Source organism: Desmodus rotundus, chromosome 1 (genome assembly GCF_022682495.2).
Source record: "Desmodus rotundus isolate HL8 chromosome 1, HLdesRot8A.1, whole genome shotgun sequence".
Lineage (NCBI taxonomy): Eukaryota > Metazoa > Chordata > Mammalia > Chiroptera > Phyllostomidae > Desmodus > Desmodus rotundus.
Window position 1 is genome coordinate 44,231,563 of NC_071387.1, and position 288,358 is coordinate 44,519,920.

At 38.2% G+C, this 288,358-nt stretch overlaps 1 protein-coding gene and 1 long non-coding RNA gene across 3 annotated transcripts; one reads left to right on the forward strand and one right to left on the reverse strand.

Annotated features, from left to right (window-relative positions):
* Positions 1 to 18,775: 18,775 nt before the first annotated feature.
* On the reverse strand, positions 18,776 to 205,905 carry RORB (RAR related orphan receptor B). Of its 2 annotated transcripts, none has more exons than XM_024555525.3 (10): positions 205,210 to 205,905; positions 74,292 to 74,377; positions 69,213 to 69,354; positions 61,411 to 61,800; positions 44,789 to 44,910; positions 43,685 to 43,817; positions 37,821 to 37,928; positions 36,199 to 36,309; positions 32,719 to 32,831; positions 18,776 to 22,834 (listed from the first exon to the last, which is right to left on the reverse strand). In XM_024555525.3, the coding sequence occupies exons 1-10, from the start codon at positions 205,214 to 205,216 to the stop codon at positions 22,679 to 22,681; spliced, it is 1,368 nt and encodes a 455-aa protein (XP_024411293.1). In that variant the 5' UTR covers positions 205,217 to 205,905; the 3' UTR covers positions 18,776 to 22,678. The 2 variants fall into 2 exon arrangements, with proteins under 2 accessions (XP_024411293.1, XP_024411283.1); XM_024555515.3 differs by lacking the exon at positions 205,210 to 205,905 and adding an exon at positions 91,526 to 91,631.
* Positions 205,906 to 205,983: 78 nt separating this feature from the next.
* On the forward strand, positions 205,984 to 216,351 carry LOC123479251 (uncharacterized). Its single transcript, XR_006654806.3, has 3 exons — positions 205,984 to 206,120; positions 206,943 to 206,988; positions 215,634 to 216,351. It is a non-coding gene; the product is annotated as an uncharacterized lncRNA (long non-coding RNA).
* The last annotated feature ends 72,007 nt before the right edge of the window (positions 216,352 to 288,358 follow it).

The window sequence follows — 288,358 nt, forward strand, 5'->3', positions numbered from 1 at the left end:
TATTTTACTTCATATCCAGTTTATTCACAAGTTCTCTCAGCCCTCCCTACAAACTATATTCAGAACGTGATCATTCTTACCATCTCCAGTACCATTGCTGCTCACCTGGATTATTTCAGTAACCTTCATGTCGGTCCCCCTAACTCCTGCATGCAATTTGGATGAAACCATATCTTTTAGAATTGTCGTATGCTTTTGTGTTCTTCAAAAATGTGACAGTGAGGTATTTTGGAAAAAGCAGATAGTTAAAACCAAATTGGTCTGGATTTGAATCCTAATTGTGATGGTTACTGGTTGTGTGGCCTTAGAAAATTTACTTAGTCTTTCGGTTTCCTCATCTGTATAACAGGGCTAATAAATAATATCGACCTCCTGGTGACTCTCAAGTAGACTAAGATGATTCACACTAAGTAACTAGCAACAGTCTGACACACAGGACGTGCTTTGCAATCGCCTGTTCTCAGGCTCCTTCTCATTCATTCAGTTGGGATAATGTCAAACCTCTTCCCATGGCATACAAGGCCTTCACAATTGTGACCCAGCATTTTAGAATAGGCACCTCTACCCCTCACTCTATATCTCATGCTTCGGCTACAGGAAACAGCCCATCTTTCCCCAAACACGCCCTCCCTACGCCCTTCACAAACACATACTCCAGACACCCAGCAGGCCTCCCTCATGCCTTATCACCATCTCACACACTGATTCCAACTTGGTTTATCAGATGTGTAAATTTGACAATAATAATGTCGTTTATCCAGCCAACCAAAGGGTTTCCACTGCACCTATCAATTTCCAAACTTCCCAGTGGGACGTACAGGTACCCTCTGTCGCTGTGGATGCAGCTCACGGTATCCTTCCCTCACACGTCCTCCTCTTGCCTTTACTGTGCTGCCCCTTCTGCCTGGAGTCTTCTTTCCCAACCTTCTCTCTGCTGTCCAAATCCTACTGACTTTCTTAAAAATGCTGATATTCCTTTAGTGATGTATAATTTACATATAGTCAACTGCAAAAATGTTAAGCAGACACGCTAATGAATTTTGACAAATGCACATACTCATAGAACCATCCTGTAGATCAAGATAGAGAACGTTTCCATCGCCCCAGAAAGTCTTCTCACGCCTCTTTCCAGGTAAGCCTCTGACGTCATACTGATCGCTGTTCCTGTGGATTATTTTTCACCTGTTCTCGAACTTTTTATAGATAGAATCACAGAGTGTACACCCTTTTGTGTCTGCCTTCTTCTGTTCAACATGTTTTTGAGATTTACCTATGTCATTGTGTGTATAAAGAGTTTGTTCTTTTTACCGCTAGACATGAATATTGTATGCAGTGGTATCTCAGGGTTTTAATTTGCATTTCCCTTGTGCCGACAAATGCCTTTTCTTATGTACAATGGCTTATTTCTCTTTTAAAACAATGTTTTTGAACTGCAAGTTTAGTCCAATAGTGAGTCATGAAATCAGATTAGTTGCTCGTGGTTTACACGTTAAAGGAAAAAAAAAATAGAAGGAGGATAAAGTGTAATAGAAAGTCACTCATGGTGGGGATAATTATTGTTTGTGAAACTTGTTTCTCAGTTATGGTTTGAGTGTGGGTGTGCACGTGCGTGTGCACTGATGGCAATGTCGTCTGGGAAGAGTTTGAAAGCAATTGGTTTAAATTTGAATTAATGGTGGCACTCGCTGGGCATAATGAAGGCTGGAGAATGGACTGGGGTAGGGGGTGAGCAAACAGAAAATAAACATCATGACTTTCTTCAGGTAAGTTGGTTTCCATGCATTAGATAAAGCAGCCACCTCTCCCTGTCTTGTCAGATGATCTCATGGAGGAGATGAACCTGGTCAATCAGACTGGCCTGTGCTCTTGGCTCTCAAAGCTTTGTGATTGTCCAAGCCACCTTCTTTGTTCTTGGCGCCCCCCTTAGTTGAGGTGTTCCAGAACAATAAAGGGGAGGGTCACAGTCAGTACCTACACATGCATTGAGTGGAACTTGGGCCCTCAAACAGCAGCAGGAAAAGTACATAGTGAAGCCCCTTCCCAGGAGAAACTCCCAGATGAGGGTTTTTGACGTTCCCGCTGTGCTTCGTCTAGGTACATAACTGTAGGATCCTGCACCCTAAGAACTGCTCCTTCGTTTGCCACAGTCCTGTGGGACTTGTGGATGCAAGCCCCCTTGGCTCTCAAAGCCAGGAGATCCAGGGGTCCATCCCAAAGGCAAAAACTGGGGCACAGATGTGTGTTCGAGCACCTTCCAGGGTGACACTGGAGATTTGGAGTGGGCTACAGGGAGAAGGTGGAGGAGGCACCGCTGCTCCCCAGTCTTTGGGGAGGATGGCAGTCACCCTGGTTTGTGAGTATTTCCTCATTCACCTGCTGTGCAGGTGTCACTCAGCTATTTTCTGAACTTCTTGGAGGGAATAGTGCTGTGTGGAGCGGCACAATGGGAATGTCCGTGGGAGGGCGGCAGTTCACCCAGGTCACCGTTTGAACTGGAACTCCAAGCGGTTTGTTTTTACAAGTCTTTTCTGCTCCTTTGGGGTCAAGGCAGGGGACAGGCAGGACAGGGCGGTCACCATGTTCCAGGTGTCCTGGGCCGAGGGGCTGCTTCTTGTGCCCTGAAACTCCTGCCCTGCCAGAACCTAGCATTTTTAGATGGTTTTCATGGAAGTTTGATTTGAATCAAAGCTAGATATTCTTTTCGTTTTAAAAAAACTTTATTGATTTAGAGAGAGAGAGAGAGAGAGAAAGAGAGAGAGAGAGAGAGAAAGAGAGAGAGAGAGAGAGAGAGAGAGAGAGAGAGAGAGAGAGAGAGATACTGATTTGTTGTCGCACCCATTCATGTATTTGCCGGTTGCTTCCTGTATGCGCCCTGACTGGGGATGAAACCCACAACCTTGGCGTATCAGGATGACTCCTAACCAACTGAGCTACCCAGCCAGGGCCTAGATATTCTTTTAAATACTTAATGAGTGGTTGGTTGCATTACACATTTTTGAAAACAACATTTTAAACATATATTTATGTAATTAATAATGTCAAACTTAAAACAATTTTCATTTTTCTTTACAGATGATGAATTTAGTACCTCCCCTTTAAAGATGCATTCTCTACTTTTTTTTAAATCTTCATTTGTTTTTTCTGGGATTCTGTGCTGTATCATTTGAAATAAAAACTCTTTTTTTTAGTGTTCAATTTTGTAATAATAAGCGAAGTAATTACTTAGATTAATCAATTAACTTTTGTGGTTATGTTTTGGGGTTTATTAAAGGCAGTGTTGTGTTAAGGCTCAGAGTTTGATATTTGGAGCCAGAATGCTGGGGTTCAAATCCTGGTTCCACCTCTTGTGGCTTCTCTATGTCTTGCCTTCCTCACTGGCAATGGGGAACAATAATAGTAGCTACATCATCGGTTTGCACAAAAAGATTTAAATGAATTTCAATGAACACCTAGGAGAGTGTCCAGCATATAGTAAGCACTATGAATTATTATTATTATCACCATTATTTTTGCCTTTTCTTTGTATTTGGCTCATCCTTCAGTGTTTTGGTAGATGTCTTAGAAAAGTGTCTTCTTTAAAGATCCAAGAAAAGCATATAATTGCTACTCTTTTGCAATCTTGCATCTTTGAATATGATTTTTTTGCATTTTCACTTAGGAACAAACATTGGTGGAATATAAGATTCTTGGGTAAATTTTTTAAATTTTTTTCCTGAAATCTGAGAAATAGCATTTTATTGTCTAGCATTTATTGCTGCAAAATTCAACGCAATTTTTGTCCCTTGAAAATGAATTGTTTTATCTTCTTGGATTAATTAGTTCATTCAATAAATATTTATTGTGCCGATTCTATGTATAAGACACATTTTGTACTTGAGGTACATAGCAGTGAGCCACCTTGTGAAGCTGACAAACTAATTGGAGAGGAGGTAGGAGAAAGACAATAATCCAATTACCCAGACTTAGCCAATCAGCAAGTTCTGAGGGAACAGTTCTCAGAAGACTGCCTTCACTTCCGACACCAATTTTAAGTTTGGGGTATGCTCAAAATCCTTCCAGGGTTTGATAATTCGCTAGAAGCACTCACAGAACCTGCTAAATGCTATTACACTCATGGATATGGTTTATTACAGGAAAAGGATACAAATTAGAACCAGGAAAAAGAAGAGATGCACAGGGTACAGTCTAAGATGGGTCTAAAGAGGAAGCTTCCGGTTGCCTCTCCCCTCCGTGTCTTGGCAGCATTACCTTCCCCTGAATGTGATGCACGACAGTACGCACATATTACGCTAATCAGGAAAGCCCACCTGAGCCTTTGGCATCCGGCATTTTCTGGGCTCGATCACATACTACCTGCCTAGCTGTCTTTTAGCCTCCAGCTCCTTGAGAGGTTGGTCTGATACCTTGAGTCTCCTGTTCCTCTGGAAGTCAGAACCGCTGCGGCATGGCCCAAAGGCCACACAATAGCTCACATTGTTAGAATTTCTAGTGCAAAAACCTCCGGACAAAGACACTTCTATCATGCAGGTCATCCCAGGGGCCTGGAGATCATCTCGCAGAATCTTAAGGAAAAATCCAGACTTCTTTTTCGGTCAGGATATTTCTTTACGATGCACCAATTAATATATAACAAATGCAGTGAAGAATAATGAAGCAGCATAAGTGGTCTAGAGAGGAAGGTGGAGGTGGCACCCGTTGTAGAGAGGGGGAGAGAGAAGGCTTCTCTTGAAGCCTGGAGGAAGACTGGGAGTCGGCCATGTGGACATTTGTGGGGGAGCTTTGCAGGCAGAGGGAACTGCAAGATCAAAGGCACTGAGGGGGCACATAGTTGGGAAGGAACAGAGAGGAGGTCATGTTAGTTAAAGAGGGGTGAGCACAGTGCAGTCACTGGCAGTAAGGGGTGGTGAGTGGCAGGAGAGAAGGTCAAAAGAGTGGGGAGGAAGGCAGATCCTGTAGTCCCTTGTATGTTCTGGATTTTAACTCTCAAGGAGATGGGAAGCCACTAGAGGGATTTGAGCAGAGGAAAGATGTGCTGTGACTTGAGCTGTTGTTAAAGGTTTGCTTTCGGTACTGGGCGGAGAATAGCCCATAGGGAGCTTGGTTGTAAGACTAAGGCAATAGTGAAGGGCAGAGGTGAGAGTCCCTGGAAAATACTGATAAAACGACGGCGTAGATGTACGTGTGGTTAAATTCTCCTGCTAACGGCTGGTATTTGTAGCACTTCCCACCTCACCGCCTCCCACAGTCCAACCTCTCAGAAGTCTGTTCATTTTACAGGTTTTTCAAAAGGCAACTTTTTGTTTATTACAGAACTCTGCTTAATTTTGACTAACTTCTGCTTTTGTCAACATTATTCTTTCAATTTTATTTGTGTTTTCTTGTTTTAATTTCTTCAGCCGAAAGTTTAGTTTTATTTTCTAAAATGTGTATATGTGTATTCCACAGTTCCATGTGGGTGTATCCCATCAACACGGGCATTTAGTGCTCACATTATTTTTATTTCTGTCATTTGTAATTTAAGTTTTGATTTCCTCTTTGATCTAGGAATTACTTAGAAGTTTATTTTTAAATTTCTAGGTGCTTTTATTATTTTTTTTCTATTTTTTGGTGGGGCTGGGGATCTTTATTTTGTTGCTTTATTTCTAATTTTTCCATTGTGGTGAGTAACTTATTTTGGGTTTTTATTGAGAGGTTCTCTGTAACTCAGTACAGTCAATTTTTATGAATGTTCTGTGTGTTTGGAAATAATGTGCATTCTTTGTTTATTGGGTACAGAGTTAAATATTTATCTCTTAGATCAGACTTGATAACTGCGTCATTAAAATCTTCCCTAAATTTTCTTGACAAAACATCTGTTTGATCTTCTAAGATCTGAGCTCTGTGTGATTTTTGTCCACTGGGGCCTTTTCAGTTTCTCCTTGGAACTGTGAGTTTGCTTTATACATTTCAAAACTATGTTGTTAGGTACATGAACAGTAGATGACTATTAAATCTTCTAGGTGGATTAATACCTTTAAAAAATACTAAATAGTCCATACTATAATTTTCTTGAATTTTATTTTGTCTGATTACTATTTCTATATTCTTAAAACAATCTTTTTTGTTAGCATTTATATAGGGAAGCTTTTTTCACTTCTTTATTTTTAATTTTCATTTTGTTTTAGAGCTCTCTTTGAAGACATTGTATATTTAAATCTTTATAAAACTTGACTCGTGCTTCCACCCTTAAAAGGGGAAGTTAATACATCTGTTATAAAGAATTAGTATGCATAAACTTATTTTTGACTCAAAATTATTTTTGAGTCACTTTGTCTTCTACCTATTGTCCTTTCTATTGTTTCTTTTCTTTTCCTTCAGAAATGGAGTGTGTTGAGTCTTTGTTCTGTCTCTTGTTATAATTTTGTTCATATAGGTTCTGTACTTTTATTGTTAAATTTGTCATTGGAACATTATAGTATTTATTACTGTGGTGAATGAGATTTTTTTCCATTTTATTTCTTACAGAGAGAGTATTTTCAAATGTAGATTTTTGCATATTTTCCACCCATGCAGCCAGCTAATAAAATGATCTTTTAAATTTGAATGGAATTTTGAAAAATAGTCATTTGGATTTTCTAGGTATGCATTATGTTATTTAAAATACAAAGATGATTTATTTATTTTTTTTCCTAATATTTGTACCGATTATCTAAATCTCTTTATCAGGTATACATGGTTTCCTTCTATTATATATTAATTGGAGTTTTAATTATAAATGTCTTTTTGGCAGCTGTTAGTAAAACTGTAAATGCTTCTCCTTTAATTTATTCTAATATAACATTTATTTGAACCCAGACTTGTTAGATGTGACATTTAGTTTATAGTTTTTAAGAAGCATTTTTTGACACTGCTGGTGTGTGTAAAAACGGGGTGGTATTACTACAGTAATAACATAATGTGACATATCATTTATTTTAGTGGTGGAATTTATTTTAATAATATTATGAATCACCTGAATCTTAATCTCTTAAGATCTGAAGGAATTCCTTCTATTTTCTCGGTTATTCTCTACTTCATTTTATGGTGGAAAACTGTACTCCATAGTTGAATTTTGGAAGTACCACCTACAAGCACTGGTGATCTCTCTCACACCTGTTTTTCCTATAATGGGCTATTGTGATGCCCAAGTGAAGAGTATACGCGGAAGACATTGTAAGATATAAAGAAGTCTACAGGGGTGAGTCACTATTGTTAGAGTGGGTGCTCAATCAGTATGTTAACTTGGTTTGACGTCTAACTTGGCTACCTCTGCCTCATATTTACTTTTTCAATTATCGATGCCCTTTTCAAAAGGGATATGAGATCCTGTACCCAAGGACCTAGTGGATATGTGGGAATTATTTATTTAGTAATGAATTACAACATACAGCTTCCTTTTAAGGGCAGATGTTGGGGTCTTTTTTTTGCTGCTGATTCTGACAACACATCTGTGGAATACATGCATCCCAATGGTCATTTTGGTCAGACACGAAGCTGAGCAGATGCTTGCTGAGCCTCAACCACCTGGCAGGCCTTTGTTATCTTGGCAAGAGTCTCCAGACTGGGAAATCTGAGGGACACATTTCATTCCAGCTACAGGCAGAATTATGAGTTGATGATTTACTGTGAGACCCAAGCTTCACTACAGACACCATTCGGAATGGGAAGCTTGGGGATTTGCATCTATCAGGCACAAGGACCAGGAGCCAGGAGGTAAATTATAGACCAAAGCTGTTTCACCAGCTGGTGAGGCTTTGCAATTCAAATCCAATGCAGGTAGCGGTGTGCTCGCTCATTAACAGAGGGCAATCTGGTAAGCTGGCATAGACCTTGCCAGGGTCTTTGCCTGTAAGGGCACTGTCTTCCTAGGAGGCAAGTGGGGCCTCGGAGAAAATACCCTGTGGTTTCTCTCAGGTTGAGTTCCATGAACCACTGTCCAAGTGGACAGCTAGAGAGCCTCAGGAAGTCTGTCCCAGCTTTGTGCTCATCAAATGTGTTCCCATGTCAGAGCTCCTGAGAGTCGTGTTGCCCTTACTGAAAAACAATACATTATCAAATGTTAAGATTAGCCATGAAATAATTTAAAAATATTTTTGTTTTCAGTATTGCTTTCTCAACGATTAAGGTTTAGTATAAACTTAATGTTAGCCAGGGTTTTCCTGTTCTGTGAGATCTCGTTTAAGCACACAATTCCATGCCCCATGAAAGTCTAAACCTCTTCTAAAAATTTCTGTAAGTTTCTGGGTATTTAAATCCTCAAGGGCACTCAAATCATTTTGAGGATGACTGAACTGAAAATCAGGAGTCACTGTGGGGATCAGGTGGGACACCAGATTGTCCACCGAGCAGCAGACAACCTAAAGCCATACTTTGCTATCCCTGTACTTAAAATTCTTTGGGACATCATGTGACTGGGAGTTTCTCATTGATCCTTTGGCCCATCAGTACTCATGATTCATGGTCTCATCGGGTCCTATCTTAGTGTCATCTTCCTTCTTACCCAAGGTACTTTCTCTTAGAGAACTTTGGAAACTTGGAAATCTTTTTCAAAACTTGTGAGTCCCAAACTCTTAAGTCTCAACAGAACTGAGGGTTTTCTAATTAATAGAAACTGTCTTTTTCAGCAGGTAGTTGTGGTTATACATAACAGGTGTTCCCTCACCCCCCAGTACATCAATTTAGATGGGTGACAATTAGAACCAATGTTTTACAAAATATTTACAAGAAAAAAAATCAACAATTCAATCTAGTTGTGGACGACCTGTTCTGTGAGGGCATGGTTATAGAAACACTGAGCTAAAACCAAACGTTTCCGGTAGGCGTTTCAGAGCCTTCCAAACCAACCTACTGTTGGCTTTTCTCCACTAATCTTCCATCATTACTCACCATGTATTCAATGTCTAAGGAGTCAGGCTGGTAGGAAATGAGTCAAGAGTAAAATTAGAGAAAACACAAACTGTCTAAAAGAGGCAGCCTCGACTGGGCACTAGTCAGTTTTTCCAATTGGGAATATGGGAACAATGTTGCCGGAACTTCTATTTTTTTATAAAAGAATCTGGAGATTCTGATTTTATATGGAATTTCCTAAGTAAGTGTAAACCAAACAAAACATGTCTGGGATGGATTATATTTGGAAAGTAAGCTGCCAGTTGCTCCATATTCTAGTCTCTCTTCCTCTCTCTCTCTATTCCCCTCTCACTCTCCCTCCCTCTACACGATGCTTCTTCCACTACTAGGACTACTCTTTCTTTTGATAAACACCTTGTCATTCTTCAGGGCTCAGTACAAAGAGCACTATTTCTCTAGTTTTCCCCATTCTCTCCTAGAATTGTTCTCAAATAGATTTAATCACTGCTTCTTTATAGTTCCCAGAGACCTCTCTCTGAATACCTCTTCCAAAATGTGTCATTGCATTTTGTCTGCTGGTCTGCCTGCCTTGCTACACTATGAAGACTTCGAGAAAAGGAACCACGTAAATATATGTTTATCCTCAGGACCTGATACAATACTTAGCACATAGTAAACACTCAGTATTTTTTGAATGGATGAGGGAAACAGACATGACTCTGGGACGCAAGGCCTGACCTCAGTTTTCCTTTCTACTTTACCTCTCAGGTTTTTCTTTTATATTTACTACAATGCCTTGCCTTTTGGAAATTAGTGTCTTTGACTTTTGGGGATAAGCAGGAAAAATGGCTGATACAATCTATGTGAAAAATTAGTGCAAAAATTTTTATTGGTTGTTTTGAACAAATGTCTGGGCTCTTTCTCTGAAGAGTCTATTTTTAAAGGGAGTTCACTGCACGCGCAGTCCATTGAGGGCAGCTGGGCAGTCACTCATTCTTTCTGGGGTGAAGGGAGATGTGAGCAGTAAGAGCTAGAAGTTGGATGGAACTCTCTAAGTAGGATCTAGGACTCCTCTCTGGACTGTGCATTAGAAAGAGCAATCTGACTGCGACCTTGAACCTGTCTGGATGAGAGATTCAAATTATGCTAGGAAATAGTTTAATATTTCTTTTCGAATGGTGCCATTTAACCATCTGAGAGTTGAGTCTCCACCGGTTCAGAAAAAATTACCTTTAGGAATTTAATTCCTAATTTCAGGGAGGAATGGTGTTTTGGAAAGGAGAATTTAGAGAGAGAAGCCTTAAGGGAGAGTCAACCCCCCAATTAGCCTGAAATCATTAGTTTTAATACAAAAATAATAAAGATAAAGATTTTCTTTTAGTTGGATGGTATAGAATTAAGCTGGGGGCCAAGGGATTATTTTAATAGCTAATATTTGTATTACTTTTTCTTTTGAGCCTAGAAACATCTTAGGACTCAACTGCTTTAAGCACAAGACAAAAAAGAAATCAGCAGTTTCTACGCATGTCATTTTTTGTCTTGTCTAGAATGTGCACAGGGAATTCCACCTCCTTGTAACGAACAGGAATTCCTGGACCAATAACGTGAATTTGGAATGTGAGGAGGGGGACTTTCCATAGACTGTGGGTCATGAGACTTACTTTGTATTTTGGGAAAGTCTTGACTTTGCTTTTCTTACTCGCCTACTCTTAACTCTCAGTCAGCTCCAGTCCATCTTAAGAATAATAGAAACATCCAAACGGCATTTTACCCAAGCATGTTATATATCTGTCTGCACAACTTTAGGTGTGTGAGGTACAGTGAGGATGGAAATTACAGAGGAGAATGTTGTTACTGCAGTTGATACTAAGTGGTAGCTCCATTTGGCTCACAGTTCTGATACAACTTCCCTGCTGTTTGGTAGATCTCTTTCGCTGCCACTTGGAGCTATAGTTCATGTTTGAATACAGAAGTGACACATTTGATCCCTGGGAAAAGTGCCTAAGAGGGTGAGGGGGTGTTTGGGATTGGCTAGCCACATGTGAATCTCAGAATGCCCACTTGATCCACTTACCTTGCAAATACTTCTTATAGCTTTCTTCGAAGAGAGAAAGAGACTTCATCTCTCCCCTCTGTTTTGTATTTTCTGATGTTGCTTTGACCCTTTTCCATTGCATTAGGAACAAGTTTCATGTTGTGTGGATTGATGGTCCGTTTATCAATACAGATGTGCAACGAATACCTTTATTTTCTTGATATCAATTCGGAGTGTCATCATCTCATTGAGTGGGTGGGAAATCACAAAATATTACCAGATTGTACACTATACAAGAGGAAGAAATTTGTGTTTGTTCGTTACCTTCTCCCTAATTTTATGAGTCGAATTATGTCCTCCCTCCTCCCCCAATACATGTTAGCATCTTAATCCCTGGTGCCTCAGAATGTGACCTTATTTAGAGACAGGGGCTTTATGGAGGTAACCAAGTTAAAATGAGGTCATTAGAGTGGGCCCTAATCCAATATGACGTGTCCTTATAAAAGGGGCAATTTTTACATTCCTCTTTTTATATTCCCAGACACTCACACAGGGAGAACACCATGTGAAGATGAAGGCAGAGATTGGGATGATATTGCTTCAAGCCAAGGAATGCAAAAGATTACCATCAAACCCCCAAAGCTGGGGGGAGAGGCATGGACAGCTGCTTCTTCACAGCTGTGAAAGGAACCAACTCTGCCAATACCTTGATCTTGGATTCTAGGCTCCAGAAATGTGAGGCAGTAAGTTTTTGCTGTCTAGCCATGCAGTTTGGCTCTCTGTTATAGCAGCCTTAGCAACCTAATATACTAATGATTGGCACAATGTCTGGCCCTAGTAGGTGCTTCATAAATAAGAGCTGATTTAATTAGTGAACTGATGCCCCTTCTCATGGGATGCTTCTGTGTTCTATCTAGTCCTCATAGTCACTGCGTATTTTTTTCATGACCCAAACCCTGAAGATAGAAAATTCTCTCCTTCAGTGCTCTGTGTGAGACAGAGTAATCTTTGTGAGAGCAGGGACCTCAGAAGCCTGGGACTCAGCTTTTTACTTTGTAAAACTTTTTGAAGTAGGGAATTATGAGGAGTCTAAGGTATAAGTTTGAACCTGGTGAGGGACAATAGAGAGGGAAAAACAGATAAATAGCTCAAAAAAGGGCCTTCCACAATAGATAGAAATTGCTCTATTCTTGACACATGAAGTTGAAGACCAGATATTTGCCCCCATGGGTCAAATGCGCACAAATCAGTTTGTATTAAGCATGCCTTTTAATTCTGGTGCTTTGACATTTGGGGACTTGATGATCCTAGGCAGACTGAGGACTGCCCCTCCCAGGGCTAGTTAATTTCTAGAGAGAGTAAAGGCTAGCCTGGGAGCGCCCCCTTTCAAATGCAAGCACACCAATCCAGAGCCTGTGTCCCAACCACCTCCTTCCTATATTGGGCCCTCACACTACGCATCACTGCCTCCCCAGCTTAATCACCCCAGGGCCAGCTACCAGACAACTGGGGACAGTCCCTACAAACTAACCATCTCTGAGTCTGCTTACCCGGCCTCACCTCTTCTTTCCCATGGAAACCAGAATAAAAGCTCCGGCCCAGGTTTTCCCTTCACTCCTGCCTCCTGACTGGCCCTGGGGCTTGCACTCGTGGCCCCGCGTGGTATGACATGGTGGGCACCCTCCCCTTAGGAACTGTCAGTAACAAATGTTTTTTCCGTGGTAATCGTCTCCTGATCTATTGGCCTCACCATGCTTGAATAATATTAAAACCTACATTTTAAAACACAAGTGTCTGTAAAAGCCATGTTCTAAATGTATCTACAACTGACATCATTCATATGGCCAGGGGCCCCGATTCATCCCCATGTCACTGATCTGTCTTACTTGTCGTTCTGATGAGATTCTTCAAATGAACACCACTTGACTTTATGAGCAGATTACGTTGTGAGAAATGCTTGGGAGAACTGAGAATTTTTAGTGTGAAGAAGAAAGTAAGACTGGGAGTGAGGAGTGAAAGTAGGATCTATTTTATTTAAGATGTTGATAACAGAGATGGGTTTGGACATACACTTATTATGCTTAATCTCAAGGAGCCAGAACTAGCAATAAGTGGGGGGTAAAAGATAGAAGGAAGATTTTGTCACTCTATTAAGAAATTAATTGAACAATTGACATTGCTTAAGAAATGGGCTATGATGGGTGATAATGAATTTAAGGGTCAAGTTACACAGAGAAAACATGACCATCAGTAGGAGCATCCTGTAATATTTTTGTAGATAGTGTAGCAGTGGTAATAACGTTTGCCTTTTATAGTTATTTGTATTATGTCTTTGTCCTCTTGTATATCCACCTTCCTTGAACCTAGACCATAGATCTCTAGGACAGACTATCTGTCATATTTCACTACTGCATTCCCAGGGAGCAGTGCCTGGCATGTAGCAGTGGAAATAAATATTTGTTGAATAAGTGTTTGTTGCAGTATCTGATGGACAATCAAATTAGAGACTTTCCTGGAGTTCTTTCACATTTGTATCAGGACTGCTAAGTGATTCCCACACCCAGTTTTCTTTTCCTTGTGGGCAGCCATGTAGACTACATCTCCCATCCCCTCTGCTCTTGTGTGGTGCCATGGGATTGCTTCTGATTGGTGGAATGTGGGGAGGCCCAGCAGGCCTCACCCATGCAAACCTGCTGTGTAATTCTTCAAGCTCTCTCTTGCTTCCCTCAACTTTGGCCACAGGCAAAGTACCCAGTGATAAAGATGACATCCAGATCCCATTTGGCCTACTGTTTGACTGCTGCATTAGGAACATATGGTCACAGCTATCATGGTTTCCACCTCTTAAAAAGTGGGACTTTCTGTAAAATTTCTTCTTTGTGCTATGATATTGTTCAGAAATAATAAGTTCTCCAGATTCTTTTTTTATTTATTAAATTTATTGGGTGACATTGGTTAACAAAATTATATCGGTTTTAGGTGTACAATTCTATAACACATCATCTGCGTATTATACTGTGTATTCACCACCCCAAGTTGAGCCTCTTTCCGTCACCAGTTGTGCCCCTTTATCCTCTTCCACCTGCCCTCACCCCTTTTCCCTCAGGTAATCACCATACTGTTCTCTGTGTCTATGAGGGTTTTTTTTCACTTAATCCCTTCACCTTTTACACTCAGCCCCACACCCCCCTCCCCTCTGATAGCTGTCAGTCTCTTTGCATCTATGAGTCTGTTTCCACGTTATTTGCTAGTTTATTTTGTTCATTAGGTCAGATTATCTTCTAGACTGAGACTCTGAGATTCCATCCATTCAGAGAGGGGATTTGAGGACATGCCAGGACCAGGCTTTTATGTCCAATTTGTTTTATAAAATAGGCTCCTTGGTCTATTTTTTATTTCCTCTTCAGCTGAGTCTTCTGTGAAATCTGGGAAGACATGTCTAACCTTTTAATAGCCACTCCGGCTTCCTCTCTTATTGCTTTTGGTTAAGTCTTTGGAGAAAGGAAGGGAAAGAGCATTCTTTCAATGTCTTTCCCAGTGGACTGCTATTTCCACCTCTCATTGCTTCTGGTAAAAAGTGAGTCTGTATCTGACATCTCTGCTAGAGGCTGGTTTGCTCAGGGGCAGAATCGGTGAAATGACAGCAAGCAGGGAGTTGGGCAGCTCACATTACAAAAGGAGAGTGGACTCCAATACATGTAGTTGACACATTTATTGAATGCTTACACTGGGCCATGCCCTGCTCCATGAACTTGGGAGAGTTAAAGATGAGACATACCTGCCAGGAATCTTATCATTTCTTAGAATAATACTTATTTGACCAGTTAAGCTGAGCAAGGTCAAGTTCTGAAAACAGCGAGAGAAAACTTTTACAGCGTAGAACTTTGGTAATCCGACACCCCCTACCAAGATGGCATTGGAAGGTTTGCTTCACTTCTGCCTCTTCTCTAATGGGGTCAAGCAGCTGCTGCCACTTGGAGTATGAGGCCAAAGTCCGGAGACTTCTTTGATAACTGGAAATGCCTTGTCCCACTAGCCTGGCGTGACTATGAGAACATGTTGACAGTTCTTCCTCTGAAAGAAGAGGATGTATGAATGGAACAAAGCTTTGTGCACAACAAGGTATTAATTCTTAGTTTTTGGTAACCCTATCCAAGGTTAATAATTGTCATCTTATATTGTTCAACCCGAATTTAAAGATGCTACTTTTCGTCTTGTTTCAATGCTGCCTAGATCTATGTTTCTTTTTCTTTTTTAAAAATATTTCATTTATTTATTTTTAGAGAGAGGGGAAAGGAGGGAGAGAGGGAGAGAAACATCAATATGTGGTTTCCTCTCACACACCCTCAACCAGGGACACAGCCTGCAACCCAGGCGTGTGCCCCGACTGGGAACTGAAATGGTGACCCTGTGGTTTGCAGGCCGGCACTCACTCCACTGAGCCACATCTACATTTCTGAGAGAAAACTTTAGATGCTTTTACAGTAAAGAGTTGCAGTTGCATAGGTAAGGATCCATGGGATAATGTGTTTCAAAGCCCACCCTATCTATCTTCTTCATCCCTCCCTTGTTCCATATGGGGGAAAAGAAAACAATTAGGCAAGACTTTTTTTTCTTCTTTTAATGTTCTTCAGCATTAAAGGAGGGGACTTCATAAACATTGATTGTCATTTACAGAAAACATTCAGAAATCATGTGTGCATTATCAGGGAATGCTAACAGTATTCAACTAATAATTTACAGGACATAAAATAAGGACAAAACCTATTACATTCTAAAGCAATATAAAACTCTTTTCCTTAATTGTTAGGGAGTGCTGTTTTACTCTAGTATACTTATAATTAAAAAAACTCAATGCTTACTTCCTAAAGGACTCAGGCTGCAGTTTTACTCACGTACACAGAAATTAGGGCTTATATATTAAACAAGGAGAGAGAGATCAGAAAATTGTAGATTTTAAAACTATAGATGTCACTGGGTTTATTTGTAGTTTGCATTTTGCCTCTACGGGGCAATCATAACACATGGGAATAATGTAATTAAGCTCCAGAAAAATCAGTGGTGACTCTAGAAGGCATTATTCTTTTAAAAAAGTATAATTATTATGCTTTTTTAGAGCGAATACTTTTATGTTACATACGTTTGGCAATGCAACTTCTGTGCGTTGCCAACAATGGTGTGCATGCTAATAAGAGGGGCTACTGCGCGCTCACACGTGGCCCCTCGGGGTGCAGTTGTGGTTGGTAGGTACAGCCAACCCCCAGACAGCCCGTGGTGGCCACCGCTGGAGGACTTGGAGTAGCTCATCACTGTCCATGTGTAGGCTGGAGCTAAGGTAAAAACATCAAATCTCTGAAAGTCGGAAGTATATGAAAATCATTTCTCTCCATCCTAAAAGCAAGGAAGCATTGTCAGGGATTTCAAAAATACTGGAAAGTCTCATTTAAATCTAAATATCTTTTTTTTATTATAAATTGATCATCATAAAATACTAGCCTTTTAAAGTCATATTTGGGATGCAGGAAAAGCATCAGGTTCATCAGACTTGCTCCTGCTTGTGTTGTTGCAGCTCACGACACCTTCAATTTTCCTCCCTCTCAGTCTCTCCCCGACCCTCCCCCAGGTTCTTTACAGCATTTATTTGGTGAAGGTCAGTTATGGCTTCAGCGAATGAGTAGTCTGACCTCAGGTTATAAGAAATAAACGTGTACAAAAATATTTTGTTCATCAGAAAGCAGAGTTTGTTTTCCTTAAGCTATTTCATGCAGAGAGGATTTAGACAAAGCCATTGCTGCAAGGAAAGATGACTTATTCAGGCAACATTTCTTTCTTTCTTTCTTTCTTTTTTTTTAACTTTCCTTTTTCATATTGTCTAGTTCCGGTAGGGTTTGCAGTTCTTAGGCCAATCTTCAATGCAGATTCTTTGGAGCAGATTTAATTGACAGCCCTGTCCCTTTCTCAGCTGTATCACACAAAGAAGCGTACAGTTAACACCAATGACCTGTCAAGATGCTTAAACTGTTACACCAGTTTCTGAGAAGTACATAACACGCAGAAAGGAAGCAAGTACACATTTGCTCTTTGTTGGTTTTCCCCCCTCTAAAAAAATTGTTACAAAGTCTTATGCTTAAACAGAGACATAGAAAAATCAGTGTATTCACTGTCTCTACTTATTTACAGCAAAAATTACAGAGACAGCATTACATCGTATTAGACCTTCCACAAGCATATATTAAAAGTAATTACATTTGAAAAAATATTTTTATTTTTCCTCTACATTTCTACAATACATACTCAGTTTCCTGTGGGTGTAGTTTTCGTTCTTGTGTGTGTGTTAATCAGATGAAGCAGACAGTACTGTGCTTAGACGTGGGACGTTCCTAGGGTGTGTCTGCCTGTGGCTGTGACAGCGGCGGCGCGCAAACGCTCTCCAGCAGCCGCCGCCCGGACGGTAGATACAGTTCAATAGAAGGATCATGCTGCCCAGCTGGGGCGCAGAGACCCTGCACGTCCCTCAACAGGGTTATGCAATTCCCGTAACCTTGTGCTTTATCTCTGGCCGTGAGAACAATCACGGAGCTGCTTTTTCTGATCCGCTGGAGGTCGTGCTCACAGTCACGCAGGAGGCAGCGTCGCTATGGCCAATTCACTTCGGAGGAATTTCAGCAGCTTAGGAAAAAAGTGCACAACAGACAGCCCGCCTCTGCTGCATAGGAATCCGTGGCCCCGCACTTCAGAACAGCGAAGGACTAATTATCATGACCCTAGAGGAAGTTCTTTAGACGCGACCAAGGGAAAAGAAAAACTGGTTGCAGATATTGAAGCCACACGTTTAAAGAAACACATCGAGACCCAAAAGCATAAAAATTGTGCATTTGAATTTTGGAAAAAAAGTGGCAAGAAATCTAGCCAACTGGCTCTGTGAAGCTGGGAGTCTGCGCAAGACAGTGTCTTTTATAAGCCATCATTAAATTGTTTTTGTTTTTAGGTTGCTACTTTTCCAGCTAACCTCTTACTATATCCTCTAGTAGTGATAGGCAAATATGGAAACCAAATTGAGTGTCAGAAGGGCAAGATCTCCACCCCTCCCCCTCCCCCAACATCATTCAGAATTGTATCTGGCCAGACTTCTCCCGCCAGTTAGGCCCCTAAATTTGACTGTGCTTTAAATCAGAAATTTCAAACTGTGAGCCCTCTTCTGCTCAGAGATGTGTTTGTCTGGACTGCACCAAGCTCTGAATCAATTGACATCATTTACAGCTCAAGAGATTTTATGAGGGTCAGAAGCTTCAGCCACACTTCCGCCACAACCAGCAGATACTGGTTGGCTCTTTTTGGATGGGACAGTTCCTTGCCAGTGCACCGGTGGACTCCTGTACTCATTCTGCATTAACTCCCTGGCCCTTTTAGGCTTTTGAATTTTAACCCTTGCTTTAAGTGAACATGCGTCCCTGGTCCTGAGGTTCCCTCCCCATCCCAAATGGTTGTCAGCTCTTCACTAAAGACCCACGTGGTTTTCCTCTACCACGTTGCTCCTTGTGCTAACAGAAACAGAAAATCAAATACCGTCATCTAAAGCAGATGGTAGGCTTTTTTCTCTTCTTTATACAGGGGACTTTGTGCAAAACTTCACTACAGACGCACACTGTAAAGTTACGGCTGTTTCTGTTGAATGGTGGTTCTGTCAGGCACAGCCGTCCTTGCCTGAGCCGCCTGCCAATCCCACTAACTTCCTTGGAAACAAAAGCTTATAGAGAAAAAAAGGAGTCAGGAAAATTATTTCTTCTAAATTCCAATAGAAGTAGAGTTTTTCTTGCAACTAGAATAAATGAAAACAGAGAACATGGAACAAACATACCTCATTTGCATCTGACATTTTTGAAAAAAAAAGCTGGTTGCATTTTAGGTTGTCCTTGGGACACACGAATTGTCTTTGCATTCCAGCCGGGTACACATGGGATTGTAGAAGTGAGCATGAGTTGACATCCACATTGTCAACTCTACAAACATTCTACAAACAGTTCAGCTTGACTGCTATGGTATGACAGATACGAGAGAGAAAGTACCGGTGCCCCCTACACCTCTTGTTAATTCGCAGAGTTCATTATAATTTAGGGTCTCTTAATTCCATCAAAAAAAGTCTAATTACCCATGTAATTCAGAGAATACCACTGTATCCTCTGTTTTTACCAAATCAGTGGTCTTTTAGTCCAGAGCCCTGAAAACAGTAGTAACACAAGGGAAATCCAGGAAGGCTGTGTTTGAAGAGTGCATCTCCACCTTCAGCTTTCAGTCTTTGGGGATAAAAGAGCTGTAGAAAAAGGGACACAAAGGTGACCCGAGTCATGGGCAGTGGGGGAGTATGTAAGAGGTTAGGTGGATTTGGGATCCCCTTTTCTCCTATATTCTCTCCAAAATTTGCCTTTCCTTTCACAGACCACAAGTACAGCTTCACCTCCCTTGTTAGGCTCATCTAGTGCCACCGAGATCTCTGCCTTTCCCTTGCTCAGGACTTGTAGAGGCAGCTTGGGCTCGCTGAGGGATACACAGTCCATAAACGGAGCAGCCGCATTATCTGGCTCTTAGCAGATTTTAGAAAACAAGACTAAGTTGTCCTTACTCGAGAGCAACTTGTCAGCAAGTCCACATAGTAAAAGTATTTTGAATTTTCAATTTACAACATGAAGTTACCGCTCGTTAGTCTGAAAGCCTTGTCAGAGAGGTTCTCTTATTGGCATATTGAGTTTATGCCCTTTACATTTTGTCGTCATTTTCCTGTTTTTTCTCCCCTCCTTCTTGATGTACCTTTTTTTAAAAAATAAAACATCCCTGAGTGGATACAGTGCAACATCTGCATCAAGCAGTGATTGTCATTTACGAAGCATGGAGTGGAAAGGACAGGTCATGGGTTATTTTTTCCAGTGCACACTTTATCATCAATGTGTTGTGAACATTTGTGAATGTTCCTGGGGAAGGGACAAAGATTGCACGGGTAAGGAAAGTTGTTCTTGCCAAAATTTCAAAATACCTCAAGATGGAGTCACAGCAGACGTTTAAAGGGCAGCTTTTAAAAGTGCATTGTTACCATTGAAAATATGACTTGGTTCTCTTCTAAGGGCCAGATTTGGCAACCGTGGTAAAAACCCAGAAATCTCCTTTCTCCGCTGAAGTGGGCCGAGTGTGTACTGGTCTCCACTGTTCTGTTCTGGTTCAGTCTCTAGCTGTTTCCTGTCCCCTAGCTTCAAAAGGTTTGTGCCGTCCCAATTAAATGCTTGCACTAGTGGAAATGACACAAATTCAAATCCAGTACCTCCTGAGGCAAATGTGGGGAACAATCTTTTTCCTACATCACCCATGGGACAAGGGAGGAAAAAATTCTCAGCCACTTCATCAATTGAGCCGATTTAAATCCTCTAAGGTAAATTGGGAGAAACAAATGATCCTCTTTGCAACTGAGCAGGAATTACAGGCTGCCAATGGAAAACACGAGGCCACCAGAACGATGAAAACAAAGTTTGACATAAGTTCAAAGCTCAAAGGGAAACACCAAGTAGACACATTACAGGTCGCCTATCACAAGCCAATCATAAAACATACATTGCATTTGGAAACGGCTTGGTTTAATTGAGTGCCTTCCATTACCCTGTTTTCCTAGCAATCAGTAAAGTAATCTTTCCATTAGAAGGAAATATGACTCTTGGAATTAATTCTTTATACAAAGAGCTAGCAGGAGTGACATTTACACCAAAAAGAATGGCGTCCCTGTAGCGGCATAATAAGCAGTCTACAGCTGTCTTCTTAGAGACTGAAGTTAATTTGGTTCAATGTAGTTAAATTAATTGAATATAACAGTAGTTGAGAAAGAGATTCATTATTTTAAAGTCTTTTTATTTTTCCCCATTGGTTTGGAATTCATCAATCATGAGGTGGGAAAAGACTCTGTTTTCTAAAAGAAAAGATGAGCACTACTGTTTGATCATCAGTGAGGAGCTCTGTGGCATCGTGGAGATGGCTCTCAACCTTGTAACTTCAGGAAAACACAAGAGATGGCCAAGAACTCGAAGTGTCCCCTGATGGGAGCCTCACAGAGCAAGTGTGCATGTGGACGGCTGGGCCTACAATTAGGAGATCATAATTTTCATTGTTTTATACATAAAGCTCTCCTCTGCCTCCCTTTAAAAAAAATCTTATTCTGGACCAAATAAGACCAAAGGCACAAGGCCTCAGACCACAGGCAGAGCCTATTCCTTAGAATTTGTGCTTTTTCTGGTGGTCAGTTTGATGGAAGAACAGGTGGAGAAGTGAGAATTTGTACTTTGAAGCCTCAATTCTCAAATCCTCATCTCACCTCTTGCATTTTGTACTTTAAAAAGTTGCTGAGCAAATAACCCTAGGCTAGGTGGAGGAAGTAATTTCAAACTGCACAAAAAATAATGTTAGCTTTGGGGAGTATTGGTTTTATGGAATAACTCAGATCTTTTTTTTCCCAATCTGTCAAGTTGTTGTTATATTTTTATAAAACAGTACCTTGGAATTGGAAAAAAATTAGATGCTTCTGATTAAAGGACATGAAAAGTCCTGCCTCCCCCTTTATTGCTGCTTTTTCTAAAAAAAACTTATTAAAGAGAATACATATAAAGAACTAGTTCTTTGTATATTTTTTCTATTTCTTCTTTGCCAAAAAAAAATGGTTAGAGAGAGTGTTTACATGAAATGGCATTGGGACCCTGGCTTCTGATTTACTTTTTTTACTTTAATTTTATTAGAAAAGATTGCTGGTGGTCATAATCTATAGACTGCATTTCTCTGTTGAAGACACAGTAAGCACCAAAATCAAGTTTCTTTTACACTCTGAAAGCCAAAGAAAAAAGTGTTTTGTGTGTTCTGGTGAAAATCTATTGTTTGGTCAAAAAAGTCCTGGACTCCACGATATTATCTGTAGCCTAATTCTTAAAACAGGAAAATGGCTCCAAATACTTGTATTTTCCCCAGTGTGAACCATCTTGACAAGGCTTTGATGTCATTGATAGGAACAGAGTTTTATACCGAGGAGGCTGTGCATTGTAATTACTCTTCTGTAGACTTATTTCTGAATTGGTACCATCCTGCCATTGACTATAGATGAAAATCTGGTTGGGAAAACAAAATCCCGATTGTCTAACATAAAGGTAACATGTAACACAGAAGGTAAATAATATAAGAGAGCCTGACTGAATTTCCTTTGCTAGTAGGTATGATATTTTAAGCCACAGTGCATATGCATGTATTTCTCATATATAATATTCTCAGATATTATATACTTATTACATAATGCACAGTGCTTTCCAAGACAGCTACAGATTTACACATGCATCAACTACCTAAAAACATAGAAATAGGTGAGCCTAGTAAGTGGAATTTTCTTAAATTATATTTGAACAATCAACAGGAAAAGTAATCATGTAAAGTACCGCTCTGTTCTCATATATAATATATCTACAATAAAATTCTATAAACAGTTGTCTCCCCAAACATACCCAAATAAAATTAAAAAAAGATAACACCCAGTGTCCTATATTTGTATATTTATGGTCATTTCAAAACAAACAAACAAATAAAAGAGCCCCACTCAGGTGCATATTTACATTCTTCAAACTGTAGCGGTGAAAAATAATTCTATTAAGTGCAGGACATTCCTAATGGTGCAGTAGTGACATTTTCCTTAAGTCTTCATGAACACATTGCTTTCGTCTTAATGGTGATGCATTCCATAGCTATGAGACAGTCCTGTCCTTGCCTTCATTTGCAGACGGTGGCACAGTCAGGATTAAAGAGCTCCTTGTATAGCGGAGGAAAGAGCGTATTCACTATGTCTGGATGCGACTGCTTAAATACCTGCAGCTTCTCCCCGTGCAAGTTGCAAACTGCCGTGATGGTTGGTATCTTGGCTATTAACTGCAGAATGGAGGGACAGGGAAGGAGACAAAGGGGGAAGCTCATTAGTGCTCTGTCCTCTGAATCAGTGTCTTTCTTGGCCCCAGATGAAGGGAAATGGCTTTGGAAAAAGATGTTCAGAGAGAAAGAAGGCTCACTTTCAGCTTTTCCTTTAGAACAAAACAAAACAAAACAAAATGGCCCCTCCCCCCACCATCCTCTAAAGGGAAAATAAAGAGAAAAGAAGCCAGACCAAGCTTCCCGATTCACTGTTCTTAAATAAAGCGTGCATCGGAGGCAGTTTAGGTGCAGTGTTAGGAGTGGGTGCTCTGCCAGCAGGCTGACTGAGCTGGAATCCTGGTTCCAAATAGCTAAATGGCTGTGTGGCTGTGACTGGCACAACGGTGCAGTTTTCTCATTTGTAAAATGGGCTTAATCACAGTGACAACTTCACTGGGCTGTTGCGTGGACCGAAGGAGGTAATTCTGAGAGAAGTGTTAAGAATGCTGTCAGCATGAAACACAATTGTTAGCTAATATTATTAGTACCTCTTATTTCCCACAGGTTTTTATGATGTGAATATTAGATTTTTAGTTTTGGAAAGTGACCACACTAGGAAGGTGCAGCCTAAACCATAGGAGGTGTAATTCAAAGCTGCCTGCACTGCTTTGCTGTCAAGCTCCCTGGCCTGCCTATATCCTGCAAATCCTTTTCTGTTGCAACGCATAAAATGAAGCCTGTATTTAATCAAGAGAAAATAGGAGACATCGCTGGCACTTAGCTCCCTCAGGGAGATGTTTTAAAAGCCTTTGTGAGAATGTCCACTTACAATCGTTAGGTGTTTCAGTATTTTATATACATAAGTTTTGTGTGTGTATATATATACATACACACACACACACTCAGTTCAAATACCCAGAAGACAGTGTTCTATAATAATTTAAAATGTCCACGGTTTGCCAAATCCTATATAAGTCTTAGGAGATGAACAATGACAGCTTTTAACGTACTTATAATTTAGGGACACTTATAATCCATCATTTAGGGTCAAAGTCAGCCTAAAACCACATGTCATTGTGATCCTATCACTGTGGGGACGAGATATGCTGTCATGTAGAGAATAGTTTTACAAAACATAAGCGTGATAGATCATACAACTCACCAAAGGCACACTTGAAAGTGACGACAAAATAAAAGTCAATAAAACTCATCGAAATCACCAATGAGTCTCGCTGTGCTCCCTACCCTACTTCATAATAAGAAACCATTTTAGTCTTCAAGGTAAAAAAAGGAAATAGATGATGTTACTGTGTGGTTATCCAAAATCAGAAGTGTCCTCTCTTTCATTAACTTTTCTTTTAAGAACTGATGACAATATAACCATGCTGTGAGCAATTTAAAAATAGCTCTATGGTGAGAGCTGTTGACATGTTCACGAAAGGGATCCAGCGCCCATGAAGAAGTCTGGTGTTCAGACTTTCCATTTCCGCTGCTATTTGCTTCTATAGGGATGGAAACAAAAAAGGAGAATGAAGTCTTTCTCTCCAACATTATGAGCCGCTTAAACTTGTAATAGGCACTCTGCTGAACAGCAGAAGACACAAAACAGTAAGGTTCTGGCTAATAATCTACTCGGAGAGACAGGTGTGAGTAAAGTGACCACGCGGTCCAAAGCGGACGGGAAGCCTGTGGTGAGTGCTATAGAAGAACAGCGCTAGAAGTGGTGGATAATAGGATGTCCTGACCTCTTCCGGCAGGCCAGGGAAGGCTTCCCTTAGAAAGTGCCACTCTACTGGACTTTGACGGAAGAGTGAGGGCTAACTCCCTGCTGGGGAAGGGGTTATATGATATGCCCCAGGAGCAAATGCAAAGACGCCGTGCTTGCTTGGGGCACTGGAAGGAACAGAAGGAAGTTCAGTGTCACTGGAGCAGTGGACAAGCATGTTCAAGGATAAAGCTGGAGAGGTGGGTATGGCCAGATGTCACAAGGTCTCAGTTTCATTGAGGTCTTTGTAAGGGTTTTAAGCAAAAAGAAAAGAAAAAAAAAAGACAGAAAGATGATCAGAATCTCATTCTGAAAGATTCGCTTTGGGTCCGGGGTAGAAAACTGGGTATTTACTATGTTTTCATAGGTAAAGAATGTACAAGTATCCACTTAGCTAGAGTTCCTTGGGAAATTACTCAAGCTCTCTTAACCATCTGGTTCACACAGAAGGAGACTATAACAGTTTCAGAACACTTCTTGCACATTACAATTCTCACAGAAATAGCTATTGAATGCAGAGAGGCTTTGAAATCTTTCTATAATCATCTGCGGTTGAATTGATGGTGTGCAGAGCTCCTGAAACTTTCAGAAGTAACTCCAGAAAGCTTGTCCATCTTTAGCATGCATAAAAATTGCTGGGGTGCTTCCTACACATGCAGGTCACTGGGATCTACCCCAAGGGACTATGTTTCCATTAGTCTAGGAGGGGCTCACACCCCCTGATTGAAATGAACATCCTGTGGGGATGCACATGTACTGGGTCCCCGTTTGAGAAACACTGCTTCAGAAGTTCAAATCTTATCCATTTACAGCTGTTTTCCAAAACTGAAAAGCAAATTCTTTACCATGTTTGAAACAGTCCTGGTAGCTGAGTGTCAATTTGGCAGATTTTTAGGAAACAGGCAGGGGAGTTATACCTAGAGAGGGAAGTTCTGTTACTTTGGTGAGGGACAAGTAATGGCTTTCCTGAGCCCCCAACACACCGGAGAGGATTAGCCTAGTGATAAAGCAATACGGGCTTTGAAGCCTGTCTGCATCCTGGATCTGCTATTTACAGCTAGGCGATCTTGGGCAGGTCACTTACCTCTCAGCTTTCTTATCTGTCAGATGGTAGGAGGGCAGCCCCTACCTCAGAGGGCTGCTGTGGGGTTCAATGAGTCAACACAGGCTGTCTAGAGCAGTGCCTGGCACATAGTAGCGGCACATGTGTTAGGGGTCATGCTTCTATTCTGATATAATGCTTCCTTCCAGGAGAGAAATACGCAGTCAAGGCCAGGCTTGTTTAGCCAGATGAGACATAGGGCAAGAAACCAGCTTAGTCCTGAACCAGAAACAAAGATTGAGTCTCTGTACATTATGTGTGAATACAAAATCAGCCATTTACTTTTATCGAAATAAAAGCAGCACGTTGATTTTCATGCTCTTGTAGCGATTAAAGTAAGTTGCTCATTTGATAAACTGTGATCCATAAAGTAGAACCCTAGGAACTAAATTCTTAAAGCATCTTTCTGTTTCTTTAGAGAAGGAGTGGCGTGCGGAATTAAATGTATGAGAGGAGGACTGAAACCCTTCTACACTCGCTCATCTGCGCCAGAATTATTTAACCCTGCGTTTGCCTTCTGAAACAGAATCTGGATGGACCCTTGCTTCTTTCCTGCCTAAAACTGGGTTTAAGAGGCATCTGATTCAGAAATTCATTCCTCCGTCTTCTACGGGATTGGGATTCTGCCCCTGTTGCTCATCTGTAGAATGGGTTGAATGGTGAGAATTGCTTTTTGTTAGCGAGCACTGGGACCACTTGAACAAGGGGCACCGAGAAAAGCAAAGAGCTTCCTCAATCTCTGTGCTCTCAGAAGAGGCCGATTTAAAGGCATCCAATCAGCTGCGGAGATGGAAGTGCTGACAGGGGCATCCATCACCGTGGAGGCAGGATGGGCCTCTAGGCCGTGTGTGCGGAGGCAGCGGTAGCACTTGTCAGAGCCCAGAAGGGCCTGGTGGAGGGAGCAGCAGGCAGTCACTTATTGCTCATTAATATTATGTACTACCGCTGGGGGACCCCCATTTCAAAGGGAGCTCCGAGCAGCCGCAGCAGCAGTTAATGGCTCAACAACTTTTTAAACAGCTGGGGAGGTGATCCAGAAGCACTTGGAGATGGAGGGGGTAGTCAATTTCAAATCATCATGAAATTTCTTCATGTTTAAATAATCCCCGTAGCAGGAGTAGACAGAGGGTCTATAAAAAAAGGCATTTTCACTCTCTTTCTTTCCTTCTTTTTTTTTTTTTTTGTAAGAAGGAAGCTTTAGCTTATACTTACAGGGGTCTACAAGAAGAAAAAGCAGCTGTTCAAGAAGAGCTAATAATTCTATGCCTCTTTCCAGAGGGTAGTTTTATGAGAAAATCCATAATTTTATGACTGGTGCATTTGAAGTTGAAAAAAATGAAACATGAAGAGCGTAAAACTAGTGATCTTGTTCATATGGGCTCCCCGGCCACCTAGATGCCCTCCAACGTGATGCAGGAGCTGACAAGGGTTTGATCAAAGTGTAAGAAACTTCTGAGGCACTGATACAAACAGGGCACACGTGAGGCAAGGTACATCCATTTCACTTGTCTACTCACCTTTAGGCTTTTATTTAGTAACATGGGAGTGTGATAATAGAAAGACAAACTTCCATCTCTATATTGGTGATGCAGTTTGGTTATTCTAATGCTAGAAATGGACTTAGGAATTAAGAAGTTAGTGAACCTGTCGGCTTGTGCCTCTCCCAGCTTGAATATCAGAGCTCGCCCTGGGAAGGCTGAAGCCTTCCAGATCTGATGGGAGATGAACCTCAAAGGAACAGGCTTCTCACCACATGGTGTAGCCATTCTTCTCGGTAGGGCATCTGTTCCCATAGCTAATCTGAGATCTCCATTGCATTTCCGTTAACTTGGCATAACTTCAGCCTCATACCTGTGGAGGAAGAGATGCTATGTGGCATCTTCATGGGCAGCAAGGGCTTAGAAAGACTATTTAATAATGATAGAAAAAGGAAAGAATAGTAGCATTGCTGTCATCTTTCCTTGAAGGAACAATATTTTCTATAAAAATATAGAAGAAAAGAGAGAGCCCAGTGGGAGGGAAGGTAACTTCCTAGCCAGACAGGAATAGGAAAGAAGAGAGGAGGGACAGAGATTCTGAGCTTAGCCAAATAACTCCTCCACGTAGACACCTCCACATCCTGCAGGAATCAGAAGGGGTTCATCAACCTAGAACTATGGGTCTGAAAACACCCAAAAGGGGGTGCAGCCCGTGATTCCTGGAAAGGCAGCATCTATAGCACATGACAAAGCACAAGCATTTGCACACTGTTTTGAGAAGTGAGTCAAAGGCATGGTACTCACTGAAGTGTTCTAGTTGTGCAAACATACAAATGACTCTCCCTCTAGGCTCTGCATATGGTGAGGTGAGCGGGTTTTGTGGTCTGAGTTCTCCATGCCTGCCCGTTGGATATACACATGTGTTGTTATGGGTTTATCACTTTTAAACTTCTCAGTTCAGCTTTGGGTAAGAACATACCTCCAGGAGTGTTGCATATATTTGTAGGCATGCTGGGAAAAATATATATGCTGCCGAACAATATTCTACAACTCTAATTACCCAAGAGACACAGCAGGAGGGGCTGGAATGGAGAAGACTGCATTGAGAAGATTCTAGCTGTGACCTTGACAAAGAGGCTACTCTTAGGAAATGGCTGGGAATTTGTACCTGAGGGCAGGATACAAGCAGACATGCAGACCCATGCTTTGCCCTTGGCCATGAGTGCACTGCCTCAACCTGGCACTGGCTGGACTGGCTCCTTTTCTCCTCCCTCTGCTCCTCTGTGCAGGGCCACAAGAATGGCAGATTTAGTGACTTGTAATGAGGAAGCCCACAGGCCAGAGGACAGGATTGTCACCAGTCTTTGCAGTCCTAACATGCACAGTTTTCTCTCCCATCCTACCCCTCCCACAGCGGTCAGTGCTCACACTGTTATAAACTGAGCGGAGAAAGAGCACCACCAGTTCCTAGGCCCAAAGGCAGTCCTCACCCTGGGGAGCAAGGTTCTCAAACGGGGTCACGGCAGCACCTGCAGCGCAGGGTGACTGAGACCCACTTCGAAGCCTGACAGGAATGCTGACTTCTGGACACAGGCTTTATAAACACTGTGTGCTTTGCAGCTTTGGGCCAGAATACCAGCCTAGACGAAAACACCATGTGCACAGAGTCCTGATTTGAAGTACTTGGTGAAATGAGTCTCTTTCTTCACTTATTGTAAAGGTAGAACATCCAGAGAGTCTTAAAACTGTCACACTGGACTGAGCATTGAAGGGCAAAAGAAGATCTTAAGGAGAAACCTTTGTTTTTCTCTTTCTGAATCAAAGACTATGATGTCGAAGGGACTTCAATGACTATCCAGTACAACTGACTCATTTCCCAGACAAGAAAAGTAAAGCCCAAAGAACAGATGGGCTGCCTCCCTTAGTCAGATGGGGCTTAAAAAATACATGTATATTATAAATATATATGTGTGGATTTTTTTTTCATGAGCTTTAGTGAAAGTGACCAGTGTCATCTCATTTATTGGCTTCTCAAGTCCAGGTTCCAGCCAAATCTAACTCTTATTCTTAGCTCAAAAATACCTTATACTTTCTTACCTCCATACCATGTCCTCAATCACCTGGAATGCTTTTTCCACCTCTTCACTCCCCCACCCCTCCAACTTTCATTTTTTGAAATAGTTTTCATCCATTGGTAATTAGCTCAAATATACCATCTCTTGGATAAAAAAATTCTCTGCCAGAACAGAATTCCTTCTCTCGACAAACTACCTATTATGAACCATGCAGCTTGCTTATACTTAATCTCATTTAGTCCTCAAAATAACCATATCTGCAGCCACATTTTACAAGTGAGGAAACTGAGGCACAGAGAGGTTAAGTCCCTTGTCTGGGGTCGCTTAGCTAGAAAATGGTTTTGATGGGTTATTATAAACATGCCACATATTATCTGATGAAGAAAGAAAATTAGATTCTTTACTAGAGTATTTTTCCAGACAGACAAATAAATAAACTAATTAATACATAGAGATTAAGACCTTTTAGTTAATGGACATAAATTTCTGGAATTTTGAAACTTCCTTCCGTCCAAATTTGGTCAGTCAGAAGTATAAAACATTGTTACTTGAACTTTAGTTTCAGGAGGCGGGCACGTAGGAAGTGTGTTGGAGACTCTTCTTGCAGGAGAAAGTCCACTGACTGTGTGTGAGTCCTGCACCTCTCACATGACGTCTGCTACTCCTGTTCAGGGTCATGGTCGGCAGTGTAAATAGTCTTTGCACATTACACAGAGGGCAGATCTACCCCCACCCCACTGGGGATTTAACCCGAGCCCCTGGACTTCAATACAACAATTGGGTATGTGTGCATTTTTCTAGAGATAGGTTTCATAATGTTTATAGGCCTAAAGGGTCTATAAATAACATACAGTAGGAATGGTCCTCACCGTTTCAGAGGTGTTGTGGAGACCGAAGAGCTCCATGGCTATAAAGCCAGAAGGAGCATTTCTGAAAAAATGAGAAGGCTCTGTGGTAGAGTAGAATAGATTTCTTGGATTTAAATGAAACATTTATCCCATCTGGAGACTGTGGTTTTGGTGAGAGGGTGTTCCTATACGCCTATGAAGTCACTGTCCTTAAATCATTCAAGCAGCCAGGAATTCGAGAGACTTGTCTATCCCTACCCCAGAAGAGTCTTAGACAAATGGAGTGACTTATCCAAAGCTACACAGTTGAGAGCTGGGATAAATAAGAGTCCAGTTCTCATTCTGTTTCATGATGCTTCCACATTAGTTTAAATAACATCCTAGTAAAATGATGACTGTTACAAGGAAGGGTCCATGCAAAACCCAATATTCATACATAACCTGTGGAAGCAATGCTTTGTCATCTGGCTCCAGTGAATGTCATACAAGACATTACCCTCTTCTAATGCTTTCTCTGGGTGCCAGCTTTGTGACCTTATTTCTATAAGAAAAGAACTGAATGGATGTTAACTAGGCTTATTGCAGTGGTCATTTTGCAATATATAATATAAGTATCAAATCAGTATGTTATACACCCCAAACCATATAATGTTGTATGTCAATTATATCTGAAACACTTAAAAAATAAAGGAATTGACTTATGTACTTTTCCCACTAAAGATGGCGAAGGGAGAATTAAACTGACTTACAGCTGGTGTTTCAATTTTTTTTCTTGCCACTCAATAACTTTCATTCTTCAGTTTCTCTGTCTCCTTTCTATCTCAAATACCTCAGATGACCACTACCAGGATAACAGAGGTAAAAAATGGTTTAAGCATGAAACACTTTTGTTTTTCAGATGAAATGCCCCACTCCCTTTGATTTGTTTTCCTACAACTGGGGCTCAGATCCATCAACATCTTCTTTCCCTAAGGATGTCGCTCTCCTCTCAATCTACTACGATTCACGAGTCTCTCTTTTAAAATGTGCACTCTTTTAGGATCATAATAACCACAATGTCACAGTGTATTAGAATTCAAGCAGTGTATATATTTCATTTGAACATCAAAACACACCTATACGGAAGTAAGGAATTATAATTTTTATTTTACACATGATGAAACCAGAGTTTTCTGAAAAGCATACCCCCCCCCTTAAACAGAATAGCAACAACTTTTGTCTAACTCTGGATTTTATCAAGACTTGAATTTTGGTGTGGCAAATATGGGGACAAAAGTTTTTGGGACATCCCAAATGTAAGAAACACCCCCCTTTAACTAACTAGATGTATTTATGCATATATGCTAATTACATAATTATAGGGACAAATGCATGTATTCACAGTACCATCTTTTCTGTCCAGAGTACCTGAAAGCTTGTTGCTTTGCTTTTAACTGGGAGAAAACTGAGGCACAGAGAAAAGGCGATTTGTTCTTTCCCACATAGTACAAAGTTACACCGAAGAGAAATGTCACTCTACAGTGTGGAAATGTTCTTCCTAGGATGTGTTAATTTTAATAAAATAGTATCATAATAGAGCAGGATATTTAACTCATTAAGGTTTTTTATAACAATACTCTCTACGTGCCAAGTAAAATCTGACAGTGTCTCCAATAGAGTCTTTTTAAAATAGAGAACGTCAAGAGCAGCGTGAGAGGGTTTTCCCACGAGTAAGCTCCATTTCCTAGTTGCTTACCCTCTAAAAAAAATTCCAGTTTTTAAGAGAGCAAAGATACTTAAAAGTCTAAAATAATTCTGGCTCTCAAAAATATTCCATTTCTTAAAAAATCAGAGATACTTTAAAATCTAAAATAATGCTAAGTATCAATTATTAGAAAATTCTTTCTTCCTTTCTTATGATCATTTCACTTTGGTAAACAGCTTTTCTCAGTACTCTTCTTAAACATCACCGTTCTTAAGCTGAGTCAAAAAACTGATGGCATGTTGCTTGCTTTTACTCACATCATTGCTTTTACTTTTCCCTTTGAAAGAACCCCAGGGCAAATCTTGAGTGAAGAAATTAGAATTGAGGGGAACTTTACAAGGAATCAGTCTAATCTACCATTCTGGGTAGCAGCATCATTTATAATATACCTGAGAGGAACCAAGCAGTATCTATTCGAATATGGCTAATGACAGGGAGCACCCTGCTCCACACAGTTCTGTTCAGTAACCCTCATCATTTCATAGTCATTCCTTATTTTGAGTAGAAATCTACATCCTCTTACCTTTTGCTTGGACCTGACTCCTAAGTGGCACAAAGTCTCCACTCGTGTCTGTCACAAATGAATTCTGAGGACTTGATTCCTTGCTTCGAACTTTTGTTTTTCAGATGAAATACCTCATTTTCTCTGATTTGTTTTCCTATAGCTGGGGTTCAGGTCCATCAATATCTTCTTTCCCTAAGGATATCATTTTCCTCTCAATCTTTTACAATTTACTAGTCTCCCTTTTAAAATGTGCACTTCGAAATTTATGTGCCTGTGGTAACTTTCAGAATTGGTTCGCTGAGTGAGAAACGTCTCTTGCTTTACACAGCCAGCCCTCGTTTGCTCATTGCTCTCTCAGTGACAGTGGGCCTGTGGTCTGAGGACCTACCTTTGCCAAGGTCTCGTCATCCAGGTGATTCTTCTGAATCACGTGTTGAAGTGCAAAATAAATCTTCTCCTGAAGCTTCTGGACCTTCCTTGGTTCTATCAGCCAGGCTCGATCTGACAAAGGGAAAGAATGGGTCAGAAGGGGAGGGAACGTAAGACATAAGCTTGGTTTTATTTCATCTGCAAGGACTCAGTTTTGGGCCCACCTCAAATTAGTTCTAAATTGCTTCTGGAATCATGTAATTTTCTATAGAAAACATAAATATTTTATAAGTAATTCTGTGATGACAAGAATGCTCAATACATTGACATACAAAGCCAGAATGGAGGCAAGGACCCAATGGTTAACTAAACTCCTTCGTGTTTATTATAGTGAGACAATGCTTGTCTCATATACTTTCTGGACATGTGCTGAGATTTTCTTTCAAAGTGGAAGTTAATGATTTGTGAAGAGGTGAATTATAAAAGTGAGGGAAATGTATTGTATAGGAATATTTTTAGTATTCAGGTTACCCCCTCCCTTTCATAGGCTATGTTGCCATTTCTATAGCATAAATCAGTTTAAAAAATTTAATCCTGAGTCCTCTTTTTCTTTATTGGATTTTTAAATGGTGAAAAAGATAGGCCCTCTATTTTTCTCTCCCTTCCTCCTTTCCTTCCTTTTTTCTTTCTCCTTCCCTCTTTGCATTCCCTTCTTCCCTCCCTCTCTCCCTCTTTCCTCCTTTCTTCCTAGAAGCTTTAGACACCATGGTGACAAAATTCAGCCCAGCCTCAATGCCTTAGGTTGGAACTTCAATGAAGAGACACCTGGAGTCTCCAAGTGCTGAACAAATACTCATGGAAAAGAACCTGGACATGATCCTTCTGAACACGGTTCAGGTCAGGTGAGAAACTCGATTCCGTAATCCTAGACAGGGCAAGAACAAGTCTAGCCAACAGTTAAGCAAACCCTTACGTAAGAGAGCACAAAAGCCTTCAGTTGACAATTGTCAGTCAGAATAAATTAAGTTTCCCTCCCTCTCCCTACTCTAAACTATCTGGAACTGAATAGACAGTGGTCATTATGGCAAGAACCTGGGGGAAGGGTGGGGTCTGGCACGAGAGGGAGCCTGCACAGTCTGGAAATCTGTCTTCCCTCTCTTTTTAAACATGGCGCTGGGCCAGAGTGGCAAACAAGGCATTTGGACTGGCTACAGACTCTGGGTGTGGGTCTGCTATCAGGGTGGGAAGATTCACCATAAGGTAGAGTAAGCCAAGTACAGTGCTTCCAAACTCAGCAGAATTTGATGGCCACAGCACGTCCTTCCTAGAGCAAGGCTCATAGGTCAGTTAATTCCTAATTCATAGGCACAAGCTTGCCTTCCTTCTGGAGTGGTTATCTTTAAGGATTATTTAGGTTTGATATATCATACCTTAAATATTTGTTCTTAGGAATTTACTGACTTGCCACAAACATACCTACAGAAGACAGTGAATTTTGTAACACTTCCTCTGAGCAAGCAGAAACCAGCTTGAAACCACCTCCCTCATCAGAGGCTTAGAATTAGTGTTCTATTGACCTATACTGTACGGCAACAATCAAATGCAGTGAGAAAATGGTAGGAGCAAAATTATTTCGCATTTGGTTGCTACCAGAAGTAAATATTTCTTGTCACTTCTTCCATTTATCTTTGTGTTTCTAGGCTTGGGAATTAAAAAAAAAATTAAAAAAGGAACATTTGGATATTTAGAGCCACAAAAGAAACTGTTAATAGTAACATTACAAATGATAACAAATTTCCATTTTTGATAGAGTAGCTAAGTAAAAATCAGAAGCAAATGGAAAAAATCTTCAAAAGATTTAAAAATAAATAAATAAAGCCTAACGGATAAAAAGTGTAGAGGCCAGTATTACTGGTAGGCACAGCTTGAACGGTATGTCAAAGTGTACCATTGTAGGTAAGGCTGATTTCTTCTAGTCTCCCTGAAAAATATGTTACGGAATAAGAAAAGAGACCTGGTCTCTAGAGATAAGTGGGTTACAGAAGGAATGTTCTCTTACCAGTGAACATTAGCAGGAATGTGTCTGTCTTTCAGTGGAGAACTGTCAAGGACACTGCTGTCCCTTCACCCCAAATCTAACTGTAGAGACAGCTGAGTGAGTCACTCTGAATTCTCATTTTGGTTGAAGAAGGAGCCATGTATATATTAGGATTCTACACATTTTTAAGCTGGCATTGTTTTTAAAAAGCATCTCTTCCCTGCTGGTGTGGCACAGTGGATTGAATGCAGGCCTGAGAACCAAAGGATCGCTGGTTCGATTTCTAGTCAGGACACAGGCCTGGGTTGCGGGCCAGGTCCCCAATAGGGGGTACGTGGGAGGCAACCTCACACGGAAGTTTCTCTCCCTCTTTCTCTCTTCCCCTCTCTAAAAAATACATAAATATTTCTTAAAAAAATTAAAAGTATCTCAGTTGCTACAGTTCTAGTTGATCTATAAATGTTGCATTTACCTTCTTTGAAAATGTTTTGCTATTTCATTGCATTTTAGAGCTAGACTAGGTCTTATTATGAGGAAACCGAGGCTCTCAGGGGGTCAAGGTGTTTAAGGTCACACAGATTAAAGGTTACAGAGCTTGAACTAGAATGTTCTGGTCTTAATAGGAGCCATTTTATCTGTTCTTATCCTCAACTCCTTTTAAAGCTGCTAATGTGGCTAAAGATAGATCAATAAACAAAAATAGAAGCACCACCATTTGTCTGAAACGAGCACATCAACATTAATCGGGGTGGAAAAGCCAGAGAAAGAGATATTTAAAGAGGAGAAAGTATAGTTTTATTTATTTTAGTCCCTATGATGGATCTTTCATTCAGGTGTATTTCTACTAAGTTTCACCTTATTGGACACTTTTTTTCTCTATATCCTTTATTTTTAAAATCAAAATGGAACTTAGTTATAACAAGTCACTATCAATTTTTATTTATCTTTTTAAAAAAGATTTTATTTATTTATTTTTAGAGAGAGAGGAAGGGAGGGAGAAAGAGAGGGAGAGAAACATCAATGTGCGGTTGCCTCTTGCACGCCTCCTACTGGAGACCTGGCCTGCAACCTAGGCATGTGCCCTGACTGGGAATTGAACCAGCGCCCCCCCACCGCCCCCCCACCGCCCCCCCCCCCCCCCCCCCCGTTCACAGGCCAGTACTCAATCCACTGAGCCACACCAGCCAGGGCAGTTTTTATTTATGTTTTAAGAAATAATTTTACTTCTCTGAATCTGGAGTGACCCTTACCACATGCTCGAGTCTTGTTTTTTGACACGCCATTGGTCATTTAATTTAGGACTACTTTCCTTTGAATTGTCCCCGAATATCACAAGCTTGCTAAAGAAAATGTGGTTCTTTTAAAGTTTCACTTGAGCACCTTGGTTGAGGTAGGTGTAATCCATGTGAAAGAGAGTGAAACAGGTTAAAAAGAAAAGGTGAAGACCTCAGTCTTCCCTACCTGGAGATATGAGAACAGCAGATGAGAACAAAGCAATCTCCTCTTCAGTCAGCTGCAAGGAACATAAATTCTTTGCAAAGTCAAATGCTTCATTCACTAGGTCATCAGAACCTATAAAAGAAGGCAAATTAAGTGAAAATACTTGATCAGAATGGGCACTAGTAAGAAAAGTTTCATAATCAAAAAGTTATTCAAGGATTCACCTACTGGGCACATAGAAAAAATATTTTCAAGTTTCTATCCATAAAAAGTGATTTAGTAATCATTATAGAATGAGGAAACCAGGCAACATCTTGACCAGGTAATGAGTTAATTTTACCAATGCGGGGCAGATGGAAATGGTGTGTGCCTATTGTAATAATATCCAAGTGGGAATACACAGCCCAAATCTAGTTGTATAGCTTTGACATTAGTTTCAGCTAAAGAATTTAAATAAACAATTTGGGGATTCTTTAGTTTAGAGATAGCATTCACAGGAAACCTGAAACATTATGTATAAAGGGCTCAGGGCTATCAGTCTTGGTGGCTCTTGAGCCTGGCAATGTAGGGTGTCCAGGGCCCTCAAATTGAGATGTTAAAAACCAATAGAACAGAAATGAGGTGTTTTTCAATTTGGTAACTTCCTGGAAATTATATTGAAGCACAAGCAGCTCAGTTGCTTAGCCATTGTGAATTTTGGCAAAATAATGCTTCATCCCTACAACGATCCTTGGTAAATGTTTATTTTATGAAGCTGGAAATATACTCAAGTTGCTTGCCAAGGCTTTTCCTCCTTTCTTGAAAATCTAGCCTTGGAGATGATATGGATGTGTATCAACTGCAGAAGGTGACACTGCCAGCCCCGATGGTGCTGTTGGCTACCGTATCACCTAACAGCACAAGAGGTCAAAGGCCAGTGGCCTTCTTAGATGTCTGAGGGTAGGATATGGAACAAAAGGTACTGTCCATCATTAAAATCTTTCCTGGCATTAGCCCATCTTTGCTAACGTTCTTCTTACCCATGCCATGCACTGATGAGTGGATGTAAATGATACCCAACACTTCCAGAGACCGGCTCTGATCGTGCCCTCCCATGAGTGTGGCCTGGGGATCATTTTGGGCAGACTGACACCCACTCTGTCTGTGGTCCCAGACTTCATGCATTAATAGGGCGAGAGTCACTAGTCACTTCTCTGAGTGAGAAACAAATGAAGGAGTCCTTCCTTTAAATTCTTTAACTAATGATTATGAATTTACACAAAAAATGTAAGAGGTCATCCCATGGATCAATAGTGGTCTACATAATATACTTTGTGAAGCAGTAAGCTAGAAGGCAAAGGAAAAACTGACCCTGCAAAGAGTGACCTCATGCATCCCCAATCTTTTAGAAACAGTCTTTATTGATTTCCAAATGAGTCACGGTCAGTCTCAATAGGAACCATGGTTCTCTCCTTCCTTTCATATTTGGATGCATAATTATAAGATCTGAAGAGTTAGATAAAAACATTGGAGGCTCAACCCTTATTGAAAGTTAAATACTAGTTCATGTTCAAGAATCAATGTATTTCATTTACCAATTTCAAGCTGAGTGGAGAAACTGATGGTAGTTAATAAAATTGTGTTATCATCAAAGGCAAACTTACCTAAGGCTTTGAACATTTGCATTCCTCCATATTTTCCTTCAAACAGAACAGTGTTGTTTAGTGGGTTGAAGGCACGGCACATTCTCACTAAAACTACTTCCAAACAACCTATGAGTGAAAAAAACTATGTGTAATATATGCAGTCATAAAGAGGTTATTATTGCATATAGGTCAAGAGACTTTCATGGACTTTAAAACATGCATACAGTCACATATGGACACACACATACAGAAATCCTTCAAGATTCTTTCCCAAGGAAAAAACACCTGTCTTAGAAATAAAGCTCTCTTGATGCTTATGTGAAGAATTAAAGATAAAAATACACTTTGAAGGTGGCTAAAATGGAGGGAAGAAATAACGTTTTTTCAAAGCTATATTGCTTTCTATTTTCTGACTAATATTAAAGTTAGTTTCAACTCTTGAATTCACAAGTGATGGTAAGTGACTCAGAAAGGAGCTTTGCGGCAGGCAGGCCCAGTCTGTTAACTTTTGTGGACGTTTTGATATGGGGAAAAGTAGCTGTCTGTTTCCATTTTTCACATACTCTTGTATGTTCCAACACATGGTGACTTGAAATAGGAACTCCCGCAGTGTGTTTCTTGGGGCACCATTTCTATCTGGTGTTCTTTGAAATGAGGGTTTCTTGGCCAACTAAGTTTTGGCAAAATGCTGAATGTTAACTCTTTCCAGAGATAGATGGGTTATAGAAGGAATGAGTCTCAACAGTCACAGATCAAAGGCTTGGAGAAGTCCCAGTGGACTTGGAGGAGCTTGTTCACCCTTGAGGGACCTAGCATTTCTCTGACTTCTCTGTTAGCCTGATGGCGATAGGGCCCTTCTCTGTAGCCATCGGCAGCTGAGGTTATTTTATTCACTCATATTTCCATGACCTAAAAAAGCCTCTGGTGCATAGCAGATTCTTAATAGATATTTATTGAATGAATTAGTTTACTACCTTTGTTTTTTCCCTGTACATTTATTGACATCTGTGGAATGATTGCTGCACAGTTTCCCCACATTTTGGAGAAATGGGGTTTTTCCCTATCGAGCGTTGGAAGGTGACACAGCCTCAAATGTGCATGAGGACCCCATGTGGGTAATTTGGCTACATTTGTTGTTATCCAAGGTACCCGTGGTGCCTTTCTTATGCTGCTACTTTATATTTATGTCTGTGTTTTATTTCTTTTGTTTTGCTGATTTCTCTTTGCTGTCCCTCATATATCACCTAGAATAAAGGTTTACACAGAGGAATTTGTAAATATTAATTGAAGCAATGCTTTTCTTACAAAAATAATGGATATCATTTACTGAGTATCTACAATGTGGAAGGCATGTTCCTTGGCCCTTTGCATTCATTATTTTATTTGCTCCTTACAATACCATGTCAGGTTAAGTTTTATTAGGCCCTTTCTATGGATGAGTGACAAGAGGCTTAAAGAGGTTAAGACCTTGCCTTATATTAGAGTCAACATTTTTACAGCAGGCAGAGCTGATAAAGATTGTATGGTCCAATGGTTCCCAAATGTCAGCCCATGGACCGCTTATATCTGAGACTTAGTTAAAAGTACAATGAACCGGGTTCATGTGGGAGACTCAGATTCCATGGGCCTCAGATGATGCCCATGACTCAGAACAGTCAGGAAGCTCCTCTGATGCTGCTGATGCAATTCCAAGTTCATTATTCCAGTTCATTATTTCTAGACCCTCTCTTTAATTTACAAATGAGAAAGCTTTCATCTAGAGAGGTTAGCTCAAGGTCACATATCAAGTATGGTGGATTTTCTTTTTCTTTTTAAAAACATTTTATTGATTATCCTATTACAGTTATCTCAATTTTTCCTCCTTTGTCCCCCTTCACCCAGTATCCCCCAGTCCCTCAGGCAATTCCCACACCATTGTTCATGCCATGGGTCATGTGTGTAAGTTCTTTGGCAACTCTACATCCCCATAGCTATTCTGTAACTACCTATTGTGCTTCTTAATCTCTTCACCTCTTCACCTATTCCCCCAAACCACCCTCCCATTTGGCAACCATCAAAATGCTCTCTGTATCCATGATTCCTTCTCTCTTCTTGTTTGCTTAGTTGGTTTTTTAGATTCATTTGTTGATAAATATGTATTTATTGCCATTGTATTGTTCATAGTTTAGATTTTCTTCTTTTTCTTAAATAAGTCCTTTTAACATTTCATATAATAATGGGTAGTGATGATGAACTCCTTTAGCTTTACCTTGTCTGGGAAGCACTGTATATGCCCTTCCATTATAAATGATAACTTTGCTGGATAAACTAATTAGTTCATGGGTCCTTGCTTTTCATTCCTTTGAATACTTCTTGCTAGTCCCTTCTAGCCTGCAACGTTTCTTTGGAGAAATTAGTTGGCAATCTTATGGGACTCCCCTGTAGGTAGTTACTGCTTTTCTCTTACTTTTAAGATTCTCTCTTTATCTTTAACCTTTGGCATTTTAATTATGATGTGTCTTGGTGTGGTCCTCTTTGTGTCCATCTTGTTTTTGGACACTGTGCTTCGTAGACTTGCATGTATATTTCCTTTACCAAATTAGGGAAGTTTTCTTTCATTATTTTTTCAAATAGATCTCCAATTGCGTGCTCTTTCTCTTTCCCTTCTGGCACCGCTATGATATGAATGTTGGAACACTTGAAGTTGTCCCAGAGGCTCCTTACACTATCCTTATGTTTTTGTATTCTTTTTTCTTCTTGTTGTTCTGATTGGTTGTTTTTGGTTCTTTATGTTCTAAATCATTGATTTGATTCTTGGCTTCATCCACTCTGCTGTTGTTTCCCTGTAGCTTGTTTTTATTTCAATTAGTGTATCCTTTGTTTCTCACTGTATCTTTTTTATGCTTTTGAAATACCCAATGAGTTCCTTGAGCAACTTAGGAACAAGTGTTTTGAACTCTGCATCTCAGAGACTGCTTATCTCCATTTTGTTTAGTTCTTTTCCCAGAGTTTTGATCTGTTCTTTCATTTGGGCCATATTTCTTTATCTCCTCATTTTAGCAGCCTCCCTGTGTTTGTTTCTATGTTTTAGGTAGAGCTGCTATGATTCTCTATCTTGGCAGCATGAACTAATGTAGTAGGTGTCCTGTAGAGTCCAATGGCACAGCCTCCCCTATCACCCATCCTGGGTACTCGAGGTTCTCCTTTTGTGTGGGCTGAGTACTCTCTCTTCTTGTAGTTGGACCTTGATTGCTGTTGGCAGGTCAATGGGAGGAATTTACTCAGGCCAGTGAGCTTCAAGGACTGGCTGTGACCACTGACCACAAATCTCTACCCCTTGTGGAGGATCAGCTGTGAAGAGACAGGGTAGTGATGCTCCAACGTGGTCTGTTGCTGTCTATTAGGTGCACAGGCCCTGGAGTTTCCCAGGTGGTGTGGGCCAAAAATAGCTCCCACCTGTGTTTTGTCCTGGGCCACCCTGCATCAGTTATAAAGCAATCTGAGATGGCTGCTACTTGAGCTGGACTTGGAGATTCCCAGGTGAGGCCAAGCTGTGAATCGCAGCTAGCTGCTCCTACTAGTGCCAGGCTTGGGGCCACTTAACAGGAAGTCCAGGGGGCTGTGGGCTCACTGATACCAGCTGTTGCTTATTTGTAGGATTTAGGAAGTTGTGAAACATGAGACAAGACTAGCTATTCATCTGGAAAAGTCACTGTTAACCATTTGGGTAGGCCCATAATTTGGGTGGGATGGAGTCTCAGGGGATATCCACGTTGGGGCAAACAGTGCTAGTCAGGTTGATGGAGTCTCAGATATGGCACCCGCCTACCAGCTCTGTCAGGGGAGCACTCAGAAAAGGGACGATGGCCTCTGCCTGCCTTTCTGTCTGGGAGAGAGCTGTCCCCCAGCTCTCGCCTTGATGCCAGACACTTCCGTTCCTCCTGTATGCCACTGGTGTCTTTCAAGCTATGAGCCTGGTAATGGAGCTCAGAGGGAGTGAGTATGAGTAGGTCTGTGTGTAGGTTCTTTAAGGAGGAACTGCTTGGAACTCCAGCAGTTCCTTTTAGGGACTTCTTCCACCAACTCAATCCCTGCGGGCTTTTGCAGCCAGAAGTTGTGGGGACTTATCTTCCTGGCACTGGAACTCTGGGTTATGGGGCCTGGTGTGCGGCTGGGACTCCTTGCTGCAAGATATCCTTCTCAAATTTTTATCCACCACACGTGGATGTAGGACCAGCTTGTTCCGCATCTTTGCCCCTCCCAAAGTCTGGATAGAGGTGGTTTGTTTAATTCCTTAGTTGTCAGACTTCCATTCAACTTGATTTCTGAATGGTTCTGAGTGATGCTTATTCTATAGTTTAGTTGTAATTTTGATGTGGTTGTGCTAGGAGGTGAGTTGTGTTTACATTTGCTGCCATCTTGACTGGAAGTTGGATTTTATTTTTCAAAGAGAGTCACAAAAATATCTTCCATTCCACATGCTTTTCTAGAACCTTACCACTCTTTCATCAAGAAGTAGAGTCCATGTCTCCTACCCTTGAACCTAGGTGGGCCTTCATGACTACCTCCAGTAATAATAACACTGCATCTTCTGAAGCTAAGTCAGAAAAATGCCTTATACTCTTGGAATGATAGCTTTTGAAACCTAGTAACCATGTTGTGAGAAAGCCCAAGCAGTCTGTGGAAAGGCTCAGGAGGATAAGAACTGAGGCACCTAGCCCAGGGCTGTGGCTTAATTCTGGACTGTCAACCACCACCAATTGCCAGCCATGGGCGTGAGCCAATTTAAAGGTGTTCTCCCCCACCTCTCACCACCCCTGCCCCGGTCAAGTTGCCTCAGTGAGCAGGACAATCTGTCCCTGTCGAGCTTTGCTCAAATTGTAACTTTGGGAACAAAAGGAATAATTATTGTTGTTTGAATTAAGTTTTGGGGTTGTTTTTACCTAGCAATAGGTAACTGATACAGTAATGTTTAAGTCAAGACTTGCATCCACCTGTATCATTTGGTAAAGAAGCAGCAGTAAGTTAGAATAACTTAGAATTCTATGTGGCCCAAGTTTAAAGGCCAGTTTTGCTGTATATTGGTTTTATGATACTGAGCACAGCCCTTCACTTCTCTGAATCTTGACTTCCTCTTCTATAAAATAGAAATAATACACAGAAGACTAAATGAGATGTCATAGGTAAACATAAACATGTCTATGTGTGATATTATACACAGGAGTATATTATTATTATTACTCTGGCCCAGAGCCATGAAGGTTAACATACACACCATGTAGTTCTTATCTTCTATTCTCAAATGAGGCCAAGAAAGACAAATATTTTTTCTTTTCTGTTTGGGTAAAAGCATCTGCAAAGTCAATCATGTGCGGTTTCTTGAGCCGCTCCCTAATGGTGTGTGTCAGAGTGTGTGTGAGAGACGGGGGAGGGAAAGGTGAGAGCGGGGGGGGGGGGGGGGGATTTCTTCCGGTGTATTCTGGCCGCAGGCTATCCTCATTAAAACGATTGGAAATGACCACAGAGGCAAAGCGCAGCTCGCGCGGATTTTTTTACCCGCCCCCCCACCCCAACAGAAGGCAAGTAGTAGATTTCAGAGCCAGCTCAGCAATTCAGACACCTTGACACGCTCATTACTTGCACTGCCTGTCAGGCTGGGTATCTCAACCTTCGCAATTAATAGCTCCACTTTCAATAAGCAAAATTGTGTTTGACTTCAAAGGGGAACTGAATGAGTATCAGGGCATTTTTATTGCTGAGCGTTTCCTTTGGGAGTTGGCTGACAGTGTGGGTGGTAAAAATGAGCTACTGGAAGGAGGATTTTCTAGAACCAACACTGAGATCAGGGTCGACCATATCCTGGTCTAAAACAGACCCCCTCCACGAATCTTCTCCTTGCTTACCTGACTTCAGAAGTAGAATCTGATCATTCTGACAGAGTTCCATGAAGCCTGTTATCCGCTTTGCAAACTCGACCACGTATTGGATGGCGTGAGTGATCTGGATGGCACACTGCTGCCATAGCGCTTCCCTGGACTTCAAGAGAGAACAGACAGAGTGCACGTGGAGCAAAGAACAACTTGGAGAGTCATTGAAATGCTCGGGGTTGCCCTACTGGTGCTCACCTGTCACTTAGGGACCAAGGTGGGAATTCACCTGATTCGTTTAAAAGAGGTGGGGAGTATTTTCTAAGATACTGTTTTGAAGTGTCTGAACCTCGATACACAAAATTATCAAAGTAACTGTGGCTAGAGTAATGGAAAGCATGTAAAAATAATTATTTATAATTTCTTTACTCTTTTCCCTCCTTTTCCTCTATCATCCTGTCTAAATAAGCTCAAACTCTTAGTCCATTTGGTAAAAACAAACTCCTGCGCGGAGGAATACCAATTTCATTTGCAGGCTTTTATAAGGTTGTTTTCATGTGTACCCGATGGCCACAAACTTGTAATATTTTTATTTTGTGTTCTTTTCCCAGAACCTACAGAGGTTGTTTTTTGGAATAAAATGAATTTCAAGAGAGAAGATATCAAATCAAATTGCTCTCTTAAGTAACATAGAATCCCAGAAATGTATTTTGATCTGTGGGTTATTTACTTTGGAGTGGGAATCATAAGTCCAACTGTGTTAATTCTGGTTTTCATTGACCATAACTATGCTTTTGTCTATTAATATAAAAGAGGTAAGATTTAATTGTTCCAATATGTGTTGTAGTCATATATTTAGACACAGACACATTGGTACATATTAAAAAAATTTCATTTATTGGCAGATCTTATAACTTAGGGTCTTAGTCCCAAGGACATGTTGATTTGTCATAATTATGTGTGAGGGGGTGTTACTGGCGTCTAGTGGGTAGAGACCAGGGATGCTGCTAAACTTCCTAAAAATCCTAGGACAGTCTCTATAGCAAAGAACTGTCCAGCCCAAAATGTCAATTCTTCTGAGATTGAGAAAGCTAGAATAGCGAAGCCACAGAAAAACTTTCCTGTAGTTTTTCAGAGTACCTTGCTTTGATACGCTTTAATTTCTTCATAGGTGTGGGTCTGCCACGCCAGCTGGTGGAGCTCCTCCATGGTGTACTGACATGTCTCCAAGTGTGACTTAATGATGTTCTGTGCAATTCGATCTATGAGAAAGAATACCAATCAGTTTGAGGGTCTGTGAGTGAAAACCCACTCTGCTCAAAGAAACCTGCTCTTAATGTGTTTACTCTGGGAATGCTTTTTGGAGGTACTCCTATTGTATTAGACAACCTATTGCCTTTTTTTTTTTTTTTCAATTTTCAGTCTTCTGAAACCTACTGCCTTTTCCTTCTCTGACTGATCACACACCTGGGTCTTACAAGTTGTAAAGTGTTCAAATAATTAGTTATTTTAAAAATAAATACAAATAACCACATCTCTTGCTTTTGGCTTAAAATTTCACTAACAATCTTAATATTTACAGTCCGAATATTTTAAACTATTTGAAAATCGTTTATCTAAGAAAGAGAGAATTAAAATATAAATGTATCTGCTAATATTTTTACAAAGGGAGAATTAAGTAATAATCTAAAAAAATAGTTTTCTGTAGAGGAAGGGGAACAGAGTAGCGGGGCAGGGATAGCAGCTAGAGTTCTCTGATGATATTACTTTTGTCGATTTGGCTTTGGAGCCATGCAGACATCTTACATAATTAATAACAGGAGAGGGGTTAGAGATGAAATAATAGGATTCATGAGTTAATAATTATTGAAGTTGGGTCGAGGGGGCATTTTATTCTCCTTCCCAATTTTCTTTATGATGACATTTTTCTTTAAAAGAGCTAAAAGAGAGGAAATAATTACATTCATAAAAAAGTTGTAACAAACATAATCAGCCTTTTGGGGCCATTTATCCCAAATAAGTTTTATTTGGTGTTGTATCTTAAATACTGATGATTTGGGGGTTGGAGATATGAAATTCGAGCAAGAGAGCCAGACAAAAGCGCTCTCCCTAGAAACCTGCTATGAACCCCTGGAAGTGGACAGAGCTAGTAGGAGGTGCCCCCACGACCCCACCTGCTACTGGAGCGCAAGAACAAGGCGGTGTCCTAGGAAACCAAGACACACACGGATTCTGCATGTGGGGTGCGAGCAGCACGATGACGGCTCATTTTTGGCCTGAGAACTGGTCTTGGCTTATACAGAAATGGAATTTTTCTTGTGTTTCAGGTTACATTTGAAATATTATTTCAAATGTAATTTCTTTTATGATAGTTTTTTTCTCCTAAATAGCCATTTTTCATTTGTCTAAGATAAATGACCCAAAGCAGTACTTAGGTAATTTCTTTTTACTTTGCTAAGCTTCTGGTATATATGGTATAAAATGAATTGAGTTTTAGTAATGGAGAGAATAAAAAAATCTAAGCTTATTAAATTTCTAATGAACTTCCCAAATAAAAAAAAATCTCATATAATCCATTGCCTGGCACATTATAAACAGTGAATAAATAAATTACCATTATTAGGACATTTTATATAGGTTGTCATTAGGGAAACAAAGCAGAGAAATTTAATGTTGGAATCACCGTTACACTGAAGGACGGTATTTCCATATTTACTAGTTTCTCAATCAGAACTATACAGTGGTAGATGTATTAGAAAGTGCTACAAACGCTAACTTATGATTACAGTTATGTTCTATTGGACGCAGCATTGAGCATCTCTAGAGTTTCATTGCTTGTTATCTTACAAAATACTTTCTTTAAAAATTCTATGTTCAAAATTTTACTGAATATCCTCCTATGTTACAAAAAAGGAAGTAACTTCACTATACATCATATTAAAATAGATTCGTGTGCCATGGCTCATCCTTTTTTAAGTTCACTTGGGCAGTCTAATTACTTGGGATCTAAAAAACACATATCTCTTCTTCAGTCGGGATATAATGAAAACATAGATTTTTATAGCTCTGTAGTTTTCAAACCTTTATCTTCTTGGCATAGTTTGTTTTCATTTTCAAAGATACGCTGATTTGTCAGTAATTTACAGGCTTCAGGGTTTATAGGCAAAACCACAATTGCTGCTCAAAATTGCATTGTGAACAACTCTTTATCTGTTCCTTTATGACACATCCTGGCAACTGTCAGACAAAGTTTTAGAATTCCCTAGCCCTCTGCCACCAAAGCTTAGGGTTTCGGGGGGTGAGGATGAGTGGGCATAATAGACAGGTGGGCAGGCTAAGCAAAACCGGAAGTTAAGTCCGCATGCGTGCTTTAGGGCTCAGCCCAGATGTCCATTCCTGTGAAGGCTTCCTTGCTTCTGTGTCCTTAGGTAGAAGGGCCAGCTGCCATTACACTCTGATTCCACCTCCAATTAAACCGTTATTCTAGTCAGACTCACACTGTGGTTATTTGTGCAGATTCTGTTTATTCCATGCCCTTTGAGAGTGTGAGCTCTTCAAGAAGTAGACTGCAGAGTCCAGCATAGTGCCTTCATATTCATTCATTCAACAAATGATTTTTGGGGAAACTACTATAAACCAGTTTAAAGTACAGATTTTTTAAAAAAATCTTTTCAGGGTCTTACAATGATATCACATTGTATCATGATATAACAAATGCCCTGAGTTATTGTGGGATCCCAAAGAAGAAAGTGTCGAAGTCAATCTGGGGGAGGCAGGAGAAGAACATGGAGAAGACGCCGGTTGACCTGGGCCTGAGCGGGAGTTTGTCGCATGGAAAGAGGAAGATGAACCTAAGGTAGAGGGAATGATTTCAAAGGCACAGGTAGAAAAACTAGCTATACGCTTGGTAATTTCTAACATTATATTTTACATCTTTACAACCCTTACCTTCTAGAACCAATTTCCCTTTGCTGAGGAAAAAAATGAGGTTCAGAGTATGTAAGTCTAGACCCATTTTTACAGAGCTAGCAAATGGTGTTTTGAAATTGAGTCTGTCTTTTCTAGCAAGAAGTCTATGGTGTTTGCAACACAGCATGCATGGAAGGGATAAGGAGATTGAAAACTAGGGATGGAAATTGTGACGAGAGACTGGAGAGCTGAGAAAAGAATCTGGGTTTTATCTTGTAGGCGACTGGGAGCTTGTGGAAGCTGTGAAGCAGCAGAGTGACATAATTGGTTTTTTTTTTAAAGTTTGCCAGTTTTTTAAAAAAGATTTTATTTTATTTTTTAGAGAGGGGAAGGGAAAGAGAAAGAGAGGGAGAGAAACATCAATTTGTGGTTGCCTCTCGCATATCCCGCACTGGGGACCTGGTCTGAAATCCAGGCATGTGCCCCAGACTGGGAATCAAACTGGTGATCCTTTGATTCCCAGGCTGGTGCTGAACCACTGAGCCACACCAGACAGGGCATGGGTTTTGTTTTAGAAAGGTGGTCCTGGTCATGGTGAAGATTAGATGGTGTGAGAGTGTATGTGAGATTCATTGAACTGCTGTGAAAATTCAGGCAAGATCTGAGAAGGTTCTGGATTAGGTAAGAACAACAGAGATGAAGTAGAAGGGCTGGATTCAGGACAGTCCTGAAGGAGATACACAGGGACTGCAAATGAGAGGGAGAGGAAGGGGGAGGAAGGGTGAGAGAGAGGGGGAGAGAGAGAAAACGTTCAATATAGAGTAGGTGCTCAGACAATGCTGAGTTATTAAATACGGTGTCGAAAATATCCTCCCTCCCTCCCTCCCCCCTTCCCTTCCTTTTTCTGCTTTATTTCCCAAAGGAGTTTAGAAAGTTAGACTGGGCCTTCATTTAATGATTTTAAAGCCTAAGCACTCACAATGGCTTTGAAATTAAACATCAAGCCTGCATAATTATTTCCCACACTCTTGTGGTGATAAATACAAGGCAAATCTCTTTTTGACACAGACTTGTCAATACCCAGGAAAGCTCTGACACAGTGCAGAAGCAGCCAGTCCCCTTCTACTACCTTCAGTGAGTTGGCAGTGTAGACACACATGCAAAAACCTGAGTTGTGCAAAAACCCGACTTGACCCTCTCAAAGCTCAGGTCAATAGACCACAAGGTAAAGCTAGATTTGGTCCCATGGAGCAGGGCCTGAGGGCTCATTCTGTTGATCAGAAAGATGCACAACCGAGAAGATGGTCTGCTTGAACTGAGAGTCTGCAGTTGTGAAAAGGGGAGAAAGATTTCAAAAAGGGACAAAGGGGGAGACAATGAACACAGTATGCAAAGTTCCTGCTGGGAGCCAAAGGAACTTTCAAGAGTCCTTGCCTGGAAAAATAGAAAAGGTAATAGTAAACGCTATCATCTCCAGGGACCAAACCACATGAGAAAATCCAGACAAAGAGAATGAGGTAAAAGAGCAGAGGATATGGAATCTTTCTGGGCAATCACATTCCCTTCATCCGTTTCCCGACTTGGATTGCAGTTGCTCTCAGAGCTCAGTTTTTGCCGGATTCTTTAATTCGGGCTGCAGTAGGCACATGTTGAATGAGTCAGCATGCATTTGATGGGATAATGGGCCCACATGACTGACTAATGGAAAATTCTACCACCTGCAGAGGTAATGCTCACACTCTGCTCCCTACACTCTGCTCATCCTAAAATCAGGGATTTAGAGATTTAATGGAAAATAAATGCAATTAACATGTTCTCAGCAGTTAAGATTCTGTGTATGTTCAGTGGGACAGAGCTTTGTCCAACTCACCAAGAGTATGTGGATGCTCAAGTTAATAAAATGATATCAAAGAATGAGGAAAACAGTTTTATATGCTCAGTCCAGTCACTTCTTTCAATCATGGTGAGAAAAAAATGTAACTATTGATGCTGGCAAGGGAAAATTGGGTATGTAATTATAAATTGATATTAAGTCAATGATCCTTATTTTCTACTTGTTCATTTGATGAACAATAGCTTGTTCTCACTCTCTCTCTGGTAGTTCATCCTATGTGGATGTATATAACTTAAAAAAAAAATGAAATTGCTGTGTTGATTTTAGACTTTGACCCCGACACCTTTCTCGAAGGAAGGCTTACTGGATGGAACCCAAGGCCTATACCCACTACATAAAATTTGGAACTTCATGTCATATTAAGTAACTTTCTTTATGAGATGGAAATGAAATGTGGGATTCAAGTAAGACTCATCCCAGAAGTCTTTAAAATAGTTGATATAGATGCACGTTCATGGCATAGAGACTGCTGATGGTTTCATGGGTATATATTTATTACCAGTCTTATTAAATTGCTTACATTAAATATGTACAGCTTTTTAATGTCAATCAATACCTCAATAAAAATAGATTTAAAAATAATTGATATAGGGAAATATGCTTTATAATTTTTTCAATATTACTTTGTAATAGTTTCAGGTGTACAGCACATTGGCTAGACAATCATGTACTTTACAAAGTGTTCTCCCTGATTTATCCAGTACCCACCTGACACCATACTATTATTGATTATATTCCCTATGGCATACTTTACATACCCATGATGCTTTATCATTTTTGATTTAAAACAACTTACATGTTGTTAAAATTGTCACACTTCTCTAGAACTATAATCTTAAATCCAGTTAAAATGTGGGCAATAAGAAAAGAGAAGTTAAAGTTTTGAAGGGAAAACTGGAATAAAATTGATGGTAATTGTTAATAGTGTGTGCAAAAAGTTATAGGGCCCTGAGGCTGAAATTGACTTCCTACCTCCATTTCCAAATGGACTGTATCTAAATAATTCTGGAAGTTAAGTGGGTCTCTATTCTCTGAAACTGTAAAGGACTTCCACACTCCTCCCCCATCCTCATTAATCTTCATTGTGATCTATTGAATAAATCAAATAAGTGGGAATGAAATCCCCCTTAAGGCATTTACAGATGGTTGAGATGTATACGATGAAGTTCACACTGGTAAATGGAGTTTTAAAGGTCAATCATATCAGACAACATAAAAATAATATTATAAAGTAGTGCTTAAAGAAATATATGAATAATAACTTTTCTTATGTATTGGTCCACATACTAAGCAAAGTTTGGAAACAAGTCATCCAAAGTACCTAATTCCATGTAGAAAAAGAAGCAACATCTGCTTATTTCAGTGAGATATAAGTAAACTGACAAGCAAGGTGACAACTTCTTGTTTATAACTGTAATGTTATAAAATGAGGACCAGCTTGCAGCTACTAAAATAGCAAGTGACCTTCTGCAGCTCTGATTTCAACCACTCAGCGAGTTTTTTCCACCAAAAGGGCTTATTTTAGCTCTCACTAGACATTTCAGCAAATGGCGCTCTCCAAAGGCTACAGTGTCTCAGGAAGCCATGGATTGCCCAGGTGATTTCATTAGAATCCCACATTCGGAGAGCGAGGAAAGTTGAGTGTATCTTTAAAAATTGCTGCTTTCAGTGTTATTACCAAGAACACCGATGGTACCAAGGTGAGAAAGCTGAGACTTAAAGCTATATATAGCATTGGAGGGGGTTGCATTGAACTTCCTAATTCTTTCTCCTCCCCCTCCTTTTTTTTTTCTCTTTCTCATGAGAAATGATGATTTCTTCTTGGTGAACTATATACCCCCTATTCATTTTTATCCACAAGGGATTTTTTTTTTAACTTGGAAGTATTCTTAAAATACTGTATCTCAGCCTCAATCAAAGTGATTAATGAATTTTTAATTTATCACTTGCCTTAAGGATTTAGAGAACCACTCAGTTCTCTGTTTAGTTTATACTACTAGTGTGAAAGTGGAATTCTTAGGGGATTCATTTTGAATTAATGCCAGGATATCTCTACAGACTTGCTCAAGGCAAGTTTTAAGTGCCTGCATTAGGTTTTCAGAATATCAAGATTCCTTAGAATCCACGCTCTGAGGCAGAAACTGTAATATGTTAGAACAACTGGTTGAAAGGTGAAACATTTAACCAACTGTGCATTTTGTCTTTTTGACAATAGTAGTTTTATAAGTTTTCTATCATTAAATAGAACAAGTCTACTGGTTAGGGTATAATAGATGACAATGTCAGAGAGGACAATGTCAATTTCAAGACCTTTCTGATTTTTCTAATCTCTATTTAGAGATCATTATTATTTTCCTTTTTTTTAGCAAAAATAGAATTGTGCTGTCAGCATAAAAACATCAGTAACACTTAAGCTTAAAACAGTCATCTCTTAGTAACCCTCAGCCTCAATAGGAAAGTAGTCTTTTAGCATTTAAGTTCTTCAAATTCTTTTAAGAAAGAGTTGGGGTCAAAATAACCTATATACTTCATTTGTTGGCTTAGTTTCATGGTCCAATGATTCATTACTTTCACCGATGATTTAGGGTAGCTTTGGGTCTCCTTTACATAAAAAATTCTATTTTTTTCTCATGGTTATTTTATTTTATTTTAGGTTTTATTTTTGATACTATTACAGATATCCTCTGTTTTTCCCCCTTTTCTCCCCTCCACCAAGTCGCCCTCCCCTGTGTGCCCCTGCCCTTCACCACATTGTTGTCTGCGTCCATGGGCTTTGCGTATGTGCACACATGTACTTTAGCTAATCTCTTCCAGTCCCTCTCACCCACTCGCAATTATTGTGTCAGAGAATAAAATAGCTATTTTTTACTTCATATACACCTGACCCAAAATGTTCTTAGAGTTCTTCAATAAAATATATTAATAAAATATAAGATTATCTTATTAACTATATAAAATAATGAAAATGTGATAAATACAGTTCAATGAAATATAAACATAGAGAAAAACAATGAAAAATTCAGATTAATAAAGTAATAAAATAGCTGGGCAAAGGCTGATGAACAAGTTAATAAGAAGGTTAATATTTTCTCAAATTTCAGAAAGCTTAGGTAAGAGCCTTTTAGTAGAAGGTGAGAAAGCAGAAAGTAAAGCAAAAAGAAAAACTGAAAGACTCTGCCTAGCATTTGTGTTTGAGCAGAGTCTATGCGAAGGATGCAAAACAAATGAACAAGATGGCATCTTTTTAATAATTGAATAATGGAAAGCTGTTTTAGATCACAAGAGTTTTGTTTTATTGCAATAGTGCATGTCTAATTTTTGGGAAATTACAGTTCTCTTTCTTCAAACTAAGAAAATTGAGAAAGAATCTATTATGAAAACATTACATTTCAAAATTAACTTTCATAGTAAAAGACCTCCTTCACAGAACAATCAGCAAAGATCAACTCATTTAATGTCCTAGAAATGGTGAGTTGTAAGATGGAGGAAGACAATATGTCCCTTCTCAGATTTTTATTTTGTGCCCTATGGGAAGTCACTTAACATCTTAAAGTCTTAGTTTCTTTGGGTTTAATTTTCCATCTATGGAAGGATTTGGCAGCAGTGACGTTTTCTAAGCCGCTGTGTGAAGCATGGCAACTTGAGTCTGAGGGTCTGCCCAGGAATTCCTCTCTGTTTTGACTCATTGGGTATAAGTCTTCCAGTTACAGAGGTTGCAAGAACAGGTCACAGTCCGAAAAGCACTCTAAGATTCTTGATAGAACAAACAAAAACCATATAACCCAGAGCCCTTTAAAATATTTCCTTATTCTCTTTTAAAAACTGCACCTCCACACACTACCCAAAGCACAGTTAGTGGGTCACAGATGATGAAAACCTAATTATGAAAAGTGCTCAGGGCCATCATTGGGATTGACTGTTACTATTTGGATTTTGTTGACATATAGATTGAGTGTTAATTTGAACACAAGCAATTTCTCCCCTCCCTTACCCACTCTGTGGAAATTTTGTCAATGTATTCCTGACCTTTAGGAAGAACTGATTCAGAGGAAATATTTGGAGACAATTTCACATTTTCTAACATTTAATCTAAAATATTGAAAATAACTTGATTAATTAAATAATACATTTAATTGACTAATAATTTAAAGTAAGTGCTTTCTAAATAGTTTAGCACGAAATTATCCTAGAATAAACCTATTGGAAAACCAAATAGCAGTTCTATAATAGACCTCATAAATATGGTTTAAATTTAAATAGTAAATTCTTCCTTCTCAGTATTGAGGGTATGTTACCAAAAGAAACTTTATAATCTAAAATAAAATAAAAGTCTTTTATTAAAAGACCAAAAATCTTTTTAGTTAGGGACTTTCCCATAGGTTTCCCCAATTTTGTGAACACCACATAAATCCTATACTGGTTGGTAGAGTGAGCCTGATAAATTGGTTGTATACTGTGCTAATAACACTAAAGTGTTGACTTCCTGCAACCTGGTCGTCAGTGGACATTTCTGTGTCCCAGGACCCATGTAGTATATTAACCCTAGATAGCACTTCCCCAAATAGGTGCTTAACATTGAGGCTAAGGCAGAACACGTCCACCCAATCAGTAGAAAAGCGATTTAGAGCTTTTTCCAAAGAGCCAGTGTCAAAGCTTGCACCGACTTAAGTGCTGTTCAACAGTAGGGGCTGTTTCAGAAGCTACTTTATAGGTACAAACATTCCCTCTCTTGAAAAGTCTCCGGCAGAACCTCATGAAATCTTCTTTCTTCCTCCTTACTGCAAAATAGTTCATATCTACTATGGCTTTTAAAATCGAGTGTATAAAATGGAATTGCTTTTCCAATAGCTTCTCAATAGCTTTTTTTTGGGGGGGGTGATAGTTGGATTTTAGAACCTTCTTAAGAAGTTCTAAATTCTGAGTAAAAAAATTAATCTCAAGCTAGTATCTCTATAGGAAGTCTACTGAGGGAGATTAATTTTGCCCAATTTCAACTCAAAATACAAAGGTGATTTAGAAGATTTATCTAACCTAACCAATGCTAGCACATTAGCAAAGCTGTGTGAACAGAGGTACAAACATGGAGAGACCAATATGTACACAAGTACTATAAACATTTGTGTGTAAGTACTTCATTGAACATGTATGTGTGTGTATTGCATCTTCATATTTGTTTAGAGCCTTGCTGGTCACAAGGTGCTTTTGTTTGCATCATGCCATTTACTCTAGTTGTGGGCAGTCACTGCCTGAGCATGACAGTAGGTTATCACAACAGATTACTAGGTGATTTTTAGACTGTCTTCATGAGGTTATTAAAGGATATCTAGAAAGATATGAATTTGAATGACTCCAGAAAAGAACTCTAGTGTTCTTTGTGTCAGGATGCTCTAGAATAATTCATGGCCATGGACCTGTACTCAAGTTGATTAGCCTAGTCCCTGTACTTGGGGAATTATTTTTTTAAGATAGAAAGCAGGATTCTGGAAATAACAACCTCTTGAGAGATATTCTATGGATGGCAAAGAACAAGGTAGTGTTAACATTTTGGAGGAGTCAAGTAAGTCCCTTTTCAGGGACCAAAGTGACCTGAGTAGGTCCGGGTCTAAGGCTGGTTCCTGAAGCTATATCCGAGCAGTAGCTCATTCTTTACATTGATTGTACATGAACTTGAGAAATTGGGATCAGCCACCACCCTCTCCTTGAGCTGCCTCTGATTGTCCTTGATTCTCATGTTAATCAGATATCTTGTATTTATTTATTTACTTGCTTGTTTTCAAGTTGGTGTTTGGAAAAAGGAGGCTGGTACACAATTCTGATTTGATTGTGGTTATTAACTGTATAATTGACTGGGTCATTCTACCCCATGGAAAGTCTTGAATGTGGTCCTGCTCCTTGGGAGGGAGGCATGACTGGCTACTGCCATAGGCAAGTGCTTCAGCCTCCTTCAGGATTGGCTGGTTGCCTGCAAATCCACTCCTTTCCACTATATCCTTCTTCTTGGAAATGGCTGTAACAAAGGGAATATTTGTTCATATGGTCAAAGCTCCCATCAGGAGGTGACAGAACAATAATCCTTCAAAGTCCTTTAGTTCAACCACCTTATTCTCTAGATGAAGATACTGAGCCTCAGACAGCTGAATTAACTTTGAACAAGTTCGTATGGGCTGTACGTGCAGTCAGGACTCTCCATTTCAAGGTACTTTTCCTAACTGCCTGCAGAGGGCCTGTGACAGGGGCGGAGCCTGAGCGTGGGAGTGGGTGTTAGACCACAGTGGCGGTTCACCAGATGTTGTCCCTCCAAGCAAGAAAGGAAGAACTAAAGACAGTGGATTTTCCCTTCCCTCTACCGCCTTAATGACTTTTCTCACAGTTTAGCCTACTTTGGTTCATTCTAGGGACTAACTAGGCAGTTGCTCCTAAATCAAATGCCTACCTATGTTGGGTACAGGCGCAATCAGAGGACATAGAAAGTACGGAGCTAGAGTTAAGTCCTATTCTCTGTGCCATCTCTGAATGAAGACTGAACTCTGTATAGATCCATCTCTATACATAGTTAACATGTATAGAATTTAACTATACATATCTAATATACATAGCTATAATATACATATCTAATATACATATAAATATGCATAGACAGGTTAAAGCAGTTATAAAATACTTATGTGTAGAAGCATGTCATTAAAGGTGCTACCTTAAGACCACAGCACCTACTTGGGCTTCTTAATAAGTACCAATTAAAATACCACCAACTTTTGTAGAATTCCCCACAATAAAACAGGATTAGTCCTATCGTTGTGTTTCTATATAGACTCGATAAAATAAAGTAGTACATTAGAGGGACTAGATCAGTTCTAGGCTAATCCCCCTTTGTAACCCCCTCTAACTATTTAATACTCAGCTCTGGTGACAGGTGAGTTTTCTAATTTCTATTTTTGATGCTTAAAATTCCAGGATCCATAAATAGAACACAAAAGGAATATGAAAGTAAATCTATTTTTAAGATAGGAGAAATCAATGAATTTATATTTCATTGTCTTTACCTGGAGAGAAAATTAGTATAGAACAGCAAACTCAGGGGATGTGTGTAAAAGGCAATTTATTCCATTAGCATCGCAGCTAATTTAATGGATTTTTTTCTTTCTGTTTTAAAAAGCATGCTGTTTGGCAGTTGGAATTGTCTTGTCTGATACCTCTCAGATGCATTGTCAGTCATCCCTGAGCATAAATGAGCTTTTTATTAAGAGTATTAGTCCTGCAGAATCTCCCAACCCATCTGAAGGCCATTGTGGGGGACCAAAAACATGAGCTTCCAGTTTCCTTCCCTGCTTATTTGCGAGGTATCCTTTAGCCAGACTCCTCTCCCTGCCACCAACGATTGCAAAGTTTTATTGCCAGAGATACAACACATCCACCATGCCATCTTGAAGGAAAATTCCAGCTAAACCCAGTTAGTACTGCTGCCTAAATATGAATTTGAAGCTTACTTTTGCCTTTCTCTTATTTCATGTCTTTTTGTCCTATGCGATTTTGAGAAACCCAAAGATATAATTCTTGAAATGCTTAATATTTTTCTGTTTGTTACAGGAACTACTATAAAGGACACATGGACAAAATCAAGGGGGAGGGTGGAGGTGGGGGAGGGAGGGGGGTTCAGCTGGGGTGGGGTGGAGGGATGGGGAGAAAAGGCACACAACTGTAATTGAATAACAATAAAAAATTAAAATTAAAAAAATATTTTTCTGTTTGTTTTCTATTTCCAAAACTATGCGGAAAAATTATTCCTCATAAGAGATGTGGCTCAGAGTAAGCAATAGCCCCCGTCTCCCTCATCTGTGGGAGAGTTTGTGATACCATCATGCCTGGGGCTTATATAACACTGAGTTGCAATTACTTATTTTCCTGTCTGGGTCCTACATCGTGAGGTCAGGAACCATGGTCTGCTTGCCTTGAGTGCCTGGCATATCTCAAAAATATGCTTCTGGAAGAATGCTTGGCAGTCTAAGACAGTAGAATGATACCACGTTAGAATGTAGGCTCCCCCACTTAACTAACTCTGTGGTCTGGGAAAATTGCTTCCCTGTTTTGAGCCTTCATTTCCTCAAAATAAATCTTCATGTCTTCACTGCACAATTGGATGACTTCTTCACTGTCCACCTGAACGCCCTGGCGTGAGGCTCAAATTGGCCAACATACATGAAAAGTCTTTCTACATTTTTCTCCATACAGAAGGTATTATTATTAGGTTCATAACCTAGAAAGTCTGTAGTTTCTTGGGTGCACTTTTAGAAAGACAGGTTTGGTTTTTCTAGGGGAATATTCTTGACTTTGATAACGTTCATGTAACTGACTTTTGGGGGTCTTCATGCTGTTACTTACGTAGCTGTTTTGTGGTTCTTAAACATGTATGTATTGAAAGTTTCCAAATTGTAAGAGCATAATTACATGGAGTAATCCAAAAAGTGATTACAAATACCCCTCCTGTTAAGATGACCCAATACCAGAATAATGACCTGATTGTACACACTTCATTGTTCTCTCAGAAACCAGAGGGAGCAGATCAGGCCTTTTAGTAGCCAAGAGTGATGCTAAAAAATTCCTTAGTGTGATATAGCCTTGCATTCACCCAATGAAAAAGGTGCCAAACTGAGATTTTGTGGTTTGTCCGCAGAGGATTCTCACTACGACAGCTTGCCACTGGCCACGTTAGTGCGGATGCCCATTAGCCAAGTCGAGCCAGAATGTCAGCGAGCTCTCACTGTAAGCTTCTCTGGAGCACCTGGCAGGGCTTCAGGCGGGCAACAAACACCAAACGTGTTTTGTGGTGGGAATGCCAATTAGCTCATGGGCTCCCTGTGCTGACGGGAGAGAAGATAGCATGGTGGTTAAAAGGACGGGTTTTGATGTTATTCAGACTTGGGCTTACATGCTTACTTTGCTTTTTACAAATTTTGTAACTGTAACCTCAATTTTTCAATCTGTAAGATAGATATACATGCTTCTATAACAGGCATAATAAGATTGTTGTGAGAATTAAATATAGGACATCGCTCAACATGATGTTGGTGCTCAATGGAGGGTAATTATATGACCCGTAATAAGTAGCAATGTTATTGAGTGATAATGAAATTGATAACATTATAATACCAGCTATGTTAACAATAATAAGGCTTATGCATGACAGAAGTTGTCTTAAGAATTTGAAAATATTAAATCATTTAGTCAACACACTCAGGTAGGGACTATTATGGTCCCAGGCTTACAACTGAGACCCAGAGGTTAGGTAAATTGCTTCAGGGAGAAGGCCCACCAGGTTTTGAACTCAGGCAATCTGACTCCAGAACGAGAGTTCTTAACCACCAATGCCGTACCTCTGATGCCTTCTCACCCAATGGTACTGTGATGGACTTAGTGTTCTAGTGAAATAAGTGGCAATTTTTTAGATTGTGCAGGAAAGAATAGCGTGTCCCATTATTGTGGCTTGTCATGGGTACCTACATTTGACACCCATAGAAGAAGTTGTGTCCACTAGATGGCATTGCTGTCTTAACAAAATGTGAACTGAGTCAATACTTAGGCGTCAGAGAATGCTAAATATGGGAGCGCTAGCAAGATAATCTCATAGCATCCCTAGACATCTGATGGAAGAAGTTTCCAAAGTTCAGGGAATATCTGGAGATATTCTAAAGACTAATGGTATCTTGAAAAAATAAAAAAATATATATATTAGTTCATTTTGGGTTACTAACCCACTTTGGGTTAGTTCATTTTATCACTGTATAGGAAACCTGGATGAATTTTGAAATAATCTAATTCAAAGGCATCAGTTCAGAGATGAATAGACGGAAGGCCAGAGAGGAAAAGTGACTTGCCTAAGGTTACCAGACCAATGGCTTTGACTGTATTTTTTCCCATACTTCTTAGTGATTCTAAATTACAAAGAAACTGATTTTTGAATTCTTATAAGTCTTTATTTTTTGGGTATGGGGTAGAAGATTGCCAAGCAATTGTGAGTTTTGTTAAATTAGGTTTTAAACACATGTTCCAAATCAATAGCAGTCTCTTGCACTTAGATATTAAGTGGGACAAAAGTGAAAAATTATTCTGATTTCTTTTCTTCTTTTTTGTGACATGTTCTCTGGGAAAGATTAAGTGACTTCACTTATAAGGACTGTCCCTATTGGTTGACAATGTAGTCTGTGGATTTTAAACCCACAACAAGTAGCACAGCGAAAGGACTCTGGAATCGGACTGTCTGGGGTGGAGCTTCGCTCTATCACTTAGTAACCAAAGGACCTTGGGAAGGCCATAAGACATCTCTAAGCCTCTGTTTCCTCATCTGTAAAATGGGAAAAATATTTTCACTTATAAGATGCTCGTGAAAATTCATTGTATGTGAAGTGCCTGTGATGTAGTTAAAAAGCACGGTTAAGGATAGCAATAATTATAAATATTTTTGTATTATAGCTGCTGTTCAGGTTCCTATGTCTCTCAGATGTGAATGTTGTTACAGATATTTTGTCAACAACTTCTTTACTCACTCTCACATCCTAAATTGCTAAAAAGAGAGAAAAAATGTTTCAGGTTTTGTAACTGTGTAACATTGCTTCTTCCTCAGCCAGATGGTGGAAGTAGCCAAGACACATATGGCATGTACTTCACTAAGTGTTCACATCAACTTTATTTAAAACTCTCGTAGGCTTTAGGCTCCTACTCACAATGTAGACAGAGAAGGTGCCTGAGCACATGGTATATAAGCAGTATCAGCCAAGAGTTATTGGGCACTGGCTGAGTTCCGAACATTGCTCTTGTTTTTCAAGTATTAACTCGTTTAATTCTTACAACAACCATGTGCTCTATGAACTAATACTTTTCTCTTTTTAAAGATGAACAATCAAAAAAATATATGAGTAAACTGGGATTTAGAAACCTGCTCCAGCTTAAATAGTAAGCCACAAAGTCGGGTTTGAACTCAGGTGTCCCAGTTCTTAAACACTCTTGCTCTGCCATCAAACAGGGTGGGATGTGAGGAGCCCAAAGGTTCCTGAGCTCTGCATTGCTTTCTCCAGCACACTGCATACTGCAACAAAGCCTGGCACAGTCATTGTTCTTTTAGCCCTTCTAGGCTACTGTTTACATGCAACTCTACATCAACATTTTTATGGCAATAAGTTAATGAAATCAACAGGTTAAACATTTAATAGGCTCCCGAATTTCACAGGGTAAAGCACATTTGCAACAGGTCAGCATCCTAGGATAGGGCATCTGGAACACCACTCCTTAGGAATCAGAGGACATCACGGCAGAAAAAGGATTGGGTTGCTGATGCAGTCATGTCTGGGTCTAGCCTTAAGAGTTTATTTGTTGCTCTTAAGTCCTGCAACATTCCAGACTACACTCTCTCCTTACCAGTAACTCAGACTCTATTCCCATGTAGAATTCTTCAATTCAGGTTTACAAAAGGCTTAGAGGTATTCTGGTCTACCCCTCTGACTTTACTAAGAAGAAAATTGAGGTACCATTTGCTTACAGTTTGTCCCCAGTTATCTGAGAGGGAGAGTTGGAGCCTCGTTCATTAAATTACTATATATTATTTCGATATCCCTTAGTTATTTCACATTAAATAGCACCACTTTGAATCCTTGCTAAAAATTTCCTGTTTATACCCATAACATTTTTCTTTCAGTGATGAACCCAAATTTAACAGATAGTGTCTGTTCTTTATAGATAGCATCTTTCTATTTATAATTTCTTTCTCTTTTGCTTGAGACAAACTTTTATTGGGCCAGGGAACAATGACATTTATTAGAATATATTTTAAAGTCAATTAGTTTTTTTCACTAGAAGGCATGAATGCAAGTAATTCAACATAGACTAAGATAATGACCGTACAAAATAGGACCAAGGCAGCTTCAAAGCAGAATTTCCAAAATTGAGCTGGGAGGACACTTCCACTTACCGATTTCAGTCATTGTTATCCCTGGTGCTAACTGCCCGTTGTTGAAAGAGCTATAGGTAAACAAGTTGGGTACGGAGGTGAGGTCATAGATGGGTTCTTGTTTTATCTGTTTGATTCCAGTCATGTCAAGTCCTGACTGATCAGGGGATGGCTGGCCGGAATCCACGTTGTAGTAACCCTCAGACTTGGGCAGGTCGATGACGTGTCCGTTGGCGTAAGTGCCGCCAGCTTCGTTGTTCAGGTTGCTGAGGCTGCTGCTGTACACCCTGGCCAGGGCTTCCGCCTCCCCACTCTGCTGCTGTCGCTGCTCCTGCAGCCGCTGCTGATGCTTCTGCACTTCCGCATACAGGCTGTCCCTTTGCTTCTTGGACATCCTCCCGAACTTCACAGCTGGGTCAGAGAGAAAAGCAGAAAACAGCACTTGCGGTTATCATTCTCATTAACCATCTCAAGTCCAAGGTGTCATGGATGGTTGTCCCCTCAACATCAAATGCACAAACTCCTACTATACCATAGCCCACGAGCTCAGTCATTTGCACTCCGCATTTGGCAAAAGTTTATATTCATGGGATTCTGTACTGGTTTAGGTGCACAGTGAGAACGAAATCTAAGCTAGGAAGAAATTTGGGAAAGTTTATGTATTTTTTGTGGCCATGAATTTAGGAAGCATATTTCCTTGTTATCTTTTTACTTGTTGGAAAAAAATCATAACAAACCAAAAATGACCAAATAGTACCTCTTATTAAAATGTCAACCGAAACTCATTTTAGCTTCCCCTCCTAAACATTAGGATTACTAGATTGTTGGATAGGACCTTATTATTTCACTATTTTCTAAGTAGTGTGTTGGGTAAGAACAAGGACGTGAGGCAGGGTGGTAAACCCAATTTTAAGTAAACCACACATTTGCTTTCAGTTGGCTTTTGGGATCAAATGAAAAGGATCTTTGGAAAATAGCAATTTTGTATATTCAATGCAAGTGACTCCTCCTCTTCATTCTGCCACCCCTAAGTTTTCTAGCCCATCTCTTCTGGCAAAATCCTTAGCCATTCACAGTTAAAAGGAGGAACGGGCTCTCTAAGTGGTCATAGAGTAATATGAGGATTCTTTCACTTGAATGGATGGTTTCTTAACTTACAGAGCTTCATCTCCTGGACTGCTAAGGATAGTGACATTTTTTTCTCACAAGCTGTCAAGTCCCATTTTAGGGTGTGAAAATCCTGAGTCAAGGGGCCACCGTGCCTGAATCGTCAAGCAGTATGTCATTCAACTCATAGTGGGAACTATGACAAACTTGGAGGTTCCCCTCTAAGTTTCTGTTTCCTTTTCTTTTGTGACACTCGTCCTAACACCTGTTGTTGTTGGGAGCTCAGAGAACATAGAAAGAATAAAGTGGAGAATGGAATCGGGTTCAATCCCTGATTTAGTCGTTGGGGTTGATGAGTATAACTTCTGAGAATAACCAAATGGTGAAGTGCTGACGAACTCTCCCGCATGAAAGGCCCACAGAAGAGGACCCTTCTGTGAAAGAGCTGCCGTTTCACCCCCAATGTTCCTTCAATATTCATTTTCTCTTTTCATTGGTTACAGAGCCACCACATTTTATCAAGTATCAGCTGTTCAAAATGGAGACCACATTTCCCAGCCTCTGTTCCTGCGGGATGTGGCTACGTGATTAAGTTCTGGGTAGCTGCACACACTTCCAGGTGTTGGATATGCCATTTCCTCCTTCCTGCCTGTTCGATAGTGGATGTGAGGACACTTAGAGCAGCCGAAACTCTTCCTCTTCCTCGTTAGTTCTTCTTAAAAGCCTATGTTCTTGCTTTCTGATGCTGCCTAAGTTGGAGAACAAAGTGGTAATTATCTAGTAGTTTTTCTGAATGAAGACAATTGATCTGGTTAATTCATACCAAATTTCTCTTTCCATCTCAGCTGTTGTTTCTACAGGGTCTTGAATCATTTAGATCGTTGTGTTTAACTTTGTTTGTGGAGACACTGTCTTTATTAGACTCAGCTTCTCAAAGACAAATTTATTTGATTACTAATTGCTGTGGTATTTGTAGTTTGTTCACAGACAGAATTCTATAGTAACTTTTATGGAAACGGTTCTCTGTGCCTTTATGCTATACCTTTATAGATAATTTACTACACATACTTCTCCAGTAGAAAAAAATTTTGTCTAAGATAAGATTTTGTTTAAAAATAAATCACAGTACATTTGGGTTTAGAAAGAATGTCCCTCCCCCCTCAAGAAAGTGATGTGACATGCTTCTCATTTGCTGACCCTCTCTTGCATTCGTATAGGCTTAGAACAGCTCTTTGTTACAGAGCTCTGGTGCTGAAAACCAAATTTGTATCTGTTGCTATAGATTAAGATTTTAAAAAAAAGATTTTCTTTCTTTATTTTTAGAGAGAGGGGAAGGGAAGGAAAAAGGGAGGGAGAGAAACATCATTGTGTGGTTGTCTCTCATGTGCCCCCAACCGGGGACCTGGCCCTCAACCCAGGCATGAGCCCTGATTGGGAATCAAACCAGTTACCCTTTGATTCACAGGCCAGCAGTTAATCCACTGAGCCATGCAAGCCACAACTAGATTAAGACTTTTGTTTCAGCTTGAGTATATCTACTTTTTGACTTACTTTAATAGAATAGTTTTGCATTTGTTTAAAATTTATACTGAGAGAAAAATTGATGAGAAACTCTTCTAACATCAAGATAGAAATGAGATGCCTCTTTTTAAATTCCTTTCCACTCAATCCTTGTTTTAGATTTCTATGCACTGTATTTAGGTGAAATACACATAGTGGTGGATTGATTTTATTAATGACCCCGATTTCTCTTACCTATTCCCATGTTCTCCCCCATGTAAATTTGCAGTGCCCTGTCATCTGTGTGGGCATTCTTACCCCACTCCCTGACTCAGGGACATATGGCCTGCTCTGGGCCAACGGGATACTGATGTACGTGACACAAACAGAGGCTTGCAAAGTGCTTGTGAGATGGAGCATCTCACCGTGAAAAGGCCATGCCTAACCTAGCCTGCTGGAGGGTAAGATGTGTGCAGTAGAGCCAAGCCACCTCAGTCTTCCCAGGCAGGGCCATCTATAATCCACAGAGGCACAGACTTACCTGTAGTTGATGGCAGATGAATCAATAAGCCCATTCAAGACACTGTATTTAACAATTTTAAGTTCACAAGTATGCTGTTAACCATAGATCTCAAAATCAAAGCTAACGATGTCCAATAAGTATGCTGTCAAGACCTGTGCCCCAGTGAACATCTGAAAACTCAGTGGTGAATAATTATGTCTTTTCCAAGAAATTAACTTACCAGGTCACTGAGCAAACTGAAATATTTTCAGAGAAACAACTTTAAGCCTCACTATCTTTTGGAATTATCAGCCTCATTCTAAATCACGGACTTTACTGACAATTACTATAATACTATTTTAAAATGAATTTTCCATTTATTTCAGAAATACTGATGAGTCAGTGTTTCAGTTTTATGCCCCTTCCTATAATAAATGTGGTGATGTATTTGGGGGAAAATTATGGTACATGGCAAAAATAAATGTTCAGTAGGTTTGTTGAAAGTTATAACTTTCCTAACATATAAATAATTCCTTGTCACTCTTTGTAAATACAAGGTATGTACATTTGTTGTATTCACAGGTTTATTTCAGCAAAGGCTGTATTACTATTATATTTTCAAATATTAGCATTCTTCTTACCACTAACCATTAATCAGAATGGCACATACTTTAAGTGTTTGCCCCTCTCAGACTTGCATTATGCTGTTAATGAGATTCACTTGAGTATAGAGGCAGTCTCTTGTTAAACTGCAAGCTCTCAAAGAAACGAGCACAATACTGTATACATTGCAAGTGCTTTATAAATATTCAGTGATGATGGTATTTGCTCATGATAAGCTCTTAACCCTCATTTTGATCCCACACTAGTAAAGAACAGTTTTACACAAAATACTGAAAATCTTTTCATAGTTATTTGGATTGTGGGATTCTAAATGAAATGAAAGTTTTGGGGATAACAATGAGACAAAGTCACTGCTTCTTCAAAGACTTCTACTTACCACCATGTGGCAGCTAGATGCTTGTTTTTGGCTTTGAGATAACCCATTTGCAGAACTATCATCTATGACTTTCTATAGTTATTTTGGAAATTATTTTCTCTTACTATTTTTGGCTGTAAATTTCTCCATGTTTACATCTTGCTGCTCACCAAGGAAACTGGTCTTCATTTAACTCTTAAATTTCAGGGATGTGCCTTTATATTAAATAGTGCTCTCAGCTTTGTAGGAAAAAAATCTGATCCAATCTATTCAAGCATATTCATAATTTAAAAATATTTTACCTGATCCTCCTCCTCAAGTGTCACCCAACAGAAACTCCAGTGATGACAGAATGTCCCCTGTGCTTTCCAGCAGGATGGCCACAGGCCACATGTGGCCATCGAGCACTTGAAATATAACTAGTGTGACTTAAAAACTGAATTTCAAACTTTACTTAATTCTAACTAACTTTTTAGGTTTAAGTAATGACACTTGAAAACCAGACTGAGTAATGCCATTCTGAGTGAGAAGCCCGTCTGTGGAGCCTGTCTTTGCAGGGCGGCTTCTATTTTTTCACAGAGGCGCGCCCCTGACAGGACACATACTTGGTTACTGAAGGGCAGGTGCTGTGTTTTCTTGTCAGACCCCAATATCTTCTTACTGAGGCCAAACATCTTCCTTTTGGTTGGTTTGTTTTTTTGTGGTTGTACAGTTGGGAACAGTTTACATTGAAGATTCCTGCAACTAACATTTTTGAAGGGTCCAGTTAAAAGCAAAAAGAAATAAGATAGTGGAGAAGATGCAGTGGGTGTACACAAGGTATTAATTCACACACACATATACATGCATACCTTCACCCTATTATACACACAAACACATGCGTATGTATTCCCAGCAGATTTGATCTTTAAGTCTTTGCCTGAGCTAAATTTGAACAAATTTGTTATTGCCAAGCTTGTCGTCTGTTCCTCTATTTGTCATGGCTAATAAACCACTATAGAAGTGGCGATTCAGGAGAGAATGAAAGTCTAGTTAGTGATTTCCACAGTTAAATCAAGCTATCTACTAGCACCATGTTATTTTAGTAACCAGGTATGCTGGAGTAAGCATCCTCAGAGCCAGGCATACTTGACAGAAAGAAAATGCAAATATCAAAATGAAGATGCTACTTATGTCTGAGGGAAGGAGGGCATAATGTACGTAGAAAGAAATTATGTGTGAGAACGGTTTACCCTAGCTACCGGCACTACTGCTAAAACACTTTAAAAATATTTGTTTAATTAGTAGAGGCAGTTATAGTAAATTAGCAACAGGAGAAACGCCATCTTTCTTTCTTGTGTCCTTACTAGAAATAGCTAATCAATGATAATTTTAGGGTGTTCCAGTTCTTTAATACCACACATTAGGCATTACTTATTAACAGGAGATGAAAACTTATTTACCTTCCCTGGTGTTAGTATGATTTATTTGGTATAAAGTATCCTTTATAATCAAGGTTCAGACCAAACTTGCAGTATATAACGTAGTAAAGAAAAATTTGTTTTCCCTTGGAAAGAATCTTTTCTTTTTCCTTCTGCTTGAGCCCCTTGTCCTTATTCCCAACCACCACACCCATTCTTGAGCACTTCTTATTATTTGTTTGACAGACATGCTCAGGAAGCATTTTGGAGGATGTTCCTGGCAGCCTCAGGATGGTCTCTGGACCGAATATTAAGATGGACCATATCCTTAATCCCCAGCATTCTCAGACAGTGTATTGCTTTTACTTGCATAGGGATTTATATGCTGCAGTAAATTTCTTCCCTTTCAAAACAGAATGTGGCTCTATTCATTGAGTGCTTCTCCTCCTTCAACACATTTCTTTTATGTCTTGGGATTCAGACAACATTCTTTTGTGGGCTGATGTCACTGATTCTGCCTGGGACCATAAACCCATCCTTTGCTCCTGATTCTGTTCACCATCACAGACCCACAAGAGCTGCACTCCCAAAAGAGAGATTTCCTTTTATTGGAAATAATGAATTGGAAGATAATAATAAAAAATAAAGTAATACACTTTATTGGAAGAAGTAATAAAGACAAATACCATTGGCTTATTCTCTTTGAGCAATTATTAATGTGGCTTTTCAAATGCTGCCAATTAATATGCTGCCTCTTATATTGTAGAAACAAAGTACAAAATTATTAACTCAAATTCCCTTAAAATTTTACTAAATAAATCTTAACTCCCATCCTCCAATTCTTCACTTTAATTATGTGGAAGTACACAGTGCTATAAATTTACCCTAAGAGTAAATTTATATGGTTAGCAAGTCTAGAAAAACAAATAAACAAACAAAACATCATTTAGACAATAAATAGAAAAATTTGGGAAACTTACATCTTTTCATCTTTAGAAATTACCTGTAAACTAAAGGGCTCAAGTCATATTCTTCTTCTTTTTCTTCTAGATTTATCTCACAGGTGTACTTTCATGCACAACACGTTTATATGGATTGAGAATTAGAGAAAAGATAAACCAAGATTCACAATATAACTATTTGGAGAATGCAAGCTCAGAAGTAAGTTGTTTATGTGCCTAAATATCAAGACCTATGTGGAGGTGAATTTATCCAAATGACTGAAAGGTCCATGTTTAATTTAATAACTCATAAAATCCCTTCATACTAAGATAGAGTACATGCAAATTATCCAGTCTTTAAAAAATCTGGAAGCATTTATTTTCTCGTTTTTGATGGCAGTGGGTCCACACCACGCTGAACTTCAGTAGAGACAGTGTGACCAGGAGCGCAGAATCCACAATGCCTCACAGAAAGGGAATAAGTATCAGGGGCACTGTGTGTGTCTCAGGCGCTAGGAAAAAGGGAATGCTATGGTTCATTAAACAAACATTTAGGTGCCTGCTTTTAACCAGACGTGAGGATACAGTGGGAACAAGACAGAAATGGCCCCAAGACTCAGGGCTGCTCACAATCTGATGCAGGAGTGCTGTGGCCAGTGGCAGTGGAGAAATAAGTAGTTTTGATGAATGCTTAAAAATGGAAGAACAGCTAGATGAAATTGTTTGTTTTTTATTTTCACTCTTTTATTAATCTGAGAAGGTCTTTGTTGAGTCAAGCCACCCATTTGGGTTGGGCCTGAAGGAAAGTGCACCCTTGAGTCACATTCTGAGAAGAACTCTGCCTACCCAACCCTTCTAAGGCTCAGACGGCTGCAGTTGCATTTGGGATCTTCATCATGACTCAGAAGAGTCTACGTCTTTATCTGAATAGCTGTGAGCAGCAAGTGGAGCTTCTGGGCTTCCTAAAGAAACGCATTCTCGTCCTTAGCATCTCCACATACTAAACAACTGTGGAGTCAGACTTACCAAAGCAAACAAATGGTTCCAGTTTCCTAGGGCATTCCAGTTTTAGCTCTGAAAATCTCATGTCCCAGGAAGCCAACCCTTCATCTGCAGGCAAATCTGGACAGCCGGTCATCTCTCAATCTAGGCCTATGTGGCTTTCACCTAACCTAGTTAGCACAGGTTGCTCCACAAGCTCAGTAAAGTCTTTTCTTCATATTTCATAGGCAATACTATATTTTTATATGTTCTTACTTTTCCTCTTAATGCACTACAAGCACATGATTTTTTTCTTCTTATCTCCCATTCCCTTTGTCTAGAATTCTTCCAGCAGCTTAAACAGACTCCAACAAAGCATTCTTTATGTAGGAAGTAGGAAGGCAATGCCTTACCATCTCTTGACATTCCTAGGGCAAGACACTTCTGCAGTCGGCAGTGTTGGCAACGGTTTCTGTTGGTTCTGTCAATTAAACAGTTTCTCTGCCTTGGGCAGGAGTAAGAGGCATTGTTCTGCTGGCTCCTCCTAAAGAATCCCTAGAGGGAAAAAAAGAATGGGAGGGAAATAGATTTATAAGGATGGAAACACAGACCATTAACATATATGTCTGCTACATTTTCTGATAGTTGAGGAAACACAGAAGCTATTTAAAGGAAGTCTAGTGACCTATTCCAGGCCTCTCAGCAAGATGGGTATTGAGCTTAACACCTAGAAATTTTCTAGCTTTCCTCTTGTGAAAGATGTTACTGGGATGGAAACAGAGACCATTAACATATATGTCTGCTACATTTTCTACAGTGAACATAACTGAATTTAGTTTTTATCTCCCTTAGGATAGCTTACAGATATTTCTACTAGGAAAAATATACTATCTACAGAGATATGATGGTATTATTCATTCATTCATTCATTCATTCATTCAATGTCTATTACGGATGTTTGCGAGCTATGGTGTTCTGTGTGAAGAAAAGTAGAACAGAGCTCCTGCCCCAAAGAGCAGTGAGAAAGGAGTGGCAGAGGGAAGTGTCCCTGTAAGCCAGATATGACAAAACTTGATGGGGCCTATAATACAGGCTTATGTCGGGTGCTGTGGGTTGAGGGACTTGGGGTGTTGGTTACAATAGCAGTATCGAGGAGTTCGGGCTCAGTATGTGCCACTATCTTCTTAGTTTTTAAGATGCATTTTTGCTGATTTGAAAATTTTTGAATTTGGCCAGAATGCATCTGGGAGTTTGGTTTTTGAATCAGTGATGTACCTTATAATCATCACATCTTTGAATAAGAGAATATGGTATATAAACTGTTCAATAAAAAACAAGCAATAAGTAAAAGCTGAATTACTGCTTTATGCCTGGCCTCAGGCTATGGTGATGCAGGAGGTTTTCATGTAAATAAGTTTGGGTCCTGTCAGTACAAAATGAACTTCTGTAGACCATTTATTACCCTTCTGAATAAAGCCACAGCTGCATTTATTATGTTTTTAATCTTTGGATACCCTTTGACTCAATTATCTTACAGAAAACCCTACTGGGAAAATAAACATTTTCTCCAGAGATATGAAAGTATATCATTTACCCATTTAATCAGTTTCCCTAATTACTGTTTTATTTTATTTATTTTTATTTAGAAAATTTAAAAAATATATTTGTTGATTTGAGAGACAGAGAAAGAGAGAGAAAGAGAGAGAGAAAAACATCAGTGTGAGAGAGAAACATCCATTGGTTGCCTCCCATAAGTGCTTGACTGGGGGTCAAACCCACAACCTAGGTATGTGCCCTGACCAGGAATCAAAACTGCAAACTTTTGGTGCGTGGGACGATGCTCCAACCAACCGAGCCACATACGTCAGAGCCCCCAATCACCCTTTACTCTTGAATTGCGATACAGCAAAAGAGCAAAGTGCTATGAATGAAGTGGTGGTCTAGAGACTGACCAAGATAAATTTTGGGAAATGATAACCTGCAGTAACGTCTTTCCCTAGAGGAAACTAGAAAATTTCTAGGTGTTACGCTCCATACCCATCTTGCTGAGAGGCTTGAAATAGGTCACTAGACTTCCTTTAAATAGCTTCTGTGTTTCCTCTACTATCAACAGGATATAGAGTGGGGCTGGGACTGAGATGAGGCTAGAGAGGCAATCACCTTGGACATAAAATTTTAGGGTTGCCGAAAGACTTGGTAATTAGGATAACTAATATTTTAACAGGACATGTTAAAAATCAACGCTAACACAAAAACTCCCAGAAGTTTAAATAAAGACAGGATTAAGATTAGTGATTTTCCTTTGTCTCAAACTCCCATATGGTTCAGCAGTAAAGAGAGCTCGACTTATCTTGTGCAGAAGCTCCGAAGTGGATATGTAGCCAAGTATCTTTTTAAAGACAAAGAGCTCCAACTGGCTTTTGGTTGTAAGCCCCAAGCCATCCAACAACAAACATTAGTTTCATCTCCACAAATACATGTGTATTACTTATGTAATGGACCAGTGATGGTAGAATGTGATACTTGGTTGTCCAGGTCTAATGAATTCATGGAGCCCCTTAAAATAGAGATCACTTCCAACCAAGCCCCCAGGGGCTGAAATGATGTATTTCACACACCACAAAAGCTGTCAGAAAACATAACCTCAGCCCAGTCGTACTGATTAAAGATAATCAGGAATTTACATTTTAGGAAAGAAGTGGGTAGTTTTTAATCTTTGAATACTCTAGTGTCACTTACTTAACACAAGAATTGACAGAAGAGACTTTTCTGAAGTCATAGCTACAGCCCTAATTTAACGCCAATTTGACATTAATTATGAGGCATTACTTGCTTATCTATTGCTCATTATTGCATATGAGGTATTTGGCATGTAAAAGAAATTGTTTCGAATTTTATTGAATGACTAGAAGTTTGAGTAAGTGCACCAGCTGAACTGATGTTATTTAAAACAGGTTGTTGATGCTGACTGGAAAACCGCACTATGAAAATTCAGAGCTTGATACTGAATGTGCTGACATCAACATCTTATTCTAAACAGCTTTTCCTGCGTTTACTATTTGGAGGAAAATGTAGCATATTTACAAATGTGGGTTTTTCCATGAAATTAAAAAAGTGTGGCATACAATGTCATTTTGACTAAAATCTCAGAGTATGCTTGCTTCAGAATAACAGCATAATTTCTTTGACTGTGGGTTCCTCCCTTAACTAGAAAGATGACAGGAGCCGAAGCACTTGTCCCTGGCTATTGACCTGTTGGAATGTATTTGCTCAGTAGTTACATCTTTTGGAAATTACTGTTTTAAATGCTTTGCTCCCTAACATGAACTTATATCCTCATTTTTTGAAATCAGATATTTTCCAGTAGAGCTTGTGCAATGAAACACAATACATCTCCACTTTGATATTAGTCTAAAAAGCAGTGAGACTATGGGTATGTGTTTTTGGATCCTGTGTAAACCAGACCAAGGCTTTTAAAATTGCACAATAAACCAGCACAGTGGTGGAAATGCTTTCACTGGAGAGAGTTCTGATTCTAAAATTATTTGTGTTTACAAAGAAAACTACTTGCCCAGCAGTAAGAACTGATTCTGGGAGGGTCAAAAATTTCTGATTTGTAATTTTGCTTTACTGTTTCTTCTGATGTGTTGAATAAATTGTATTAAGGTGGATAACATGCAGTTCTTACCTGTGGGTCTGCAGAAAAGCAGTGAAAGGCACATCTCATGATGTTCAAATACGGATTATCGCAAATCACTTCTAAAGCAGGTCCGGATGTTGATGGGTTAGCATATTAATAATGGTATTCTCCCCTCTCTGCACCCTTCCCCAATGTTATTTTCATTCATTCCTTTTTCTTTTCTTCCCTCCAGTTTGAGTTCTAGGAATCATGCTTTTTTGAGACTATGATAAAACTGCCAATTTTTCACAAAGCACTACTGAAGTCTTAAGATTAAGGTTGGTTCTCATAATCTATGATTGTGCTACATCTTTCAGTTTACTGACCTTAAATTAATGATTTGATCTCTTGCATTTTTTTGATCATAAATATAACTGCTTTTACCAGTAACTTTGCCAGCATATCTCTTTCCCCTACCAGACCGCAGCTGCATTGTATTTGTTCTGGTTACACATTGCCTTTTAAAATTAATTGTGGCACTGCTTTTATTTCCCTCTTGATATTTAGTCACTCGCACTTTCTTTCCTTCTAAGGATTAATTTAACAAATTTACTTTTAAGTTTTAAATTTCTCTTATTTTAGATTAGGTCTATGTTAACTACTATCCCCCTTACTTTTTCCTTCCTATCTATCTATCTATCTATCTATCTATCATCTATCTATCTATCTATCTATCTATCTATCTATCTATCTATCATCTATCCATCTATCGTCTATCTATCTATCTATCTATCATCTATCTATCTATCATCTATCTATCTATCATCTATCTATCTATCTATCTATCTATCTATCTATCTATCATCTATCTATCTATCATCTATCTATCTCAGCTTTGTACTTTAAAAGCGACTTGCCCATAGGCATTGACTGGGCTTGGTAGAATTGATTGTCTCTGTCTTAGGGGGGAACACTGAACCCAGAATGAAAAAGCCCGTGTGCTGACCGTGTTCTCTCACTGGATCAGTGACATTGGCCAAATGACATAGTCTTGTTTATACCTCAGGGTCTCACTGAAACATGAGCAGGTTGGGCAGGTGCTTTTTAATTAATTTAGAGATTATCCGGTCTACTTCTAACATTTCACACTTCCAGTTTTTTTTCTTAATTTTTCTGGAATGTGAGAATAAAGGATGGCCACGAGCATATTACAACTGCTACTTTACCTTCTTTCTCAAGCAGATAAATAAATATAAGCCCATTAGCTTACAATCCTTTTTATTTTTTAAAAAAATTATTTATTTATTTTTAGACCGAGGAGAAAGAGAGGGAGAAAAAGAGGGAGAGAAACATCAATGTGTGGTTGCCTCTTGAGTGGCCCCTACTGGGGACCTGGCTTGCCACCCAGGCACGTGCCCTGACTAGGAATCCAACCTGCGACCCTTTGACTCTTTGGTTCACAGGTTAAATTCCCCAGCATTCAATCCACTGAGCCACACCAGCTGCGGAATTTAACCTATAGTTCCTTCATATAGGAATAAATGCCCTGAAGTTTACTGGAGATAATACTGTTAAAAAGGCAAGAATCAGCACTTATATCTCTGTAAGTGTGAATAATTCAAGCTTTTACATAACAATCCATTTTCAAGCATCTGCTGACCTGTTAGTTAGACTATAGCAAAAAGGTGAAAGGCCAAGGCATGGAAAATCAACCCACCCACCCATCAAGCAAGAATTCCCGAATGTCAGCAGCAGACACGAGAATCCTATAGCAGGCCCTCTTTAAAAAGGTGTCACCACATGCATCATGAAGCACCCAGATGCCTGAGGCAAACATGGATGCTGGGGGCAGTGCCGTGTCAAAGTCCCATACCTTGCAGCCTTCACACGTGATGACTCCGTAGTGGATCCCGGAGGACTTATCACCACAAATTTTGCATGGTATCACTTCAATTTGTGCTGAAAAGGGAAAACAGGCATTTTGAGCTCAGAGAGTTTTCTTCTTACTTTTACCCTTCTACCTCCCTCTCCACCTCTCCCTGCCAGGGCTTTAGTGTTTAAAAACACCGGGGTGGGGTTGAGGGTGTGGTGTGAGGTCATCCACTCTCATTTGAATGGCCTCCTGAAGCTTCTTCTAATTGAAACGGAATGCATCTTGTTATCTTGTTTGCTTTTTCCAAAAAAAAAAACCCCAAAACAAAACAAAAAACAGGGACCAGAAGTTTTGTAAACTTTTGCTGTCATCATTTCATCCTTTGTAACCTTGACCTTGAAATAATGTGAGTCAAAAATCCCTGGGACCTGAGACTTCTTTTTTTTTTTTGATTTTACACTTCAAGCGTTGTCAGGGAGAGTTATCACATTGCCTTATTTCAATAGTTTTAAGATAGATAAATAAAAGCAAAAGTGGAGCAGGTGGTGGTGACTTTTTTTATTGGGTTGACCAAAAAATTCATTTAGTTTTTTCCATATGATGGCTCTAGTAGTGCCCAGTTTTCTTTAACTTCATTTGAAACAATTTTGTTAGATTGTATTTTGACAGCTGTTATATCAGTATGCATTTAAAAAAAGCATCAAAATTGGTGAACTTTCATGCAGCCACTTATTTAATATTGAAGATGGAAGAAGATACACAACACTTTCAGCATATTATGCTTTATTATTTCAAGAAAGGTAAAAATGCAACTGAAATGCAGTAAGAGATTTGTGCAGTGTTTGGAGAAGGTGTTGTGACTGATCGAATGTGTCAAAAGTGGTTTGAACGTGTCAAAAATGTCAAATAGTTCTTGGAACTATTGACATTTTGGTAAAATAATTCTTGGCTGTCTTATGCATTGGAAGATGTTTAGCAGCACCCCTTGCCTCTGCCCACTAGAAGCCAATAGCAGGACATAGCCAACATACTGAAGATATCCAAACCAATAAAGTTATTGGTGTAAATGAAAAATGTGCCTTTTATTTTATGGAAAAAACTAAACGGACTTTTTGGCCAACCCAATGCATTATGTAGCTGAATGTTTACTTGTGAAAATACCAATGATAAGTCAGTCAAATATTTATTGAGCATACTCTGTATGTCCACTAAAATAATAAATATTGCTTTCATAAGATATGATATACTAATGACACAATAGTCTAATTACTAAAACACAATTAATACACAGAGAAATCAGAGACAAAAATGGTAAACTATGTGGGTACTGACTACGACTTCAGTAGGAACTGAAATAGTTTCACTGGAAATGAAGACAGCTTGGTTGATTTTGAAGATTGCCTATAATTTAGTTAGCCTGAAGAGAAAGGCAAAGGGCATTTCGATAAGTCATATAGAATAAAGGAGGTCTGAAATGATAGAAGGAAGTTTGGAATGATGTGGTTAGTAATTATTGAGACAATAAGCGTGGCTCTAATGGAAACTTGGGCCATATGGTTAGATAGAGGAAGTAATATCAGATTACGGAGCTACTGACAGGCGGGGGATTTTCAGCTGATACTGCTGGCCATAAGGAATCAAGGAAGTGAACAGGGGAAAGAAATGATGAAAGTGGTAGTTTGGGTACCTTACAAAGGTGAGTTCAGCAGGCTAACCAGGAACATGTGGAAAACCAACTAAAAGGCCATGCCTAACCTGGATGTTAGGAGATGAGAGTGGGGATTACATTGGTAGCAGGGTAAATGGAGAGGAAGAGGCAAATAGGAATATAGTTTAAAGGTAGAGCTGAGAAGACACATGATAGAAAGGACACAGAGGTAGAAATTGAAGAAGATGGTGACTTTAAGCTTTCTGAACCTGAGAGAGAGATTAAATAGTAGGCTGGACAACAGTGGGGATGTCAGTAAGGCAACTGCTTTGTGGATGATGGTGGGGCACGGGATTTCCATTTTGCATGGGTGTAATTTGGTGTGATATCTTATAGGCGCCAGTATACAGATCTTGGAAAGATGGTTTTAAGTCATCAGCGTCAAGGTTATGGATGAATTCATTAGATAAACTTTACCTAGATTGTAGTATTGTAATTCCTATGCCTCTGAAAGTATTCTAAGTGTTGTTAAAATTATACACACTAGAAAGATTTGCTTTTCCCACTCTCGATTTAAAATATGCAAAATATGCTTCAAAATGCTTTGTGTATCAGTGTGCCACTTGGATGCTTTTCCAGTTTCCCAGCCCTTAAACATACAAAACAAATGTGTGCAAGACATAACCCTATTTTTTATAGTTTTCTACATTAAAAAACAGAACACTTTGCTTTAGGAGCACATTAAATTTTTGAAATTAAATATTTCATAGTCAGTTTATCTTTCTAAGCAAAAAATTCAGTGTTATGTTCTATGAGAAAACTGAGAATTGAGGTGGTTAATAATGCCCTTGAGTTGACTTGGGAGATGAAAGCCAGAAATTATCCAAGTTTCCTGATACTTCATTTAGTAACCCTTTCTCTGCCTCCCACAAAGATAAAGTATGAATATAATTTTGAATTCCTTTATTATTCCAGGAGCACTGGCTATAGAGATAATGAAAAATAAATTAGAAGAGACAGAGTCAACTACAGTACTTATCAAACTATTTCTATTTGCTTCTATTCTTTGAGTTTTTAGATTACATTAACTAGTATTTGTTTTCAAGATTTTGTGATGTGGAAAAAATGAGATATTCAATGTCATTCTATTCTGTTCTCTTCTCCTTGATTTTGTGGCAAAGATAAAATCTCTGATCTTGTTTTCTGTTTATGAAGCTTAGCTGACAAACTTCATAGATTTGTGAGGATTAAATAAGATGTTTTATGTAGAAGTGGCTTGTAAATAGAGTTACAAAATGTCAGTCTCTGTCATCATCATCAGCATTGTTGTTAACTGGTGTTTCAAATCTTTTGGACAAGAAATTGAAGCCATATTATTATTCCTTTATTACAAATCCTATCTTAAAAATACCAAATGAATGTACCTATAAGTTATTTTTTACAGCGATAAACTTTCAAACAGTAACTTCTTTGCAACGATTACAAATTGACTAAGAATCCCAGGTATCCATCGTACAGTTGTTAGGCTTATATGATATTAAGTCAGAGGCACTCTTTGCATAAATTACTCCCCAGGGAGTAACTTACACATGGGGAGAATCTGCTTCAATAAGTTCTTAATTATAAAATGATCTAACTCTAAAGGAAATGAAATAGAGGTAATTTGCCCCCTGGGATGCAAAAAGATGTTTTTGAAAGCCACAAAGGTTATCTCATAAACTTCGGAAATACAAATGAGATAAGAAATGATTCGATAGAGGATCTGCATATTTATACATATTTATAATCCTAGCTCAACATGTAGTCCTGAAGAACCATAAACATTGTAACAGTATTTTTAAAGAGAAAGAAACTGCTTAACAGGGTATATGTGTGTTGCTGTGTGCAGGAAGGGATTACTAGTTTGGAAAACCTAGGGTCATTTTTACTTATTAAGGCAGAAAAGATCATCTGAGGTTTATTACAGATGAAGATAAACTTAAATAATTTAAATAATTAATTAATCATTGAAGATAAACTTAAATAATTCTTTTCTCTCATTTTAAATAAACTGCTTCTGAGTTACAACTTCTTCATTCATGCTATGTATTTTATGAAGCACATCTTCAAGACAGAGTATTTCAGACACTGAGTAAGACAACAGGTCATGTGATCACTTCCATATTTGCCATTTATAAATGTCTTCCACTGCATGGGCCATACTCTCTGGTGCAATTGCCTTTCAGTGAGTACAGATCTGGAGACACGCTGTCTATCATGGTTACAAGCTGAACATCTAGGGGGGATTTAGTGGCTTGGACCTCACCAGCTGTTGCAATGATGGTGTGATAAGGAAACTAAGGAGAGAGTTCAACTTTCATACTTTTGCTTGACTCATGGATTAACTCAAAAATAGCAGTCTCTGAGAGACAAACAGAGGAGCTGAAATGCTCTGTGAGATGGTTTGAGATATGCTCCTGATTTTTCAGCTTTTCCATTTCTTTTATCTTCCTCTCACATATACTTTTCTATTGGTAATCTTTTGTGAAAACTTTAGTTAAAATTTTATTTACTGATTAATTTTTTAGTTTATAAAACCAATCAGATATAGTTTTTTAAAAATGATATTCTTATAATGTTAAAGAAAGTCACAAAATTAAAATTATTTGATGACAATTTATGAAGTACAGTTAATTTAATACTCCATTTTTGGCAGGCAAATCTGATTTAACAATGATAGACTAGTTGAAATTTGTCTCTTCTTTGGAGGTGTCAGTCCTCTCCTTCCAGCTCCTCCTGAAGGCCTTTCCTTCCCTACAGCCCCTTCCCATGGTACAAAGCCTCTATGTGTTGAATTCATTCTGCTTATCAAAATGTATGAGGTCTGGCCAGAAAAGGTCTAACCATTGTTAATATAACAAGAACGGTTTACTCAACACCAACGTTGTTGAGCCAAGGAGAGTGGACTGGAATGCACATGCGTGAACAAGGATGACTTCACTGTACTAGTCAGTGGGGGCAGTAGATACCAATGAATGAGCATGTGTACTGTGTGACCCTCTCATTCAAAATGACTGAGTGAGTAGAGCAGCGAATCTGCATCAAATTTCACATTAAGCTTGAACATTCCTCCATGGAAACTATTCAGATGATTCAAAAGGCTGCAGCTATGGGCAACTGGCAATTGGCAGCTTCACCACAACACGCCCTCTCAGGCATCACATCTTGTGCAGAGTTTTTTGTCAAAACATCAAATCACCCAGGTGACTTAACCCCCCTACAGCCCAGATTTGGCTCCCTGTGACTTCTGACTTTTCCCAAAACTAAAATCACCTTTGAAAAGGAAGGGATTTCAGACCATCAGTAAGATTCAGGAAAATGTAATGGGGCAGCTGATGGACTTTGGGAGAACTGTGTGAGGTCTCAAGGTGCCTACTCTGAGGGGGATTGAGGTGTCATTGTCCTAGGTATAATGTTTCTTGTCTCTTGTATCTTTTTCAGTAAATTTCTCTGTTTTTCACATTACATGACTGGATACTTTCTGCACAGACCTCATACATATCTTTTGCTCTGCTGCCTTAGAGTCACCTGCTTGTAAAGGCAGGTGTTAAGTTAGATAAACTAATCTAGGCAAATGAGTTAACTAGGAAGTGTCTCACTCTGAGCCATCAAAATACCTTAACTTTTAAAAGGAATAATCAGGAATAGTAGTAATAATGGGATGCTCATGTACTTTTTGTTTTGAGAAAACGTTTTTGCTGCGTGTGCTCTTGTGACTTTCAATTGATACCATTCCATACCTTACAACTCAACCTGATCATTTTTATATTCTGGGCATTTTATGTCCACTGAGGACAGGGTCCAGGTCATATTTGTTTTTTATATCTTCTATGGAGCCTAAGGAGAATTTTTATAACTCTTTAAGGCAGTGATCCTAAAATTGATTTTCTTTTTTTGTGTGAGGACAAACAAGAGATTTGATATTCCCTGTTATAAAAGAGGCCTTAAGCAATACTGGTTTGTCTTATGTGGGGTGAGGAGAAAAAATCAGGATCTTGAGATTGGAGTGGATATACACTTTGGAATAGGCTCCCAGGTGATTCTGCTATGATACGATAAGGCTCCATTGAGTTTTCAATGAATCAAGTTATTAAGTAGGAATTCTCGATAGCATGTAAACCATCTGTAAAGAAATAAAAGCTTGGGACATGGTTAGAATCTGAAAATACTAAGGAGTGACCAGTAATTCTTTCTCCATTTCCTGACTTTTGCTTTGGGGCCATACCTGTGGCATCTTTTGTTTTCTACCTCCTTCTTTTTTTTCCTTAAGGGAAATAAGAGGCATCTACCCAGTCTACAATAACTCCCACTTCAGGACACTGGGTTTGCCTCTTAGTTTCTGTTTCCCAGAATCTTACAGTTATACTAAAAGTGGACAGTGAAGGAAAAACTCTTAATATCTGAGTAAAGCACAATTTACCCATATAAAAACTTCCAATAAAGTTGACCATTTGGTTAAAAATCCTTTTGTAGATGGAATCAGTAGCCCAAGTTGCAACTCTTCTACCCAAATTGTATCTCATCTATCATTTGTAGCAAATCCAAGTTAAAGTCACTGCCTATAGTCTTTCCTTTTTTTGCTTGAAGACCGATAAGTGTCTACTCCTATTATGTATAAAATCTTCCAATGCCCTGTGACGACAAACGCAAAGGATGAAGCAGGTGTTTCTAAGATCTAGTTCCACTGTAACTTTACTTTATCAGAAAACAACCCCAAGACTCAGGTGGGATGGAAGTGTGGAAAAATGACACTCACGGAAAAAAGTAAGTCTTGGAGCTTTTGCCCTTATATCATGCCATATGGTGACTCTAAAAGATTTCTGATGTTGGATCAGGTTTGTGTTCACCTATGTCTCATCAGGTGCACAACATCTGAATCCCAGCTTCCTGGTTAAATACCAGATATAGTGCACGAAATTCAGTGCACTCTAATTCCTACTACAACGCCCTCACACCTATCAGCATTTGGGGTCTCCCTCTCTTCTCAAACTCTTCTCTGTAATATTCTGGGTGGTAGTCTGTGTGAGCACTTTGCTCCATTCAGTTGATAGCTTCTAAATGAGCCAAAGCTAACATTTATTTTTATAATATTATAATTTCTTAACCTATGTATCATTGGAAACTAGAGTAAGAAAAAAAATTACTATCACATGTTAATGGCAAAAAATGACTTTTTCAAAAGCGTGATTTGTAAGATTATCATGAAGAGAGTTGATTTGTCTTTTCCATAGGAGCTTTTATTCCCAAAGTGTTGTTTGCTTACTCTAACTCCCCAGAAAATTGAAATTACAGAGAATGTAACCCATAAAGAACAATGACAGTGATTAGTATTATCATTAGTGGCAATTACTAATAATAAGTTAAATATTTCCTCTTGAAACAAAGAAAATCATTTTTATAAGACATAGTAGTTTTAAACTCATAATTTATGAATTAATTCCCATTAAATACATCTTGCCCCGTCAAAGTTTTCATTATAATGTGATAATGTGTGTGTAGGACCTTACATCACTCAGGTTGAAAGCAGTTAATGTCTTCCCTGACCATTCAGAGTGTGGTCCAAAGACCAGGGGCACTGGCATGACCTGGGAGCATGTTAGAAATGCAGACTATCAAGACTTATTCAAGACCAATTGAATCAGAGTTTGCTGTTTAACAAGTCCCCCAGGGCAGCATTCAAGTTTGAGAAGAACTGTTCTGTGATGCCCAGGTAATTATAGTTGTAGCCACCATGAGAACTGATGGAATTTTAAACTTCTCTGGCACTCAGGGAAATTAAAAACTTCACAGGATTCTGGAAAAGTCTTTCTGTTATTGTTTTTTAGGCATTTCTCTTTTGTTCAAAAGGCAGTAAGACAATTGAAGGATTAGTTACAAAACTCCCTGGTCATTAATTGACAAGGCAGAAGAGAGAGAAGCCAGGGTATTCCCAGAAACATCGTGCATCACTGTAATTAACACCCAGTGTACAAGGTTTCCTTTGCAGATTTAACAATTGTCAGCTGTGCCTACATCTTCTTCACGTTAAAACACCACGTGGCAGTGTGTCCTCCCTCTTTTGTGGACTGCTCTTGGGGTTGTGGCCACTAGCTCACACTCTGGATCCTCAGTGTGAAAAAGCCTCTCTTGAAAAGATTTTAAAAATAGTTTTTCTATTTTAAAAATGGAATTGCACACAGTTTTCTTCTTTTGGTGGAGGCAAGGAGGTCAAGCAGTATTTGAAACAGAAATGAACTAATTTCAGCTATCCATGTTAATTCTGGAGGCAGATTAATTAATACAGAGTTGAGTTGTCATCATGCTAATACTCATCACCTTCGTCTCATCTATCATCATGCTGTCCTTAGACTGGCTACTCACAGTGTGGTTCCTGACCAGCATCATTACCATTATCTGATGCTTGATAGAAGTGTAGCACTTAGGTCCTACCTTAGACCCACATAATCAAAGTCTTCATTGCAACAATATCTCTGTGATACCCATACATGGTAAATTTTGAGAAGATCTGGAAGAGAGAAAGGGAAGGCATTCTACAATTTAACTCTTAGGGTGTCTGCCCCAAACTCCAACTCTCTGTAAAGAGAACTATGTATAAAAAAGAAGATATGTACTCTACTTGATAGCTATTTTTTCCAGTTACAAAAAGAAGAAAACAATTATTTTGCTTCCATGAAAACCTTGTCTCTCCTTAGTTCCTTAATTTGTTCCTGAGCCTCTTTCTCTAGTCTCCATTTAGCTGGAACCTTTGACAGGCAGCTATGTTTATGCAGCATTACCTTCCCAGAAGGAGAGCAGGGATGGAGGAACTCTACACACCAGATCACACGATGATTCAGAGTGACCAGGCAGAGTTCATTCCCTGAGAAAAATTCAAAAAGAGATAAAAAGGCTCTTTTCAGAAGATGAAAAAATAGAGCTATTTTGTGTTAAAAATCAAATTGCATGAAGAGACAATCAACAGACTGAGATAAAAATATTGAAAAACACATAAATGATAAAGGACTTGAAGCCAAAATATTCAAAGAGCTCTTTAAATTCAAAGAAATTGGCAAAATATCAGAACAGACACCTTATCCAAGAAGACACATGGATGGCAAATCAGCATATGAAATCATGCTCAACGTCATATGTCATTAAAGAATTACAAATTCAAACAACAATGCAATGCCACTACATACTCATTAGAATGACTAAAATAAAATAAAAAAACCCTGACAATTACAAATGCTGGTGAGGATGCAGAGCAAAAGGAAGTGCTTATTTGTTGCTGGTGGGAATACAGTGATACAGCCACTTTGACAGGTAGTTTAACAGTTTCTAAATGTCCATGGTCTACCATATGACCCAGCGATTGTGGTCTTAGGTTTTTACCAACTGAGTTGAAACTCACATCTACACAAAAACCTGCACACAAGTGTTTATGGCAACTTTATTCATAATTGCCCCCGAAATGGAAAGAAACAAGATAACAATAGGTGAGTGGATAAGCTAACAATTGTACATCTAATGATAAAAAGAAATGAGCTATCAAGCCATGAAAAGACATGGAGGAAACATATGTATGTTGCTAGGTGAAAGAAGCTGGCCTTAACAAACTATATATAATTTCAACTGTATTAAATTTGGGAAATGGCAAAACTATAAAGATAGTAAAAAAAAAATCAGTGGCTGTCATAGGCTCAGGGGAGGGAAGTGGGAGAAGTAGGTAAAACACAGAGAATTGTTAGGGTAATGCATATATTCTGTATAGTAGTGTAATTATGGATAAATGTCTACATATTTGTCAATACCTGAAAGGTACAATAAAAGAATGAAACTTACTATAAACTATGAATTATAGTTAAAATAATATATCAGTATGGTTCATTAATTGTAACAAATATATTACACTAATGCAAGATATTAAAAACAAAGGAAATTGTATGTGGGGGTGGGTGGATATACAGGACTCTGCTCAATTATTCTGTAAATCTAAAAGTGTAGTAAAACTTCTATTATTATAAAAAATTGATTTACACAAAAGTGCTTCTTTGAGATAGTCTCATCTGAGACTCCCTAGCAAAGACAAGTAAGGAATATTTTAATATCAATTATTCACCGAACATTTGTTTGCTTTAGGGCACGGATATATGCAAAAGCAAGTTTCTATATTCAAAATGAATACAATGATTGTACATATCCACATAGTCTGAATAACCTAAATACAGGGCAAACTGAGATGAGCACTAAATGAACCTGGAAGGGAAAGACATGCTGTGTGACCCTGGACAGAACACAGGCTGTGGCTGACCTGGGACTGCCAATAGCAATCAAAGCTCAACTACAACAGGAGGGCATACACAGCCAACAGGGTGGGCACACCTTGAGTACCCAGCTTGGGTAATAGAGGGAGCGGTGCCATGGACTCTATAGGATACCTACTGTATTAGGCTACACTACTAAGCCTGGGAGACATAGCAGCTCTACCTAATACACAGAAACAAACACATGGAGGCTGCCAAAATGAGGAGACAAAGAAACATGGCCCCAGTGAAAGAGTAGAACAAAACTCCAGAAAAGGAACTAAACAAAATGGAGACAAGCAATTTACTGGGTGCAGAGTTCGAAACACTGGTTATAAGGATGTTCAATGAACTTGGTGAGAACCTCAACAGCATGAAAAAGATCTGTTCAGAAACAAAATATACACTAACTGAAATAAAGCACAATTTACAGTGAAAAAAGAGTAGAGTGTATAAAGCCGAGAATCAGATCAATGGTTTGGAACATAAGGAATTAAAAAACAACTAATTAGAACAGAAAAAAGAAAAAGACTCCAAAAAAAAAAATGAGGATAGTGTGAGGATCCTCTGGGACAACTTCAAGCACACCAATATTTGCATTATAGGGGTGCCAGAAGGAGAAGAGAGAGAACAAGAAATTGGAAACTTATTTGAAAAAGTAATGTCAGAAAACTTTCCTAACTTGGTGAAGTCTAGGAAGTCCAGATAGTCCCAAACAAGATGAACCCAGAAATGCCTACACCAAGACATATCATAATTAAAATGCCAAAGGCTAAATGCAAAGAGAGAATTTTTTATTGTTCAATTACAGTTGTCCCCATTTTCCTCCATTACTCTCCCCTGCCCTACCTACCTCCCACCTCCCATATTCAATCCTCCCCCCTTTGTCTTTGCCCATGGGTCCTTTATACATGTTCCTTATCTTGATCCTTCCCCTGCAAAGAGAGAATCTTAAAAGCAGGAAGAGAAAAGCAGTTAGTTACTTACAATGGAACTCCCATAAGACTGTCAACTGATCTCTCAAAAGAAACTTTGCAGGTTAGAAGGGATTGGCAAGAAATATGCAAAGGATTAAAAGCAAGGACTTACTGCAAAGATTACTCTACAAAGCAAATCTATAATTTAGAATTGAATGACATGTAAATAGCTTCCCAGACAAGGAAAAGCTAAAGGAGTTCATCACCACCAAACCAGTATTATATGAAATGTTAAAGGGTCTTCTTTAAGAAGAAAAGAAGATAAAAAAATATGAACAATAAAGTGACAATAAATACATATTTATCAAAAATTGAATATAAAAAACAAAATAAACAAACAAGGTTTGTTTGTTTTATTTTTTTTAAAACAAAAAGAATAAAAACTAGGAATAAGCCTATCCATGGATGATCTGTAGTTGGAAAATTATAAGACACTGAAGAAAGAAACTGAAGAAGATACAAGTAAGCAGAAGCAAATACTGTGTTCATGGATATGAAGAATTAATATCACTGAAATGTCCATACTACCCAAAGCAATCTATAGATTCAACATGATTCCTATCAAGATTACAATGATGTATTTCAAAGAATTACAAAACATTTCAAAAATGTATATGGAACCACAAAAGGCCTAACATAGCAACAGCAATCCTAAGAAAGAAGAACAAAATTAGAGGAATCACTCTACCTAATAACAAACTATACTATAAGACCATAGTAATCAAAACACCATGGTACTGGCATAAAAACAAACACATAGATCAATGGAACATAATAGAGAGCCCAGAAATAAACCCACACCTTTATCTTCAATTAGTATTTGACAGAGGCAGCAAGCACATACAATGAACTAGATAGTTTATTCAGTAAATGGTGCTGGGAAAATTGGACAGATACATGTAGAAAAATGAAACTAGACCACCTTCTTACACCACAGACAAATAAATACAAAAAGACTTAAATTTTAGACCCCAAACCATAAAAATCCTAAAGAAAACATAGGCAGTAAAATGTTGGACATTGCTCATAGAATTTTTTTATTGGATACATCTCCCCAGACAAGGGAAACAAAAGAAAAAAAATAAACAAATGGACTATACCAAACTAAAAAGTTTTTGCACAGCAAAGGCAATCATCAACAAAATAAAAAGACAACTCACAGAATGGACGAACATATTCACTGATTCATCTGATAAGGGGTTAATATCCAAAATTTATAGCGTACTTGCAAAACTGAACACCAAAAAGACAAACAACCCAATTAAAAAATGGGCAAAGGACCTGAATAAACATTCTCCAAAGAGGACATATAGATGGCCAATAGACATATGAAAAGATGGTTAATGTCACTAATCACTGTAGAAATGCAAATAAAACCCATAATGAGATACCATCTTACACCTGTCAGAATGGTTATCATTAATAAAACAACAAACAAGTGCTGTCCAGGATGTGGAGAAAAGGGAACCCTTTTGCACTGTTGGTGGGAATGCAGACTAGTGCAGCCACTGTGGAAAGCAGTGTGGAGATACCTCAAGACATTAAAAATGGATCTGCCTTTTGACCCAGTGATCCCACTTCTGGCAATTTATCCAAAGGAACCCAAAACACTAATTCAAAAGAACATAAGCACCCCTATGTTCACTGCAACATTATTCACAATTGCCAAGAATGGAAGCAGCCCAAGTGTCTATCAGTAAGTAGATGAGTGGATGAAACAACTATGGAGTATTTAGGCAATGGAATAGAACTCAACCATAAAAAAGAAGATAATTTTACCCTTTGTGACAATATGGATGAACCTAAAGAACATTATGCTAAGTGAAATAAGCCAGTCAGAGAAAGACAAATACCATATGATGTCACTCATATGTGCAATCTAATGAACATACTGAACATACTGGACAGACTCATAAAGGGAGAGCAGGATGGCATCTTGTGAGTGGAGGTTAGGGGGTGGAGAGATTGAGCAAAAAGGAGAAAGGACTCATGGATATGGACAACAGAGTGGTGATTGCTGGGGGCAGGGGGTTATCCGGGGGACTAAATGGTAATGGAAACTATAATAAAGCTTAAATTTAAAAAAGCAAGGAGAATATAAACAGAATCATAGACACAGGGAATGTTTTGATTGTTGCCACATAGAAGGCAGGTTGGGAGATTGGGTAGAGGGATTAGAAGTACAAATAGGTAGTTACAGAATATTCATGGGGATGTAAAGTACAGCATAGGGAAGAGAGTAGCCAAGGAACATACATGCATGACCCATGGACATAGACAATGGTGTGGGGATTGCCTGAGGGAGTGGGGAGGCTGGGTGGGGGTGGGCTATGGGGGAAAATTGGGACAATTGTAGTAGTATAAACAATAAAATATAATTTAAAAATAAATAGTAACAGAATACTTTTAGAATTATCAAACTACTGTTCTTTTATCTGTAGTCATGTCAGATTAAACCACATGAAATTGTCACCTTTTTGTGCAAATAGTCAACATTGTCAATTGTACACGGTTCAATGTAGTATTATAGTTCACTGTGGTCTAAAATGTGGATATTATACTATATTTGTTTTCAAGAATACCTGAAAAGACCAATTAATGGGGAAATACTTGATGAATATAAAAATAAAGCTATTAAATAATATATTTGAAGGTAGACAATTCAAAGGTTAGAAGAGGATCACTGATTAAAAACACATGCACCAAGAAAACCCCAAGTACCTAAAGTTTGGGTGGAAAGCACACAATACTTCTCATTCTCTTCATTGATAGAAGTGGTAGAGACCATCCCTGAAGTTCCCAGCACTTGTTCAGAAAATACAAAAATAAGATAAACATGTCTCTGCTGGGTGACAAAGAAAGACAATCTCTTGAAGTGTGATCATTGTTAAAAAAGAGACAAGGTAGGACTACTGGAGAAAGGACAAAAATACATTCTAAAGTAGAGTGATCAGAATCTAATTTCAATAACTTTGTTCTTGCAAAGAGGAACCTTGTACAATAAATGTGACATCTCATCTTCACACGAGATACCTGAATAGATTACTTCCCACATGAGGACGATGTCCACATATGATGAGAACATTAGTATCATATTAACATTTTTCTTCTTAATGTACAATAATAATAACTTTAACTGGCTTATAACATCCTACAATTTGCTTAAATGGCCCAAAACTAAACAGTAGTATTATTTGTCACTCTGTCATATTTACAGACACTTCTGTTTTTTAATAGGCCTTTATCCATGAATGTGACAAATAATTACGAAAACAAAATTTAGAAAGTAGGTGAGATATTTACAGCTGTTATATGTATGAGTGAGAGAGAGAGAGAAATGGAAAAGGAACAATCACTATCAGTAGCCTCAAAGACTTCCTTTGCCATCAGAGGGTTGATTGAGGGTAAAATTGTGTGAATAGGCACTCCAACAGGACATTAGGGAGTTTTCACTTATGGGAAAACACGTTGGACATACAATGGCACCAGTGATCATTGTATAAGAACCCAGATTTTAGGAATCATTTTGTGGATTATCCTTAAGAGCTTTGATTTTGTTTTTAATGTAGAAAATGCTACAATACCAAAATATATCACAAGTTTCTGCATTAAGAATTACATTATTATATCATTTATGTTCTAACAAATTTGTAATTCAGCCCCCATTACTTCAGCATTGAATCTTGAAATAAAAAGAAATAAGATTGAAGAGGAAATCTTAATTTTTATTTCATCTCTACGGAAAAGAATGAGTTCAAAGATTGGAGAAAGGGATGTTAGGGTTTAGTTCATTCTTACATGTTGGGGGCTAGGATAAGCCTGAAACAGGCTGATACAATCAGACCTGAAGGTTGCGCCCGAATAACAGGGGTCAGGAGCCATAGAAACCCCCCCCTGGACATGCAGCTGGCACACCAATCAGTGCCTTGATCACGCGCCCGCCATGCACCCCCCGGCCAATCGCAGGCTAGAGCACGCTTTGAAGCCACCTATCCACTGCACTTCCTCTACTGCCCTCCTCTATATAACTCCCTCCATTTTGAAATAAATTTGCAGCTTGATCAGAATCCTTTGTCTTGCTGTCGTTCTTTCGCGCCTCCTGTCCCATCCCTTTTCATCCGTTGCAGGTATATCGGGGGACCCCGTTGACTGCCTCGCAGGCCGAGGCACTTACATAGTTGGCCTTTCTCAAAAGAGGGGACACATAGAAAATAAGGGAAGATATTCTCCTCTGCATAATTTAAGATGTCACTCTGGAAGCTCGCTTTTGTAATGTCGCCCTGTGCTACACAACACAAGGGCCCGTATCAATGTAGGCAAAGGTTTAGCCACCCAACACATGCGGAATTATTAGTGCAAGGCTACCTCGAAGACTGAAGTGCCTGTTCTGCTGATACTGCACACTTTCGCTAAGGAGATTACCAGCATAATCCTAAATATGATAGGACCCAAGCTACCTTATTTTTGAGCTCATCAGATCCAGCATGCTGCGCGTGATCTCCAACAGCTTTATTCAGCGTTTACGTAAGCTGCTGGTGGAGGGGTGGTATGAACACGGTGACCAAGTAGTATGAATAGATACTGTGATTTTCAAATTCCATATTGGCAAGTTTCCTCCTTTTGAGCATGTTTTTCTACAAGCAGAAAATTCACAACCACCGTTTGATAGTTTATAATAGCATTTGCATGGAGATGTTTACGGTTGTCCTTTGCTAGCTGGGTTTCTTATACATCAGTTTCTACTAAAGGCATTTTGATGCTACCTGGTGGAGTGAATTGGTAGGAGAAAGTATTCATGTTGTTGTTTTTGGTCATTTCTTGAGAGGTTTGAATTACTTCAAAAGCAGGAGAAACATTTATTTTTGGGAAAAATAATAATAGAGGAAAGTACTAGAGAAAAAAGACTGGTGAAAACCAGAAATTGCTAAACATAGCACCAAGTATTCTACTGTAGAAACCTAAAAATAACTGTAGCTTTAATATAGAGTATTCCTTTTAATTTCAGTAAAATTTAAATTATCTGCAAAATGCAAAGACACATTTATTCATGCAGTGCATTAAAAAAATGAGTTGTGTGTGTACTCACAGAGAAATAAGCTCCTAAAATCAAACAATGTGTTTATGTAATTTTACCAGAGAGGGGACATTATGGGTTATTTTGTTCGTTTTTCTTTAATACCAAATCAGTGGAGAGAAGAACATTTATGTTCAGCTGGTAGCCTCTGCTAACTGTAATTCAGACCCAAAGAGGATTAAGTACATAGACATTAATATGTCCAGTGTTATTAATTTCTAAATAACAACAGCAACAATATCCTGAGTAAATCTGTCAGTTGTAAGCCTGACTAGTTGTTTAAAGACTCCATTAATGTCGGAACTGAGATCTGCTGGCAATCACTTATTTTATGAATAAAGTTTTGAATATATATATTCTGAAATTAATGAATAATTACATTGAAATAATATTCCTTTCTAAAAATACAAGCACAAGGAAGCTCTAAGCACTCTGGGAAGATGAAATTCTAAGTTTATATAATATTTGAAGAAGTTTTCGTTTAATTAGTAACTTTTTGAACAGTTCTAAGGTTTATATTATTTGAAAGAAATAATTATGTCAATTTACATTTCAATATTTTCAACTGTTGTTCATTGCTGTGTAGTACTATCAAAACATGGCAATAAATCATGCATCATATTGCCCTAGAATATTTTAAAACAAGTGTTCAGAGCCTGCCTGTGTTATGAAATAATGTATGTTTAGGAAACTATTCACTAACTTACATGTAAAATACTTGAGAGAAAAAAACACAAACAATTCATCTCATTGTTAACATCATTCAAAAAAATAGAATTATTTTGAATATAGATTTCTTACATATGAGAAAATTATCTGGTATAATATATTTATAAACTAAATTTAAAAAATTAGAAACATTGGAATGATCACAATGTTAGCAATGCCAGTGACTAAAATCAAAGCTTCAAAGGGTTGTTCGTACTGTTAACTGCATGTCAGTGTAATGTGGCAGATGACTCATTAAATCCGATCTCAAAGCTTATACATTCGGTAATTCACTTCCAGATATGACAATATTTATGTGTAAATATGTTCTCAGGTGTAAAATAAAGCCAGAGTGACTTTTTATTATATACATTCTAAAGTCAGAAAATATTTCATTGTTCCCACACCTAGCCATTAATTTATTTTTGCCGAGAGCTCCTAAATGATTACTATCTTGCCTGGAGACTAGTTCATACAGCTAGGAGAGAAGAAAATGTAAAACTCACCGGTGGCGTCAGCTTTAGATTTGATCTCGTTCTCACACATTTTGGCGTTGCAATTAGAAGTCTAACTGAAAAATATTGCACTTTTCACTAGAAGTCTGACAACTGCCCCTATGTTACCCCACAACTAGCATCTCAACAGACTGCATTAATGAGATTAAATGAAAGAGGAGTTAAAGGCATCAACTGTTCCATTTCATTAAGTAAGGGTGGAAGGGCTGCCCAGGCAAGGAAGGCGGAGGGAGAATACGGGTTTTTCTTTTTGATACTACTTATTCACAAACAAGTGCAGCATTTGCTAAATCACAATCAGCAGTTTAAAAACACCACTTTTTCCCTCCAGAATTGGACAGACACAGAAAATTTCTGCACTTCCTTTATTTCACCCCATTGGAATAGGCATATGTCATGTAACAGAGTCATCTCTGTGATTATTAATATGTAACATGTATTTCAAGATTAGTTTGGTCCATTTATTTTGGACCCTCTATTGAGGCCCAGGGATGAGGTCTTGCATAAATGTATTCCTATGTTTTCTCCTTCCAAATGTTGGGTCAAAGTTGTCTATGCACACGAACATTTTATAGTCAAAGAAAATATGCATACCTTGCAGCTGCGGTGGCGACAAAGCCTGGGAACAAGTTTGGGGACTTTGTACTAGGTGGGTCACCTGGGCCCAACCCTGAGGTCTGAAGTGACTACATTCTCTCAGCATGCCTCACACTCATAAAATAAAAATGATGAACACACACGGACAGAAATTTCTGATCCTGAGCCCTGGTCACTAGCAAGGCTAAATATATGATTATGTAAAAATTGCCTTGACTTCCAGAGAAAAGTACATGACCTTTATGCAAGAGTAAAATACTCACGAGTGTCAGCTTTATTGAACTTTTGCTTAGAGTTACTAAATTGTTTCAAGGATGAATTTCAAACCTTTATCCTCACCCCTCACCTCTCCACCACCTTTGACAGCTTTCATTTTTCTCTTCACTAATCCCTTGTCACAAATGGTTTTCCCTTCTGTTCCTCTCCTCTCTTAAGCACCATTGCTTTTCCTGGCTCACGTTGTAGTAGAACCACTTTTCAATAGGAACAAAGGCAAGTGGTGAATGGGTGGTTAGAGGAGGCTGGGTAAACCTGTCAAGTGTAAGTGTCAGCATGGCAGAACTGAGCCCAAGTGTATGTCTATTGAAATAATCTGGAAGATTTAAAAATAGTGATACCCAGAGATTTCTTTCTTACTCCCACTGATTTGCTTGGTGTGGGGTCAAGGTATCTTGAGTTTTTAACCATTTCCAAAGCGGTTCTAATGGGCAGCTAGGACTGAAGACCCTTGGAATGGGGTTTCTCAGAATCACCAGAAACATGTGTTAAATGTACAGGTTTCTGCTCCCGCCCCTCAACTACTGAGTAAGAATCTTCTGAGATGGGGCCTGGAAAGTGATAGTACTTAGCACACAGGTGTTTGCTGTGATAGACAAATTTGAGGAAAACTTGAGTTAAGAACCTTTGACTTTGAATGAGAACATCTGGTTTTGAGTTCTTGGGTGAATTCCTTAACATTTTCTGTGCCTCAGGGTGCATATCTCTAAGATCATATCACCTACCCACTAGAATTGCGTCAGGAGTAATATGAAAGTCTTTAGCACAGAGCCTGGCCCTATGGGAAATTCAGTAAATACACTGGAAAATGAATCTGCCCACCTTTGCTTGTCTCCAACACAGGCGTTTTGGCTGTTGACTCTGGTTATCATTTGTTTATTCAGTCAATACAATTAATTAACAAATTAATAATTAATACTATTTGTACTAGGCACTGAAAAATAACTATTATGGAGCTCACAGTCCATGTGTATTAAAAACCTATAAATTTAATTCTATTTAGGTTTTTCCACCATGATTGTCAGTTTAGTGTATAATACTAGAAATAATACTTTTAGAAGTACTCTTTTTGATAATGAGGAATAGGAAAGTCATTTAAAAGCTCTCTTTGGTCAGAAAGTAAACAGATTTGGGGGATACCAGATATTTAATGTATTATAATTACAATCAGGACACAGAATTGTTCTGTGTGAACTATGTAAAGGGGATGAAATACCAACTTGAGTGGCATGAAATTTATAGGCACCATTCATAGGGTGCTGGATACCAAATCTTAGGATTTGAAAGTTTTATCACCTCATGCCTCCCAAGCCTTGAAAAATATCCAGCTCCTGCTCTGGCCAGAGGAAGTGGGTACCAAGAACATCACAACAGACTCACTGGCATCCGGATGCCCAGAGCATGCTCGCTCCCCTAGAAACAAAGGGCAGGGTTGGAGATAGGAGAACATGCATGGGGTGGGGGGCCCAGCCCATAAGAGGGCACATGGTCAGAAAAGAAGGAAAAAATGGATGGGATTTTCCTAGAGTTCTAGTTTTATCATATGACTTTTCTTCTCTAAAATGTTTCAGCCTTCCATGATGCACAAGATAAACCTGACCTCCTCCTTAGTCTGGCTTTTCACAGCCTGGGGCAGCTTTATCTTCAGGTATTCACCCTGTGTCCAGGGCCAAAGGCATCCACCTCCCTTCAAATTCTGCCCCTAATTCCTCACTTCTCTGCCTTTTTTTCACTTCTCTCTCCTCTGTGGCCCTAGTGAAGCCCTCGCTCTACTTTGCTTCAACTACACATATCTGACCTATTTTCGAAAACCCACTCAACTCTTACCATCTCTGCAAAGCGTCCCCTGACTCTCCATCCACAGCGACTACCCTGGGCTCCTATGTCCCCACCGCTCTTTTGGTCCTGGTGTTCTTCATTAATCCTCTTTATATGCTTACCTTCCACCTTGGCTCTAAGCTCCTTATAGATAAAAACCCTCTCTTTGTGTGTCTCCGTGTCTAGCACAGAGAGTCAATAAAATGTAGGGAGTCAATCAGTGGGTGAGGGTAGACCTGCTGACTGACTGCCGCACTGAGGACCACAGACAAGTCTCACCACCTACTCCCACCATTTCCTTTCGCTTGTGTTCACCTTGATAGCTCATCTTCAGGGCACATAGGCTTATTTGCTTGCTGCTACTTAGTGGAGATGAGAGAGCGTTAAGAAAAAACAGATCTTGCCTCTTTTGGCTCTTTATATAATCATAATTGGTTCTTAGTATAGAAACAAGGAAGTTGGAACAAAAAGCTTCTCTTGATTTCCTGTCTTCCCTTCATCAAGTACCTTTCCTCTCATCCCCCGTCTCTGGGAGTTAATTGCCACTTTGGACTACTGTCCTATTTGTTTAGGTCTTTCCTCTGTCCAGTTGGTAGATTTCTTTTTCTCTGGTTAGGAGTATGATCACAAGGCAAGAGTGAGTTGGTTTCTCCCCGAGATGGTTCTCCCTTGATCCCATTCCACTGTAGGTAGGGGCCATGCTATGCTTGTCATACCAACATGATACTTAGACTGTCTTTGGTATAACAAGACAGTAAGCTAGTGGGACACAAAAAGTTCTTTAAGAAAAATCTGCTGAGATTTGAGGGTGAGAGATGAAGCTTCTTACAAAAAGAGGTGTCATAAAAGGAAGATAATTTTATGGGAGAGTGTCCCTGTTTAGCACTGCAGTTCTCAAAGTGTAGTTCCCCAGAAAAGCTTGATTCGAAGCATCACCTGGGAAGTTGTTAGGAATGCAAACTCCTGGGTCCCACCCAAGGCCTTCTGAATCAGACTGGTGTGTGTGTGCGTGCACTGGGGGGAGGGGTGTCCAGCAGTCTATGGTTCTGCTGCATACTCGTGTTTCAGAGCCACTGGTTTACAGCATGATCTTCCAGTCAGGAGGAGCTGGAGTTAATTTGTAGCTCTCACATACTGGTTGTACGGGCTGGACAAATTATTCCATCTTCTGATGCCTCAGTTTTATCGTACGTAAAATGGCCATAAGAATACCAACCTGGCAGAAGTGTTGAAGAATTTAAAGCAAGGTTTTAAAGTTTCTCATTCCCAATTTAGTGAGAATGTAGAGTAATTTAGTTAGAATGACTGATTTAGTAAGAATGTTTGGAAGACCAGGGATTTTTATTTTACAAAAAACACCAAATTAATTCTGAAGTACAGAATAATATCCTGTTGTTATATGACAGCAGGATATTATTCTGTACTTCAGAATTAATTTATATTTATATATAAATTAATTTGTATGTAAAAATATATAAATTCATTAATATATATAAATCGATATTGCCATAAAACGGTGTGTGATTAAATGTAGATAACAGTTAATCGTCAGTAATGCCAAATGTCGTATTTATTTTTTCCATGATTTTGCCCCAATTTAATGGTAGAAAAGTACAGAGAAATGCTAAAAGGCAGGTTCTAGAAAAGGGTTTCCTAACCTTCCCATTAATGATATTTGGGGCTTGATAATTATTTTTCTCCTGGGGAGCTGTCCTGTGCATTGTGAATATCCTTGGCCTCTATCCACCAGAGGTCATGTCACCGCCCAACCCCCAGCTGTAAAAACCGAAAAGGTTTCTGAATATTAGCAAATGTGTCCTTGGGGGAAGAAGCAGCCCCCAGTTGACAACTCCAGTTTTTCTAGAGTTTCAGCGCTTGGACAGAAATTCAGGCTTTGCTATGTAACAGCTGTATGATTAGAGCAAGGTGTTCAACCCCTCTGTTCCTCTGCGCCTGTGAAATGGAGGTAACAGTCATACCCATTTCATAAAGTTCAGTTATGTCATTTGAAAAATAAAAGAAAAATGCAAATAAAGCACTGAGATCAGTATCTGCAGCATGGTAAATATTATGGACTGAATGTTTATGTCCCTCCAAATTCATATGTTGAGATTTTTAACTCCCAATGTGACGGTATTAAGAGATGGACCTTTGGGAGGTGATTAGGTCATAAGAGTAGAGCACATGAATAGAATTAGTGCCCTCGTAAAAGAACCCCAGAGAGTTTTCTGGGTCTCTTTTCTCCAGGTGAGGGTATAATGAGAAGTCAGCAGTCAGCAACCTTGAAGAGGGCTCTTGCCAGAGCCTGACCGTGCTGGTATCCTGATCTTGGACTTCCAGCCTCCAGAACTGTGAGATGGAAATACATGTCTGTTGTCTATAAGCCATCCAGTCTATGGCACTTTGTTATAGCAGCCTTAACAGATTAAGAGAGTCCCTGTTCAGTAAATGTTGGCTATCCTTTATAGATGATAGACAGATAGGTAGTCTTAGGTTGATTCCATACCCCTGGGAAAACCTTTCTTTTAAAGTCTTTACAAAGAAGTGCTGTATCCATTCATCAACTTCTTTGCTGAGTAGTGAATCAGAATGACTAAATACTCATATGCATTTTGGGGTCTACAGCTGGTGTAGGAAAAGATCAAGGGAATGTCAGAATCAGAACAACGTTTTGCTTCCACCCTTTTCTAGCTCTGCACTTTCAGGAAGTGACAACCTCTCAGAACCACTGTTTCCCCCTTTGTAAAGTAGGGGAAACAATGACTAATTTCTGTATTTGTTATAAAAATTATATTAGATAATATATGTGGAAGCTTATGAGCCAATAACCTGGTATACAGAAGGCACTCAGTGAGAGTCGATGAGAGCATAGTGGGAAACAGAGTTGGGCACAGTCCTCGCTTTCACGCATGTGGACTTTGAACGGCGCAACCTCCTTTGAATTGACAAGCAGAGTGAAAAGGGTTTCTCTGGTCACAGTAACATTCTGTCAAAACTGCATTTGAAAGATTCAGTTTCTGATGGGTGCTTAGTAAAATTAAATATGTTAATGTTGTCAAAACTATACATTCTCCAGAAGGCTAAAGATGGGTTAATCTGTTGGTGGTTTTGTAAATGCATCATTTATGTCATTGCTAAACAGCAAAACTGTAAACATCTTTGGTTTCTATCCACTAGTTGTGACAACTAGAAATATTTTCAAATATTGCCAAATATACCCTGGAAGACACTTATCTTGTACGATCCACGTAAGAAACTTAAGCAGCTTAATTTTGATGCAGTGTAGAGTAGTGATCATGGCCTTAATCAATAGCTAACTTACGCTGGTGACTGAGCTTGCAAATACTTGAACTTTGGTCCAAACTTATGTTATAAAAACCATATATATTTCCAAGCATTTTTCCAACAGTGCTTGTACTTATTTTCCACTCAAGGAAAGTTATATAGACAATAAAATGGAAAACAAAGAGACTAGTAATGTTCTTATTCAAATGGCAGAAATCTTGAGCCTTGGTTGCGCATTTACTAAGACATTCCTAAATCTTCCTTCTAACATAGGTTTTAAACTTTAAGAAAATTAACAGGAATAAATTCCCAGTATCATGTAAAATGGATTCATTCCATTTTATAAATTGTGAGGTTGATAAAATATGTAAGGTAGATTTGGGGAAACAAGTAATTTTTATTTACATTACTAAGTGCTAAATATATATTTTTTTAATTTAAGTTTTAGGGCAATTTTACAACAAAATTGAGAGAAAGAGATTTTCCACATGTGTTCTACTCACACACATGCATAGTCCCCCCCCCCACCCCGTTATCATCATCACTCACCAGAATGGTACATTTTTTAAACAAGGGTGAATCTACACTGACACATCATAATCGCCCTGAGTCCATAGTTTACATTAGTGTTCACTCTTGGTGGCGTATGTTGCATGGGTTTGGATAAATGTATGATGACATGTATCAGTCATTACAATATCATACAGAATATTTTCACTGCCCTAAAAATTCTACGTGCTTCATTTGTCTCCCCCCTCACACTTCCCCCAATAATCACTGATTTTTTATTGTCTCCACTGTTTTGCCTTTCACATTTTGGACATTAAGCAAGCGTTAACTCAAGAGTGTTTAGTTATGCAGCAATACAAACTTTTTCAGAGTTAAGATTTGAACATTAAGAAGTGACTGAAGCACAACACTTGTTGAGTTTGACATTTGCTCATTCAGCAAGTACATGTTTGTAGAGAGCATACAGTATCTTAGTAACTGAGTTAAATATCTTCCCTTAAGGTCCTTTATGAGCTTGTATATAATAAGACCACTATTACCTGAGTGTAAGCCTACTGTGCAGGAAGGTAAGAGATTTCCCTAGTTCTCATTTATCACCTTCCAAGACAATCAATCTTATTGCATTCTTTTGCTATTCATTCAATTTTGACTTCCTCTGGCCCACATGTCTGTAGTATGCCCGCCATCCTTGCTGAAGCAAAAATACTATGCCTCTGTTGTCCCATTGGTCTTATCAGTATAATAAAACACTATCAAACAGTGTTTGGGATTAGTTTGTCATTACTTAATTCCTATCGTGCTGACAATGACTGCCAGTGACACTGTTTTACCTCCCCAGTCAGGTGGCTCTAGTCTCCAATTTGTTCCAAGGTCTTGTTATTGTCTATAGTGCACATATATGTATGTATGTATACCTATGTGTACATATATATAAAATATAAATACTTATCTACAGACAATTCATCGTTGTCTGTGGGACTTTTCAGTTATTTCTAATCTTCTGGAATCTTTTCAGTTCACCAGGAATCTCAAAGATTACATCAAGGAAGGAAGAGTCTATAATCCCCAATGTGTCTATCATTTATCTGGAGGCTTCTGCTTATGTAAAGTGGCAGGCTTCATCCTCGCAACCTTCTATGTGGTGGTGAACATCAACTCTGCATTATTGACTCTTGCACTTCCTTTCATTCTGAAAGTCATTCTTCTGAGTAGGGGGGACACTACTTTCAAACATATGCAAAGAGATTGATACCATAAGAATATTCGCCAAGTTAGCTTGACTTGGAAGTTGGCTTCAGGTAAGGCCCTTCATAAGCCTGCATAGTAAGATCACTATTATCCGGTGCCATGGGAGAGAGCAGTAATTTTGCATGTGTGCCATCACAGGATGCTGATTATGCAACATCGCAGGATGAGCTTTGATTGTTTCAATCTAGGGCACATGACAATAAGCTGCTGCACCCGGGACCTATGGGATGACACAGTCTTACATGGGCTTCATGTAAGCTCGGAATTTACCAGCAAAACCATTTCCACTTCTCAAGAGTCTGGTCTTCTTCCTTTGGGGTAATCAAATAAAAAGAAGCATTTTTCCTTTTATAAGCACCAGTGATTTTTTTAAAACCCTAGATCTCTAGGCTCTGTCATTTATTGCCATTGATTAAATTCTTTCTTTTTTTTTTCTTTCTGTATAAAGGCACCAACAACATATCCTGTTTTACATGAGAACCAGGCAATTCTGTCAGAAACAATTTAGGGTACAGTCATTAGTACTAAACAAACTCAACAAAAGAGTTGAGTTTCTCATCTTGTATCTTCTAAGGAACATATTCACCAAGAGACAACCAGATACAGTAAATTTACTTAGAAGTGTAGAAAGCCCAAGAATGGTAGCATTGTCTGTGTGCAAGTTTGCATTAGTAGAAAGAAATCGGTCCCTGAAGTATCTTGTAACGCAGAACTGGGCACAGTGTTTTCCCCCTCACTCATCCTGGAACATCTTATGGCATCTTACAGCCAACCAAACCTGTCAATATTCTACTGAACAGAATGAGAAACAAATGAAAAATACCACATAAACAAATCACATGTCGCCAAACTAAATGTAGATCTAGGATCCTTGAGAAACAAAATCTTTCATTTATAACTCAGAAGTGGAAAGAGGAGTTTAGTTTGATCTAAAGTTAAAAGCAGAAAATCCTGAGAAGTGATCAAAGGCAAATATACCAAGCCATTTACTGTTTTCATTTGCAGACTCCTACAGGGTCCACAGAATTAAACAGTAATAACAGCATGGATTGAGAACTTAGTATACGCCAGGCTCTGTGGTAAAAGCTTTAATGTATGACCTCATTTATTTCTCACAACAACTTTGGGAAGTAGGTGTTTGTACTCTCAAGTAACTAGTGGAGAAACTGAGGCACAACAGGGCTAAGGAATGGAACCTAAAGTGGTCATCTCAGTGGCTGGACCGCAGAGGAGCAACACTGGAATCACCACCTGCTCCACCTACTGGCTAGATGTGCGATTTCTCTGGACCACCTCAGACCTCCTGAGCTGTGGTCCAGAAACACTGGGAGTGCACATTACAGCCATCTGTGTTTTTTAAAAAATATATTTGTTGATTATGTTATTACAGTTGTCCCATTTCCTCCCCTTCACTCCACTCCATCCTGCCCACCCCCTCCCTTCCACATTCCCCCCCTATAGTTCATGTCCACGGGTCATACTTATAAGTTCTTTGGCTTCTACATTTCCTACACTATTCTTACCCTCCTCCTGTCTATTTTCTACCTACCATTTATGCTACTTATTCTCTGTACCTTTCCCCCCTCTCTCCCCTTCCCACTCCCCTGTTGATAACCCTTCATATGATCTCCATTTCTGTGGTTCTGTTCCTGTTCTAGTTGTTTGCTTAGTTTGCTTTTGTTTTAGGTGTGGTTGTTAATAACTGTGAGCTTGCTGTCATTTTTACTGTTCATATTTTTTTTCTCAAAAGAGACCTTACAGGCAAGAAGGGACTGGCAAGAAGTATTCAAAGTCATGAAAGGCAAGGACCTACATCCAAGATTACTGTATCCAGCAAAGCTATCATTTAGAATGGAAGGGCAGATAAAGTGCTTCCCAGATAAGGTCAAGTTAAAGGAGTTCATCATCACCAAGCCCTTATTATATGAAATGTTAAAGGGATTTATCTAAGAAAAAGAAGATAAAAAATAGGAACAGTAAAAATGACAGCCATCTGTGTTTTAAGAAGCCCTCCAGCTGATTCTAATGACTGTTAAAGTTAGAACAATGGCCTTGATCATGTCCATTTTGGCATTTAAGCCCATAATCTAAATTAGATGCAAGATGTTATAGACCTGTTCACAAAAGTGAGCAACTTTTAGGAGTAATTCGAGAAACACATACTTTTTACTAAGGATTGAGTTTGTTTGTTTTGCCACTTTGAAGAAGTCCGGAAGTCCTGTGTTTCCAGCCCCTGCAGCTTCAGCAGGGACAGCTGATCCCTCAAACAAGGACAAAATGCTATGACACAGGCATCCCCCCTGTATTTCTAAGGGGCAGACAGACACTGGTTACATCCTCGCTGGGGGCAATTTGGTGACTGCCGTGGTGGACAGACTGCCCTGCTGTGGAACATCGAACATACCGCTGTTGCTGGGTTTAACAATCCACCCGTGCTCCCTTTGGGGGTCACTTACCAACCAATAGTGTCATGAATTTTGGGTTCTAGAGTTGATCTGCAATCCTCTTAACCCTCATGAAATCTGACTACCTGTCATAAATATGTGTCTGAATAAGAAAATAATTATTACTTCATAATGATTACATCATTACTATTTGTACTTCCTATCACTAGTACCTTTGTTATACTTCATGTGGACTGTTATACTTCATTTAGGACTGAATGAAAGATTTAAACTTAAATTTCAGTTTCCCTGAAGAAAGAAAGGAGGAAGAAAGGAAAACACATGTTTATGATGCTTTCTCCCTTTGCTTCCTAGGATTAAAGGGTTGCTGTATAAAACTTGCAGGCTTTCCCTATTTTGTCAGAACGAAGGGTAAAATGCTGCATGTGGATACAATTTAGTGAATATAGTAGCATCGGCCCTTCTATTTCATTTATATTTTGTTCTTTCTTCTTAAAACTTATTAGGTGTTCAAGTCACTGTTTCAAGCACTGTTAAATGGTAAACTCAGGTCATGGTCAGACCTCTTAGAAAGATTATCAAAGTACAGCTGCTTTGGGGTCAACAAAGTCTGGGGAGTTTGCAGTGATAAATGCCAAATCAGAGACTTAAAAGACTACTTTTCCTACCCTATTTAGACAATTATGTCCCACTTGGGCTGAGATAAAATCACCAAGTAGAAATAATTGTTATTTAACACCACCACAGTTACTAACAAGTAATAACTGGATGATCTGGAGGAATAAACATTGAATTATTGTCTTATTATTGAAAATTAAAAACGGTATCCCATCCGCTAAAAAACTTTTCAGATGAGTTGTGCATGAGTGCGGCAGGAAGATTTCAATAAATAAAGGACAACATGTATCTTCAACTCTAACAGAAACACTCCTAGAGTGAATAACCCAACTTGCCGATGCCCTTGTAACTCAGGTCCAGGAAGAGTTAAAGCTCGGGATCTAAAAATTATCTTTTGTTTGCTAAAGGCAGTTGATGGGTGCTGTGTTGGAGAAGCAGCTGCCTTAGGTATGTTTCAGAAAAGTGCTTATTCTGATTTTCTGAAGAGAGACTAAATCACCTTGCTGAGGAGTTTATATTGCTTAGGGTATGAAAAAGACGCAATCGTTAGGATACCTTAAGACAGGAAAGGATTAAAATAATATTTACTCAAAAAATAAATCCCCAGGGAAATTAAGGCAGCGCTAACCAGCAGCATTGGATGCATCCTGCCTTATTTGATATTCTAGATCATTACTTCAGAAAATAACAATGGGGAGTTTTTTGAAAAAGGATCTCATCCTATGGAAATTATGGCAATATGAGAAAAACAAAATAACGCTGTGTGCTTAAGCTCCCACTGCATGCTCTGTTTTGTCAACATGGAACAGAATAAACTCTTTGCAATGGACTGAATGTTTGTGTCTCCCCAAAATGTGTATGTTAAAATCCTAACCTCCAATGTGCTAGTATTAGGAGGTGGGGCCTTTCGGAGGTAATTGGGTCATGAGGGTGGAGCCCTTGTGAATGGGATTAGTGTCCTTATAAGGAGAGGCCTGAGAGCTAGCTCTGTCTCTCTCTGCAGGTAAGAACACAATAAGAAGCCTGTAGTCTACAACACAGAAGAGCAACCTCTGCAGGACCTGACCATGCTGGCGCCATGATCTTGGTCTGAATTCTTCACAGAATAGTGAATTAGAGACATCTGTAAACTATTTCGTAACATGTTAATTTTAGTTTCTGAAATCGGTATTTTATTAACACCTTGCAACGTACTAAGTGAATTACTAGTGAATTTGTCCTTCGTGCTATGTGAAAAGGAAATGCCATAGAATTGTTATTTTTCTAGGGTAAGAACTGAAAAACAAGGGTGGTCTGGAGGAATTCATGGCCCTCCCAGTGAACCAAGGATCTCAGTTTGAGAAACACTGATTTGCGGCACAGGCTTTGGATCTGTGCTTGTGTTCAAGTCCACTCAAGACATGCATCCTGAGTCAAGACGATCGACCTCTCTGCATCTCAGTTCCCCCAGCTATCAAACAAGTGGGATGATTCTTATCTTACAGGGTTGTCAAAAGGATGAAATGAAATCCTGTGTGAAGTAGCAGGCCCATTCTTGGTACTTAGAAAGTTGTCAGCACATGGTGGTCACTATTCAGCAAGAAAACTGCCCACCCCGTAGCTGAGCGTGCTGCCGCTCTGTCAGAAAAGAGCCACAGTGCCACGTGTGCAGGGTACCTGCAGTGTCCTCATTGCTGGAGGCTGGGAATCTTCCCGGAGACCCACCACTGCAGATGCATATGTTTTAGGGTTGCGTATCTGGAACTGCATTATCGTATGTGAAGAAAGCTGTCTCCCTTCTCATGCGCACGTCTACCTCCCTGGGCACCGCATCTCACAAGCTGGGTCTTACTCCCTGTAATTCCATGACAGGGAAAATTAAGCATACCGATTGATCCTGCAATAAATTCTTACCAAACACACACCTGGGCCAGTGCTTGTTTATACTCACTGGCTATCCAGCCAGCAGTTGCCTATTACTATGAGAGAGTGTTATAAACATTATTATTCTTACACAATTACAACAGCAATAACAGCAATGATAATACTTTCTATGGCACATTTTTATGTACATTTCCATGCACATTTCGAAAGTCAAAAATATTTAGCAGTTACAGATGAAACCAACTTAGAGAGTGAAACATTTATTGACAAAACAGAAGGAAAGGTATTCAATAACCAGATATGGAGAAAGGAATGGCTGACTAAACAAACACAGACATTCTTCAGGAAAAAAACCAAAAGGTGCTATGTAATTCAAAGATCGCTAATTTTCGTTTTCCACTCTGTGTGTAGGACTCAGTTCAGACAACATGGCTCAGGGACACACCAGCCTGTCAGTAAGGTCAGCCGCCAGGGGTGGGACACCACTTGGCCTGTCATTCGTCCTGCCATCGTCAGTGCTCCAGGACCAAATGCTGCATCTAACCTTTCTCATGCATAACTCCACGAGTTCTTTTCTCACCACCAGAACTTCCACCTGCCGCTGTTCTTACGCAATGTATTATGCAGTGCCACAAGGTATTATGCATGCATCTTCAAAAAATACTCTTTGAAACAACACCACAGAATTCATTCACTTAAGTATTGCTTGAAAGAATTGAGTGCTTAGGTATCAGATCCAGAAATTCAATGAATACTTTGTGTAACAAATTTTATATTTTAGGACTTTAAGCTGAGGAAAAAGCGCAATGTGTCAGCAATGATGTCACGTGGAAGACGTTTTATTCTGCCCGGGGAGACAGTGGGTGAAAATTGTAGCTTGTGGCAACACTTGGGGGGGCTACTTGGCTTGTTCTGCACATTTATATTAAAAGTATAGTCTTCTAATAACTATAGTCTAGGTTCAGAAAAAGGAAAATGAATACACTCCCATTCATTTACCAAATGATAACAGCTTATTGGGAGTTTGGAGGGAAAGTGCCTACATGGCTAGAACTCCTTATTTCTTTTTCTCTTAATTAAAAGGTTTCTATAGACAAGTGGGCAAATAGGATTTCTGTCACTGTCACCTGATGTAAGTCCTTCTTTACACTGACTACTTTGGAAATCTCATCGGAAGATTTATAGTAAGAAATGAGATACTTAGAGTTGAGAAGTAATCTGTTTGAAAGCTACAAATTTCACATGAGCATCCTCAAGAAAAAAAACATTTCATTCGCATAGGAGTATGTCAGGAGTTATCTATACATAAAAGGTCTCTGACATGGTAAACAAGAAACTGGTCATACTGTTTGTCTCTGGAGATGATAGAGGTGAGAGGGAAACATTTAACTGAATGCCTCTTGAACTAATAATTATTATATATATTATTCAAATATTCCCTGTGGAAAATTAAGTTAAAATTTAAAATAAAAATAAGGAGTGAGGAGGTAAAAGAGGGTAAAGGTGAGAAAAATGGTGATGGAAGGAGACTTGACTTGGGGTGGCGAACACACAACACAACATACAGATGATGTATTATAGAATTGGACACCTGAAACCTATATAATTTTATTAACCATCGTCGACCCAGTAAACCCAATTTAAAAAGTAAAAAAGATAAAAATAAAAACAAAAGTTAAAAAATATTCTCAGAGAAACATTACTTTCAGTAGATACAATACTTCCTCATGTGGTTTGCCTTCATTTACTCAATTTCATCACAGGGGAATATAGAGCTGTTTCTAAGACTCCTTTTCTTATTATAAAATGCACATTTCTATTTACTTTTCTTAGATTGATTCTTATAAAAGGAAGATGTAAGAAAAAAGATATAATTATTTGAAAAGTTTAAAAAAAATATTAAGCATATAATGAGCATGCCTGTCTATACTCTTTCTGACTCTATTATTTTTTAAAAATAGTAAGTGATAATGTAATAGGTGAAAAAAAGTTTCTTGATAGATTGATGTTATAATGTGATAACATATTTACTCCAGATCGGCTTCTCCCTGCTACTTAACGTAAGTTTTTTACTTCTTATGTTTTGTATCTGTAGGATAAAAATTACTAAAAGCATTAGAAAATTATAATTTTAAAGGGATATCTACTCATCCCTATGTAGAAATAGTCTTTAGGTTTCCCATGATTTGGGTAAAATTTGCACTATTTTAGTTCTGCGCTGGATGGATGACAGAGGTATGGTCCATGCAGAAATATTGTATTGATAAAATAGGATTTGTACTTCAATAAAAGATTCCAAATTATTAATGTTTCTAGCTCTGAAATTCATCATTGAAACCTTTTTCTATCTGTTTAAAATTAAAGTATAGTCGACATACACTATTATATTAGTTTCAGGTGTACAGCATAGTGATTCTACGTTACATACTTTATGAAGTCACTGGAATCGTTTGCTGTCTTAATATCTGAGTCTATCTCAGTGAGAAAAACTATACCACAGCCAGCATGAGACCCTCGGCTCACGTTGCACCAAATGACAGGTTTGGGACCAGTCATCTGGGCTCAGAGGATGATATGAAATCACGACTATGAATGACAGGCCACATGGCCCATTGATGATCCAAGGAACACCCCCTGCCCTCAGAAGGAACTTTCTGAAGGTTTCTACATCTTTTTGGCAAGATGGCCAAAGCATCTCAAGTGGTAAACAGGGAGGTTTACCTTAATTCACTTTGCACATGTCCTTCATGTATAGATAAGTAGAGAGCTGTTTCCATAATTAGACTAAGGACACCACTGAAAGTCTGAGAATATCTCATTTCTGCTCTGCCCTGTGTCTAAATTTTCCTACCTCCCTATTTCTCCCCGCTTCAAGTCTCTGGAAACCACCATCCTTTCTGGGTCTATAAATGTGACCACTCGAGTACCTTTATAAGTGGAGTCATACACCATTTTTCCTTTTGTAACTGGCTTATTTTACTTGGCATAATGTCTCCAAAACACATCCATGTTATAGCATGGGTCAGAATTTCCTTCCTTTTCAAGGCTGAATAGAATTCCATTATGTGTTTATCACACATTGTTTATCCATTCTTCCAGAGATGGACTTTTGGGTTACTTCCACATTTTGGCTACTGTGAATAATGCTGCTATGAACATGGGTGTACTGTTTTAACTTTAAAAAATTTCATCTGTATGTAGTAGAAATAAAATCCATATATATGTGTGCATATTTACACACGTATATAATATATAATATATAATATATAATAAAACTTATATATATATATGTTGTTTTTTACCTTGGATGCCATAGAATAATAGTTGGCATCTCAATTCATGGCATTTCTATGTCTGATGAAAGGATGTTTGGAGTCAGAGCTCACTGTTTTACTACACACAAATAAGAACAAGCCCATTCTCATTTAGTTATGTAGGGATATGTCTAAGAAGAGTAGCCCAGTTAGAAGAGTTGTTGCTGGTATGTAGTCCTCTGTGGCTCAAGGAGATTCAATCATATTTTCTCTAAATGGCTGGTGGACACTGGGCTGTTATAGCCTTCTAAGGGAAATATTTGGCAGGTTTGCCTAATGTTTGGACAAAAAACAGAGAAAAAAGAGAAATTATCTCCTAGTAGTTTGTCTTGTAGGAGTCAGAGACTACGATAGCCTTACAGGACCCACTGCTCCTCCCTTCCAACCTGGGACCCCGATAGACTGAGGGGCGATTGACAGGCCAGAAGAGTGAAGTTACGTTCTAGATCAGCAGGGTTCAAGATTCATAAAGACTACATATGCAGTTTAAAATTTTCTAGTAGCCACATTAAAAAAAGTAAAAGAAACAGGTGGAAATAATTACAATAAAATGTTTTATTTAACGTAATATATGCCAAATATTAACATTTCACCAACTAATTAACATAAAGATTATTAATGAAATATTTTATCCTCTTTTTCCATACTAATTCCTTAAAGTCCAATGTATATTTTACACTTATATCTCAGGTTGGAGGTTAAGTTTTCAATGGTTCAAGTGATGGGTAGTCCTGCCAAAACCAGATAGCTGTGGTCAATGGAAACATATTTCACCCTGCTTCAATAGTTAAATTATAATTCATTAAAATTAAATAGTATTAAAAATTCAGTTCTTTGGGTTTGTATTTCTAGTGCCACCAGTGGCCGGTGGCTACTGGACTGGGCAGCACAACTCCAGATTATACTCCTGTTCAGTTACAGAATCAAGGCTTGGTCTTTGCAGCCCTGCACTTGTGCTGGTCTCGCTCCTGCTTCGGGCAGAGCAGTGGATCTTAGAAGGTGCTCCCTTGAAAGGGAGCATCTGCATCACCTGGGAGCTTGTTAGAAACACAAATTTGAGAGCTTTCTCCTAAGTCTGAGTCAGAGGCTCTGGGGGTGGGGCCCAGCACTCTGTTTAAGCAGTCCTCCATGTGATTCTGATGCTCAACTCTGAACACTACCACTATAGGTCTAAAGGCTTTTCCTTGGAGTGGGGGAGGCCAAGAGAACAAGAGCTCCTAATTCTACAGTGCTGTCCAATAGAACTGTGTGTGACAATGGAAGTATTCTATGTATGTGGTAGCCACTAGCCACGTGACTATTGACCACTCGTATAAATAAGGAACTAAGTTCTAAATTCAATTGAATTTTAATTACCTTAAATTTAAATGTAGATAGCTGATGTGACTAGTGGTTATCTAATGAGCCTCTTTTAAAGACAGGCATGAGGCTCAGTAACTGTGCAGGGACTGTTGATGCAAGCCTGGAGTGAGTTTACAAGTAACTCAGACATGGAACCTGATAGGAGACAGCCCCGCCTTCTCGAGCAGTACTCTCGCAGAACAGAGATGGAGGGGGGCTCTTGGAACCGGTGTGGTTCCCAGCCGGGGATTATGGTGATCAAAACAACCTGTCGTCTGCTGCCTGATCAAGACCCAGGGACTTACTTTTCCAGGTCAGAAGCAGAACCACGAATTCTGACAAGGAGGTCATGACATACAATAATCATATTTTGTATTAATAATCTCATAAGCTGTTCTCTTCCTTTGGCCCTTGAGTTATCATAACTGACAGTCTGTTAATTTTTTTTAATGGCGCAGTCTATCTGGCTGTACTTACGGTGACCTTATTTTTTAAAGTTTGTTAATTCTCTTTTCTGAAAAGTGCTTTCTGGAGCTGACATATGTCTTTATCTTTGCCCCGGAGTTTTTCTTCCGACACAGTCCTTGAGCAATTTTTTGCAATTCCAAAGGCATTTTCCATAATAACACACACAAAAAGAAAGTGACTGCATTTCAAGGTACGAGGTGGAAAGACCCTCGGTGCCCCAACTCTTATTACTTAAATGAGAGTGGATATGAAAAGTGACTTGCATTTTTTGTTTGGGTCGTCATATCTTACTTGAACCAATTCAAACCCCACGTTTCCCTGGACACGAGTCACATTTGATTAGGTGATTAAATGGGGCTCTGTGGAGCTGAGAGGTGGTTTCTGATGAAATTACCTGGCAGAACAGAGGGATAACACAGCTCTGTGAAGCCACTGGGCCCATCACAACACACTTTGTAACTTAGGGGCCCCCCAGAGTGTACGCGTGACCTTAAACCAACTCTAGCTTCTAAACCTGATCCTGTCAGCTTACTTTTCCCATAGAGAGGAGACTTAGTTTACACTTAGTTGTAAATGCTAGAACTTACACGATGGCTATGCCATTTTTATTTGTAAGTGAACCAAAACACAATGAATTACACACAGAGGGTATCACATAAACTGGTGAACTGGCAAAAAATTTCCTTTTTGACAAAAGGAAAGTGATACCAAGCTGTTGTTTTCAATACATCTACCTGAAACCTTCCTGAACAACGGTCTCTCTCTGCCTCATCCATCTAACGCCATAATTGGCAGACAGTAAAGTCTGATGGGAAAATAATGGTCTCCTAAATACCTGAGAATGAAAAGCAAATTAAGTTAGCACAGTGTAAAAGACAAGTAATTACATAATGTCAATCCCATTTTATGCTGCTTAGTCTTAAACAACATAAAAAGGAAGGGCATGTTTAGGAGAGAAAAAAATAAAACTACCTGTTTAGATGACTTATACCCTGCTTACTTCGGTGAAAAATAAGTGGGCTTCTGGAAAGGTTTCTCAAACGAGAGGCTGTCTGTACCCTGTCTTCTCTTTCTCCAGTGGCCCTAATTTGTATCAACCCATGACAAAGTGGCTGTCATTCTGAATGAAGAAATGTCTTTTGATTCTTGCATGTATTTCTGAACAGGAAAATGACTAGACTGCATATGGAAAGAAGAAGAGAGTCACAGAGACCCTTCTGCTGCTAGGAGAGTGGCCCAGCTGGTGGAGGGTCCTCAATCTTTGGCTGTACCCAAGACTGGCTTTGTGGTTTCAGCCTGGTTTTATCCTTAGTTTTTGGGTTTTATCATCTACCAAAAAACGGATCTTCTCCGGCACTAGGTAGAATAAACAATGGCAATGATGAGGAAGGAAGCACTCTACAATAAAATGGAGAAGGGTGACATTTGGGAGATCAACGAACTAACTTCCCTCATTCCCCTAGTCCTCCTTCGCTCCTTCCCTCCCTCCCTCTCTTTGGCTCACTCTCTCTTCCCTCCTTCCCTTCCTCCCTCCCTCCCTCCCTCCCTCCCTCTCTCCCTTCCTCCCTTCCTTCTTTCCTTTTTTCCTTCCTTCCTTCCTCCCTCCCTTCCCCCATCTTTTCTTCTTCCTTTTTTTCCAAATGGAAATATTGGTATTTTACATATTTACATATATGTAAATATATGTGTGTTCTTTCCAAAAACTTCATAAGATGCAGAGGTATACAGAACAAAGTAAAGAACAAGTAATTTTATTTCCCAGAGAAAAATCACTGTTAAGCATTTAGAGTATATTTTTTTAATGAACATTTTCTTGGTGTAATCCTAACTCTCTCTCTCTAGTATATATGTGTGATAATATATTCTGAAATACATATTTGTATTAAGTATGCTATATCAACATGTATATTATATATAGATTGTATATATAATTTCCATGCTGCTTTTTACTCAGATATCCCTATTTTTGAATGTTCCTTAAGGAACAGGCAAATAAGGGTCATGGTTCTTTTGTTTGGAGCTCCTGGAGGGTTTAACTGAAGTAATGCTCCAGGATGTGGAAATGGGGGAAATATGAGAAGGGTGTGCTGGCAGCTCGGTCCTCAGATGTGTCACCAACAAATGCCATGGAATGTTCATAAATGTTCAGCTGGAACAGAAGCCTCATTCATGCTAAAGGTAGATAATATGCATTGGGATACTTCTATGGAGGACTTGGAAGCTAGATAACCAAGCTTGCTGGGATTGTATGTAAAGTAGAATACATAGATAAATAAAAATAGACTCGGAATTAGGCCCATTCTGATTCTCCATGGAAGAATGATGAGCTTTAGCGCTATAAACTTCCTTGCCTGCTTTGGTTATTTAGAGGTTCTTTTTTTTTTTACTTTTTAAAACTTGAATCATATTTGTGGTGGTTGATGCATGCAATCGATACATATTTGTTTAATTGAATCACTAAATTTCTGATGCATATCTGGGGAAATGACATTGCTGGATAGTTATAGTCAAAGGGCTATATCTGGTCATTGTAAGAAGCTGAGTGAGCCTTTGAAGGTACCACAGATCAAAAGCTTCTGTGACTGTTATTCATTCAAGAAACAGCCTATAGATGCAAGACAGACCTTCCGAAGGTTCAGGAAACTCCTCACAGATTTGTTGGTGACAACATTCCCTAGTTTTCTATCTTTCTTCACTCCTAAACTGTGGCTTTTGGAACATCTTTGAGAGGCTTTCAGGGACTCCTGTCATCCACTGGGTTTTCAGACTGTTACCATTACCATCCAACCCAGGTCTGGCTTCTCAGGTTACATATAGGTAGTACCTGCTCTCTCCACTGAGTCCTCTACTTCCACATTTTCTCCAGCCTGTAGTCACCTAATGTTTAAAAAAAGTATTCAGATAATGTTTGGTAAGAGAAACATTTCATCGACATCCTTGGGCATTTCCTTTTCTCTAACTCTATAAGTTCTACAGCAATATCATGGGGATACTCCAAAGAACCTGGGGGTTGGAGGGAGCCGGCAGTGTGAGAAACCGCCCAGGGCAGCGCTTCCTAAACTTTAATGTACATGAAAATCATTTTTAAAAATGCAGATCCTGGTGCAGTAGGTCTGCAATGGGGCTTGAGAGTCTGCATTTCAAGTAATTTCCTCTACTCCAGGTACTCCGCATTCTCTAGTGATGAATGCACCCTTGTCTTGTCATCCTGAAGTTCTGTGTTTTCACTGTTTGTTTCCCAGGGATGTGCGAATGCTGAAGCAGGAAACTGAAGGTTCCAAAGAAAGAGAGTATGAATGGCTATGGTCAGTTTCCGAACTATCAAAATCTAGGCCATTGTAGATAGTAATTCACTTTATATTTTGCAAAGCCAGACTAGAAACAAACATAAAATCATGCACTGTCAAAACCAAAAATCAACTCTCATCTCATCTCTCTCACACCCACACCCACACATACACACACATACCCTCTTAGTAACATTCTAAGCAATAGAAAGGATGAGAGATGACATATTTGGTTAACTAGAGGAGTTAGGATCTCTTTTACTTGTTATGCATTAATAAATGAAATGTACTTAATCTATCTGCTGGAATCCCAGTGATGTAAACAATTTAATGTGAATACATTTGGTCTCCAGCTGTCAGTGAATTTATGTAAATCCAGCTTTGAGAAAAACATGTTTTATATGAAAAACAATTCCAAATTTCATGAAAGTAGCTATTTATTATCTCAACCATGTCACTCTAGGGGCAATAAAATGAATAATTAGACTAGTTGCCAGGGCTTTATGATCTGTGTCCACTTACAATCAGCTATTCACCTTAAATTAGAGTGTTTATGGCTTTGTTTTACTTATGTTATTTGCTATAAATCTGGTTTCTTTTTCTTTGTAACTGGAGTATGTATAACTTTTGTATTCTCCTAAAGTATTTTTAAAGATAAAGGGCATCAATTTGAAGGAAAAGTTAATGAGGAGGCCCTGATATTTTGTCTGCTGAGCAGACATTGACTCATCACCAAGGGAGGCCACTCAGTCACAGGCACAAGATGTCATGGTCCCAATTCAAGACTGGGACCACTTTTTAAAGATAATATAGAGATAAATTGAATTTTAGTAGTTTATCCCCATTAAAGTTGATTTTACTTTAAGAACTCAGTTCAGATAGGAATTGAAGGTACTCCCTGTTTTCACTGAAATTCACTGGGCTCTGAAATTTCCCTTAAAATAACCAAAGTGCTCAGATCAGGAAGATTTTCAAAGTGAAAATACCAATAAATCCCAAGGAGCAATAATGAGCTCTCAGAAAACACTGTTTGGTGCCTTGTGAGCATTAGAGTACAAAGCCGGATGGGTCAGAGGTCTCACTCAACATGGCAGCCGATCATGGAGAGAGCTTACTGTGCGTAAGTCAATATGCTTAGCATTTCATATGTATTTTCTTGTCCAATCCTCATGACTATTTCAATTTCGTGTGAAGAAACAGGAGATTATGAAGGTTAAGTAAATTTCCCCGAATTGCACAGTGCATTAGTGATAGAGTCAGGGCTTGAACTAAGGTCCAGCTGACGTCAGAGTAGAGACTCAAGCACTACAACTCTTAGGTCACAACCCAGACCAATAGCAAATACATTACATATAACTGATAAAATAATTTATATTACATTTAAGGAGTACTAATAATCGATCCAAAAGTGATCAGTCTGTCAACGACCATATTTGAGTGTCTATTATGTGCCAGGCAGAAAAGTAGCACTGCGGACAGAGTGGTAAACAAGAAGGATGCGCATTCTAGTTCAGTAAGGAGTACTGCTGCTCTGGGTGCTCTTAGTAGTAGTATTGCTGCTACTATGTATTACAACTTGGTACTGGTACTACTTCTACTGCTATCATTACTACTACTGCTTGGAGCTTATTATGTGCCAGACAGAATTTTAAAGGCTCTCTCTCTCTCTCTCTCTATATATATATATATATATCTTGAGGCAGGGAATATCATTGTCCTCATGTTACAGATGAAGAAACTGAGGCACATAACTATTAAGTAACTTGCCCAAGGTCATAGAGGTAGTAAGTGCAGAGGTAGAATCTGAATTTAGGCAGTCTGACCCCAAAGTCCATGTTCTTAGCCACCACAGAGAGCCAATCATTACAATGAATGAATTAATAGCAAGTATGCAAATGGCAGCAAAGAAGAAGTGGGATCGCATAGCTGGAGAAGCAGCCTAGTCTCCGGGTTGGACAATATTTCTCCGAGGAAGACCTGAGGCTTGCAGTTTGGGTTGAAGTGCAGGATGGGCCAACTTAGCAGGTCATGGAGACAGCAGGATATGTAGGAGGGCATGTGAGAAACCCCTGTGATGTTTTCCTCCTGTGATTTTTCCATTTCCTTTCAGATTTGGTTGCATGGATGTAGAGATGAAGAAGGAAGGCATGAAAAAGAAAACTAACATTGTCTGAGTAAGGGTGCTTTGCTAGATGCATTCCATACAATAATTTTTAAATTCCCAAGTGTGTCCTGTGAGATTGGTCTTGACACCATTTAAAGAATGAGAAAACTGAAGCTTACAAAGTGACTTGTCCAAAGTCCCACAGAAAATAGGTGGCAAAGTCATATTTTGAATCCAGTCCAGGTCTGGGCTCTTAGTCTGAACCATGGGGACCCTGTTTTGAAGAGAAAACTGTAATTCCACAGAGTTGGGGGGAGGGAGCTGTGTAGTCATGTTTCTAGTAATAAAAGAAATATTAGAGAAACAGAAACCCAGTTAAAGTTACTTTAGGGTCACAAATCATTTCATTTGATCACTGAAATCTCCCACTTTCTTAATTACACTTTCTGCTCTTGTCTATTAGCACAGTTACTAAATCCTTAGATTGAATCTAACTGTGGACAAATGATTCCAAGGAATATTCTGACTTCAGACATGAACAATTTTTTGAAAGGGATGCTTTTGAAATGTTCCCTAATAGGATGTCCAACCTGTACTGAGTCCTCCCTGTACTGTTCTGTGAATGTTAACATTCTGTTTCATTTTACAGGAAAATTACAGTTAGAATCATTCTTTTGCCAAGCATGCCTGTAAAGCCTTCACTTCTTCCCGGGTTCTTTGGTTTAAAAAAAAAATCTCATCTAATGGTCAGAGCCAAATCCAAAGGAAAACAAGAAGAAATAAGAAACGTTAACAGTGAAAGCAGGCCAGAGAAATATACAACTGTTTTCCTCAGAGGATTAAAAGGTATCTTACTTGGAATCACTTTGTACCCATACAACAAGGTAATACATGTACTTTAGCTGACTAAACAAGATTCCATCGATAGCTTAAAAGCTCTGAGTGTTCTTATGTAATGAATATACTATTTCATGTACTAATGGCTTGAAAAGAATGAGAAATGTTTTTTTATCTTTCCTTCAGAGGAAAATTTAACTGAATGATGAATTAAGAGTATTATGCCCTTGTTCTAAATCAAAGAATATCTAACTATAATGAATGATGTTCTGTAATAATATTACATATGAGTTGTATATGAGTATGATGTGATGCATTTATTAGGGTGAGAAGTAAACTCATTTCCATCACTGGCTTTGCTTCATAAAAGCATTATTTTCTGTGTAGATTAAAAAAGTGAGTATTGATTTCTTTTGAGGAAAAGATCAAAATTTATTGATCTGAGTTTGCCAAGGTTAATATTTTCCTCACAGAGCAACACATTGGTGTATTTACTGCAGCAAAGGATCAATTTTTGTACTGTTAGATATACTCTGGACGTCCGATAGTGTAGAATATCAGAGTCAGGAGAAGCTTAGCCCAAATCCCTCATTTTCCAGGTGAGGAAGTGGATTCTTGCTGAAAGGGAGGAACTTGCCCTAATTATCCCACTTGCCCCACATCATACTGGTGGAAACCCCACCTGCTTAGATCTAGTCTAATGTTCTTGCCATTATATAACCCCACCCTCATTAGATAATATGCACTTTGTCTTCTAAATCCAGAGAAACCTTATTTTAAATAAAATTCCCATGAGCAACATAGAATCCTGTAACCTAAGAGCCCTGTATGAAAGTGCAGAAGTGACCAGGATCTAGTGACAAATTACACAGAATTGTATTGGGGTGATTTTTCGGTGAAACACCAAAAGAGAAGGCCCAGTGACTGAACAGAACTCTCGTGCTGGTTTGGTCCGGTAAATTGTTGCTATGATGGCCCACAACGTTGCACGTCTCTCTGTACCCACAAGTTTGGATAGGGCCTCCTGCATTGACTCTGGTCTTGATCAGGTGACTTGCTTTGGCCAATAGAATAAAAGCAAATATGACAGATGCAGAGGCTTGACATGTGCACGCACCTTGGGGCTTGCCTCTCTTGTTGATCTTCGGAACTTGGAGGCCACAGCTGAAGGAGCCCAGGATAGCCTACGAGAGGATAAGTCATTCTTGCTGGGCCCCCCTTGGCCAACGTCTTGCCAACACAGACAGGTGAGTAAGGTCATTCAGGACCATCCATTCCTAGCTGAGTCTTCAGCTGACATCAGAGATCAGCTAAACTGGCTCAGATGAGAAGACCCACCTAGCTGACCCAGAGAATCATGATTAATAATACATGTTTACTTTTGTAAGTCCCTAAGTTTTGGAGAAGTTTTTTAGGCAGCAAGGCTAACTGATACATTTGGCCATACATTATGATGACCATACATTATGATGGAGTTAAAGGATATGACTGAAAAACAGAGTAATGCATAAAATAAGTGGGTGACTCCAGGTTTATTCATATGGTCTGACAATTGAATCATTTCAAAATTCAAAGCCATTCAAATTCTCTCATTCTTAGAGGTGATAAAATTTCTCATATAACAGTATCTTTTATTATTATTTTTTAATCCTCATCTGAGGATATGTTTACTTATTTGAGAGAGAGAGGAAATGGGAGAAAGGGAGAGAGAGAGAGGATTTAAAACCATTCAAATTCTCTCATTCTTAGAGGTGAGGTGATAGAATTTCTCATATAATAGTGACTTTTATTATTGTTTTTTAATCCTCACCTGAGGATATGTTTATTGATTTTAGAGAGAGGAAAGGGGAGGGAGGGAGGGAGAGAAAGGAATGCAAGAGAGAAACATTGATCAGTTGCCTCTTGTATGTGCTCCGACCAGGGATCGAATCTGAAACCTAGGTTTATGCCCTGACCAGGGATTGAACCTGCAACTTTTTGGTGTATGGGGTGAGGCTCCAACCAAGTGAGCAACCAGGCCAGGGCAACAGTAGCTGTTAACACAAAAATGGTCTGCTCCTCTGGGAGGTGATCAGAAAAGAGTTGGTATGAGCAGTGTCTATTTTGGGCATTGAAGCACTGACCAGTACAGACCCAAATCCTGAGACCATTCACTGAGAACAGCCTGGCTCCACCCAGGCTGAAGTCTTTTAATTGGTCATCTTTACTAATTCAGAAGTATTCCTATCATTTATCCCACCACTGTTGGTTTAGAAGAAGTCAATGGAGAAAGTTAAGGCCGAAGTTAAATAATCTGCTTAGCCAGGTATTACCAGCTAATGTCAGGAGTAAGAAAATGGACACACTGGTTGGGAACCCACTGGGTAGCAGACATGACCTTTAATACGGAGCATGAGATAAAGAAGCTGAACAACACATCTACATTGACCGAGGCTATGCTGGTAATTCTATGATTAAACCAGAGTTAAAAATTTTGTTTAATTTGACCAATCTCACGAATGATATTAGCACATATTACTAGTTTCTCTCACAATCTGTACATTCAAGTAAATGGCAAAAAACAAACAAAAATATCCACCAGATTCAGAGGAAAGATTCCAACTTTGTCCTTGTGGAATGGTATGACCCAGAAGCAGGAGTAAGTATTTCCATAATAAAATACTCTGAAAATACACATATAACACCCAAATACACACACACATTCACACATATACAATTTATCTGAATCAATAATACCAATAAAAATAAGTGAAATATGTTTGTCTACGATATAAGTTATCTTTTAGTTTTAGAATTCCATATGTCATTGGCATCAGTAGATCATTAATACTTAGGTAAATTATGGATATTGTTTATGCATATTAGCATAAATTATGGATATTATGTTTGTAAAAAAGAGTGCTCTGTGTGTGGTAGGGGAAAGGGAGGGATGAAGACTATTAGGGCACTGAAAATATTCTGCATGATATTATAATAATCAATACATGTCATTCTACATTTGTCCTAACTGATAAAATGCACAACACTGAGAGTGAACCCTAAGGCAAACTATGGACTTTGAGTGATAATGATGTGGCAGTGTAGTTTCATCCTTGTTAAAATATGTTCCATCGGGTGAGTAAGACTGATAATGGGGGAGGCTAGGCATGTGTGGAGGCCAGGGGCATATGAAAGGCATATCTGTGCCTTCCTCTCAATTTTACTGTGAACCTAAAAAAGGTCTTCAAAAAAGTGCTGTGTAGATTTAAAAAAAAAAAGTCCAGATGCACATAAACTGAAATAGGGTGAGAATTGAGTGATAATATGCACAAGCCTAAAATTAATAGTTGAAAGCTAAATGTATTGTTTTTATTTTTAATTTAGTATAGTTGGTATACAATATAATTTATATTCATTTTGGGTATACAATAAAGTGATTCAACATTTATGTACCTTACAATGTGATCGCCACACTGGGTCTAGCAGTCCAGGGATCATCCATCATCTTCTCACAATGTTATTGACTATGTTCCCCTTCCCCTTTTTCTCCTATCCTTCCCCCCCTCCCCTCGGACAACCATTGGTTTGATCTATGTTTCTGTGAGTCTGCTTTTGTTTAATGGGAACATCTTCTTATGGGGGAGAAAGAAGGAGAGGCTGGTTGACAATATAGTACCAATAAAGTTATTCTTCTTCAAAAATCTAATGGTTGGTACAAGCAAAGTGTACACTATAGCTGTCAGCTGCGTTCTCTCTAACTTAGAATTCAGAAAGACAGGACTTAGCAAGATTATTGAAAGGCAGCAGACCTTCAGTTTGACAAACCCTGAATAATTTATGACCTATTTGAAAAATCTGATAGCAGATAGTTGTTTATATCCTTTATAAAAGGGCATAGCTCCGTGCAGAATATGGTTATTCAAGGCCTTAGAAGGATTCCATTCACTTTTGTATATTCATAGATTATTCTTTTGGTCCCCCCCCCCTTTTTTTAAAATCAGACTAGGGTGAGTGTTTTCAAAAATATGGATTAAAAAGCCTTTTTAGGATAGGCAGATTTGCAGAGTCATCCCAAATTGTACTTTTAGAATCTGTTGATGGGGAGTAGTCACAGTTATAAAATGCTACCAACACCCTCAGTGAAGCATCTGCATTTGTAAAATAGTCACATTTATCAGCACAATGTAATACTCATCAGTCTTCAGGTAACACTGTGTGTGTGCATAAGTTGGGCATCTCTGCTGTTCCCCTGAGGGTCTCTGCTTGGACCATTGCGTTAGTGCTGAGATTGAAAGGGGGACTGGAGACCTAGTCCACCAGCGCCCAAGGTGCATCACCACTCTCTGCACATTCCATGGTATTTATTTACACGTGGTGCTTTCCTGTGCCACAACCACACTTCACACCCATGGACAGCACCAGCGGGATCTCACTCTGAAGGTAGCCCCAGACTCGTTCTACTTTTGCCTCCCTTTGCTGACAGCAGCCTTAGTCTGTGGGTCTCAGACAGTAGTCACTGAAGAGAGGAATGAAACTTTTGCCAAGATGTGTCTCCATTACCACTGAACAATAACTTTAAATACACTGATGTCTAGCTGAGTGTGTTCTTAATGGCTTGGGTCCTCTGTGATACTGACCTGGGAAGAGGACAGTAGACTCTTGAATCAATAGACAACCTTTCCAATGCACTGAATGGCACTGTGAAAGTCCCAGACTGCTCTTCAGAGCCTAGCACACTATAATTTCTAAAGAAATAATAACAAATCAACATTTAAATGAGTGCTTACTCCATGCCAGTTATTCTAGCGAGTCTTGTTTCTTGTACTACCTCTTTTAATTCTCACAACTCTCCTGTGCGTTACATGCCATTGGGTTGCTTCCAACCCTTGCAACTCTATGAATGAGTGATGCTTACAAGCCACTGTCCTCAGCAGCCCTGCTCAGCTTCTGTAGACTCCTGGCTATGGCTTCTTTTATGAAGTCAGTGCAGCCCCTATTTGGCCCTGCTGCCTTCTGCTTTTCCCAGCAAGAACCCTGCCTTCTCAGTGTGTGCCTGAAGCAGGACAGTTTTAGTTATGTCATTTTTGCCTCTAACAATATTGCAGGCTCAATTTGCTCTAGGACCCACTTGTTCACTTTCCTGGTGGTCCAGGGTATCAGTGGAGCTCTCTTCTAAGATGATGTTTCAAATGAATCAACATTTTCTATCAGTCTTGTTCACTACCCAACTTTTGCATCTATACATAGTCCTGATATAACCCTGTATTTATATTATCATAATATCTGTTCTGCATGAGGAAACTAAGGCATAGAGAGGATACATCTTTGTCCAACGTCACATAGCCAGCACAGCTCCAGATGAGCTGGCTCCATAAAAGCTCTCCACCACTTCATCACACAGTGCTGTTTAAATGACACGGAAGTATCAAAAAAAGAAAAGGACAAAACTCACACAATTGTTAAGACTGCACGGGGGATGGGAATAAAATTCTGTATGATTTGCTACACTGAGCTTACCAGTAATAGCCCATTTAATGATTTTAGTGGTCTTTAATTCTCAGCCTGCCCCGACAGAGTCTCAGGTTTGGAGAGAGTGTTCATGGCTGTCAAGACAGCCATGAATAGGGACAGCACAAGGCCAGTCCTCGGAAATGTTTCCTCACAATCATAAGAGTTTCAGTTTGTACCTGTTCTACATAAAGACAATATTTGCATAAATTTAAGCGGTGCCGTCAAAATTCTGAGCTGCTTCCCAGTGAGTTTAGTTTTTGGCTAGACAAATGCTGAGTTCTGCCTTTAGGGGGAAAAGATATCTTTTACTCGTAGACTTCAAAGCAGAACTAACGCAGAGCAGATTTGGGTTCAGCCATCAGTGTCAAGAAGTTGAAGGCTTTAGTGCTGTAAGTGGTATTGACCGCTTAGGTGCTGTATCAATGCCCTCACATCTAGGAAGAATGAAGCTGGTTTGTGGTCTTCTGTAACTAGCAGATTATCAACCTGGGGCAATTTTGGAAGTCAGTTTGACTAGACAAAACAATTATTTGTCAAATAAATAATTACCTGTAGAATTACTGAATCAAATAAAACACATCACCGATTTTGGAAATGTAAACAATTCTGTAAAAGGAAGAAATGCAGAATTACCAGGACTGTGTGCAGAAAATGGATCCGTGAATCCATGGAGACTGCCTGGATGCTCAGGGAAGGCACCCGAGGCATGTCCAGCTTTGGGAGTTGCCTTCATGGTGCATGCTTGTTCTTCTTTAGTCCATAAGCTGCTTTGTAAACTCTCTACTAAGGGAATGGTAAATTACTAGAGAGAAATACTTACATGAGACCTAGATTCGCTTCTATAGATTGGAAAGTGGGTTTGTGTCAGTCTCAGAAGTGGTTAGCTTTGAAGAAACTTGGGAAAAGAGGATGGGTACAGGATGCTAGATATGCATCCCCTACCCTTCCCTTTGTGCACACCAGGCTAGCTAGCTTCCTTATGCATAAGTGCAGGCCTTAGCACACACAATTCCATGCAGAGACCGGAGCAAGAATGCCACAGTAGTAGAAGTTCTTGAGTCTTCTCTTGAAGATATCTATCTTCCCTTGAAGATAGAAAAGCTCTTACTTTTCTATCCTTTCAAAAACATATTGACAACTGTTAAATGAGTGAATCTTCTATTTTATTAGATGAGTTGCTCAGATCTTACAACTGTTTATCTCATGCATATAAGGTGTTTAGAAGGTTGTAAGCTCAAGTATCTTGTGAGGCTTGGGTAGGAAACAGACATGGCTAAGGGTGTGGTTGGGACTGTGGTGAACTCGTAAGCACATGCCCCGTCCAAAGGAGCGGTGGCTGCTCAGATCCAGATGGCTGTTGCAAAGCAGGAATGGAGGCACAAGGGGCATCCTAAATTTGTGTGTGATATCTTCCAATCCTTTAGTGTAGGTAACTGATTCAGGTGTTTGTTAAAACACTGTAGTGTCCAAATAAGCAGTATTGGAGGGGGTATTTAGCATGCAGCCTGCAAGTTTGTCACCTTTGTAGGTCTCATCAATGTAATAATTTGATCACATTTTTAAGTGACACTGGCATTCCTTACCTGTCATTCGTAGGGGATGGGCTCTGATCATTTTTCTAATATCAGTGCCAACTTCCACTGGTCCATTTTCCCTTTTGGCTAAATTGTTTTTTGTATACATAGCAAAAACCACCTGGAAATTGATATTACAGACAAATGGGGGGGATTATCATGGAATGGCTAACAGGCTCATAATTTCAACCCTAAGGCTTGGTCTTATTAGTATCATGGCCTAACCAACTAAGAAAACCAATCATAAACCTTCCCCATTCCACTTCAAGTGTGATGCTATTTTGAGTTATTTCTTCTAATGGAATGCAGTATTTCATCCATGCTGCTAAGTTCAACAAGAGATATAAGTAGACACTGAATAGATGGTAGAATATTCATGTTATCGCCACAAGCCCAAGGAATCTGATTTTCCTTTGAACTGATTGATATGAGTAAGAATTCCTTATTTCACTTCATGAGTATAGATTTTAAGAACCAAAATAACAATGCTATTTTTAAAATGTAAAGTAATAACCTACACATATATAAAGTGTATAGCAGGAGTCTTTAAGTTACTAAAGCCCCAGAGGAATCGTGGCATAAAATGCATAATGAATTAATCCATCAGCAGAATGCCTGTGTTCTAATGCCCGCTGGAAGTCATGAATTCAGTGTCCAGTGATGTTTGGCTCTTGCGGGGGAACACTTCATTAAGAGAGAATTTCACTGCAGGTTACACAGACTGGGGCCTTTGAACAGATTGACGCAGACACACTTGCAAAGAGAATGGAGTATCTGAAGAGAAGGTAGGCCTTCTATGGTTAACGCCTTTTGCTCCTCTGTATTTTGGCTTGAGGCCTACCAGCTTTTCCCTCTCAAGCAGATGGGGATACTCGCCGTCATTTTGGTGAGGTTGTGAAAACAGTCGATTGATTCGTGGCAAACCTCGCCTGCTAGTAGAAGCCTCCCTTTGATCTCAAGCTCCTGGGATATGAGATAAAAAATAAAAAACAAGTCTGGTTTCCTTAGCAAATGATCTCTTCCCATTTCTATCCTGAAACTAGTCTTAGTTTTATTAATCAGGTGATGTAGGAGTGGAGCACATAGAAAATGTTGTTTACAGATCAAGAAAAAGCAGACCTTTGGGTCTTATTTCATGCCCTCACCATCAACCGCACTCAGTTTTATATGGAATGGCAACATTTCGGGTTCCTGAGATGGCATGAGCCTTTTCTCTGCGGGCTTTGGATCTTTAAGAGCTACAAACTGATGTTCTCAAGATGCTGGTGAATTTTTATGAGGGAGGAGGCGAGCTAGTGGATATATCCTTACTTCCACTTAGGGACCCAGATCAGTTATGTAAGTTCTCTGAGGTATTGTGCTACCAATATCAGGGAGTTGAGCCTTTAGGGTAGAGGGAAGAAGTCAGGCTGTTTCCCCGTCTGATTCTGGATCCTTTCTGCAGCTTGAAGGGGCGAAACTTCAAATCTGGAGACTCAATGTAGTATCTGATTCTAGTAAAGCCATGGCTTTCCATTACTTGTTTGTGGACTTAACCAGAGAAGTTCCCTTTTCATACCCCTCTTGTTGAAATAAAGAATGGACTGATGGTAACCAGAGAGGAGGGTGGAGAGGGATAATGGGGAAAACAGGGGAAGGGTCATCAAGGAACATGTATAAAGGACACATGGACAAAGCCAAAGGGGGTAGGATCGAGGGTGGGAGGTGGGATGGAGGGGAGTGGAAGGGAGAAAATGGAGACAATGGTACTTGAAAAACAATTAAAAAAAAAAAGAAATTCCCATTAACCTGCAATGAAAGTAACTGAGGCATGGTTTACTGCAGTGACTTCCTCAGGGTAAGGTAATATCTTTATGAATCATTGGTACCTAGAGTGTTTTTGCCATGTGACTGGGCTGATTTCTGTAAACTGTTTGGGGCCAACAACTTCTTTGGGTTTCCAGAGGAACATACAGCTAGCTGCTTGAGCTGCTATCCCTGCAGAATAAATCTTAGTGGCCTAATTCCTTTCCTGGGAAAATAGTATATTCCTTAAAAAAATACAGAATTCTTTGGAGGAGCTACAGGAAAAGGTTAGAGAAGTGACATTCCGATCTCATCTTCCCACAGCTGTCGTGAGTTAGTGCACCGAAAAGACTTCAGTGTCAGTCTTACGCTGTCTGCTAGGGAATAATTCTTGGAAAGATGATTCTGTATCCAAATCGAGGGGAAAAATCAGTGAAATAAGTCAGAGAAAGACAAATAGGATCTCATATATAGGTGGAATCTAAAAAAGGTGAACTCATAGAAGCAAAGAGTAGGGAGTGGCCAGGAGCTGGGGGTGGGGGAAATGGGATGATGTTGGGCAAAGAGAACCAAATTCCAGTTGTACGATGAATAAGTTTTGGGGACCTAATGTACAGCCTAGTGACTATAGTTACCAGTCCTCTATTGTATAATTGAAAGTTGCTGAAAGAGTAGATCTGAAATGTTCTCACAGTAACAACAACAAAATGGTAATTATTTGAGGTGAAGGATATGTTAACTAACCGTATTATGGTAATCATTATATATATATATATATATATATGTATGTATATATATATATATACATACATATATATATAAAATTACCTTATATCAAATTTCACATTTTATACCTTAAACTTGAATAATGTTATGTGTCACTTACATCTCAATAAAACAGGTGAACAACGGGCAAGGCCACCAGAATAATTTCACAGTTTTTGATATTCATGCAGACATGGCAAGAGGTAATATTGGCTTAGTAAACTAACATAGGAAAATAGTTAAGTGCATTTCATATGTATTTGGAAGATGCTTTATGTCACAGGGGATTTTATCTTCAGCTGTCTGATGATTTCCTCATGTCTCCAGTTGCCCTCTTATTGAGGTTGCTACATTTTATAGGCCTTTTCCAAATCTTATCTTCTTCTAACTAAAAAGCCTTCTAAAACTATTGAGAAATGCCCTCCAGTGTTCTCTGGGCAAATAAGTCCCCCCTAAGGGAACACAAACTGTCAACTGACAGGGGAGCCCAGGGTGACGGGCACAAATTGAAATCAAAATCTAGTATTTTCAAATTCTTACAGTTGGTATTTTATAAGATACTCCTTTCCACTGCAGTGAACTAGACATGATAGAAAAGAACTTCTCAAGTTCAGGATTACAATTTACATTCTTAGGGAAATAAAACTTTTCTACCTCTCACTTATTTACCATCAATATTTTACTTGTGTGTATGTCAATCCAACTCTCAGTAGCTTTTAATAAGAAAAGGAACAGCCTGCCCCTCAGAGTTCAGTTAGCCCTGTTGTGATTCAGGGAGGAGAGCCTTTGGGAATTCAGGCCTTTCACAATGCTAAAGGATGGTGCCAGAAACTTCAACAAGACAAAGAAAGAAAACTGGAAAGAAAAAAAAAACGAAGGTACAGTCTGCAATGTGTAAATCATTGTTAATGTATAAATAAACAGAATTGAACATCTTTGTAGTTTTAAGTTCTATGTCCATACATTTCTTGCTGAAAGTCAAAACTTGAGATTTCTTATAAAACTAAAATATTACATACTAAATTATTTATTGAACTAGGTGAGAAAACAGTGGGATAAGCATTAGAAAATCACAAAAATATAAGTTGATGATCAGGTAAAATGTTAATTACACCTGATATGCATATATAATGAACACAGTGTACATTTTGTTTGAAAGAGGTATTCAGCTACTCATATATATAAAATCAAGGTCGGTGAGTGTTACCTTGCCGCATGCAGACACTCACTGACTGCTGAGCTGAAGCAGGGCAGGGCTGGCAGAAGGAAGGGGATGAGGACATGCAGAAACACAGTGTCAGCCGGCAGAGGGCCTGATTGCCAATCAAACTTGGGCAGATAAGTTAGGCAGCCTTCGGAGGAAAGACAGAACCCCAATGGTGATTTTTAACCATAACAGACTTCACATGGAAATAGTGGTGTAGAAAAGACGAAGGGTTTGTATCATTTAAGTACAATCTATGACTTTAAGCAAACTTTTAATATTCAAAATAATTTTTTTTACTGCATTTTATGGCACAAACCATTTTATAAATCCATTTGCAAGACACCTGTATTGTCTGATTGTCATAACTGTCTTCTCAGAGTCTTTCATACCCTGGACCTGAACATGCTTCACTGAGCCAAATAATGAGGCAAAGGGACCTTTACCAAAGAATATGTTCAGTTTGGATCTTAATTGTGTTCTCTGTAAACTGTTACCGTTCTCTTTCTTACATGAGCATTTGATGGCCTAATATCTGCCCTTCTATTTATTTTTAGAGAGGGGAAGGGAGGGACAGGGGGAAGAGAAACATCAATGTGTGGTTGCCTCTCAAGTGTCCCCTACTGGGGACCTGGCCCGGAGCCCAGGCATGTGCCCTGACTGGGAATTGAACCAGCAACCCTTTGGTTCACAGGCCTGCACTCAATCCACTGAGCCACTAAGGGTTCTTAGGACCCTTATTTTTTATCTTATGATCCTGGTGATCATTGCAGACAAGGGTGAAAATTTACAACTAGAATTGCTCTTGGCTGACCCCTACTGGCCTAAGACTTTCAGTACAGAAAAAAAGGTGGCAAGCATAATGAAAAATGCCTCAGAACGGGGCAGAGTTTAGTTTCAATTTTATCTTCATCACTTGCTAGATACATGACCCTGAGCAAGTCACTTACCTTCTCAGGACCTTAGTTTCCTTATCTGTATAATGGGAGGGTGGATAGGGATTAATACTTTTCTGGCCAGACCAGATAATATTTGGGGATTCTAAGATTCTTTGAGTTGGAGCCTGGGGAGCTGTGGAACCATCTCCAAGGAGGGACATGAGGTTTCTTTTAGTCCAGGGACCAAATTGAAGAGAAACAATGATTGCATAGCACTATAATTAATCAATTAGCTACTATGTGCCAGGCACGTTAAGCAGGTTATTATTCAGTTCTGGCAGCAAACATACAGTCAGTGTTACTGCACCATTTTGCAGGGTTAGAAACTGAGTCCCAATAACTGGAAAGTAGAAGAGCTGGGATTTAAACTCAGGTTTATGTCTGGTCTCTGAGTCTGCTCAATTTCACTTTGCATCTAATTTCACCTCTGAGGAAGTGTTTGCTCTTGGTTTTGAAGGTGACCTACCACTCACCTCACAACCCACAGCACCCAGTTTCTCTCAAATAGAAACAGGGAAACTATTTTTCTGAGCAACTAGTATGTTCCATGTGAAGATTCATGTCCTCTGATGCCTGCTCTTGCTCCCTAGAGCAAAAGTAGGATGAGGCAAATGAAACTAGGTAGATTTCTAAAAATAGACTGATTGTCACCTTGCATTTAAGCTCCTTACTCTAATCAAAGGCAGTAATAATTTAGAAGGGGAAGGGAAAGGAAAAGACACCAAGTCCATTCTTAAAGGGAAGATGGAACTCTTCTACCGAACCATTTTGACATTAGTGAAGATACTAAACCCGTGTGAGAGAACCAATTGTATAGGAAAGCAACTGAAAAACATAGAGAGAAAGAAAACAGAAAAATTTAAATAGCTTCCATTTCCAAAATACTTAGACTATACAGACACACAGACATATAGCCTTTCTCATCACCTGCATACACCTGAAACCTCTGTGGCACTCGCCTGTGAGCTAGTAAGGTGCAGGCACTGCGAGCAGGGATTCTGCATCCCGACCACCAGGACACCGCAGCTGACTCCTGTTACAGACTCCGAGCCTCGAGATGAGTTAATTAGCATTGGCGTGCCTCGGTTTCCCCATGGATTCATTATGAGTATTAAGGTAGCATATATAAAGCATGGCATGCAGCAAGCACCTGTTAAATGTTAGCTATTATTACTATGCAAGAAGGTCCTTAATGAAAAGCTTTTGGAACCTTTTGAAACTAAAAAAGTCTTTCAAAATAGCATTTTTTTAGCCCATCAATTGCTTCCATGGGCAAGTTAAAAAAATAAACACTGATTAAAAGTTTCAATTTAAAATGAAGCTATACAGACCAATGTATCATTTTCCTAAATGAAATCCAGAGGTTTCCTTGCTAGTCTTTAAAAAAGTATGTTTGCATTATAACCATGGTGACATGTACAAGGACAATTCCATTTTGTCCCTCCTACTGAGCTTCCTTTTGTCCACTATGAAATCTTGAATTCCCTTTAAGTCCCTTTTTCCCTGAGCCTAACTAATGCTCTGGTCTGCCACTGTTGCCCTTGTCCCCACAGCTGTGATGTTTCCATACTTCAAGGCAGGCCACGGAATGGCTGGCATACAGCTGGGAATTCCTGTAAGGCTCGCCAAGTTAACAGTGATTAGCTGCTGCCGACAGGAGCCAGGGCCAGTGTAGATGGTCCCAAACAATGGAGTCTAACATTCATCCACAAAAGCTTTCATCTTGAGAACATAACCTCTTGTTATAACCGGAAGTCTCAAGGTAATTGCATTTTACTGGAATCAAACCTAACAAGTATTTTATAATTAAAGATCACGCTGGTTTCCTTTACCATCACCTGCAACTTAATCATGCACTTGAAGCTTCCCACAAATAGCGAGGCTGTTTAATATTTATTGAACATCCACAATTATCTTTACATTTCGTTTCTCTGGAAACACATTCCTTTGGCTTTGCTTCTGGGGACCTTGAAGAAGGCCATTATTTCATTAAGAACGGAGGCAGAGAAACCCTGTGTGATAATATTAATAACGCAGCTTACAGTTCAGTGCCTTTTCATTTGCAGAGTGCTTTCATATACATTATCTCATTTGATCTTCGCAAAATTCTGTGTCCAATCTGTCCTTCCCACTCTGTGGAATGTAATATCCCTGGTCCCTTCTGCAGGGAGACTGCTCTTTACTCCTTCCCTTCCTGACTTGTGAAAATTTTCAGGAGGGGAATTCCTAACTTGTGGACAGAAAATTGTGTGACTTTTTAATTTTTTGTGTGTTTGATGTCCATTGCCTCGTGAGCTGGAGTAGTCATTTCCTGGGTGAATGTCCAGGCACGCACAATGGTTTTGGAAGCCTGTAACAGTGAATAAAGTAACCACTGATGGAACATTTTTGCCAGCAGTCTGTAAGAGCACATTTTGACGTCAGACAGATGGATTCAAATCATCCTGGGCCTACCATTACTGTGCAGACTTCAAAACAGTTTCTCACCTTCTCTGGTTTAGAGAATAGCAGGGCTAAGCCCTATGAACAAACAATTTAAGTGAGAAGAGTGTGACTGCTAAGCAAATGCAGCCATAACCAGTCCTCCAGCTTTCCCTTTCGTCCTAACTGCCTCTTACAAGTGGACATTGCCACTGAGAAATTCGAGAGCGGCCCTTGAGGCTGAGCCTGTTTCCTTGATTGTAAAACGAGAGGCATAATACCTATGTTATAGGGTAATTTTAAAGAGTAAATAAGGTTATTCTTTCATAGTAGAGGCATAAGAAGGTAACCTTGTAGTTGTTATTAAGACACAGGAACACTGCCCCTTCTGCACCAGTCCACATATTTGAGGCATCCAGACTCATTTTTCACGTGGCTCAACCAAATGTTTTTTAAAAAAGATTTTACTTATTCATTTATTTTTTTTAGAGAGGGGGGAAGGGAGGGAGAGGAAGAGAAACATCCATGTGTGAGAGAAACATTGATCTGTTGTCTCTTACCCCCCACCCCCCCAATTGGTGATCAAACCCACAGCCCAGGCCTGTGCCTTGACTAGGAATCTAACGGGGGAACTTCTGCTTTGCGGGATGACGTCCAACCAACTAAGCCACGCCCTCCAGGGCTCAACCACCTTTTAAAAAGATTGGGGCACACAGAATAGTTTGAATTTCTTCTTATAGTTCTTTACATCTGTATATCTCTTGAACAAAATTCGCCACCGCCAGTCCAGGCTTCAGTCCCTAATAAATTTAGTCCCGAGCAGCATGACTGACGGGTGGTAGGAGGGGCACTCTCCGTTACAGGAATACTTCTTTCTGGGGCGTCGCTCCCTATCCTTTTCTCTTTGTTTATAATCTTGGAAGTCACTAGAATTGAAAGATTTCTCCCTTTCATACTAATGTCAAAATCACCTCACGGTAGGCTTGGATTCTCAACTCTATGGATTTTTATTGGCGTTTCCAAGTTCCAATTTCACAATATAGACTTCTCTATCAGATACAAAAGTTTCAGGAAAGCTGAATGTTTTGTTCAATTTCAACTTTGTTCTTTCACAGTGATCTGGTGGCACTCGACTGTGGTCTTATATGCCTAAAGAATTAAACAAATATGCACGTTCTCACCAGATACCATGCTTTATTTTATTTCCTTTTTGGAGCTCTTGAATGCTACTCCTTCATGCAACTGTTATTAACAGTATAGTTAAGTGAATAGAGAGAAGACATTAAGGGACAGTATCTAGGAGGTGAAAGGGAGAAGATAATCTGAGGACAAACATTCAAGGAATCAGCTTGAAGTATTAAAATGACATAACAACATGGCAGGATGTTGGCTTTTTCTTTCATAAACTCTTTCTCTAAATTAAGACCATACTTTGCTTATTCAATATTGTGTTTACAGAGCACTTCTGAAACCGACTCAGTGCCGGGACTGTGCGCTGACAGCACAGCGGGAGGTGTAGATGTGACTCCAGGCTGTCCTTGCCGGTTTGGAGGAGGGGGTGGGTATGGTAACGAGAATGCCAGACGACCAGGGAAGAAACAATGAGGAGGCAGTCAATCAAAGCTGTGGCTATCTAGAATGGACATCGTCTTCGTCTTGCTGGGGTGGTGCAGGTATCATAATGGCTCCTCTGTTCCTTTAAAATGCTGTTGAGATAATGGCCTGGCCTCCCACGCATTCCGAGAGGGTGCCTCTAACTTTACTGAAACCCAACCCTGACCACAGACCTTATTTCCCCTCTCAGCTTTGATACCCTGTCCAGCCAAGTTATCCTCTAGGGACGTAGTTGCTGTTTCTTTCGATGTGCTCCACAGTGGTTTTCGAAATTGCTTCGAGAGCACCTAAGGACAGAAGTGCCCCTTCCCTTCCTACCCGTCCCCTCTCATCACATGCAGATCATAAGTGTTCCGTTAGCGGAGTGCTCCAGCATTCATCAACAGGGACGAGCTGGTTGTCAGTTATTGCACTGAAAAACAAGCAAAAGGAGTCGGAAACCAGACTGTAACAGGGAGAAATGTTTTGCCAAGTGCTTTGTCCTTGCTACTTTTTGAAGCAGGGTAAGTCATTAGCAGGCCCATGCTAATTGAATTTGATTTAATGTCAACACCGCCACGGCCACATAGAGTACACCAATAAAATCCCAGCCCCATTTGCTGCAATCATTAAGCCCAGTTTTTCTCACAACAAAAGCCTTTGGTGGAAGGTTGTCGCACTGAGCTCAGAGAACACAGTGCTTTCCAGGCCTTCCATGGAATAAGCTCAAGTGCTGAAGTCACCATTTAGAGTGGAACCGAAACCAAATGGGAAAATCCACGTGGACAAATGACACGCACAAGTGGCTGATTGGCCCCCTGTCAGTGCCTGATGTTTTAGCCCCTTCAAAACAGTTTCAGATCACGCTTGAATTCTTTGCAAGATGTACCAATTAATTAAATGTCGAAAATGACACCACGTACTCTGTTCAAAACAGTAAAACCGATAGTGAAGATGTGGAAGGAGCACATTTAAAAACGTTCCAATCTTTTCCGTAGTAGAACTAAACAAGAAACTTGTGCGACTTTCACCTCATGTTAAATATTTTATACGTTGGGAAAGTGAGGCTCCTGGCTGAGTCACCCACTTTAATATAAAAGAGGTGAGATGTCGGTTATCTGCAATCAAAGGATTCCGAAGGGTTAAAATTACCCTTCCGAATTCAGCTACGATTTGCTGATTTTTGAACAGTCCTTCGGTAAGCAATTTCCCCACACTCTCAACATTCTCATCTGTTGTGCCAGCTACAGGAGGGGGAAGTGGAAGTGTGTTCTAGAAAGTGGCCCCTGGACTTGTTTGCACTTCACCTTGTCCTGGAGGAGGAAACATATGAAGTAATTACCTGAAACCTAGTGAGGAAAAAGGAGGTGTCAGCTGAATTTAGCTAGTTAGTCCCAGGGCTGGCCCCAAGTGAAGGAGGAAAAACATTCCAAGGGGTTTTTCCTTACCGGTTTTAATTTAGCTCTGGGCAATGGCAGTGCGATTCCGCTGGCTTTGTATCTCATTGCCCTCCGGATCACCCTTTTTTCCTCCTGTGACCTGCACTGGCAGGGCGATACCATCGCCTCATCAATTGCCAATGCCACCAGTTCAATAACCGGCTATCAGTATGGGGCATCTTTCTTGCTGAGAAGCAACGACAGGTCTTGGCTCTCTCCAAAAATAGCTTGCGGCGCAGTACCAAGCACATCCCAGATTTTTCCCCAGTCAAACAAGCTCCGGAAAAAGACTTTTTCATCCCTGTGCTGTCTTTTAAGAAACTTTCATAGCCAGCTAAAGATTGTGTTTCTGTGACTTTGGTCTCGAGGCATAAGGGACCATGCCATTTTCGTTAATACCAGTACCCACCACTTCCACTTTCCTTTACGGCCAGTGACAATCCCCTAAATAAATTAATGTTATCTGTGCTTCCCCATCCCGTTGAATTTAGAGGCTTGAATTTGAAAGAGAGAAGGAGAAAAAGAAAGCTTTTCATTTAGTATTGTGTGGCACAATAGGAGTTCCTCTAGGGAATAGGCATTCACTAAACCCTAGCAAAAGTCGCAAATTGATATCTCAGGTGGAGATATGGTAGAATTTAGAAGTCCTTCCCTAGGTAGCGACAGAAGGTTCCCTAGAGGGCTCTGTATTGTGCAATATAATGTAAGGTGGGAAGCAGGTAAGAGCCACCGGTGGGAGGAAGAGGTGCAGAGATGGGAACACCCCCAGGAATGTTGACTTGAAGGAATCATCACCTCTTGGCTCTGCTGCGGGAAGAGGGTTCAGTAAGCCCATCTGCCCGCCCTGCGCTTCAGCCTTGCCTCTGCTCCAGGAGAGCTGGGCCCCGTTAGCGCGCCGTCCCGTTTCATAAAACTCCATGCAGTTATTTCAGACCCCAGCACTCTCGTTTAAGGAATTTTTAAGTTCAAATAAAAAAAATTACTTTTTGTCTATTATGAATGGAAGAGGAAATTATGACAAAAAACTTCTAAATTTTGGATGCTCTTAGGTATTTTCCAGAAATGGTAATACTTGATTAAAATATCATAGGTAATTTAAGCAAAAGAAAAATAGGATAAAATTTAGTTTTTAAAATACATTTAATAGCGTAACATTTTTCACATAAAAACATGAGATAGTGAATAGAGAATTCTACCCTCTTTTGAGGAAATCTGCTACACAACTCGAGTAATTAAAAATGTTAGTATATTTTTAACGAACAGGACCAAGTGCTGTAGTGAAAAATCTCTCCCCTCTGTTTTCTACACTTAGTATATTACTTATCAGTTCTCACAAGCGTCTGCACATTACTCTACAAAAAGTCTGTAATTTGAGGGGCAAAGTATTAGTCATGACACAGATGAAGCATTTTGTTTCCAATGTAATTTAGACAGTATATATTTAAGACCTTTTATTTTGCTAAACAGTATTTTCCCAGCTTTATTGAGGTGTAATTGACAAATAAAATGGTAAGATATTTAAAGTGTCCAATATGATGATTTGATATACATATACAATGTGGAAAGGTTCCCCTCATCGAGTTAATTAATACATCCATTACCTCACATATTCATCCTTTTTGTGTGTTGAGAACATTTCAGTTAAATCATAGAAACAGTAGAAAAGTGGGTGTCAGGGGCTGGGTAGGGGAAAGGTAGGAGGAATAGGGAGAGGCTGGTAAAAAGCTACAAGCATTCATTTATTAGATAAGATCTGAGGGTCTAATGTAAAACATAGTGACTATCGCACTGTATAATTGAAATTTGCTGAGAGTAATTGAACTGCTTTTAGGAAATTCTTTGTCGTCGATACCAACCTCAACCACACGGTGTCACCCGTAACTACAGTACTGGCTTAGAGACTTGGGGAAGAGCCTTAAGGCAGGTACTTCTCCAGAGGTTAAATTATTTTCTACTTTGTTCATGAATTTTCTTTCTATCCATCAAGCTAAAGAAGCGTTAACATTAATTTATTGCTATATTATTATCTATTATTAGTTTACAACTATAGTATGGTTCCCAGAATTTACACATTTTTGTTTATTTTTTAAAATAGTAATAATACAAAATTTAAATAGATCCATTAGCTTATTAACCTTCACATATGTTATGTGATGTAATTTGGAGGGAGAGAAAGAATTAATCAAAGGTTGTATATGAAACAGTATGTATGAGGCCTCATGGGAACTGCAGAAATAGACACATTTGTAACACGCCCGCACAGCTGTAGTGTACATACAGGCCCAGACAACGTTGCTTTCCAGAAATCTTTTCTTACGTGAAAGTTAGGAAGTTAGAAAGGATAGCATAATCTTGCCTCTTAAAATTGTGCCAGTCATGTTTGATATTTATTACATACTCTTTTTGACATAACAAAGGTTAATTAAAATAATATTTCATCTCTCTTCATGAGCCAAAGCCAACTTTTTCTACCTTTAATTCCTTTCACAGATGTACTCTGAATATACAAGGGAAAAAAATAAGCATGTTATGATGATAAGACCAACATGTTTCCTTGAAATAGTTTATCATTATAGTATGCTTAATTATGCAAATATTCTGGAGGCATTTTTATGGGTATGGGTACATCAGCCAAATTCAAATTCATTAAAGATGACAAATACATATTTATTTATACATTCAGCACTTGTATGCCTATAAATAGCATTCTATTACTTACCAAATAATAGCATGTAATGATACATTCTAAAGTGAGAAAGTATAAAACAAAGCTATCTGACAAAATCTTATGTAGAAATTCCTTTTATTAAAAAATAACTTTACTTCTAAGCAAGTATATTTATTTTGTTGATTATTCTCTGTAATTCCCAAACAGGTTTCAGGGGAAGAAAGGATTTCAGTGTTACAAGATTGATATAAATTTATTAGCCCTAAAATATATCAACTGAAGTTTTACATTATTGGAATGCAGATGCTGTTCCTCTTTAAGGTCTATGGGACAGGGAGGAAGAACAGAAAAGATGATCTTAATAAACACTATAATGAGGTATGGAAAAAATGGAGTAAAAATTTTAAATGTTTCCCAATATTTGGCAGAGAAAACAGAGAGCTGAATTTTTGATTGAATATGCTGGATGTTTGGCTTTATTTATCTGCATATACAGCCAAAGAAAGACATTTGCATTTGTATTGCAGTTGTCAAAGAGTCCTACTTGTGAAAAATATAGTATGCAGTTTTCTCTTTACATGTTCCCTGAGGTATTGAAACTATTTATTAAAAATATCAAAATTCCTTAATTTTGTCGACCATTGTTAAGTGTCCAGGTTATTTCAAGGACGACTAGGGCTGACAAGAGTAGCAACATCCTGCCTTCGAGGTGAGGCATGTCCGACTGGTTTACATGCTACCTCATGGCGACGCATCAAATTTATGAAATAATCTTACCCCTGAGGCACCATAAATACAGTGTTACTTACCTACAAAGTAATTACCATTGTTTGTGTGTAATAAACACTCGACTTGGTCTCACTTTAAAAACTGTCACTAGAATGAACTTTAGCAAAAAAGTAGTATTAACATTTCTAATAAACTTTGACTATGGCTATGGCATACGCTTTAACATAGATACATTTTAATGCCTTTGAATACTGTCCTTTTAACAACAAAAAATGAATCTTACATATTTATAAAAGCTAAGAAAAATATGAACAGGCTTTATAAGCCAAAGCTTGAAATAATGGTGCATAGGACATTACATTCATTAATAAAATCAAGAAAAATTGGACTATAACAGTAATTGCACTTTATTGTGGTCCATTAAATGTTTTTTCCACTTGTGTGCTGTGACCGAAGGAGGCGGATATGTTCTTTATTCATTCAATGACATCTCAATAGTTTATCTCCACTCTAGGAACAACCTCTTCAATGAACAAAATCCTTAAGATTGGTATATTACTGTAATGTCTAGCTGGGGGTATGTCTCTTATGTGTTTTTAGGAGAGTATTTCTTGTAATGAGGACTTTTTTTGAGGTTTGTGATTTTCAATAGTTGGTTGAAGATGAAAAATTTCATAGCTATAGAATTATGACACTATAAATATCCTGAGGGAAGTACAGATTATTTTAATATATATTTATATTTAGAAATATGATTTAGATTACATTTTAAATGTTCATTCACTCTAGGTTAAAATATTAATTCAAATTTCTCTAAAATTAAAAAAATAATTTTCTGTTTTTTTTGGGGGGGTGGAAATTATTTCTACTCTCATAGTCATACCTGTCTTGCTAATTTTCATCATTACTAGGTGACCTCTCTCTATGCTCAATGTAATGGCCTAAAAAATACCTCGCAATATTATAGCTGGGTTTCTATTTTCAGAACATTTACATAAATATATGCTGCAGGCCAATATGGAAACAACACTCTCCACTTGAGTCAAGCAGCTTTGGGGAGTGCTGTCCAGTGCTGAATTTTATTTTATTTTTGTTCAGCAAAACTGCACACTTAACATGTGAAAGGTGTTATAAGAGTTTGGGAAATCTAGACTCTGTCTGGAGCATTGAGAACAGGAAGAAATGGTAAGTATTTAATGGAAATGATGTAATAGATTATTAAACAGGACAATTGGAGATTTAAATTACAGATTTATGGTTAATGAACACATCGAAAGCCTCTGAGTTGTGGAAACCCTGGGCTGTAAAAATACAAGGATGCTAAGGTTAAAAGCTCTATGACAAGCCCTCTGACAGTTCCTGATGTTTGCTCTGTAATTGGTCAAAATGTGTTTTCTTTCATGACACTCCATTCCAAAGGAAGTGCAGACATTTGCAATACACTTGAATAAAGGCATCCGCTCACTCAAGGAGAGGGATATGCTGTTTCAAAGGACTGAAAATAAGACTGCTGAGTCTTTATATTTCATGAGAAGAAATGTTTTTTTTTTTCCTTAAAACTAGCAGCAAAGTTTCAGAATGAGGGGATCTCATGGTGCTGAATTAAATTCGGCATGTGTCACTGTTTTGGGAAAGATGGTGCCCATCAACACCATGGTTTCTGTGGAGATCCTCATTGTCACTCCCCCACACTCATCATGTTCCAGTTCCCAAGAGCTTTGAGAGCTGTGATGCTGAGGAAGTCTACCTTTTACTCCTTGCCATTACCTGCTCTGAGTTCTCCTTTTTTCTATTTTGGTTATGTAGGCTTAATTACCAAGAAAAAAATGTGAAGGTCCAATTTAATTTTGTCTCAGTCTAATCTTTGCTTTGCTCCCTTTGGAATCTATCCTGCTTTCCTAGGACAAGAGGGTCATGCCAGAAAGAGGGCTTCCTGTCCCAAGTGAGAGGCAGGTAAGCAACAGCTTTCTGGAAAACGAAAATAATGCAGACCATACTCCTTTAAGCAGAAGCTTCCAGGGAATATTATGTTCCCACACAGAAAGAGAATTCATATAAAGCGACAATATCAATATGGCTGATTTGCTGAGATACTAATGACTTCTCCAATTTAATTGGGTCTGTCGGCTTTACATCTTACCCCACTTCCTCCAGTTAACTTAGGAAGAGGTCGTCAGAGGCCTTGAAGACTTATAAAAGATGAGTATTGGGGAGGAAGTTATAAGGAATTACCATAGAAATATAAAACTGTTGATAATAGTATAGAAAAGTTAATAAAACTAACTCTATAATAAAATAATGGAAAATAACACAAATTATATGTTCTTAAAAGAAGACAAGAAATACATATGCATTATCTCATAACTTCCCAACAGCTGTATGAAGCAGGATTGTTTTGAGATTCTAACTTAAAAAGTTTAGATTTCATAAAGCCAGGAAAAGTCAAAGAGTTATAAAAACTTTTGATGAAAGGCATTAATGGAGTGAATATTTTGGCTAATGCATTTCTCTGGTCTTGAGTTTAACCATCTCCTCATTCCTCCTTTCATCATTTGAAGTGACAGGGGTGGGCAAAGGACAGAAGAGAAAGGCAACAGATTTACCCCTGGGTAGGGCACTACTCCACCTCTCTCGGTAGGGAACCAATAGATGGCCGTGTCTTTTTCACTACTACTCTGCCAGTGCTTGTGAGCGCAATTGCCATGCGTGAAGTGTTTTTACAGGACCTTTTTAATGGGGGGTTTTAGGATTAGGTCATCAGAATATCTTATTTGAAGAGCACTGGTCCCTAATCAGGGCAGTTTCATTTGAATTAGGCAATTGTGATATTCACGCTAGAGAATGTCATAAAGGGGACTGTGACTTAGGTCTAAGTATAAATGATAAAACTAGATGTCACTGACTGATGTCCATTTGTCAATCACACATAGCGTGAAGGAGACTCATTTTGCCAACACATGAGCCAAAAAAATTTAAGTAAAAATGTAGGAAAAAGAAGATGCTTTTAAAGGAAAGGCATGTTTTAAAGACTTACACCTTTTGAAGAAATGTAAAGATAAATTATCTTCATTTTGACTGCACATTCTCTAAATCTTACTGTTGATAGGTCATGTGAGTGCCCACAAAGTCTTTAAAATACAATCACATTTATCTCTAAGATACAGATTGTTTATGACGAAGTCTGTTGGTGATGTTAGCCATCTAAAGCAAAAGCTGAGCACCCTGACAGGTGTGGTTCCATGGGCTGAGCGTCATCCTGCAAATGGAAAGGTTGCCAGTTCAATTCCCAGTCAGGGCACCACCTGGGTTGTAGGCCAGGTCCCTGGTTGGGGGCTTGCGAGAAGCAACCGATGTATTTCTTTCACACATGGATGCTTCTTTCTCCTTTCCCCTCTCTCTAAAAATAAATAAATAAAATCTTTTTTTTAAATACAAATATTTTTTAACAGATAGATTTATTTATTTATTTATTTATTTATTTATTTATTTATAGACAGAGGGGAAGGGAGGGGGAAAGAGAGGGAGAGAAACACTAATGTGTGGTTCCCTCTCACACGCCCCTACTGGGGATCTGACCCGCAACCGAGGCATGTGCCCTGATTGAATCGGTGACTCGTTGGTTTGCAGGCTGATGCTCAATCCACTGAGCCACACCAGCCAGGGCAATAAATAAAATCTTTTAAAAAATAAATAAAAATAAAGCAAAAGCTGAGCAATGAACAGTGTCCAAACTCAGTTATGTGATTTTAATTAACTTTATGAGCTTGATGTGGGTATGTTTCAAAAACTCATTCTTTTCCAACCCCAGGCTGCTAAATGTTAAACCTAAGAAGAAACAGGTAAGAGAAAACTGTTTGTTCTCTCCAGAAATTCTCAAACAGTAATTTTATCTGTACAAATTCATGAATAAATGATTTTACATGGGAAGCTCTCTTCTGAGTGCGTATGTCATGGTGTGTCTTTGCAAAGGGTGGGCGCTTCCAGCTCAGCATTATACTGATGTCTGGGATTCATGTGATTAGGTCCTGAACACCAGATGCAGGTAACAGAAATAGGAGCCACCACTGAAAGATGTTCAACAATAAAATAGACAAATTTAAAGAGATGCCTCATTTTCTTTTGGTGTTTCTGACAAGTGCCCATTATATTAAAGATACATTCTTTTGAGACTCACCACTGCTTGAAGATGTCAACGAACTAACATTTATTCAACCCACAGTGAGAAGATGTTAAGTAGAAGGATGCTCTGAATATTTGCTATCAATCAAAAGGCCACACTTTCTCTATGCCACAAATCCAAGCCTAATCTCCTGGTGTCTTAACACCCTATTAAAAAAAAGGCACTAGAACCAAGACTGAGATCCTTTAAGTCTCAATCTGTCAATGCTTTGTCCCATCCAATTTTTAATTTTATTTTTTCCTTTCATTAAAACATGTTTATTTCTAAATCCTCCTTTGCAATCCTAGTGGGTGCTATTTTTTAAAAGTGATCTGTACATTAAAACCGTGTTTACATTCATTCTATCTACCTTCCACCAATTGTATGTCTATGACTATTGAAAGAATCATAGTCAACTATGCAAAGGAATGACTATAGAAATGCAAAAGGGCAATAAAAACAGAAAATAAGAGGTAGAGCGGTCAGAACAAGTTCAGTTCTTTTCAGCAATATCCCCACATAGGAGAAAACGGTGGGCTTCCAAATGATAGCTTTTTACAATTTATGCCACTCACAGGGAAGTAGTAATATGGTAGATGCAAGAAAGGCACACGATAAGAGAAAACGGTTTTCTTGGAAAACAAGTCTAATAAAGAGGCAAGGCACACTCACTTTGAACATGAGGCACAAACAACATTATTATGCTTCCTTGCTCTAAGTTAACACATTGTTGCTAACTTCATATCTTGATAATATTCTTTGGAATGACACCATGAAAGACAGGGACAGATGTTAAGATGCTGATTTTACAGAGAGCAGAGCAGATAAGCATCTGGCCCAAGGTAGTGTAGCCAGAAGTAGGTGATGTTAGTAATTGAGTCCAAGTTTTCTGATTCATAGTTTAAAATCCTTCATATTTTATTCTAAGACATTATGTATTGCAGCTTGATAGAATGTGTTGATTATAAGAGGAGAAATGAGTAACATGTATCTTAAATTTTACAACAGCACCCTGGCTGGTATGGCTCAGTTGGTTGGAGTGTCTGTCTGTAACCTAAAGGTTGCAGGTTCAATTTCAAGTCAGGGCACATACCTAGGTTTTGGGTTTGATTCCCAGTCCAGGTGCATATGATCCTGGGTCAGGGCACATATGGGAAGCGACCAATCAATGCTTCTCTCTCACATCGTTGTTTCCCTGTCTCCCTCCCCCTCTCACTAAAAGAAATGAAAAAGTGTCCTTGGACGAAGATAAAAAAAAATCTGCAGTGGATAGTCTCTAGGTACCTACTAGATCCATTCTCTTTGCCTTTTTGGGGGCTTCAGAGGGTGGCATGTATGAAGTACATCGCCCATTTCCCTTGCTTTCCAGATTCTTGTGGAATTCAGCCATTGGGAGGCACCCACTTTCACTCCCACAATGCTTTCGCACAACTCTCTCAGTGTCTGCCTTCCTCTAGGACTATTGCTTTTCTCAAGTTCCCCCACCCCCATCCCTACAAGGTTCTAGCTCTAGCTCAAAACAGTCTTACCAGAAGTGTAACCACCTCCTTTTTTGCTAGTTCTAAGTGCCTCTGCATCCCTTGCTGGTTTCCTCCATCCTTCCCATCCCTGTGTACATTGTCCCTTCATTATGAGTCTCTTCAAGACACATCACTGTCAAAAATGCACTTCAATGTAATCATGAGAAATTATCAGACAAAACAAAATTGAAGGACTGTCAACAAAATAACTGGCCTTTATACTTCAAAATGTAAGTGCCATGAGAGAAAAAAGCAGCCTGAGGAAAATTCCAGATTAAAGGAGATTAAAGAAACACAACACCTAAATACAATGTGTGATTCCCAGATTGGACTGCAGACAAGATGATTACTTTTTGCTATAAAGAACATTATTGGTAAAATAGGTGAAATATAAGTAATGTCTGTGCATTAGGTAATGGTAATGTGTCATTGCTAATCACTTGATTGTGATGATTGTACTGTGGCTATATGAGAAAATATCCGTGTTGCTGGAAAATGCACATTAAAATATTTAGGGAAGTAAAGGGAAGTGGAGCAGAAAAACGTATGTGTACATCAAGAGGGGAAGAAAGAGAGAGAGAGAATGAGAAAGAAATAGTGATAAAGCGTTAACAACTGGGAAATCTGGGTGAGGCATACACAGAAGTATTTTGTACTATGGATGCAATGTTTCTGTAAATTGGAAACTTTTCAAAATAAAAAATAAACATAAGTTTCAAAAATTCTAGCTGAGTGTGTTGTCTAATTCCTGCCAGGACTCTCACTGATAAGGAGTGGAATCTCCTGCTATCTACCAAGAGTGACGATTCCACTATTTGACCCTTTCATTTCTTCAGAGCCACATGTGACACTGTGGGAAGGGCTGAGGAGAAGAAAGGACCACCACCAGCTCATCATGCCCAACAGGGGTGAACCAGCAGGCGAGCGACCAGGGTGCCTCCCAAAACATTCAGAGCCCTAGCTCTGCTCTGATGGGATTCACAAGCAAATGCAAATTTATAAATTTTTTATAAGCTTGACATAAAATGTGTCATATAATGTCACATATTAAATCTATTAAATGTATACAAACATACTGAGGAGTTTGCAGGGGTCAGCGTACATGAGGAAGTCTTTGACTTACATTTCTGCTCCCTTGGATCTAACTCAGAGATGCCAAGAGTAATGTTTTGCCGTATCCTCAGAAGTGAGATATGGAGCCACAGCTAACACATGCTTGGGCATACAACAGGATAGCAGATTCGAATATGCAGTATATAGAAGGTCTGAGTTTGGTTACAGAGAGTTTCACTGGCTCAAGGATAGCAGGGTCAAGATTACTATTGATTTAGAAGACACCAGTTTATCCAAATGATCCAGGTAATCACATAAGCAATATGACATATTGACATCATGCTGCAGCCTCTGCTACAATGCATTGAAAAGGACACAATGACACTTTGATAATATTCTGGCCCAAAATGCATATTATCAGTCTATCCATGAGAAAACATCAGACAAAGCCAAACTGAGTTGAATGACATTCTACATAATACTCAGCCAGTAGTCACTGAAAGTATTAAAGGTAAGAAAGAGAGGAAGAGAGGTTCAGCAACAAAATAAAATGTGAAATTCAACATTGGATCCTGGAAGAGAAAAAAGGACATTAGAGGACAAACTGATGAAATTTGAACAAAACCTGTAATTTAAATAATATCGCACCAATGTGAATTCCCTGCTTTTGACCACAGTACTGTGGTCATATAAATTGTTGGCATTAGAGGAAGATGGGTAAAGGGTGCATGTGAACTCTCTGTACTATTTTTGTACCTTTCTTTGGGACTAAAATTATTTTAAGGTGGAAAAGAAAGAATTACCAGGAATTCACTCTATGAAATAAAACCATTACAATTCTGTCTTCAATGTTTCCAATTTTGTGCATAGACGTGGCACATTAAGTCCTAAAATGTTATTTTATACTGGAGATAAAAGGTTTCAAATTTCAAACTGGTATTCATTTAGTTGGTACTTATAGACAGATGTCAAAGCATGATTATTTAGACTCATAGCATTTATGCAAAAATAAGATATTTGCCTTGAGTATCTTTCATGGGAATGTGGCAATTTATTCAAGATTTCCCCTGATATCTTTTCAATATTCTTTTTGGTTGCCATTTAAGATAAGAGCTAGAGACACATATACTGCTGGGAATGGTAATTGGAGCAAAAATAGCCCATTTCTCATGTTTCTAGAAAAGACTCAATGAGAGTGTCCCAGGGAGTTAGAAATTTCCACTGCTGCGGGTTGGGTCTGATATTTCTTCTCTGGCTCTCTCCGTTGGGAGTACGTGGAACAGCATGGTTTATTCTCCTACACAGGAATGGAGGGGAAGGTGGGTCTATAGCAGGCAGCACCGTCTTTAATTTGACTCAGGGACTGAGGAGTAACAGCTTCATATCTACTCCACAGATGGAAGCTAAGACCACTGACTCACACTAGGTTTCAGGCCTGATCCTGATGACGTGTACTTTTAGATAGAATCATGGCAAACGGTGCCATTTCCACATTTCCATGATTCTGGAGGATCATGTAAGAGAAACTGAAGACCACACGGTTGCAGGAAAGAACTATTTATGTGTCTTGCTTTTGATTTTTAGGGGATCAAGTAATTTGAAAATTTTAGGTGAGTCGTGATAATCATTAACATCATCTTATCAATACTAAAAGATGTTTAAATTAAATTCATATACATTAGATAGATTTTAAAATGTTGATGAAAATCTTCTGAATTTGCTTTAAGATTTAACCCAACAACCTCAGCCTCTCTCTGGGAAAGTCTCAAATACTTTTACTCAAGGCCAAAACATCTGAGAATATATGCATTTTCTTAACTCTATGAATAAACAACCCTTGTCATACTTTCCCCCCTAGTATTTTCAATTACATAAGCTCTTTAGAGTTAGAAGTGATCAGGGCATAGCAATTGTTAGTACGTGGAGCCCCAGGGCCCTCTGATGCGTCTGTGTAGGATAACGTTCTTACATAGCTGGAGGACGGGAGGGACTGGGCCACAGTACGCCTCATGCCCTACCTTAGACTCCGGATGCTTTCATTATACTGCACTAAAGCACACAATAGATTAAAAATATCTTGCTCTTGAAGTTGTGAACTGCAATTTGAACTTTGTAAAGGATAATAACCAAAGGATGCTTCTAGAGATAGGTTTTTACTCTGAAATTACACACTGTATGAGAATCATGAGGTTTCCACATGCCACTGAAGAACAGTAAATAGAAATGGACGAATTGTAGAGGAAACAAATGCTCCAATTTCCTAACACTTTCCAAATTCATTTGCTATAGTTTTTTTTTTTTTTGGACATGTGATTCAAGCAGAATTTGCTCCATATGACCATTCAGTGTCAATACCCTGAAATGAGTTTTTGTACATGGTTTGCAAGGTGGTTGTATGACAGTTACACAGAATTCCCTGTTTTAAAGACCCTGAAGATTCCAAGGTAGCCATTTCCTGTACAACCTTGAAAAATGCCTTCGAAAGAAGCAGGCCTTAGTTTCCTCATAAATAACATAAGGCAACAGCGTCACATTTACTTTTCTGGAAATTTTATGAATATTTCAATATTGCTATCAAGATGCATTCATCTCTTTGGTGGGAAGATGTTATAGAAAACCAGAATATTACTATTATTATCCCATCTAGCCTGAGTGAACTTTAAAGCCCAAAATTCCTGCCTTTGTATATAAAATTCCAGTCTGAAAAATCTGGATTTATTTTACATTTCATCAACTTTCTATCAATAACATGCAAAGTCAAAGGTGAAACTGTATCTATATTACAAAGAAAAATGTAACTCACGGACCAGAAAAACAGGTGAGGAAAGATGGTGGCCGAGGATTTTTGGGAAGGGTTTCATGGGCCACAGACACCCAGTAACTCTGCACAGTACCCTCACCTCGTGCCCACAGTGTGTCAGGAGCAGCCCTAAAGTGTCCGTCTCCCATTAATATCTGTGCCTTGGAGCTGGGAAGTCAACGTCCGAAGAATCACTTTACCTATTTCAGGGTTTCAGAAGCCTCTATTTGGCATTCTAGTATAAAAGGCGAATAAAATGACTTGCTCAATATGCACAATTATGCAAGCAAATATGGTTTACAGAAATCCAGTGCCTTGGATTTCTCCATATAGTAGTGATTTCATATTTTCTTCACTACTAGCCTATGATGGCTATCAAATCTTATTCCCTGAGTTTGGAAAATATTGCAACCAAATAAGACATTTTAAAGTTGACAACACATTCCAAGAGACTGAAGCCTTAATTATAAGGATCAGTCACATTCTCCCTAAATTTTTTTTCATGATTGTTGATAATAATGACCATTTACATGTTTCTGATTTTAATGAACCCTCTCCAAGGGGGACTTTTATTGCAGCAGACAAGGGCTCAGATCTTTTCTAGAGCTAAAGGCTCAGGATAACTGGCAAGTAGCCAGTCTTCTTTGTTTTAATTGAGGTATAATTGACATATAATATTCTATCAGCTTCAGGTGAACAATGTTGTACAATATTTGTATATAATGCAAATTGATCACCAAAATGATTCTAGTTAATATTTATCACCATACAGTTACTCATTTTTTTCTTTTTTTAAAAAGATTTTATTTATTTACTTATTTTAGAGAGAGTAGAAGGGAGAGAGAAGGAGAGGTAGAGAAACATTGGTGTGTGAGACAAATATTGATGGGTTGCCTTTAGGTCCACAACCCAGGCATGTGCCCTGACTGGGAATCAAACCAGTGATTGTTTGGTCTACAGGCCCGCTCTCAATCCACTGAGTCACAGCAGCCAGGGCCAATTTTTCTCCTGCGATGAGGACTTTTAAGATTTACTCCTTTAGCAACTTTCAAATATGCAATACAGTATTATTAACTATAGTCACCATGCTGTACATTACACCCCCATGACTTATCATTTGATAACTAGAAGTTTGTACCTTTCGACCTCTTCACCCATTTGCCTCACTCCCCATGTCCCACCTCTGGCAACCACCAATCTGTTCTCTGTCTGAGACAAATGTCTGCACTTGGCTGTTTTGGTTTAGATTCTACGTATAAATGAGATCACAAGGTATTTGTCTTTGTCTGTCTCTATCTTTCCAGGGGTAAAGCCCCAGGATGAGGATAACTGGCAGCCAACCAGTCTTAACCCTCATGTAAAATGACGTTACAACACAAACTTGAACAGCTCCTGAAAGAAAGTGGGTCTTGCCGAGTCTAGTTGTTCCCCCTTCTATTTCTTCATAGCACCGTGCTCTTACCGTCCTCACATTGTATTGCCATGGTATTTTTACAGTCTGTCTTCCCAGGAGACAGGACGGTGGAGGTCAGGTGCTTTAGTCCATCCACTCCAGACTAGGCTGTGTGGAGTGAGTGAGTGCTATTTATGATAAAAAGTCACTCTTCCGTTCATTGGACTTCTAAAATCAACATGTATGTATTCAAATGTAGTCTTAAAGTGGGGATGAATGCTAAGATGGAGAAAAAGGGAAAATTGACAGAGGAGATGAGCACATCTCCAAGAGGTGCCCGTCCAAGGACAGCAGATCTTCAATGCTGGTAATAGCGCTCCCCGGCCGCGACACTGTCCCACTGCTACTCAGGCCTAATTGACTGCTCTTTCAGTCCACCGGCACACGAGCTCAATGCCGCCACCTGAGGAGCAGCCACAAAAGAAAATGGAGCTTTGTGGGATGTTACAATTCAAATGGAACATAACATGAGTCAAGGTGTCATATTATATGAGAATAATGGTTATATAACTATTATAACATTTATTATAACTATTATAACATTTATATAAGTAACACATAAATATTACGGAAAACATATATTTCTTGATAAGAGAAGAAGATAAGAGATAGAAGAAAAGGGGTCATCTCCCAACAAGGGTTTGCTTTGGAGGCTGGGAATATGATAGGTCTTTTTTATTTTCTTCCTGTTTTAATGTTTTTACATTTTATATTATAATTGATTATCAACGCTAAGTTCTATAAACTTAAAGTTTATGGGAAAATACAACATAAACCAATAAGTGTTCTTCATATGAGCAACCTAAGAGAAATCAAACATGGTATTTTCTCCTTGTTAATAAACCAAAACCAAAAATAAAGAAACCGGGCAGAATTCCAGGCTACTTGAGTGGCGTGGGATGTCACAAACAGTTCTCTGCCATCACCACAACTAAGGCCAAAGTTCTGGAAGGTCATCTTAACAACAATAGTGGGGACTTTTCTCAAAGCATAATCCTATCCTTAGGCCAAATTACATATAGGGGTGTATTCACATATCCAAACACATTAGTGCCTAATAATTAGGATATATTCAACTGTAAGTCACAGACGCTGTGACTTACATTGGCTGAATTGATTAAAATTTAAGTCACTTAAGACATCCAGAGGCAAGACAAGTTCAAGGCACAGTACCCTTAGTATTCTGCCTGCCTGCGTCTGTTTGTAAGGCATGGTGTCAAGATGGCTGCCAGCAGCAACTGAGGCCACCTGCCTCCTTAGTGACGTCTGTGAAAGGACAAGAGACCACTGCCTTGAGTATGGGGTAAAAGGTCTTCCCATCAGTTTACTTGGGCCAATAAAGATGTTAGAGAATGCCCTGTGATGACTGACTTCAGCCTGGTTTCAGAACCCGTATCAGGCAAGGCAGGGGGCAGATTACCTTGATTTAGACTCTGGCTGGGAATAGGACCAATTGTGCCTGGGCCTTATGCACCACGAGGAGAAAGAGTTTGTTCCTGGGGTAGAAAAAGGTGGGAAGTTGGGCAGGGTGGGGTTTTAGTCAGTAGGGGATGGGTTCTAGTAAATAGAAGAAAAGGGGGCAATAAATGTTAGGTAGCAAGGAACAGTATCTACTACATGGCAGCATATTTATAATAAAGGAAAAAAATCATCAAGCTATGAGTCAGGGCACTCAGAATCTATTCAGTAGTCAGCATTAACAAACCCTTTGACGGTGAAGAAAGTCACAAAATTTCTGGGTTTCAGTTATTGCAGCAATAGAAAGCTGGTGTAAAAATAATTCTATGGTCCCATTCAGCTCCATTATCAGATTGCTATTCATTCCCTTCCTCCCTCATCCTATCCGCCTGCTCTCCAGCACACAAAGCACCCACCACAGCATATAGGTAAATACATTTAATGGAATAACTTTCCTGGTGATTCCCTGCCCCCACCCCTCATTTATCTCATGCCAGATCAGCCAATTGCTATGACCCAGCAAAGCAAAACAGTGTGTGGTGCAATTATCTGGGAAATATAAGACCATCCATGCCATCAGATAATGCAGGGAAGGGTGGGCTTTGTTTCCTGAACAACCTGCCTGGTCACTGTGGATGGTCCCCAAATCCTCAGATAAATGGATAGGCCTCCACTTTTCTTTGGCTGCGTAACTCCAGCTCTTTGTGAATCAGGATCAAACTCCTTGCTGTAGAGATAAGATCATTTATGCCACATTTTAAAAGCTAGGGCTCCTTTTGAAAGGCTCATTTTCCTCTTTTAGTGTCACATGACACTCTTTCGCTCTCCCAGAGGGCCCTAGGACCTACAGCAGAGGCCCTTGTGTTTCTACAATAGTATATACCAATAATAAGTATAAGATATAAATGGTTGAACTCAGATAATGCTTCAGTCTTCCCACAGATAGTTTCAGAAACTTACAGAAATCACTTCAACAAAAGCCTTCCCATTGATGGCTATACATATAGGTTTAAATTTCTGAGAATAATTATTTTATATTTGTATAAAAATTCCAATGACTGCTAGAAATAAGGCCTCCAATTTGTAATGGAAAACTTGATCTCAATGAAAGTGAAATAACAATTTGCAAATATGTGCAACTAAAGAGCCGTTGATACTTTATGGCTCAACTAATAAAAAAATCACCAAATACATTAAAAAAAATGCAAACACTGCCTAAATTGTGAGATCAGCTGTAGAGCTTGAGGGGTGACTTCTCTGAGAAATTTCTGCTGGGCTTACAGATGCTAATACCTTCTTATTTTCCCACGCTGACATCATATGCAAACTAGCATGTCAAGAAAGCATTTGCAGAATACATAAGTAGTGGAATGAAACATTATTAGTTCTTATTTGCAGCTGCTGCCAACTCCTGAGCTCAAACTCTAATTGGAATTACAGTGAATCTAGGAGTAGTGGACATTCCAGCATCTGCATAACATACACGGAGCTGCCATCCAAGAACTACATTTTTTCAACGTGCATAATTCTGAAAACTCAAAGTTGAACTCTCCTGCTTCATGATTTGACAAATCGAGAGTTTTAAAGATACTTTAACAGTGGTAAGTTCAAGTCTTTGCTAAATTATGTGTGGGTCAGTTTGAGCAATAATAGATTTAAAATGGAAACATACCATAGACTTAGATTTTTTTTTTAAGGTCTTATTTTCCTTAAATCAAAGTAATTTTTTAAAAGCTGCTGGTTTCTGGATTCTTCTTCATCACAATGAGCAAGCTCCCACTTTAAATGTTTCCTGATTAGTGGCTGCTTCTCAGGCTAATAAAAGCTGCTAAATCACTGTTAGGACAAAGGTCCCCACTGTGGTGCATGAAAAAAGAAGATTTATAGTCATATGCTATGCTGCACAGCCTTGTCCGGGCAATGCGGTGCCCTGCGTCTGTGACAGGCTAAAACAAATCGCATGCCAGATCTGATTTCAGACTTACATAAGAGGCCAGCAGGCTGTGGCCTCAGTGCTCGGGAGAATAAACTGCATTGGGAAGGGGCCATGAGGGAGGATGAGCGGGGGGCCAGGCTGTGCAATTAGCAAGTGCCTGGTTTTAATGACTGATGTCCTCAGATAACCAATTTCCAATGTTGATTTGCTTCTTTGCTTATTCTTCTCCCTAACTCCTTCTTTGCTCACCTCTTGTGCACACAGACATACTTGCAATCACACCCACCAGAAACACCACCCAACCATTAGGGTAACTGTATCGTGTTTGGCTATATTAACAACTATAGAAAGGAGATGCCAGGTAGTGTTCTAGGATGACAAGATCTCTTTTTTAGCGGGGACTGAATTCGTAATACCATCTTACTCGCAAAGAAAGCAGGGGGGTGCACTGCTATGGCCAGGTGCTACCAAATAGTCACTGCTCATCTGAATTTTCAGGCTAGTATTTCAACTATCTTTCCACTTCGACTGGGACCTTTGTATTAATTCATTCCTCAACAAACAAACAAACAGAAAGCTTGTATTGAAGCTATGATCAGATAAATGCTCGTGAAAATAGATAGTGAACCTCTATTCTTTTTTTTTTAAAGTTATTCAAATTGCATCTGGAGGAGGCTGGACGCTGGGCAGCTCTACACTCCCTTCTAAGGTGGCTAAACAGGGCTGGCTCTGCCTGCTCATTATTTATGCAGCTTCCAAACAACCAACTCCTACAACCATCCAAAAAGAAACGAAAGAGCCCAGGTGCTTCGGTGAAGCGTACCTTTCCCTGATGTAGGATAGGAGGGCAGAGACAAAAAGCAGTGACGATTGGGCCCAACCTGGTGCTTCTCGGGTTGCAACTGCAGAGAATGGAAGGAAGTCCAGTTCAAGATGGAAATGCATCGCACCAGGGCCCAGTTCTACTCCTGGTTGTGATGCTAACCAGGGTCATCTCAAGCAAATCACTTTACTTCTCTGGTTCTCAGTTACCTCATTGGTGCACTAAAGTTTGAACTAGATCATTGGTTTTCAAGCTTAAGCATAAGTCAGGCTTAATCACTGACAGGTCTTCCTAAATCACACATTGCTGGGTGTCGTCTCCAAGGTTTCTGGTTCAGCAGGTCTGGGGTGAGGCCTAGGGACTGGCATTTCTAACCATTTCCCAGGTGATGCTGATATTGTGGGTTGGGAAACACTCAGTGAGAACTACTGAACTAGGTGATTTCCAAAGGATCTGTAAGTTCTACAGTGCTATACATCTTTTTACTTTAACGATGACTATGGTATATTGTTTATGTTTGGGTCAAAAGAACTGGCGGTTGGCTGCAACTCAGCCTCCTATTATTTTAGTAGAAAATCACAAGGTTCCAGTTTTCTTTGAAATGATTTGTTTGATAATTATAATAGAAACTGATCATAACCGTCTACATGAAAGTGCAAGATAATATAAAATCTGTCAATTGTACAAATTGACCCAGCAAGACATAGTTGGAAATTCATTTGTTGATAAATTCACATTAACAGAATTTGTGCTTTCTCTTTGTGTCTGTTTATTTTTTGCATTTGAAATCATGTCTGTTACATACATTTCAGTATAGTGATAATAGTTAATGTCACTGTCTTATGTACTTGAAGATTGCTAAGGGTGTAGATCATAAACGTTTTTACCAAAAAAAGAAATAGTAGTTATGCGATGCGATGCAGGAGTTAGCTAATGCTATGGCGGTAATCATTTTGCAACACAGAAGTGTATTAAAATCAACATATTGTACACCTTAAACTTGTACAATATTTTATGTCAATAAATCTGGGAAATTTTAAACATAATTAAAAATAAAATAAAATCATATTTGCTATGTAAATTTCACCTCACTGTTAAGAATGTGACTCTAGTTTTTGGTAAACGAGTGCTGGTCTGGATAGCCACTGGTAAATTAGGTGACATTAATTCTCGTTCTGGTTCTGTTATTGATCAAATGTGATTGTAGAAAAGCCATTTCACTACGCTGGGTCTCAAAATTCTTACCTGTAAAATGTTACCATTCTTGCTTAGAGTTACAATATTTGTTTATGACTCTAAATTTCTAAATATATCAGTACATAAAATGTAGATCTGTTTCAAACCCAAAATATAAAGAAAAAAAGAGGCAAACTACGTAAGTCTCATCTGGTAGCTCTAGATTTAGGGGACAAAATAATGGCTTAAATAATCTTATCTCCCCAGGACTACCCAAAATTGTCTTCCTGTTTTTGCTTCTGCTCTCTACCCCTCTGTGTAAAATCCCCCAATCCCTTTTCATTGCTCTCAGAATAGAAGCCAAATTCCATATCAAGGCTCCTTCTCCCCTGCAACTCCATCTGCTCTAGGTGGTCTTCCCATGGCTTCCAGAACTGTACAATGACCTTCTTTTTGATGCTTGGCTATCTATCTGATCCTTGCCAAGGTGGTTTCCTCCTCAGGGCCTTTGTACCAACAGCACCTTCTGTCTGAAATGTTCTCTGGGCCGAGTCCTTCTTTGACTCTGGTCTTGAGAAAGCTCTCCCACGACTGCCCAATCACTCTCTATTACTTCATCCTCTGTCACATGCGTAGCACTTGTTACTGGCTCTTTTTCTTGCAATGGGCTGAATATGTTCATTTTTTGAATGAATGAATAAATGATATTATAAACATGATATGGGAGAAATTCTTTTGCTTTGTATAGAAATGTGAGCCTACGTTAAACTAGCTAAACACTTATATTGTGCCTGTTCCATGCTAGGTACTTGTCAAAGTGCTTTATCTATTAATATATTAACATTTACTTCTCATAGCAAACTTAAGATGTATAACCATCATCCCATTGTATATTTTACAAATGAAGAAACTGAAGCAGAAAGACGCTAACTGACTTGCTTAAAGTCAGAAAACCGGTAAGTACATGGTAAAGATTCAAACCCAAGTTGTCTGTTTTAAGAGTCTGTTGTCTTAACCATTATGTCATGGATGGTAAGATAAGGCATTTAAGATAAACCACCCCAGCCCCAAAACTCCATGCCAAATGACTACCTCATTTGTGCTTGATCACTTCCACTAATAAGATTCTCACTACTTCAAAATCAGCCCATTTCTTCTACTGAATGCTCTGATAAAAGTTCTCCCTTATTCTGTGACCCAAAATTTCTCCCAATGTTGCTTCTGCCCCTTGGTTCCAGTTATACTCCTTGGAGCCTATAAAACAAGTTTTATCTCTCTTCTTATGATGACCCTCCAAATTTTGGAAGCTACTTAGCATTGCCTCCCTGAATCTTTTCTTCTTCAATCTGCCCATCCCCTGTTTCCTCAGAGCCTCTTGCATAGACTTTAGCCCTCTTCCTGTACTGACTGTTCTTCTAGTACATATCCTTTAAAAATTTGGTCCCAGTATAGAATGTAATATTTTTCTTATGAACTGATCAACACAAGAAAGCAGAATTTTTCCCATTATTATTGTAATGTTCTTTTATTAAAACGTGTTCATAGAATTTAGAGATTAATAGGAAAAAACAATAATTTCATTGATAGCCAAAGCACTTAGATTACAACTTATGTCTGAAAGATTTAGTTCACTTGAAATTTTCATTTTTAATGTTTCAAAATTCTTTCTTTAATTGTATAACCATGTTAAAATTATACTTCAGTTTTTAAGTAAGATTGATTTGTCAAGCAAGTTAATCAGTTAAAGAAGATTTCCTCTTCTAAAAGAGTGTTAACCTCAAACTATCGGTTACTACCAGTGGTCTGTAAAATCTTAGTGGATCACATTTGTCCTTAAAATTAAAAAATAATTTATCACAGGGACTGTCACAGATGTAGAAAAGCGAACACAATAACACAAGAAATCAACAGGTGTCACAGATGTAGAAAAGCGAACACAATAACACAAGAAATCAACAGGTGTACATCACCCGGCTTCTACGGGTCTCATCTGATCTGGACCTCACCTACCGCGCTTCCTCCTGAGTCACTGTGAAACAAATTCCACAAGTCACATCATTTAACCTAAAAATAAGAAAATGTAAGGACTCCTTATTCATATAACTACAAATGATCGTATCTAAAAATAAATTCATCACTGTCATCACATACTCAGTCATTCATATTTCCAGGGTTTTCATAAATGTCTTGTCTATACAATCAACATTTAAAAATTAAAAATATGAGTGTAGCACACACAGCAAAGCAGCACCCTGCTGACACTTGGGTTCCGTGTGTGTGTGTGTGTGTGTGTGTGTGTGGTATGTGTGTGCTGCGTACTGGGTCGTGAGGAAAATGTTCTCAACAGTGAGTCCTGGTCAAAGCGGTGAAAAGCCAGCTCCAGACCCATAGCAACATTATCTGCCAATGTACTAAAATCTCCTGCTGAGCACTGTTCTGACTCATGCTTCCCTTTCTCCTGCCTGTTGGAACTGGCAGAATGAGCCCTGGACTCTGTCACTGACTCACTTTACCATCACGGATGAAGCATTACACACCTTTAGGCCACAGTTAGCTCAACTGGAAAATAAATGGTGGACCTCAATCAATTTTTTCAAATAATGAATTTGAGAACAATGGCTCTACTGGGTGGAAAATGCCAATACCACATCCTCAACTTGAAAACTTATCATGCATATTAGTATTTAAGAAAACTCAAAAAGAATAGAATTTCTTTTCATATTTAAACCTGCCCCTCCTCCCCGACTTTTTTTCTTTCATAACACTAAGCAATGTCTCTGCATGGTCTCAGTAAAACCCCTTCCAGTTCCAATGACCTGGAAAATTTTGTGGTCCAGCGTTATGTGATGCTGAGGAGTTACGGGTCTTACATTGGAAAGGCATTGCTTTATTGGAAAAAGTTACCTGTAAAAAATCAAATGCATAGTCTTGAAATTGGTTGTGAGATTTAAAGCTCCAAGAGACATTGCTTTCGCCCGGAGATCACAACTTGGGGATGTCCCGTTGGTGGTTGCCGTTGTGCTGTGCCACCTGGAGTGTCCTGATCAACGAGACAGCCTGCCCACACTGCCGCATTCTCCCTGTCGGCAGAGTTTGCTGCTAACCCCAGCGATCAGGCTTGTGCTTCATCCAAGACCTGTCCTGTAACCACCACCCTGACTGGCTTACTGAATCCAGGCTGGCTTCTTTGCCTGACATTCTGGCTTCCCTGAGATTCCATCTTGGAAACAGTACTTTAATATGCCCTTGACAATATTCTCTCTTCTTGGGCTAAAACTGTATCATCCTTTGGCCATTCTTCATCACAAGGAGCAGAAAAAGAGAAAAAGTTTTACTTAAATGTATTTTGAATAGCAAGGAGTCCTGTGCTTGCAAAAACTTCATTAGTTCTATCAAATCAATTAAAAAATACCCATGTTGTGAAAATGGCTACACAGTAAATGTTTGAAAACCAAACAAATGGTAAATGCTATGATTTTTTTTCCAGGACGAACTTTCTGTGTGGCAATTACTTCGAGGAATTTTTATATACACTGTGAATATGCATCAGATTAAAGCAAACTAAATTATCTACTCCAAGTCTCTAATTATATAATTTTAGATGCCTAAATTTTCAGTAGTGTGAAAATTAATTTGCCTCAGTGGGCATACTTTATCTCCAAGCCAGTGCTGTCCAATAGACTATAGTGCAAGCCCTGCGGGTAATTTTGACTTTCTAGTATCCACATTAGAAGAAGTAGAAAAATGAATGGGTAAAGATGTGTCCCATATATACAATGGAATACTACTCAGCCATGACAAAGATGAACTATTGCCATTTGTGACAACATGGATGGAGCTTGAGAGTATTATGCTAAGTAAAAAATATTAATAACTCAGATGGAAAAGGACAAGAACTGTATGATGTCACTCATACATGAATTATAAAACAAAAAACAACAAATGAACAAACAAAATAATAAACAAACAAAAATACAAACTCATAGACACAGAGGACAGAATGGTGGTTACCAGAGGGGAAGGAGGCGATGGGAGGACAAGGAGGGTGGCGGGGGCCAAATACGTGGTGACAGGAGAATAGGCTTCGGGGGGTGAGCACACACTAGGTGTGCGGAAGTTGTGTTACGAAGTTGTACACCTGAGATTTATGTAATCTTCTTAACCAACATTACCCCAATAAATTTAATTTTTAAAAAGTAGAAAAAAGGTAAAATTTTAATAATATAATTTAGTTAACCCAGTATATCTAAAATGATTATTTTAACATGCAAGCAATATGAAAATTGTTACTGAGATATTTTACTTCTCTTTTTTGGTAGTCTTAAAAGCCATTGTTCAGTTTATTCTTGTAGAACGTGTTGGTTTGGTTGAGCTGCACTCAGCTGCTAAACAGCCAAATGTGGGGAGTGGCTGCCATATGAAACAGTGCAGTTCTAAATGTTCATAGAAGACAATGCCCAACAGATATTTATTCTCTGGACTGCCACTGAGATTTTGCTGTTAGTGACTACCAGCACACGGGACTGACCTGACGCTTGCTTTCTTCCTGAGTAGCGATGTAAGAAGAGAAGTGAAAACAGTTTGAGGTGACATCCTTTTCTGTCAAATGTACTGTCAAGTGGTATTGAAAGGTGGAAGGGAATAAAGTTAGCATTGTCCAATTATGAGGAAATTTCAGAGAGCTGGAGACAAAAACTCCTTCTCTTCCAGTGGAAACTAATAGAAAAGTATTTCTCAGTCCTGGCGATGCTGAGGGAGTGGTGGTGGAGCTTTCAAAACATGAAGCTACCCAAGCCCCGCCCCAGGACTGCTAATTGAGAATTTCTGGAGGTAGACTTCCGGTGGTCCTGCAGTCCAAGTTAAAGATTTAAATAAAGGATTGGAAATAGAAATAAAGGCCTGGAACAGTGTTATTTGTAATAGAATTTTATTTGAAAGGACATAAATATCCAATACTGGTATAATTACTAAAGAAATATGATATATCCATTATTCATATTATGGGCCATGAGGCAAGCTTATGAAAAATAATTAAGGTCATGGAAAACCCCTTAGAATGTTTTAAATGGGAAAGAAGGTAGTAAATAGAATACTAAATCTGTTTACAGGATGACCTCAAATTTGAAAAACAAAAGTATATACTTGCATACATGCATAGAGAAAATGCCAGGAGAAAATTCACCAGTATATTTCAGTGTTCATTAATTTTTGTTAATTTTTTTCCATTATGTGTTTCTGCGTTGTTCACACTCTCTGCATTGACTGGCTGTTACTTTTGAAGCTCACACACTGTCACAGAAGTTGCCTTGAGCCCCTCCGGAGAGCAGGAAGGCGCCATGTAAACGGTGGGCCCTGGGCTGTGCTGTGTGCTGTGTGTGTGGCTGAAACAAGCAGGAGCTCAGATTATGTTGTAAATCCACTTACTCTGAAAAAATAAGTTTCAACATAGGAATCACTGAAAGAAAAATAACCTGGACAAAAAAATACTGAATTCCGTGGGATAAAGAAAATCTTTTCTAACCAGAAAGCTCATTTCCAGAATATGGTTTGTCCCTGTATTACCCTAAAATTACAAAATTTTTATGCTTAACCAACAGAAACTGATGTTTCAAGCTGAAGTTGTGAAAATACTTTCTGAATATAAAATACAAAGTAACATTTCAATAAAGGTTATATCATGTAGTGGAAAAACTAAATTCAACTGTGAGCTCAATCCAGCCTGACATTAGCTAGTTATCACTTTGAAAGGCAGTAGGAGGGACCCCCAAAATTAGTGCTGCCAAAATCCTGTGGCAATGGAAGTAGAAGAGGAACAATTCACATTTGTGTAGTACAGCCCAATTTCCAAAGAACTCTCAGTACATTTCCACGTTTAAGTGCCACAATATCCTGTGTTATTAATCTCAATTTTAAGATGAAGTGAATGAGCTTCTGAGAAGTTAAATGCCTCTCCCATCCCACCCCCCACCATTGCACACAAAGAGTGTGGTCGTGCTGAATGCAATTTCTGAAGCTCCGTTTTCAAAGTTTACTCCTCTGGATTATGAGAACTGGCATGCTTCTGAGGGCTGGGGTTGACTCAGTTGATCAAGTAGAGGAGAGAAGAATCTCTGGACCTATTTCTTAAGGTAACAAACCCAGAGGAGAACTGCTGAAGGGCGAGGGAGGACAATAAGCGTGGAGGGAGGTGGGAGAAGAGATTTGGGCTGTGAAGATGAATGGTAATTTAGCACAGACCCAGCCCTCTAAGTCAGGATCACATCCTTCGTGGATTTATTTATTTAGACCCATTGTATTTAGACCCAAATTAGAAAATTATAAAGCAATCAGTGGAGCAAATCCCTTCCCCCTATCTTTGGTTTTTAACAATTTACAGTAGAAAAGTGTACAATTGTGCATAGACATCCTGGGGTTGCTGGAAACCGAAGAACAGTTTCTGTGTGTGTGCACAGGTGCATGAAGGAAAGAGAGAGAAGAACGAGAGAAGAGAAGAGAAGAGAAGAAGGAGGGCTTGCTATACCGGCGTGGGCCTCTTTTGCCTCCAGTATGTGACCAGGTAGCAATCAACATCAATAGTTGTGTCCTCAAATCAGAAGGATAAAGATAGAGAATGGAGCAAACAGAAGCACAGAGACCAATGGCAAGCCGAACGTGGGCTGTGGGGTGGGGAAGGGCGAGTAATGAAGACACAATAAGAAAGTGAAAAGGTATTGTGTCTGCTGACAGTACATTTCACTGGCTCTTCTGAACCAAAGAGAGCCACTAGCACAATATCCTGAAAGATTTCATCCAATTTAAGCCTTAGGTCAAGGGGCTCAACACGAGACTCTCCAGCAGTTTAAGACTAGCTTCAAGGTGTTCAATTAAATTGCAAACCCACATTCCATCCTAGTTTATACATATAGATGAAACTAGCCTTCATATTATAGGCAGTTAGCTGAGACTGTGTTTCTCAGTAATTTCCTATCATGCTCTGATGAAGTGATATTAATTTCCTTTGCATTACTACAAAGGAAAACACCTCCCAACTCTCTTTTAAAGATTACTGATAGAGGATTATATTAGCTTTTGATACAAGCGATTAAGGAGATATTATTTAGTGACTCGATTTGTTTTTATTTGAACTTATATGCACCACTTCAAAAGTTCCAACTTCTTTGATTCTTCCTCTCAAGCTAAGGCTCTTATTTCTAAACCAGAATTCCTTGAACTTCTGAATCAATACACAGGGTCCGGTAGAAGTAAGGCTGCTTGAGTGTGGTTGGTAGGTAATAATATGGGTGTAATAGTTTATAGTTTTAATTTGAACATTTCACATAAAATATCATATGGTGTGCTTGAGTGTGTGCGATATTGTTAGGTTACAGAATTACATGCTTATGATTTTGTAATAAAAAGGGGCATTATTTGTGCCAGACCCTGTATTTTTTTTCATTTCTGTGTAAGTGTTTTCTTTTTTTCAACTATGTTTGATTGCATTTATTATCTCCTATTCACTACTTCCATGTTATGTATCACTTTTTATCTCCTGAAACATAGATAACATGTTTTGAATCTCATGGTTCTATAACTGAAGTCTAGTGTTTATCAGAATCTTACTTTCTTTACTGTTTTGGTCATTTTTGATTAACTTACTTATATTCCTTAGCACTTTATCTGTGTGAAATCTTTGAGGTCTGGATTGAAGCTTCATCTTTCCAGAGAGGATTGCATTGGTCCCATTAGAACTCTGAGGGTACAACTAATAACTTAAAATATATTTTGCATTAGATTGGACTTTTTTCCCCTCCCATATATGTAATATAAATTTGGGTTGAAAATCCAGAAGAGGACTACTCTGTGATTATTTATTCTCATGAAAGATGTCTGTCCTTCTAATGTCAAGGTTGAGGCATCCGTGGCTCCAGTTTTGTTTGCAGGCCCCTCGCTAGAATCTCCATGCTGGGACGGTCCTGAGATCAGTATCCTGGGTCCTGAATCCTCAACACCCCCTGGACCGCCGGGGCCATCACAGTGGAAGCGCATGAGGGTTGCCAGATGGCTCAGGGATAAAGGACAGACTAAATGCTTCTCTCTCTCTCTCTCACTCTGGATTAGGTATGTTTATAAAAGCATTGAAGGGAAAGTATATTTTCTGCACAAAACATTATTTCAAAATTAAAAATACTCCTTTCCTAGAACATCATCATTAAAACTCCAATATGATTGGAGAATCGGATGGTTCCTCAAGGAACGGGTTGTCCTCGTTACCATGTACATCACTCAAGGTTTTTATTACAAGAGTTATTTTATCCTTTTAAACTATCTTTTAAGATATAATAGTATAGTAATTGACTCCATTACTTTTCAGTCTCAGTTTCACTACTTATTCTCTCAGAAGTCTCCTGTTTTTTTGAGCCAACAATGTATTTTAAAAAGATGCTTACCTAGGCCCTCTCATAGATTGCTGGTGGGGGTGCAACATGGTACGACCACGACAGAGGGAAGTTTGGGAATACTTATAAATAACCAATGCATTTATCCTCTGATTCAGCAATGTTATTTCTGGAAATTTGTCCCGCAGATTTACCTGAACACCCGCACAATGACATATTTATGAGGTTGTTCATTGAAGTATTGTTTATTAAATCAAAAGGTGGAAGCATCCCGAATGATCATCAGTGGAAAAATAGCTAAACCAATCTTGGTACATTTATTCAATGGAATGCTGTTCAGCTCTAAAAAATGAGAAAGTTCTGTGTACTAATAATGAAATCTTTTAAGGTATACTGAGTTAAAAAAGTCAAATTACAAAATAAAGTATATTATATTCCACCTATTAAACAATAAAGAACATTACTAATACATTTTATTTGCTCTCTGTATTTATTATTTAACAAGCATATACCTAACACTCCATTTGTCAGGAATTCTTCTATGTACAGATGCTCCTTGACTTACAGTGAAGCTATGCCCCAATAAAGGCATCATAAATTGAAAGTAGTTGAGAACACATTTAATACTACACCATGGAGTATCGATTATTTAATCTCGTGATTGTGTGTCTGATTGGGACCTGTGCTCCCTGCTACTGCCCAACATCATGGCACAGTGTCACACAGCCCACAGCTAGCCCAGGAAAAGATCAAAATCCAAAATTTAAACTCCAGTTTCCACTAAATGAATCACTTTTTTTCACCATCCAAAAGTCACCATAGTAAAGTCTAAAAAATGTAAGTCAAAGAATCATAAGTTGGGGACCCTTTGGATTTTTATGAGTATCAACACAATTCATCCTTGTTTAAGATCCTTGAGGTGGATTTTATTATCCTCACTTTTATAGATGAAAAAACTAAAGCATAGAGAGGTTAAGTAACATGTCCAGGGTCACAGAGCCAGGAAGTAGAAGGGTACACAAGAAACTAGTAAAATTGATAAACTAGAGGGGGCAGGTTGGAACACAGTGGTAGTCAAAGAGGCAGGCATGGGCAAAAGGTTTCCATGCATAGCCTGTGTATATATATTTATATGTAACTGTATATTTATACATGAATATATGTAAAATATGTAAATATTTATATATAAATATTTTAAGTATATATAGGGTCCAGCACAAATAATGCCCTTTTTAAATTACAAAATCTTTTATTACAAAATCATACGCATGTAATTCTGTAACATTACAATATCACACTCAAGCACACCATATGACATTTTAGGTGAAATGTTCAAATTAAAACTATAAATTAGTACCCCCATATTATTATCCTACCAAACACACTCAAGCAGGTGTTACTTCTGCTGGACCCTGTATATAAAATATGAATATATATGTTTATATATAAACATATATTTATATATTAAAAGATGCCAAGCATTTTTAGTTGTATCCAGTGTAAGGTATTTGTTTGCTATATTGCTGGAAGAGGAAGTTGCAAAGGATAATTTGTATATCTTGTTTATTCCAGCCTTGCCTTTCTGTCACACTGACAAAAAAATAACTGTTTTTGTTCAACTAAAGATGACTAATTTTGTATCTCGGAGATGACTTAAGGGTTAAAGCAAGAAGCAAATTTACTTTGTTTTTCTTAAAAAACCTTTTTCTTTTTTTTTTCCTGAGGAGTTGGGATGGATAGGTGATCAGGTAATTCAACCACAAAACTTAAGATGTTAAATTCTACTTTAAAATGTTATTTTATTTTTATCCACACAAGGAATTCATAGTAAAAGATGGTCACATCCCACTGCCTCAGATTTCCTGCCACCTGCTTTACCTGCTTTATTTTAGTTCATGGCGTTTATCAATAGCTGCCGTTTGTGTAATTCTTGTTGTGTGTCTGCCTTACTGAACGAAGGAATAAAATGCTCGATGGGGCAGGCACCTCACCTGGCTTACAGGTGTTGTACCAGTACACGTAAAAGCAGTGGCCCCCTTTCAATAAATAGTTATTGAAATTATTAATAAAAAAGTCCCAGTTTTAATCTCTTTCTATCTAAATATATGTATTCAAAGTTAGTAGTTTTTTTAAGATCATTTTGTTTCCTTTATTTGTTCTCATCCAAACAGCAACAAATCTTGGAATGCTGTGCATTCATTGTCAATGTATTATGGAGTTAGTTTCTCTAAAAACTTTGCATTTCAGAGGTGGTTACAAAGAGGAACCAGTAATGTTGAAACGAAATCTAATGGAAAACACATCTAGAACTTTAAGAATAAACGTATGTGGATATCTCTGATATTTGCTTAACATTTTCTGCTATGGTTCTTAATTGATTGCTTACTCTCATAGGTATTAGCATATAAAACATATCCATGAATGCCATTCTACAGAATTTGTTTTACAATTTGATCTTTCTAACCTCATAGAAAAATAAACCTGAGTTTAGCATTTGTTTTTACATTTCTATGTAATCATTAGTAGGGGCAGATTGTAAGTCAGAATTTTGTTCTTATATTTAATTGCAATAAAACCCATTAGTAAAGATATTTCAGGAATAAAAACAACAGCAGTCACCATTATCTTCATTGAGGTGGTCATTATTATCTCTGTTTTATAGATTAAAGAGCTGGGAGGCAAGGAGGTTGGGCAAATCGTCCAAGGTCACATTAGCCATCAGCTAAGCTTGGATTCAAACACAGCTTGGTCTGACTTCAAAGTGTGTGCTGACTGGACTACTTCTCTTTTATTATTTAACTCTTCCTTTAATCCTGTTTACTTACTGATTGTATCTTGTTTTTTATTGTAAGCAACTCACAATTACTTCATAAAGTAGATCATGCATAATAAATACATATAAACATACATAAATGCCTTCCAAAATTCTATAATTTTATTGGCATACTAATTGAATAAGTATTAATATTAGTAAACAATTGCAATAATAATTGAAGTAGCAAGTATTGGTAATAGTATTACTGAAGCAAAACACTAACAGGGGGAGCATGTTCACAGTAAGTGGGACCAAATAGTTGGTGTCGTGAAAATGTTTTCCCTGCCTTTCAAATCCTCGAGTTTTGTTTTCTTTTATTCATCTTTAGTCTTTCTATTGAGGGGTGAACAGTGAGCAAATGCACTTAAATTTCTACAGTAACAACATTTCTTTTCATTATTTAAAAATTATCCAAGCGCTGGCTGGTATGGCTCAGTGGATTGAGCTTCAGACTGTGAAGCAAAGGGTCACCGGCTTGATTCCCAGTCAGGGCACATGCCTGGGTTGAGGGTCAGATCCCTGCAGGGGGCGTGCTAGGGGAAACCACACATGTTTGATGTTTCTCTCCCTCTCTTTCTCCCTCTCTTCCCCTCTCTCTAAAAATAAATAAAATCTTTAAAAAATTATCCAAGTGTTCTTCTTAAGAAGAATATTGTGTTTTTCCTCAGTTAACCAGTCTTTTTATTATTTCTAGTTTCTTCTGCTAAAACTCAACAAATGACATTTAAAACTTCAAATGGCATGAAACTAGTGAGCAATGAAGCTCTTTGAAAATGTTTCATTTTGAACTAATGAATAAAATGCTTACTTTTGAAGCAGAATGGAGTTAAAATGTCATTCTTGTTTTTAAGAAAACACACACCTGCTTGAAGATTTCTTATATTTAAACAGAATTGAGAGTTTCCTGTGGAGGAAACAAATTAGCCTTTTCAAGTTTCAGGAGATGCTATGGGAACTTTCTTTTGAGTAGACGAAAGTAAGAGAAAAAAATAAACCCTTTAAGAACTAGAAAACTATGTGGAGAAAAATGCCTTTGCTTGCTTTCAGATGTTTAATACATTAATGCTTCATTCACTTCTGTGTGCTACATAAATAAGATAATGTACAGTCTTTATTCTTCGAATCCCCCAAGCAAAACCAGATTTTTGTGCCAGAAAGCATATGGAAAAGGTAATGATGAGGGAGGCATTGTGACATTGTAGAAAACATTGTATTAGGGGGATGAAGGTCTGCACTCCCCTTGCGACTCTGTTTCTAACTGGCTCTGTACCTCACAGTGAGTCATTTAACCTCTGGGCTCAGTTTCCTTACTGGTAAAATGGGTCTTTTATAGATAACACCAAGTGGTTGGGGGATCAATGCAAATAGGTGAGCTGCATGTGCAGAGAATACAAGTTCACTATCGATATGAGAGAGACTTCTTCCTTATGTGGGTCACAGGAATGTTCACATGTTTCAGGAAAGCTTAAAAATTCTTCCTTTTCTATGCAAGTTAAAAGCTTTTTGAATGACAGATATTAAACTGCTGTCTTTATCGCTGTCTCACCAGGTGACCTTGGGCTAGTCAGCTGATATTTCCTCTTTGTAGTTTCCACATCTTCAGAATTTCAGGGTTTTTTTCTTTTTCATGTTCTGAGAACAATTTAATAAATGAATCCAGCTACACAATCCATTTTTGGAGCCTTGAAGTGACTGACTTAGTCAGGACAGTCAGAGTGAACAATTGGTTTGAAATAATATAGTCAAGTGGGTCTGCTACAGAGAGTGAGAGAAAGGGAGGTTTTGAGTCGTTCATAATCTTAATTGACCAAATAGTTGAACAAATCTTACTTTACTGTCCCCAAAAGAGGTGAAGGATTTCAGTTAATGTATTTCCAAGGACTTAAGTGAACTAAAGAACTAGTTTGCTGACATATGTGCTCTCTGTACATATCCCACAGAAATTTGTCCATTTTAATATAATTTTCTTAATCTCCTTTTCTACCTCCTTTTAACTCTCCTCCTCCTCCCACTCTTCTAGCCCCATCATCATCATCATCACCAAGTACTGAATTCCTATTCAATTTTAATGTAGTGTCTTTGTTCCTTTTAAGCACAGGAAGTATAACAACTGACTCCCCCTTTTTTAAACCTACAAACAAGATGTTATTTTTAACCATCTAAAACAGAATAAACCGCATAAGGTCTCATCTTTTTTAATGGAAGTAAGTTTAATGGAAGAATTTAAAACTTCATGTATGCAGAGAAGTTTTTTATATTTTATAAGATTTTATAATAAGTTGAGTTTTTAGATGTGATTTTGTTGCTTCCATATTGGGAATATCTGTTGATTCAATGACTTGAGATGGTCCTCAGACCATGATTCTCTATCTCTGATACCTGTGACATAGAGATGACCGTCAACAACCATCCTCAAGCCCTATATTACTTTATTGAGCCATTTGTTTTCAGGCCTAGTTGCCTATAAATGACTAATGTTAAGATACATTTAATTAGCATAGCTCTAACCCATAAATTCCAACATGTTCACATCATTAATAGACTTACTAGCCAGTTACTGCCTTCTTCCGAATTAGGGCAGCTCATGGGAGTGATTTCTGCCTCACACCCAAAACCATGTCAGGAGCAGCCAGGCGTTCTATTCTGTGACTATGCTTATCATAAAATGACAGGGGGGGCTCTCTCAAATATATGAAAATGCAAAAACTATTTTTTAAAAGTTTCTAAGTGGAAAGATAAAAGGTGGGGGATTCTGAGTTATGAAGGTCAACGCACATAGGAGGGGAAAGATTAGAAAATTTCTCCCAAGAATTTCTTCATCTGTCATCGTGAGCATAGACAGCACTAGAACCTCGCAGACACGAACAAGTATGTTCATTAGCCAGAGGCTCCCGTGATTTAGCCACTCTGAGCAACTTAGAAGCAGGTGGGAAAAGAAGTCTGGGTAATCTTTATACAATGATAATGCAAATTCCTCTCCTGTAGCACAAAGATTTGTTTTTTCATTTCCTTTCCTTATGTATTTTAATAAAGTGAATAGGATAGTATGTCTTTTTCTGTAATATGTACACACCACGCGCGCACACACACACACACACACACACCCCTATGTTGCTCTGGGAAAGACTTGCAGTTTTCATGTAAAGTAACTGCATGTTTCACCTTGTTCTTAAGGCTCCCAAATGCCAGCCTTGTGATGTGCTGTCACAACTTACGCGTGACTGACTGGTTACAGAGCCCACTCATCTACACGGAGAGGTGAGAGTTTGTCACTGTGCATGAGCAGAAAGATCAGTCAGATACAGTGATAGATCTGTTCTTTGCCTGGATTCGTCTGCTGCTATATCAGGGTGGCTCGGCAGCTGCCAAATCCAATTGTGAGACTGGTTTTGTGGTTGAGAAAACAGTAAGGGGAGAAATGATGTCCTGACATAACCACTTTTGGGTACAGTAACTGCAGAGTGAAAATATTATTGTAATCATTACATCAAAATATTCTCTGACACCATATCCACCCTAGGGGGTGCAGTAGTGACTTCAGCATCTTTTCCTAGGCACTGGAGTTTCTATATTGTGGCTTTGGGGTTCAAGTTAGCATTGGGGTGTTAGTGGGGTGGGCAGGGTCACACAGAACTCTATCTGACTCTTACCAGGCCTGCTAATTAGAATTAGCATTTGTAATTAAAAATTAAGCTGTCACTCTGGTGTCAGGGGCAAAATATGGTCCAATGACCCTTAAACCAGCTGCAATAGTTTTGTATGAAAATATTACAGATTTTGCTAAATTAATTAATGATGTGAAAGACAATGCATTCATTAGATTGGAGCATATAAAATGCACACAGTAGATGATCTGTTTTTGTATTCATTCACTCAGCTGTGTTCATGACTTTTCACGCAGATTGAAGAGAGAAAAAGGAAATAAGATCAAAGAAATACTATCAAGCCATTATCAATCATTTTTAACTGGTGCCATTGGACAACCGACCTCCATTCAGCATTCCAAATCTGAGAGAAACTTCTTTCTCAGAATGCTCTTCACTCCCTAAGAGAGTGCTAGAGGTATTTTGTTGATTCTTTATTCTTGTAGAACCTGGCCATTTTACCAGTAGGAAGAAAATAGCAGGTGCAGGAAAGGGATACTTAAGAAACAGAAGGAGGAGCTTCATTAGAAAAGTCACAAAAAGACTCAGTCTGTTGGAGAACACCCAAGGGAGAAATGAATAATTTTGTCAACAGATCAGTCACCTGCTGCTCAGTGGCCATTTGCTATCTGGATAGATTTCTGTTCTCCCCACTATATCACTAAATCAATGAGTCAATGGTAAAGCATCCATTTTAAATGGGTCCTCTACTAAATTCATTGGGCAATTTTTTTTCCAGAATGTCATCATGTTTTTTCAGTAACACAACAAAATCAATATTCTTAAAAGTCTGTTATTTCGACAGCGATGCATACATTGAAGAGAAGGAAAAACATATCTCCAGGTTCCTCCTGATTAAAGAGTCACAACCCCAGGAGCTCATGGATATAATAACAAAGCCAAACTTGAAGAACTGGCGCCATTATCTCCCTGGACTGACCTTCAGCCCTGCGATCAATTTAAATAAGCTTGACAGGCCCATCCAGATTAAATGAAGTTTTGAAAAGTTGGGGGATAAATTAAAAAAAAACACAACAAAATAATAAGCACCAGAGCTTGTTAACCCTTGGAGAACTGCATTGTGGTTAAAAACGAAGATGTCAAATTGTTTCTGTCTTATAGCCATTAGTGTTATCCTAGGTAGGGATGTTGCTGTCACTGCCACTGCTGGCAATTTTGCAGGACATTTTACGGAACATTTAAAAAATGCAGATCTCATTGTATTCCCAGAGTAGGGGCGGCTGAATGAGATCTTTTGTAGGACTACAAAGAAAAGTCCTGCAAAATTTGCGTAAATATGAAGAGAGCCACAGGAGCAACATTTTGACGTGGTCCGGATCCTATCAGAGGAAAGCATCTATCATTGTGCCGCACGGGGAAATTGCATTTGAGAGCTAGTTCTACAAAGTAGATTAGAAAGTCTTTAAACAATGCTTGTGCAGAGCAGAGGTCGCAAACTCAAATGGCTAGGAGGGTCGTGTAATGTGTGAAGCAAGTTCTGTGGGCACAGGGAACAGGGAGCATACCCATCTAAAGAGGGAAGCCACTTCTGGGTTCCAGTTGTTGTCCTGTGGAAACTTTTTACAAATAAACTGGAATTCTGGATTTTTATGAAATGTCCTGCTTTTAAAATAAGGGCACTTGTTCAAAATGAGCCCAAACTATAAACTAACCAAAAAAAAATGGTGGTGGGATTCACAATTCAGCTGCCATTTGTAATTTATGGAGTACTCATCACACTATGCATATTTATTGAGAGTCTCCCGAACATAAAGTTCAGAATTGATGCTCTGAAAAACACTGGGTACACTGAGGACAAGGATTTCACCCTTAAAGAGTCTGATGTGTACCTGGAGAGCTGAGCCAAGTAAAGAATGTGGCTCTCCGACTGTACTGCAAAAGTACAGCAGAACATTGTGCTCTTTCTTCTTCATAGTAAAAATGAGAGTAAATTAGACTTTTTGAGGAATAAAGACCAGGAGGAATGAATGAGACGGAAGAGAGAAAATAAAAACTAAGCTTAGAGTGGTGCTTTGGTGGTGATGTTAGACCTGATCACCGAGGAAAAGGGAAAAAATGAGGTAAGGTGAAGAATCTATTCGATTTTGTATGATCTTCACAATAAATGAGATAGGATTGAGTTGCATTCGGTCGTTTCCCTTATATGTAGGATAGCACAAGAAAGAGTTATAGAAATATTCAGGTTTCCATTCTTAGTAACTGATATTGACTGTAAGATCATGGATAGCCAATCAAGGATAGGCAAACTTTAAAGCAAATTTCTGATTGCAAACAGTTCACAGCATTGTATGTTTTTTTAAAACTTTTTTATTCACAGTGACAGTGTGTCAGCTTAGATGAAAAGAAACACAAAGTTTTTCATGATCTTCAAACATCACACAGCATTAATTTCCAATAAAAAATTCAAGACATGACTTTAAATGGCAATAATGTTGACACTGTGAATTTCAAGACTAGGAATTCATCACTCTCTCCCTGTAAACCCTATCCCATCTTCAAGAAGACTTTGCAGTCTTTACAAAAAATAATTTTCTTTGAAGGTTAGCATGTTTACACTCATTTTAATGAGAAAGTGTGGAGAGAGAAGAGCTACTCTAAGTTGACTTCTATTTACTTTTCTTTCAAAAGAAGATATTATAAAAATGCAGCACTTAATTCCTTCACCTTTTTCACCCACTCCTCTACCTCCCCTCCCACCCAACAAAAACTCACAGACACAGACAACAGTATGGGATTATCAGAGGGAAAGGTGGGTAGGGGGAGGTAGAAGAGGGTAAAGGGGGAATAAATGGTGATAGAAGGAGACTTGATTTTGAGTGGTGAACACGGTATAATATACAGATGATGTTATAGAATTGTACACCTGAACCTATATAATTTTATTAATCAGTATTACCCCAATAAATTCAATGAAAATATATGCAGGGCTAACTTTTTCTCTTGTCTATGAAAGAAACCAAATAACAATAAAACTCGATTGTCATTCTATTTAAAGAAGGCAATTATGCAGTGGTTATGTATATCTGAAGTTCAGATGTCTCAACTTACGATGTCTGAGCCTTCTACATTGTCTCAGAAATAGAATTGTTTTCTACAGGGGAATGAAATGGCACAAAACCACAGGCTTGGTATTTCTGAAATGGGAATGTCGTGCTCAGGGAGGGAAGTCAGCTTCCCCAGTACCTTTAGATTTTCACTGCAACCTGGGATGTACTGTGTAGACAATTGGGAGCTTTTGAGGGCACTTTTGATTTGGCTACATGCACGGCCCTCATCCGAAGGTGGTGTCCTGTACCCGCTGGCACCTGGTAAGTTTGGGGTTATGCTGCATCTTACAAAGCAGAAAGCTTACAATTAGCTTTTACCTTGATCAGCCATTGTCATGTTGACCCACTAATTAGAAAAACCCCATGGTTTAGGTTGTCAGTTTACATCTTTGACAAGGTGTGAACTCACTCACACCAACTGACAACCCTGCTTCCTATGAAACTGCCTCCCTAGCAAACTGTTCTCATGTATTGAGGGTCTCTTCTTGAAATAAATAGTGTTCTTAGAGGAGCACTATTCTCAAGTTGCAGGGGAAATGTTGAGATTAACATTATAATAGTCTGGTATTTTATGAAACAACAAAGAAAAATGAAGGATTATAATAAATTGGTTTCTGGAATGAGTCACATTTAGTAAATGGGAATGATAAGAAGGAAGATACCATTAAAAATGCCTCAAGTATTCACTGGGAAATAAACAATTAGCCTGCATTAGAGACAAAGTCACTTTCAGGCCAGGGTAGAAGGGCTGATGTCCTTAAAGTTATACCTACGGGGACAAGTGAGATGAAAATGACTGATTTCAGGCCACTAGCTATGTGTGTTTCTGTCTGATTTGTGATTTCTGCCTTTTGATTACCAGCATAAATGGCATGGTTTGGCAGTTTCTCCTCTGCTTGGTTCAAAGACCCTGGATCTCCATGACAAGAAAGATCAAATTCCCTCTTCAGGTGGCCGTAGGGCCAATTTTACTTGCAGAAAGCTCTGCGAAGCTTTCACAGAAGCATCCATACCTGGGTTGGTGTCACTTAAAGATATGGGTCTCACTTTAATTGTGGAGGTTCTATTTGGCTTCAAATTCAGTGTTTAACAGGTGTGATAGCTTTGATTTTGCTATCCTTAAGAAAAGTAGAGAATTTTCAGTCTACTCTCAAAAGTGAATAGAATAATATTTTCTTCCCATCAAAATAGAATGGGGAATAAAATTTTACTCCTATTTGAAAAATATTTTGGTTATGTGTGCAAACTTACATCACACTTGGGCTGGAATTTGGATTTATATCAAAGATTTGCAGAAACAGGAAGGAAAAGTCAATTTTCACAAGAGACGTGGAGCGCTACTATGTTTGGGGTGAGGGACAGAATACACGTGTTTACACCACAGCACACTGCTTGGGCACATCTGTGGTCTGATACTCTTCCATTTGACACAGCGCTGGAGGGTCGCTAAGTTAAATAATACGCCAGTTAATAATATGTCCTCGTATTTAAGACAGAAATTTCTGAGTTAGTTTTACTTACTCTACGTATCATGTTCTTTTACATATTGGTATGTAATAATAAAACCTCACAGTATCCAACATTTGAGTGCTTACTAGGTACCGAGACTGTTCAAAGCGCTTTGTCAAATACTTTGTATGTGCTCTTTTAAATGCATTTACTGTATTAATTCTTACAACTAGTCACTGAGCCAGGTACTGTTATTGTGATGCCCATTTTATAGATGAGAAGTTGAGGCAAAGAAAGCCTCAACTTTCAAAGATTTAAACATTGGGGAAACATGCAGTGGTCTGACAAGAGGACGATAGGAGTAAAATTCTGAGATGTCCTACCTTCAATTATAGCCGCTGGAGAAAGAGGAAGAGATAAGAGGCTAATGAGTTAACGGAGCCCCCTGGTCAAAACCAATGAAAGACAGCTCACATTTTTTAATGTATGTTCAAACTTTGAATCAACTTTCAGGTGGCTCTTATGAAAAATAGCTGACCACCAGATGCCACAGCATCCTACTTACGCGTGAACTTTCTTGACCTTTGGCCACATCCCATCCAGAAGTAAGAAGTACTGTATTTCTTCCTTAGTGATTATGAGCCTATCCTAGAACTGGCCCTGCCTCACCTTTTCCCAATCCTTTATCTATAGCCAACGTAAATCCTTTCCAAACAACGCACATCTTCCCTCCCCAACACCTTGTGTAAAAGATCCCTGTTGGCTCCACGTCTTCTCCAACTGGCCCTGCTGCTGGTGGTTCAGACTGCGCGCCCCAGGACCCGGTCCTGTTTCTGGCTCGTACATGGCTCAGTAAACCCTTTCTTTTAGGATGGCTTTTGGCCTCAAGGTTTTTTGTTAACAAGACTATGGAGGGCATTTTTATCATTAACAACTAAAGAGTTAAACCTAATCTTAGTTTCATATTCTTTCTAGCTTTGCCTTAACTCTTCTCAGCTTATTAGCTCCTTACTTATCTTCTTCATCCTTCTGTTCAATCCTCTTGCCACTGCAAACCACCTTTCTTTCCTCAATTTTCTAATAACAAATCAACCTTCGGAAGTCCTTGGGTTTCAATGTTTCTTGCCTTTATGAAGAAAATAAACATTACTGCTTAAAAGTCAATTCTCTAACAGCATGAGGAATTTTTTAAAAATTCTGAAATACTTGATATTTGAAAAATTCCTCAACCATTGTCATGGATAGAAAACATGGCACTCCCCTTTGAAAAAATGGTCAAATACAGAGTTCGGTCGTGGCAAAAGAAGCTTCATGATTGTGAATCCTACTTGTCTGGAATCCTCGCTCCACCACTCCCTAGGTAGGTAACCTTGGGAATGTTATTTAGCCTCCTTTAGCTCCATTTCTGCTTCTGAAATGTAGCAGTAATAACGGTTTCCACTTCATGGCATTGTTGTGAGAATGACATGAGATAACAAGTGTTAATGTCTTAGCACAGTGTCTAGGACAGAGTAGGCACATAAGAAATATTATTACTATTCTCACTAGTGAAACACGATGAAACAAATCATAGGCATAGAACCAGCATCTAGTGGCTTGTCGACAAATGCTAGGCAGCATGACCAACAAAGAAGAAAATAATTTCAATAATATTACAAGAAAAGGACACACTACATTCAGAAAAAACAGTTTAGAGTTTGTCCCTAAATAATGTTGAAAACCCAATTATACCCACAGTTAGACTGTGAAAACTACATTAGGTCCATCCACAGTCTTTCCTTCTCTCATTTGTTCACAGTTTACAGGTGGGAAGGAAGACAGACATTGGCTCAGCGCGCTAAATCTCGGATTGAAACATCCAGGGCTGCTGCCTCTCCCAATGTCAGACACGCACCTGAGGGAGGAGAGATTAGGAGACACTTGAGACACTGATGCCTGAGGCTTGCATTACTATCCATAATAAACATTTTTCTTTTTCAGCAAAGCAAATATGAAGGGAACAGCTGCACTTGGAGAGTAGTTTTTTCACAGTTACTTCTAGTAATAACTGAACTTTAAAAGTGTTTTCAACACTTGGACTCTAAGAGTCCCCCACTTTCTTTATGCAGATTACCGCTTTATTCAAGTAGGGTAATTTCTTGCTCCCTTCTTCCTTCAAAGTCTCTCTGGTCCTTGACCTCATAGAACAATATCTTCTTTCATTTTATGTCACTGAAGTTTAGGGAAAAGGAAGTGACAGATTTGGAGTGTCTTTTAAAAGCAGATAGATAGTTTAAAAATATGATATAGCAAACTATATTTATGGTCATCTGTTGATAGTCTACATAGATCTTACTCTTGGAAGTGTAGCTCTGAAACTCCATTTGGAAACCATGTGAAATTACGTCATACTCACAACATGGTGTTACCAGCCATCTCTCTTCAAGTGCATGAAGTCAACTGGCTCCCCTATAAACATGCTGCTGGAGAGATATACACACAGAGAAATATTTTGGAAGAGTGAAAATATTCTTAGTCTAAGTCTGGCCTCATTTGCAGAGACAAAATAGATTTGAAGGGAAATTTCTAAACTTCTAAGAAGTGCACATGATACATTGGAAAGAGCTCTGGCTTATGTCTGAGGAATTGGAACTCAGGCCTTGGAAATCTTAGATAAAACAGGAGTGTCCGTGGGCTCTGCTCTTTCTTAGGCAAAACCAGGGGTTTGAACTCTATGACCCTGCACCTGTAAATTCTAAAATTATTCTTGGCAATGATAAACATGGCTATGATTTTATTATATAGACAGAAAAGTAGTAATTCCCTGTCACTTCTTATCAGTCTAGTCCTTCTAGCCATCTTCTTTATTTTCTCTTGTAGAACTTAATACAATTAAAAATTCTATAGATTTTGCTTTTTAAAAATTGTTGTCTGTATCACCTTCTGGAATATAGGTTTCATTGGGGCAGGAATTTTTGTCTCTTTTGTTCATGACCACATTCCCAGATCTTGGAACAGTGACTGGCACATAATAGGTGCTCAATAAATACTTATAGAATGAATGGGTCTTATAATTGGTCATAATTTAGCATCCTGTTTTCTCTAGCAGAGTACTGTAATTAAAGCTGCTCCTCACATACTATCTAATAAATGTTGAGAATAAATTTCTAATGTAAAAGAAGTCTTTACACACCAAAAGATACAGGGTTAGTAACAGGTAATGGTCCACTGCTCGTGCTTATGGTTTCTAAGTCCAAACCCTAAGTTTCATGGCTACTTTTAATTAATTAGGGTGTCTCTCCCTAACTGCCTTTTGTGAATAGCTGTAAATACATCAACATAGACTATTAGCACTGAAATGGAATTTTTGATCTTTAATCCCAATCTTCCATTCAGTGAGGCTTATATTTGTAAAAATTAACCATGCCCAGCTCTGCTCGAGTATGCCAATGACGGAGCCCAACACAGCTCTCTTAGACAAGTATTTCTCATTATTAATGGAAATTTGCTTTCTAATAACTTCGACTCATCAACCCTGGTTCTGCCAGTGTGTTCCAGAATGTCTTTTCTTTAACATTTAATCTCTATTTTCTTTTCTGGTGGGGGGTGTTATTATTTGTTGTTATTCATTATTTTGGGGGTCTTAAAGCATAAATTTCTGAAATGCATATTTGCCTGCTTATTTCCTGGTTAGCCATTAGTCCCCTACTTTGCCTTAAGTGCCCCTTTTATATTAATTATTTCAGATGTGTGTTCTGAAATTGATTATAATTACATAATTAAAAAAAACCCAGACATCATGACAGCAAGACCACAAATCATGGCTAACATTTCATTTGCACATCCAACAAAATATACCTTCCCCAATATCTGGAACACTGTAATTTTTGGAAGATGACAGGAAGTTTATATTGGATGTCTCACATATATATCTTCAGTAGTTTGGAAAAGTCATGAGAAATTTTGAGAAACAGTGTTGGAGGAAAATGGACCCATGGAAGTCTGGCAGCCTTGATCCACAGAGGTGAGAAAGGGGAGACCATCTGATGGAGGAGGCACTCTGCAGAAGTAATGTGAGCTCCGTGCAAGCGAGTCTCCCTGCCACTGACTGTCCAGTCGATTCTAGATAAGCCTTTAGGCTTTTTCTCAACAGTTGCTTGAACTGCAAAATTAAATGCTTTTCTAAGGAGAAAGTGTGGGAGTTAACTAGAGTAAAGAATCTCAAACAGTAGTGTAGACTCATTGCAGGGTCTTTGTTAAAGTAGATATTTGTTCTATTATTGGGCCTCTAAGCCAGAGATTTTGATTCAGTTATCTGTATTTTAAATAAATTCCTGGAAGTTCTGATGCAAGCCAGGCACTGAGCACAACTTGGGTGATTCCGAATCAGGTGCGTATTTGATAGTCTGTTTTGGTTTTCTTATTGTGAGAACGAACATGCATGAAGAAGTAAATTAGGAGCAATCATTTTTTCTTAAACCTACTGTATCATATCTCATATTTTCTAACCAGTCTTTTTGCAATTATTTTTTCTTTAGTTTTGAAAATTCAGTGATCAACTACAGTATGTTTGCATGTGTTTTCTCAATGTCTCTCAGCCTTGGCTCCATGTTGGAATTACCTGGGATGCTTTATTAAAAGATTTATTTATTTATTTATTTTTAGAGAGGGGAAGGGAGGGAGAAAGAGAGGGAGAGAAACATGATATGTGAGAGAAACAATGATCCATTGCCTCTGTCATGCTCCCAACTGGGGACCTGGCCCACAACCCAAGTATGTGCCCTAACTGGGTATTGAACTGGTGGCCTTTCATTTCCCGGGCCGACACTCATGCCTCTGAGCCACATCAGCCAGGACAGAATTACCTGGGATACTTTTAATAAAAGATTCCGATTTAGTTACAGGTTTCAGGAAGCAAAGGTGAATATCCGTAAGTGTGCCTCTAGAATGAGGGTGGAAAGCAAACACAGGAGAATTCTATACTTACTATAAACATTGAAAATGGGCACATTTATTTATCCTCCTGTGGGAATATCTGAATTTAAATCAGGTTTCCCACATACCTCCTGACTTGCTGTACTGATAGAGTGAGAATTCTAATGTGGGGTGTGGTGTCCTCTTGTCCTTTGAAGGGGGACTCAGGAAGAAAATCTGACTGGTTTAATAACAGATGAAAGGCAAGATGAGAAACTAAAGATTAGCTCACCAATTATAAAGATAAATCTCTAGCTTTCTCTAAAAAAAAAAATAGAGTACCATTACCCTATTGCCTGACTTTATTAACTAGACTATACAACTGTTTGGTTTCCTATGGATTTCTTAAAAAGGATATCGGAGACACAGCTTCTCCCCGCCTTGATGTTAGAATTCATTTTATATGGCATGCAAGACTTTAGCTAGTAATGAAAAATCAATATAACTTCCAATACTTTATAACTTCTACATTTCACTTACAAAGGATTTAATCAGTCACAGTAGGGATTATGGCACATAAGCAAACTCTTCTTTCTCCATTCAGTTGACAAAATAAAATATTACTTGTTTTCTGAAAACCAGGAGTTTAAAATCCTCATTATTAATCTAAGGTGATATTGTTTGGGTTAATCTTTTGTGTTTATCAGCATTTGGGATGTAGATCACTAAGTAGACTCAGCTTTAAGTAAAATGAAATATAATTTGAGCAATTTTTGAATATCTTGTGTATCCTTAGCTTTGTTCTATAGCAATTCTAAGGTAAAAAGCAATAATTTCCCTTTCTAAAACCCTACCTTATTATATGTAATTAGAATCAAACACATATTTTCCCCAAAAAAGCTTTAAAAGATCATTAGGTTTCCAGATGTGATCTTTAAAGAAAATGTAATATTATCTTTTCTTTTTCAGTATTTAAGTATAAAATAAAGATAAATATTATAATTCTTGAATTTGGCTTTTCATATTTGAGCTATGATGGTTTATCTAAGCTTTGATTACAAGGCATGGGGAGAATTGTGTGGTTGAAAAAAAGTATTTACATTATGCAAATAGAGAAAAGACTACAGGAATAGTTTGAGCAAACAATAGAATAAATATTTAAACATTATCTTCTATAAATCAGTCAAAACTTTTCATGCATATATTTAAATCAGCAGCTCATTTTATGTGAAGGAAATTAAAAGGTCAGCAAAAAGTAAAGTTAATTAGCTTCCAGCAGATGTCAAGGCCTTTGGATTTCTTTCAAGTTCTCTTAAGAATTAGTATCTGTGAAATAGTAATGATAGAGCTGTAGTATCAACCATTCTAGCAAACTTTTCCCCAATTTCATTATCCATCTTATCTAGTAAAACTGAATCCCTTTCTGGATATTGTTTTTGCTCGGGTTGACCTTAACTGCTGTTCCTTGTGAAGGAATCTCAACTTTCATCAGGTCTTCACAGACCTAAGACAAATTAAGGCCCATCTCCTATGACCTTGAGCCCTCTATGTAACACTCTACCCTGGCCTATTGCTCTGCACTGAAATTAGTGCTCAGTTGTATCCTTGACTCTCTGTACATGACGAGATCTTCACTTTATTATTCTTTCAGAGTCTAGCACAGGTCTTAGCACATAATATTTGTTAAAAAATTTGTGGTTGACCCAGTGAACGAAGTCGTGGCAATAGTTTCCATGTTGCAAGCTCTGGTGTGGAATACTGTTGAAATATTCTCTGGTTTTTTATAGCTCAGGAAATAAAGACTGGGCATAAACTCAAATAGCTTCAGATACATAATCAATTCATCAAAACGGTCAGGTCACACTTAATATTGATTGTAGAAGGAAGATTCAACAGGAAACAACAGAGTACTTATCCTTATTAAAATAATTAAGTCTAAAAAGTGTTTGGTTTCAATGGGGAAAGGTGAAGTCAAGGAACATGTATAAAGGACCCGTGGACCAAGACAATGGGGTGGGGGGAGGACTGGATGTGGGAGGTGGGGGTGGGTAAGGCAGGGGAGAGCAATGGGGGAAAGATGGGGACAGCTCTAACTGAGTAACAATAAAAAATTTAAAAATACACATTAAAAAAGTGTTTGGTTTTATAGTCTTCTAGAAAAAGAGTCTAACTGGAAAGCTAGTTTGGAAAACATCATCACATGTGATTATTTTCTTTTAACTTTTGATTATGAAATACTAACAATTAGGCTCCATATATGTACATTTTTAAATCTCTGGAGCTTTCTAGTTTTGAAGTATTAACAACACAGACATGTAGCAAACGTACTTTTAAGTCACAGCCATGGCCTGTCAATATGGATGTGTGCTTTGCATCTGACCCAGTTTTCAAAGGTACGAGAAGGAGCTCTTGAGATCTTCTCTTCTGTAACTTAACGGCATTTTTGATAAACTTTTGCTAATAGCAGAGGCATTTAAAGCAATGAATGAAAATGGGTAGATTAAGGAAACGGAGATGAGAATACAAGTCAAGCAAACTCAAAAAAAAGGGGAAAAAAGTAACAGACTACTGAAATAAAGTGAATAGAAATAGAAAAAGAGATGCAAAGGAATATGACTAACAAAGAGAGCAAAGGAATCAATCCCCAGGGGGAGAGCTATGAGATGAGGGGAAAACTGAGAGATGACAGGAAACAAAAAGATGTAAATTTGTAAGAGACTGTAAGTTGAACACGTAAGATGATTGCAAATTAAAAGGTGATTATAGGAAAGAAAATCTGAATCAGCAGCTAACAACTCTACTGAAACCTTAAGAGATACCTACTGAATGCTTACTGCTTGTGGTACACATAAATTCCAAAGGCACCATCCTTCGCCTATAAGTCAGTGCAATGTGTTAGGTTAATATGGATTAGATAGAGCTGCAAGCTAGAAAAGAGGTGATCATGTGTACGTTACATTCTCCTTTCTTTATTTCTTTTTACTTTAATAGTGATTTGCAGTGCTGCTCCTATATATGAAAACATTTCCTTCCATTCTTTAGTTTATTATCTGGGTACAGTGAAAAGCCAAACAATGATTTCTGCTTACAGGTTGTTCCTTGTGACGAATAACCTCCACAGATTCTGATGTATGCTATTCCTTTTTTTTTTTTGTAACCAGTTTAAAGAACTGAGTATCAACACCATCCTCTTGGGAAAGGAGTTGCAGACAATGCACTGCATTACATGATTTATCTGAGCAAAATCAAAGAATGAGTTTTGGTAAACACCAAATCCACTGCTGTGTCGCCAGTTCATGACCAGTTCTTGGGTTAATATTGTGAATTCAATTTCCTGGCCTTTACTTGAACTGTGTACTGATAATTCAGAAAATAATGTGGTAAAATAATTTTGGCATTTAGAATACCAAAATTACACTGCATAGAATAACTTTGGTATTTCATGGGGTGAAGGTGGATCCTATCTTCTATTTTTCTAATGCTTGTGAAGTTTTGATGTCGGTAACTGTGGATCTAAAAATGCTTGATCTCAATTATTACATGAATGATGTATCAAGTAATGGGCATTTTCAACATGCTCAGTGGAAATCAGTAAGTTCAGCACAATGCAATTCTCCAAAGATGATCGGTATCTTATGAGAGCTAAAAATGTAAAACTGAAATTAAAAGCATGCTGCTAAAATTCAGCAACTATAGAGATTCTCTGAAAAGAAAGTTATCCGTCCGCCCATGTATCCATTCACTCATCCATCTTCTGCTTTGTTGAAAAAAGTTCTTAAGTGACTGCTCAATACATTTTTATTGACTGTATCTGTAGAATGACCACGGAAAACAAAAGCCAAACAGGAACATAACCAAGGTCTGTCGCAGCCAGGAGGTAACACACGAGGAGCATATTTATAAAGATGGGAGTATTGCCCAAGGTTGCTTTACCTGTCCTTATAATCTCACAGTAAACCATCTGAAGGGGGTTAACTACTTTCATACTATCGCAGTTAGCGAAACAAGGTGCGGTCCCATTTCCTGGGTGTCTTTATTCAGAAGATACCCATGTGACAGGAACTGTGATAGGTAATAGGGATAAAATGATGAAAAATCAGTCTCGTGACAGTGTGAGATTAGGGATAAACTGTAGAAAGCTGGCTCTCTCGGTGTCCCATATCACTAACTCAACAACCAGATGACATGACTGTGAGGTTTCAGGAGATTCCTAAGGAAAAGCTGTAAAATAGATTATTGAAGTTTGTTGTTTAGTATAGAGATATCGCAGTTTTTAAAAATTTGTTGTGAAGATTTCTTCTAAAGCTTCTGAAAAAGCTCACTTTTGTGTGTGCTTGGATTTTTTTCATCAGATTTTACAATCTGAACTTAATTTTGTACAGCAGAGTAAATTACGCCCAACCCACGCCCCCGCCCCCAGTTTATCCAACTAAAGGTCATGGGCTAATCCTTTTGGATTATGGTGAAAGAAAAAGAACACTTTAGTTAATTATAGAATGAGTTTGCATGATTTATCATCCCGAGATCTGTTATGGAAAACTTTCAAGGGATTCAGTATACATGTGGGGTTTTTTTTGCATGACACTGCTGTTGTTACAGCTGGACTTCACCATCTGAATCATCTTGAGATTCTGATTAGACCCCTAAATGAAAACATTATTTTGAATAAATCATCTTTCCAGACTAAAAACGAGAGGACCTCCTTGCCCAAGCCCTCTTCCTCCTTCAGCTTCCAGACCTCTAAGACTGGTGATTAATGACAGACATTGGAAGCTGAGAAGTTATCTTAATATATTTTTCTAGTTGGTAGGAAACAGCACTTAGCACCTGGTTGTCCAATAAAGTTATGTGAAGATCATTACCTCAATTCAACATCTTGACATGGTTAATTAATCTGTTAAATCACAAAATTTATGATTCCATATAAATTATCTATTACATATATATGTGTGTGTATACACACACACATCTTTGTCATACATGTATTTGTGTTCATATCTAACAGACCTAAAGTGGCGGGGAGCTATAGATAGTAAATAGACTAAGGACGCAAAAGACTCCAAGGTTGACGATAGTGCTTGAGCTTGTTATCAGACAAGATACAAGAGCAGCATAACCACAGGCAGGTCCATCGTATGCAGAAAAGCAAGTCACTACTACAAATATGGACGGAATGTTACATGCAGTGGAACTGTTTAAGGCTATCTTTTACAAGTGCTAACATTATATATGACTGCTATGTATCAGTGAATAACATTACAAATTAAGCATCTGCTATATTTGACATGCATTGCCTCTTTAATTCTTGTACCTATCCAATGCAGTCTATTGGACAGGTGAGAAAACTGAGACCCAGAGGGGTAGGAAAATGATCCCAGCTGACTCAGAAAGTAAACAGGGCAGAAAGATGCTTAATTTCAAAGCTCAATATTCCCTCCCCCCTTTTTTCTTTTTTAAAACCAGTCTGCCTTCCGTTGGCATACTGTTAGAGCCATCACAAAAGTAATTTGGGCTCTTTGCACTAACAACTTCATATTTGTGTGGAAAATTGCTTGTGAATGACAATTTATTAGACTTCGTGGCTGCAATAGATGAGAAGGAATAAGAATATCGGTGTTCTGGTCTTTTTCCCACTGATTGCCTGGTTAAGCCTCTGATTTTTTTTTTTTTATGCCCTACAGCACTGGGGAAAAAAAAAGTCTTTCTTCATCTTCTGTGAAACCCTTAGAGGCAGGCTTTCCACCCCTCACCCTCTCTTTCTACATGATAGCAGTTAGTAAAAAGTGGGCCTTTCCCTGTTGGAGACAGATAACGTTATCCTACCTGCCTCTCTGAGGTGTTTTAATTGATACATGGTTAACAAAGGGTGTGGTGAAATTCTTGGAAATGTCTGTGAAATGTGAGTAAAAAATGATCAACGGGACCAACAGGCACAGCTTGTCAGGCATGTTTTAAATTTGCATTTATGTAACTTTCCTATTTTTGGGCATCCTTGTGAGGGCGCATTTAAGAAATTAGAAAGGGAAAATTTATTTTTCCAAAAATGTTTGCTGACCTTCACAGCATAAAAACGAATGAACTCAAGCTTCCGCGACGACAGACTGTCGGGAATTGTAAAGATGATTTGGGCAGCACATTGTTCTGCGGGAGGAGCTCGAGCCTTCCACTAACAGAAACGTCTAAGTCAGCATTTACTTAGAAAATTTCTTTCAAAAGAGTTACAGAGGCAGTCCAGAAGTATCAATATTCCCTGTACAAACTCATATCTTTGTTCTGTTCTCTTGCTCTTGTGCCGTCTCTCTCTTTTTGAATTTCCTATAAAAGCTAAATTAGGTCTCAAGGGTTCCGCACCACTAAGCAAGGATCTCTTCTAGTCCATTGTGATGGAAGTAAATGTACTCAGGAGGGAGATGTACTTAAAGGAAGGGCTAAAGTATCTCCCTTCATTGAATTCCCCGGTCTCCCACACAAGCTACCTGCCCTCGCTCCTCTAAATACTTCCTGCGTGCAGCACGGGCGCGAACCCGGACTAGTCCTCGGCAAAATTGTTTACCTGAAATCACCGTGGCCTCTCTGTGCCCACCCCATTTCAACCCTTTCTCCAGGAGATAGGTTTTCAAGCTTTCAGGCCCTCGAAGTCTCTCCGTTTATCTCTGGGAAAACATGTTTTTGGGAAAAGATTCGGTAAACTCATTTACTAGGGTGTAACTGATATTGAGGCTGAATTTCTTGGTGATATGTCTTATAATAGAATTCAAGAACAATTAGACTCTTTTGATATGTGTGAGCTTTACTATAGTCCTAATGAATATTGTATTGTTTGGCGTATTGTAAGATTATGGGGCTGTGTAGACATTCACTATAATTCTAATAAATTGGAGACCAGGCATGTTGTACGGGACAGATCTACTGGATTTTGGAATCACAAGGGACAATCCAGTTTAGGATTTTTGAGTCACATGGCCCTGAATTGGAATCCCTGTTGCTTTTGGTTTTGGTTAGTTACCTAATCTGGGAAAGCCTCTGTTTCCTTAATAACTAAAACGACTGAGAAACAACTCTGGTAACAATGTATCTAAGTACTATACTCAAAGGCAGGCACCCAATGCACTCTGAAAACTGGAGGGCCCTAGAGACAATCTTATTTAGAAATGAGGAAGTGGGGTCACAGAGGTGACTTGCCAACGGTACACAGTCAGGAGCAGCGAAATGCCTCCTGATTTAAAATCTACAACTCTTTCCACTGAAGGCCCAGAAGACAGTCTGTCTTTTGTGAAGCAGCAGATTATCATTGTGTTGGATACTGCTTGCACTTGGGTGTGAGCCACACGTACTCAAATTAAGACAGGTTGTCTCAGGGCCAGGTGCAGTGTATGGTCATTGGTGGCAATTTTTCTAAATGCACATTTATAATAGAAAGACATGCTTTTGAGTGATTTTGAATAATCAACCTCTCATTCTAGATGTTTCATTAATGGTGCCAAGGAGGGATGTTTAATATTGTGCCTAACTTAAAAAAGGAAGATGAACAGATCATTTCCCCAGACCATTCACCCAGCTTTGGATTGGCTAGAGTCAGGGAGGTGTCTGAAGGTCGTGTACCCCAGGAAGGGCATCTGAGATAGACAAGGCAGAACAAGAGGGGGAAATAAGCTTGCAGTATCCTCTGGCCATAAGCGAGTGATGGGAAGAGGAGACTGCACAGCTGTTAAAAACCTAGATTCAAATCCTGACTCCTCCAGGTGCTAGCTGGGTCACCTTGAACAAGTAGCTCTGCCTCTCTATGCTTCATTTCCCTCATCTGGGAAATGTGCATAAAAGCCTATTACTAATTTCAAGGACTTACTTGGATTTTTAAGTGAGGCAATTGATATAAAGTACACAAAACAGTGCCCAGCATATAGTAAGTGATCAATAAAAATTAGCGATGATGATAATGATAAATATGGATTAATGCTAAGGGATCAAGGACCTTAAAACACATTTATATAACACATTTATAACATATTTCACACATTACCAGTTATCATGTAGTGCATTAATAAATAAATTTCTTTACTTTTTCTAGACATTGAGCCCTAAAAGGTGAAATAATGGTTTTGGAATATGTCCATCATGTTTAAGACTGCTGGGCTAATTTTTTTTAATTGAAAATGTCCAGTAGAAAATATTTTTTTCCAAATGTAAGTTCATCAAGTGCCTTTTAAACATCACGGCTTTCATCTATATAAAACTTTGCATTCAGAAATAGGTTCTGCCTGAGAAAGCAAGTTTTGGACTGCTAACAAGGTGCTAATATCTGCACCACAACACTATTTTTCTGCCAACTGACTTGGTTCGTACTTAATTAGACCATGAGATGCTGGGCTGAGGATAGTACAAGTTACATAAATTTCACAGTTGAGATCCCTGACGTCAGCACTTTCTATGGTGGCAGAAAGCACCATTGGAATTATGAGCCCCCCAATAGGGATCCTAAAATGAAAAGGTGAATGAAAGTATTTGTTATAAGATAAAATAATGGAGAATTTGAGGGATATTTTTAATCATGCATGCAATTTGCAGGTGTATATTTGGAAGTAGATTCAGATGAAATTTTTGAGGAGTTTTCCTGATGGAAATTGTATTTTGTAATGGGAAGAAGAGGAAAGATTCAACTATTTTAGATACCTGGTGGGATCTTTAAAATTGTGTGCAAAGTATAGTAAAATAAAATATCGGATAGCTCCCATTTAAAAAGTGGTGAGCTCCTTTATAAAACAGACTTCCCCAAAGAACAGATCAACCCTCCACAACTATGAAAAAACAAAAACAAACAAACCAAAACAAAATGATACCTGATGAGTATAATAACACTGCATGAGATGGAATGTGGAGAAACATTGCAATTTTTAGCTGGTAAATGTGTCTCTAAGCTTTTTCAACCAGATCGTGCCAAACAAATGTAAATAAATATAAGAAAAAAAACCAACCAAACTATCATAACAATCTTGAGTTTTTCTTTGTAATTGGATGCAGTGCTATTCTCAATCAGTGTCTTGAAATCAAGTTGACAAGTATATTCAGAAATATTAAGTGAAAGTGAGGACACTTACTATGAGACAAGTTCAAGGGGAGTTGAGAGATCAGCTAAACCCCTGACTCTGGCATATGCCAGAGCAAGTCTCCAGACCCCCTCTCTGCTTTTTGCTTGCCTCCTCTTTCTGTCCAGTGACCCCTATATTGTTAAGAAGCAAATTTTAAACAAGGAATAGTCATTTATTTCAGTTTTTCAAAAGTTCAAACACCAGACTCTCAACATTCTAATTTCACCTTAGTACAACAAAATTTTTAATTTGACATTTCAGTATTTCTCGATTCTTTCCTCTATCTAACCAAATCTCTGCTTCCCAAGGAGAACTCTCTGGGAAGCCTGTTCTAGTTGGAAAATTAAACACATGTTGTAGATGTTGCTCTGAGACTCTCTGAACCTTAGCTTTTTCATTCGCAATATAGAGACAACTACGCTGTACATTGTATTGTGACAATAAATATTTAAGAACAAAAATAAAGCACTCAGTAAGGACTTAACACCAAGGCACTATGTAAGTGCTTGATACTGTTACCTCATGTAACTCAACCCTTACAATTACAGTGACCCCATGATGCAGGCATTTATCCTCATTTTACAAAAACTCTGAGGCTCAGAGAAGTTAAGTAACTTGCCCCAGGCCACCCACGTAGTGATAGAGGCTGGATTGGAACCTGACAGTTCACTTTAATGCCTGGGATTGCATGTAGCCCTCTATGTATTCAGTGGCCTAATGCAGTATCTGACACATAATAAGGGTAGAGTACAAGTTAGTTTCTTTCCCTACGCTTTGTTTCATTTGGGGTGATATACACAGAATATCTCACTTACGATTCTGCCCAAGCTTCTGTTCACTCTGTCCTTCCACCTGAAAGGGTTCTTATAATTCTTTGCTGACAAAATTCCATACATTTTGAAGGTTTAGTTCCAGACTTCCCACAAAGTTTTTCCTATCACTATAACATTGACCTTACTTCTTAACTCATCGAGATTTTTCCTGTTACAGAGGTCCTTGGGCAATGCCACACTGTGTTGTATTTTAGTTAACAACTCACATCTGTCCTTTAGAAACTCAGGATTCACTTAAGAAAAGTAGTATCATTCTGCAATGCTTAAGAGCACGGACTCAGGAGGTGGCCTGCCTGGGTCGGAATCCCAGTTTTGCCATTTAGTAGATGTATGACTTTGGCCAAGTTACTTAAACTTTCTGTATGTCAGTTTCCTCACCTGTAAGAACTTAAACACTACTTTGTGACAAGTTTGCTGTGAGGATTAACTGAGTTAACATTTATTAGGAATTAGACCTGGATATGATACATAATAACCACTATGTATTTGTTTTTAATAAATAAATTTTCTTCATTAGATCTCCTCTAACGACTACTTTATGCTTAGAGCATACTAGACATACCAAGTATTTGTTGATCAGTTAGTTAATTGGCTATTTTTTGAGTTACCTTTTCTCGTCCACAGTTAATTTGAAGTTTCAATGACCTATTACGTGTGGATAAGGTATAGAATTTAGAGTTTGGTCTTCAAAGATGTCTGACCTCAAGGAGTTCAAACTATAGAGAAGTTAAATATATAAGAAGTTACACTTGAATATTAATTAATTATTCAATATAAGGATATGTATAATAATATCCTGCAGATTCATTCTATTAATTGTGGTCAAGCTGCCTAGTACTTCTTGGAATAGATCTCCTTGGCTAACACCTGAGCTCTATGAGGTTTACAATTCTATTCTCCTCTGTAGTGCATTGTATTATAGCATATTTTTAATATGCTGCTATCTTCTTAAGGCTTGAATACTTTCACTCATTTATGCAATGCTTAATGGATGTCAAATTCTGTGCTGGGTGATGAGAATACCAAGTTCAATGAGACATAGATCCCGTCCTCTGGGACTTGACAGTCCAGTGCTGAGCTCAGCAAACAACTGCCCACCACAGTTTAGCTTATTTGTAAATGAAGTTTTATTTGAACATAGCCATAATCAATCACTTATGTCTTGACTATGGCTGCTTTTGTGCTATAATGTCAAAGTTGAGTAGTTGTGAGAGAGACCACATGGGCCATAAAGTCTAAAATATTACTGTCTGAGGCTTTAGAGAAAAAGTTTGCAGACCCTTGTGTTGGGAACCGCCCTGCCTGGTTTTAGAGGCTGTAACCCCCCATGGTTAAGGCTGAGTCAGAGTTGGGACCATAAGCCTCTAGGGAGACAAAGCCTATCTCCCTGGCAGAAGTGCCACCTCTGCCCACTTCACCCTGCTTGGCCCTGAGCTTGGCCAGCTAGCCCATGATGGGTAAGAATCCTCAAGGGAGGATCAACCTAACACAGGCTCTGGTCACCAGGGATAAGGTTGCAGGGAAGGACTCGGGGGGCTGTGGCAAAAGGGGGTGATGGACCCTTGCCCCTCAGCTTTGAAATAGCCTGAGCCCTCATTCTGTCTGCAAGAAGTCTCCTAATTTCTTGGCCTCTTTACTTCCCTGTCTGATTTGAGCCTGAAGCGATAACAGAGGGTGGTGCAGTCCTGTACTGGGAGGGGCGGATTCCCTGGGGAATCAGGCCTAAGGAAAATATGTACTTTCCTGTGAAACCTACTTAATTTGTACCCTCAGCTTAAAAGATAAGGGTCCAGACCTGAGATGAGTCTGGCGCCTAAAGTTTTATGGCCCTCTAGCTGATTGGCTGTAGCTCAGACTAAGCCCTGGAAGTTCTCTGTAAATCCTGTGTTGTTTAATCCTTACTGGCTGACAATGATTGATGAGCTTTATCTGCATTCCTATGCCAATGAACCTAATAAAAGCCCATGGAGAAAATGGATCAAGGCCCTTCTCTTGAGAGATTGGCCACCTTTCCTCCCCAAGCAGATCATGTCTTGGTAGTCTTTTTCTTCATCTGTGGCGGAACTGGGGGGGCTGCGTTAAAGACCCCCGACATCTGGTGCCCAACATGGGGCCTGAGGACTTTCAGGACCTGCACGGACCAGAGGCTTCGAGCCACCATCGCCACGGCTTCATCCATGGCGGACCGGGGGGCTGCGTTAAAGCCCCCCGCACCCTTGGTTTAGAGGAATGTCCTGAAACCCCTCTTTTGGGGGGAGGTCATTGTTTTTATAGCACTGTTGCTGATTCTCAGGTTGGTGGTCATCCAGAACTTCTACAGACCACTGGAACTTTAGAAACTTGGGTGAAATGAACAGTTGGTTATTGTCCAAAGCTTCTCAGGTACAACTGTGCCTAATCGTCTCAGAAAAGTTCATAGAGAGCAGGTTATCATTCTTGGTTCTTCTTGGCTTTGAAACAGTTGTTGCCTAGGTACTCCATCTAATGCACTTCCTAAGCAGTTAGGATACCAGGTTAATATGAACCTGAAAAAAACATGGCAAACCACCACGAACTAGGAATCAGGAGTCCTGGAGTATTCCCCTTCAACCTAGAACTGTTTGTTGTCAAATCAGACTATATAGTACATACGACATCACTGCCAATGATATAATTTCGGAGGCATTTTAGATTAAAATAAAACTAAGTCACTCTTTAAATATATTAATGGAATCTAAATCTGACAATGTTTTGATATCTGTATCATACATTTGAAAAGAAAAAAGAAATAAGCACTTCTGTAACATAAATTTTATAATATATATTTTCTCCTTAAATTCATACTTTCATTTCATACTGCCACCCAACACAATGTTATACTAATGTCAAAATTTTCATATTTGAAAGTCTTTTATTAATCACCTGGTTATACTTCTCTGCAACAAAAAATAGGTATTTATAGTAAATTTAACATTTTTTTTCCTGTGAGTTCTGAGTACTAACATTTCTTCTGGATTGACTTATTGTTATCATTATCACTAAATCACAATTGATATGAATTACACAAATATATTACAGATTCTGTACTTACTAAACATAAAAATAAATTTAAAGAAAATTTATCTCTTAATAAGCCAGATGGGGCTTTCCTTTTCTTCTAGTCAGTTCTGCTACCTATGCTCGTGTATTATTTATTAGTAGATTGTGATGGAGTTTAGCATCACTTCTATTCTTATTTTTGTTTTTAGAGATTTAAGTGTTGAAAAATGTATTTGCATAATTATGTAGTTGGAAATGGAACTAATTTTTCCATGGTAATTGAACTGACTTCTTTAAACTCCTTCAGAAGTATATGTCTCAAATCACATATATATAATGAGAGTGATTCTATCATCAAAACTATTTTTAATGATTTATACTAACAATTTGATTAAGTCTTTCTTTAATTTTTGTTGAAAGTAAAGAAATGGGAACTACCTGATTTGCAAAAAATGTTTTGTGCATTCATTAGAATCATTACCTTTCTCAGCATCAAAATTAGTATTTCAAATTGTTTCTTCTTTTTTGTGCACTGGGAAATTTTCCATTTTGGGAACCATGTGCATAATAAAATCATTTGAAACAAGTGAGAATTTGGTCTCTCTTTTGTTAAGTGGAAGTAGGATTATTGTCAAAGGGGAGGTGAAAAAAAGAACCAAGTTTCTCAAAGAATACATAGGAACACTGAGGACTTGTGATTGCATTTAGGAAGTCTTCATATTCTCTTGGGATAGTATTTCTTATTCTTTGTACTATGGATATTTTTGGGCAGAAGAATTTGTTTTGGGGCTCTGTCCTATACACTGTGGAATGTTTAGCAGCATTTCTGACCACTATCTACTGGATACCAGTAACATCTTCCTAACTGTGACAACCTAAAGTGGCTCTTGACATTGCTGAATGTGTAAAAATGACCTTTTGACCCAGTGATTCCACTTCTGCGGATATATCCCCAGAAACCCCAAACACTAATTTGAAAGAATATGCGCACCCCTAGGTTCATTGTAACATTATTTAGAATAGCCAAGATTTGGAAGCAGCCCAAGTGTCCAGCAGTAGATAAGTGGATAAAAAAGCTGTGGTACATTTACACAATGGTATATTACTCAGCCATAAAACAAAGGAAATCTTACCCTTTGCAACAGCATAGAAGGCCATGGAGAGTATTATACTGACTGAAATGAGCTAGTCAAAGAAAGACAAGTACCATACGGTTTCACTCATATGTGGACTGTAGTGAACAAAATAAATTAACAAACAAAATAGAACAGACTCATAGATAACGACGGGGACAAAAATCAGCACCTGTTCTGAACCACTGACCTAGGGGTATGAGTGCCCATGAACAAAGACCACCTGAGCAGTGAACATCATATTTCAATTCTTCCCTGCTAAGTACCAACAGGTTTCCACCAGTTGTAACGGCAGATTAGATTCCTCACCCACCATAGACTATACAAGTATTTAAAAGTTTCCCACAACTCCATCAGTAGGAATCAATGCATCCTCCGGATTCTTGTATTTTGAGACCTGCATGTGTCTGTGTTGTGTTTGACATTCTAGGGATGGCAGAGCCCCACCGTGTTCTCAGGGAAATATAAATGGGCTAGTTTAGCCGAGGTAAAATGAAAGCACATTGATTAATTTTATCTATATGAGTACCCTATTCTTATCTTTTCTTCAAAATTTGAAGCAATATATTTCTCAAATTAACACAAGCTGTCAGAGAAAAAAAGGGTAATATTAACCTACTCTTAACAAGGAATTAATAAGGAAGAACCCTTCTTTTCCCAATGATGGAGAAAGTTTTAAAAATACATATTATTATTATTATCATTGTTATTTTCATTATTTATTGTGAATTACAGCCTATGGCTTCCAAGGAGATGAGACTCTGAGCGCTTTAGAGAATGGGACTGAATCATATTCACCCTGTATCTTTAACACACAGGGTAGTGCCTGGTGCATAATAGGTCCTTAACAAATGCTTGGTAATGAATGAATGAATAGTTGTGTAAATATTAAATAACTTAATTTTATCAATGAGCCATTAAACTTTCAACCTTAACCCTATTATCATACTAGCTGACCTCAGGCAAATGGATGAGCTAAAATACAATGAGTTGTAGATAAAGAACAGTCTTACTACTGTGTGGGAGCATTCGGTTGGACACTTAGGGCTAATCTACACAGAGTGTATGGGAAGTTTTGAAAGCAGAAAACAGAAATGGCAATGAATAAGAAAATAATTACCTGATATCTTAATATCCCAAGATAATTTTTAACATTTTTATATGTTTTCTTCACTCTCTTTTTTGTGCATTTTATATACTGTAGGTCATATAGTATTTATAGTTTTGTATTTAAACTTGTTTTTATTAGTCTTTAAGTTTAGTGAGGTCAAGGATATCTTTCTTGCTCACCATTTTATTGCTAGAACCTAAAACACATTGTCAGGTTCGTATAAACATTGAATACTAGTGACATATATTAAATACACGGTGAATACACAGCGGTTTAACAGTGAGTACCTACTAAGTCAAAGTGTGCCATAAAAAGCATTGCAGCAAAGTTTCCTTATATTGTTGTAAATATCATAATGAGGCTACAATGTCTTTAGGTATAGTGTCTTGCTATTTTAGTATACTTCCTTTGGAAAGATTCCCAGAGGGTGAATTACTGGGCCAAAGAGTATGCTCATTTTTAAGGGTATAGGTTCATGATTGTACCAATATAAATACCCACTATAAAATGTTAGGGTGTCCAATTCATCACACCATTCTGTACCTTGAGAGGTGAAGATGGCACTCATGTTTTAATTTCTTTAATAAGTGAAATCTAGCTCTTCCTTTTCAATTGTTTACTAGCCATTTGTATTTCCTCTTATAATAAAACAATAGTTTATGTTTTTGTTTGGGGGATTTTTTAAAGTATTGAGACTGCAATTTCAAACTCTTTAAAAACACTCTATATTTTGGGGTTTCCTTTGGCTTCCAGGGCACACTCGTATTCACACGTATCCTGCATATCTCACGAGATTGCTGGTGCGGTGTCTACAGCAGCTCATTGGGAACTACAGAGCACTAAACACGGACGAGGTATTATTCTTAATTTTACCTGCTATCACCTTCGTAAAAAGATGAGACTGCATCTGTCAGCTCCTTTCAGGTTTAGAGAGTTCCTTTTTAAAATGTTTTCAGAATTTTCCTTAAGAGCAGCCACAGTACAAAGACAGAGTTAATGAATATGAAGAAATATACTGAAATTTCTAAAACACAGAGCAAGCAAAGAAGGTATTTTACATGAGGTAAAACGAAGAGAATCACCTGAGATAAGCTTACAGTTTTTTTCCAATGTGGTATTATTAAGCATACTAATAGCTGAGTGTAAGACGAAGACAATCCAGTGCAGTCTCGGATGCAGTCCATTTTCTTTCGAATAGTATCCGTGGTCAAATTTAGTTGAGCTGTGGGAGTGCGGACCATTACATAATAAGATCAATTTGCGTGCTGGAGAATAAATGATGGGGTCGGTTGGGGTTTCTGGCTATGTTTGTATAGCACAGCTTACACTGAAGAGGCCTGAGAAATCAATAACAGTGAGCTAATAAATGTGCTTTTAAAGAAATGTGAATGGACTTAATTTGAAAACATAAAAATTAACCATATAAATGATAGCTTGATCTAAGGAATATTATGTTTCAGCCAAAATGCAAAACACAATAAACTGCAATATTGTTAAGGAGGAGCAGAACTCAGCATTTATTTAGAATTAATGTCAAACTTAATTTTTTTTTTCTCTGTATTGCTAGGCATCTTTTTAATGTTGTCAAGGTTATTTCTTTAATAAAATATTTTATGCTTGTACAAACATAGTATTGGATAGGATGATAATAGGCCTTTGATAAGATGGTGTGCTGATGAGTCTTTCAATCCCAGGCAATCAGACGAAATTAAACCCAGCTAGGTAGAGGGTGGTATGCTAGGTTATTTAACCCATTCTTTTGCTTGAAATGCTTACGGCCAAGGATAGGTAATCCTTTCCTTGACAAACATAAGAACCACATGAGCGAACTGAGGAACTGAGAGACAAATTAGTAGTTTAACATTATAAACTATAGGGCAAGTGCATGTTGTTTATTAAGTGAAGAGTTATGTCATATAGAGACATCAGCAGTCTTTGCAGCTACTTATTATAAAATTGTTTCCTTCCTTAAAGTTGATGCAGATAAACTAGGATCTTAGTGGAGGAAATCTCTATAAATATACAATTTTACTAAAAACTTGAAAATCTCTGGAAAAGAAGGCATATGTGAGTTTATGAAATAATATTTTAGAATCTTTGAGGGGATAGTTATGGTAACAAAAATTTTACTGTATATACTTTGACTGTTATTATTTTTACTGAATAATTTCTATGTAGAATATATAGATATTCTATAATGTTTTAATTTTTTCTGAGATTGGTAAATGTCATTAGCATTATTTTAGGGGTGAAAACTATGGAGAACTATGTTTTGCTCAAGGAGATCATGTGATTGAAGAAAAATGGTTTCACTATAATATTAGTTATTCTTTATATGGCCAAAACACTCAAGAGAGTTTTGATAAAAAGTTTTTTTCTGAGGACCAGTACCGGTCAAATGATAATGATAATGAATATTTGCATCTGGACTTAGCAAATATTAATGTCATGACTGATTACTGATGTCTGCTTTGGGTGCAAGGGTGGCGAAAAATAGCACAGCTTAAGAGAGAAAGCGTAGCGTAATAAAAATAGAACTGGACTCAGAGATGGAAGTCCTTGATTGAAGACAAATTCTGTTCTCCACTTCTTGTAACAAATAATTTTGGGCAAGTCATCCATTTTTCTCATTTAGGAAAAAAGAGATGAAAACACCGGGCACTTTTAAGAAATTCAAATGAAACAAAAATTATCTAAGAAATTCCTTAGGATTTTTATAAGAAACCACCTGTGTTGTGCTTGAGACTGTGATCTTAGAAGGCACCGTCTGTTATGCATTGTAAGTCCTCAATAAGAAAGATTTGTTGAACCTGACCGACTATCGAAGGTGTCGCCTCTAACTTTGCCATATATTTTCTTTTATTTTTTGGTCATCGTAAAATGATAAAAAAGTGTCTCTCTTTGACTAGAAATCAACACTCATGTCAATCATGTGAGATAATTTTTCCAAAATAATTGCAGAAATTTCGATGGAAAGAAATTCAGATCAACTTATTTCATTACCGAAGAACACTTCCCAAAGCCAATAGAATAAACTTGAATTTACTGTGACAGGCGCGGCAGTCAGACTGACGTTTAGAAATCTGAGTAAACAAGATAAAACAAAAACACAACCGGAAGGTACCAGTGCTACCTTATTAGCATACTGTTGACGTTTTTGAGCTGTCCTTGGAAAAATATCCCCAAAGCCCCATTCTTTTGTATTTATTTATTTTTAATCACAAGAATGAAAATATATATCCAAGGGGAGGCTGTTTAGAATCAAGCCCTTTAAAAAGTAACATTGAAAGGGAAAAAAGCACAGAATATTTGTCTGTTTGTTTTAAATTTAATTTTAGAGCAAACTGATGAATAGGTTAGGATCCTGAATATTCCTAAATAAATTTATCTGAAATATTTTGTTTCTGTAAAAAAAACAAAACAAATTATTGCCATGAAACACTGCACCTTAATGATATGCTGTGTTTTTCTGAACAAATGTTACTGTATTCAACCAGACTGCGTGACATTTGCTCATATTCAAAAACTGTGGAAATTTGGAACAAGGTTTCTTCTCTTTCTTTTTTTTTTAAAGGAAAGTGTTTAATTCCTTCACTATGTGCCAGACACAACTTATGTAGAAGTTAATAGAAAATGTCCTATATAGTAATTTTATTATTTGACCAGCCAATTATACATTAGAAACTCAACATATCTAAGTTCTTTAAACTTGTGTGTTATTGTTTGGTTGTGGGATTTAGAAGCCAGAAGCTATTGGATGATAAAATAATACTTGAATGTTCATTCTGTCTCAAGCTATAATATGGAATTTTTACTTGAGAAATTTAGAATATGGGTTTTCACATGAATTATATGGAACCTGTATGAAGCACTTTTGAGAACCATGCCTTGGACAGGTGAAATTAAACATATTGTAAATGCAGTTTGATGAGTAATTAGTTTTAATTGTTTTTATTACACTAGGCAAATGGAAGAGTACTATTCTGAAATGTATGTTCTCAGAATTAATTACAGGCAACAATATTTACTAAGCAGTAGGCATATTTTCACAAAAAATTGGAGACTTACATTATATACAGCACTTCAGAGAAAACTGCTGTTCTCCGAGGGCTAAGCCTACATTTGCTAGGCTTTGCTGAGAACAGCACCCTGACCCAGACATAACGTGAAGTGGGTATGTGTGTCCACTGTCCTGGAACATATGAGCACCAGAAGAATTACAATGAGAGGTGAGGGCAGGGGTATCCAGAAAACCAGATGCCTCATTAAATAACTGTTCAATCTAACCTTTCACATTTTTAGAAAAGCCCCAAGAAGTGGGGTCATTCAGTCACTTCTTAAATTCTTCCAGTTTCAAGAAATAATCAGATCAGGTACAATAGCCATTTAATTATTAGGATGTGTTACACCAGAAGAGCACTCTTCCTTGGTCTAATAAATTCTAATTAATAATCAGTATTTTAAAAAATGTATCTATTTTTCAAGATGAAAAGACATGATTTAGTGGTCTTGCTTACCCTGTAGTAATTTGAAGACGAGGTTCATGCTAATGCAGAGGGTTATGACCAAGAGTAACAATTTGGCTGCCTGGATGTCTCAAATGGTGACACTTTTGTGAATTCTCCCCAGCCCAGGGTCTGGTTTTCAGCTTCGTAGGTTCGGAAACTTGATCTCGGCAGTGTTTCAGAGTGGATTAGACCTTCGTATGAGGATTCAAGTTAACTAAGCTCACAAGAACTAACGTACAAAACTAGAATGCCGAATTATCATTTCAAAATGACGAGCCTAGTTGTGACGTATAGTGGTTATTTATTTTTTTTTCAGCCCGATCAGGGATTTACCCATAACTAATGCTGGTATGAACACGGCCAACAGTTGCTCCTCACACTCACATTTTTGTTAGTGTCTAGGTGTCCAGGATTCCTTCTTTAAATACGCTTAAGAGAGAGAAGAGCTCAAAAGTCTGTAATACCATTATGTGTAGGTTTTATTGTTTAATTTTCATAGTTCAATCTTACATCCCAGTTCTCGGAATGTAAGAGTTTGAAGACCATTACCGTGGCCCGCAGACACTGCCGACACACCCTGTTACTTCAATGGATTTTATTCTCCCTGGTATCTAGTAATCTAAGATTCTCTCTAGAGCAGATGCCACTATTTTCAGGTAATACCTTAAATGTTAAAGAACATGAAACTCAGTACACACCAGCCATTTCCTTAGTTTTCAAAAACAAGACTTTCTTTTATAAAAACAAATGTATAGGGATATTATAAGGCATTTTTCCTGGTGATACTTTTAAAATTTTTTTATGAGTTACTGTCTTCCTCACATCAGCATTTGTCTCCTTCAGTACATTTTCTTTTTGTAATTTAATTATTACCTTAGAGGTTTTTTTTAATTGTGGCTTTAAAGTCATTTTACTAATCAAAGCTTTATTTCAGAACAATACTACTACTTTCTCTACATCAGAATATGCTCTTTTTGGAATGGTTCTATGTCAATAAGCAAACTTTCACATAGTACCGACTATAAAAGGCAACTGAGGAATACAACAAACTATGGTTTAAACAACCTCATTTATGCTGAACAACTCAACCAAAAGATGGGCTTCTACTCACTTGTAGAGGCCCATCTCAGCTAACACTTCCCTGTGAGAGCCGTTCTGACGTGCCGAGGGCACCCCTCTGTATTTGTCACAGCTATGGGAGCCTCGCCAGCTGACCTGAACGCTACCGACCTGAGCATCCTTAGGGCCCAGTACTGGGCCTGGCTTTGAGTAGTTACTGGTAAATAAATAAATCATGAATAAATAAATGTGAGTTGCATACTTTTCTGTTTGGAGATTATATATATATGTAAAAGAAGAAATCTTGGAGTTTGTTCCTTTTTAAATTAAAACTGAAAAATAGAAACATTTGTGAAGATGATCTTATTCTTATATTCAAGAGGATATTTTAATATGGGCTCCTAGAAATCAGTTGACCGGTGCATTTGACAAAGTTTTCAGAAGAAGGAGAACCAAACTTGGTTCCAAGTAAGGAGAAAAATTTGTATTTGAAAATAATTTTTTGTAAACTAGTTAGAAAACTGAAATAAAAAGCTATTCTACAATTTTTTTTTGCAGCACCAATACTCATTTATTTCATGCCAAGTAATGCTTATAAATGCCAAGGCCTTTTTAGAAAAGCGTTTGATGTTCTGTTTTAAGGATAATTTTGTGCCCAAATCAGAGAGCACCTTTTGCACTTCTAATTTGAAATTAAGAGAGTGTATCTCTGCCATTGTCATCTGATAACATAATTCTAATGGAATTCATGTAAAAAGGAGAATGCTTAAAAGTTTTTAAAAATACGATTCAAAATTGATTTATTGCAATATGCTTTGGAAAAAAGCTTTGCTACAAGATAAAACATTTTCCTTTAAGCATCCCAAATCTTTTGTATGTGCAATGATGCCAGGATATTGGATTTACATGAGGACAAAGTAATAAGTAGGCTAGTTACAAAAAACATAATTCAGTAAACTAGATTAATTTGCTCTTTCTTTGCTTATGTCTGTGATTTCTGTGAATTAGAGAAATATAACCAGGACCACGTGATATGGTAACTAATCATACAAAAAATGTCATCAAAAATACCCTGTGTGGTGAAGTAATTTACAAAGTCAGCATACCCAACCAGTTAATAAAACATTTACTAAAGCAGAGGTGAACACATTTAAGTCAAAACAAAGTACTTTAGCCTCATGTTTTGGCAAAAGGTGACACATTCATTTGGCTTTCATAAGAACATGCTTAAGCCAAGACTATCCCAATTTAATTTTAAAACAAAATTTATAATGTAATTATTATAAAGATATGTTTTCTTTCCAATATTTATAAGTAGCCACTAACCAAGACAAATATACCCTATATTAAGTATAAAATATTATACCTTCTGTGTTATTTTAAAATGTTTTGGATGCTTACCATGCAAGGTATTAATATGTTAAATAGCACTTTAACTCCTGGTAAAGCACTAATAAAATTGTAGTTATTATGGAGACAACAAATCCAGGACTTAAAATTTATTCATGGCCCTATAGTTATATTTTAAAAGATAAACAGAGCAAGCCAGAAATTCTAAGTAAAATGCAATGCATAATAATTTTGTGACACTATGATCACAATTATTTCTTTTCATAAGAATCCACCCCCCCATGCCATTAGTTAACCACATGGTTATTATATTTAGGTTGATTCGCTATAAATGCCGTTGTAACACCTGTGGTTTCCCTCATTAAGAAGTGAATGGATGGGGTCAGGGGTTGAAAGGGCAGCATATGTGCTATAAAAGAACTAGTTAACATAGCCTATTGTATTGGTGCACTGGTAAATCTCATTTCTATTCATCGGATGATTAGTTCAATCAATATTTATTCCTCTATGCTCCCTTTGTCTTGTGCTACAAAGGAGACATCAAATTCATGGCATAAGCCTTGTTATCTATGAATTCGTTGCTTAATTTGGGAGGGAATATTTTATTTATTTGACAGACCTGAATTCTTGGATTTCTTTTCCCTCTAATTATCATTAGGTGGTATAATGGTATTTTGTGTAGATTATTTATAAATAGATGCTATTAAGAGTTTCTTTTAAAATGGGACTCAAGTACCACATGTATTCATTTTTTCTTTTTGAATGCTCTGGAAAGTTGCTTGTGTTTCTCCAAATATGTTTGAATTTGGAAGTGTGGATTGTGAAAAGGAAGACAAGAATGATTTCGTCTCTCAAATATTCTTATCCGAGTGGGTGGTTACAGGCACATACATATACATATTGTGTATCAGTGTGTATCAACAGACGCCTCCGACAACTGCTATTATCTGCTAGAGATTATGTTAAGTCAGAGATTCTATTCAAAGTAAGACAAATATTTACAAGAAGCTATAATTGGAAGATGATTGCAAAATTACAGGAATAATACTTTATGTGTAAAGTGCTCATTTTATCAAAGGTCATCATTCATTACATTAGAAAAAGACTTATTTCATTTGTTTATTTAATTTCTTTCCCTTAGATAAGAATGAATGAAACAGTAAAACTACATGTAGAATAAAAAACATATTAATTATTAAGCACAACGTCCATTTCTAACACTCATTTTCTGTAAATGTTAATGTAACAATAAAATAATTTGTTAATGTCAGTTACATTAAATTAATGACAATATAATTTAAAGCCTTATTTTTTTGTTTTTATAGGATAAATACAGAAATGATTTAGTCTCAAGAAATTATCTTCATAATGTTAGAATGATAAAAAATATATCTTAAGTCACCTCAATCACTAATAACTTTAGCACTAATAACACGTGCTCATAAGCTTTGATTTGTTTCAATCTGTACAGAATTTGATGGTCTTAACTTTGGCATTATTTCTCCTATTTCCTCATATAATTACCGGTAAGGCTTGGATTTCACCAATGTACAGTGGCATTGATGTTACCGGTCACGATTTTAAACCTCACTTTATTTGCACATTTGCAGAACACCAGCAGACCCACACATACAGGATTTTTAAACTTACTAATTTGCTAGAATAATTTTTAACCCTGTATTAGTCGAATGCTATGAGATTTTCTTTAAATCAGAGGCATATCATTATTTCAGTGAAAAAATCTAGTTAATGAGTCACACTTTCATTTTGTACTGAACGTATAAAAACTGCACAGGCCACAACATTCCTAAAAGCTGGATACAAGTTTATAAAATGTGAAATTAATAGCTGATAAAAGCTCTACTTGCATTTTTATCCAGAAAAACTTCCTGTATTGAATTATTTAAAAATCTTGATGATAATTCTTTTAGATTAAAAGTAAGTATTACTACACAGTTCGAATGTCATTTTCATGAAGACCGACCCTGAGACTTCCTATTTTCTTGGTCTACAAAACCCTTGGTGATGTAAAATTAGGTCTCGTGAATCTGGAACACTTAAATTTAAAATACAATGTATGCAAACACCTACCTGGATGATTGCTTTTAAGGCTGTTAGTGGTTTAGTATTAAACAAACTGTTACCAAAATAAATGTTAACATTTATTATGTGATTAAAAGTATAAAATAAATGTATTATTTATGTTAAAATAAAAGCTAACATAAACCACTTTAACAATGATGCAAGAAGCCATCTTTTAAGGGTTTTCTAGTGCGCAAAAGCTATTCTGTTGTTGATGGAAAATCTACGAAGTTTTAAATGGATGCTAACAAAGGTGTTTTAGTCTTTCTTCTTCATGTTTACGAGCTTGCTGCTCAAAATTTCGTCCTTTAAACCATCGTGGTTTCCCAGTGTCTGATTTTCTGAAAACACAGGAAAGTGACCAGGCTTGGTGACTGTAATAGGTGTTCCGGAAGCCCAGGGCATCACACACTTCTGTGCCATAATGTGCCCTGTTCCAAGTTCACCCAGGATGTCGGGGAAGGGAGAGGGGAGAGTCCCAGGAAGTAAGAAATATTTTATTTTTGTGGCTGTATATGTTCAATGATACTTAAAATAAAGCTTTAGGATTGGATTTTTCCTTAAACTCTTTGAATGAGTTTACTCTTCTTGGAATAAAGACAGCTTACTGATAATTACTTAATGAACAATTATGAGCAGATTACCGACAGAGATATCCTTCCAACAAGGTTTTTTTTTTAAATTGTGGGAGGTGGAATGTTGGTTATAAATATGTAATTGAAATTTGGGCAGGAAATTAAGATCGAGAACTTGCTTAAGGGATCCAAAGGCCTGGCCTGCAGGACATCCCAAGCTCCAGATTTCTGAAGGGCTGCCATACCTCTGAAAGCAAGCAGTGTTCCCCCCTAAAGTTAGTAATTAATAAAAATTAACTACCTGAAAATAACACAGGAAAACTGGGCTTTAGAAAAGCCAAGCCCCATTCTTGTTTACAGCAAGCATAAAACCAGATTTCTAATCCGCGGAGACACAATCACCTATTGATTGCACGACATCTGTGCCCCTGTTTTTGGAAGCAGGGTTTTCTGCGGAGGCAGGACTGAAAACCCGACCATTTCGGTGCCCCTGTAGAATACACAGCTGACCCGACTCTCAGGAAGAAGTCTTGAAACCCACACCTTGGCTTGTTTCTCACCTATGGATGGACCCAATTACAAGCCCCTCCTGCCTTCAGAAGTTATTTTCAATAATGCAATCTGCGAAGAAGCGTGCATAGAACTGATGTGGTACCTTCTATCACACAAAGGGTGAAATGCTTTGTGTGCCACCAAATACAACCTCCTCCGCCCCAGGCCAGCCCCGAGTAAGCCACTGCGTCCGACCAGGACTCAGTTCTGCTGTGGAGCAGGACAATGACCTCAAAGACCAGCGCCCCTTAACCCCTTTCTTACCCCAGAGCTTCCCTGGGGATAAAGTCTCTTAAATATGCTAGACCTGGCGGTGGCGGTAGCAGGGCGGAGGTGGGGGTGGGGATGTATTTGCTGGGTTGGTCCCAAGGGGGACAGCTCAATCCTGGACCAAGTTTGCGACTCCCTGCCTGAACAGAACAGTTGCCAACCGCAGAGAGCAGAGCCAAGCGGCGACACTGACTGGGGATGGGGGCCCTCTGAGCGTGGGGTCGCGCGCGAGCGCCTGTGTGTAGTCTAGTGGGGAAATGAAGTGGGCACATTGTAGAGCTGAACTCAAAAATCGCCCTCCTCCCCCCAGGACAGGCTGTTTAGCAGCCCAGGCACAAGAGAAAGCTGATTCGTTTCCGCTCTCACTTCTCAAGTTCACACTCAAGTTCAACCCCTGATTCCCACAAGGCGTCTGCATAGTAAGGCTCTTTTCCCAACCCATCCTTAAAGAGCAACCCCTGATATCGCTGGAGGGCAAGGTCTGTAGCAAATGCGCAGCAATGGCAGAAGAGAGACAGTAAGGGGTCAAAGGAGAGATCGGGAGAACCAGAGAAAGACCCCGCCACCTTTCAGCTTGGTTTTACTCCAGCGTGTCCCACCAGGCCGCCTGACAGCCGCCTAAAGTTAGAACTTGAAGTGCAGCCTGGCAAGGGTGGTGCCCTCTAGAACGCAGACGCGGGCTTAGATTGGTTTCTCACAGTGAGCATGAGGCGAGAGCCCGACTTTCAACCCTTCAAGCTTCTCGAGTCTCCAAAGAGAGAACGCGTGGGACCCAGACTATCGCTGGCAAACTGCTCCTTCAGGAGCAGTGCGATCCAGCTATATCCACTCCTGCCCGGCCTCCTCTGTCTTCTACAATTTAAAGGGAGAGTGAGTGGCTTTTATGCCCCAGGTCCTAGGGCCCAGTCGGAGCTGAGGTGGTGCCTGGTTTTGGACCTTCGGAACATAAAAACCCAGCATGAGAAGAGTGTTGGAAGGGAAGAAATAATGGGGGGGGGGGAACTAGCAGTTCCAGACCGGAGCAGAGGAAACCTAAAAGAGAAGGAATGATGGTGAGATGGGACAGAAAAGAGAGAAAGAGAGAAAGAGAGAGAGAAAGAGAAAGAGAAAGAGAAAGAGAAGAAAGAAAGAAAGAAAGAAAGAAAGAAAGAAAGAAAGAAAGAAAGAAAGAAAAGAAAAGAAAAGAAAAGAAAAGAAAAGAAAAGAAAAGAAAAGAAAAGAAAAGAAAAAGAAAGATCATAACTTGGTTTCCGAAAGAATTTGGATAGTGGAACACGTGACCAAGCACCCAACTGGGACACTAAACTGGAACCAGCTCGCACTCATGGGGGCCCCTATTCCCAGTGCGGGGGTCAGTCAAGACCATTCCACCAGTACTTCCCTGTTCCTTATCTTCAGCTGACTCCCTCCCACCCACCCAGGCTCTCTGTTCCCCCTCCTATTTTCTTTCTTGCCAGCGCTTAGCTGGCTAACCCATTCTTTGCCTTAAGCGTCCCGGCCCGGGGCTCACCACCTGCGGAGCAGGGGGAGCATGCACTCTGCACCCTCGGTGCTCTCCTAGAGAGGCTTGGGGGTAGTGGGTGGCAGGTGAACACGGTGGAAACGATGTGTTTATAGCCTAACTCTCCCAAGATCTCCCTGCCTAATCCACCTGTCGCGGGGTCAGGGATGTCGGAAGGTCTGGAGCTGACCCTTTCCAACTTCTCTGTTGCCAGGACCAGGTGGGACGCGCGAAGTGGACAGGATATTACCCACTACTCTCCTAAGAACCGCAGAGTGGCCAGGAAGAAAAACTGGGGGGTGGGGTAAGGTTGTGCCCAGAGGCTTGTACAGATCCCCATGGCGCATGGGCACCCGGCCTGCTCTCCAAGAGAAGAGTGAAGTTGTGGCCAAGCGGAAAGTAAGGGAGAGCGGGTCCGGACACACTGAGCAGAAAACCTGAACGTCCCGGCAACACAGGGGAGGAAACGAACAAAGCGACTTCCAAAAGCCGGCCAGGTCAGCTGCTCCAGCAGCCCAGCGTGCAGCAGGAGCCGGCGTCTCGTCTCTGTACCCTGCGCAACACCCAACAGCCACCACTTCGCCCAGGGGTCCTGCCGCCGCCGTCGCCGCGGGGGGTCTTGGCGCCAGCTCTCAAGAAGCACCGCCTACCGCAGCAGCCCTTTGACAAAAGAGCCTTCCCACCACTGGTAGTGCAAGTTCTCCTATCCTCTGGAACTTTCTCTGCACAACTTTTTCGGGTGGGCGCACGTCCTTGGTCTGCGCGGGCTCGGGCACGAGGACCTGGCCTGGGCGCAGCTCCGGCTCGACAGACGCGCGCAGGGGACGATCCGGGAATTCACGTCCTGCCGGGCGACACCGCCCCTCTGCCTACCTCTCCCACGAAGGGACGCGTCAGCCGGGCCGGACGCTGGTGGGCCTTGTAATCTACAGAGTGTGTGACCGCGTGCTCCCGCCCCACCTCCAGCCAGTGCGCCCAGCGCGTCCAAGCCCGGCCGGCAACCACCACGCACCGCCGGCTTCCCGCTGCTTCTGCTGAGAGCCATCCCTCTCCCGGCTCTCCCTCCATCCCCATCCCGTATACGCTTCCGCACCCGAAAGCCACAAGCAGAAGGGTTCAGTGCAACTCAAGGACTGAGAGGAAGCAACTAGCGTAGCTCCTTTCTCCAAAAAGCGCCCCCCAGAACTCCCAAGAGGCCACAAACGCCTCCCCACAACTTTCCACGCCCAGGCCATTTGTAGCCCACCTGCGAGCGCGAAGTAGGGAACTGCGCCCCGCCAACCTCTTCCCCTTCGGCTGGGCGCGCTCCTCTCCCCCAGATCTCCCTCTGGCTGGAGTTGGGCTGGACCCTTGGAGCCTTGGTGCCGGTGGAGCCTCCGTGCCCGCGGGCTCGCTTACCTCGCATGGTGTGGCCGCTCTCCCGTTCCGCGTAGTCATCAAGCTGCTCCCAGCCCAAACCCTGGAGAACCCAAAAATCCCGCTCAGCACGAGTGAAGAAGGTTGTCGGCGAAGAGCTGCTCTGCTGAGAAAACCATCCCTTTAGGCGGACGCCGTGGCCGGAGGGTGACGTTTGCCGCCGCCGCCGCTGCTAGGTTAACAGTTTTGATGATGGTGGTGATGACTGTTTTGATGGTTGTTTGGTTGTTTGTTTGTTTTCAGGAAGGGTGGAAAAAAATGTGCTGGCTGGCTGGTGCCTGGGTTTTGCTTTGCTTTTGTTTTTCTTTCTCTCCAATGTGCTTGCTTTTTAAAAATGCCACGGCCTCCGGCTCAGAAGATTTCTTTTGTGATCACTTGGACTGAGGAGGAGGAAGAAGGGCAGCAGCAGCAGGAGGAGTTGGTGGTGGTTTTGTTAGTTACAAAGAAGAGGGAGAAGGAGCAAGGGGAAAAAAAGAGGAATCAGAAAGAAAAGAAAGGCGGTGTGGATGGCAGAGCATGTGCGTTTTCACATGACATCTGTGCCTGTTAGTGGATCCACAATATGAATTTTCACTGCTCAGTTACAGGGAGGAAGGGAGCGAGAGAGAAAGAGAGGAGAGAGATGGAAAGAGAGAGCCGAGAAGGGGCTTATACGCGGGGGCGGGTTTGGCCGGGACTTCCAGGCCCCGCCTCCTGTCAGCGCCACCGCCAATCAGCGCCGGGTAGCGCTTGGAAAGGTTGGGACCGCGGGGGAGGGGACCGGATTGGAGGCGAGAGGCTGGGGTTAGGGACCCTGGAGCTGAAGACGACCAGGGCTGGAAAAGGGTATTTGAGACTGTCCTAACTGTAGAGGACGAGAAGGACCGACAGGAGAGAGTCATGAAGATGTGCAGGTGACATTTACTTACGATTCACAGAGGGGGGAGAGGACACTGACCAATCAGTCCTTCGGAGGCGAGAGACGCAGAGCTCTCCCGTCCCGCGTCGCGCGCCTCTTCGGCAAACCCCGTGAGCCCCGGATAGTTACTTTTGAATTTATGGTAGCGCTCTGCTGAGTCCTTTTTCGGTGAACTCCTTAAGTCTGGCGGGACTTTTCCTGGGCAGGACGCTTCAGTTTTAGTGGCAGAAAAATACAAATCAACTTCCGTCACTTTGAACTCAGCCAAAGCGCAGTCCCATGCCAAGTACCAGTCCGCTTCCTTTAAAATCATTTTTCAGATGCTTCCTGCTCCCAAACCTAAAAACAAACAATAACAAAACACTGAGATCGCTTCTGTTTTTTAAGATTATGTAAAAAATTTTAATGCTTTCCTTTGTCAAAGAAATAGATATTTACTAGCATTTGGAGAATCTCCTGGCGTTGGGCTGCAGCACTCACAAGTGGTAGCCCCAGCTGGCAGCGTGGCTACCTTGCTTATTAGGCAACGGGCTGAGGCCAGAATGTGTGATTGCGTGGTGCTGTTTATTTGGTCAAGGTGCCAGGGGAAGGAGGGACTGTTCATTTCAGTTGCTCCGAAGACATTTACCAATTTAGAGGAGATTGGTAACTAAACATAAGTAAAGTTACTTGTATTCTGTAGGTGAAAATTGTTTCCTATGGCCATTTATTTGTATTTTGATAAAAATCCAATGCATAGATCAAAACTTTTTCCATTGCAGGTTTTCCCCTCTCAAAATAAGCATATTATACAGATGATCATACTTTCTTTCAACAGCTGGAAACTGGAAATGCATTGGTTAATTGGTCACCTTAAAAGACAGGTAAGAATATTTGCCTCATGGACTCAGTGTTAAGGAATTGAGGCTTCTACTAATTAATGTACATTTTGTCAGAGCAGGCCTCATCATCATTTAGGCATCCATATGATTTTTTTTACTAGTATATATTCGTATTATGTCATGTAACACAAAATGCAGTGTAAGATAGGTGAATTTAGTTAGAATTAGTTCACTCTGAGCTGCCAAGTAGTCCCTCCCACCCCCAATATAATAAAAAATGGATTACTCGCTGAATCTTCACTGGTGTTAAATTGACTTAGCCCTGCTGTAAGCCCTTCCATTTGCAAGCCAATGTGTAATTTAGAAAAACTTTAGTGTTAAGAATGAAAGTTGACGCCCTAGCTGGGTAGCTCAGTGGGTTAGAGCATCACCCAGATATGCCACGGTTGTGGGTTCCATCCCCAGTCAGGGCACACATAAGAATCAATTAATGAATGCACAAATGAGTGGAACGGCAAATGATGTTTCTCTTTCTCTCCCTTCCTCTCTCTCTAAAATCAATAAAAAAAGAAAGTTGATTGAGTTTTTAATTAAATGAAATGAACATAAGGAAGTTATTGTTCAGAATAGTTATTCTCTTATAAATACCTTTCCCCTAGACTTGTAATTGACACAGTAGTTAATCTTTTAAGATAATATTTAAGGCTCCCTGGTTTTATAATTTTTAATCAAGTAAAATAGATTCATCATAACTACATTAAAGCTGTACTAAGTTATGCCTAATTTAGTTGCTTCATTAAAAATTACTGAATATAAAACAGTTAAGAAACAATTTGTGACTGCATCATTTCAATTTTATGTGGTTCAAGCAGAGACCCAAGAATACTGAAAATTCCAAAGCCTTTGTAAACACTATAATTATTATTGTTTTCATTTTTTATGTTTCTGTTTCTCATTAAAGAAGAATTTCCAAATGTAAAAATTTTAACTCTTTAATTGTCTTAACTATCTAAATATTCATTGAATTCTAAAATTTCTTTTTACGGCTGCTATAGCTGTAATTCTTAAAATGTCAACATATATGGAAAGTATGCTTTTCTTCTTCTATACATTTTTGTGTCTTTTGCTTTCTGGGTTCTACAATGCATAATTTTGCTTAGAACTGTATCACATATCACATATCTCCTAAGCTCTCTACTTTTGAAATAAATTTAATTAGAAATAAAGATAATTATGTTTTATCATTTTTCAAAGGCACATATATGATGTTATATACATGGAGGTACAAAGTATTTATTTTCTCTTTTAGAGTAAATAAATGTTGATCATTGATTATAATGTGGTGACCTGGGACTTTTTGGATCTCCATTGAAATAAAAAAAAAATGAGTCCTTGAGCATTTCCAATAACTTCCAAATTATTTCAACTGAATGGAGTAAAAAACTTACATAAAATAAATATTCAGGAGTTAAATGAAAGAAATCAGCTTGAAGTCACAAAATACTTGGGTATAATTTATTGTTGTCTTTGTAACCTATCTGCCAGGAAACATCCGTATTTCAAGTGGTGTTATAATAATATATGAATATAATGTCCTTGTTCACATGAGTACTGTGTCAGCAATGTCATTTGAATGATTATGGAACTGTTTGGTTTCCTGTAAGCTTGAAGCTCTGCTTTTGACTCTGGGTATGAAGGATGATCTAAGTTGATAACTAAATTTTGATAAATTAAAATGAAAATAATTAAGTCAGAGAGCACTGTACTTAATCTCAAAAAATGATATAAAATCACTTTGGCTTGCCTGCCTGCCTGCTTTCCACACATATCACCATCCCTCGTGTTTAGCTGTAAGGCCATGGAATAATAATGACAAGAAATATTCTACAGACACAAAGGTTTAATATGAGCCGACCAGTTAAGATGATGAAGGTATTTAGGGTTATTTCAATCCTAAAATGCTTGAACCAGAATAGGAAGAAATGGTTCACTATATTCTCATCTGGTCAGTCTGTATATAAAGACCATTAGAAATAGACAGGAATCTTGGAGGCACATGGGCAATACTGATAACAACAGTACATTTAGAATTACTAAAAGATTGTGTGTTTTTAGCCCAGTTTAGGGACCTGTGTGGTTGTGAAAGTTGAAAAAGTGGTATAAAGTGGCCTTTAAATATTTGGAAGTTCAGAAAACTATGAGAACTCTTAATGTTGAAACCTATTAAAAATGGAAAGGATGAGATACTGAGCTCCCTGTTGCTGAAGGCATCCAAGAAAAGGTGGAATGAAAGACAAGTATACAGATTTTTCTATTAGGCTGGACAATACCTAGATTATCTCCAATATATTCTGTTACTCTAAGTATATCTCATGTAGGCCTCTACCACTACCCCAGTAGCTGTGGCTGAGCTAATGCTTCATACCTCAGAATGCAGGCTTCATGGGAGCAGGAGCCAGGACTTCTCTAGAGTCTGGAAGAGCTTCTGATACTTTATAGATACTCAATAATTGTTGGTTGGTTGAATGCTTCCCACTCTTTTGTCCACTGGATATGAACCAGAAGTATAGCAAAGACCTGAATAAGGTCTCTTTTTTCTGAGTCACTAGTGAAAAGAGAGAGAGGGAAAAGGAGAGGAAAAGGGAATATATATATAATGTATATATTTTTTCATTTTAAAGTCTTAATTTGGGGAAGAAAAAAAATTTGAGATGGGTTACATAATTACAAATGAAAGTAAAATCTAGTTATTTTAATATTTATTACTATTCTTAATTTATTCCCAGGTGAAAAATCTTTACATCTGTTAGTAGTTTAAGTTCTGCCTAATTTGTAAGTATTGATGCAAATTCAACACATTTTCAGAATGGAAAAAGAGAGTAAATACTAAAAATGCATATGTAGTTTGTACATTATGTAATAAATTGGAAAGGGGGTTATAGGCCAAAACAAAATGAACCCCAATATGTGGGCTCAGAGGTGAGTAAGGCAAGCTTTATGAAAGCACAGAACATACGTATCAGAAGAAAAGGAGCTAACGGGTATTGAGTGAATCACTTGAACTATCAGCCTATCCAATTTCTGTTTCCTCAAGTCAATGGGGAGAAAATTGGGACAACTGTAATAGAACAACAATAAAATAAAATAATTAAAAAATAAAAACATTTTACATAATTCATGTAAAAAAAAAAGCGAGCCTACATGGTATATAAATATATCTCATACCTTCCCTTCCTCCACCTTTTTTTTTTTCTAGCAGATAAAGGAACAGAGGCTTAGAAAGATTAAGTAACTTATCTAAGATCACAAATCTAAAAATGTTAGATCCAAGATTCAAACCCAGACATAGCCACTAAAATATGAGTTTTTGTACAAGTACCGGGACTTTCTTGATTTTATTTTTTTTCAGTGCTGAATCCCCAGAATCTAGAATCTTACCTGGGAAATAGTAGGTGCTTAAAACACACTCGTGAATAAGTAACTAGACATTTGATTTCCTATCTGCACAGTACTACATGCCATACACACTATGACTAAAGGTAGTTATTTGCTAAATGCCATTCAATAAAGAACAATGAATTATGACTTTGAAAATAAAAAGGCATGGCAAAAAATATATGTAATAATTATCTAATTCCTAATTCAGATCCTTAATGGAGTCTAGAAATACTTTTGTAATACATAGTCCAGGTCATAGATACTTTTAGCATGGGTTAAATTAGGACCAGTACAAATAAAAACTAAAAGTAAAAAAAAAAAAAGGTTGTCTGCAAGACATTTTTCAGGCAGAAGCTATAAGGTCAAGTGAATAATTAGATGGTGGTGATGGGAGGTAGGGGGTTGGTTAAGGCCAGGGACAAGTCAAACCAAAGCTTCACGAGTAGAAGATTGGTAGACTGAATATACCATTAATAGAAATAAGTAAGGAGAAGCAGGTTCTTGATTAAATAGGGAAAAACCTTGAGGTTAATTTTCAGTTTTGGTGCGTATTGGCAACAACGTTCAACAGATGGTTGGGCATTATGTGGAAGTGGAGATTTGGAAATTGGTAAGAGGTAAAAGTAATGATTTATGAGACTTTTACAAATACTAGGGAGAAGAGAAATAATGTGAGAAGAAAACAAAGATCCCTTTCTATAGGACAGGAGATGGATGACAAGCCTGCATGCAAGGATGGATGGAGGAGGGAAGGGGTAAACGCTGATGGTGTCCTATCAGAGCAGGCAAGGCAGGGGGGAGTTTCAGGAAGGAAGAAATGATCCAGTGTCAGACAGAGAAATCAGGAGCCATTGGAGTCTCTCTCTCTACCTCCCCGCCCCCAACAAAACATTTCTTCCTTTTATATACATTTTAGAATGACAGAATGGTACATTTAAATATAAAAAGAGAGAGTTGGGAGAAATGAGTTCAGGAGTCATGGGTTAGCTTTGATTAGGTCACCTTTTCTTCTGTGACTGAAATCAAGAAAAAGAATGAATAGATAAAGACAGAGCAACTTTGTGGAGTTAACGGGGTTTAGAGGCAGAGGCAGAGGGGAACTACTGAGGTTTAGGTCTCAGTTAGTGATTAAATTACCTGTGGGACACCATGCCAGTCACATTATTTCTGTAACCCACTGTCCCCATTAGACAGTGAGTATCGCGAGGGCAGTAATTCTGTCATTTTCATTGTGGCATCCAGCACCTGGCATTCTAAACGGCTTATGAAATGACTGAGTTCAATTTGAGAGACGAATCACTAGTGAAACTTTGCCTCAGCTTAATGCTCGTCCTGTTATATTATATTTTGGTGAACTTCCTTCCAATTTTGATCGTGGCCCTTGAAGATTTAGAGATGACAAATCCTCATTTTTGTGAGCTAGATTGAGTAGGTATGTTTTCCTTGCAATCCTACAAGCTCTGCGGAAACAGGCTGATTAAAAAAATAATCTAAAGATCTACTGGCTGACAGTGTGTTCCAGACACTAGTAAAAGATGAGTTCTTCATTTTATGGACTAGACTAAAATATTTTAAAGTTTCTTTGGATGAATAAATGTCTGTGAATCACTAATGAAATTATTAAAAATGAGATTAGTCCAGAATGAATTTCAATGTATGAATGCTTAGCCAAAAAACTGAACGAAAATACACCAACATTTAGTAGTGGTCAATGGAAGAATCAGGGAGAGATTGAGAATTATAATATATCATGCCATATATTTTGTACTGTTTGATTTATTTACAAGAGGTAGATATTACTGTATGTGTGATGAAAAACTATTTTCAGGAGCCACAAGGGAAAAAAGGATTAATACAGAGGACTTCCCTTACCAAAGCTTACTGTAAAGTCATTCCAACAAAAGTGGAGTATATGGGCACAGAAATAGGTAAGTAGTAGAGTATATCAGAGCATACAGAAATTGATTTAGGACTTAAAGACCTGATAAAAACTGAAGTGGAATTTCAGGTCAGATGGAAAGGTATGATGTATCTTAATATGATGAATAATGTTTGCTCCTATCTCAGATCACATACAAAAGTACATTCAGATGGATTAGAGATTATATAAAATATATAAGGAAATATATGAAATAATTCCACTCGTATGGATGTTTATGTAATATTTTGGATGAGGCACACTTTTCTAAATTAGGAAACTTAGTCTCTATAAAGAAAAAATTACATTCATTTTCCTACACATAAATTTAAAAGTAAATATTTTGAATGGCAAAAGACCCCAAAATAAAGTAAATATATACATAACAGGCTTCAGAAAATATTGTTGCACAAAATTAATAGTCTTTATTAACAAATATATATAAACTTACATATTGATAAGAATTGGAGAAAATGCTCAAAACTGGGGTTGGTAGAGAAAAGGGGAGCTATTTATTGCAAAACTTTTTTAATACTTGAAGGTTTTTGCCGCCGGTAAATAATTTCTCCTTCATGTTTATATTCCTATTAGTGCTATTGAAAAGCCCTTCTCCAGATACAGAACAAAATTTTAAGATAATATCTTGTGTGTTTATTAAATTAAAATGAAAACGTGATATTTTGTATAACTTTTGTATAACTGCAAGTTTTATCTTGAGTTGGCTACTTTTCTCTATGTCTCTGCCTCATCAATCCAAACTACTGTCTGTCTCCTACCTAGAGACACATCCTCAGAGAGGTACCACATCCTCAGAGTTTGTCTCCCTACCTTCATTTTTGCCCATTAACCCATACGTTTTCCATATGGCATTTAGAGAGGTCTGTTAAAAATGTAAATCAGCCAATAAATATTCCCTGCTAAAATATTTAATGTCTTCCGATTGCATTTAGAAAATAACCCATACTTGTTTTGGTTTGGGAGGGCAAATACCTAATCTGGTTCGGCCTGGCACCCTACACAACTATTAGGCATGCCCCATTTCATTCTCAAAAGTGTTCCAGTCTAACCTATACATAATAGAATTCCCTGTTTATAGAGCTCTGCTGGCTCAAATGTTAGGTTCTCAGAGAAATCATCTCTCGTTATACCACCTAAAAGAGAACTAATTTATAATTCTCAGAGCATCTCTTTGTGGTCTTTATAGCACCTATCAGAATTTGTGATTATTTATTTCTTTGTCTTCTCTTGTTATTATCTAATCAAGGAAATACATTAATTTATAATTAATATTATTATTGCCCCATGAGTCAAGGACCACATCTCTGTCGTTTTGTATTATATTTTCATGGCCAAGTATGATGCTTGACATGTAGCACATGCTTAATAAAATGTTGTTCAATAAACCAATGAGTTGGACTAATTGCTAGAATTCGAGCAATGTAAACAATTCCTTTTTTCTTTCTTAAAACTTGTTTCACTCATGCTAAGATGACTCCATGTCTCATTATTGCCACATTTTAAAAATTGCATGGAATATTGATTTCCTTTTCCAAGTAGTTGACACAGTTAGATATGATTAAGTGTATCAATGAAACCAAACAACAACAAAAACAAACCTGTTTTGTCTCCAGAGATCTGCTATTTTCAATGTAAGCAGTTATTTAACCTGCCTGATGTCCACTTAAGAAAATGTAAAACATTTAATAAACAAATGCAAAAGGATAAAGTGACATATCTAACATAATGCTTAGCACATCATAATCATGCAAAAATCATCAACTATTGATAATTTTTATTATTTGCTTGTGGAAACTTTGTCTAATGAACAATAGCTAGTTATTTTAATTCCACAGCTAAATTTTCCAGTTCAGGTAAGTAAGATTTTGTTTGTTTATCACACTTCCCGGCTACTTCTAAACAATCAACAGATGCACAAAATATAAACTAATTTAATATTTACCGCATTATTAGGTTTTTTAACTTGATTTTTTTCCAATTGCTTTGTGGCCTCCTTTTTTTTTTTTCTTTTGAATTGATCGATTTTGGTTTGTTCCCTTTATTTTTCTTCTGTTGGCATGCTGGTTACACATCCTTTCACTATTCTTTAGTAATTCCCCTACAGATTAAACATGTGTTCTTACACTATTACAATGACCAGAACTAAATATCATAACTTGTAACACATTTCTGTTAATGCTAAGACTTCAGGACATTGAACTCTGTTGACATTCCCCCAGCCTCCAGATGCCATTAGTGTTGTTATTATTACGCACTTTAATTCAATATATATTTAAATTCCTGAATATATTATTATTATCTATAGTTAGCATTTATTCAGATTTGCTTCAAATTTAGCCTATATAATGTTTCCTGCATTTTTATATCTCCCTTTGGGATGATTCTCTTTCTTCCTGAAGAACTAGCGTTAGCACGCCCTTTCCATCAGGCTGCTGCTGCTCATGACCATGCTCAGTCGTTGGTGGTCTAGAAATGTCTACGGTGCTTCACTTTTGAAAGATAATTTCACCGGTGGCCAGATTTTTTTCACATCCCATTCAGATCATTCTCCATCTTCTGTCTTACATCTTTTCTACTGAAGAGTTGGTTCTTAGTTTTATGGTTGTTTCTTCGAAAACAATGTATCCTCCTTTTTGAGCCCTTTTGTGATCTTCTCTTTGCCTTTGCTATTCAGCTGTTTTACTGTGCATAGGTGTGGTTTTCTTTTCAATTTCCCTTTCTGGAGTTTGGAGCACCTCTTGAATCTATGACTTGATATTTTTCATCAACTGGAAAGTTCTTGACATTTACGCTCAAATACTGCCCTTGCCCCATCCAGTGACTCTCCTCCCCTTCTGCAGGGAGATGGTGTTAGGCGTATGCTAGAATTTTTCACTGTGTCCTGTGTGGCACTTTCCCTCTTCCATGTAATTTCTTTCCAGACTTCGCTCAGGATATTTTGTCCTTGCCTAACTTACAGTTCTCTGATATTTCCCTCAGCTACGTCCCATCTTCCAGTCTGCTGTTCAGCCTATTTATTACGGTACACACGTCAGTCATGGTTTTAGTCCTAGAGTTTCCCTTTTAAAAAATAAGTCCCAGTTATGTGGTAAAATCTTCCGTATTATCATCTATTTTCTTGAATGTATAAATACATAGTAATTTCAAAGTCCATGTTTGATAGTGTCAATATTTGTTTTATCTGTTAGTTAATATATTTTTATTTATTTTCCAGAATTTTTAATTGAAACCCTGACACGTTCCGTGATTACAGAGTATCTGGATGGTTTTAAGGCTATTTTTTAATGGTGGTTTTTATCTTTCTCTGTTTCAGAAAAGAATGAACTGAACAGAGAAAACAGAGGTGAAGATTGAAGATTTGAGTTTGAGAAAAAATTTATTGAAAGGCATATATATATACATGGACCAACTTTACCTGGGGAACTTTCCATTAAGATTTAAGAACCTTCTGTGTGTATCTAGTTCCCAAATATCAACATTGTTACTGGTGTATTGCTGCATGTTTACAATATCACTAAAGACACTATTCTTTTTTTAACTCACCATAATCAGACCATTTTCAGTACAAAATTTGGTTTTCATCTTTTCTACTGCTCAAAGGAGTAGATGGGAATCTAAATTTTGCTTTTAAGATGTGAGATCTCATTCTTGGAACTTATTACATTTCTTTCCTTGATGTAAGAAATGCACAGCTAACTGCAGCTCTTTCAGGGACCAAGATTACAATTACCATGCCCCTTCCTTCGAATGGATCCACATGCATGCCAGGGGACTGCCCAGTTTGGATGCTTGGCAGACCTGGGGCATGACGGCACTTTGATAAATGATGCACGCACATAATTTCATAATTTGAAAATCTAAAATGCATTGGCAGAGATCAGGAGATGTTTGTGTTAATGAAAGTGTGATTTTTTGGAGCAAAGCAGACAAGGGAGGCCTAATTCTCTCAGATGAGGAGGGCTGCAGAATCTGTTTAGTGAATGAAAAGAGGCTGATGCAAGATGAGCTGTTTAAATAAGGGCAAAGTTCTTTATCAATCCAAACCAGTTTTTGAATACTTCATCCTTCTCTCAGGAGAGACACTGGGAGTAAGTTTAAACACTCTAAGCAAGTGTTTAGAACACCCTAGTGGGACACTTACAGTCTCCGTTAGATGATATGAAAATCTGGGGGAGAGGTTTTATGTTTTATTTCAATGTAAATTCTGTTCAATTCAACAGCCAGAACTTAAAAGAGGAAGAGAGAAAAAAAAATACGAAAGTGAGATCCGAGGTTGAAATAAAGTGTGAGAAAAGTAATGAGAATTCAGGGATTAAAAAAGTCTTGAGAAAAATGGGAAGGTATATGTATGTTCTTAATAGAGTAAAAAGTACTGTGTATTTAATATTTAGTGAGATATTTCAGATTAGTCATTCTATGATGAACGAGGAAAAGTTGGGCTGGGGCATAAAGATGGAGACCAGAAAGGGGAGCAAAGGTATTTAAAAAAGGATAGAAGAAGACAAGAGGTAGGGGAAACTTCATTTTAGGCAGAAATTGGTTGGGTTCCTGAGGAAAAGTACGTGGGTTTTTGATTGTTTGTATTTTTGGCATTTTCATTCCTAGGCTGTTCTCACAATAGCCCCCTTAAGCTACCAGTTCCTACCTTGACCACTTTGCTCTCCACGGGAAAAGGGAGAGATGGCTTTTCTGCTTAAGTTTATAAAAAGCATGCAAATATGAAACCAGTAATACAGAATAAGGTTTATAGTCCCCAGAGAAAAGTTTCAGAAAGGTCTCTGTTTTAGTTTACTATAAACACACAGCCATTAACTAAGTTGTTTCATAAAGTTTTTGAAAAAAATTTGGTGAGCTTCTTAATATTGTTTATATGGAAATTCCTTAATTTAATAGTAAAATTAGTGCTATAAGACCACTATTATCTTAAAAAGAGAGAAAAAATTCCTTCTAAATACCAGTAAACTGACAGAAGATATATACATACAAGTGAATCTCGCTTTTTTTCATTTGATAGATTTGCCACACTGAAAGCATAGTAGAGAGAGGAACACAAGTGTTTTTGAACAGAATTAATTTTTGCTGGTCACAAGGACCAGAGGGTTATGTAATCAAAGTTGAAGTAGAAACGTATGGCTTTGCAAGTTACTGGTCATGTTCTATCTGCACGCAGTGCAAGTGCGCCCCTGAGAAGGCTGGTGTTATTTCATGTATTTGAACATGAGGTAAGTTGATAAATAGTTGTACTAGTTGTAGGAATTTGATTAGATCTCTTTATTCACTATCTTTGTTTCTGAGCTACCGGCAGGATATAAATGAAATGAGTAAGTGAAAGAGGTCAGAGCAACAAATAAGCATGTGTTCTCTGCCCGGTGCCAAGGGGGTGGGCTGCATTTACTTCTTGTCCCAACAGATTTGGAAATGCAAGAACAGTGTCCAGCAGAGGGAGCTAGTGTCAGAAGCACTGGCCCTGGTTTAGCAACCACTGTTATCTCCTGCGTAGAAGGAGGGAAAGAACCTGACCACGCTGAAGTGATGGTCGTGAAAGGGGCCAGCACCTTCCCACACTTAGGGAGCTCATGGTAGACCACAAAATCAATGTTTTAAATTCAAGCCCACCAAGCGCAAAAATATAAATAAAAGCCATACTGATCTGCTTTAACAGTTGTTATTTAATTTAATTCTATATTACAGTATTATAAATGAGAAACTATCAGGGAAATACTGATAGGCCATTAATTTTTTATAGATGCCTTCCATCAAGGATAGTAATATTATAGTATGTCTTTTATTTCTCATGTGTTACCTGTCCACAGATTTTATTTATTATTTTTTTCTGGCTCATTCTATGGTTGTTCCATTTAAATGTTGAAATCAGTAAGTCTTCCGCAACCTGGCTGCACATGGATCTTTTGACCTTGGGCATCTGGGCAATAATAGATCCTTATGCTAGCTCCCAGGAAGTTCTACAGTCTCTGAAGGAAAAAAATAATTTTTTTCTAAAGGACTAAGGAAATTGACAATAACAAAAGGACAGTAAATGGAAACATTAAAATGCCTAAGGAAAAGGCAAGCGGATTTTCATCCTGTGGATTGTGATGAGTGGGCAACTTCAATGCCTGCAAGGATCTTGGACTTGATAGAAAAATGTGGATGATACAGTTACGAATGTTTGAGATGAAACTCAGGGGGTGAAAAATGGAATTATTTTTTAAGGCAGACATTATGAAGCCATTCCTATATTTACAAGTAGGTTTCTCATTCATTTAAAAATTCAGTGACTATGGATTTAAATAAAATCTGCCATTTTGATTACCCATATATTTCAACAGAGATAACACCTTGAGTAAATCTGTTAGAAAGACAACAAAAATTGTTAAAAAGTCAAATATTAATTAGAAATTCTTCTATAAAATATTCTAAGATATACATAAGCCTAAAACCTCATTACCTTATAATATTTTGCTTTAATTTTATGTAGAACATTTTTAATGCATTTACAAATGCAAAGAAATACTTCACATATTAAAATTTAAGCAAACTAAATAAAAAACACAACTAGAATTTATTGATAAGATGATTTTGTGAACCACATTAAATTATTATTATTATTTTTATTAAATTTATTTATTTATTTTTATTCAGTTACAATTGTCTACATTTTCTCCCCATCCCTCCACCCCACCCCAATAAAGTCTATTAAAATTATTATTTTTAATAGACTTTATTTTTTAGATCAGCTTCAGGTTTACAGAGAAATTAGGCAAAATGTATAGAGTTCTCATATACGTCTGCCCTCCAGTCCCACAACAGTTTCCTTTCTAGTTACATTAGTGTGTGTGTTCATAATTAAGGACTAATATTAATACATTATTATTCACTAAATCCCATAGTTTCCATTGGGGTTCACTCTTTGTGTCGTGCACTCCCTGGGCTTTGACAAATGTCTAATGACATGTGCCCACCATAGTTTCCCTACCCTAACAATCCTCTGAGTCATCTACTTATTTCCCCTTCCCTCCTTCCCACCACAAATCCCTGCTAACACCGACCTTTTTATTGTCCCCATAGTTTTGTCTTTTGCAGAATGTCATAGAGTTAAAATCATACATCACGTAGTCTTTTCGGTCTGGCTTCTTTCATTTAGTGATATATATGTTTAAGTTTCCTCCATGGTTTTGCATGGTTTCATAACTGATTCTCTTTTTTAGCGCAGAATAATATTCCATTGTCTGAGTATACCACAGTTTAATTTATTCACTCACTTAAGGACATCTTGGTTGCTTCCAGGCTTTCAATTCATTTGGGTAAATACCAAGAAATGTAATTGCTGGATCATATGGTAAAAGCATGTTTAGTTTTGTAACTAACTGCTAAACCATCTTATAAAGTGGCTGTACCATTTTGTGTTCCCACCAGCAATGAGAGTTCCTGTTTCTCCGTATCCTCACCAGCATCTGGTATTGTTACTGTTCTGGGTTTTAACCACTCTACTAGTGTTTAGAGATATTTCATTGTTGTTTTCATTTGCAATTCTCAAATGACATATGATGTTGAACATCTTTTCTATGCCTTTTTACCATCTGTTTATTTTATCAGTGAGGTGTCTGTTCAGCACTTTCCCCCCAAAATGATGATTTTTAATTTATAAAACACATATGACAATCACCAGAGAAAGCTTAGAAGAAAGGATAAAGCTTCTCATAATCATATTTAGTCACACACCTGTTGTCATTTTTGTATTAGTTTCCTGCCAACATTCTCTTCTGTTTTTCAAATGCACAAGGATTTTACATAACTATTATTATGTACATGTAATTTTATGTGCTATTTTTGTTTAATATTATAACATATTTTAGTTAGTATAATTTATTATAAATAATAATTAGGTATACTACAATTTATGTAATCACTCCCTGATTTCAATATTTAGATTACTTCCATGTCCTGCTATGTTTTCAAAAAGTGTTCTTTTTTAAAAAATATTTTTTAAAAGATTTTATTTATTTATTTTTAGAGAGAGGGGAAGGGAGGGAGAGAGAGAGGGAGAGAAACATCAATGTGTGGTTGCCTGTCACATACTCCCAACTGAGGACCTGGCCCACAACCCAGGCATGTGCCCTAACTGGGAATCAAACCAGTAACCCCTTGGTTTGCAGGTTGGCCTTCAATCCACTGAGCCACACCAACCAGGGCTCTTTCCTTTTTTTAATGCTATTACAGTTGTCTCATTTTTTCTTTCCCTTTATTCCCCTCTGCTTTGCACCCTCCCTCCCACAAGTATCCCCCTGCCTTAGTTCATGTCCATGGGTCGTACATTAAAGTTCTTTGGCTTCTCCATTTCCTATACTATTCTTAACCCCCTCTGTCTATTTTGTACCTGCCATTTATGCTTCTTATTCCCTGTACCTTTTCCCCAATTCTCCTCCCTCCCCCTCCCTGCTGATAACCCTCCATGTGATCTCCATTTCTGTGATTCTGTTCCTGTTCTAGTTGTTTGCTTAGTTTGTTTTTTGTTTTTGTTTTTAGGTTCAGTTCTTGATAATTGTTTGTTATTTTACTGTTCATATTATTGATCATCTTCTTTTTCTTAAGTAAGTCCCTTGAACATTTCATATAATAAGGGCTTGGTGATGATGAACTCCTTTAACTTGACCTTGTCTGGGAAGCACTTTATCTGCCCTTCCATTTGAAACGATAACTTTGCTGGATAGAGTAAACGTGGATCCTTGCCTTTCAAAAAGTTTTTTTAACAAAATAAATGTAAGGATTTATTTTTGAATTGAAAATGCAACTATTGCAAGTTATGTTTTCTTGTAAATTGAAATTACCAATTTGGAATGTACATCTATTTTGTAGAAATGTTTGTATAGAAGACATTTTATAATGGAGCCGCCACCATGAAATTGCTTAATATCTTGAAGAAGTTTTCAAAAGTGGCACAGTTTTGAGCTTTGGAGGTTTAGATATGTTCTCTGTATTTCTAATTAGAATTTGAACACTTCTCATGGCTTACCAAAAATCCTGTGTTGGTGGGGAACTCTGTAGCCACTTTCCTGCGCTGGAAGAACCAGTTCAAGATCGAGGTCTCAGCCAGGAAAAGAATAGGGATTTAGAGTCAGAGTTCAGCCATTAACTTATTCTCTTCCTTGTTCTTCATCTCTTGTACCAATCAGACAGGACTCTTTGAGAACTAAATGAAATCATATATGAAAACACCCAGCATTCAATTACCATCATCTGAGTCTTACTCTGTTTCTTTTCTTTTAATTGAATTTATTGGGGTGACATTGGTTAATAAAATTATATAGGTTTTAGGCACACAGTACAATTGTATAATACAGCATCTGTACATTTGATGTGTGTTCACCACCCCAAGACAAGTCTCCTTCCATCACCATTTACCCTCCATTTACCCTCCTTCACCTCCCCTCACCCCCTTTGCCCTGGCAATCGCCATACTGTTGTCTGTGTCCATGAGTTTTTGTTCTGTTTTGCTTAATCCCTGGAGATCTCAAGATATTTTCTCCACCAATTGCATTACACCAGGAACAAGTGGAAGGCAGAGGGCAAAAGTGCACGCCAGCCAACGGTCCTCCCTGCGAGACAGAAAAGGAGCCTTGGCAGCAAGGAGCTGCCTGGTGCTGTCAATGGACTTGGTGTTGCTAGGAGCTGGCCTGGCACTCACAGCTGGGCCTTGGCAGCTGAAGGGACAACACTAGAGATACCAGAATTACAGAAAGGGGAGCAGAGAAAAGAGGTGAAAAATAAAACCTTTGACTATTCACAAGCTGGGTTAGATTTGACCTTACTTCATATATACTACCCAAGTGGTCCACTGTAAATATGGCCAAAAAAGTTAAATTAGCTCTCTGCCTGGATTATGTAAATAGTCTCAGAGAAAGCAAACTGAGAAAGCAAATGGCAAAACTGAAATGCGGTTATATTTGCAAACAGAAGAACCTAATTTTGACATTTTCTTAAATAACCAAGATTTATTCTTTAAAACATTAAATAACACAAGTGATACATAAACACATATGCATTATGAAAAGTTCAAATATTATAAAATGTACAGGGTATGAATTTCAATCCCCCTTTTCTTCTAATAGCGGGGGCCACTATTAAAATATTAGTGTATTGTTTATAAAATACATGGGAGAGACTGACAGATCTCAGAGGGGAGGGGGCTGTGAGGGGCCGGAAGAGGTTAGCCAAAGAGCATATATGCATAGCCCGTGGACACAACCAACGATGTGGTGAAGGCCAGGCAGGGGTGGAGTGGGGGGCTTGGTGGAGGAGGGCAGAGGCGAGGGTAGAGAATGAGGGCCATTTGTAATAGTGTCAGCAATAAAAAAAAATTCATGTTACATTCAACTTATAACTTGTTTTGTATATATATGTATATATGTGTGTCTGTGTATATATATATCTATATGTACATATATACATAAACTATTTATAATATAATATAATATAATATAATATAATTAATATAAATTCTACAACTAGTTTTTCCATAACATAGAATTGTTAGGCCTAAGGCTTAACATTTATCATTTTGTTGAATGCACCAAACTCCAAATGTTTTTTCCAATTTTTATTGCCACAAATGATATATCAGGGTACTCATTTCCTTTACCCTCACCAACCCAGAATCATTCTTTAATCAGCACTTGGTACCTATTGTTTTAATTTGAATTTCCTTGATTACTACTGATGTTGAACACCTTTCCTTTTGTTCATGGACCTTTAGGAACCTTTTTGTGAAACATTTACCAATTTTGCTTTATTGTTTTAAAAATTTTTAATTGAGATATAACTGACATATAGCATTGCATAATGCTTTGATGTATAATATGTGTATATACACACACACACATGTGATTACCACAATAAATTCAGCTAATATACATTACCACATACAGTTACATATTTTTTCTTGTGTTGAGAACTCTTAAGATCTTCTTTGTTAGTGCTTTCAAATATACAGTATAGAACCATTAACTCTATCCTTTGATGGGAATATACTCAAGAGGACCTGAAACCAAGGTAAGTTCATTTCTCTCCAGCAAATGCAAGACATTACTCATTTTAGTATATCATCTGCCTTTTGAAAAATTATTTATAGTTCTGAAGTCTTGTAACATGGAACAATTTCTATCTCTTTGTTCATATCAATGCTAGGCATCTGGGGGATACTACTGATTTTTAAAATATGTTAGTCATTGACCATTTTTAATTGCCATGAAAGTTCATTCTCCAAAATAATTTTTGCACTCAGTGAACAGTTTTCAGTGCCTTCCTTTTGCCAGCCACTGCCTTCAACCCTGAGATGTCTTCCAGGATTCCTCGCCTCTCATTCTGCAGCATAGACATCTCTGTGGAGAGGACTGCCCTGTGCCCTTGTCTCTTCTGTTGCTCACCTCAATACAGTTTTCATTTATCAACCTAAAAAATCTTTTATAATCTTCATGGTAGATTGAAAATGTGGACATTTTCCTCACTAGTCCCGTATGCCAAATCATTACAGTGTGACTTTATGTCTCTTCCCATCGAGAGAAAAAGTCTATTTCTCCATCTCTTGAATCTAGACTAACCAGAACATGGGACAAAGTGACAGCATGCTAGTTTTGAGTTTAGGCCAGTGGAAGTAAGGCAGGATTCCACTTTCTTAGATCCCTGTGAAACCTTTGTGAGCCAGTGTGGGCTGGCCTGCTGGAGCAGACACGAGCCGTTTCAGCTGAGACCAGAAGAACCACCCAGCTACGCCTAGCCCAAATTGCCAGCTTGCACAATTGTGAGTGAAATAAATGATTGCTTTCAGCTGCTAAGTTCTGGGATGTTTCTGATGCAGAAAAAGCTTATGGGTGCAATATTGAACCAAAATTGCATTTTATTTTAATTACTCCTGATATGACCTGTGTTAAGATATAAAGAATTGGTCTCAAAGTGACGATGGGAATTCTGTTAATTTTATTTTTACTTAATCTGTATCTCTATCATTTATGTAATGTTTATACATATTTATATAATATTTATCTATAATCTCTATGTTAACACACTTGCATCTTCATCTATATTAGGATGGCAAGCTTTTATTAACTGGAATTCAGAATGTAATGGTGTCGGGAAAATTGGACAGATACATGTAGAAAAATAAAACTAGACCACCTTCTTATATCACAGAAAAGAATAAATTCAAAATGGATTAAAGATGTAAATATAAGACCTGAAACCATAAAAATTCTAGAAAAAACAGGCAGTAAAATCTCAGACATTGCTCATACAATATTTTATTGGATATATCTCCCCAGGCAAGGGAAACAAAAGATAAAACAAACAAATGGGACAACATCAAACTAAAACATTTATGAAAAAGTAGGCAAAGGTCCTGAATAGACACTTCTCCACATAGGACATACAGATGGCCAACGGAAATGCGAAAAGATGCTCAACATCACTAATCATAAGAGAAATAAAATTAAAAGCACAATGAGATATAATTTCACACCTGTCAGAATGGCTTTTATCAATAAATCAACAAACAACAGGGGCTGGCGAGGATTTGGAGAAAGAGGAACCCTTTTACACTGTTTCTGGGAATGCAGATTGGTGCAGCCGTGGTGGAAAGCAGTATGGAGATACCTCAAAAAATTATAAATGGATCTCCCATTTGACCCAGCAATCCCACTTCTGGGAATATATATGAGGGAACCCAAAATACTAATTCAAAAGAACATATGCACCACTATGTTCATTGCAGCATTATTTATAATCTCCAAGATATGGAAGCAGCCCAAGTGTCCCTCAATAAACAAGTGGATAAAACAACTAACGTACATTGACACAATGGAATACTACTCAACCATAAAAACGAAGAAATTTTACCCTTTGCAATAGCATAGATTCTCCTGGAGAACATATGCAAAGCGAAATAAGCCAGTAAGGGAAAGACTGGCTTATTTCACTTAGCATTATGTTCTCCAGGCCCATCCACGCTGTCTCTCATAGTTCTCTGAGACAGGCAGTTGCCCAATCAATGTGTATGCACAAGTGAAATACTATGAGGGTGGACAAAAGTAGGGTTATTATTTATTTTTATTATAACTATAAATCTACTTTTGCCCACTCCTGTATATTAGTAATGTATTGAGTGGTGGTTCTATTGTATTTATGCCTGTCCTGCAGCATAAAAAAGGATTTAAGAAAGCTTACAATTTTTTGAATAAATTTTTAAAAAGGAAATAAGAATGAAGAAAGAAAAAACTGATATGTTGGGTCACAGTAACTATGACGTATGGACTAATTATATACCTGTTGAAGGAAAGTTACTAATTCCATGGTAAGCCAAGATAAAGAGAGAAATACAATCATTTGTTTACATTATAACCAACTTTCATGATATGAACATAAGTAAGTTACTAATGAGAAGTTCAGTTCTCACTGGAACAAAAGTCGAAGGACATTTTTCTAAGATATCTTTAAACGGAGGATTCTATCTGATATACTAAATAACATCTTCAATAGCATACTTAAAGTACAAGAGATGTGAGTTGCCTTAAAAACCAACTTATCCTTAGTGCTACTCTTTCCAGAATGATAGGTTAGTTACCACAGAACAGAAATAACTGTACACAAATAGACTGATTTTAAGAGTGGTAGAGAGGGTCATACATTATTCAGGTGACAATTATGTCAAGCTGTTGCACAAAAATTGTAGAGGGCATGATGATATACTTCATGTATTCTTTCTTTTCTCTCTCTTTTTAAACAGAAAATGAAAGCAATTCAGTGCTTTGATGGGTTCCTTAGGGTACTTGGAAGTTATTAGCTATGTAGGAGGTCCTTGTTACACCCTTTCCACACAATGGAAGAGATGACAAATACTATCAGTGTGATTATACATGTCTGTGATATCAAAATCATAATCACAGGTATTATGGTCAGCAGTGATGACAGACAGTAGCAATAATGTATACACACATATTTCAATATATATTCAGTATCATTTCACAAAGCAGTCTATCACAAGCTATTTAAACTCCCTTTTGTCTCTCTCAAGGACTAATCCTTTTTGTCAGATAATTGTCACTCATAATGATTATCCTGCTTTTGAAATGATTAGACACATTCCATTACTAGAAATAAAGAAACTTCTTAACAAATGACTTTTTAAGAGTAAACAAGAAATTGTGTGTGCTGACGTTAAAAAAAAAAACACTTGAATTTCCTACCTGATGTTTACTGTCAAAAAGCACAATGGGCTTTCAAATAGGTTCTCATAAGAAAAAATTCTGTTTGTTTTGTCACACTTTTTCCATTAATTTAAAAACCAGTGAAAGCCTGAAAGCACTGGGAAGTGTGAAAATAAGCCCCAATTTCGAGTTTTCAGAATGCTCTTGGGAAGCACATTTTGTAGATAATTGCAAATGCTTTGTGAGAGGGCTTCAGAACGGCATGAGCTTCTGGATTAAGTATATAACATTTTCGAGAACAAAAAATTTTTCTTGTGCTGTCTCACTCTTTGTTTAATGAACATCATCAATTTATGCCAGTGATGAAAACTGATGGGTTCAGCTGAACAGCTCTATAATGCTTGTTAGTTAAACCTCTTCTAAAAATCACGGAAATTAATCAAACATCTCTTAATGTCCTGCAAATTAACTAAATATCCCCTAAAAGACAGAAAATTAACCAAAAACCCTGAATGATAATACCTTATGTAAGCATGTTTTTTTTTTTTTTTGTGAGACTGATATATATTGCTGGTAGCATTATGGATTGGCACAGCCCATTTGCAAAGCATTATGCTATCACATAGCATGTATTGCCTTCTAGCATATGTCCACCTGAGCCACAAAAATGTCGATTTTCTTCAATATGAAATTTCTTTCTCAATAGCCAGTCCTCAGTCTTGGTTAGGTGACAAAGCTAAACCTCTGGTTACATTTCTCCCATTACGAAGTGCAAACTTCTCTCCTGAGATTTTGGGCTTGAGTTTGAGAGTGTGCGTGTGTGTGTGTGAATACATGTGTTTGTCTTTTGGATAATAATGACCGTTATTCAATAATAATTTTTTTAACCAAGCACTGTGATATATACTTTACATATATTATCTCTTTTAATTTTTACAACAATCCTGTTGGTAGATATTATTATAGTTATTTTAGAGATAAACTCGACCTGGAAACAGACTGGTTAACCCAGTCACATCATCCCAGCTAGAAAAACGCTCAGCTCACAGAATGCTAGATTTGTAACATGTGTGACTCTGACACCAAGGCATAGAGCCTTAACTACTGAACTCTCAATTATTATTTTTGCAAACCAGGCTGGCTAGTATTCGAGTTCCTTATGCACAAATCTTACTTCCCCAGATGTGAATCGTTTAGAGTCGGCACTCACAGGCTGAATCACATTTGAAGAAGCTGTTGACACCCCATAGAGATCTTCTCTGTGTGAAAGGTCTCTGCTTTCTAGCTGTCCATACAGCTCCAAGAGTTTTCTGTACCTGCCTTTTCCCTCTGGAAAGGAAAGCACATTGTGCGTGTACCACACATTCTCCACTCAGGGTTCTCTCTGGCACCCATGCCCTCCACCCTGTGCCCTTTGGCTATTCAGTGGGATGCATCATTCTCTTGCTGATTGAGTCTGCGGTTCCCAAGAAACTTTTTACAGCTTTGATTGGTCTTAGACTGCAGATCCTAATGCAGAGCTGCTAAATAATTAATGCTCCTGGCGTCCATTGTCCTTTCCAGAGACCACCTTTGTTTAAGGCCAATACATGAAAAAGGCATCAGATAGATGCAAAGTAGTGACATAAGACTGAATATCCAGAAGGACCATTTCACTAAAGAAGTAAGAGAAATGTAACCAAGATGTACTTGCATGGTAACGTTCACTTGGTAAATTGAGTCAGAGCCTAAAGAACAGGCACTTCATAGGGATAATCTCATTTAACCCGTGTATGGTCTTCAACAGTGCTGTGATTATTCACCACAACATCTGCCTCGTTACGGCACGTTGTCTCGTTCATTTCCCTTGCTATCAAGTATTCCGTTAAATGAATATTCAACAATTTATTCGACAATTCTACTGTTGATGAACATTGGAATTATCTCTTATTTGGGGCTATTCCAAATTAATGCAGCTATGAAATTCTGGTACATGTATGTTGCTGGACATGTGTATGCATGCACTTATATGGGCATATATTTAGCAGTGGAATTACTGGGCCATTAGGTATGCTTATGTTTAATCGTAGCATATAATGCTAAACCATATTCCAAGTGGTTGTATCAATTTACTCTCCACCAGCCTTTTATGATAGCTCCCAGTGCTCAGTGCTTCTTGCTCTTTAGAAAACTTGAAATCATCAACCTTCTTAGTTTCAGCTATTCTGGTGGAGGTGTAATATCATCTTTTTGTGGCTTTAATTTGCCTTTCCATAATAATTGTTAAAGTAAAGTACTCTTTCAAATGTTTATGGGTCATTTTTATATCTTCTTTTGGGAATGCCTCCTCAAGTCTTTAGCTCATTTTTTTTTTCTTTAAGCTTGTTTGCCTTTTACCGAAGTTCCTTATACATTGTGGAAACAAGCCTTTTCTTGGTGCTGTAAATATCTTCTCCCACTCTGGCTTGACTATTCATTTTTTTGGTGACTTTTGGTAATCAGAAGTTCACAATTTTAATGTGACTCAAATTTTCAATGTAGTGATTGTTGTGTCGTATTAGAGGAGCCATTGCTGAGCTCAAGATCATGAAGCTATTTGAGCAGATTATATTTTACACACTTTCCTCTTTACCTTTTAATTTTAATTTTACAGTTCATCAGAAGTTGATTTTTATGTGTGGTGTGAAGTAGAGATCAAGTTTTTATTTCCCACATGTGGATCCTATTAATTCAGCACCATTTATTAAAAAGATTGTCTTTCTGTATTGCTCTCCAGAGCCACTTTTATCATAATTCAAGTGTCCATGTATGGGTCCATCTGTCTCTGAACTCTGGTTTTCTCTTTTTATTGTTGTGGATTTAGCTCTCTGCACAAATCCTACCCTCTGAATTACTGTAGCTTTAAAAATAGGTCTTAATGTGTGGTACAGCGATTCTTATATTTTTTTCTTCTTTTTCAATTTTGACTTACATATTCTTGGCTTTTTACATTTACATACAAATTCTAGGATTCACTTGTCAATTTATACACACACACAAAATCTCTGCTGGAATTTCGTTTGTGATCGAATGATATTTATAGATCAATTTTGTGAGAATTGATATCTCTACATTACTGTTCTGTATCCATGAATGTGACATATTTCTTCATTTGTTCAGGTCTTCTTTAGCTTTTTAAAATAATGCTTTATAGTTTTGTTAGACATATTCACATGTATGTTAGGTATACTTCCATATATTTAATATCTTTGATGCTATTATATATGGTATAATTATGAAATTTAATTTTCAAATTATTTGGTTGGCATGTAGGAATAAATTGATTTTTTAATATTGCCTTTACACCCTGGTGCCTGGCTAAACTCTTACAATAATACTAATAATTTTTCTGTAGAGTCTTTTAAATATTCTACATAAAGCATCAAACCATTTGCAAATACTGTAAATCTTAATTTTCAATGTTTTATTTATCAGCTATCTGTCTACCATCTATCTGTCTATTTGATTGCACTGGACCTTCGATACCATGTCAAGTAGAAGTGGTGGTAGTGGGCATCTCCGCGCTATACCCAGCCTCACAGAGGAGGTGTTCATTATTTCACCATTAAGCGTTTGTTGTACTTAAAAGAATAAAATCATTCTTTATCCAATTAAGCAAGTCTTCTTTCTTTCCTAGTTTTTGAAGGTTTTTTTTTTTTATCATGCAGTGGTATTAAAGTTTATAAAATCCATGAAAATGCTTTTCTCTTTATTCTGTTAACATGGTGAATGTATGTTTTTTATATTTTTTCTGTTAATGTAGCAAAACATACCAATTAATTTTTTAATGTTAAACCAGACATAGTCTTGCATTCCTGGAATACATTACACTTGGTATCTTTTAATTATAACATACACACAGGCAGACAACTACACACACACATTCAGTATTAATCTATTAAATCACGTGAGTTGTATATGTTAATTCAGGACACCAAAACTTTTATTTAGTACTTTTGAATTTATATTCATGAATAAGATTAACCTGTAATTTTTCTATTTCAATAGTCCTTGTCAGGTTGCGTAAAGGTTATAATGAGTTGGAAACTATTCCTGATTTTTAAAATTCTCTGGAAGTGTTTTATTGATTGATATTATTCTTTTCTTAGATATTTGATAACTTTGATATTCACCGGTAAAGCCATTTGAACTTGATGACAGTTTTGTGCATTTCTGTGAGTGTGGGGGTGCTTATAGAAATAGATCCAACAACTTCAGTAGGCACAGGACTATTCAGAGTTTTCTGGTTTTGAAGGGTCAATTTTAGTATGCTGGTTTTCCTGGGAATTTGAATTTATCAGACAACTTCTCAAATATACTGATATAAAGATATTACAACATTACTTTAATAGTCTTTGTAATGCCTTTATGAGCTATAGCTTTGCAAACTGTTCATTTTCCTTATTGGTTATCTGTGACTCCTCTCTTTTTTGTTGATAACGTTTCTTCAGAAATGTATTTATTTTATATTCTTTTCAATGAACCATTTCCATTTTGTTGATCATTTCTATCTTACATTTGTTTTCTTTTTCTTTACTATTTGCTCTTTCCTTTTCCTTTTCTTCTACTTGCTTTGGGTGTAATTACCGATCTTTAAAATCTTTTTGAGATGGATACTTAGGTAATTAATTTTCAGCCTTTCTTCTTGAGCTAATTCACAATGAAAAGAGCATAAGGCATTTTAACTATATTTATCTCCCTCCTGACTTCATATATGCTATTGTTGTGTTTATGAATTTATCTATAGTTGCATATATGTGTGTGTTGTATGTATATGGAGAGATACACACACATTTAGAATTACAGAAACAGAAAATATAGTATTTACTATTTTTACATATAATATATATCTTATATATATCTACCTTCTGACATCTTACATGATATTTTGTGTATTGCATATATTAAGTTAGAAGGAATATAAATAAATATGTATATATGATAGTAAAGGTTATGCTTTTTGTATATACATGGATATATATGTGTATATATATAAAAAATATGTGACAAGGACATATAAGAGACAGGAATGTGAATTATATATAAATAGTAAATACTATCCTTTTTTGTTTCTGTAATTCCCTATAATTTGGACTGTGCTTATGATTTGCTTTGACCAGCAGAGAGAGAGACATTGTATAATCCCAGGGCCATTTGCTGGGCCATTTGCTGGGGCCAGCCATTGTGCTACGAGCCCCGACTACTTGGAGAGACGAAGTGGAGGAGAATGGAGGCATTTCAGCCCACAGACCCATCTGACCTTCCAGTCCATGAGAAGCGCTCGCCGCTGGCCATGTGGATGGGCCATTCATTCTGAGCTTGGCGCAGTTGAGCAAAAGGACTACAGTACTAGGTGGTACCATGTGGGACACAATAACCACCCAGCCTAGCTCAGCTTATACTGAATTGTGAGAGATAATAAAGGTTGTTTTTGGTTAAGCCACAACATTTTAATGTGGTTTGTAATATTGTATAGTTTACCAAAACAGAGGCTGGCATTCAAGAATTGAGTCAATAAATATATCACTCTCCTCTCTTTTTCAAAATAGTGATGAGATATAATGGTGATTACCTGGATAAGTTTCTGTTAATTCTTTATAATATTAAGAAAAGAAGTCAAATATAGATTAATGAAGAAACACAGGATTAAAATTAGTTGATTGTTGCAAAAAAACTGGAGACCCTTGGAAACAATTTGAGCTCACTAATGCAACGACACACTTCACTGAATATGGGGCTGTCATGTAAACATGGACTCGTAACAAGCATCTTTGTTACCTCATATGAGAAGGAAAGGTAAGCGCTCTTAGTGAAATAGGCTATGTATCTTGCACATACTATAAAGTCAATACAAAATGTGAGGGAAAAAAAGAACCACATTTTAGAATTACAATTTTCCAGAGCCTCTCTCTAAAGCCCAGTTTCCATATATCATAGTCACCTTTGCACCTCAGTTGGAATAAAACTGACTTGTCAATTTTTACCTCACAAATTAAATAAATAAAATAAAATAATTAAAAAAAAGAATGGAGCAGGGGTGGACATTTATGGAGTTTAGGTATAGTTTTAAGCCCCTATTTATATTAAATTCTCAAAAACAAAACACTTTTAAACATTCAGGAAACTTGTCAGAATCTTAATACTTATCAATTATCACATACTTGTAGATTTCCAAAGCAAAGTAGGGAACAATTTGGTTCAAATCCTCTGTTCCACCTTTCATGAACACATACCCAAAATATCTATAGAAGATGTCATTATATATTTTTTATGAAGTGAGGTTTATATTTGCAGTTAATCTGACAGGTAGTTCTTTAAACATATTCTAAGTATCTCTATTTATTAAGTACATTTCCTTTGGTTACTTTCTCTTGGAAATAAAAAAGATTTTTAAATAAATCACTAAGAAGATGCTCAGTAATTATTGCTTAAAGAAAAAGGTGACCAAAGAAACCAGACAAGTTTTGTTTTTTAAGGAGGAGGAAAAGAAACAAAATATTTTAAGAAAAGAGATAAGCAGAAAAAATACCGGGCCTTTAGCATTTAAAAAGTCCTCTATAAATTTTTGTGGGATGCCCCAGTTTTCTTCACTGCCACAGCTGCCTTATGCACAAACAAATATGAGTTTTGTTGAGGAGGTTACAAACATGTTTTTCCAATTTCTGTTTTCTCTATGGTGTGCAAACGGTGCACCTTTTAACAGTGGCAGACACTTCATATTTTACACACTTTTCCTTTTAAAGAAGGAGAAAAATTCAAGGAACCAAAGGAATATCAATAGTTTTTTGACATAAAAGACTGAAACGTTCAAGAAAATAAACATCAAAACCTTTATGATTTTTGATAGAATAGCATCTTTCTCCCTTCTTCAGTAAGCCAAGACTAGGATATATGAGATTTTTAGCATTTAAATATACATTGATACATTTCAACCTGTATTGCCCAAGAACAAGGATACCCTCTTCTATAAAAAACCTCCATATTGTACTAGGGAAATTTAACACTGACAATTTTATCATCTTTCATATACTGCAGTTCATATGCAAATTTTCCCAACTGTCGTAATGGTACCTTTTATAATTTTTGTTGTTATTTTATTTGATTCAAGATGCAAACAAGAACCATGTTACATTTCAATTGCCATGTCTCTCTGACCTTTTTAATCTAGTATAGTTTCCCAGCCTTTCTGAGTCCTTCACATATTGACATTTCGAAAAACATCTGGCTAATTGTGTTGAAAAATGCTCTCATCTGGGATTCTTTCCTCATGATTAGATTCAAGTTAAACATTTTGGGGGCAGAAATACTTTATAGGTGATATTATGATTTCTGTGTCTTACAGACTGCCAAGTTTGATCATTTTGGTTCAGTGTTACCTACCAGACTGTTCCATTGTAATTAAAATGTGGTCTCTAAAGTGATACTTTGACACAGTGATTATCTTGTTCCTGTTTCCACACCCATTGTTTTTCTTCCCTGAGCCAATAATTACTATGGTGGATGCAATACAGTGATTTTTACATTTCTATTGCTTGAGGGATTTTGCCATTTTTATGTTGAGTTAATATAGTACACATATTTTGTTTAGGGTTGTCTCATATACTTGCCCCTTCCTAACAGTACCCTAAATTTACTTTGGGAAATCATTGCTCCCTTGTTATCCTCCAGGTAATTTGGAGTTCTCAGCTCTAAAGACGAACTCAGGTGACAGTTTAATATCACCTTTCTGGCCATAACACGTGCTTCAAGAACCCCATCATCCCAAGCCAACGATGAGATCAGTGACCTCGTGCTTACTGAGACTTCTGCACAAGAAAAGCTCCCTCTTTTACAGGAATTACCAGGGGTAACCATCACTTTTTAACATGAATTCCATAGTATGTGTCTTAATTGCTCATTTGACCATCCACAAGTACCATTGTTATAGGCTGAATTGCGTCCCCTTAAAACTCACATGTTGAAGTCCTGACCCATAGTAATAACTAAGAATGTGACTGCGTTTGGAGATAGGCCTTTACAGAGGTAATCAAAGTAAAGGAGGTCATATGGGCAGGCCCTGATCCAGTGTGATGGGTGTTCTTATAAAATGAGGAAATGACAGCACGGATGCACACAGAAGAGTGACCACGTAAAGACAAAGGGAGAAGATGGCCATCTAAGAGTCAAGGAGAGAGGCCTCCGAAAAAATGAAGCTTGCTGACACCTTGATCTCAGACTTCTAGCCTCCAGAACTGAGGAGAAATAAGTTTCTGTTGTTTTATCCACCCAGGCAGTCATATTCTGCTATGGCAGCCCTAGCAAACCAGTACAGCCATTTGATGTGAACGGTGGAACTGATGGAGAGGCCGCTGAGCTATGGGAATAGTCTATGGAATCTAGTGTGAAGGCAACACCACAGAACGCAGAGCTGAGAGATATGGAGAAACAGCTGTCAAGGAACTGAAGCCAACCCTCCTGCAAAATATTAAGTGAACCAGTAAATCGTCTTCATGGTTTAAGCAAATTTAAATAGGTTGTTTTTTTTCTAAATGTAGATCCCCACAGATACCGGTAGTGTAGTCCCAGCAGTCTAGCCCTTTCCTGCCTAACCTACAGTTTCTGACCAGCATCAGACTATTAGGTTACCAGGACACAGGCAAGCCCTCAGGGGGCTCAGATGGAGTAACTCAAGTTTCCAAGGGAAAGGACAATGTAGTCTGGTGACACGTGGGAGGAAGAGTGAGCCTGCATGTAATGAGTGTGGACTTCTTCCAAGATAGAGTGGAGAGGAGGTTCTGGTTATGAGTGACACTTCGTGGGAGTGTTCTCGAAGTTCAATGAATAGAAATTACAGAGGAAAATGTGCAGAATTTGACTTTTATTTTTGTTCAATGACAGGTCTGCTACTCTTTCCTAGTTTCTCTATCACGTTGTGTCTTCTGTCCTTACAGTCAAAGTTATCACAGTTTTCTTTGTCTCAAGGGCAAGGAGGGAGGATGAACTGAATGATTTGTAGGCCCCTTCAAATTTGTTGGAGAAGAATTCTTGACCTCTCAAAACAAGTTTTTGACTTGTGTTTTTCTTATTTAATACAACTGTGATAGTACTTTAAAGGCAAGTAACGGGCAAATTGAAGACAATGTAAAGATTCACTGATGATTTAAGTGTTAGTTTTATGGGTTTTTCAGCTTCCCGTGCTGATTAGCAATAAGTATATGAGTCTTAGAGAATCATATATAAAATTATTTTCTTCCAGTTATGCTAATATTTCATACTTGTCATGAGAATGTTTGTACCAGATATACTAAGATTCTTAGATTCCACTTGGGAGAACGTAGAGTACTTCCACTTCCTTACGGCCTAAGCATTAATTTTGACTTCAAAAAGAGGTACAGTTTCTTTGGTTTTATAAATCAAAACAACATTTTTAAAAGAACTGAATTTTTTTACTACAGACAAATAAATAAGCAATAAAAATTTAGTAAGTCTACTAAAGATCAAAGAAAGGGACTGTCACTCCAGTAGGTATTTAGAGGTTAATGAGCTTCATTTAGAGCCAGCACCTGGTGGAATACATAGAAAATTTAAGAGATGTCTGGGTCATTTCAGTTCCAAGCAGTTCCATGCCAACTTTTTCATCTTGAGGTCCCTTCTGTATCCTTAAGGAAAAACAACATATGTACTAGGTAGGTTCTAGGAGGCTCTGTGCTTGTCAGCATAATTGCTTGGATAGTTCAGGCTGTGCATTTTGGCTTCAGTAGGGGAGATCCTAGTTAGCAGAATGCACCCGGGGTCTAGATTACTTATATAACATTGTACCTAGGTAAAGTTGTTGCAGGGTATTAAAATCCAAGAGGCTAGGATATTAATTAATAAGTGTATCTTATTTTAAGCAACTTCAAAATGTGAAAGCAGATTATTCTCTCAACATTTAAATGAATAAGACTTACAAAATAATCACAATGGAACGTCACCATGGGTTCAACTTAGATATCTGTGGATAACCGTCATCGGAATAATTCAGCAGCCCTCTAATTGGTTTCCCAGAAATCGCCCTTCTCCTTTCCCCTCCCTACCCCTCATTACAAGGCATTTTCCTCACTACGGCCGAGATATCTGTGGGGAAAAAGTAGTGACACATAAAGAGGTCCTTCCTCCAGGTGGAGAAACCCCCAGGGACACTAGAGAAGGTTTCACTCAGGCTTTTACATTCAAGTGATGCAGTTAAGCTTAGAGAGAGTCACAGAAATTGATGTAAGCACTTCGTTATTCTTTCTGACTTTCTCCTCAGACAAACACCTGGGCTTGTAACCTTTATTCTCTGAGGAGATACTGTGGAGGTTTCCTGAGAACATCCTTCCTGTAGCTTCTTCCTGCTCCGCTCTCTTCCTTAGCCAGTTGGTTTCAATCAACTGCTTACTAGCACCACCCTCCTCCCACGACTCTTGCAACCAGCTGTGGCAGAGGGGTTCCTCTTCCTTTAGGTTACACTGAAGGATGAGGTGGAAAGAGAGTTGAGTCCTTTGGTCCTGAGAGAGGAGAAGAGGCATGTGCTTGGGCCCTCACCATTCAGGGTCTTACACTGGATTCACTAAAACAAACATTTACCCTTTGAAGATCTTCACCTCCACCTTTCCTATTCTTTATTATGATAAAATATTTTTTTTCCTTAGCCTTGAATTACATCACACTATTTATTACACCATTTTGGACTTACCAGTTCTTATGACTTGGTTTATGAGGCCCTATATAATCAGGTCCCTGCTACCCCTTCCATTTTCTTCTTACCGCATTTCCCTGCCACCTCTTGCTCTAGCTATGTCAGACTTCACTAGCCTTGAACACTTTGCCCAAGGCCTTCACCAATGTGTGTGCCTAGAATGATTTCCTAACCCCTCCTTACTTTACCCCGGACCCCTCTTTCTCTTTCAGGAATCATCATAAACACAGCTTTCTGAGGCAAACCCTCTTAGAAACTAAGCTATATTGCCCTGCACATATTCATTGCATCCTATGCAACTCCTTTGCAGCAAAGATCTTTTAGAATCTTTTTATTATAAGTTTATATTTTTATTATAAGTTTATTATAAGTTTATCATTTTGAATTTACTGAAACTTGCAAGAATAGTAAACAGAACATTCATTGTCCAGAATAACCTATTGTTAATATTTTGTCCCATTAGCTTTATCATTTGTATTTTCTTTCTCTCTCCCTCTTTCACACATACACAGGAACACACAGAAATAACACAAACACGTACATTATTTTTCTGAACAACGTGAGTGTAAGTTGCATACATATGTCATAGCTTTTTATTACTGAACACTTCAGGGTGTCTTTTCTAAGAATAGGGATATTTTCTTTCATAACCACAGTAGAGTTACTGACTTCAGGAAATAACATTGATATGTCACTTTTATCTGATTACCATCTGGGAAATAATAGAAAATAGATATAATAGATATTGGTCTTTTTCCTTAGTTCCTGGCACAGAGTTCCTAAAACTTTTGGTAATTTCCTAGGTGATAATAACACTAGGAGCATCTTTTGTTCTAATATTGGTCTTTTGTGTGTGTGTGTTTTCCATTCCATTTTATAGTGAATTTTTTATTGTTGTTCAAGTACAGTTCTCTCCATTTCCCCCCCACCAGTTTTCCCCACCACACCCACTCCCACCTCCCACCCTCAATCCTAATGTTGGTCTTTGACCTCTGTTCCTGATACAGAGCTCCTGAAATCCTTGCAATTTCCTGGTTGGTAGGAGTGTCTTTTGCTTTAATGGGGTCTTTCTGGGTGGGCTCTTGGGCAAACGCTAGTCACTGGGAAGACTAAGCCATAATTCAAAGCTTGGAATTTTCAGCCCTACTCTTCATTCTCTTCAAAAGAGAGAAGATCTGAAAATAAAGTTTATGAACAATCATGCCTACATGATAAAGCCTTCATAAAATCCCAAAAGTACCTGGCTTGGGGAGCTTCCAGGTTGATGAACACGTGGAGGTGCTGGGAGAGTGGCATGCTTGGTCAGGGTGGAAACTTCTCACCTCTTCCCCCATACCTTGCCCTGCGCATCTCTTCCATCTGGTTGTTCCTCTATATCCCTTATCATATCCTTTATTAAAGTGGTAAATGTATTTCCCTGAGTTTGGTGAGCCATGCTAGCAAATTAATCAAACCCAAGATTGGGGGTTGTTGGAACCCCCAATCTATAGCCAGTTGGTCAGAAGCACAGGTGATGATAACCTCGGCTTGCAACAGGGGTCTGAAGTGTGTGTGTGTGTGTGTGTGTGTGTCGGGGGGTGGAATTTGGGAAGTCTTGGACTGAGCCCTTAACCTGTGGAATCTGATGTGTACTCCAGGTAGATAGTGTCAGAATTTAGTTGAACTCTTGGACACCCTGCTAATGTCCAAGAATTGCTTGGTGGTGTGGGGGAAAACCAACATACATTTGGTGACCAACAAGAAGTGTTTTGTGTGAATAGTAAAGGAGGCTAACAGGAAAGAAAGACACAGTGGGGAAAAGCTATATTTTTCCCTGTACAGAAGGTGGAATTCTGAGGTTTTTCCATCATACCGCCTACATACCATTTTTGTTAATTTACCTACCAGGACAGGATATAGTCCAGGGTAATTTAATTCTCTTTAGTCTTCTTTAATTCAGAAAATTTCCACAGCTTTTCTTTTGTCTATCAAGAAATCAATATTTTCAAAGAATATGGTTCATTTTTTTCATTTTAAATAAAACTGATGTCATTTTGGGTTTGTCTGGTGTTTCCTCATGGTTAGATTTATGTTCAGGCTGGAATAAATGCATACGTGGTATGTCATGTCAAGGATATATTTGATCTTTTTTTTAAAAAATATATTTATTGATTATGCTATTACAGTTGTCCCATTCCCCCCCCCACTCCACTCCATCCTGCCCACCCCCTCCCTCCCACATTCCCCCCTATAGTTCATGTTCATGGGTCATACTTATAAGTTCTTTGGCTTCTACATTTCCTACACTATTCTTACCCTCCCCCTGTCTATTTTCCACCTATCATCTATGCTACTTATTCTCTGTACCTTTCCCCCCCTCTCCCTCTCCCACTCCCCTATTGACACCCCTCTATGTGATCTCCATCTCTATGGTTCTGTTCCTGTTCTAGTTGTTTGCCTAGTTTGCTCTTGTTTTTGTTTTAGGTGTGGTCGTTTGCTGTCATTTTTACTGTTCCTATTTTTGATCTTCTTTTTCTTAGGTAACTCCCTTTAACATTTCATATAATAAGGGCTTGGTGATGATGAACTTCTTTAACTTGACCTTATCTGAGAAGCACTTTATCTTCCCTTCCATTCTAAATGATAGCTTTGCTGGATACAGTAATCTTAGATGTAGGTCCTTGCGTTTCATCTTGGGTAATGTAATTATGATGTGCCTTGGTGTGTTCCTCCTTGGGTCCAGCTTCTTTGGGACTCTGAGCTTCCTGGACTTCCTGGAAGTCTATTTCCTTTGCCAGATTAGGGAAGTTCTCCTTCATTATTTGTTCAAATAATTTTTCAATTTTTTGTTCTTCCTCTTCTCCTTCTGGCACCCCTATAATTCGGATGTTGGAACGTTTCGAGATGTCCTGGAGGTTCCTAAGCCTCTCCTCATTTTTCCGAGTTCTTGTTTCTTCATTCTTTTCTGGTTGGATGTTTCTTTCTTCCTTCTGGTCCACACCGTTGATCTGAGTCCCAGTTTCCTTCGCATCACTATTGGTTCCCTGTACATTTTCCTTTGTTTCTATTTGCATAGGCTTCATTTTTTCATCTACTTTTCGAACAGATTCAACAAATTCTGTGAGCATATTGATAACCAGTGCTTTGAACTGTGCATCCGATAGGTTGGCTATCTCTTCCTCGCTTAGTTGTATTTTTTCTGGAGCTTTGAAGTGTTCTGTCATTTGGGCCTTTTTTTTTTTTTTTTTTTTTGGTCTTGGCGCTTCTGTTACTTTAAGGGGCGGAGCCTTAGGTGTTCACCGGGCGGGTTAACGCTGGTTGCTGAGCTGTGACGCTATACGTGGGGGAGGGGCTGAGAGGGAGCAATGGCGCCAGCCTCACTCTCCTCCGGATTTCAGTCTTTCACTCCGGTACCCACAATCAAACTGGGCCCCTCTGGCGCTGGTTCCCCAGTAGGTGGGCTTGTGCACACTCTAGGCCCCTGTGGGTCTCTCCAACGACCTCTCCCGTGAGGCTGGTAGTCTCTCCTGCTGCTGCCCCAACCCCCACGGGCGCTTTCAATTAGAGGTTTGAGGCTTTATTTCCCGGAGCTGGAGCCCTGGGTTGCTCAGTCTGCTTCGCTCCCCGCCATTCACCTGGTTTATCTGTGTGGGAATGTGGAGCCCCGGGGTTCTACCCACTGCTCTGCCTGCCCCACTCTCCGCCACTCTGAGTCCGGCCCTCTCAGTTTATCTGCGCAAATGTAGGGTTGCAGGGCCTGCTAGTGCTCGGACTGCCTGCCCCGTTGGTCCCACACTCCGCCAGTCTCAGTCCCGCCATGGCCACGTGAGTCCTCTCCACCCCGGTGCCCATCTCCGCCCCTCCTACCGGTCTGGATGAATGTTTATTTTGTATTTCCTTGGTGTTGGACGCCCTTGCCGTTCGATTTTCTGTCAGTTCTGGTTGTGCAAGGAGGCGCAGTGTGTCTACCTACGCTGCCATCTTGGTTCTCCTCCTTGATCTTTTAATTATTTCTTTATGTCTGTTCTCCTTGATGGACACTAATTACCAAGGGAACAGTGACAAGTTTCATTCTATTTACAGTTTCAGCTCCTGAGCTGACTACAGGGCCTGGCACATTATAAGTGTTAAATAAATATTGGATGCCTGACCGAAGTGACACAGTAGATTTTCATATAACTTTCCAGAGCCCTGCCTGAAAGTGAGGTGCAACTTTGCATTGCTATGCGAGGTCATCTTGCTGCTACAAGATTAAGATGGGTCAGGATGGGGACCTCAGGCCCCTCGTATTGATCAATGGGTAGAACTTAGCTAGGTTTACCTGCATTCTCAGTTTAGTTCCTTCCTTTTGCTGTTGCAAGACTGTGTGGGCAGTGAGCATGCCCCATTCTGAGTGCCCTCAGTGTAGCAGAATGCATATTTCTCTTTATTTTGCCAAAAAAAGCTGAAGGCATTTTTCCTTCAGACAGTAATAAATGCATGTTAAACCAACTGTAATTGTCTGCTAAAAGTATTTCATAAATAAGCAAACCAGAGCTAGATTTTTGGGGGCCTTTAAAATACTTGGGATACTAAAAATACCTTGTCAACCCTGAGTGCAAATCTGTCAAGCCACAAACATTAAGCATTTCTGAAAAGAATTCAGAGGAGGTTGGTGAAATAACATTGAAATGTATTGTGAATCTCTTTTTTTTTTTTAAGAATGAGGAGGCAGCTATAACATCGATGTACACTTATCCTAAATGAAAAGAATGAATGAATTCCACTCACACTGTAGTACGTGCAGCTCAGTGAGATTCTGCACATTATGGAATTTTTCCTTTTGCTTTTCAGGAGTGTTTGTTGTCTGTGGTTGGTTTTTCAAACTGGTATATGTCATTAGAATGAGGAGATTAAAGATAAAAAATGTAAAATAAGAATATGCCTGTATGTATACATATGTTGAAGAAATATTCCTAAATATGAAAATGTCTGAAATGTTTTGCAGAGTTTGAAAATTTAAGAATATATCCCATTTGAAAAGTATCAGTAGTAATGAACTGTTAGAACTAAAACTGAGAAAGAAAAAAAAAGAGAGGAAGGAGAGGCAGGAATGATTCTCCCTGGAGTATTTCCTGCTGGGGAGTCCATTGGCATTCAGTTGTCTCATTTAATTATCTCTTGTGTGATTCAACCATTATTTATGAGCTTCTTGTTCTTAAAGAGCTCTGGGCTCTGCTTGCCAATGTTATGGCATATGATGTGGCAGGGGTGTGCGTGTGATAATGCATCGGTCCACACTGCTGGCATGTTTTCTATCTGAACTCATCAGCTGCCAAAAGGATGCAGAGCTCTCTCTTTAAAGATAAAACACTAACTGGGGTTTCAACATTGTGTGGGATTTGGCAGGCATCACATGCTCCTGCATTATTTAGGTAGAATACAGTCCCTAAAATGTGCACAGTACATGTTCAATAAAAATCATTTGCATGGGATTTACACCCATGCAAATTTACACCCAGAAATTTCTGCCCTGCCACTTGCAATGGGGAAATGAGTTCATAGAAATGGGCTGACTTTAATTAATGGAGAAGCTAATGTGAAAGCAATTGAAGCATTTTCATGTTTTTACTTCCAATCCAAACTCCCTTCCCACCTCCATTTCCAATTTGAGTTAAATATCCATTGTGGAGCCGCCTTGCTGTCCCACGAGTTAGAATTTTGGAATGAAATGCAAAAGGAATAGAAACATCCCACTAATTTCTGGATAGAAAACTGGTGGCGGCGGGGGCAATAATTAATTGTGAAAAACACTAAGCAAATTTGATCGATGATTGTTACTAGCTGTATCACTGATGTTTAAAACAAAACAAAACAAAACAACCAAGTAGCATTGATTCAGGGTATAGTATGGAGGTAGATGTTCTTTAGTGAAGTTAAACAGTGATTAGTAGCTGAATATAGCTTCATTTCAAATTAAGAACTCAATCCTTAACAAATATTTTTTCTAAAAATGATTGCTTTAGTTAGAAGAAATTGGTACTTAATAGCTTTTAATTAAAATGTCTTGTCTGATGAGATATTTTTCTTTTCCGTGGGAAAAGAAGATGCCTAACACTGAAAAATCTCTAACTGACCAGGTCTCCAGGATGCCAGTAATAAATTGTTTAATAGAAATGACTGACTGAGCACATTGTGGTGAGCCACTGACTCTGCCAGCCTAGCACATTACACTAAATCGCATTCGCAAGCGAAACTGGCATGATGCAATTGATATAGCTGTAATTGAGAAAATTAATGAGTGCCTTATTCATATTTTAAAAGGACTATGAATAACGAAATATGTGTTTTAGCATCACAGCAATGAGTCAAAGCCATTATTGGATTGATGTAGATTAGCTTCCTGAGATACATGCTACACAGAAAGAGTTTACATGTTTAGCCCTTTCTAAAGAAATAGTATTAAAGGTTTCAGTATCATCAGGAAAATCGGCAAATTTACCATCTCCTCAGAGGTTTGATCCCCTTACTGCTCACCATCCACATTGGTTAGGTTATAACAAAGTTTTGAAACGAACAATACTAGCTGCCATTGGCACACAGCTGCAGATCTTCCTCCAATCACTGATCAAAACATGTTTCAAGTACAAGTTAGTGATTTCAAGTTTAACTTATCTGCTATCAAAGTTTCCATTCAGTCAATTGGCCATTAAGATAATTAACTGAAGGAAACCACAAGCAACTGCATATTTTAAAAGACTCTTTAAGCTTATCTCTGTATTAATAATATAATTTAAAGTTTAGGCAGTCCACCTGTGATGCCTGTTGCCTTCTCCAGACCTTCCCCAATTTCCATGGAATTGCTTCAAAAGAATAACTATTTATAGTTATTATTATTAATAATAATGGTAGTGTCATTATTTTTAATTAATAAACATAATTGTAAATATTTTCACAATAAACTGTCAATTAGGGGTGTTTTACTGATTTTTCCTTACAAGTGGATAAGATTCCACATAAATTTTAATGATTTGTTTTATAAAATATAATAATCTTTGCTGTTAATACATCTGTAATATAAAATATAAATTTTTGTTATGTATCAGTTCCCTTAAATACCTTTTGAACAAAGGAGGGTATGAATACATGAATGAGTAAATAAATAAATTGTGAATAGTGATTTTATCAAAAATTGATGAATGTCTTTTTAGTTATTTTTAATGATACACTTCGAATGTGGAAAAAAACACAGAGAGAAAAATGAAACAAACTCCTTTGTACCCATTATTAGCAAATGTTAACTTTTTTGCATATAAAAACAAATCATATAGACTCTTAGGTACCTTCAACTTGTCTCCATCCCAATATCCTTTCTCTTTGAGGTAACTGCTATTATTAATCCGGCACATGTCCTTCTTAACGGTGTTTTATATTTTACTGCATATTTTTGTGCCCATAGAACTACTTTGTTTCTCAATTTAAATAATTGTTGTTGACCATATGCATCATTTTGAAACTTGTTTAATTGTTTTTAAGATTTATTTGTAATACTACAGAGGCATCTATGTTTTTTCTATTCAATTTCCATATACCAGTGGTTTTCCAAATGTGGGTCCTAAACCAGCAGCACCAGCAGCACCAGCAGCACCAGCAGCACCAGGAGCTTTGTAGAAGTACAATTTCTCAGGTCCTTTCCCAGACCCACTAAAAAAACTCCAGGGGGTGAGGCCCAGCTGTCTGTGTTTTGATACGCCCTCCAGGTGATGCTCACATTGAAGGGTTGAGAACCACTGCCGTGTACTAATCTATCAGATAAATATATTTATTCATTTTTATATTCATGGACATTTAGATTATTTCCATTTTTTTTCAATATTACACATGATACTTTTATGAACACTCTTGGGCATATGCTTCTGTAGAAGTGAAATTACCAGGTGTACAGACCAGAGAGATATAAGAGGATGTTAAATGGGACTTTTGCTATTTCAGCCTGGGCCGAAGTCCCAAGACAACAGATTTTCTGATGAACAATATCATCATGAAGGCCCCTGATGAATGCACAAAGGCACCCATGAAAAACAGAATTAGCTTTAATTGCCTGTCCAGACTGGAGAGCACTGATACCAGATCACGATAGTACAAGTCAAGGAAGGCCAACCCCGGCCCCCTCTTTGGAGCCAGGGCAGAGCTCTGTCTGCTCAGGTCTCTTTTCCAGAGAACTTGCTATGAGAAGCTCAGACGGCAGCCTGAAACTGCATCATCTTCAGGATTCCCACAGGCTCTGAGATCGAGCCTTGCTGAGAGGCACTCATCAATGGCTGGGTTTTTGCCAGAGCACCCCGCTGGGCTTGCCAAGATGCTTTTAGACCTATGCCACAGTCTGAGTCTCTTCCTACTCAAATCTTTTTTTCTCCCTTGTCTCCTTCTACATAAACATCTGAACTTTACCTCTGCCTACCCCTTCTCTCTCTCTCTCTCTCCCTCTCTCTCTCTCTTTCATAGGTGTTATCCCCTATAAATCGTAGACTCTTCTAATTCCATCTTGGGTTCTGTTTCCCATAGGACCCAAACTGTCACACTCTCTTACTGCCAACCCCAACACCACAAAAGTATCTCCCAGAAAGAAATAAACCACAGAAAGACCTGTCATTTTCATACTGGGAGAGGAAGCATATAAACAAAATAACAAAGAACAAGAAGCTAAGGGTCAAGCTTCATTTTCCATAGCAGGCTCCTCCCCTATAATAGGCTGGAGCTGGGGGGGGGGCAGACGGAAGAGAATAACTTTGTACAAAGTGCTCAGCAGTCAAGTATTAAATATTAAAATACAACTATCTGTGTTTTAAAGTAAACAGAGGACTTTAGCTTTACCAGCAATGTGTGGCTGAGTTATGGAACTTGTCACAGGAGAAAATATAGTTATTTTATGACACATTCTGCTTTTTAAAAGTTCAAATTATATACATTTCAACCTTTACTAGGCATTGCCAAGTTGTTCTGCAGTTCAGGGGTTCCAATACATACCTCTGCTCACAGAATAGAGAGTTCCTGTTTGCCCACATTTTTGCCAATGATTCTTTTATTGAACAAAGAACTATATGATGCTTACGGTGTTCAGGCTCTGTTCTAAAGACTTTGAAAATCTTAACTCATTCATTATCATAACAATTCTCTGACATAGGTAATGTTGCCATTTTACTGATGAGAAAACTGGAGCAGAGGTCGAATGACTTTCTATAGCCATACAGCTAATAATAAGTGGTAAAGTTAGATTTTGAAACCAGAAAGTACTTGTTTGCAGATTTTTATTAAAGTTTATTTTGCCTATCTCATAGGTGTTATCTTGCATTTTCCTAATAATTACTGAGATTGAACATCCTTCCATAGTCACTGGCAACTCCAGTTCCTTTGCACTAAGTCGTGCCTTGATATCATGTGCCCACTGCTTAAAAATTGGTTGCTTGCTTTTCTCTTGCTTTTTTCAGAGATGTTATATAATCCAGATATAACCATTTCTCATTGTTTATAGGTAATGAAAGTGTCATTTCTCAGTTGGTAGCTAGTCTTTTCATTTGTTTTTCATATACACATATATTTCATGCATATAGATAATGTTATTAATAGTTCTTCTATGATTAATATTTTTTGTAATTTGCATAAGACAGTTCTTACCTAACTTGTGTTCAAATAGATATTCTTTATATTATTCTAAAGTTTTTATTTTAAAATTTGTTTTCAATATTTCTAAAAAGAAGTTTCATGCAGCATTGGAAAGCAATCTAACTTTGTTTTCTAAATGGAAAGTAAATTGTGAGTACGAGTTTTACTGAATAACTCATCCGTTGCCTTTGACTTATAATACCGCCTCTGTCAAGTGCCAAACCTCCACAAAAGGATACGTCTTTTGTGAATTCTTCTCCACTTCCCTGTATGCCTATTTCTGCAACAGTGTTACTTTTTGTATTTTTCTTTTTTACAAACATATAACCTTAAAATGGTTTATGATGGTTTGGATGTCTGGTGGGGTGAATCTCCTCTTCTCCTGTCCCCCATTTCCTTTTCTTCAGATATTTTATGCTTTTCTTTGTAATTTTCTTTTGACCATATGTACTAATTTGGGGTAATTTCCTTAGTTTACAAAAGCCTCCTTTTTACTTTGCTTTGGTTATCTACATTTTTCTTGGCAAATATTGCTTTGGTTCTTTGTATTTTTATTGGCAAACATTTCTAGAAAATAAAAATATAGTATTCCCAGTGCAATCTGAATTTCAGATAAATAACGAGTAATTTTTTACTATAAGCGTATCTCAAATATTGCATAGAATATGCTTTTACTAACAATTATTGTTTACTAGAAGTTCAGATTTCACTGGATGCCTGTATTTTATCTGGCAACTGTAACTAATTCAATTGTTTTAAAATTGAAATTAAGAGAATGTGATATATATGATAGTGATTCTTCAGAATTTATTAAGGCCTTCTTTATATTTATGTTTTGTAATTGTTCATAGATGTTTAAAAACAACAAATATACTCTTAATTTAGGCTGCAAGTTGCTATAGTCTTTATCATTTTATCATTTTTAATTAGTGAGTTTATTCCATTTAAGTATGTCAAGATTCTTGATGCATATTTGAATTTATTTCTATCAATGAATTATTTTTATAATGATATTTAGTAATATAGTCTTCACAGTTAAGTTGGATTGATATTTTTTCTTTTTCATTTTATGCTAAATTGGAAAATAGATATTTTATTTATATTTTTAAATGTTGACTCTAATATTTAGCTTACTCAATTAAATATGACATTTTTTTACAAGGTTCAAAATTATTCATTCTCTTCATCCTTTTAAATAATATAAAAAATGTTTCATGTTTTAACTACTCAATGAATAGCACACCACATCTTGTTTAGGTTTTTTCCATATATTTCATAAAAACAAATGTTTTTAATTGTAAACATATTTGTTCCTTATAGTGAATGTTTGATTAAATTTACCAACACATTATTAAAACATTCTGGGAATATATATTCTTTTACTTCCTTCTGTTTTCATTTTTTTCTGTTGATGAACATCCTTTACTGATTCTTTCAGAGAGTATCTATCTATAGATGACAGGATCTTATAGCTTTGTATCTCTGTAAAGATGAGCATTTATTTTAATTCTTCTTAAACAAAAAGCCAAATTCATTTTCACGGTATCCATTATAATTTATGATATTCATACCAAATATCTAAGGGGGAATTCATCTAATAAGTTTCACAGTATTTATATGAGGCTTCTAGGTTATTGCATACTTATAAAACAAAACTGAAATGAAGTAAAGAGAAACTTCATGTTACTTCCATTTTTTTAGAGGTAAAGAAATAGAGGTTATAAATGATAATTATATTATTTTGTTTCATTACATTTGGCTCTAGTTAATTATAACTTCTGAAAATAATCACCTTTTCTTTTTTAAAGTTCTTCATTAACTATCTAAAATGTTTCTATAAAAATGATAAATAGCAAAGTGGGGTTGTTAAATAGAAAAAATATATATGCGGTTTTGTTCACTATGAGTCTGAAAGGCAATCTTTTTCTTACCCATTTTATAAATCAAAGCTCTTTGAACATGCAATTTTGCAGAGCTTGCTTTTATCACTAGATTTTTCCCTTTGTATTCTTTAAGGAGAGTTTTTACTAAATAAAATATAATTTTCTCTTGGAAATGTACATTACTATTTGGCATATTACTCAAATGTCCCAAATTTTTTCTTAGAGAAATTAATTTTGTTAGATTCACATGTTTTGTGAAAAAAAAAGAAATGAAGAAGACAGGTCAAGGTCCATCATAGTGGACAACCTACTAGCAACTTAAAAAAAGTATGTACACTGACCTTGTCACCATGCATTATCGTTTGCAAGAGTGTCCTAAATTATATAAATGGGGAGCTAGATTGAACGGAGTATCCCTTTTGTGGTGATAGTTCACTAGACACAGAATCCCCCCCCGACTATACAAAGAAACTCTACTGTAATAAAAAAGATTGCTTTTAAAATATGTTTATTGATGTAAGAGAAAGAGAGAGAGAGAGAGGGAGAGAAACATCGTTTGGTTGCCTCTCATTCGCACCCTGACTGGGGATCGAACATGCAGCTTAGGTATGTGTCCTGATTGAGAATCAACCCCCCAGCCTTTTGGTGTATGGGATGATCCTTCAATCAACTAAGCCACACTGGCCAGGGCAAATTGCTTTTTTAAGTTTCTTTAAAAACTTAAAGGAATGGCAAAGCAATGACAAAAGTATCAGATATTGGGAAGTTGAATTTAAAGACGAGACTTAGCAACTGACGTGAAAAGTGAGGCAGAAAGAAAAGTAAAAACTACAAAGTTTCTTTCCTAGGTTACTGGAAGAATGTGACTACAGTGGAACCTCAGTTCTCGAACTTAATTCATTCTGGAAAACCGTTCAAAACCCAATTTGTTTGAAAACTGAATTTCCTTCGTTTGTGGCCTGAGAGGCATGCGACTGCTCATGCAGGCATCAGTGTGAAAGGGCTGCCGGGTGGAGAATCGAGCCCGATGTTTTGTTAGACAACCGAGACATTTTTTTTCCAGGAACAACTTAGTGAAAAACCGAATTGTTTGAGAACTGAGGTTTGACTGTACTAGGAAAGTTCTGAGTAGCAGTTAGATTGAGGGGAAAGATTATCCCTCAGCTCTTTCCCAGTCTTCAAATCTTGCCTCTCTTTGTATAAGTTTGGGTTTATACAGTCTGATTTTACTATAGTGGTGTGCTCAGTTTGAAGTGGCGAGTACTTGGCTGTTACACACTGGGAAGAAAATTGGGAGAGAAGTTAATTCACCGTATCTGTGATGGTGAGCCGGTGGGTTGGAGCAGACTAGGGCTGGATCAGGAATCTAGCTAACAGAAGTTCCAGTGGGGGCCCCCCATCAGTAGTACCAGGCATGCTCAGAAAGAACAGGGCTCCAATGAAGGAGCGGGGTACATGAGGAGATCTTGTGACACCACAAGCTCGTCAGTCAAGCTTACCCATCCTGTCTCCTCTGTCTCTCCATTCTTCACCTTGGTGTCCTGTGTACTGGCATTTACACAGCTGTCTATTCCAGCATTTTATCTGAAAATCTTTCCTCAACAGGTCTTTAAGCTGTAGCACCCCTTTCTTTCATCAACATTTTTGTAGCTAGAACTCTCTTTTGACCTCATCATGTTGAAAATGAATTTTGTTCATCTTTACTATTGCCTTTATGTTCCTGAAGTATTTGAATTTTAATTAACCACTAATGTAATGACCCTTTCAAGCTACAGCTCTAGCCCAGTGAAGTTAAGCACACTCTCATGTAACTGAAATGCTACAATGTATGGCATCTCCCAGGAGTCTGAACCTGGTTCCCAAACAACCTGTACCTCAGCAGAAAATGTTGCCTATGATTTTAGTTCAGCCAAAGGATGGCCTCGCCCAGCGCCTCAATGGAGCCCATAGCAGGCTCTGGAGCTATGAGGCCTGTGGAGCTATGCCAGGAAAGTAGCCACTTTCAAGGTCACTTTCTAACATAGCTCCACAGTCTTCATTCATTTTTCCTAACCCTAAGAAAAACAGAGAAACTTGAGACAAGATTCAACTGAGAATGTGTAAAGGAAATGTAGAAAATAATTATTGACTTAACTTTAATTTACAGCTTATGGGCAAGTAGCTTAGAAGGTATAAAGAATCTTTGGGCTGCAAAAGTGAGGCAAGAGAAGAAGAACGTGAAATCAACACCAACACTTAAAGCACTGCGGGAAAGCAGAGCCTTCCTTGCTCACACTAGCAGATGTACTCTGGCCAAGGACTGCTTTGAAGGTGGATAACTTATGGTAGAGGGAATCATGTCACTTAATTAGCCTTTTCAGTGTAAGTTAAAACTGTATACAAGTGGTATGAATTATAAAAGGTATGTAAATGCACATATTACATTAAAACATAACTTATTTTTGTACATTGTTCTACTTTTTCTGATGATTTACTCAAAATGGATTTCCACTGATTCTAATTGCAACTTCTACCCTAGACAACTTGCTCTCTGTTTTCAGTCAAAAATCTTCCATTAGTGAAAGCAAATTGAAATACATAACTTATTTATCCTCTTTGCTTCAGTACCTTCCTAAAACCAGACATATTCATATTTTTATCCACATGGTTAATTCTTAGTCTCTTAGTTTATGGCTTGAGAGAGAGAGAGTGAGAGAGGGAGAGAGAGAGGGGAGAATGTGTGTGTTTTGTGTATGTGTGTTTTGAGAATTAGGCCCTTTCACAAAGGAAAAACCCCAAAACACTGGAAAAATGTAGAAACAACATTCTACTGAAATTAGTAGTATTGATGTTCATTATTTATTATTTGACTGGGTTCTTAAGAATTGAGTATACCAAAATACCCATATGAATTAAATTTAGAGATGTCTAAGTTAAGAACTTTTTGTTAAAAACACAGATAAAAGACAATAGAACATGGAAAAATCCCCACTCATCAGTTAATTAGGCTTTAAATAAAAATCATAAGTGGTGTATTAAAAAAAACAGGAGGATGAGAACTGTGGTATGTGGGAAGCTCAGCACTTCGGGGCAGCTTCCTTTTATGTTTAGAAAATTGACGTTGCATTCTTCCCTTGTATGAGCATGTTCCTAAGAAAAACTCGAGCACTAATTTACACCATGAGAAAATGGCTGCCGTCTCTACAGCTTTTTCTTCTGTTAAGTGTATTTGCACTATAACAAGAGTTCAGTTTTAAGCCATGTGGCAAATCCTCCACAGAGGCATATGCATCAGCCAGCAGAAGGAAAAGATTATTTTGGGTTTGCAAAGGGGACTTGGAATGTCACATCCTTGTAAAAAGATTCCTGTACCCTTCAGCGTGGCAGAGCAAAGAAGCTCCTGGTTTGGGATGATGATGATGTTAGTGGAAATGACTCAGGGACACAATCTGTCCCTTACTCCTAATGTCCTGGCACTGAATGACCCTCCCCCTCCAGAGCCCTGACACAATCCTGGGGGCAGAAATAAAAATTGCCTTCCAGCTTGTTTGCAAGGGGCCTTGAAACACAATAGAAGTTGAGTTGAATTTTATGTCAAAAAGAATGATATTTTTTTGCATATTATAATCTTTGGTCCGAGATTCACATTTTGTATGTAAATGCATTGCCATCATTCAAATAGCTTGCATTCTAGGGTGTTTCAATATAAAGATTTTTAGAAGAAATAAACATTTATAATCATTAGGAATTTGAAGATAAGAAAACATTTAACACATTCTTTACCAATAACTAGGCACAACAATTTTCATAGAACATATTTTTGAAAGCACACCTTACAATTTGACTATTACTTGGCAGAGAAGGGGCTCAGTAAAATGCATACTATGGATTTCAGTAGAAGAAAGCTCGGGTTTCAGGCATACTCAAATATGTACCTTTTGATCTATTGATGGTATAAATACATACAGGGCACTTGGGAGCTAATTAACCTAAAATCTGGTTATGTTATTCATCAGCAGATGGGCCTTCAGCTTAACTTTATTGTAGAAAAAAAGTATGGTGATATCTCAATTATCAAATCACCTAAGAAGTAAATTGCTTTGAGTATACACCTATCTCTTATTTAATCACTTTAACTCTTTTATGAAAAAAAAAAAAAATCCCTGCCACTAAGTAAAAGGCTGTTAAATGAAAAAACATTCTATTATTTACAATAGAAAATTTATGAGTTTCATCTCAAATCACAAATAGAAACAAACATCCTTGAACAATGAAACCAATTTTCCACAAGTAGGAAATAACCACTTAAAAGCAAATAATTATAGTTGGTACCTTAAATGCAATGTAATAATTCACCAAAGGAATGAGACTTCCAAGGAGTTGGCGGTTAAGTCAGAAGAGGTGGAAAGGGTTGTCCTTTGAAAGGGCATTTTTCTTTCTGCACTGTTTTATTCACCAGAACTTCAGTCCGCCTGGGGACTGGCTGATGGTTATCCTGCACTTAATATGCACTTGAAATGTTAGTAAACAAGAAAAATCCTTCTGTGTGAAATATAAGCGAGTGTGTCTATTTAGAGTGTTTTGGGGCGAAAAAGTGATGATAGCAAAAAAAAAAAGTGAGATGTAAGAAGTTTGCTAGGGGCTTTTGAGAAAGTTATTCCTCATTCTTCTGGGAGAATTTTTGGAAGTGACCCTCTCTCTCTTCTTGTGGGAATTATTGATCGTGGCCGTGAGGCGTAGTGCCACAATAGGCATTTCAGATACCACCGTGAGGGTGAAGCTTACCCACAAAGACAAAACTAAAGCTCGTGCAAGGATGAAGAGCCATTGGATTGAGGCAACTTTGTATCAAGTTACACAGACCTGAAGGCATTTAAATTCATACAATCAAGATTCTAGGAAAGGGCACTGGTAGAGGAATCATACTGGGGGAAATTAAGGGACAAAAAGTCCCATAGAGACATAGCTCCTAGCAAGAGAAGATTCTCACTGCGCTGTATTCTAGCTCTCCGATTCAATGGGTAGACAAAAAGAGGAAGAGGAATGAATGCTGGGAGCCAGAAAGAAGTAAATATTTGTCCTCCAAATGGTCGTGACCATTTTTTGGTGATTTACCTGCTAAGGAGGGCTTTGATGCACTGGGTGAGAGGTTTGACTATCATTTCTTAGGCTCTTTCTAAAAAAAATATTGATAAATTACAGAAGGATTATAGACAAAAATGTCAATATTTTAAAGTCAGCATTTCAAATTATTGAGGTCTTAGGACTTTAGGTAAACCAATAAAAATGTGATGGATTCTGATGAGGGTTTTCTCATCGTTCCATGGATTAGGAAGTTGGTGAATGGTGAGCTCAGAGGTACCAAAAGAAATGCTGCCTCCATCTTTCTTAGCCGAGTCTACCATACTATATGAAATTGGCACCAACCATCTGTGCATAAAGAACAAGCAACTCTGTTGAAATGCACAGTTACAGAGACAACACACGGAGCCCATAGTTCTCAGACTGAGCACTGACGTCGCCTGGGACCCCACAGAACATTTAAAGAGGCACTGCAGGATATTTCAAAATTCAAGAAAAGCACTATAACATCTGTCAGACAGCATGTGAACTATTAGTTTACAGTAGTTAATACTTTTAACATTGATTGCTTTGTTCCTTTCAATGGGAACGGTGCTGTCCAGTCTGATTCCATGATTTGAGAGTTGTGTAGTGTCAATAGGTGCTAAGTTTTTAACACATAAAGGCTTATTAAGGTGGTTGGACCTAAGCATTTAATAAATGGGACTATAAAGGGTTTTTTTCCCCCCAAGGATGCTATGAAGCAATTACTGAAACAATTAAGGTTGCTGTAAACCAAGATAGTATGTGATCTCCAGTATTAATACATTATCACTTATTTGTTAATCATTTAACAACATTTTAACCACAAAAAGTCACGACTTTAGCAGTTTTGTCCAGGGCCATGCTTGTTACTGTGCCAGCTCGTCCTGGGTTAGGTGAGATCTGGAACCACATATTTAAAGCTTGGACTGAACTGGGATGTCTTTAAACACATAGTATGGTATGTGGCTCTTCTATTTATTATAGTCTACTCTTTCTTTGGCATTGATTTCCCCAAAACCTCAAAATGAAATATCTATTTTTATACTTGTATGAAAGTTTTCCTTACAGGAAGAAGTCCAAGCCAATGAAATATTACCACAGAAAGCAAAATATATCATTGATATTCAACTATGTATCAACCATGAATTATCTCCTTTCCTCCGTATGCATGATATCAGGAGACCATGACTGTAAGCATCCAACATGGGTTAAATATTTCAATGGGCAAGGCCCTGTCTGGTTTACCTGTAGCCCTGTAATACAAATAACTACCACTTTCATGTACCAGCTTTTCAGCTGTACACATCCCTTGTGTTCAGGCTAAAAATCAGAGTAATTTCTAGCCATGACTTTGCTTAAAACTCTAGTATTTCATCCAGAATTATTATATACTTTAATGTGAACCAACAGAAGAACACTTGAGATTTCTTAACAACTTATCCAGACATTCAATGAAAGCTTTCATAAACGGGAATTTTTTTTTCCTGGATGGAAGAAATTCTAGTGTGTCACAAACTTTCCTTTAGATTATTCTCTTTCAAGTTATATCATTATTACTGACTCATCTGCACTTTTTCTCTCCATAGCTGTCAAACAACCGAAGTGATATGGTGGGACTTTTTTTCTCCATGTTAAATATAGGCTTAAAAAAAATCATTGCAATTGAGCATGTCATTTATCCTTCTGCCCATTTTTCTTATATTAAAAGGTCTCCTGCTGGAATTTAATTTCAAGTTAAATCTTTACCCCACCCTCAGGCTGTGAGACTGAATTAAATAAATCCCACTAAAAGTAATAAACCACTGTTAGCTGTGGTCGTGTGATATCGGTTGTCAGCCTGTCAGAGCAAATCTGAGTGTTAAATTCACTGGCTCTGCTAGTGAGGAAAGAATCGGAACACCAAAAAGCCCAGGAAAGCAGAGCGGCTGCAGTCATTCCAGTTTCATCTCAGCAGCAGTACTTAAGCATGCAAGAAAATACCTTTGAAGATGATTTTCTTGATGACACTCTTTTAAAATTCATATTGATGGTAAAATATAAAGGCTCTGCTCTGGTTATCATACTTTATTTAGTAATGTTGTGAGCCTGTGAGATCTATTAACAAGAAGGTAGAATTTGGTTTGGGGAGGAGGGACAAAACAGAAGCTTTGTGCTGATGGGGGGTGATGAATTTTAGATGTAGAGTGTTCGTCGGGACTAATGTCTAAAGACATGATTGAGAGGCGGACAGTTTGAAAGAGGGAAAAGGAAATAAAATATGTCATCAATTTTCCCTTATGAAAATTTGTAAGGATATCAATCCACAGAACACAGGCAGTCCCTCAGACTTCCAAATAAAATGCTCTAAAATGAAGGAAATGACACCCGCCCTCAATGGGCTCCCTTCAATACCATGCCTGTGATGTAGGGACACCGGGAACAATCCCAGTACCAGGCTAGATTTATGGGTGTGACTAATAAAAGGTGACAGCTGGCTTCAAATCTGTTGGCTTGTCATTCAGCGGACCAATTTACAAAATACTTGTTTACCCTTCAAGCACTGAGGTTGTCCAAAAGAAAAGTCTTTATTTTTTTCAACATTAGTGTCTCCATATTAAATTCTGAAGAGTTAAAGTTTTATAAAGAGCCAAAAATCAATACTGTCAGTGATTTGGTATTTTTAAAGAACATGACAACAGCTCAGCAGATTAACTTCCTCCTCTCCATGGGTAAGCACAATATTGCCTTCTGTAGAAATATAGCTGCAGGAATTCCCAGGGGGGTGAGGGAGTTGAACGCAGACAATTCTCCGAACAGGATTTCAATAGAGGATTCTGGGGTGTAGAAGGTGATAGACATCTCCCAATAATTATTACAGTTGCAACTCCCATCTTTCTGCAGATGCAGCATCTTTATCTAAACACTGGGTACATAGCACTGATGCCTCGCAATTCCTCAAGTTCCTCTTCCTAACCTTCTCAAAACTCTGACTTAGGAATGGAAATGGTTCTAGGGAAAGTACATCCTAGGAAATCATTTATTTCCTTATTTTGAAGTAAATATTGGTAGTCTAAAATTATGATATCTGATTTGTTACACCTAAAAACATAATACAAGGTCATATCCTTTTCTATCCTTATAAAGAGACCATTAAAAAATGCACATGTGGGGAAAACAATTTTCCGGTTCTTATAGAAAAAAACAATGCATCATATTGACCTCTATTACAGAATTGGACTTCAGATGGAAAAATACTTTCACATCGGCAATGAAGTTATTTAGTAGTAATAATTTTAATCAAAGCCAATGGATTTTGCACTCAAAGGCTAGGCTTTAATTTTTAAATCATTAGATTTCTTGATTATTAGTATTTCTATTTTTTTTGATTTGTAAAGCATCATTAATATATTTTCACTTGAAATTTATTTGCTTATTTAGCAAGTTATCATGAAATGAGGAAGGACTTTGAAACCGCAGAGATGTGGTCTGAAATCCAGCCATTCCACTCACTAGCTTTCTAACCTCAGGCTAACTTGGCTACTCTGAGCCTCAGTTTACTCATATGCGCAATGGGGTCACACTGCTTTCCCTAGGGGATTGCTGTGAGGATGAAGAAAAGTAACACATGAAGCAAAGGCCTTACGTGAGTGAGTCAGACACACCTTCTGACTTTGAATCCACAGCGTCTTATGGCCCTATAATAATCCAAATGAAGATCTTGTAGTAAATGTCTTCCAAACAATTCAAGTGCAGGGAACTTTTCAGTCAGGGTATATAACTGATGGTTTAAATAAAGGGAGAGATCGAAAATATATCAAGGATTTTCCTGTTAAACAGTGAACTTAGATCATGAAACTATTTCTGACTTGAACCAAAATTAAAAAATGCAAAAAAAAACCCCAAAACAAGGTCAGTCATTTTCACAGTTAAAGAGTGAATACACCACTTGCAATTTCATTCATTTATTTACCCAACAATGATGTACCACTGGCCCATTATGTGCTAGCATCTCTGCAAGGCCTAGGGCCGCACAGTGAGCAAAATTACAGCCAAGTTGCTAACAGAACAGTGGGGAAGCAGACAGTGAACTTGAACAACAATAGTGGTGATAACATATGGAAGCACATGGGGCTCTGGGAGTCCACAGTTCCATTTGTAAACTCCTGCTTCTATCCCACTCCATATTTGTAATCACTTTCTATCTTTATACCTGGTTCCCAAGTTTTTAAAGATTTCAATAGTCCCATTTGGGGGATAAATGAAGAAATTAACACTTTCTAATGGTTTTGTGAGCCATCTGCTAATTTTACAACGACGGGTTTAAACCGAGTCCTATCACATGTAGGCCGTATGGCGGCTGTATAGTTCAGCTGTCCAGGGATAAGCGAAACGGGTAGAGTGCTATGCTATGAGTGACACAAATCGTCTTCTTGGCCGGTATCCACTTCCTCTGACACATGTATACTGCTCAGTATTCAACGCTTTTTTTTTTAGTCCCTTATGAACTTCTAGACTTCCCAAGTATTTATTTTAACTAGAAAGTGAACTTATATTGAAAAATATCGGTTAACAGCAATGAAAGCCTCCTGATGAAAAAATAGACTCTTAAAATCAGGGCCAAAATAATGAGGATAAAAATGATAAACATTTAGTAGTCATCAAACACTTACTATGTATTGGTCATTGTTCTGGAAGCTTGTATCCATTTGCTGGATAGCAGTTCTCAGGCACATTATCTAAAGCTTACTGGCCTTGCTCCCAAGCTTCACCTCCGACAGGACAACTTCTGCGTGACGTCATCAAAACGAGAAGCGTGCCGTGTTTGGAAGTGAGAGGATAAGGGGACGTGCCGGGCAAGAGTTCCTGTAACAGAGGGGAAGAAGGAGGATGAGACAGCTAATGACTGCGTGCTCAGCTCACCTCAGCCCCTGGGGTGCAGAGAATGGCTTTAGTTCATAAATAAACTTAAAACACCCCCTTTTCTCATAAGCCATTTATTTTGCTGTTCATTTTATTCTGTATGGCCAAAATGGACATGTCTGGCAATTGTTTAACTTTCCCACATATATCACCTTGATTTTATTTTTTCCTTAGTAAAATATATATTGTGATTTAGCACTTTAAAATCAACCTGTCACTTTTCAGGGACCTAGGCACACGCGAAATTTAAAGGCCAATGTATTGTTAATTCATAAACTACATGAAATCTTCCTCTTGGATGATGATAGCCGTGAGTTATGCCTCTTTATATATTTTTTAATGTCTAGCTTAGTGCCATGCACACTGTGGATGTCTAACAGACACAGTCATTGATAGCTTGGCACATGGTTAATAAATAAAGATTTCACTACAGTTAAATGCTAAGCAGACACCACATTCCCATTTTCCTTTTCTGTAAATATCGATGTCTCCTAAAGATCAGAAAGTCTTTCCCCTTTGAAAAAATTCTTTTTCTTCATATTAAATTTTAAGTTAGAATTTTGATGGCTCTGGAAACATATTTCAGTAATTTTAAATCAAATAATCACAGGGTATGAGAGCTGGAAGAAACTTTCTGCAGCATTGTACCAGGGGATTACAGACTCAAATGCCTCCAGGGTCAGACAGGTAACGTAAATATGTGAATCAGACTGGGGTTAAGATCATAGGGAGAAGGAAAGCAAAGCCTGTGGCAAACTAGAGACTGCAGAATTTGTCAAATTCAAACTCAATTCTGACCATAGAAAAACAGGTCTGAGGGCTATATTTGGTCCACTGGCTGCCTATTTACAAACACTGAGGTTAATCCTTTAATTTTTAGTATTAGTGCGTTTAATCCTTAACACTTTTTCAGGGCGTTGAGATGTTAAACTCACTTGACAAAAATAAATTTGAATATTTCATGGTAGTTGACAGACCTTAGTCCTAAAATGTCTGACTCCGGTTCTTTAACATTTATTTAACATTGATACCAAAGGTGTATCCGTGGTGGGTGCGCAGAGGGTGAGGTGCAGAGGGCCTGGTACTGGGTGCAGTGCTAGGAGAACGCAGTGAGACAGTGTAGGACTGGAGTTAAAATCAATGGGTCCCACCACTTGTGTCGTCAGGTATTTGTTCTTAATTGTTATTGTAATGTACAATACAAAACAATTGTATCTTGTTATATTTTGTTTGCTTTTTTCTTTTGTTGATTATGTTCCACTTAAAGGTGAGATCATATGGTATTTGTCCCTCACCGCCTGGCTTATTTCACTTAGCATAATGCTCTCCAGTTCCATCCATGCTGTCGTAAAGGGTACAAAATATAACCAGAGACAATGAAGTTAAGAACAATCTAACAATAGCCAGAGGGGAGTAGGGAGGGGACAGTGGGGAGAGGGGTTTTGAGGAACTACTATAAAGGACACATGGACAAAACCAAGGGGGAGGGTGGACGCAGGGGAGGGAGGTGGGTTCAGCTGGGGTGGGGTGGAGGGGTGGGGAGAAAATGCAGACAACTGTAATTGAACAACAACAACAAAAAATAAAATAAAATGCCATTTCTTATTGTTTAAAAAAAACAATTGTATCTTTTTAAAATTTAATTCTCTCACCCCTTTGTCTGACTATGAACTGCTAACAGTGTTAAACTTGTAAATAAATGTTCAGGGTCAGGAACATAGTTCAGGGTCAGAAAGAGTCATAGATAAGGCACCTACTAGTCTCACAAAGCAAACTGATTTTAAGTTGAATCGTATGGCTGGTGTATTTAGCCTTTGTGAATTATTATCTAAGTAAATATGTAGGGTCAGGGGATAGAGCCATTTATGCTTGTTTGGTTTCTGAAATAAAGATATAAAAATACCCCGGTGAATTTCTTTGAGTGTCTCCTGCTGGCTTTGAATCCAGGTAAAGCAAGGCCTGGCTTTTAGGAGCTCTGTCACCTTGCACAATTTGCTACGCTCATTGAGCTCCACTTTCTTTAACAACGTACTCAGTTTATTTACCATAAAGTTGGTTTTAGGATTAAAGAAGACATTTTCTGTTAACACCAAGCAGAACGTTTGTTCATCTTTGATGATCAGAAAATGTGTTTCCTACCTTGTATGCTCTAAACCCATTCCCTTCTCTCTTCCTGGCTCTCGGCCTATAACTTCTTTAAACCAGTTGGCAATAAATTGGTCTGCATTCTATCCTTTCACTCCAGCTGAGATCATCAACAGCGCTCTGGGCTTTGTTTGTAATACATTGTTAGATGAATCCCTTTATATAAAAAAATGAATGTAAACATTTCCTTTAAGGAACTTCCTTGGAGATTTTCACCCTCTGGTTAAATAATAATTTGTATTCTTCAGAACCCATTATTATTATTATTATTTTGGTTAATGTATCTTTCCTTTTTGTATCTTTTCTTTCAAGAAAAATAAGATGTTACAGAAGGCCTCCAAATGTTATGGGGTCTTTAAATGTTCGCTGTGGGAAATCTGGGTCTCTAAAATTAGCCCCGGTGATTTGACAGGGTAAAGAGCCACTCTATTATTATTTGTACTTGTTATCAGAATGGCTACAACCTGGAGTCTCAACTGGATTCTCTGAAAAAGAAGCCCAACCAATGTTCTGTTTCAAGACATTGTAACTTTTTCAGAATTTTTGAAGAAGTTTAATGAATTTGGTCAATGTTTTTTTCTGTGCTGTTTCACCACTCATACACAAAAAATTAAAGTGGGCAATGGGCCTAGTAGAGGTGGGTTAATTAATTTAAAACTGCTCTTTGGGTAGGTAGTATCAGTTGGGCAGATTCCCCTTTTGGAGTTCCTAGCTAGGTTTTCTTTAGCCATGGATTAATAGAGAGAATGTGTTCTTCAGCAAGCAAGAGGAACCCAAATGTGTTCACCCTACAAAATTAGGCTTCACCGTGAAATCAACATTTCAGCATTTGTTATGTATTTGGTATATTCCTCTTTCCTCTGTAACTGGTAGAGCATATGTTTAAAAGTAAAAAAGGGTAACAACTAAGGACTCATTTGGTGACTTTGCTCATCTGAATGGTATTCATGCCATTTATCCATAATTTTGGCTGCTATCATCTATAACTAGTGTCTCTTTTCTTTGTAACCCCTGGTCCCATATTGATGCATATTTGTTTTTTGACAGCCATTCAAATGAGGGTACAAATAACCTCTAAAATACCTATTTTTCCCTGGTGAGAGCTCATTGCACTTAATTTTGCTTTATGTTTCTAGTTGCTCAAAACTACCCTTTTCAAATGATACCTCATATCATTCCTGAATCATTCAGTCACTTTATCTCACTCCTTCTGTTCTTTAATTTCTATCATATTTGTATTTTGGACAGTTTTGGCCAGAGGCTTTTTTGTTAATTTGTGTTTGTTTCCTTACCACTTCTCATAATTCTGGGTAATTTTAATATTGACCTAAGGGACAGGCCTCCCAGCTCCTTCAACTCTTCTCCACATGCTCTAGGTCCTAAACGTCGTCAACAATTGCATCGCTACACCATCTGACTCTCAATCAAGCAGAACTGGTGATTTGGCAGAGTGAAGAGGTGCTCTGTTATTAGTAGTACATGGTATCAGAAGGGCTACAAGCCAGAGCCCCAACTTCTAAAAGAGCAGCCCAACCAACTGCTCTGTTTCAAGACACCGCAACTCTCACTTTCCCTCTGATTGCCACTGCTTATTTTTCTGGCTCCCTCCCTCCAGATTCCCCCTTCCCCAAATTCTGCTACTCTGCCCTCTTCGATCTACCACCTTTGCACTGTGTCTCATCTGAATTCATGTCCTCATTCAGGTTACCTACACTCCATTGACTGCCAGTATGCTCCCTTCCCCACATAAATTCTCAACCACCTTTCCCTTCTCTTTCTTTATCACTCTCCTAGCAAAAACCCAACCCTAAATAAACCCAACATAGCTGAGGAAAAGCACATAGCCATGCAGACTGGTCTCGCTTTAACTTCACAGCTCCCGCCCACAGTTGGGCCTCAGCAAGCCCCTCTCACTTCCCCTATCAACTTACTTTTTCCTCTTACAGATGACCACTCCTTTTTTCCCTCTCTCTTTTCAAACTACCTGCATTGCCTCAACACCTTTGAACTTCAACAGGACATCACTGCCCACTAACAGTTTTTCAAAGGAGCTAAGATTATTTTTCTCAGAACATTCCAAAGTCATTAAATCTAGGCAAAGAGAGTTTTTATTTCTTTACTTGATGTCTTTAAAGTTCAGAAGTAAAACATATTATTTGTCATGTCTAAGAAATTGGGTGCTTGGGGCTTTTCCTAGCTTTAGCATTGGAAGTCTTGTGTCCCGATAAATCTCTCAGTCCTAGGCAGACTGGGACAGTTTGTCCCCTCACTGGCAAGCAACATGCAATACAGGAAAAATGAAAAACTAGTAATTTCACCTGGCTACCTTCCCATCCTTGCACAGCATGATGCTTATACCAGTATGTACAAGCATACATCCAACGAATATAGGTGGTTTGTTTTCTTTAGCTTTTATTGAAATAGAATCATTCTGTACACATTGCTCTACATCCAGCTTAATTTTTCTCTGATTAAAAAAGGAAAAAGTTTCGCTTTCAGAGCACTGAGATAATAAAACTAAATGCTGTATTCCAGCACAATTGGGTTCAACCAGCTGAAACTGATAAATAACCATGAACATTGAGTGATTCCAGGCTACCAGACCCTTAGTGACCTAACTAAAGACTCTTCCTGACTAAGAAACAGTGGGAAATGTTTCAGCAGACGTTTACAGTTCTTCAGACTCATTTAGTCCTATCCAGAGTTTAGTTTCCAATCCTATTTGGTTAGATTTCCTGTGTTAATCTGTGGAATATTTTCCTCTAATTTTCTCCATGCCCATAATATATCTTTAAGGCTTGTATAATTGTGTATAATAAAAGGTAGATTTTGTCCTAATTTGTTTAATAAAAATGGCATCATAATGAACATAATGAACTTGTGCAAGGAAAACCTTCAAAAATAGTTCCCAATGATCACTCCTCCTGGTATTCATGTCCTTGGCTCATTCCTTGCCCTTGAATGTGGGCTGAAACTATTCTTGGCTTCTAATGATTATGGCAAACACAATGGTGTGTCAATTCCAAGATTAGGTCATATAAGACTGATTTCTGTCTCACTGGCACCCCCTCTTGCGTGCTCCTTTGGAAGAAGCCAGGTGCCATGTTGTGAGCTGCCTCTTGAAGAGGTTCAAGTGGCAAGAAATGGAAGGTGGTCTTGGGTAACAGTAGGGAATTGAGATTCTTCGTCCAACAGCCTGCAAGGAACTGGATCCTGCCAATAGCTCCTGGGTGGGCTTACAAGCAGATCCTGCCCCAGTTGAACCTTAAGACAACTGCAAACCTGGCCAACACCTTGACTGTGGCCTTGTGAGAGTCCCTGGGCAGAGGACTCTGTTAGAGATCAGCCTGGGTTTCCAGACCCAGAGAGTTCTGAGATAATAACTGTTGTTGCTTTAAAGCACTAAGTTTGGGAGTAATTGTTTATGCAGCAATAGATAATATAACACATCTCTCTAAATATTACCTTTCTAATCTAACAATACATTACTAAAATTAATTGATATAAATTTGTTCCATTCTTTCTACTGGTAGCATAATATTACCTGTGGGGATTTGTCAGGATTTACTCAAATGTTTCTCTGTGTATAGTTATTAATTTGCCATTATATTTCTGGTGGTAAAAAAATGTTTTAAATTAGATTAATGTTTTTAACATATAATTAGAAGTTTATTATCTTATTTTGTACATTTAGAAATTGGAAAAATGCACAGAGAAAAAATTACTGAGGAAGTAACTTTTTTCATATTCTATAAGAAAATCTAGATCAAATTTTGATCAAAATAATTTTAGAACACAATGCCATTGTCAGAATTATATTATGTCTTTCTTTTGTTTTGCCCAAAGCATTTTAACACTTTATTTTTTTCTGGATGAAAAATACATTTTAATGAATTAAGTAAATTTCTAATACCTCCATATTTTAACTATAGCAAATGCCTGTGAAATACAGCCAAACCTTGGGAAAGACAAGGAGGCATGCTGGGAATTACAAATATCACATCAAATCTGAAAGATATTTTCTGATAGGTGAATCTTAGAATACTGCACACCCAAGACTTAGTTAGATTGATTAGTTTAGCTAAAAGCAATGATAACTTCTGTGTGGTAAAAGAAAAAGTCATAAATAGCCATAAATATTCAGAAGATAAATTATAAAACAGGAAAATATATTTTCAACAAAATCCCAATTTTCTTAATATGTGAAAAGTTCTTACAAATCAACAAGATATTCTATGAATGAGACAACAATGGAAAAAGGAAACAACCATTTGTTGAATAAAACTGACTTAGAAGCATATAAAATATGATTGAGGTAATGCAAGGATTAACAGTTTGATACACACAATGTTGAAAGGAGATGGAAAACAGGCACTTTCACCTGCTGTTGTTATAGGTTTCAAATGACTGTACATGTTGAAAGACAGTTTAGTAATAATGTATCTGTTGCTCTGCACATCTTGATGTATAACACATATGACAAGTTGCCAGCCTACCTTTGGGATTTAGAGATGGGAAGGGAGGAGTGAGACAGAGGACTATCTCTTTTTATTTTAAAACTTGCTGGTTTTAATCAAGTTCATCCCTTACTTTGATTTTAAAACTTTAAAATGTGTGTATGAGTTGAAAACAGCACCAAAAGAGTCAATTAAAAAAAGAAGTGTTTCAAGTCTAATTCATTTAGTTGTTCCACTTTAAAAAGGGTAAAAATAAAAAGAAACACTTTATTTTGTGAACTCTACTAAGTGGATTCTTTTTAAATCCCCTTCTGATTATAAAATTAATAAAATTATTTAATCTTAGGATGGAAGTGATCTTAAAAATTACCTAGTATAATCACTTATTTCACATTTTGACTATACTAAGACTTCATCATTAAAAGATATTTTAAACAGTAATTTCTAATGGTACAAATAATACAAATGTATATATTCTATGTGAAAAGTGTAAATATTATGGATCATAGTGAAGTTCCCTATCTTTTCATCCCTCCCTGAAGGAACTATGTCTGTTGATTTGTATATTGATATGTGGCATTGTGCATCTTTGGAACATTTTGTGTGTAGAGAACATCAGAAGAAACTATAAATTATATCATATTGTACATGCTATTCTACAAGATGCTTTACCAAGTGGCATTTGAAATATAATTTTAATACTGCCTTTATATTTTTTTTGATTGATGAGTAAGTTTAAAGAATGGAGAATAAATTTCTTTCATTTTTCTATTTTCATCTCTATGTTGAATTAATTTTTTTTGTACTATTATTATGTGGAATCAATATTATTTTTACTTTCCAGCAATGCGTTGGCTTCCATATTAATGAAATGCTAGTAGCTAAGCTGGCAAACAAAATCTTTCAATTAATGTATCTCTAAGTTCATTTCACCGAAGGAAACATTTTGAAACTGTGAAGCCGAAAACCTGCCGGCAAACATTTCGACTGACAATCACTTTCTAGTTTAAGTAAGGGCTAGATATGTTTTTTAACACTAGATGTCTCAATGCCTTTAAAACAAATTTTTCAGCCACAACAGCAAAAACACATTTTGGAAATGCCTGTTAGTGCAGTAAACATTTCAACCAAAAACACATTTGAACTGTTATGTTCTCTTGGCGAACCAAATGCTTTGCTTCACAAATGATTTTTAGATTTGCTGTGGTTCAAATCTATTACTTCGTAAAACATTACTATGAAAATTTCATAAATTAAGGGCCATTACTTCTTGGTATATCTGCTCAGTTTAGATTCAGGTTAGCAGCTATTTACAGAACGTCTTTGTGCTGACTGCTGTGACAGGCACCGATTCAGTGATAAATGCCGCATGGCCCCTGCCTTTAAGGAACAGGCTACCTAATGGGAGAGACAGAAAAAAAATCAAGCCATTAATCCACTATAACATGGCAAGCAAGATACAGAAATTAATTAATTAATTTTAAGTATATTTTATTGATTATACTATTACAGCCTTCCCAATTTTTTTCTTCCCTTTATCCCCACTCCACCTTGCACCCCCCCCACCACCCCCCAGCATTCCCCCTGCTCCCTTAGTTCACGTCCACGGGTCATACATACAAGTTCTTTGGCTTCTCTGTTTCCTATACCATTCTTAACCTCTCCCTGTCTATTTTATACCTACAAGTTATGCTTCTTACTCCCTGTACCTTCCCCCCTCATTCTTCCCCTCCCCCCCTCACTGAAAACCCTCCATGTGATCTCCATTTCTCTGGTTCTGTTCCCATTTTAGTTGTTTGCTTGGTTCATTTTTGTTTTTGTTTTTTAGGTTCAGTTGTTGATAGTTATGAGTTCGTTATCATTTTAGTGTTCATAGTTTTTGATCTTCTCTTTCTTAGATAAGTCTCTTTCACATTTCATATAATAAGGGCTTGGTAATGATGAACTCTTTTAACTTGACCTTATCTGGGAAGCTCTTTATCTGCCCTTCCATTCTAAATGAAAGAACAGATCACAACTCCAGAAAGAGAGCTAAGCAAGGAGGAGACAGATGACCTATCTGGTGCAGATTCAAAACACTGGTAATCAGGGTGCTCCCAGAACTGATTGAGCTCAGTTGCAAAGTGAAGGAAGAAATGAAGGCTACCCAAAGTGAAATAAAGCAAAATATATAGGGAACCAACAGTGTAGGGAAGGAAAACAGGACTCAAATCAATGATTTGGAACAAAAGGAAGACATAAACACCCAACCAGAACAGAATGAAGAAACAAAAAGTCCAAAAAATGAGGAGAGGCTTAAGAACAGTCAGGACAACTTTAAGCACTCTAACGTCCGAATCTTAAGGGTGCCAGAAGGAGAAGAACAAGAGCAAGAAATTGAAAACTTATTTGAACAAATAATGAAGGAAAACTTCCCCAACTTGGTGAAGAAAATAGAATTCCAGGAAGTCCAGAGAGTCCCAAAGAAATTGGACCCAAAGAGGGACACACAAAGGCACATCATCATTAAGTTACCCAAGATTAAAGATAAAGAGAGAATCTTAAAAGCAGCAAGCGGAAAGGAGACAGTTACCTACAAAGGAGTTCCCATAAGACTATTTAATTAATTTTTGAGTTCTTGTTTCTAGAAACTCTTTTATGGACCATGCATTATCTTTTTTTTTTTTTGAAGATTTTATTTATGTATTTTTAGAGAGAGGAAGGGAGGGAAAAAAAGAGGGATAAGATCGTGATGTGTGATAAATACATCAATAGGTTGCCTCTCACATGCTCACAGCTAGGAACCAGGCCCAAAATCCAGGTATGTGCCCTGACTGGGAATCGAACTGGTGATTTTTCAGTTCACGGGCTGGCACTCCATCCACTGAGCCACACCAGCCAGGGCACTATATCTCTGGTCTTTCTGAATTGGAAGTGACATACAAAAGGTCACAAAGAGTAGGTCCATAGACAAAGGAGATCAGAGAAAGACTACTAAGAGAATAATAAATGAACCAGGACTTGAAGAACAGAAAAAAAAAAAGATATTACATAGGCAAAGAAAACCATTATCAGTAAATATGTGGAGTCAAGAAAAGCGTTGTGTGGTAGAGAAATATGGAAGCACTTTTTGGTGGTGGGCATGGTGGAGATGAAAGACCAGCTGGGAGAAATAGACAGAGGTCAGGTCATGAAGGACCCTGTTGCCTATTCCAGGACACTAGGAAGTCGAGAGCTTATATCTTAATATTCATGCCGAAACTCAACTGCTACTAATTCAGTGATAGCAAATTTAGCCTTCTTACTACTTTAAGAACCCTTAAAAATCTGATAAATTTTCAGTGGACTAGAAAAAATGTCCAGCAAATTATACCTAGTAATATATTGGTGTTTAGGCACAATATGACACAAGAAAGTCCAGACCAAAGTGGGTCAAGTTCATATCCAACAGTCTGGCTTCTCCTATAAAAGTGTGAGATTTTTCTGCGATGCTTTGGATTTAGATTGACCACTGAGAAGTTCATCTAATGGTGGTATGTAGGACAGTTGGTGATTCTAAATGGTTTGTGTTGTGATGAGAGTGATCATGACTTAGATTTGAAAACATGGTACGGTGAGTTAACTAGTGTCCTACAGTTTAGGGGGCATCAGTGGGATGCAAAGACTTCATATTTTGGTCTGATTTTTCCTACTGAAAAATGAACAGTAGAAATTTGGAAAAACATTGAAGTCTTCTGGATCATAGTTTCTATAAAACTGAAGGGCTTAGATAAAAAAAATCTCTTTTAATCTCTTCTAGTTATAAAATTATGCAAGTCAAAGTCATTCATTTTGTGATAATCCTGTCCGATTTCTGAATGACAGAAATATATAGTAGTTCAGTTACTGGCAGAGTGGTCCAGTATCAGAATTTATTAATTCATTAATTAGATATTTACTAAGTACCCACAATACTGAAGTTCTGTTTTAGGGAATGGGAATATAATGGCTGAGGTCATTTGCACTAGTAATCACATCTTTCTGCCTCTCAGAACTTCAGGCGTGCTGAGGAGTGCACTCCTGGTCCTTTTGTAGTTGGATAGGGCCATGTGACTATTTTTGGCCAATGAGTTGTCAGTGAAACTGACATATGTCATTTCTGGACCATAGTAATTGAATGCCAGTTTGAGATCCTCAAATGCTCTTTTTTCTTTACCAGGAAGACTGTTCCTGATAGTAGCTGTCACAGCAGCCTGAATGCTAGAGTAAACCCCAGGTGAGCTGCTTAGGGCATATAGAATACGTGAGAAATAATCTTTCATTGTTTTAAACTAGTGAGATTTTGGATCTGTGTGTCATTGAAGCCAAATCTAGCCTGTCCTCATTGGCAGAATGGGGAGCAAGACAGATAAGACCCTTGTTGTCATGGTATTTCCAGTCCAATGGGAGATAGTAGATACATTAAGAGGAAACAAATGAGTGAGGTGATTTAAGATAGAGAATGTCTTGGTTGATAGGCAGGTGGAAAACTAACTTAGGGTGGGAGGTTTTTGAAGGCCTCAGTATAGGTATTTGAAATGAGGCAAACTGAGAACAAAGAGTCAATCTGACGATCTTTGGAAAGAGATTCCAGACCCAGAAACAGAAAGTCAAAAGGCATTCAGGTGGGACAAGCTTAGTGTGCTTAAAGAGGAGAAAAAGACCGATATGATTAAAACCCAGGGATAGTATGTGGATTATAGAGGATAAGGTTGGAGAAATAGACAATGGATTTTCTCAACCCTCGTGACATATTAGATTCACCTGAAATACTTTAAAAAAATATCAATGTGAGGCCCTGGCTCCAAAGATTCTGGAATGGTAACATGCCTCAATATATTTTTTAAAGTTTTCTAGATTATTTTAATGTGGAACCTGGGTAGAGAGTCTCTGACATAGACATGTGGGTTATGGAGAGATGCTTAGAATTTTACTCTAAGTTATTAGAAGATTTTTAGCAGAGAGTAACACGATCTAACTTTTGTTTCATAAAATCCCCCTGACTACGATGTGGAAGATGTATTATTGGATATATCAGAAAGGTTGTTGAGGAGACTACATCAGAATTTCTGATGACAGGTGATGGTAGCTCACACCAGATATTAACAGTGGAGATAAAATAATGTTGGATTCAGGATATATTTTCAAGTAGTGCTAAATTAACTTGCTGATGGATTGTATATATGTTAGGCGAACAAAGGAAGAAATGATGACACCTAATTTTGGGGGAGAGAAACTGAGTTAAAAGTAGACTTGTTAGTTTAAATTGGTAAGACTGGAATAGGAATTGGTTTGGGAAGCGGAGAAAAAGAGAATTCTTTTTAAGACATATTATATTAAAATTGAAACTATTAAACATTCAGCAGAGATATAAAACAGACAGATACCATAGTTTGGAGATCAGAGGAGAGGTAGGAATGAAGTTACAAAGTTGGTGGTTATCAACAAATAGTATTTAAAGCCAGGAGCCTGGCGTAGTCAGCCAAAAGGAGAGTCTTTGGGCACTGCGACATTCAGAGGCAGGGCAGATAAAGACAAACCAGGAATCCCTGAGAAGAAGTAGTCGGGAAGAGAGAAAGTCCATCAGGAGCGTGCACAGTTATCATACACCCGAAAAGAGTGTTTGGAGGAAGCAGGAATCAGCTTGCTGACTGCTAGGGTAAGGTGCAGGGGAAGGACAGCGCCAGGTGGCCCTCACAGGTAGTTCTTTGCTGTTTATCCCCGATTCGGTCGGTTCAGTCCGGCTTACATCTAAGAAAGTGGTGTGGTAATAGTGCAGTACTGCTCAAATATTGGGCCCCAATATTTCTTTAAAATTTTTTGAAAGACAAGTACCTCCTGCAAAGTTTTAAGTAACCATATAAAGATTTTCCTAAGTTTAAATAATAGTTGCAAATGATATAATTTTCAAAACATTGTAAATTCGTGTATTTAAAATAAAATCATCTCTCTTTTGAAATGTACCAAGTAGAATATTAGCACTATAGTCTCTCATTCATTTAAAACTACATGAACAAAATTTTCTCTACCTTTTGAATTTTTTTCCTCCCCCCTTTGAACATGTTTCAATTCTACTCCTCCACTGAATTTATCTGAATATGTTATATTTTATGTGTGAAAGACTTTTACTAATCACGTTATCATACCTATTTACAATAGCAATATATAGAAGTAAGTTTAAATTTAAAAATCCCAGTGATTTTCATTGTTAAGATTATTCTTCTGGAGTGATCTCTGTCACTCCAAGGCCTGTTGCCTTTCCCACCAAAAGTCAAAACACAAGCGGAAAGCAACAGAGCCAAATTGTGAAGACTCTGACAAACAGTTGAAGTGTACAACAACTGAGTGAATGCTGAGTCAAAAAAGAAGAAACTTTAAAGCAGTAGAGCTTTGCGATGTTTTTACTTACCCAGATCCACCCCCTCCCTGGCACATCTACAGTATTGACGTGGAGGACTCTGGCCCTTGTTTCCCGAGGGAGCAGCAACAGACCCCGTCTGCCACGCCCTTCACTGTTCAGAGGCTGACTGAAGGCTGACTCAGGGTTCTTGTCTTTGTTTCATTTAACTCAGAGCTGGGGCTGGAAAGGTGGTGAGCTTTCCTTAGAAGTGTTGCAAAGTAAACTAACAATTATAGATGCCTTGGGCAAAAGATTATGTTTGAAGCCTACAGTAGACCACCCAACAGCCAGAAGCAAAAGCAGGGTAGAGCTTCTTTTGAAAATGAGGGCATTGAAATCACTGTATACATGTGCATTTAGAAAGTTATGTGCATGCCTAGGAAAAGATGCCTGCTCAGAAAAATCCAGAGAAGTCTCTAAGCTCAAGCTGATTCCTAGGCTCAGTGTAAGCCTGGCTAAGTGTTGAAAAAATGCCCAGATACAGACCGAACTTACAAAGAACGGAAAAAAGTTTTATTATATTTTGTTTTTGTTTTTTAGCTCCCACAATTTAAGGAAATCTCTGTGAAAACACTGGTTGCAAACAGCTAAGGAATATAGATTTCAGTGACCACACATGATAAGAAACAGTGTCTATGCAAAAAAAGAGCTGGAGGAAGTCACTAAACTAATGGACTACTATGACCTTCAACAACAACAACAAGAATAACTAAATGAACAAAGTGGGAGAAGGAGGAAGCAAAGAAGGGAGGGAGGGAGAAAAAAGAAAATGCAGGGGCAAAGGAAAAATCTGATTTCTGAAGTTATCACATTATAAAATTTAAAAGTCTAATTTTCAACAACAACAAAAAAGCAAGGTATGCAAAAACTCAAGAAAGAATTGTCCACCCCCCCCCCCCCACCAAAATCTGGTAAAAAACATTCCTGATGAAGGCCAGAAATTAGACTTACTAAACAAAAATTTCAAAACAACTGTCTTAAATATACTCAAAAAGTTAAAGAAAACCATGGACAAAAAAATGAAAGGAAAGCAGGAAATGATGGGTTAACAAAATGAGACTATCAATAAACAGATAGGAATTATTTTAAGAAAATAGAAATTCCGGAGTTAAAAATTAAAATAATTGAAAAATTCACTGAAGGGCTGCGAAGTGTATTTGAGCGAACAGAAGAATCAGGAACTTGAACACAGACACCTGAGATAATCAAACCGGAGGGGCAGAAAAAATAAAGAAAAGTAAACAGCCCCAGGAACCCATGGGACAGGATCAAACTGTCCAAAAGAAGCTTATGGGAGTCCCAGGAGGGGAAGGAAAGGGCTGCAAAGAGTGTTTAAAGACATAATGGCTGAAAGCGCCACAAATTTGATGAAATACATGAATCTACACATTTTAGAAGCTCGAAAAACTCCAACTAAGATAGACTCATACAAAGATAGGATCCAACTGTCCAAAGATTTAATACAAAAATATATTTTACACAATAGTTTTCAGCCATTAAAAGGAATTGAGTGGATGGAAGTTGAAACACTTTATTCTAAATGAAATATAGCCAGGACAAATGTTGCGTGATTCCACTTAAACGAAATACCTACACTAGGCAAATTCAGAGACAGAAAGTAGAGTAGAGGTCGTCAGAGATTGATGGAGAACAGAATGTGGAGTTATTGCTTAGTGATTACAGAATTTCCGTTTGGGGTGATGAAAATGTTTTGGAAATAGATGGGGGTGGTGTTTGCACAACATTGTGAATAGAATTAAATTCACTGAATTGAACACTTAAAAATGATTAAAAGAGCAAGCTTGTGTTTTATTTGTTTTACTACAATAACATAAATTTTAGAAAAGATTACTTCTCTGAATTAAGTTATTTTAGTACATAATAGATCACTATATATTTATATATTATAACATTTTGATAATAATCATTGCATACAAAAAGTATGTTATTAGAAGTATATTACTTAGTGAAATGTATGGAAATACGTTTTTAAGCAAAATCATGCATCTATGGATGAATCTTATCTTTAATAGTTCAGAATCTATTTTATGTCTGTTTTATCTTTTATCTTAAGGTATATACTGAAAAAATTGCATAAATTTGAAAAATAGAAATGGAAGAAGTTTTGTAATGGTAAAGTCACACAATTCCTTGACTAATCTTGGTGTTCAAACAGTCAGTGAGGATCATCTGGGCCACCCTTTCTCAACTTAAGACAAGTTTTGAATTGTCTCTAGGATATTTCCCCTGAAGGAAAACGTGTCAAAGCAAGACTGGGTAGGCATGATTGAAAACTGCCTCTTCCATTTTTAAAGGCAAGGAGTGAAAGGGGAGGTGTGAAAAAAAGAATCAATGTAACACTTCAAACTTAGTCCCTTGGATAATGTGTTTATACCTCTAGAGTCACAAGTAATTTTTATACTTCTGATCTTAGAATATTTGCCATCCATGCTAACCTCTACTACTGGGAAGCAGAGAAGGTAAAGAACTGGATGTGTTTCAATATTATTAATTATATAATCCATTGTATACATAAGCTAAAAATCCCATTGATTCTATGCAAAATTTCAAGAGGAAGAACATTTAGCCAAGAAAATAAAGGACATATTTAGAGGTTATCCAGGAAACTTTATGCATAATTTAGTGCCCATTTCCATCATCCCTCCTTTGTAATTTACTGCTTTTTCATGTACATTTCTGTTTTTTTGTTTGTTTAGTGAGTTGGATCTTACAAATCCATTACAAGTAAGATATTCATTGAGTCATTTCACCTGAATTAAAAGCTTTTCAATAATGAAAAGCACACCAAATAAAGAAAGCTGAGGTCAGTGTGGAAAGCAGAGGTAGGTTTTTCTTTTCTTTCTTTTTTTTTTTAATTTTATAAAATCTCTGCTTTAAGCTCTTTTAAAACCTCACAGAGGAAATGCTATTCTGCTAACAGTAGGGACAGAACAGAGAAACACCTCTTATGCTGGCATGCTGCCTTTTGTCCTCGGAAAATCATAAGCTCTAAAACACTTTGGCTGGTCAATAAAAATGCTTTGTAAATTAAAAAAGTTAAATGAATATGCTCATATAAATTCTTACATAGAGTTTGGCCAATATTAGGGCCATTTAAGCTTTGTCTACATTAGACAAAGGCTGAAGAAAGATCCATATGGTTTGAATTGAATGTCTCAAGCTTAGAGTCTGTTTCCACTACAGTCTTTTGTGGTTCTTGCTCCTTGGCAGTCAGAGAGGTCTTATAAAAATGTAGACTAGGTCCTTTGATTTATCTTTCTTTGAAAAATCTTCTAATGACTTCTCTTTGTACTAGAATAGATTATTAACTCCTCACAAGACACTGAAGACTGGTGCCTAAGACATTGACCTCATCTGAGAGCTCCCCATCTTGATCACGGTGTTCTAGTTGCTGTCCTTCTTTCTATATGTTCTCTGAACATACAGAGTTTATTCCTATTTAGGGCCTTCACAGACACATTGCTTCTGCCTGGGATGTACTTTCTCCAGATCTTTGCCTGGCTGGTGCCTTTGCATCCTCTAGGTATCATTTCAAAGGTAGCCCTTTTGAGAGAGGCCTTTCTGAAATTGCCTTCCTGTTCCCTCATACTCTCTGTTCTATTGCATAGTAGAAAGAAGTTGTTTTCATAGCACTTATCATTATTAGAAATTTTCTTGTTTAATTATGGGCTTATTTATTTTTTGTCTTTTTCCCCTATGTTGTCACTCCATCAAAGGAAACTAGCCTATGCACTCTTCTAAACAGTCTTCTAAAACAGTAGAGAGTAAGTACATAATAAGCATTTCTTAATGATTGACTACTAAAATGAATCTCCTGATTTATTTTTCAACAAAATTAATTCTTGCCTAATTCACCCGCGAGCATTTTTCTTTGCACTGTAAAGTTTGTTTTTGTTCTTAAAAAACAAACACACACAAATGACTGACATGCACCCAGCAAAATTGACTTAATGAAATATTTGGCCCATCGGTCTGCCACTAGAGAAAGTATCACCTTGCTAGCAGCTGGCAGCAAAAAACTGAAATCTGGACATTCACTCCCAGTTTTGGAACTAGAAAGAGAAAGAAATGTGAACTGCAATAAAACTGTGTCTGTTTGTCTGTTTGTTTATTTATTTATTATTGTATTTTTTCCATTGCCATTTAGTGCCCTTCTACCCTCTGCTCCCATGTCCATGAGTCCTTTTTCCTTTTTGCTCAATCCCTCCATCCCCTAACTCCACCCCCCCCAGAGCTGTCAGCCTCCTCTCTATCTATGAGTCTTTCCCCCTTTTCCTTGTTAGTTCAGTATGTTCATTAGATTCCACATATGAGTAAAATCATACTGTATTTGTCTTTCTCAGACTGGCTTGTTTCACTTAGCATAATGTTCTCCAGGTCCATCCATGCTGTCACAAAGGGTAAAATTTTCTTCTTTTTTATGGCCAAATAGTATTCCATTGTGTAAATATCCCATAGTTTTTCTATCCACTCATCTACTGATGGATACTTGGGCTGCTTCCATATCTTGGCAATTGTAAATAACTTTGCAATGAATATTGGGGTGCATATGTTCTTTCAAATTAGTGTTTTGGATTTCTTCAGATATATTCCCAGAAGTGGGATCACTAGGTTAAAAAAGCAGATAACTTTTTAATTTTTTGAGGTATTTCCATATTGATTTTCCACAGTGGCTGCACCAATCTGCATTCCCACCAGCAGTGCAAAAGTGTTCCCCTTTCTCCACATCTTTGCCAACACTTACTGTTTTGTTGGTTTATTGATGGTAGCCACAATGACACACGTGAGGTGGTATCTCATTGTGGTTTTAATAAGAGAGATGAAAGTGGGTATCCCTTTGTTGTTCTCAATCTTAATGGCAATGCTTGTAGCTTTTGCCCATTGAGTGTGATGCTGGCAGTGGGTTTTCCATATCACCTTGATTATGTTTAGGTATGTTCCCTCTAATCCCCCTTTGCTGAGAGATTTTTTTTATCATAAATGGGTGCTGGATTTTATCAAATGCTTAAAATCCAAATAGGAATTAAAACCATAAAAATTCTAGAAGAAACGTAGGCAGTAAAAGCTCAGACATTTATCACAGAAATATTTTTTCTTTTTTTTAATATATTTATTGATTATGCTATTACAGTTGTCCCATTTCCCCCCCCCCACTCCACTCCATCCTGCCCACCCCCTCCCTCCCACATTCCCCCCCTATAGTTCATGTCCATGGGTCATACTTATAAGTTCTTTGGCTTCTACATTTCCTACACTATTCTTACCCTCCCCCTGTCTATTTTCCACCTATCATCTATGCTACTTATTCTCTCACAGAAATATCTTTTCTGATGTATCTTTTCAGACAAGGGAAACAAAAGGAAAAATAAACAAATGGAACTACATCAAACTAAAAAGTTTTTGCATAGCTAAGGAAACCATAAACAAAATGTAAAGACAACCCACTGAATGGGAGAACTTATTCACCAATGATACATCTGATAGAGGGGTTAATATCTAAAATTTATAATATACTCATATAGCTCAACACCAACCCCCCCCGAAGAAAACCCCAAAGATTCCATTAAAAATTTGGCAAAGGACCTGAATAGACACTTCTCCAAAGAGGACATACAGATGGCCAATAGACATGTGAAAAGATGCTGAACAACACTAATCATCAGAGAAATACAAATTAAAACTACAATTAGTTATCACTTTACAATATTCTGAGTACAGGTCTTTTACGTTCTTGGATAAATTTATTCCTAGGTATTTTATTCTTTTTGAAGCAATTGTGAATGTGTTTGTTTTCTTAATTTCCCTTTCTGATAGTTCATTATTGGCATATAAAAATGCAATTGATTTTTGGATATTAATTTTGCATTCTGCTACTTTCTGAATTCATTTATCAGTTGTGGTAGTTTCTTGGTAGAATATTTAGGGTTCTCTATGTACAGCATAATGCCATCTGCAAATAATGACAGTTTTTCTTCTTCCTTTCTGACTTGGATGCCTTTTATTTCTTCTTGTCTGGTTGCTGTGGCTAGGTCTTCTAGTACTATGTTGAATAATAGAGGTGAAAGTAGACATCCCTGCCTGTTCCCAATCTTAAGGGGAACACTTGTATATTTTGTCCATTGAGTATGATGTTGGCAGTGTGTTTGTCATATATGGCCTTTATTAAGTTGAGGTATGTTTCCTCTATTCCTAGTTTGCTGAGAGATTTTATCATAAATGGTGCTGACTTTTATCAAATGCTTTTTTTTCATCTGTTGATATGATCATGTGGTTTTTATACTTCATTTGGTTTATGTGTTATATGCTTTTAAAAGCAAGGCAATAGTAAGAGACAAAGAACACTACATAATTATAAAGGGAACAATCCAATAAGAAGATGTAACTGTAGTAAACATTTATACACTCAACATAAGAGCACCTAAATATGTAAAGCAAATCTTTTTAAAGAAATTTATTGAATTTTTCATTACCATTTAATCCCTTATGACTCCCCCTGCAACCACCACACTGTTGTCCATGACCATGAGTCCTTGTTTTGCTTGATCCTTCACCCCTAACCACCCCCACCCAACAGCTGTCATCTGCTCTCTGTGATATATAAAGCAAATCTTGATGGACATAAAGGGAGAGATTGACAGAAATACAGTCATACTAAGAGATTTTAACACCCCATTGACTTCAATGGATAAATCTACAGACAGAAAATCAACAAGGAGATGGTGACCTTGAATAACACACTGGATCAAGTGGATTTAATTGGTATCTTCAGAGCATTTCATCCCAAAGCAGCAGAATACCCATACTTTTCAAGTGTCTATGAATGTTTTCCAGGACAGACCACAGGTTAGGGCCCAAAACAAGTTTCAATAAAGTTAAGAAGATTGAAATTGTATCGAGCATATTCTCTGACCATAATGCCATGAAACTAGAAATTAATCACAAGAAGAAAACTGAAAAATATACAGAGAAATGGGGGCTAAATAACCTGTTATTAAATAATGAATGGGTTAGTAGGTCAAGGAAGAAATCAAAAGATACCTTGAAAAAAATGAAAATGAGAACACAATAACCCAAAATCTGTAGGACATAGGAAGAGCAGTCCTAAGAAGGAAATTCATAGTGTTATAGGCCTATATCAAAAAATAAGAAAAAGCTAAAACAATTTAACTTTATACTCAACAGAACATGAAAAAGAACAACAAGCGAAGCCCAAAGTGAGTAGAAGGAAGAAAATAGTAAAGATCAGAGCAGAAATAAATGAAATAAGTATGAAATACAATACAAAAGATCAATGAATCCCAAAGCTGGTTCTTTGAATAGATAAGCAAGATTGACAAACCTTTAACTAGACTTATTGAGAGAGAGAGAGAGAGAACCCAAATACATCAGAAATGAAAGAGAAGTAAAAACTGACACCAATGAAATACAAAGTATTGTAAGATAACATTATGAACGACTATATGCCAACAAATTGGACAGCCTAAATGAAATGGTTAAATTCCTAGAGACATATAATCTTATGTACTCTCTTAGCAACTTTCAAATATGCAATACAGTATTGCTAAACTGTGGCCACCATGCTCATGCTGTACATTACATCCCCAGGTCTTACTAATTTCATGGAGTGATGCACTGAGATGCATCTGAGGCTGTGTCTGACGTCAGCGGGAAAGATTGCTGTGTTTGAGCGGCAATGCTGCTTTGGGCACATGAAGAAAGAATAGCTCTGAGGCTATGTACTTCCTTTCCCTATAATAAATTTGCTTATGACAAATGTACTTGCCAGAGAGATGGGTAAACTTAAATTTTATTCGGGTAGTCCTCCTATACAAAAAGAAAAATTTAAAGTTCCTTCCCTTTTATTCTAACCTTCCAAGTTTCCTCTCTGACACATTAAGCTCAATCAGTCCAGAGAATTGGATTGGCCAGATAAAATCACCAAACTGAAATTCTAAAATTGTCATTGTGTATCATTCACTTCTCACACAAATTATGGGTTTGTCTTTAAATACTGCTTGCACATCTTTATATATCTTGGGTAGTAATACTTGCGATCTAGCCACTTTAATTTAGGGGTTGTGGTTGGCCCTGATCAAAACTATGAAGTTGACCTCCCTGTGGTCTGAAGCCTAACAACTCTACCATTTATTTTTTTCTCCAGCATGGCCATTTCCATAATATAACCTGCTTTAGGAAAAGGTCTGCTATTATACAATGCAATACATTTAAGAAAATATATTAATATTTATAAGAGTATTTAAATTACCTTTTCTAAATCTATAGTAAAAATCTTTGTCTTATCTACAGAAAAATTTCAAGCTTTGTTGAGGAAATGGGAAAATAATTTTTGAGCATTTGACATTTCCTTACAAAAGTTTGTGGCTACTCCTCCTTTGCATGTATCCTTTATAATTTCCATCCTTGCCTCTATACTCTTTCATGATTATAACAGAATTTGTACACTCCTTTTTGTAGTCTTAATAGAGCATGTATAAATCAACAAGCAAACAAATCGAACATTAAGAAAACAACAAAAATCTTGATATAAATGCCTCATTATAATTTAAAAGTCATGTTCCTTCTGTCAATTAATAACACCTAAAGAGTTTAAAATATGCAGAGGGTTGATTATATCTTCTATCTAAGACTTGTCAATGCAAATAATAAAATCCACTTTATAAGCTGTGTTAGGGTGACCCACATGGGTAGTGCAAATACTGTGCCAGGAATGCAATGGACACCCGGTAAATGTTAGGTGCTGTTACTTTTGGCACTAACCCCCTAGTCTGTATCTCAAACATGTTTCTCTTTACTACTGTGCCTGTGAAAATGTCACTTATTTCTATATCAAATCTTCAGTGTTTGTAGTAGTAATGGCAAGATGAACATGGCTCTTTGAAATATTTCAACAAATCAGCGACTATTTTTTCCCAGCCAAGTGTTTTACAAAAACTGGGGACAAGCAGCAAATGAGATTGGCTTGGATTTCGCATGGTTTTTCGAACTGCACTGCTCTTTGTGTTTGTGTGTGTTTGTGTGTGTTTGTGTGTGTTGTGTGCTGGCGTGAATGTGTGCATGGATATGGAACGATTTTCAAACAGAAAAAGTGTTTTTAAAAATACAAGTATGGTTAAAAGGAAAAGAAACAATGTTTTGCATGGTCCAATCCAAAGTGCTCCTCTGAGCAATTGACAATTGGTTCTATAAAAATTCAAAGGCTTATTCCATTAATCTGTTTTGTTTTCCCATTTAATGTATAAACTAATTGAAGGAAGAAAAAAGTATTCATAACTTCATAGTGCTTTCTATAGTGATATACACAGAATTAAATCAAAATAAATACTTTCTGAAGGAACATAGCAAACTGTCCACAAAATTTTGTGGTGCTTTCTCATAATATGAATTTGTTAGGGGGGGATATGACTACCCAGGGAGCTGTGTGACTATTTCTCACACTAGAATGTGTGTGGAAGTGCTCATGTCTCTTCAAGGTCAAAGATGTAAAAAAGAGGGTGTGTTTGCTTCATGCTCTCTTTCTGAGGTCTCTGGATTCAGGCTCTGAGCCCTGAGGGATGTTGAAACATAAAAGACAAAAGTAGTTCAAGCCTCAATCACCACCGGATCATTCACACGGAACTGTTTGAAGAAAAACACCCGGTTGAGTGAAGGCACTGAAAAATCGGGGTTTGTTTTTTATAGTGGCTAATGATCACCTAACAAATTATAACACCCATTTTTCATTCATTTGCCTGGAATTGCCCCATACCCCAGTAAATCTGAGTGCCTAATTCAGGACTCCACTGTTAACTTCGATTTTTATTCTTTTTTCAAATTTCAACTTCTGACACCATAAATGTCTAAACTATGGCACCTTAAGTATCTAAGATTTTGACATGCCATGTGTTAATAAACCTAGTGGAATATTTAGTTATATTGGCATCTTGAGATGTCCTGCCCTTTGGCACATCAAGATGGGATGAAGCAAGGCCATCACAATATTGTACTATTCTTGCGAAGTCTTTCTCCTGATACTTGCTTATTTATGGTGGTCATCAATTTGATATTTTGTACATAACTACGCAGAACAGTCAGCAGCCTGCTGTTGGAGTTAGGAAAGTTACTTTCTTTCTCTTCTCCAGATGTACTCTGTGTTGGAAAAGCTGTGATATTTTAAAAACATGCCTGAATAAAAAGAAAACAAATCAACACAAAAGATCCCAAACAGAAGTTTTTTGTTTGGATGGTTTAAAGGACTGAAAATCAAAGAGTAAAATTACTTCAAATTGGTATCTTTCAACTACAATTCCACTAAGTTGTTGTTTGGAGTATTTTTATGTCGTATTTTTGAACATTTTTTCCTTTATAATGGGAAAATAATGGTCATTTGGTCTTTTTCAAACCTGAGTTGTTTTAGTGCACCGACACAGTCATCCATCACTGAACATGACATGGGAAAGGCACAGAATAACACACGGGCTCCATTTTTCACACTCGGTATCTTTGTGATACTGCAAATAAAACCATCTTCTTAACCTGCTCTGACAACTTCCATAATAGCTTGAAATTTTAAATTTAAAAAATGTCAAATTATGCTATGTGCATAATTAAAATGTTTTGAATAGTTTTATCTTTTTATTTGAAGAGAGCCTAAGCTATTTGCCACCCATCAAATGTCAACAATAAACACAAAATATATCTGGATATGACATTAATTCTGGGGCCTGCATTAATTATTATGACTGTCACTTTGGCAGCGTAAATGATAACGTGCCGTGTAAGAGAGGCGCAGGTACAAACCTAGGTTTCAGTCCTACCATTTATTAGCATCACGACCTTGAGAAAGTTACCTAAACTTTCTGAATCAGTTTTCTTGCCTGTGAAGTGGTGGATTAGAAAGAATGCATATAAGTAATGGCTGGCACGTATTAGGTGCTCAATCATAACCCAAATCAGCTCTTTCAGCTCTTAATTACCGATGTAAGTCTTGACATGTGAGAACTGCTTAAAGTATCACCATGGTGGATGATAGCAATGGTGCAATGGTGGAAAATGAGAATTCAGCATGGCTGAAGTGTCTATTTTGCAGGGGAATGTTAGGAGCCACGGTTGGAAACACATTTAGTTTGGAGTCATAATTAACAGACACATTCATCCGGCTGTCTGCCCTTCCAACAGCCCTTCTCAGAGTCTCAGCTGCCTCAAGATGACCGACCCTTTCCTCACAAACATTTTGAAAATGGTTTCTGTTGGGAGTTTGAATTGTGAACACATGTAGGAAATCTTGGGACAGCCACTTGCTTTCATAAGCATGTGAAATCAGCAGAGAAAGTCAGTCTTCAGAGAGAAAATGAAACAGATAAAGTGAGAAGCAGAAACAAAAAACAATGTGGGCATGGGGAAATAATTAAAAAGGAAGGCAGCCTCTTTGGCTCATAATGCTTCCTAGACCCTCATTCTGGGAGCCTGTGAAGCCAGTGGTACTTTTGGCCTTGAACTTCTAAAGATTTCCCCTTTGGTTTAAGTTAACTTACCTTGAATGGATTCAAGCAAATGCTCTTCCTAAGTCACTTTCAACCATTGGGCTTTGACAGGTGAGTGGGCAAACAATATTTAAATAATTTTTAGATAATATAATAACATCAATAATTACAGCTCACATTTACTGCGTGTTCTGGGTAACAAGGTAACACATGAGCATACTTTACAGGTAGTGACTCATTGAATCCTCCAAACTGTCTGATAAGTCAGTTATTAATATTAAACCCAATTTATGGATGAGTAAACTAAACTGAAATGTGAAGTAATCGGTCTAACATAAAGGTGATGTGCCAGTCAACAAGAAATCCCATTAGAAAAATTAATGTTTTGGTTTTCCGACTGGTAAGAGCCAGAAAAGCCAGTCTGGAGGTTGCTGTAACATAGGCAAATGTGGGCTGGCGTGGACTGAAGGAGATGGATTGAATGAGCTAAAGTAGCAACAGGGGGGATGGTGGAAAGATGACTGATTCAGGAGGTATTTAGAAAATGGAGTCCTCAGGCGTAGTATATGGAGGAAGGAAGAATAGTCAAGGGAATTCTTCCCAGATTTCTGGCTAGAATCAGAGTTAGGTGGTGGTGCTGGCTCATGCCTTGAAAGAGTGAACACTTTGTGGAGGCTGGGAAGTGTCTGGATGCAACACGGCCTTTGTTATTGTAATCTCTGCAGGTTGGAGGCTAGGACCCTCACTTTGTCTCCTTACCTCCCCCCCTCCCTCCTCAGTTCCTGTCAGTCTTCCCTCTCTCAACTTCACATTCCAGAATCTGGGAAGTCTACAGATTATAGATCTACATCTATCTATCTGTCTGTCTGTCTGTCTGTCTGTCTATCTATCTATCATCTATCTATCTATCTATCAATCATCTATCTATCATCTAACTTCTATTACTCCTCCATCATCATCATCATCATCATCATCATCATCATCATCATCATCTTCCTTCTCTAAAATCTATTATCTTCCCCTTTCCCCAGATACCTAGACATTTGAAAGTCAAAAAAATGTGGTTATACTGCATTTCATCCACGCTTTTCTATCATTCTGTTTTGTCATCCTTCACTGAGGCGATGAATGAAGATTGTTGTCCTAACCAAAAGGTGTGCCGGCCAACAGAAAAGAGGAACTGGTGAATTAAAGTAGCATAAAGGGCAATAGTTTATCATCTTGCCACAATAGTTTCTTTTGGGAAGGGGGTGAAGAATAACTTATTAATGCTAGCATAAAGAGTAAGTAAAGAGTAGAGGGGTAATTATAACAAAGAAAAATATACCTACTATTTTAGGCAGTTTCCACTGGAAATGAATAGGCAATAGACCACAGCTGGAGCATGAAACCAGGTGAGGGCAAAGCTTCAGCTTGAGTGAAATTTTTGGTGAGGATTTGGACACTGACTGCCCCCACCTGAACTTCTTCCGGAAGTTCCATTTCCTGTCCCTTTATCACCTCCTCTCTTTCTTGACTCAGCTTCCCATCATACTCAGCTCTTGCACTCTCCATCCTGGTACCTTTAGCCAACATTGCCTCACCTGTAGACCCGCGGACTTACCTTTTCGGCTACACATAACATTTGCTCTGTATTCTTTTATAACTTATCTCATTCAGGTTTCTGGTTTCTGTCTTGCTGTATTCTATAGGTGAAATATAACAAAACCTACTATAAAATTATCCATTCATTTGTGGTGTCCATATCATTTGTTTCATATTTATGGTGTATCGTGATTATTCACAGTGGCTGTAAATAAGGGCATGATGGTTAACTGAAGTTTCTAGCTATTAGAGAGCTGTTAAATGGTCATTCCAGTCCTGTCGCCCTGTAAACAAAAAACGAGTCTTCTTCCTTTGCTCTTGACATCTAACTAGGGTGACCAATTATCCTGGCTTGTCCCAGGCTTTCTGGTTTAAACAGTGAACCTCTCACATTTTGGGGAACTGTTCTGTCCCAGGCAAAATGGGACAGTTGGTGACCCAATATCCCTCTATGACTCTTATGTTCGTCATCTCTCCCTTTCGTGATCGCAGAAACTAGTTACGGTACTTATTTTTTTCCTTTACTCTGGATTATTTTAATAGCATTCTAACTGGTCTCCGATCATTCCTTATTAAAATCTAAGCTGCCTTTGAACACCAGTTTAATTTTCCTCCAGGGCTCTTTGGTAATGTCATTGCCTTGTTCAAACACTTTCAATGCCTCCCTTTTGTTCATCAAATGAAACTTCAGTGCCTTCAGCTGATATTTGATATCCTCCATTATCTTTCTCCAGTCCACCTTTCTCTTGTTTTATTTTGATGACTCAGAAGTCACCTCTGTATTTTACAGAGCTTTGCAGTCATTTTTATAAACAAATCTACTGTATTTTTTATTGGAATACTGAAGTGACTCAGTACAGATCTCTAGTTGATAAAGCTGGATTAAGCAACAATTTTGTATATCTATTCTCATGCTTATGTTGAATGATAGCGTAGATCTTAAGAACAAATTAGTTTCTTTATAGAGCAAGTTCAGTTGAGAACAGTTGTTACAGCACATACAATAGGAAAATAAACATAAAACCATCTGGAAGTTGAAAACCTTTTTGTCAGCCATGATTATTTTTCTAGTCATCCTCAGTGACAAAAATGAACCTCTGTAAATTGTGATTGTTATTTTCAAGAAGGTTCAATCACTAATTACAACTTTTCTCAATGCTGTTGCATTGTTTCTTTAATAGAAAATACTCGGTGGGCCATGAAAACAATACCCTGTACATTTCCCTTCTCCATGACTGATAAGATAGTCTTTTTCACATGGAGGAATACCTAGAGTTGTTGTTTTTTTTTCATTTATTCTAAGCTTCTTTTTTCCCCTGGGATTTTCAGGCTGTTTCTTCTCATAGTTTTATTGATGGGTTTACTTTTATCTGTTGAGAGGTTTAGGGCATCTCTATTTATAACCCTTCAAACCTGGTCTAAACTCCTGAGGGGTTCTGCTTGATATCCACTATTGCTCTTCTCCTTGTAAAGACTTTGGTGTAAATCCCGTTTCAAAGCAGGCAAGTGGCTATTAACAGTGCTTGGTAGTTGCTAATATACATACTGCCATCCATCATCTCTTTGTCCTTTTGTTACTCAGATGCCAACACTCTCAGCACTGGTCTTTGCTGTGACTTTTCTTCTATTTTAGGTGCATTTTTTTCATTAAGAACAAAAATCTGTAAACATCTTGTGCTTTGGTATGAATTGACCATTTGATAAATAATCTTAGGTTGGCTTGTGGTTTCAAATGAAAATTTTTTGAGTTATATATATTTTTATTTTTACTTTGAAATGCTTTTATTGGAGTAAAAGCATAAATAAATTACCCATTTTCCCTACTTTCTATAATAACAACCTATAAATCCCTAGGACTAAATATCACATATTGAGGTAGAATAGGGGTTTGGAATTTGTGATGGCTTTAAAACGTGGCCAGTAATGCTTTGACATTCTTCTGTTAAGAGATGGGCTTTAGGTTCCCTCCGCCTGAGTCTTGGTAGGCCTGTGACTCTCTCGGCCAACAAGGCATGATAAAAATGTCACTCTGCTACTGCAAAGGTTACGTTATAAAAGACATAGGGCATCTGTATTGTTTCCTGAAACATTCCCACTAGGGGCCTGAGCCACCGTTCTGTCAGTCTGATGGTCCTGAAGAAGCCGCGCCCTGAGGAAGCTCACATTATGTTAAAGGCCACGTGTGAACGCTCCAGAGACAATCTTGGCTGAGCCGAATGTTTTAGTGTCTGCTGACAAGGCACAAAATGTGTGAGTGAAGTGGATTTCCCATATATTCACTGCCTCCACACATGTATATCCTCCCCCATTATCAGAATCACTTGCCAGAATGGTGCATCCCCCACCCCTGCTGCCCCAAAGGATGGCCCTACGATAACATACCACAATCACACAAAGTTCATACTTGACATTAGGGTTCACACTTGGTGTTACATTTATGTAGGTCTGTTTCTTGGCTCTCTGTTCTGTACTACTGTCTTATCTGTCAGTTCTTTGGCCTATACCACACTGTCTTGAGTCCTGTAGCTTCACAGTAAGTCTTAAAGATGTATAGCATCAGACTCCAACTGCATTCTTCTACTTCAATAATATGTTGACTATTCTCGTTCTTTTGCCTCTCCATCCAAACTTTAGAATCAATTTGTTAAAGTCCATATGACTACTTGCTGGCATTTTGACTAGAACTGTACTGAATCTATAAATTCTGTTGGGAAGAACTGACATCTTTACATTGAGTCTTCCTATCCACGAATAAGAAATATCTCTCAATTTATTTACTTATTCTTTGATTTCATTCATCAGAGTTTCATAGTTTTTCTTAAATAGAACTTAAATATATTATGTTAGATTCATACCTAAATCATTTTTTGGTGCTAATATAAATGGTATTGGGTTTTCAAAATCAAATTTCACTTGTTTATTTTTAGCAGATAGAAAATCAATTGACTTTGTACATTAACTTTTTATTCTTCAATCTTGCTGTAATTGCTTATTAGTTTAAAGAGTTTTAATTGCTTATTAGTTCTTTCAGTTTTCTACATAGATGATGTCATCCATTAAGAAATTTAGGTTTACTTCCCAATCTATATATCTTTTATTTCCTTTTCTTTTTTTTGTATTATAAAATTTTATTTATTTATTTTTAAAAACATTTTTTAAAATTTTTATTCTTGTCTTATTGAACTAGCCTGGACTTCCCTGCACAATGTTGAAAAGGAGTGGTGAGAGGTGACGTCCTTGTCTTGTACCTGATCTTAGTGGGAAAGCTTTGAGTTTCACACCATTAAGAATAATGTTAGCTGGGGCCCTGGCTGAATAGCTCAGTTGGTTAGAGCATCATCGCAATACGCCAAGGTTCCATCCCCAGTCAGGGCACGTGCGAAAATCAACCAATGCATGCGTAAATAAATGGAACAACAAACTGATGGTTCTCTTTCAAATTAATAAATAAAAATTTTAAAAAGAATAATGTCAGCTGTAGATTTTTTGTATATAGTCTATCAAATTGAGAAAGTTTCCTCTGTTCTTAGTTAACTGAGAGTTTGTATCATGAA

What these genes read in the sequence shown, in the direction of transcription:
- RORB (XM_024555515.3), bottom strand. Translation starts at nt 91,565, where the DNA reads ATGTGTGAGAACGAGATCAAATCTAAAGCTGACGCCACCG. An exon ending in CCTAGGAATGTCAAGAGATG is followed by an intron (nt 61,801 to 69,212) that starts GTAAGGCATTGC and finishes TCTCTGACCCAG; the next exon opens with CTGTGAAGTTCGGGAGGATG. An exon ending in GCAAATGTTCAAAGCCTTAG is followed by an intron (nt 36,310 to 37,820) that starts GTAAGTTTGCCT and finishes CTTCTTTTATAG; the next exon opens with GTTCTGATGACCTAGTGAAT.